Below are 288358 nucleotides of genomic sequence, written 5' to 3' on the forward strand. Positions count from 1 at the left end.
ACAATACACCGTTCTTCATTGTCGTCATTGAGACTGTGTTTTCAGGGTTCCATATATCAATCAATAAAAATGGAACCCTTATAGTATCACTTTGTTGTCTGGCAGACTGTTAAGACCATTGTTACTCAGGAACGGATAGATGTATCAAATTGAAATTTATGTCACATACTATAGGTTACAGATCCTTGTCGGTGAAAAAAATTTAAGCTCTAAGTGAACGCAGTCACATATTTTGACACTCGCGAACTCACTCATCAGAACTTGTAGGGTACTTCCCATTGTCCTAGAATAGTGAAATTTGGCAAGAAGAAAGTGTAAGTAGGCTGTTTATGTTTTCTTATTGGCAACGTTACGTAGCGCTCTGTATTAAAATCACTGGCAGTGCTGTGTGCAGTCTGTGGCTAGTTTGCACTGTTGTCTCCCATTGTAGTGTTGGGCAGCAGCAGCTGGATGTGAACAGTGCGTAGCGTTGCGCAGTTGGAGGTGAGCCGCCAGCAGTGGTGGATGTGGGAAATGAGATGGCGGATTTTTGAGTACAGAATGGATATTATGAACTGCTATGTATATTATGCTTTTTCAACTCTATTAAGGTAAATACATTGTTTGTTCTCTATTAAAATCTTTCATTTGCTAACTATGCCTATCAGTAGTTAGTCACTTCCGTTGTTTGAATCTTTTATTTAGCTGGCAGTAGGAGCGCTCGCTGTATTGCAGTAGTTCGAGTAACGAAGATTTTTGGTGAGGTAAGTAATTTGTGAAAGGTACAGGTTAATGTTAGTTAGGGCCATTCCTTTGTAGGGATTTCTGAAAGTCAGATTGCGTTGCGCTAAAAAATATTGTGTGTCAATTTAAGCTCAGTCCTGTATAATTGTTCATAAGGGGACGTTTCATAAAAGGTTTCACAGTATAAGTAAAGGAAAAAATCAGAAAACTGTTAATTTGTTATTAATCACATAAAAATACTTTTTCTATCACAAAGGTCCATTATATTCATGCTCTGTCAAAAATCTCAGGAACTACTGCAGGGATTTTGATGTGGTTTCAGAATAGGAGGAAGATTTGTGCATATGATTTACAAATATTTCTTGCTAAAAGGTGCCTTTGCTATCTAGTGCTAGTTTGCGTATGCCACCCGACTACGATACGGACAGTGTATGCCTACGACACGTACAGAATCTCTAATGTTTCAAAGCAAATTAGTATTGTTAACTGATGCAGGATTGTACTTCCATTGCTTGGCATGAGATTCTGATATCCTATAAAATAGCCACTGAAATGTTCCGCGGAACAATTCGGCATCTGCGTAACAAAATCGCAACAGGAATGAGAGCAGGTGAAATCAACGCATCTCCAAATTGCTCGTTAATATAGCGTGTTAATATGAGTCCAGAATTGATAAAACAAATGATGAATTACAGAAGCAAATGCGAAATTACACAAAAAATTACACTTAAAATTGAAACATTCACAAAGATCTTAGAATTAGTGGGACTGATGTTTTGCAGTATCGACACTGATAGTAGATAAAAATCTTCGAGATTCTTGATTCCCGGTCGTGCAGTAGCGTTCTCGCTTCCTGCGCCCGGATTCCCGGGTTCGATTCCCGGTGGGGTCAGGGATTTTCTCTGCCTCGTGATGACTGGGTGTTGTGTGATGTCCTTAGGTTAGTTAGGGTTTAAGTAGTTCTAAGTTCTAGGGGACTGATGACCATAGATGTTAAGTCCCATAGTGCTCAGAGCCTTCTGAACCATTCTTGATTCCGAGGACATATGAAATATCTATATACATATTTATATTTGTGCAGAAACGGTGCGCGAGTCCTACTCAGATCTAGACTTTTTAATGTCTTCGCTTCCTCGTTTCAATCATTTGGCAACAGTTTGGTGGCACTCCACATAATCACATGTGCCTGATTATGAAGAACTTACCTGGTATCTGCAGCGCACTGAGACTGCAGTGCTTCCTCTGTAGTAAAGAGGTAGCATCGAGAACACTCGAAATGCGCAGTCCGGCAGGTCACTGTCGACTGAGGTGGCCGCCCCTCAGGATCAAAGGGATGGACTCTCCCAGCGCTCAGGACGAAAATGCGTTTCTGCGCATGCTCCACTTTATTTTGTGCGATGAGTGTTCACATTACTTGCGGTCGTCGAGTTTTCAGCATAGTTTGTGTTGTGCTACAGTGCTTGGATTTCTGTGCCAGTATGGGCTTAGTAATCACAAACTCCTTTTTTAAACATAAGAACATTCACCGGTATACTTGGGAAGGCAGGGGAACCAGATCTGTCATTGACTATATAATAACAGATCAGGAATTCAGGAAGGCTGTGAGGGACACACGTGTATTCAGGGGATTCTTTGATCACACTGATCATTATTTAATCTGCAGTGAAATTGGGATTGTGAGGCCGAAAGTGCAGGAGGTCAGGTCCATATGTAGGAGGATAAGATTGGAGAAACTTCAGGATAAGGAAATCAGGCACAAGTACATAACAGCGATCTCAGAAAGGTACCAGTTAGTTGAATGTGGTCAATTACAGTCACTGGAAAAGGAATTGACAAGGTACAGGGACACAGTACTAGAAGTGGCTAAAGAATGTCTTGGAACAGTAGTGTGTAAAAGTAGGATGAAGCAAACAGCTTGGTGGAATGATACAATCAAGGCAGCCTGTAAAAGGAAAAAGAAGGCGTATCAAAAATGGCTGCATACCAGAACCCAGGTAGACAGAGAAAGTTATGTTGAAGAAAGAAACAAAGCCAAACAGATAATTGCAGCAGCCAAGAAGAAATCGTGGGAAGACTTTGGAAACAGGTTGGAGACTATGGGTCAAGCTGCTGGAAAACCATTCTGGAGTGTAATTAGCAGTCTTCGAAAGGGAGGTAAGAAGAAAATGACAAGTATTTTAGACAGGTCAGGAAAACTTCTGGTGAATCCTGTGGATGCCTTGGGCAGATGGAGGGAATATTTTGAAGAGTTGCTCAATGTAGGTGAAAATGCGATCAGTAATGTTTCAGATTTCGAGGTAGACTGGGATAGGAATGATGATGGAAATAGGATCACATTTGAGGAAGTGGAAAAAACGGTCAATAGATTGCAGTGCAATAAAGCGGCTGGGGTGGATGAAATTAAGTCGGAACTCATCAAATACAGTGGAATGTCAGGTCTTAAATGGCTACACAGGATAATTGAAATGGCCTGGGAGTTGGGACAGGTTCCATCAGATTCGACAAAAGCAGTAATCACACCAATCTTTAAACATGGAAACAGAAAAGATTGTAACAACTACAGAGGTATCTCTTTAATCAGCGTTGTGGGTAAAATCTTCTCAGGTATTGTTGAAAGGAAAGTGCGAGTATTAGTTGAGGACCAATTGGATGAAAATCAGTGTGGGTTTAGGCCTCTTAGAGATTCTCAGGACCGAATCTTTAGCTTAGGGCAAATAATGGAGAAGCGTTATGAGTGGAACAGGGAATTGTATCTATGCTTTATAGATCTACAAAAGGCATTTGACCGGGTTCCTAGGAGGAAGTTATTGTCTGTTCTGCAAGATTATGGAATAGGAGGCAAACTTTTGCAAGCAATTAAAGATCTTTACATGGATAGTCAGGCAGCAGTTAGAGTTGACGGTAAATTGAGTTCATGGTTCAGAGTAGTTTCAGGGGTAAGACAAGGCTGCAACCTGTCTCCACTGTTGTTCATATTATTTATGGATCATATGTTGAAAACAATAGACTGGCTGGGTGAGATTAAGATATGTGAACACAAAATAAGCAGTCTTGCATATGCGGATGATTTAGTTGTGATGGCAGATTCGATTCAAAGTTTGCAAAGTAATATTTCAGAGCCTGATCAGAAATGTAAGGACTACGGTATGAAGATTAGCATTTCCAAAATGAAAGTAATGTCAGTGGGAAAGAAATATAAACGGATTGAGTGCCAAATAGGAGGAACAAAGTTAGAACAGGTGGACGGTTTCAAGTACTTAGGATGCATATTCTCACAGGATGGCAACATAGTGAAAGAACTGGAAGCGAGGTGTAGCAAGGCTAATGCAGTGAGCGCTCAGCTACGATCTACTCTCTTCTGCAAGAAGAAAGTCAGTACCAAGACTAAGTTATCTGTGCACCGTTCAATCTTTCGACCAACTTTGTTGTATGGGAGCGAAAGCTGTGTGGATTCAGGTTACCTTATCAACAAGGTTGAGGTTACGGATATGAAAGTAGCTAGGATGATTGCAGGTACTAGCAGATGGGAACAATGGCAGGAGGGCGTCCACAATGAGGAAATCAAAGAAAAACTGGGAATGAACTCTATAGATGTAGCAGTCAGGGCGAACAGGCTTAGATGGTGGGGTCATGTTACACGCATGGGAGAAGCAAGGTTACCCAAGAGACTCATGGATTCAGCAGTAGAGGGTAAGAGGAGTCGGGACAGACCGAGGAGAAGGTACCTGGATTCGGTTAAGAATGATTTTGAAGTAATAGGTTTAACATCAGAAGAGGCACCAATTTTAGCACTGAATAGGGGATCATGGAGGAACTGTATAACGGAGGCTATGCTCCAGACTGAACGCTGAAAGGCATAATCAGTCTTAAATGATGATGATGATGATACAGTGCTGTACTCTGATTGTCCAATGACAGTGTTCCGGCGTCTAGACAAATGAATTTCTGTTATCTGTGACGTAAGGTCAGCAGAGATGAACGCCTGGGGCGGCGATTCCGGCACCCCACAACGAAGACGTGGTTCTGGAGCGTATGGGTATTCACTGGTTAATAATATCCTGTACCATACTGAAGAGTGGTTTCTTGCGCTGTGGTATGCTTACTCACTGATTCAGTCCGTGACAGCTGGGTTTTTTCCAAATCTACACCGGGTACTCGCTGTTCGTCTTACAAGAGGATCATCAGACCTGTTAAGCAGGGATTTTGATGAGTCTTGGATTTGTTGTAGGGGGATCTGTCCTGAGTACCTCGCTAGTTACTTTCTCCTTTACGTTGGTGTGCTCGTTACCCAAAGATGACCACCCTTCTTTTGTCGTAACTGCAAGCTGTCAACAGTATTCACAGTGGACAAGGGTTATTAAAGTGCATACTAGTTGTTGCAATTTATTGGTAAACTGGTCTGCGCGTTCGTTGCCCCTTATACCGATTTATCTACTGAAGACTGACCGATTTACTGTCCTCCGATTCCGTAAGATGTCTTTATCCCGGGTTGAACCGACTGCAGTTTTTTCCGAAGCTGCTCTTGAAGGGTGAACCCAAGACTCATGGAATCGGCACCCATCAGGACTCCGATAACTTGTAGGTGTGTTGGATATACGAGGGCTATTCGGAAAGTAAGGAACGATCGGTCGCGAAATGGAAATCACGTTGAAAATATTTTTTTTATTTTTTGCAACTGTTAACTACACCTTCCAGCTACGTCTCTACATAGTCGCCGCTCCGAGTTAGATACCTGTTGTAGCGTAGTACCAACTTTCCAATACCCTCGTCATTGAAGGCAGCCTCATGTGCTTTCCGACAATTCTTCACGCTGAGCTGCAGCTCGTGTGGGACTCCCTGGAGTGAAGAAGACATTCATTTCGGAAATCGCTACTGAGAAAGTTCAGAGAACCGGCATTTGAAGCTGACTCCAGAACGATCCGAATGCCGCCAACATACATTCCACGTAGGGACCACGAAGATAATATATGAGAAATAAGGGCTCATATACGAGGGTTAAATAGTGGCATCTATTTACTCACAACAGTTACAAAAGAGTTACAGGTTTGCACCTGTTCCTGTCCTTCAAAGTAGTCACCAGCGTTGTGTAGAACCCGTTGCAAACGATGTGGAAGGCGTAGTACGCCGTTAGCAGAGCCTGTTCTCTTGATGGTGCGAATGGAGCGGTCTACTGCCTGTCGAATCTCTGGAACAGTTCTGAGGCGACCACGAAGTGGTTCCTTCATCTTCGGTATCAAATCAAAGTCACAGGGACTGAAGTCCGGGGAGTATGGTGGATGGTACAGTACTTTCCAGTCACATCGACCGAACAGAGCAGCCACAGCTTGCGCTGTATGCGCCCGCGCACTGTCGTGCAAAATGATGGGTGGTTTGCGGGGAAAGTGTAACCGCTTCTTTCGCAAAGCTGGTCGCAGGTGATGCTCCAAAAACGAACAGTAATACTGTGCACTGACGGTCTGCTCTGGAGAAACGTAATGCGTTAGGATAACACCATCACAGTCGTACACGAGAATCCCCATAACTTCAGGCCGCTCTATTCGCACCATCAACAGAACAGGCTCTGCTAACGGTATACTACGCCTTCCACATCGCTGGCAAAGGGTTCTACACAACGCTGATGACTGCTTTGAAGGACAGTAACAGGTGCAAACATGTAACGCTTTTGTATCAGTTGTGAATAAATACACTCCTGGAAATTGAAATAAGAACACCGTGAATTCATTGTCCCAGGAAGGGGAAACTTTATTGACACATTCCTGGGGTCAGATACATCACATGATCACACTGACAGAACCACAGGCACATAGACACAGGCAACAGAGCATGCACAATGTCGGCGCTAGTACAGTGTATATCCACCTTTCGCAGCAATGCAGGCTGCTATTCTCCCATGGAGACGATCGTAGAGATGCTGGATGTGGTCCTGTGGAACGGCTTGCCATGCCATTTCCACCTGGCGCCTCAGTTGGACCAGCGTTCGTGCTGGACGTGCAGACCGCGTGAGACGACGCTTCATCCAGTCCCAAACATGCTCAATGGGGGACAGATCCGGAGATCTTGCTGGCCAGGGTAGTTGACTTACACCTTCTAGAGCACGTTGGGTGGCACGGGATACATGCGGGCGTGCATTGTCCTGTTGGAACAGCAAGTTCCCTTGCCGGTCTAGGAATGGTAGAACGATGGGTTCGATGACGGTTTGGATGTACCGTGCACTATTCAGTGTCCCCTCGACGATCACCAGTGGTGTACGGCCAGTGTAGGAGATCGCTCCCCACACCATGATGCCGGGTGTTGGCCCTGTGTGCCTCGGTCGTATGCAGTCCTGATTGTGGCGCTCACCTGCACGGCGCCAAACACGCATACGACCATCATTGGCACCGAGGCAGAAGCGACTCTCATCGCTGAAGACGACACGTCTCCATTCGTACCTCCATTCACGCCTGTCGCGACATCACTGGAGGCGGGCTGCACGATGTTGGAGCGTGAGCGGAAGACGGCCTAACGGTCTGCGGGACCGTAGCCCAGCTTCATGGAGACGGTTGCGAATGGTCCTCGCCGATACCCCAGGAGCAACAGTGTCCCTAATTTGCTGGGAAGTGGCGGTGCGGTCCCCTACGGCACTGCGTAGGATCCTACGGTCTTGGCGTGCATCCGTGCGTCGCTGCGGTCCGGTCCCAGGTCGACGGGCACGTGCACCTTCCGCCGACCACTGGCGACAACATCGATGTACTGTGGAGACCTCACGCCCCACGTGTTGAGCAATTCGGCGGTACGTCCACCCGGCCTCCCGCATGCCCACTATACGCCCTCGCTCAAAGTCCGTCACGTCCACGCTGTCGCGGCATGCTACCAGTGTTAAAGACTGCGATGGAGCTCCGTATGCCACGGCAAACTGGCTGACACTGACGGCGGCGGTGCACAAATGCTGCGCAGCTAGCGCCATTCGACGGCCAACACCGCGGTTCCTGGTGTGTCCGCTGTGCCGTGCGTGTGATCATTGCTTGTACAGCCCTCTCGCAGTGTCCGGAGCAAGTATGGTGGGTCTGACACACCGGTGTCAATGTGTTCTTTTTTCCATTTCCAGGAGTGTAGTTGTCACTATTTAAGTTCCAACCCTCGTAGATAGTCGCTTCTCCCTAGCTCTGTCTGCGAGTGGAACAGGAAAGGAAACGACTAGCTGTGGTACAGACTACCCTCGCCACGGATCATACGGTGGCTTGCGGGGTATGTATGTAGATGTAGATGTTGTCGGTACGAAAGCTTTCTTCGTAGTCAGTGATTCATTTGAGCAGAGATTAAAATCAGAGGGACCCAGGTCCAGGCTGTAGAGTAGGTGATCAAAAATTTCCTATCGAAAACACTGCAAAAGTGTCCTCATTGGTTCTACAGTGTGCGGCCGAGAACCGCCATGAAGCATGAAATGCATGACAGTTATGTTATACATGGTTGCATGAAATCAGGCGAAATCTACCGGCAGACACCTATGCTTTGTGGGACACACTATTTTCTAGGCACACTTACACGCTGACTGTGCACTCCGAACTGAGAAGAGCGAGGTGATACTATCTACGAGTATACTAGAGACATTGCCCAAAACATCTGTAAAAAGCTTTATTGTATTTTCAATGTGGTTTCAACTTTTCGACAGATCATTCCTTGTTTTCTGAATAGGCCTCCTATTACGGCCCGTAAGATAGCAAATAATTCAGTGCTACTATGGGTAAAAATATGGATACTCCATACCCGTCTCTCAGCGTAAAGTACGGTACCACATCCACTGTCCTTGCACTAGTGAAAGATATAATACACTCCTGGAAATGAAAAAAAGAACACATTGACACCGGTGTGTCAGACCCACCATACTTGCTCCGGACACTGCGAGAGGGCTGTACAAGCAATGATCACACGCACGGCACAGCGGACACACCAGGAACCGCGGTGTTGGCCGTCGAATGGCGCTAGCTGCGCAGCATTTGTGCACCGCCGCCGTCAGTGTCAGCCAGTTTGCCGTGGCATACGGAGGTCCATCGCAGTCTTTAACACTGGTAGCATGCCGCGACAGCGTGGACGTGAACCGTATGTGCAGTTGACGGACTTTGAGCGAGGGCGTATAGTGGGCATGCGGGAGGCCGGCTGGACGTACCGCCGAATTGCTCAACACGTGGGGCGTGAGGTCTCCACAGTACATCGATGTTGTCGCCAGTGGTCGGCGGAAGGTGCACGTGCCCGTCGACCTGGGACCGGACCGCAGCGACGCACGGATGCACGCCAAGACCGTAGGATCCTACGCAGTGCCGTAGGGGACCGCACCGCCACTTCCCAGCAAATTAGGGACACTGTTGCTCCTGGGGTATCGGCGAGGACCATTCGCAACCGTCTCCATGAAGCTGGGCTACGGTCCCGCACACCGTTAGGCCGTCTTCCGCTCACGCCCCAACATCGTGCAGCCCGCCTCCAGTGGTGTCGCGACAGGCGTGAATGGAGGGACGAATGGAGACGTGTCGTCTTCAGCGATGAGAGTCGCTTCTGCCTTGGTGCCAATGATGGTCGTATGCGTGTTTGGCGCCGTGCAGGTGAGCGCCACAATCAGGACTGCATACGACCAAGGCACACAGGGCCAACACCCGGCATCATGGTGTGGGGAGCGATCTCCTACACTGGCCGTACACCACTGGTGATCGTCGAGGGGACACTGAATAGTGCACGGTACATCCAAACCGTCATCGAACCCATCGTTCTACCATTCCTAGACCGGCAAGGGAACTTGCTGTTCCAACAGGACAATGCACGCCCGCATGTATCCCGTGCCACCCAACGTGCTCTAGAAGGTGTAAGTCAACTACCCTGGCCAGCAAGATCTCCGGATCTGTCCCCCATTGAGCATGTTTGGGACTGGATGAAGCGTCGTCTCACGCGGTCTGCACGTCCAGCACGAACGCTGGTCCAACTGAGGCGCCAGGTGGAAATGGCATGGCAAGCCGTTCCCCAGGACTACATCCAGCATCTCTACGATCGTCTCCATGGGAGAATAGCAGCCTGCATTGCTGCGAAAGGTGGATATACACTGTACTAGTGCCGACATTGTGCATGCTCTGTTGCCTGTGTCTATGTGCCTGTGGTTCTGTCAGTGTGATCATGTGATGTATCTGACCCCAGGAATGTGTCAATAAAGTTTCCCCTTCCTGGGACAATGAATTCACGGTGTTCTTATTTCAATTTCCAGGAGTGTATTTCCCTAATGCAACCACCATCAATCCTCCACCCCCCCCCCCCCCCCCCCCCCCTGTGGGTAAGTTCTTGGCGATTGAAGTTTCATTCAGCGGTGGTGTAGTAGCGAGTGGAGGGGCTATGGGGGTATGGAAGAATGTGAACTGGATACCAATAAGTTACGGTCCGTAGTGTTATAGCAATTTAATCATGCAGACTGGTGCACATTTATAATATGTTTTACAATTTCGTTTTCGACTTAATGTTTTTACAGTGTTGTGAATATCGGCAACTTGTAGGAATGAGTTTCTTAGTCGCACACATACAACCAACCTGTTAGCACGCTACGCTGACTAGTGTTCTGTTGAAAGCTACCTCTTTTCTGATTACAGAGTAATGGACCGTCCATAAAAGCATAAAATTCCCTACGCGAGTAATTGACATAATGTTGCAGAAGTTGTGCAAGTAGTCGCCGTTAATCACGCGGGCAACAACACAAGACTCCCGCTAGTACTAAAGGCCGGAGAGGCAGCTGAAAGAAGCGCCGCTAAACGTCGGTCGCCGAAGCGCTTCCCTGCCGGCAGCAGACAGTATTTTCCGCTTTACTGCGCGCCTTGTTCCCCGGGTGTTTTGCATCGGCCGAGCTTTTTCCCGACCCGAGATGCCCGGCGAGCGCTTCGGAAGGGCAGCTCATCCGCTCATTAAAAGTAGCTGCAGTGTGTCAGGGCGCTCAATTAGCCCGTCCGTAGGTACTGTAAATACTGGCGCGCCGTTAATATTTCATAGCTGCGACTTCGGTTGCAGAAGTAAAAACTCGCCCTAATTTTATTACTGCCCCGCCGCGCAGGTTTCCCGAACGGGTAACAAGCGTCTTTAGAGAAGTCCTGCCCCCCCGCACCCCACTCCCGTGCAGTCGCTAATGAACGGATATGGCCCATAAAGCGGCCGCGCGTATTGCATTTGATTATACACGTCAGTTGCCGTAATGGCGGCGACTTCTCGGTACAACACTGTAAAACAGTCGACACGCGCTGGCCGCACGATGCTAATGAGGCGCCGGCCACCGCTCTAAGTTGATTTCAGAGGCCTCGACTTGGGCTGGCAAACTGCTCGTTTTCGTGGATGTTTTTTTCTTTTTTTCTGGCTAAGGTTTCATAAAGGAATGGCTCTCACAATTTTTTGTCAGTTGATCTCTGAGGTTTTCGCGGAGTGATAGTTAAAGAGAATAGCGGACGGATCCCTGGGTCACAGCTACGCCTGTCTCCTCAAACTATTACCATTCGTAACAAATAAGTTCTGGACCATAGAGGTCGAACACTTTCAGAAAAGAACAGCCCCACCGAAGAATTACAAGAGCTATTAGTAGTGTTCCGAAGGAATGGGTACTCACATCGCCAAACTGAGTGGCCGTTGCACTCAAGATAAAGTACGCCAGAGAAATACAGGGCTATTACAAATGATTGAAGCGATTTCACAGCTCTACAATAATTTTATTATTTGAGATATTTCCACAATGCTTTGCACACACATACAAAAACTCAAAAAGTTTTTTTAGGCATTCACAAATGTTCGATATGTGCCCCCTTAGTGATTCGGCAGACATCAAGCCGATAATCAAGTTCCTCCCACACTCGGCGCAGCATGTCCCCATCAATGAGTTCGAAAGCATCGTTGATGCGAGCTCGCAGTTCTGGCACGTTTCTTGGTAGAGGAGGTTTAAACACCGAATCTTTCACATAACCCCACAGAAAGAAATCGCATGGGGTTAAGTCGGGAGAGCGTGGAGGCCATGACATGAATTGCCGATCATGATCTCCACCACGACCGATCCATCGGTTTTCCAATCTTCTGTTTAAACTTCACGATGGAAGTGCGGTGGAGCACCATCCTGTTGAAAGATGAAGTCGGCGCTGTCGGTCTCCAGTTGTGGCATGAGCCAATTTTCCAGCATGTCCAGATACATGTGTCCTGTAACGCGTGAAACTTGCCCTCACGCGTTCAACCGTTTCTTCGCTCACTGCAGGCCGACCCGTTTATTTCCCCTTACAGAGGCATCCAGAAGCTTTAAACTGCGCATACCATCGCCGAATGGAGTTAGCAGTTGGTGGATCTTTGTTCAACTTCGTCCTGAAGTGTCGTTGCACTGTTATGACTGACTGACGTGAGTGCATTTCAAGCACGACATACGCTTTCTCGACTCCTGTCGCCATTTTGTCTCACTGCGCTCTCGAGCGCTCTGGCGGCAGAAACCTGAAGTGCGGCTTCAGCCGAACAAAACTTTATGAGTTTTTCTACGTATCTGTAGTGTGTCGTGACCATATGTCAATGAATGGAGCTGCAGTGAATTTATGGAATCGCTTCAATCATTTGTAATAGCCCTGTAGATTGAGACTGAAATACGAGGGTAATCTCAAAGGTAAGGTCTCTCATTTTTTTATAACTACAGAACTCTGTTTGTGTGGCAGTCGGCCCCACTGCTATGAAGAGTGCTTCACGGCCTGTGTGTAAACATACGCACGCCGCTCTGAGGCGGTCAGTCTTGGCTTGGCAGCCGTGGAGAATGGAGCTCCCGTTGGATGTTACCGCCAAGTGCGAAATGCGCGCAGTTATTCGGTTTTTGAACGCAAAGGGTATTGCGCCGATTGAAATCCATCGCCAATTGACGGAAGTGTGTAGAGAGACGTACATGGATGTCAAAAATGTTCGTAAGTGATGTAGAGAGTTTGCAGCTGGTCATGACAATCGCTTTTTGGGATCGGAAAGGGGTATTGTTGGTCGACTTTATGCCCACTGGGACCACAATTAACGCTGACAGGTACTGTGAGACTCTGAAAAAACTCAAACGGGTAATTCAGAACCGGAGAAGAGGAACGTTGAGCAAGGGCGTACACATTCTCCATGGCAACGCTCTCCCACACATCTCTCGGCAAACCGTTGCTCTCCTGCAAGAGTTTCAGTGGAACATAATCACCCATCCATCCTATAGTCCTGACTTGGCGCCCACGTTGAGCAAGGGCGTACACATTCTCCATGGCAACGCTCTCCCACACATCGCTCGGCAAACCGTTGCTCTCCTGCAAAAGTTTCAGTGGAACATAATCACCCATCCATCCTATAGTCCTGACTTGGCGCCCAGTGACTATCACCTGTTTCCTGGGTTAAAAGAACGTTTGGCCGGAAAGCGATTCAGCTCCGGCGACGAGGTGAAAGAAGAGGTTCATAGCTTTCGGAACAGCATGGCGGCGAGCTGGTATTACATGGGCATACAAAAACTGCCGCAGCGTCTACAAAAACGCATCGACAGAAATGGTGATTATGTCTAAAAACAGCTAAATGTTGAAGCTGTAAACTGATGTAAACCACTGTAGAAAAAATAGGTCTATATACTTATAAAAAAATAGGAGACCATACTTTTGGGATTACCCTCGTATAAAGAGAAGACAACAATCGCTTATCTACCTTATGCTGACCCAGTATCCGGAAAGATTGATAGACTCCCATGGAAATATGGCACCCAATGACTTTCGCTCCCATCAACAAAAATTAAAAGTTTTATTTTCCGGTATGTACCGCATCGCATTCCATGCGAATGTGGCATGTCCCCTAATGTGTGTGTGTGGGGGGAAGGGGGGGGGGGGAGGAAGGGAGGGCAAGGCACACTATTAGAACAGACGAGGACAGATGCAAGGAGCTTCAGCGACCTGGTGTTGCTGAACACTGCCTCATATCCACCAGAGATACGAAACACTGAGAGAATGTGTTATCACGGAAAATGAGTGTGTGCTCTGAAAAAGCAAGCAGCATTAATATGGGTAGTGGGCGTCAAGAAACATCCACAGCTATAAATAGGAAATATCTAATATCATACATTCTTTCCTGGGCCAATTTCGGTTGAAAAAATACGAAATTTGTTGTGGGACAGCGTGCAATATTTTCGCTTCAGCTCCTGTAGTTTCATGAAGTTCCGATAGGTGACGCCGCTATACGTTGCTTTCAAAGCGGCCTCTGTAACGGAGGTGCATGTCAAGCAAAGTGCTGTCACTGAGTGTCTTTTCTCGGAAAACTGGAGCATCGCAGATATTCATAGGCGCTTGCAGAATGTCAGCGGAGAGCTAGCAGTGAACAAAAGCACGGTGCATCTTTGGGCGAGGTGTCTGTCATCACTGCAACAAGGTGGTGCGAACCTGTCCGATTTCCCGCGTGCCAACCGGCCGCGTACAACAGTGACTGCTGCAATCTTGGAACGTGCGGTCACTCTCGTTCGAGGTGACCGACGGATCACGAAGACCTCGCTGCTCAACTGGACGTCTCTGTTGGTAGTGCTGTTACACTCGCCTACCAACTTTGCGGTACTCAAAGTTTGTGCCCTCTGTGTTCCTCGCCGCCTAATAGAAGACCATAAAGTGCGACAAAAGACCATCTCTGCGCAGTTGTTTGCACATTACGAAGTTGATCGTGACTATTTTTTGTCGTATACCGTCTCCTCCGAAGAAAAAGTTCAAAGCTGCATCCTCAAAGGATAAAGTCAGGGCGACGGATTTCTGGGACCCAGCGGGTGATATTCTGTTTGAATTCCTCCCTCAACGTGCAACGATCAATTCTGAAATGTATTGTGCTACATTCAGGAAACTGAAGAAACGGCTTCAGCGCGTTCGTTTCTACAAAAATGCAAACGAGATTCCGCTTCCACCAGACAACGGAAGACCTCACACAAGTCTGCGCACCCGAGAGGAGGTCACAAAACTTCTTTGGACTACTCTTCCTCGTCCACCCTACAGCCCAGATCGCGCACCTTCCGACTTGCATCTGTTTGGCCCAATTAAGGATGCACTCCGCGGAAAAAAAGTATATGGATGAAGGGTGGGCTATTGATGCAGCAAGGCGTTGTCTCCGACGTCGACCAGTAGAGTGGTGCCGTGCGGGCGTACAGGCCCTGCCACTGGGTTGGCGTAAGGCCTCGTATTGAATGGAGATTATGTTTAAAAACAAGGTTTTCTAGCTAGAAGATGGGGAATAATCCGGTGGATTGGAATCCTAATGATTTCAGCCGTAAATAGGAATATTAAAAAGGGTAGGAAGATTTTTCTGTTTAGAAAAAGTGACAAAAAGCAGATTTCAGAGTACCTGTTGGCTCAACACAAAAGTTTTGTCTCAAGTACTGATAGTGTTGAGGATCAGTGGACAAAGTTCAAAACCATCGTACAATATGCGTTAGATGAGTATGTGCCAAGCAAGATCGTAAGAGATGGAAAAGAGTCACCGTGGTTCAACAACCGAGTTAGAAAACTGCTGCGGAAGCAAAGGGAACTTCACAGCAAACATAAACATAGCCAAAGCCTTGCAGACAAACAAAAATTACGCGAAGCGAAATGTAGTGTGAAGAGAGCTATGCGAGAGGCGTTCAATGAATTCGAAAGTAAAGTTCTATGTACTGACTTGGCAGAAAATCCTAAGAAATTTTGGTCTTATGTCAAAGCGGTAGGTGGATCAAAACAAAATGTCCAGACACTCTGTGACCAAAATGATACTGAAACAGACGATGACAGACTAAAGGCCGAGATACTAAATGTCTTTTTCCAAAGTTGTTTCACAGAGGAAGATTGCACTGTAGTTCCTTCTCTAGATTGTCGCACAGATGACAAAATGGTAGATATCGAAATAGACGACAGAGGGATAGAGAAACAATTAAAATCGCTCAAAAGAGGAAAGGCCTCTGGACCTGATGGGATACCAGTTCAATTTTACACAGAGTACGCGAAGGAACTTGCCCCCCTTCTTGCAGCGGTGTACCGTAGGTCTCTAGAATAGCGTAGCGTTCCAAAGGATTGGAAAAGGGCACAGGTCATCCCCGTTTTCAAGAAGGGACGTCGAACAGATGTGCAGAACTATAGACCTATATCTCTAACGTCGATCAGTTGTAGAATTTTGGAACACGTATTGTGTTCGAGTATAATGACTTTTCTGGAGACTAGAAATCTACTCTGTAGGAATCAGCATGGGTTTCGAAAAAGACGGTCATGTGAAACCCAGCTCGCGCTATTCGTCCACGAGACTCAGAGGGCCATAGACACGGGTTCACAGGTAGATGCCGTGTTTCTTGACTTCCGCAAGGCGTTCGATACAGTTCCCCACAGTCGTTTATTGAACAAAGTAAGAGCATATGGACTATCAGACCAATTGTGTGATTGGATTGAGGAGTTCCTAGATAACAGGACGCAGCATGTTATTCTCAATGGAGAGAAGTCTTCCGAAGTAAGAGTAATTTCAGGTGTGCCGCAGGGGAGTGTCATAGGACCGTTGCTGTTCACAATATACATAAATGACCTGGTGGATGACATCGGAAGTTCACTGAGGCTTTTTGCAGATGATGCTGTGGTGTATCGAGAGGTTGTAACAATGGAAAATTGTACTGAAATGCAGGAGGATCTGCAGCGAATTGACGCATGGTGCAGGGAATGGCAACTGAATCTCAATGTAGACAAGTGTAATGTGCTGCGTATACACAGAAAGATAGATCCTTTATCATTTAGCTACAAAATAGCAGGTCAGCAACTGGAAGCAGTTAATACCATAAATTATCTGGGAGTACGCATTAGGAGTGATTTAAAATGGAATGATCATATAATGTTGATTGTCGGTAAAGCAGATGCCAGACTGAGATTCATTGGAAGAATCCTAAGGAAATGCAATCCGAAAACAAAGGAAGTAGGTTACAGTACGCTTGTTCGCCCACTGCTTGAATACTGCTCAGCAGTGTGGGATCCGTACCAGATAGGGTTGATACAAGACATAGAGAAGATCCAACGGAGAGCAGCGCGCTTCGTTACAGGATCATTTAGTAATCGCGAAAGCGTTACGGAGATGATAGATAAACTCCAGTGGAAGACTCTGCAGGAGAGACGCTCAGTAGCTCGGTACGGGCTTTTGTCAAAGTTTCGAGAACATACCTTCACCGAAGAGTCAAGCAGTATATTGCTCCCTCCTACGTATATCTCGCGAAGAGACCATGAGGATAAAATCAGAGAGATTAGAGCCCACACAGAGGCATACCGACAATCCTTCTTTCCACGAACAATACGAGACTGGAATAGAAGGGAGAACCGATAGAGGTACTGAAGGTACCCTCCGCCACACACCGTTAGGTGGCTTGCGGAGTATGGATGTAGATGTAGATGTAGATGTAACTAAAACCAACCCTACTTTCAGATAAAAACGTGTTGTGTTACCTACTGAAAGCCCCTCGCAGTCGCGCGAGACAACCACTAGCTCTATGCAGCGAGTATACATAACAGCACAATTCGCAGCAGCAGAAGAAGACGACGAATAGGCCAGTCGTCGAAGTATTGTCCATAAGTTGGAAACAACAACTCAGCTGAATACCCAGAAGCAAGCTTTCGACCCGCTCCTTTGTTGAACAAAGTCATCAAAGAAGGGCTGTCCTGAGAGAATTAGTGCCCTTCAAATTGTATGCTTTGACATGATAACCAGATGAAGGTTTCTTCTTTTGCTGGACCTCACTCCGTAGTCGGCGTGATTTTAGCGCTGTCAGCACCAGACTAACATACCTCACAGACAGTCGAAATATCGCGCGATTGAATATGATCAGACTCTTTGATAACAAACGCAGAAAGAGGAATCAGTACGTGGCGATCTTGCCAATACTTCTTTTCTGGTATTTAAGAATAGTAGGTATGGAAACAATAGCAATGGTCTATTAATGTGTGCTTAAAATATAATAATTAGCTACAGAAGTATGATGCAACTGCTATAAGAGGACATTAGGAAAGATCAGTTTGAGTTCGGGAAAAATTATGGAACTCTCGAACTAATACTGACCATATAATTTATTTGAGAGGACATGTTGATGAAACACAAACTCTCATTACGGAATTTGTAGTTTTAGGAAAAGCTTTTGACATTGTTGAACAGCACACACTTTTAAATTCTCAAGTTATCGAGAATGGAAACAGGGCGGGAAAGGCTGTCTACAACTTACAAGTGGACTACTGTTTTAAACAGACTGGATTACCAGAGTACCTATTGTCCCTAGACTCTGTTTCTCCTTGTTACCAATAAATTCGTCGCACTACTTGCAATAAGATATTTTGCATTTTTTATTTAGTCTTCTATTCCACATGGTCTAAAGATTCTGCTACTGAAGAGAAACAACGACCAAATAAGAGTGACCTTAGGGTTTCTCTAAACGCTGAAAATGGTGAAATAATTTTATCCTGTGTGGAAGACTACTGTAAAATTGTGTCAGACTACTCCCGGCGGGGTCAGGGATTTTCTCTGCCTCGTGATGACTGGGTGTTGTGTGATGTCCTTAGGTTAGTTAGATTTAAGTAGTTCTAAGTTCTAGGGGACTGATGACCATAGATGTTAAGTCCCATAGTGCTCAGAGCCATTTGAACCATTCTTTGTCACACTACTTTAAATTGAATTTTTATAAGCTAATGTCCTCACTGATTGCATATGGAACGTTCCTTTTTGACTTACATTTTCACGAATACTGAAGTTACTGTTTGTGTACACTACAGACAGAACAACATGACTAGTATACGGAAGACCTTCCATTTCGTAAATGAACTCGTGTTTAGCGATACAGATACAGGCGACAACTGCGACAGTGTGTACTGCATTGAAGCATGTGTATCGTTTGCGCAAGCCGCATCGTTTCTGGGCGTTGAACAACACGTTGAGCTCGACACGCTCTCAGCTGAAGTCCGAATGCACGGTCCGCCCCTCCATGGTGAACGCGGCCATCCGTACTACATACAGCTCAGGGGCAGCTGCTACCGACTATGCGCTGCCAACCGACAATCTCATGTCCGAGCACCGCTGACCGGCGGACAACTCCTACAGCAGCGACTGCTGGACGCGCGCGACCTGGCTGGCGTCGCACTCAGGGGACTTGGCCTCCACTGCTGTCTACGCTGCTGCGGTGCCTACAAGTTGCTTCTGCCTTCTCGTACCACTGAACACACAATATCAACACTGCGCTCTCAGTGCTCTCCAGCGGCAGTTTTGGCTTTATTTGGCTCGAAAACCACATAGTTTGCTCACGACAATGGACGTGCATACAATTCCTACGTTACCTCTATTAAAACGCGCATTTCCGTTCTTGACTGCATGCTAGTCATGTTATTCTGTCTGTGTTATACATAAATAAAAACTTTCAATACCCATAAACATGATGTTCTGTGGACTCATGTGCTTTTGTTCCTGCTTACAAGTCAGTGTGTCAACTGCTCAATTTACATGCATTGTAGGTACAGTGCCAATATTCATTTTTGTTCGAATTCGTTTTTCGTACTTTCTCACATTTAATTGAGGTCTCCAAATTTTCATTGGAGGGCGAACATTATCCTAGTAAACTGATTTCTGGTAAATTATATCCTTTGTAGTGCCTGATAATATTGTGTGAACACATTTGACTAACTACTTTTGTATTTTTAGCATTTGCACAGAAGAATCTTCTAGTCACTAAGACTGCAAAGCTTAGGGGCAAGAAGCAACACCATTCAAAGGAAAATTACAGATTCATTCCGTGAAATAGTGTAATGAAGCTGTATACCAATGTTGTCAAAAGCTGCTATCATGGACTTCCTTATTAAATGCTAGAAAACATGGAAAACAGGTGCAAACAAAAATAAAATAGGATATGAGCACTTTACTTACAATGTATTTAAATGGAACGGTTCACACATTAATTCGTAAGCAGGAACAAACAGATGTGAATCCGCCGAACGCCATGTGACGATACCAGCTTCTGTTTTGTATTAATCGGAAACAAACATGGAAAATTTACCCCACTCAGAATTAAGGATGCGAGGAAAACAGACGCAATATACGAGCAACATATTTACTACTAATTCAAACAAATGAATACACAACAAAAAGTCGTAACCAGGAAGACAACGTGATGAAACCAGTTTCTGTTTACTACGAAACGACAACAAATGTGCAAGACTTTAAATCACCCAACAAGAAAATTGTATGAAGGATTGATTGAAGCCCTGAGTAAAGAAAGTAGCGACAACATTTTATGTCTGAATTGTCGACAGTTGCCATCAGTCAGTTGAAAGTCACATGGCACAAGGCACCCATTTTGGACCCAAGTAGTACACGAGAGTTAGTGGGAAACTAATATAATTATTAGTTATTATAGTACATAGACATGTGTGAAACACACTGATTATTTTTTATTAAATTAAAGTCCTAATAAAACTTGTCAAATTTTCTATTGGGAAAAATGTCGCAATGTTGTGCCGAGGCATAGGGCGGTAGCAGGTTCTTCTGGAGTGCAGAAAGATACGAACACTTGTTGCATTGAATTGGAGGGAGAAATACATTTCCATGCGATTCTCCTGACTATATAGAATAATAAAAATTTCTCTCATTCTGGATTAATTAACAATGGACTTATATATCATATTATTTAGTTCTGTCAACGGGGAATTATTTGTAGCTTAATCGGTAGAGAGCTGCACTTCAAATGCAATATTTCCAAGATCGGTCCTCCATAAGTCCTTTTTTCCCTTTCTCTTCTCTTTGCTTGATACTAACGCCTTGGTAAGTTTACGTTATTCGTGGTATAGTAATGTAGGAGATTTATAATCCATATCAAAATTGTATTTTGATATTTATTTTCATTTTATTTTTAGCTTCATTTTACACGTTATCAGTTTGTGATGAATCACAAGGACGGTGTTACATCATGTCTGATGTAGCTCCTATTCTGAAGAATCTGGAAACCAATTAACAATTTGCAACCACGTTGTTCTTCTGAACAATTCGTTAAAGCAGTTAAACAACAGACACCTTAGGTTTCTGTTTTGTCAACTGCGTATTTTAGAGACATAACTTTCGGGTAGTTTAAATCAATGACTTGAAAGAGCACAAAAATACAGTGAGTAAAGCTGTTGAAAGCAAACATAATGATGCTCTGCAGATCCTCTGAGTGTTATTACGCTGTTTGAAAGCTGAAAACTGAGAAAAGAGGTATATGGAAAACAGTTCTCTCAACAACAACAGCAACTAACAATCACAATCAATTTTTGAATAAAAAAAGGCAGTATTTTACAATGGGTTGAGATTCACATGGGCGCCATTGAGACCTGTGGTAGTAACCGAAAGCGTATACACAGAATTGACGTCCCATACAAAGGTTTTATTTTACAGTTCATTGTGAACCGGCTTTGGAGTTTAAAAGCCACCCTCACAGAACTTAAAGCGAAACAGACAGGTGAAAAAACATTAGTAAGCGTTTATAGCTGTACAAAGATTGTTTTCCCAAAGATATTTAAACGTTTACGAGTATACAGTATATCTACACGAAAACCACAAGCGTATTCAAATACGCAAAGAAGGTATGAACACATTAACATTAGATTAACATAAATAAAAGATTAAAAGTATAGGAATGTAAAGGACAAAACTGTTCACAAGTGAGTACTGATGCAAGCTACTATGGTATATGGGCACAGTAATTGGTGAATGTGAAGCACAGCTCACAATAGGGGGACGGTGGCGGAGGGAAGGAAAAGTCAGTAGAATGTACTTGAGGAACAGTTGCACTGTTGACAAGTATGTTATGGTGGGAAAAAAACTGGCTACTGCCACTTTAGTGAGGGTAAATAATGGAACTGTACTCAATCACTAAGAATTAAATCACGATTCTTTGGATGGTGTTTATTAATGCCCATAATTTCAAGTAAACCTAGTTTTTTTTATTTGATCCGTGAAAGACATGACATTCATTATCATAAACAACATTCATTCAGAGCATGTTCAACACGGATCGAATCTTTATTTTTGAGCCTCCAACTCCTTTCATGTTCAGTCAATCTAATAGGTAAAGTTTTTAATAGCTCTTGCATTGAAAACGTCCAGGTCTCACTGTCATAAAACAAAACTGCTCATACATACTCGTTATGAAAGTTCAACTTCAGGCACTTAAACAGTTTAGTTCTGAAAATCTTATTTGGTTTACGAAACAGCGCTCCACGCCCATTTTATCGCGCTGATACATTCATTGGCTGTCCTCCGAGTTAATTCTTCCACTAACTTAAATCTTCAACTAGTTCTATGAGGTTATTGTTAATACTTACTGTTTTCTTCTCGATATATTCGTTGGTATATTTTTTGTTCAGGCTCAAGCAAGCATATATTTATGAGTAATTTTTTCCAATAATTTAAGCATCACCTAATATTTCGCTGAAAATTGATTTGATTTATTTGTTACGACATGCAGGAGCTGCTATGTGCTACAAACACGTATTTTTTCCGTTTCTTAAAATATGCTTATTCCTTTTCTTCTTTATTCGCCCACGGGTACACTGTAATTTTCCCCTGTCGTTTTGGATCAGAACCTAGGCGCAGCTGCAACTCCAGATTTCTGTTACGGCTGGGGAGCAGTAGAGATTCTAGTACGTTCGCGAACATCTTGAGAACTGCACAACAAGTGTCTCCCTCGCTAAAATAAAGGAAGCCTTCTTCTGAATAAGTGTTCAAGGCACAGTATGTCGACATAGCGTCTATATTTCGTTGTACCGGTCCGTTACAGTATATTCGTTTACTTCGTCCGAAGCTTCGTTAGGTATCGTTCTAGCCAAAAACGAATACAGCTACCGTTGCATTTTTAAGCAGAGTTCTCAAAGAGTGTGTCCGCGACAGTAGTAGAAAGAGAGGGATCCAGGGAATTTTGGAGTAGGGTACTTATCTGAAAGAGTCGTATTGAAAAAGGAGACTTTTCTCTAGAGCAGCCGTTAATTACTTACTATGTGTTGATTTACACTCATGAGCAAAAACATAATGTTCATCATAAATAATTTACCGGGTTGTAGCCAGGTAACGTGAACAACCGCCGAGTTTTCGACAGGTGCCCATCGGACCATCCTGTCATTTTCAAGGGAAAATTGCAGGAAGTAAGTTGCTGTGCATGTTGATTTAAAACCCAGGTCTGTAGAGCTATTTGGAAAACACACACACTCTGTAAGCATTAGCGGCACCACACAATCAAAGATGACCGACGCCAATTATCGATAGTGAAGATTACAAAACAATGAGTGAAGCAGCATTCACCCTGTACCCATGTGTTTCGACGAGCGTGAGAGCAGGATTCCACATTCCACGCATAACTGAAGCAGATACTTCCATCTCTATTTACTAGTTACTTCCTAATAGAATCTCAACTGCTTGCGTAATGACACATTGCCAATACCTGGAGGTGAATGCCAGAATCATCCATAGGATGACCGGAGCCAAGACAATGTTCTGCAATAGCCAATTTCCTTGGCTGTTGTAAGAGTGTGTGAACGCTCATGCTCAGGACACCGGTTTTCCACCGTGCTGATAGTCCGACCAATATATGACATGCCACAACTGCAAGGGATGCGATAGACACTTGCCTTATGCAAATCAAAATCATCCTTAACGAAACCCAAAGGGGCCATAATCTTAAATGGAGGTCGGTAAAGACATTTGACATCATATCTCCGCAAAATACAACCAATCTTGTTTGAAATAGTCCCTGCATTAGGAAGGGAGGCTGCAAATTCTGAGAGGGACCCTGCTGCCTCCCTCAACAAAAACGGAGGGACAGAGTTAATGTTACCTCAGCCGTTGTTTTGAAATGTTCACTATCGATACCTTCTGGCGCCAGTCAAGTTTGTTTGTTTGGTGGTGTTCGAGTTTACAGTGCGCGCGTGCGCCCGTTTGTGTGTGTGTGTGTGATCTTTTCGAAATTACTCTGCAAACAGAGGTCTTAAACTCATTTGAGCCGCGCTTACTTGCTGGAGTTTTGCCTTGAAAATAACAGGCTGGTCATCTGACGAAATATCTGCGGTTGTGACGAAGTCAGCCGGCCTCGTCGTTCTCGTAAGTTATTTGAGATGATCACCATGTTTCGGCTCATCAGGGTAAATAAAAACATAGCACGTAATTAACGACTGTTCTAGAGAAAAGTTTCATTTTTCAATGAGAATCTTTTAGATAAATATCCGACTCCCTCATCCCCAGGCTCCCCACTTCCAAAAATCGTCGCAATCACACTCTTTGAAAACCTCTCTTTTAGTTAATAGATAAATCCAACGGTAGCTATATCTGCCATTGGCTAGAACGGTAGTTAATGAAGCTTCGGACGCAGTAAACTAACGTACTGTAACGAACGGTTACAACGCAATATAGACACTATATGGGCATACTCCACTTTGCAGTCTTATTCAGAGGAAGTCTTCTTTTATTTTAGTGTGGGAAACGCTTGTAATGCAGTTCTCAAGATGTTCGCGAACGTACTAGAATCTCTACTGCATCCCAGCCGTAACAGAAATCTGGAGTTGCAGCTGTGCCTAGGTTCTGATCCAAGACGACAGGGGAAAATTACAGTGTACCCGTGGGTGAATACAGAAGAAAAGGAATAAGCATATTTTAAGAAACGGAAAAAAATACGTGTTTGTAGCACATAGCAGCTCCTGCATGTCGTAACAAATAAATCAAATCAATTTTCAGCGAAATATTAGGTGATGCTTAAATTATTGGAAAAAATTAGTCATAAATATATGTTTGCTTGAGCCTGAACAAAAAATATACCAACGAATATATCGAGAAGAAAACAGTAAGTATTAACAATAACCTCATAGAACTAGTTGAAGATTTAAGTTAGTGGAAGAATTAACTCGGAGGACAGCCAATGAATGTATCAGCGCGATAAAATGGGCGTGGAGCGCTGTTTCGTAAACCAAATAAGATTTTCAGAACTAAACTGTTTAAGGGGAGCCGGAGGTGGTCAAATCGGAAAAATTACGATTTTTTTTTTTGCAACCATAAATTAATTGGGTCATTCATCTTTAATGTAAACTTTGAATTATTGTTCTACTCGCCCTAGAAGTGGAGTTATTGCCATTTTCCCCCATGCCTGCAGAGGAAATGGGCGGCCGCTGAATGCATCTAACACCCTCTCGTGACTTCCTGGCGAACTGCTTGGGATTTTCTCGGCCCCTTACGCATACAGCTCCTTATGTTACGCATACAGCGAGTGTGCAAGGGTTGGCTACATTGTTTTCTGTGACAAATAAAGCGCTAAGAGCGCGGAACATCGTCTCTTTGCTGTTTACCGTTTCGAATTAGTTCAGTGTTGCGCCTGTTGTTGGTACTATTATACCTCTTGTGTAAAGCGTTGTTCTGGTTACGATGCCACGTTTTAGTGACCGTGTATATAAGAAGAGGAAGAACGTAGGGAAAAGAAAATTAACACTACTACCAAGTTGCGATACTATAATTACTGAAACAGTGCGTTCTTCTGCTACGCAACACATGGCTGGCCATAGCCCTGTGACATCTTCTAGCAAGAAGCTGACTGGTGGAAGTGACAGATTTCGTGAATATGTTACTGACAGTGATGATATTAACGAAGTACTGAATATTGGATTATTATCTTCTCTGCTGAAAGAAAGTGTTCCGTGCAAAATGTGTTCAAGTGTAGGAGTGGGACTAGAGATAACAAAGGACTTTGGTTTAGCTTGTGAGATGAAGATAATCTGTGCAAGTATCAAGTGACTTTCTACAATTCACAATGCCAGTCTCTTTGGTGAAATTGGATGATCTAGAGTGTTTGATGTGAATGTTCGACTTGTGTATGGTCTTCGATCCATTGGAAAAGGGTCTGCTGCTGGTAAACTGTTTTGTGGTATTATGAACTTGCCATCGCCTCCGAGCAAATTTGGGTACTACTGTGAACTGGTAGGATCCTCTGTTGAAGATGTGGCTTTGAAAACCATGAAGGAAGCAGTGGAGGAATCTGTAGAAATGAACGGTGGTTCTAGGGATTTGGTAGTGGCATTAGATGGTTCCTGGCAAAAGAAGGGTCATAAATCCCTGAATGGGGTTGTAACTGCTACTTGTGGTGATAGTGAAAAAGTGATAGATGTTGCAATATTATCAAAACATTGTAGGTGCAAAAATAAAATCAAAGGAGAGCACAGTGGAACCTGTGAGGCAAATTTTAGTGGATCAAGTGGAGCAATGGAAGTGGATGGAGTGAAACAAATTTTTGAACGTTCAGTTCCCAGATACAACATTAGGTACAAATACTACCTTGGGGATGGTGACTCCAAAGGTTTCAAGACTATAGAGGAACTGAAATCATATGGAAATGAATTTGTAGTTGAAAAGTTGGAATGCGTTGGGCATGTGCGAAAGCGTATGGGTGCACAGCTTCGAAGGCTCAACAAACTTCTGGTTCAAGCAAGCTCAGTGATGGAAAGACAATAGGGGGGAGAGGCAGGCTTACTGATGAGGTGATTGAACGTCTACAGAGATACTATGGGTATGCTGTAAGGCAAAATACTAGTAATGTTAGTGACATGCGAAAAGCAGTGTGGGCATTGTTCCTTCATACTGCCTCTTCCAATGAATACCCTCAACACAGCCTGTGCCCAAAAGATTCCTGGTGCAAATATAATGCAAAAAAGGATTATGATCACAAACATGGTTTGCCAGCAGCTGTGATAAATTCAATGAAACCAATTTTTCATGACTTAGCACAGCCAGAATTGTTACACAAATGTCTACACGGAAAGATGCAGAATCCTAATGAGAGCATAAACAATTTGATTTGGAAAGTGATTCCTAAAAGGGTGTTTGTAAGCATAAAAACACTGCACTTTGGCATTTATGATGCAATAGCAACCTACAACCAAGGGAAAAGTGTGAAGTGTGAAGTTCTGAAGGCATTAGGATTTACAGCTGGGGTGAACAGTGCACGAGCACTAAGAAATATTGACAGAGAAAGGATAAGAGGAGCAGAAAGAAGAGAAAGGCATATGAAGTATGATGGAACAACAGGCCAGAAAAGAAGACAGAAGAGGAAGCTTTTGGAGGATGAAGAAGAAGACACTGATAATCCATCCGATATTGCAGGAATGTATTGGGAAACTTTGATAGCCATTTCCCGTAAATTAGAATTTTTCGAATATAAGGAACATTTTCTCAAAATCCACTCAAGCTAGAGAGATGAAATTTTTATACAGCACTCCTAGTGGTCAAACCTACATTGTAACACAGCCATTTGGCAATATGTTCAGTAGTTTCATTTCAGTTTAATTATAAAGCAATTATTTGTAAAAAAATTTGGGTCATTAATAAAAAAAATAATTGGAAGGAAACTAGAAAAGACACTCCAAAATCCCTGTGTCATAACTGCAATACTAAACCACTCTATATGAAAAAAAAATTCAAATTTTTCTATTTGATAGTTTACTCATAAATGTTCCTCAAACTTAGTGATTTTAACATGGGCAGCATAGGCACCTCCGGCTCCCCTTAAGTGTCTGAAGTGGAACTTTCATAACGAGTATGTATGAGCAGTTTTGTTTTATGACAGTGAGACCTGGACGTTTTCAATGCAAGAGCTATTAGAAACGTTACCTATTAGATTGACTGAACACGAAAAGAGTTGGAGGCTCAAAAATAAAGATTCGATCTTTGCTGAACATGCTCTGAATGAATGATGTTTAGGACCATTAATGTCATGTTTTTCATGGATCAAATAAATGCAGAAAACTAAGCTTTCTTGAAATTCTGAGAATTAATAAACACTATCCAAAGGATCATGACTTAATTCTTAGTGACTGAATAGAGTTCCATTATTTACCCTTACTAAAGTGGCAGGAACTAGTTGATTTATTTTTTCACCATAACATACTTCTAGTAAATAGTGCAACTGTTCCACACGTACATTTTACTGACATTTTCTTCCCTCCGCCCCCTCCATAGTGCAACTGTTCCTCACGTACATTCTACTGACTTTTTCTTCCCTCAGCCCCCCTCCCCCTTTTGTGACCTGTTCTTCACATACACCAATTACTGTGCCCATATGCCATAGTAGTTTGTGACAGTACTCACTTGTGAACAGTTTTGTCCTTTACATTCTTATACTTTTAATCTTTTCGTTTAAAATAATATAAGGTTAATTTGTTGATACCTTCTTTGCGTATTTCAATAGACTTGTGTTTTTTGTGTAGATATATATTCGTACACTTTTAAATATCTTTGGGAAAATAATCTTTGTACAGCTATAAACGCTTACTAATGTCGTTTGGACTGTCTGTTTAGTTTTAAGCTGTGGGAAAGTGGCTTATAAACCCCAACGCCGGTTCACAACGAACTGTAAAATAAAACCTTTGTGTGGGACGTCAATTCTGTGAATCTCAGAGCTGCTGTCAGCTGACACCAATCTCTTAGTAGCCATAAAGTTCCTAAAATTGCAGCTCTGAAAGAGTTCGAAAGTGTTTTCTGGAGTAAAAGTATTTCACAGTGTTTGTAGTGCATCGTGAAATATTGTCATTTGCTAGTTTTGTGTGAGTAACGATGACAACATATTACTCTGCATCCTAGCTGCCAGAAACACCTAAAATGTTAACAGCCTGTCAGGTCTCAGCAATACACTGCAACCCGCAAAACAAAAATAAAAAACTCGAATTTCTGAACCTTAATTCGAGAGTCTTTATACTTTATTTCCTCATCTTGTTTTCTTGCAATGAGATACACAATTTACGTGTAATTCGTGAATCACAGCAGAGTGCTAACAAAATTATAATAATTTTTCTTTGTTTACTTTTAGGTGTATGTACAAATAGAGTTTTTCTTGTGCCGTGATTTTTAGTGATGTTTTTCGCTCTTGTGTAATGATGTTCCAATGAGCTTCTGCATTGCTAATGTTCTCTTTCAGAGCCAATTACATTTATGAAATGATTATTACGTAAGACTCACACGTCATTTCCGAATACAACACACTTTCATTCGTCCTATGCTCCACTTGCTCCTCCAGAAACGACTGAAAAGTCCTCAGCGCTACTCTCCCTCGGAAACGTCACGGAAGTTTCTCAACGTTCTGCCCAACCAGCAACGGGTGGCAGAGATCTAAACCGTCTGCTGTGCGTCCATAGATATTCACTGCCTCGGTGCAGTTCTTTGCCGAGGAGTAAGTTACAGTTAACATTTTTTACTGCGGAACACACTATCATTTAGATGAAACTAGCGATGTCCGTCAACACGAGCAAATTTCTATTTTCTTTCGACGTGTCAGTGGCGATAAATTTAAAATTAATGATTTTTTTTCTATAATACTGTATCTACCACAACTGAAGTACTGTTGACAGTTTTAATGTGTGTCTCTAGACAAGTCATGCAGAGCTATTGCTGCTGATGGAGCGGTAAACATGATCGGCGATTTTTCTTGATTGCAAGCAAAAGTCAGCGAAACTGAGCTGTGTGTTCTGTATGTTCACTGTTTGGCCCATTTTGTGAACATTGTGACACAAGACGCAATGCAAAATGAGACCGTGGTGAGAGACTGTTTTTCAGATGTGAACGAAATGACCCAATTTGTAAGCAGGTCCCCCAAGCGGCTATCAATATTTGAGTCTCTGGAAGCTGTCCAAGGCTGTTTTGTAGACCAAGTTCGTTGAGAACTATTTTCCAGGATTAGGTACAATTAATTTTGTTATTTGAGGAATTCCAGCTTAAAACATCCGATGCCAGTGCTACAACAAAGGTTTCTTAAATTTTCTGTGTTCTTTTGAATTTATCTTTGTTACTACACTAATTATTAAAATTTTATAATCTGATATTTTGAATGCTTTACTGCAAAATTCCTCCTTACAGCTCCAAAGAGCCATGGACAATATTAATAATGTCCGAGATGTTGTGAAGTTGTCTCGAACTGATGAAAGTTTCCATGAAGTACGGAACTCTTGCTTGGAACTGACCCGAAAGTTAGAAAGATTTCTCGAAAAACTGATGACAGCGTTCTATCCTATGGTTTTACCAGCCCCCGTGATTATTACTGATATTTTAATTTAAGATTTTAGATACTGTAGTTCAGTGTTCCGAGGACCGAGTTTTTAAAGACTCTGCGACTCTTTTCAAAGAAAGAATTCCTTCGAAAACTAAAAATTACAGTTACGTTATAGAATTTTACGGATGACTGTGACACAGAACTTTGCACACAAGTATGATGTTAGGCGCTTGTAAATTTCAAAATTATTTTCCTCAAAATATGCAAGTCGGTGAGCTGATTCCGGAGGTGATGAAATTGACAAAGATCGCTTTAACAGTACCAGTTTCTACATGTACAGCAGAACGTTCTTTCTCCGCCCTTAGGAGATAGAAACTTTTCTGCGCAAGAGAAAGTGAAAAATAATGAGATCACGGGTGTCCGTATACAAGATGCAAAACACTTGAACGTTGAATTGTGGTGAACATTTTCATCAAACGATCCACTGTTCGTAGGAACATATTCGTTATGAGCGAGAATTAGAAGTTACACAAGGTAAAACAAATCTATGTGGATTGTGGATTATTTTTTGTATTCATTAATTAGTGTGGAAAAAGTTAGTTTGTTTACCGTTCATTCAAAAATATCTGAAACTATAGACTCAGGAGGGAAAGCTTTCAACATCTGTGAATTTTGATTTAGAGCAACCACATTTATTTTGAAAAGCCGGCGCTCCCGACAGCAACCAACGTTCCTAACTCTAGATATGGCTGCAAATAGCAATTTACCTTCACGCAATGTAATAGGGTAACCTGGTTGTACTGTCTCTTCCACCATTTACAAATTTAGAAAATGCAACTAAACCGAACGTTTTTCAGAATTTGGTCTGCTTTCCATTTCCACTGTAAATTTCACAATCAATTTAATTATCGAGCAATTCTTTTGTCATTACTGACTACCTTCCTGCTGGTAATTTAAAAACGTCAAATTTTCTTTCACTTTTAGTTTATGCTTATGAGAGAGTTTTATCTTTATCGTAGCTCTTGCAAATATTGGTAGTATTTTCGTTTTTCTTGTAGTGGGTAACAAAAAAGATCATATTTTTAAAGGAATGTGTGACCCTCGAAAAGTTTGCCCACAGGAAAATGGCCGCAACTGACAAGATCATGATATTGCCGCCGTACACTAATTCTCTTCTCTTTTAGTACTCGGCTACCAACAAGAGAAACGATGAAGTGAAAATTCAGCAAGCGCCCACACATTTCGCGCTGAGCGGAATGTTCTATCAGCAATTTTAAAAGTATCTTTGTCTATAATGTATACAACGACTATTTCAATTCGACCCGTATCAAATAACATTAAATGAGTCATAAATTTTTTTCCGTGCGCACTCCGTAGCAAATTTAACGATTAATATTACAGTATGGAGCGCACCAAATACATTGAAGAAATTTGTCAGATTCGTTGATTTTCTTACACGCGTCTGATTAAACCCTCAATTTCGCTTATCCTTCTACTCTGTGTACAATTATCACAGAAAATGTTCCTAGCATACGCCATGATACATTACATGCCGGAAAACCGATGCAAAAACATGAATGAAACGTTCTTGCGTTCTTGCGATCACATTGAATAACTTTCATTGTTCTAAGTGCCGTGTAACATTTGCTGTTACAGCTAGAAAGAAAATATTCAAACTTTTTGCCAATATGTAAAATGAAGAAAGTTTCATCGAATCCGTCAGTAGCTTGTAAATCAGTTGAATACTCCACTGATTTCCACTGCCAGTAACCCAAGTGAATTATGGTACAAAACGGGAAACATTTTAGATTAACCTTTCAGAATATTAGTCACTCGCATCGCTCTGAACGACCGAAAGAAATCACCATCCATAGCGCAGCGATAGCTGCACTCAATTAGATTTCAGTGTGTTTTCTGATCATTTCAGAGGAATGGCGGCATCATCTCTCGAAGAACACTTTAGTTTCCTGTTCCTATGCTTACTGACGATAAGCATTTGCTCTGCCTCTACGCTCTTTACGTCATTAACGAAGCGGTATTGCCTAAAATTCAAAATGGCTCTGAGCACTATGGGACTTAACATCTAAGGTCATCTGTCCCCTAGACTCAGAACTACTTAAACTTAACTAACCTAAGGACATCTCACACATCTATGCCCGAGGCAGGATTCGAACCTGCGACCGTAGCAGCAGCGCGGTTAGACTGAAGCCCCTAGAACCGCTCGGCCACAACGTCCGGCTATTGCCTAAAAAGTCAAGTGACATATGTCTCATAAAGTCTAACATATGAAAATTTTTTCAAATGCCGCTACCAACTACTAAATTTGTTGACAACTAAATTACTTATTTAGCTATATATTTCGACATGATACATTATCATCAGGCTATACCGGCATTAGAAAAACATTTAACACACGTTCACACATATATTAAAGCTTTTATACATGACTGTCGTGATCGTCCTGTCATTTAAAGAAGCTTTAATATCTGTATAAACATGTATTAAATGTTCTTTGTAATGCCGGTGTATCCTGATGATGAGGTATCACTTCGAAACATATCGCTAAATAATTTACTTATCAACAAATTTTGAAAGCCTTTTCATACTTTCGAAACAGTCACGATCGATTGTTAGAAATCGGCTTCAAGTTATTAAGTTTAATGTAGTTCGCACATCTATAATTTGTGGGTTTGAGGTTACATATGCCTACATTTACAAGCTCTGATGCGAGCAGGGTTTTGCCTGTTTTGAACCAGTGATATCTACATAAACTTAACTATTTGATTAAACGTATCTGTACACCTATTAGTAGACATTGAAAGTGTCATAAAGGCGGCTTGAGCTCTGCTTGGCATACTTTCAGTGAGGTATCTGAATCAAGGGCACCCATAGCAGGGGGTTGGGGGTGAGGGGCGCAAGGAGGCCGCCCCCCCCCCCCCGCCGCCACCCCCCCCCCCCCATGTACAAACTATCGTCTGGGCGCCCTTGGTCTGAACGTCTCTGAGCCAATGTTTGCCCATTGTTCATAAGTAGCCGAAACATGCGTAGATATGTTGGACGCTGGAGTCTGGAGCGCAGTCAGCGTATTACTTCACCCCAAAAGTATTCAGTTGGGTTTAGGTCGGAACTCTGTGCAGGCCAGCCCGTTTTAGCAGTGACATTGTCCACAAATGTTGCTTTATGACAGCGTGCATTGTCATGGTGTTGCAGACGATCATCATCTCCGAACTGTTCCTCTGCTGTACGCAGTACACAGTGCTGTCACCTGTGTCCGTATCCTTCCGCATTTGCCGCAACTGCTGGCACTACACTTCACTGCAGTTCGTCAGATGTTTGCCAAACCCACACTTTTTCATCGGATTGCGACAGGGTACAACGTGACTCGTTATACAAAATCAGTCGTTTCCAGTGGCCTCTGTCTTTACACGATCCCAACCATTGCTTAGCGTTGACTACAGAAACGTCTGGCTTATGATAAACTGCTCGACCACTGTACCACATTCCTTTTAACCCCCTGTGCACTGTCATTGTGCTAGCTGAACTGCTGTAACTCAGGGATGGTTCTTACCACTGATTTCATACGACGTTATTGTACAACCAAACTCCGTTAAGGGGCTCCGGAAAGGCTCAAAATCATGAAAAAGTTCAATTTTTATTTTTTTGCGTTTTCTGAATCTGCAGACTATTACCTTTTAATAGATATATAATTTATTCAATTCCGAAGACTACAACTACTTTTAAATTTTTTTTGAAATGTGTTCTACATGGGCGTGACCCACTGTGGCGCTGTGCGATATGTTAATTACCTAGGTGACGGTGATTTTAAAAGTTTCAAACATGTTCAAGGACTGAAGCCCTATGGTGATGATGTTGTAGTGCAGAAATCTGAGTGTATTGGACACGTACAGAAGCGAATGGGAACAAGACTTCGGCGACTGAAAGCTTCGTACAAAAAACAAAAACTCAGTGTTGGTAAAGGGTTGGATGGGAAGGGAAGGTTAACTGACAGTGTAATTGACAAAATACAGAACTATTATGGAATGGCTACTAGGCAAAATACACAAAGTTTCGACGAAATGAAGAAGGCTGTTTGGGCTCTTTTTTTTCATAATTCTTCAACCGATGAAAATCCCCAACATAGCTTGTGTCCCAAAGAAGAAGACAGTTGGTGTAAATATAACAAAGGATTGCTAACTGGTGAAGTGTACACTCATAAGCATAGTCTGCCTCATGCAATAATGGAGGTGATAAAACCTATTTTCAGAGACTTAGCAGCACCTGAACTGTTGAAAAAGTGTATTCACGGAAAAACTCAAAACGTCAATGAAAGTGTAAATAGTGTTATATGGTCGAGAATCCCCAAGACTGTATTTGTTGGAATAGAAACACTTCACTTTGGTGTGTATGATGCTGTTGCGACTTTCAATGATGGCAACATTGTAAGATGCAAGGTATTTAGAAATATGGGAATGAAGATAGGTTCTAACATGGTACGAGCGATGCTTGCTTTAGACAAGGAACGCCTTCGGGCTGCAGACAGGACTGTAAAGAGTCTAGAAATACAAGCAAGAGTAAACAGGAGGAGGAACAAGAGGAAGCTGGAGGAGGAGTTTGCAGAGGATGAAGATAATCCATCCTATGGACCTGGAATGCACTAAAAAGTTAATCCAATCTTTGTCGCTCGATTCCCAAAACTTTTATTTTCTCATACTAATTACATGTTTTCTAAGGATCTTCCAAACATATTTGTTTCAAACTTTCAGTAAATGTTACACAGTACCTTCTTCATAATTTAACACAGCCTTTTTCCAAAAAACTGTATATTTTTGAATATATAAATAAAAAATTGCAAAAAAATGTTGTGAATTTTCATTACAGTTGAAAAAAAATCATCTTTAATAACTGAACTAAAATTTTGTAAAATCCCTGTGTTAAGTTGTAGCCCATATTCCAATAAATAATCTGTAAAAAGTTCAACTTTGTGAGGAAAGATGTAATTTATAAGCGTTATTTTAACATTGCAAGTATAGGGCGTTCCGGAGCCCCTTAATACACGAATCCTACTTGGTCTTGGTTCAGCGGTGGTTGTTCCTTCGTGTTTCCACTTCATAACCAGAGCGCCAACAGTCTACTTGACCAGCTTTAGAAGAGCTGAAGGGCCTCAGTGGATTTGTTACTCAGATGGCATCCAATGACTTGTCCGCGTTCGAAGTCATTAACCTGTCTTGAACGCTCCATTTTGTTGTTACTGTCCCTCTTGTGACATCACAATACTCCCCGCCTCCATTCAGTTAGTTATTTACACACTCCACAGATAATTTGAACGATTCTTTTGCCAAAATGATGCGGAACAGGTCAGTTTAGATTATACGTATACGTGATTAGTGTTAACATTAATGAACACTTTATTTTTTTGGTCCAACTCATACAACTACACTTTAAAGCTAGTGTTTTTTACTAGCTACCAGTTTTTATACAGAAGTTCGTCCATGGAATAAAAGAAGTTACCCAGGAGGAATGATTTTAAGTTAGATTTAAAACTTGCTTTGCTGCCTGTCAGACATTTCGTGTTACTGGGCAAATGATCAAACTTTTTTGTTGTTGCGTACTGGATACCTCTCTGAGTCACTGGTACCTCTAATAACTGGGAATTTATACTAGAGGGTCAACGCCTCGTGACACTCAATGGTCAACCCCGTATTACATAGGAGCGTACGCACACTTTTAATCAGATAGTGTAGATGTCGAACTGCTGGTGTCTGAAGCGACCAGTACAATATGTTGACTGTTGACTACAGTGAAGGGATACTGCGCAGTCTTAATGTCAGATCTCGAAGGTGCAAACATAGCATGGTCACCAGTTGTTATTTGGCCCTAGGACTGACTTTGTTCTAGCGGAAAGAAAAACAAGTGTACTGGATGAAGGAATGGTATAAGAATACATGAAGACTGATGCACGAAAATTTATTAAGCGACTTCAGAATAAGCCAGATATAATTAAGAGACACTCATTTGCGACACGCTATTCCTGTGAATCATCGTGTGTCAATTATATTACTTGATTTGCCGACTGGAAATTCATTTCAAGACCCAAAATACATAAATGCAGTGCCACCACAGTTGAATCTTAAACGTGACGTAAAAGTTCGCAACAGTCACAGAAATCTTGTAACATTACATATAGGTTAGAAAAGACGTTTATACGTATTTAACGCTGAAATAGTTATTGTAGTTGAATTAGGATGGATTTCTTAGCTGAGTTTAAAGTTCATGGCATTTAGAGCACTGAATTGTTGGGTTCAGTAGCTCGTCAGTTCTAGGCCCGTTTTTCATTCCATTGTCCATAATTCGTCTGCAATGAATTTAACTTCTTCAGTAATCCCTATACTTTGACAATAACCGACCCGATTGCGTAGTTTTCTTCTGACAGTTACTACACTCGTAACATTTTACACACATTAGGCCAGAAAACCTCGATAGACTTTCAATATTTCTAAAACGAATTTGTGGTTCGCAGATTTCGACGCCATTTCCACAATTCGGTTTACAAAACACAACAAATCGCGCAAAACAAATAGTTTTGGTGTTGTATCTGAGCTGACAATGACAGAGACTATAAAGTGCAACTAGTTTACATAATATATAGTACAATATATTGCACAACCTTAGATCCTATCCACGTACGTTCACAAATTTTGGACAGTTCGAAATACTGCACACTATTACTGAAAGTCTACGGGTACCGCCAAAATACCCTCGAAGTTCGTTTCTTGCCAAACCATATAATGGCAGCCAAAAGAGTCACTTGAACCTACAGGAAAATACTTTTCCAATATGCACCCATACGGGCCTATCACATCGCATGTTCCAGATTTATGGAGAATAATAAGATGAACTGGTTCATAACTATACAAAACACCATGTGGTAGTTCCGCTGTTACCATTTCAAGTGTCCAGTGCTATACGGTCATTTAGATGGTGTTATCACTTATCCTATATTTTACTTATGCTTCACGCATTCATTGTAGTGAAAAACAACGGCATGAGATGCAATAGAAGTCGAAAGGAAGTAAAGAGGATAAATGATTAACGTCCCGTCCACAACGAGTTCATTAGAGACGGAGTACAAGCTCACATTGTGTCGTTAAGGTTCCTTTTCAAAGGAAGCATCCAGGTATTTGCCTCAAGCGATTTGGAGGAATCACTAAAAACCTAAATATGGGTGGTCGGACGGGGATTTGAACCAGCGTCTTCCAGAATGCTAATGTAGTGTGCTAGCCAATGCGCCACCTCACTCGGCAATATCAGTTGATAAACTGGGTACTATAAGAACCAGAGATTTAAGCACCAGTAATTTTTAACATCAAGTGCTTGAAACAGTGCATACACATCCGGGAAAATTTCCATGGTCCGCCCAGACATGTCACCACTAATGATAAAAATTTTTCATGAACAACTGCTTGCATCAAGTATGAACTGGTATTAAAATATGGTAGTGAACTACTTCTCAAACTAAAGCCAAATACATTTTTATATACTCAGTATCTGTCATGATGCAAAGTCGACAACAGATTTATCTCAACAGAAAATTAAGTAGCGAGTCTTCAGGAAGATTATCTGCACATCTGGGTACTTCATGTGGTCCTTTTTGACAGCAGATGTGCGTGTATAAGGTGACACTTAACATATTCATGGAATATTAAGGTAACCCATATGTATGTATTTCCATCAGTTTATACACAGTAAACATACAATGCACACGAACTATTTCTGGAAAACTACATTTTCTGTTACTCATCAGGAGCAACAACATAATAAAAATTATAACATTCATTGTTTATGCGACGGTAGCATTTATTCTGGTAGTGTGGGATCTTCTAATGAAGTAAGAGAAGGTCTGGATGTCTCTGTCTGCTTGTTGTATCGGACAAGAGCTGTTTCTAAACTCTAGCACTAGTGGCAGCACCTGTCGCGCCACTGCAGTGTGAACTCTGAAGGAACAACACCGCTCACGCGATTTTGAATCAAAAGAGCAGTGCGTTTTGGAATGGCAACAAATTATCTGTTCCTAGCGAGTTTTTCGATTCACTAACTTAAATTCGCAGTGTTGTGATTGAAAGCGAGTAACGATGAAACTTATTGTATTCTTAGAAACAGCGGTTATTATTCCGTATGTTGTAGGCGGTCACAGCGTTTAGCCTCAGCAATAACGATGTGTTTGTTGAACAACCGCAGCAATACTTTTGGGTTGTATCGGACAAAATACATAGCATAAAACAGTTTTGTACGGCATTTCCTGTAGTAGGCGAAGATGTGAGTGAGAAATATTCAGTTCCACGCAGGCATTAAACGACAGACTTAAATGGTATAACAACGCTGCTGGAGGTTGAGGAATTCTGACTCCACATTTCCTGAACATATACTGAGTGAGGGTCGCACTTAGCAAATGAAGGCCATAAACACAATATGCTGGAAGCCTTGTAAATTAACAAACATCTAGCTCACAGTCCATATCTAATCTTAAATGACCAGACACAGTTCAATACTTCCCCTCATCTAAATTTCACATAAATCTCTCATCTTTTCATTGCATCCCACGTCCGCCCTCGGTATCTGACTGGTCAGCGCGACGGAATGTCAATCCTAAGGGCCTGGGTTCGATTCCCGACTGGGTCGGAGATTTCCTACGCTCAGGGACTGGGTGTTGTGTTGTCCTAATCATCTTCATTTCATACCCATCGTCGCTCAAATCGCCGAAGTGGCGTCAAATCGAAAGACTTGCACCTGGCGAACGGTCTAACCGACGGGAGGCCCTAGTCACACAACATTTATTTATTACTTCCCACACTGTCTGTTCCTTGATATTCCACCATTTTCCTGTATTCATTGACTTCTTTTATTCCACTGAAATAGTTCCATCTAGTCTCCAGTTACAACTGTTAAATCTTTCTTTTAATTGGTACTTGTAATACGAGGGTGATTTGAAAAGTTCTCGGAACGGAATATAAAAAAAGTACTTACATCACTAAAACTTTTTTTTATATTTTTCAATGTAGCCTCCTTGTAGATTAATGCACTTGATCCACTGATGTTCCAGTGCCTTGATCCCATCTCGAAAATAGTTGTCAACTTCAGCCATCAATTCTTTGTTTGAAGTGATTCTTCGTCCGCCAAGAAAAATTTTCAGTTTTGGGAAAGATGGAAGTCTGACTGAGCGATATCGGGTGAATAAGGTAGGTGTAGCAACCTTATTTCGTGTGATTTTGCCTTGGTGACGACACATGTTTTTGATCCAGTGTGAAGGGTAGCGCCACCCATGTTGCAGAATTTTTTTTTTTTCATTTCTAATTCTTCAGTTAAAATTTGATATACGCTTTCAGATGACATCTGGAAAGCTTGAGCAATGTCACGCTCTTTCAAATGGCGATCCTCCATGACGAATTTGTGCACTTTTAAAATGATTTCTGGAGCAGTGACACATCTTGGCCGACCACTGCTCGGATCATCATCTAAGCTCTCCCGACAAAATTTAAATTCATTTGTCCGCTTGGAAATAGTGGAATATGAAGGAGCAGCGTCTCCCAGTGTATTATGGAAATCGGTATGAATGTCCTTCGCTTTCATAACTTTCTTTGCGAAGTACTTAATGACTGCTCGAATCTCGACTTTTTCCATCTTCGCAAATCACTGCGTGGGAACATCAGAGCCACGTCACCGCCACAGCTCTCTTCCAAGAGCACTGACATGGCCTGATTTTACAGGCAACAGTCCAATGAATACCACGTGAACAAGTCGTTGCGCTAGCGCTGGTCTCTCATGGTGATTGCGAGAACTTTCCAAACCACCGTCGTACTTTCCATGTTTAATATCTGCTGAAGTTGTCCCACCAAGTACTGTTTTGATTTTACTTGGTTCATTTATTTAATGCAAATAGTTATATAAGTACAGTTTTTGAGTATAGTGTCAGTGTTTTTCCTGTTTGCGCCATTTATATTTGTATATTGTTCAACTTTTTACTTTTTAAATTGCAGTACCACCACACTTTCAAAGATGCACTCTCACCTTCTTTCATTTTCCTGCACTTACTCATTTCTGTTTACCTTATTGATATCGCTTACGTTCTTCATATATTCTGTAGTTACAATGAATAATACTTTCTTTTAATTGGTTTGTGTATGACCCTTCGTGATTTATACCTCTGGAAGTAGCCTTGTCAAGTACTAATTTTATTTTATTTTATTGGTTTCCCGATATTAATAAAAACTTTTGTGTAGCCATTTTGTGTTAAAGTTTTTTATGTTTACTCCATTTATGTTTATTTATTGCTCAACTTGTTACTTTTTGCATTGCATTACTACCACACTCTCAAAGATGTCATTTACTGTGCGTTTGTATTTCAGTCTAGATGTGTAACTTGTTTCCCAATGTCGTTTACACACATTATTACTTCTTTGGCGACAACATTGAGTAAAAGTCTGATGATGGCCTTGTAAGCCGAGAACCGGTTAACACAATAAATTAATACTGTAGAACAAAAGCAGACTAGCACTTTCCATTTATTTTAATGTTGTTCTACAAATAACCGACGGAAGGTTCAGTTAACACGTAAAACAAAGAGGTGACCATGAAACCTGTTTTGCGCAAGTCTTCTTCCGAGACTATTCTGTGATGAACAAGGAACAGTATTGTACGGACTTGATAAAAAAAATTAAATATCTGCTTATGTCGTCAAGTAAAAATGCGTTCTTAAATCTAGTACACAAATAGGCAGAGCAAACGGGAAATACGTAGATCTTCGAATCAGTAAGATAAAAACGAAAGAGGGTAAAGAGTTTTACCATGATTTCATGAAAAGACATGAAAACTTAAGGCTGCCGACAGCTGAACCCATGAGTCTGAGGGGAACTACGTTTCAACAAATTGACAGATTCTTTGACAAAATAGGTGAGCTGATGGACAAGTTCAAGTTTATAACCATTTACGATCCATTTAAACATTTAAACCCTTTTTGCAACAAAAATGACTTTTATGGACATTAGTTACATATCTAACAAAATTCTCCAAAGCTAAATGAATAAATAAAGGACCAGTCTGCAAGGAGTGGAAAGAATATTGAAAAATCAAGGGCCATATATCCTTATTACATTGAGTTTTATATTATCATGTACGGTATCATAGCATTGTTTAGTATGAAAAGTATTCCAATAAAACCATCAGAAAATATAATAATTTTCAGAAAGGTTATGTTGTCGGCATTACTCGATCTATTGCAGTCTTGTGCTGATTTTTTTCTCCCTTCTTCAGAGAACCACAATCTATTACATTGGGTGTATAATCACAAGCACGTAAATAATCCTTCATCACGTACCGACTGCTTGAAACTTTTTGTCCAGCAACAATAATGAGGCCGATAGGGGCGATGGAAATTCGTGGGTACGTTGAAGTTCCGTGCTTAGAGACCAGGCACCGTAGAGAGGGGTGGTGAGGCGGAGAACGTGTGGCGAGAGGGGGGCGGCTGCACACGCTCCTGCAGTGCTGGTGGAAATGACACGTAGAAGTAACGAACACTCAAATGTTTTGAGAAAGTTCCTTACTTTCATCTTCATTTTCATGTGTGGTACTCATTGCTGGAGGTTCCATATGGGATCTCAAAAGCAGCATTCGGTGCCGTTGTGTGTTTTCCTCGTTTCACTCCAAATTTAAGAAAGACATCTCCCTGGAACCACATGTAGCTCCTGTGATGGGTCCAGCGTTGCTTCATTGCATGTCCTGAAACGAGAAACCACACTGTAGTGGCCATTTACTACGTTAGACAGTTTTCCAGTCGGTAGAAACGGAACCGTTGGAGTATCACTTTGTTGTCCGTCGGTCTGTCTTTCCGATTTTTCAAAATCCTTTTTCTCAAAACCGGGTAGACGTATAAAGTTGAAATTTATATCACATATTAAGATCTACGGTACCTTGGAGATTTAAAAAGGTGAATCTCTTAGCTCCATGCAGTCAAAAGATACGGCGCTTTATGTGACATATTTTGACACTCGCGAACTTACTCATCAAAACCTACAGGGGTACTTCTCGTTGACCTAGAATCACGGAATTTTCCAAGAATCGAGATTTCACACTACAACCAAAGGAAAAAAATCGAAAAATTGTTAATCTGTAATTACATCAAACGAGAAAAAGTAATTTGTAATCTGTTTTGCTGTCCATCTACAGGGCTATTACAAATGGTTGAAGCGATTTCATAAATTCACTGTAGCTCCATTCATTGACATATGGTCACGACACACTACAGATACGTAGAAAAACTCATAAAGCCGCACTTCAGGTTTCTGCCGCCAGAACGCTCGAGAGCGCAGTGAGACAAAATGGCGACAGGAGCCGAGAAAGCGTATGTCGTGCTTGAAATGCACTCACATCAGTCAGTCGTAACAGTGCAACGACACTTCAGGACGAAGTTCAACAAAGATCCACCAACTGCTAACTCCATTCGGCGATGGTATGCGCAGTTTAAAGCTTCTGGATGCCTCTGTAAGGGGAAATCAACGGGTCAGCCTGCAGTGAGCGAAGAAACGGTTGAACGCGTGCGGGCAAGTTTCACGCGTAGCCCGCGGAAAATTGGCTCGTGCCACAACTGGAGACCGACAGCGCCGACTTCATCTTTCAACAGGATGGTGCCCCACCGCACTTCCATCATGATGTTCGGCATTTCTTAAACAGGAGATTGGAAAACCGGTGGATCGGTCGTGGTGGAGATCGTGATCAGCAATTCGTGTCATGGTCTCCACGCTCTCCCGACTTAACCCCATGCGATTTCTTTCTGTGGGGTTATGTGAAAGATTCAGTGTTTAAACCTCCTCTACCAAGAAACGTGCCAGAACTGCGAGCTCGCATCAACGATGCTTTCGAACTCATTGATGGGGACATGCTGCGCCGAGTGTGGGAGGAACTTGATTATCGGCTTGATGCCTGCAGAATCACTAAAGGGGCACATCGAACATTTGTGAATGCCTAAAAAAACTTTTTGAGTTTTTGTATGTGTGTGCAAAGCATTGTGAAAATATCTAATATAATAAAGTTATTGTAGAGCTGTGAAATCGCTTCAATCATTTGTAATAACCCTGTATATGTTAAAACCGTTTTCTCACGAAAGATTAGACGTATCAAGTTGAAAATTGTGTCACATACTAAGGTCTATGCTATCTCGGCGATATAAAATAATTAGCTTCTAGGTCTCTGCAAGAAAACGATACAGCATCTGGTCTACAGGTTCACTGAATGTAGTGGGAGAGCGCCACGAAGGCGATATGCTGACGTGTTCCCACAGCGACGGCAACCGCAGCTCCGCACTTTCACATCCGTTCGTAGGCGCCTACGAAAACTTGGATTCTTCCGTCTTACGTTGATAGCATATTACAGTATTTTCACTGCTGTTACGCCATTTTCACAGAAACAAGGCTAACTGAGGTAACAAACCGAACATATCATAATTACATTTTTACTCTGTAACGAACTACCGTTGATTACTGGTATCTTTTACGCGGATGCTCTGAAAATATCCTTGAACAACCTCCGAGACTTTGTCGTTGGAAATACGAGAACACGCATTCAACTGATGCAGACAATCTGATCAAGCATCCCCACATACCTTAAAAATTGAACAATATATGTTGGTCATGATCATAAACAACAATAATAAAAAGCTCACTGCAGTAATATTTCCACATACAAAAGTTTATTTTCAGTGAATAAGAAAGTAGTACAATCGTACCAATGCGCGCATACACACACACACACACACACACACACATATATATATACACACAGTGAGAGGTACCAGTATTACCAAATTCCACAAGCCGCACACATACAGATTCTGTTTCATTATCTCTCTGCACCACACACAGATGCACCTGCAGCCACACAACAAAAAGATAATACAGCCACAAAACAAAAAACAAAATGACCACAGAAAGGCGCATCATGATAGTTACCAGTTCTGCAGGCATTTCAAATGCATGTACAACTACCCTAGCTAGAAACGAGGCGCTCGTTCTTCTTTTTCGCAAATATCCAACATAGGACATACTGAACTGGTACCAACAAGTGTTAACAATTCGATTACATGCACGCCAAAAGTTGTTTTAAATCTGAAATTATGTAAGAGGGCTATTCGGGAAGTATACTCCGTTCGGGTACGAAATGGAAACCACGGTGAAAATCGGATGAAGCTTTGCACAAATATGTTGGACAGTGTCACTGGTATGCTATTGACCGCGTCACGCCGCTATTTCTACACTCCTGGAAATTGAAATAAGAACACCGTGAATTCATTGTCCCACGAAGGGGAAACTTTATTGAGACATTCCTGGGGTCAGATACATCACATGATCACACCGACAGAACCACAGGCACATAGACACAGGCAACAGAGCATGCACAATGTCGGCACTAGTACAGTGTATATCCACCTTTCGCAGCAATGCAGGCTGCTATTCTCCCATGGAGACGATCGTAGAGACGCTGGATGTAGTCCTGTGGAACGGCTTGCCATGCCATTTCCACCTGGCGCCTCAGTTGGACCAGCGTTCGTGCTGGACGTGCAGACCGCGTGAGACGACGCTTCATCCAGTCCCAAACATGCTCAATGGGGGACAGATCCGGAGATCTTGCTGGCCAGGGTAGTTGACTTACACCTTCTAGAGCACGTTGGGTGGCACGGGATACATGTGGACGTGCATTGTCCTGTTGGAACAGCAAGTTCCCTTGCCGGTCTAGGAATGGTAGAACGATGGGTTCGATGACGGTTTGGATGTACCGTGCACTATTCAGTGTCCCCTCGACGATCACCAGTGGTGTACGGCCAGTGTAGGAGATCGCTCCCCACACCATGATGCCGGGTGTTGGCCCTGTGTGCCTCGGTGGTATGCAGTCCTGATTGTGGCGCTCACCTGCACGGCGCCAAACACGCATACGACCATCATTGGCACCAAGGCAGAAGCGACTCTCATCGCTGAAGACGACACGTCTCCATTCGTCCCTCCATTCACGCCTGTCGCGACACCACTGGAGGCGGGCTGCACGATGTTGGGGCGTGAGCGGAAGACGGCCTAACGGCGTGCGGGACCGTAGTGCAGCTTCATGGAGACGGTTGCGAATGGTCCTCGCCGATACCCCAGGAGCAACAGTGTCCCTAATTTGCTGGGAAGTGGCGGTGCGGTCCCCTACGGCACTGCGTAGGATCCTACGGTCTTGGCGTGCATCCGTGCGTCGCTGCGGTCCGGTCCCAGGTCGACGGGCACGTGCACCTTCCGCCGACCACTGGCGACAACATCGATGTACTGTGGAGACCTCACGCACCACGTGTTGAGCAATTCGGCGGTACGTCCACCCGGCGTCCCGCATGCCCACTATACGCCCTCGCTCAAAGTCCGTCAACTGCACATACGGTTCACGTCCACGCTGTCGCGGCATGCTACCAGTGTTAAAGACTGCGATGGAGCTCCGTATGCCACGGCAAACTGGCTGACACTGACGGCGGCGGTGCACAAATGCTGCGCAGCTAGCGCCATTCGACGGCCAACACCGCGGTTCCTGGTGTGTCCGCTGCGCCGTGCGTGTGATCATTGCTTGTACAGCCCTCTCGCAGTGTCCGGAGCAAGTATGGTGGGTCTGACACACCGGTGTCAATGTGTTCTTTTTTCCATTTCCAGGAGTGTAGTTCTGTGCCCACAGTGAGCACGCAAGTTGCCTTGAAAATAGGTCGCCCGCCAAGTGTTGGTACCTGTGAGAAATTTTGCCTGATTTGAAGCAACCCACTTACCGTACCTGTCATGTATTTCCTTGTTCATGACTTTCCTCGGCAGCACACTGCAAGGGCAACGACGACGCTCCTGCACCGTTTTCGATAGGAAGTCTTTGATCGCCCGCCATACAGCCCTGACCGTGGCTCCACGTGATGTTCACCTGTGCTCACATGAACCGCTGGCTTTGATGACATTTTGGCACAGACAATGAGTTTCAGACCAGCGTAGAGACCTGGCGGAAGGTTATATGACGGGGGCATTGGAAAGTTGGTACAATGCTACGATAAATATCTGTGTCGTAGAAGAGAAGTAGCTAGAAAGTGTAGCTAAAAGCTTCAAGAAAACATTTTTGATTTTCACACTGGTTTCCATTTCGCGGCGGATTGGGCCTTACTTTCCAAATAACCCTAATAGGTACGAATGTAAATTCAAAAACTCCAGTGAAAAAGAAAACTCCTTTGTCTATGTAGACTCGTATGTTGTAGATATATTTAAAAAAAGAGAACATATTCTATTAGCTACTGAAGATGCCTCATAAATAACGGAGACGAAACTTTCGCGACAGAAAAGTAAAAGCCTTTTATTTTAGTAGCAGTGACAGTCCACATATATAGCTATTTTAGTAATAGTTTTTCATGAATACTAGTCCAATATTTATATGCATTTCTGTGGACACCTAATGCCAACAATAGTAGTCGAAACTGGTGATATCAATTATATATTCATTAGGGCGTGGCATAAGGCATATGTTCGTGCCTGACGTTTAACCTTCTAAGGCTAAAGCCATCATCAGAGGATACAAAGATTCAGAACGTAGTTCCCAACTCATTCAAGCTCAGTAAACTAAACTGTTTATTCGCATGCACGAAATCGCTCGTCTCCGGCCTTCGCGTCAGCAGACCGCCTCGTAAGAATTATTGATATATGTTTTCTTTTTTTTTTTCACTCAGTGCTTAGAGTGGGTCTATTGGTATTTTCTGTGTGTTTCACTTGCCATTTGTCAAGTGAATTGTACGAGATCAAAGAAGTAAAAGTTTGCATGCGGGAGTAAATCTTTTCCTTCCTCACATTTTCAGTGCGTTTCTTTTTGTTAATATTTGGATGTCTTTTTCATCTTGAATGATCTGCAATTTCTGCATTTCAAAGGAGCACTTATTGACTGATTTCTGAGTCAACTTGTTTAATATCCGCCCGCTGGATGTAGTAACTGTTATTATTCTCAATTACTGCTCTTTAGTTTCGTCTTAAGACGATAATTTACTGTGAGTGTCTTCAGTTGGAAAATAGCAGATACCGTCCTAAATTTATTCACTAATCTCGATGTAATATTACATATATACCGAAAATCATTTTAAAAATAAACACCCTCTGGTATCTATGAAACTCATGCGCAAATAAGAATTTCATTGTATTTTCATAGCTGTAAGGTTGTATATCTACAGGTCTCTGATACCTGGAATTTTGAGTTTGACGTTTCAATGCCTGAATCGTTAGCAACTGGGTTTTTTGTCTTCAGAACAGCTCTTACTCCCATAGCCCTCGATTATTTGTTGGATATATTCCAATCTCTGTCTTTGTGTTTACAAATTTCCAGCTCGGTTCTACTTGTATTCATTTTTTTCAAACGCTGTCTTTTGATGGATAAATGAAGTATTCAAAACGTCTATCATCAGCTCTGACGTACGCTTCTAAACGCCTCATCGTGGATTGTCTTACTCGCTCCCGTACTCCAGGCGCCTTCTGGATCTGATGGAATTCTTGTGCTTTAAAAGCCCATGAAATAAAAATCCAATAGGAGATCAAGAGACTGAGTAGGTCACGACGTTGCTGCTCCACGACTTAGTCATTTATTTGAGAAACGCTGATTTAAAATTTTCTTCCTTGCAGAGCAAAGTGATATGGTGCTCCATCGTGCATTAACCACATGTTCTGACGTAAGTGTAGTGGAACATCTTCCAAAAAAACATTTAAGTGTTGCATTAAAAGTTCACTATATGAACTAGTCAGTGTTCCATGTACAATGAAAGGTTCAATTAATCGGCCTTCAGTTATGCCAACCCATACATAAATGCTAAACTATTGTTGATGTCTTCCTTCCAAAACTGAAAAAGAATTCTCATTCACCCATTCGTGAGGGTTGTGAAAATTCTGCACTCCATTCCTGGTACTCTGTGCTTCATCATAAATAGTATGGTGGACAGAAAGTGTTGGTCCTGAGCATCAATTCCCTATAACCAAACACAAAAGCCTTTCCTCGACCACAAATCTGTTTCAATAAGATCTTGCACTCTCTGGAGGTGGTGTGGATAAAGGACTCCACACTGTCACGTGACTCACATTTTCAGTTTCCACTATTTCCGTAGCACTGCTGCCATTATTGTCCTCACTGCAGTGACGTACTCGATCTCCTAAATCAGGTGTTCTCACACTGCCTGGTCTTGCACAATGATACGATCTCCACAAGTTGTTCATGTATTCTTTGGAAGAAATAATTGTCGGTAAATGTCTAGAGGGAAAGTTTACAGTATACAAACGTTTGATTTCAGACCCACTGCAATTTGCAAAGTCATAGGTTGGGTGCATGCCGCCATGTCGGAGTAGAATACATTTTATCCAGAAATGTACAGTACGCACTAGTCCAGCAAGGATACGGCCGAGCAGGCGTCACGTCCGTGACTGGAAATCACACACAACGCATTGCTCTCCAGCTGAGGTCGCTAAAGCACGCTTCTTCGATGGTGCTCTTCTCGCAAGTAGTCGATTCGTTTCCTGGTGGGGGAGAATGTTCGGCACACACTAAACACTAGTCCAATAATAACTGTAGAGTAAGCTTCACTAATGACTGTGTCTTTAATAATAAAAGGATCTGACTATTTACTAGTATCATGGCAATTAAGGGAAACAGAACAAGGCTTAGACTCAACACTTCCCAAAACAAACACCATTTGAGAAGAAAAAATACGTGCAATACCAATCTGTAAATTTGGAAATAAAGACAAAAACAAAGCAAACATATAACAACAATAAAGTTTCTGTAGCTAAGAAAATAAAAAAAGACCATCTGTATATGTGAACTTTTGCTACTTCTTACCGTCTTATTCATTTCTCAGATGTTTCCCACATATTTGTTAACACCACTTATACTACAGGTATGCTCCACAAATTGCTATGCAGTGCGTGGCAGAAGGTATTTAATACTAATATTAATGATTTTCTGTCATATTTCATTTTCGTATGGAGCAAGAGGAAATCGTTGTCGATGTGCCTCCCTAAGCACCGTAATACGTATTACATTATTCTCATGACACCCGTGTCAGACACACGCCGTAGACAGCGGAAGTGTCATAGAATTTTCCTTCAGTAAGGATGCTCCAAAAATACCCGTTAGTTTTTCTCGAGCACAACGCAGCATCTCTCGGCCGTGCAAGGCCTATCAGATTCCACGTTACACTTTCAGGTGAACTATAGTGAGTTTGTTTATGCTGATTACTGGGTACTTTCAACAATGCGTACCTCAACTGAACAGTCAGAAGAAATCCTAATGGAGGACCTAGATGCAATGGGAAAGAACTTTCGCAAATGCGACCTCCAGCGACATGCCATCGGAACGGAGATTTCCTGCTCTCATCTAAATAATAAACTTGCGAAAGAAAACTCGCCGTACAGTTTGAAAACACTACACTCTCTCATAATTAAGCATCAAAGTACCTGGGTGTAACCACCGAAGGGAACTCAGTCTTTCAGACAGCATCTAACAACAGCAGCCGAAAAACTAAAAAAAAAAAAAAAAAAACACCATTCAAAAGAAACGTCTTTCAATCTGGGGTGCATCAGCATGTTCTTGTGTCTTGCGCTCTACGTCTTGCCTTCTGAAACTCTCCAGTTTGCCTAAAAATCCCGTATGCACAAAAGGTAAACTCCATCTAACGCAATGAGATTATTGCTGGCGTCATTAAATAAACAACTACGCATGGCTACCAGTGCTGAGTTACATTCCGCCCCCTCAACTACGTCGCATATATACTTTCACAAATGAGTAGAAAAATATTATGGATAATAAAAGTCTACCGATCCATCAAGATTTAAATGATTCAAAACATAACCGACTCCACTCTAGTCGACCGCCAACAGTGAGGGCCGCTGTGGAAGTCGAGTTCAGCATTACTATCGCATGAACTCAAGAGTGGACTGGACAAGAAAATAACAACATGCAATGTATCGCCCGAAAAGCAAAGGTATTCGACTCTCCACGCAAAAAATGTTAAATGCTAAACAGAATTAGGACCCAACACCGCAGATGTGCATATTTCTTACACAAGTGGTTTAAGCAGCCACCCTCGCTTTGTGGTTGCGAGCAACTACAGACCATCGGATACATCACAGAAGAATGCCCCGCAAAATCATACGATTATAGACCAGGAAACATAAGTGATCTACATGTTTGTTTATGAGATTTTATGTTGTAAATATTATTCTTCACACTTCACGTACTTTTCCAAATTGTCCGATAAATAAATGTACTGACCCGTTAACGGTTCTAGCAGCGCAAGTCTCAGTTACTTCGGTTTCTGTTATCTTGTCTAAATATCCTAAACTCCAGAGACATAAGTATTCCTGTAATTTGTAGGACTAGCGTCTTGTAAGTATTGTAAGTTAATTTCTCTACGGATACACTGGACTTCGCCATTACCCACTCAACAAATCTAAGTCTTCCAGTCGCCTTTGTTAGAACTGAATTTACTTATTTGTTCCATGTCACATAACTCATTAGCATTATCCCTAAATGCTTAAAGAGTATGTTGTTGTTGTTGTGGTGGTCTTCAGTCCTGAGACTGGTTTGATGCAGCTCTCCATGCTACTCTATCCTGTGCAAGCTTCTTCATCTCCCAGTACCTACTGCAACCTACATCCTGCTGAATCTGCTTAGTGTATTCATCTCTGGGTCTCCCCCTACGATTTTTACCCTCCACGCTGCCCTCCAATACTAAATTGGTGATCCCTTGCTGCCTCAGAACATGTCCTACCAACCGATCCCTTCTTCTGGTCAAGTTGTGCCACAAACTTCTCTTCTCCCCAATCCTATTCAATACTTCCTCATTAGTTATGTGATCTACCCATCTAATCTTCAGCATTCTTCTGTAGCACCACATTTCGAAAGCTTCTATTCTCTTCTTGTCCAAACTATTTACCGTCCATGTTTCACTTCCATACATGGAAGTTCATACAAATACTTTCAGAAATGACTTCCTGACACTTAAATCTATACTCGATGTTAACAAATTTCTCTTCTTCAGAAACGCTTTCCTTGCCATTGCCAGTCTACATTTTATATCCTCTCTACTTCGACCATCATCAGTTATTTTGCTCCCCAAATAGCAAACCTCCTTTACTACTTTAAGTGTCTCATTTCCTAATCTAATACCCTCAACATCACCCGACTTAATTCGACTACATTCCATTATTCTCGTTTTGTTTTTGTTGATGTTCATCTTATATCCTCCCTTCAAGACACCATCCATTCCGTTCAACTGCTCTTCCAAGTCCTTTGCTGTCTCTGACAGAATTACAATGTCATCGGCGAACCTCAAAGTTTTTACTTCTTCTCCATGAATTTTAATACCTACTCCGAATTTTTCTTTTGTTTCCTTTACTGCTTGCTCAATATACAGATTGAATAACATCGGGGATAGGCTACAACCCTGTCTCACTCCTTTCCCAACCACTGCTTCCCTTTCATACCCCTCGACTCTTATAACTGCCATCTGGTTTCTGTACAAATTGTAAATAGCCTTTCGCTCCCTGTACTTTACCCTTGCCACCTTTAGAATGTGGAAGAGAGTATTCCAGTCAACATTGTCAAAAGCTTTCTCTAACTCTACAAATGCTAGAAACGTAGGTTTGCCTTTTCTTAATCTTTCTTCTAAGATAAGTCGTAAGATTAGTATTGCCTCACGTGTTCCAACATTTCTACGGAATCCAAACTGATCTTCCCCGAGGTCCGCTTCTACTAGTTTTTCCATTCGTCTGTAAAGAATTCGCGTTAGTATTTTGCAGCTGTGACTTATTAAACTGATAGTTCGGTAATTTTCACATCTGTCAACACCTGCTTTCTTTGGGATTGGAATTATTATATTCTTCTTGAAGTCTGAGGGTATTTCACCTGTCTCATACATCTTGCTCACCAGATGGTAGAGTTTTGTCAGGACTGGCTCTCCCAAGGCCGTCAGTAGTTCTAATGGAATGTTGTCTACTCCCGGGGCCTTGTTTCGACTCAGGTCTTTCAGTGCTCTGTCAAACTCTTCACGCAGTATCGTATCTCCCATTTCATCTTCATCTACATCCTCTTCCATTTCCATAATTTTGTCCTCAAGTACATCACCCTTGTATAAACCCTCTATATACTCCTTCCACCTTTCTGCCTTCCCTTCTTTGCTTAGAACTGGGTTGCCATCTGAGCTCTTGATATTCATACAAGTGGTTCTCTTCTCTCCAAAGGTCTCTTTAATTTTCCTGTAGGCAGTATCTATCTTACCCCTAGTGAGACAAGCGTCTACATCCTTACATTTGTCCTCTAGCCATCCCTGCTTAGCCATTTTGCACTTCCTGTCGATCTCATTTTTGAGACGTTTGTATTCCTTTTTGCCTGCTTCATTTACTGCATTTTTATATTTTCTCCTTTCATCAATTAAATTCAATATTTCTTCTGTTACCCAAGGATTTCTATTAGCCCTCGTCTTTTTACCTGATCGTCTGCTGCTTTCACTACTTCATCCCTCAGAGCTACCCATTCTTCTTCTACTGTATTTCTTTCCCCCATTCCTGTCAATTGTTCCCTTATGCTCTCCCTGAAACTCTCTACAACCTCTCGTTCTTTCAGTTTATCCAGGTCCCATCTCCTTAAATTCCCACCTTTTTGCAGTTTCTTCAGTTTCAATCTGCAGTTCATAACCAAGAGATTGTGGTCAGAGTCCACATCTGCCCCTGGAAATGTCTTACAATTTAAAACCTGGTTCCTAAATCTCTGTCTTACCATTATATAATCTATCTGATACCTTTTAGTATCTCCAGGATTCTTCCAGGTATACAACCTTCTTTTATGATTCTTGAACCAAGTGTTAGCTATGATTAAGTTATGCTCTGTGCAAAATTCTACAAGGCGGCTTCCTCTTTCATTTCTTCCCCCCAATCCATATTCACCTACTATGTTTCCTTCTCTCCCTTTTCCTACTGACGAATTCCAGTCACCCATGACTATTAAATTTTCGTCTCCCTTCACTATCTGAATAATTTCTTTTATTTCATCATACATTTCTTCAATTTCTTCGTCATCTGCAGAGCTATTTGGCATATAAACTTGTACTACTGTAGTAGGCATGGGCTTTGTGTCTATCTTGGCCACAATAATGCGTTCACTATGCTGTTTGTAGTAGCTAACCCGCACTCCTATTTTTTTATTCATTATTAAACCAACTCCTGCATTACATCTATTTGATTTTGTATTCATAACCCTGTAATCACCTGACTAAAAGTCTTGTTCCTCCTGCCACCGAACTTCACTAATTCCCACTATATCTAACTTTAACCTATCCATTTCCCTTTTTAAATTTTCTAACCTACTTGCCCGATTAAGGAATCTGACATTCCACGCTCCGATCCGTAGAACGCCAGTTTTCTTTCTCCTGATAACGACGTCCTCTTGAGTAGTCCCCGCCCGGAGATCCGAATGGGGGACTATTTTACCTCCGGAATATTTTACCCAAGAGGACGCCATCATCATTTAATCATACAGTAAAGCTGCATGTCCTCGGGAAAAATTACGGCTGTAGTTTCCCCTTGCTTTCAGCCGTTCGCAGTACCAGCACAGCAAGGCCGTTTCTGTTAATGTTACAAGGCCAGATCAGTCAATCATCCAGACTGTTGCCCCTGCAACTACTGAAAAGGCTGCTGCCCCTCTTCAGGAACCACATGTTTGTCTGGCCTCTCAACAGATACCCCTCCGTTGTGATTGCACCTACGGTACGGCTATCTGTATCGCTGAGGCACGCAAGCCTCCCCGCGAACGGCAAGGTCCATGGTTCATGGGGGGCGTATGACGACACCAATCTGATACCACTGGATTCTTTCTCTGCGTTATGGGGATTATGTTACATTTAACCATGTTTAGAGAGAGCTATATTTCATTACAAGTGGAAACACTGTCTAAGTCGTTAGTCGCTCCTATAGAGGACGGTATTGTGGCAGAGAATGTTACTTGCCGCATTTTTTTTGAATCGTTTATGATCGGTATTATTATGCTTCTTTTGGACACACACGATGCTACTTTCGTACTGGAATATTTAACGTCCACTGTAGCGCAGTAAGTTCTGTTACTTATAACATCTTGTGGCCAATCACGCCCGTGAGGAGGTAGCCGTATGATCGTATCCTGCTTATCAGTCGACGCTGTGATGCACTGTCGAATTCTCTGAGATTCTGGATTAATGAATCTACCTGTACACAATCCTATTAAGTTTATAAGATCGTTATAGTGTGGTCTTCAGTCCGAAGATTGGTTTGTTGCTACTTAAACTACGCAGGCTCTTCATCTCTAAATAATCTTGAATCTGCTCACTGTATTCGTCTCTTGGTCTCCTTCTGCAGTTTTTACCCCCTCCCCTCCCCCCCCCCTCCCTACACATTTGCTTGCAGTATTAAATATCCTATGTGAATAAAGCGGTCTGTGTTTCATGCGACTGTTTTGCCTGAACCTATGATGATCGATCGAAAGAAGCTTATTAGAGCTTCGAATATGCCTAAGGATCATACAATAGACGTACTTTACAAATACTGGTCCATAACTGTGTGTGCATCCATTCCTTTCATCCGTTTGTGAAGAGGGAAGACCTGCGCTACAGTTCCGTACGCGAGATATGTTCCATAGCTATCAGCTAGGAAAAGGGCAAATGTATTTATTGTAAATTCTCACAAGAAGTTCGTCAGGTCTGGCCCTTGATTGAATAGTCTTCACGGTTTTTAAGTACCGTTAGTACTCGATTCGGTCCCTGCGATATGTGATTATATGTAGCAATCAAACGTTGGTGTGTTAGTATCTTTAAAAGCGAACGTATTTTTAGGTGGAATTTAAAAATTTAAGATTTCTCTGTGCTAGCTCCAGTCTTGGCACCAGACTGATTCGCGTGATGCGAAGGAAAGTTTTCAGTCCGTCCATTGTCTTTACAAAGGACTAGATCACCTTGAAATTGACTAACAAATATTATTGTTGGATGATTTGGGCCTAGCCCTTATGGATGCGCGAATTGTCATTAACACCCCCCCCCCCCCCACATTTTGTGGCGAGAGTGTAGCAGTTATTGTTTCAGTAATTTTGTCCTGATGGTTCGATTAAACCAAGCTATCTAGGGTGCAGTCCAACATGTATTTAACCTTTCCCAGAAACTGTTTTCCGTTTGCTGGTTTGCCTAATCATGTTCTCAGACCGCCTTTTAAGACTTCTTGATATATGTGTAAAGACAAGAGGCAGTACACTGCTGCTATTTGTTTCGTAAGATCAAAAAATAAGCTACAGTGTATCATGTAAAAATAACACAAATACTTTATTTAACAACAATTTACTTAGCTATACAAACAGTTTTTTAATTACGCAGAACTTTTTGATAGCTCAGCAACAATACACACGAAACAAGAAATGAAACTAGAATAGTTTACAATAATGTTCCGTTAATGTAACACAGAAACGAAAGTGGTATACATTTCAATTCTCATACAGAAATATTACATTTAATCATAAAAAATTATAAGCATTCATAATGAGTGAAATTGCAAACAAAAACTGCAAATGAACTTATTTTTGGGTTGAACTTGACTTGTGGAGAAACTAAATTATATTACATTCATTGGGTGTCATATAATTAACAAAACATTTCAAGTTATCTTCATGCAGATGAAATGTCTCTTTTACCCCTTCAATAGGTGCGGTCAGATTAATTAAGAAATTCAAATACAGCTCTCTGCAGAACAGTTTCTTGATGAACATAATAAAATTCGTTTTCCTCCAGATTAAAAGAAAATCATACAGGAAAGAATATATATTATATTGTTCATTTTCGACACGTTATGAGCAAAGTGATTTTGGTATCCCATATTTCTCTTTTGACTTAAATGCTGTTAGTATCGCATATTTCACTTGTGACTTAAACGCTCTTGGTATGGTATCTTTAACTTGTACTGAAATTTGGATAGTGCAACTAACGCCCTCTAATGGCAAGAAACAATAAACGCTGAAAGTAACATAGATACCAACATGTAGGGGGAGATTTTTAGCTATATTTACGTGATCTCTGAACGGCAACTGAAAAAAAATTTTAAAAACGTAAGCAGCAAATATAATACAATTTGAATTGTCTGTACTTAATTGAATTGTGCAGCTTGCTCAATATTTCATGAAATATGTGTGGGTATTTGTTTAATTGTAATGTGGGACGAGGGTCGTCGATTGTTATTACAGAGAACTATGTAGCGGGTCGTCTTGGAGTACTGCTGCACATGGAAAGGCGTGTTGTATACTGGGATTACTAAAATAAGTGGTAAGTGGTTTCGAAATTGAACAATCCGGTGACGTACATTTCTTGTAATGAACAGCGACAAATTTCGTTCTTTCGAGTAAATACAGTACGATGAATTACAAGTAAAAAGTACATGTAACGTACCCAGACGTGGTTTCGTGCACGGAATAATATTGCGTTGCCTTGTGTGGACTGGAACGAATTCAGAGTTACTCAGTTGACTCCGCTTTTCTTTGTGTATGCAGGAGACAGTACGCAGAAACAGAAACAAAAGAACAAAACCCGCGCAAAGATATTCAGTAATTAAAAGTGACTGTCAGCTCTAAATAACATGTCTATGTTAAACAACATACTCACTTCATCAATATTTGTATAAAAACTAACAACGTTCTTTTTTTAAAAAATAAAAAAGACAGTTTTCTTGACAAGAAGCAAACTGGTGCTACGAAAGAAGAGTGACGGAGACTTTGACCCAGAGTGGCAGTAGTAAAGCAATAACAGCACCAGTTTTCTGTTTCAAAAGGCAGCTCCCATCAGCACTGACTGTCTTCTTTTTTATGGCATACGAATATGTTTTTAATTCTCCGAGGGTTAGTTGAATCTTTTATGAACAACAATTATTTTCGAATAAAAGGAAATACTGTACTGGTGGAAATTTTAGACAGTTAAAAACAACTGCAGAGTACTTACTAGTATGGACACAATTTTGGATTTAAGCAAATTGCTTTCATTTGAATAAATCTCAGCATATTTTTGATTTGAATTGCAGTGCACATGGAAATGAAGAATGTAACAGTATTTTATTGAGATTTTTATTTTTTTCAGTTTTAGATGTAGGTATTTTTGCAGTGTTTACTCGCTACTTTTAGTGGGAACATATTTTGGTATACGGAATGTCGCGAAATTATCAGTGACACTCGCTGCCTGTAATGGCCGACTCAGTGTATGTACAAGTTATTTCGCAATTTGTTATATATGTTAAACTATGTGTGTGTTGTATGACTACAGAAACAGTACTTTTATCCTTCGACCATCGGGATGATGTGTGACACCTTTGCAGACGGGCTCTGATGTCGAATATCGGGTCACAAGCCGCAACGGCTCGCTCAGAACAACAATGACATATTTTTCTTGTTTTCACTGTGAGACTTTCATGTAGTTTTTTTCTAACTTCACATAATTGCGAATGATTTGGAATTGAGTCCAGTATCTTTTTAGATTATTGTACAAAGCTTATATCATCAATAATTATGTACTGGAGGCTGAAAGTAGGAGAAATATTTGCTCTGCACTTAAATACAATACATTTTATTAGACAGACGGAAATTAATTTTTTCCGAAGAAGGGATTATAATTTTTTTACACGCTGAAACCAGGAGAGATGTTTTTGAATCGTATGAGAAAAGATTAGTGTAGTATCTATGAGTCTGACGACAATTTCAAGAGAGAAGAGTTTGATTTGTTATTTATGAACCACATGTAGAAGTTCTGTGCCACCCACCAGCAAAACTAATGACTGCTTAGATTACAGACAGATTCTAAGTTTATCACAGTTGACGTCCCTGCTCTGGGCATCCTATTATGTTTTCTTCCTTACAATGCAGGAAACTGAATATGCAAGTATAAAAATTGAAATTAATTTTATCAGCCAATGAAGAATTGTGGTACACAGCAGAGAACATAGAACTTGGATAGAGATTGTTTGTTATCGCAACTGAAGGGTTCGATGGAAGACTGTGCCAACCCTCAATGTAGTGAGAATCAATCTGATAACGCTGTCTGACATGGTCAGCTGCACTAGTTCCATTTGAACTCTTAGAAAGCAGTTGTCAGCCGTATACACTGTTTTACCTTACCTTACGCGTATTCTCATTTTTGGTCGAAAATAGTGAAGACTAAATTTTGCAATCTAGTAAAGGGATGAGTGTCTGTCGGGGATATTAATCGCAACAGTGAGACATCTGTTGATGATAGTGTTGCAGACCTCGATTACACACCAGGAAATTCATCAGACATTGAACGTACTATAAATGTGCATAGCATTATATTGTCACCAGTTCAACCTGGAAAGCTTTAGACTTGCCATTTGTTAAAATTTTGGGAAATTCTTTAATGTTAGCTTGTTGTAGTCAGTGGTTTGGTTTACGTTCTAACAACAGAAAAACCTACCATAACTGTGTTTGAGGATTAGCGTTGTTTTGGCCCTGACTTTCAACGTTGTTGGTTAGCACTATTTTTATCCTATTTTATTTCTCTACAAACGTTTGCGTATATTTACTTTTAGGCAGATGCACAATCTACATCCAGTGAAACAGAAGCAGGAAACTGGTGAGAAGGTCAACGAAGATCGAAGATCAAGTGAAAGCAGATTTTTGAATGTTTCATTAGGAAAAAGAAGTAGAAAGGCACTCCTATCATCTTAAAATTAGCAAAAAAAATATGATATTCCACTTCCTATCAATCGAGGAAAAATAGTTACTTGCTACGTAGCTCCCAAAAATCATTACTATTTTAAAGGTTTTCCTTATCTATATTAACTTTTTTGGAGACAATCTGAACAGCCGTCTTCGGTTGTTTGCAGATGACGCTGTCGTTTAACGGCTAATAAAGTCATCAGAAGACCAGAGCAAACTGTAAAACGATTTAGAAAAGATATCTGAATGGTGCGAAAAGTGGCAGTTGACCCTAAAAAACGAAAAGTGTGAGGTCATTCACATGAGTGCTAAAAGGAACTCGTTAAACTTCGGTTACACAATAAATCAGTCTAATCTAAAAGCCGTAAATTCAACTTAATACCTAGGTATTACAATTACGAACAACTTAAATTGGAAGGAACACATAGAAAATGTTGTGGGGAAAGCTAACCAAAGACTGCGTTTTATTGGGAGGACACTTATAAAATGTAACAGGTCTACTAAGGATGTCCGTCCTCTTTTAGAATACTGCTGCACGGTGTGGGATCCTTACCAGGTAGGACTGACGGAGTACATCGAAAAAGTTCAAAGAAAGGCAGCACGTTTTATATTATCGCGAAATATGGGAGAGAGTGTCACAGAAATTGTACGGGATATGGGCTGGAAATCATTAAAAGAAAGGCGTTTTTCGTTGCGACGGAATCTTCTCATGAAATTCCAATCACCAACTTTCTCTTCCGAATGCCAAAATATTTTGTTGACACCGACCTACATAGGGAGGAACGATGACCACGATAAAATAAGGGAAATCAGTGCTCGTACGGAAAGATACAGGTGTTCATTCTTTCCGCGCGCTACACGAGATTGGAATAATAGAGAATTGTGAAGGTAGTTCGATGAACCCTCTACCAGGCACTTAAATGTGATTTGCAGAATATCCATGTAGATGTAGAAAAGCTTTCACGTAAATAACAAAGAAAGCGAAAACTTAACATTGCGTTATTTATGTTGTGACTCACATAGCTTCTTTTTGAGTATTTTACACATATTGAACTGCAGTTTATGTTAGGAGATTTGATTCCAGTAATCTGTTTGCTAATGCAAAACAAAACGAACACGAAAGTTTGGAAACACCTGGTGTAGTGATTCAGTCACTGCAAATAATTTAACATTGTTACTTCCTGAATATTTCTGTAATTGCATTTTTTGTTTTTAACGTCTCTAGTGTACTAGTCTGTGGTGTGAAATAGTAAATGAGACATATTCGATCTCAAACCGTACCTAAGTCTACTCTACAAAGACAGTACTAACCGACAATAGTAGAGACAACGTTATAAGTAAACAATTTTATGGGACAACAAGATATTTATCCGTGTGGCATATCATATAGCTAAAAATCGTTAATATTCGTAGCTGAAGCTACAAATATGTCCATTGCAATTTAAAATTACAGATATAGCCAAATGTGTGACAGGAGACAACTCAAAACTCTGTTCTCGTAGGTTAACCCTCTCTTCCGCCGACCGCTTCAGTTGTGTCTGGTGTTCGACAAACTCAGCGGAGATCAAATATAAGTAAAAACTACGCCCATGACGAAGTAATACTGCAAGAAGTGGGTATGATACAAGATGGGAATTTCGGATGATTCTGTAAGGGTTTGTCCAAGAAAAAATCAAGTTAGCGCAGAGTTGATAAGCAAAATACACTGAGGCAACGAAAGTCACGGGATAACTCCTAATATCGTGTCGGACCTCCATTTTCTCGGCGTAGTGAGCAACTCGACGTGACATGGACTCAACAAGTATTATGCAGAAATATTGAGCCATGCTGCCTCTACAACCGTCTATAACTGCGAAAGTGTTGCCTGTTCAAGATTTCGTGCACGAGCTGACCTGTCGATTATGTCCCATAAATGTTCGATGGGATTCATGTCGGGCGATCTGGGCGGCCATATCGTTCGCTCGAACTGTCCAGAATGGTCTTCAAGCCAGTCGCGAAAAACGTGGTCTGGTGATAATTCAATGGTTGTATGGAAATATGAAGTCCATAAATGGCTGCAAAACGTCTCCAAGTTTCGAATCAATAATCGGATCAGCTGCAGCAGAGGACCCAGTCCATTCCTATTGTGGAGCCCGTCAGGTTGCACACTGCCTTGTTGTCAACCTGGGTCCATGTTTTCGTGGGGTTTCGGCCCCTACCATTAGCTCTTACCAACTGAGATCTGAGCTCATCTGACCAGGTCACGTTTTTCTAGTCGTATAGGGTCCAACCCATATGCTCAACTGCCCAGGAGAAGCGCTGCAGGCGAACTCGTACTGTTAGCAAAGGCACTTGCAGCGGTCGTCTGCTGCCATTGTCCATTAATGCCAAATTTCGCCCATATGTCTACATCTACATCTACATCCGTACTCCGCAAGCCACCTGACGGTGTGTGGCGGAGGGTACCTTCAGTACCTCTATCGGTTCTCCCTTCTATTCCAGTCTCGTATTGTTCGCGGAAAGAAGGATTGTCGGTATGCCTCTGTGTGAGCTCTAATCTCTCTGATTTTATCCTCATGGTCTCTTCGCGAGATATACGTAGGAGGGAGCAATATACTGCTTGACTCTTCGGTGAAGGTATATTCTCGAAACTTTGACAAAAGCCCGTACCGAGCTACTGAGCGTCTCTCCTGCAGAGTCTTCCACTGGAGTTTATCTATCATCTCCGTAACGCTTTCGCGATTACTAAATGATCCTGTAACGAAGCGCGCTGCTCTCCGTTGGATCTTCTCTATGTCTTGTATCAACCCCATCTGGCACGGATCCCACACTGCTGAGCAGTATTCAAGCAGTGGGCGGACAAGCGTACTGTAACCTACTTCCTTTGTTTTCGGATTGCATTTCCTTAGGATCCTAACGGATACGTTTGTCGTTCACCCCACATTGATTTCTACGGTTCTGTTGGTTGTCTGTTAGGACTGACAACTCTACTCAAACGCCGTCGCTCTCGGTCGTTAAGAAAGGACTGTCGGCCACTGCGTTGTCCGTGATGAAACGTAATGCCTGAAATTTGGTATTCTCGACGCACTCTTGACGCTGCAGATCTCTGTTTACTGGACTCCCTAACGATTTCCGAAATGTAATTTCCCATGCGTCTAGCTCCAACTACCATTCCCCGTTCAAAGTTTGTTAATTACCGTCGTGCGGCAACAATTAAATCGGAAACCTTTCCACACGAATCACCTGAGTACAAATGATAGTTCCGCCAATGCACCGCGATCTTGTGTACGCGATACTGATTCAATCCGTATGTGTGCAGATCTCTGTCCAATGTCTTTCGTCAACTCTTCGTGGGACCTCTCCCTTTTTGTCAATTGACGAAGGACAGCGCCACAATGTCTTGATTTGCACGACGGTGGTGGACTGTTTTTGTAACTTTAAAGAGTATATAGAATTACACTAGGGTGACCAAATTATTTTCGGTGAAAACCGGGACACCTTCACCCGGGTGCCAATGGACACCTCATTCCACATGTACCCAGGTTTCTTAATTTTAAATATTAATGTTTTGTTGATACATTTTGTTATCCCGATTATTATAACTACTTAGAGGATACAAAGGATTGATATAATCTAGATTATCTGTATAATTAATGACATTTAATAAACGTATACACTAATAAAGAAATGTACACTCCTGGAAATGGAAAAAAGAACACATTGACACCGGTGTGTCAGACCCACCATACTTGCTCCGGACACTGCGAGAGGGCTGTACAAGCAATGATCACACGCACGGCACAGCGGACACACCAGGAACCGCGGTGTTGGCCGTCGAATGGCGCTAGCTGCGCAGCATTTGTGCACCGCCGCCGTCAGTGTCAGCCAGTTTGCCGTGGCATACGGAGCTCCATCGCAGTCCTTAACACTGTTAGCATGCCGCGACAGCGTGGACGTGAACCGTATGTGCAGTTGACGGACTTTGAGCGAGGGCGTATAGTGGGCATGCGGGAGGCCGGGAGGACGTACTGCCGAATTGCTCAACACGTGGGGCGTGAGGTCTCCACAGTACATCGATGTTGTCGCCAGTGGTCGGCGGAAGGTGCACGTGCCCGTCGACCTGGGACCGGACCGCAGCGACGCACGGATGCACGCCAAGACCGTAGGATCCTACCCAGTGCCGTAGGGGACCGCACCGCCACTTCCCAGCAAATTAGGGACACTGTTGCTCCTGGGGTATCGGCGAGGACCATTCGCAACCGTCTCCATGAAGCTGGGCTACGGTCCCGCACACCGTTAGGCCGTCTTCCGCTCACGCCCCAGCATCGTGCAGCCCGCCTCCAGTGGTGTCGAGACAGGCGTGAATGGAGGGACGAATGGAGACGTGTCGTCTTCAGCGATGAGAGTCGCTTCTGCCTTGGTGCCAATGATGGTCGTATGCGTGTTTGGCGCCGTGCAGGTGAGCGCCACAATCAGGACTGCATACGACCGAGGCACACAGGGCCAATACCCGGCATCATGGTGTGGGGAGCGATCTCCTACACTGGCCGTACACCACTGGTGATCGTCGAGGGGACACTGAATAGTGCACGGTACATCCAAACCGTCATCGAACCCATCGTTCTACCATTCCTAGACCGGCAAGGGAACTTGCTGTTCCAACAGGACAATGCACGTCCGCATGTATCCCATGCCACCCAACGTGCTCTAGAAGGTGTAAGTCAACTACCCTGGCCAGCAAGATCTCCGGATCTGTCCCCCATTGAGCATGTTTGGGACTGGATGAAGCGTCGTCTCACGCGGTCTGCACGTCCAGCACGAACGCTGGTCCAACTGAGGCGCCAGGTGGAAATGGCATGGCAAGCCGTTCCACAGGACTACATCCAGCATCTCTACGATCGTCTCCATGGGAGAATAGCAGCCTGCATTGCTGCGAAAGGTGGATATACACTGTACTAGTGCGGACATTGTGCATGCTCTGTTGCCTGTGTCTATGTGCCTGTGGTTCTGTCAGTGTGATCATGTGATGTATCTGACCCCAGGAATGTGTCAATAAAGTTTCCCCTTCCTGGGACAATGAATTCACGGTGTTCTTATTTCAATTTCCAGGAGTGTATTACGATTTTACAAAATTTTACAGCCATTCAATTAATATTAACATGAGCTGTAATATTACTGAACACTTGTAGATGGAATTGTCTGTCCTTGGAGAAAAGGGATTTTTCACTGCCTGTAGCCTTGTTGACCATGTTTTTGTTCTTTGAGACACAGTGATAAAACTCGGCACAATCCATTTTGTAGTTGTACAGGATCTGCAGGATTGCTTCAAGAGAGTCCACCTCCATTCTATTAAACACCGGCGATGAGGATAAATATGAGGCGCTCCACTTGCTGAGATATTCTACACAAGTGTCATAAAACTTGTTAACTTCTTCTCTAAAACTCCTTTCCGCTGCTTCTGATACTTCTGCTCTTCATATCTTCAGTTCCCACATAATCACAGAACTCCTTAAGCCTCTCTGTTCTAACAGTATTTATGTAAAAGTGTGAGTTTAACTTCATGACGATAGTTTCAACATCACAGCTTAAACTGTCAGCAGATGTCTGCACGCTATTGTGTAAAACATGTGCAGGGCACCCTATGCCTTCAACGTTTTCATTCAACGTTGTCTTTAATTTGGTAAATACGTTGCATTTGCCTTGTCTTTTTAAACCACCAAAGTTTGTGTTGGTGTTGTCTCCACAAAATTCCACACATTTATTTTTCTCAAGATCAAACTTTTCGATAGTATTCATACAAAATCTTGAAATTTCGTCAGATGTTTCATTAGGTAGGGAACTCACCTTCAAAAGTTTGGTTTGAATTCCCTGATTAGTATCGAAAAACTGAACAACAAACGGAAATATTTTAGTGGCGTTATGATTGCTGGCATCAGTGGATATCCCGTAGAAAGAAGACTTTTTGATGTATTCAAGGCTTTCCTTTACACTCTGGGAAGCAATAACTCTTTTCACTAAGGCACTTTAGTTCTTGCTGCACTAAACTTTTTACCGTGGAAGAATCATCAAACATAATGCTGTTAAGCTTATTGGTACAATCACTAGATCTATAAGTTTGGTGATGTTTTACCGTGTGGTAGGCTAGTGTAAGCTCGGCTGTTCGAACTTTTGTCTCTTCACTTGACTGATGTTTCACAAAATAATATTGTAGAGTTTTACTGCAGCTCGGTGCACTGTATCTGTTAATGTGTTTCTTTGACCTGATGTGATCAACTATGTCGGAACGTCCACCATGACTTATACTAATAAAACAGTTACATACCGAACACTCTGCTTCGTAATCAAAACGACCTTTCTTAATGAAATTCCATTCCTTGGAATAACAGTCACTGAACTTGCAGGCACGTTTCGGCATTGCGTTTCACAGTACTGCAGCAATAATACCACTAATATGAGAAAAAACTATTGCAGTTTGTCTGACAAAACATCAACTACTAGACTGTTCTGACAATGAGTGTGTAAGTGGCGCGACAATCGGACGGTTTCATAGCTCTGTTACAATAACACAACTTACTATTTGACGGCCAAAGTACCGCTCAAAGTAAATTTTTGCCTGAGTGTATCAATACTGATACTGTGATTACTAGTACGGGACAGTGAAGGTTTCAGAAAAATAAGCTAAAATATATAAATTTCTTGTGTTGTATTTCCTTTAATACAGCGAAATCCCGAAAATTTGAGAAAGTTTCACGAAATGTATTTAAAAACTGAATTCCGGGACTTTTGAGCGTCCCGAAACAAAATTTCGGGACACCGGAACACAGGGATGAAAACCGGGACAATCCCGGTTTTCCGGGACGTTTGGTCACCCTAAATTACACCATCCAATGCTGATCTAGGCTGTTACAAGTTACACTGGATCCTTACTTACTGAGGGACACAATCTGCGCTCATTGTTGCCTTCATTGTTACCGGCAGTTAACAGCTGAATAATGCGTTCGAGTGTGTTTTAAAAGGCTTAACGGCGGTGGCAGCGCAGGATGCCGGAGGGCCGCTAGTGCTATCCCGAGAGCACTTTAGGCGCGTCCCACAGCCTCGCATTTACTGTGAGGGGGTGTGGGGGGGGGGGGAGTGGGGGTACGTAGTTAACCAGGCGAGGTGAGGCGAGCGCCGCAGCAGGCCGGCCGGGGTGGGCCGATGGCTGCCGAGATACTGCGGCGCGGCTCGGTCCGGGCTGCGGAGCTGGCTGCTTCCAGCTATTTGTCAGGAGGCGCCACTGATCGGTGAGCACCTAATGTGACGTCACGCCCATAAATCACCCCCGGACCATTAAAGCGGCGCCACAAATGAGCTTCCGTGGACTGAACCTCGCGACTCGCAGGTCCCGATAACGGCGCATTTCTCCAGATACCACGGGCGGTATTACTTTCCTCACGTGCTGTGCCGGATAACAAATAAGCACGCGCGACGAAGAAGTAGTCACCTGGTGCAGGTTTCAAGGGCCACGTAACAACGTCTCTAGTCTTGATAAAGGCCTCAGTTCGGCGAGGAAGAGACTCCATATGTTTATTAAGGCATGTTGTGAGAGAATTGCGTTGAAACTCTTACATTAATATTAAATGCGACTTCCGCCTTAGCAGCCTGACTTTGTGTGTTTCTTATTTCTGTATTTTAAGTAGTTTTCTTTGTGAATCACGTCTTCGTCATTGTAGTCTTCGCTCAACCACATGGTCCTTTCTCTGTCCCCCACTGCTTTGGTTCCATAACAAAATGATTGCCTTTATTATACTAAGTACAATGACGTGCAATTTGCGTGTGGAATTTTCGTAGTTTCCTCTCTGAACTGTATCTTTGCCCGAGTACTGTCCAGTCAAGCTTTAGTCTGCCTCTTGCAACGGTAGAACCATAATAAAGTGCTTGCCTACCGCTACGTCACGGTACGTACGGTGACGTACAACTGGGGCATGAAACCTCGTATTTTTAAGTACTTTTTGTTGTGCTCGCAGAAGAGCCAACACTGTGTTACTAGTGGAGATCGAAATGCACGCGTTTTAGCTCACGCAGGCTGGCGTGAGGAGGGAAGGACTGTACTGACGTGAGCTCTGGAACATGACAAGGAATTAGAATTCAGAAAGCGGACGTAATTAGTTTGGTACTTAACTGCAATCCATTAATGATGAACGTCGCTCTTGACGGTACATGATTCACAATATTATCTGTTCAGATTATAGTAACTGAATATGGCGCCTTGCTAGGTCGTAGCAAATGACGTAGCTGAAGGCTATGCTAAACTGTCGTCTCTGCAAATGAGAACGTATGTAGACAGTGAACCATCGCTAGCAAAGTCGGCTGTACAACTGGGGCGAGAGCTAGGGAGTCTCTCTAGACTAGACCTGCCGTGTGGCGGCGTCCGGTCTGCAATCACTTATAGTGGCGACACGCGGGTCCGACGTATACTAACGGACCGATTTAAAGGCTACCACCTAGCAAGTGTGGTGTCTGGCGGTGACACCACACTTTTCTTCGTTGACAATACTTCAGCTTTGCGACATGAACCAACCACGTGGTGGCTACTTTATAGTCAGTTGTTTTTGGAGCTTGAGTAAAGTGTTAGGATTTATTTTACTTCAGCAGTACGTTAACTGAAATTACCCTTCACATGGGTATGACGTACGTGAAGAAACTTGTGGACTCTGTAGGTTAGAATTTTTTTACGCCAGCGTTCTTACACAGAGTTACACGATCATGGATGTTACACTTACCAAAAACTGATTATCGATAATCTTTCGTATTTTAAAAACATCTCGCTAATGATATTGACAGTCAAGGGGACGCGGGATACGAGCTAACATCTGATTTCACTCCGAGAAGTGCTCCCAGAAGGTTTGGGAACCACTTCTCTACCGGACCTAATCATCAATGAGTGTCTTCAGCTGCACGTGGTACACCTGAAGAAATTTGTGGGCTCTCTGTAATTTGGGCTTTTTTTACAGTCACTGTTCTCACACCGAGCTACGTGGCAGCGAACGTACACCATTCCTTGTAGACATGTTGGACAATACGCTTTGATACTCCAAGAAATTGGTCAAACTTCACTTACGGTATGATCATGGGTGCATCTAAACACGGTATATCCTCTCTCCCATTCTGCCACGTCTCTACGTCGATCCATCCCACTGCGTTGATTCCGTACTACCGACTCTCACATACGCACGAATAGACCGCCATTACTGACGTCAGCGATGGGCGGTTGCATTAACACCTGGTGCCAGTTATTTAACATCTACAGCACTACAAAGAGTGTAGTGTGCTTTTACGGTGGCGACTAGTATTTTGTCCGCTGCACTTAGATTCTCAATAGCTAAATGAAATATTTAGCTACTATAACCTAGTCACTCTCCTTGTAGAAGGGACGGTTGATTACTTGGTTGTTCTTGCGAATCATTCTATTATCTGAGAGTAACAGGATCTACCTTCTGGCCACTCTTACGTTAACCGAAATGTCTTTCGCCACAGATTTGGAATCTTCAGAGCGTGTTTATTTATTTCCAATGAAAATACAAATGTTTGAAATTCTTTATGATTGGAAGAAGTAATCACAAGGTAAGTACTACTGCACACATTCTGTCATGTCGAGGTCTTTGTACGCGACACTCACTAGATCGCTGATGACATACGCAGATCCAGTCTGGCGTTACGCAGTTCTGGCACATCTGCCTGTAAGTCATAAAGAACAAGGTATTACAAATAATAAGCAATGCTCCAAGATTCACATGCACGGCGGACTTTCTGCGCGTAATGAACTGAAAACTCTTATCGAAGTGTTCAAAAAACTCGCCACAAGACTGTACAAGAACTCGAGACAATGGAACAATCCGTTGATCCTGAATCTACGGAATTGCGATCGCAACCACAGGTGAGAGCATAACGGCCCAAAAACAATTTTTTCAAAACGAAATTAACCACCTATGTTAGGTTTAAACTAAACACCAACAACGTCATACCGGCGAACCCCTGTAATACAGCAAACCTGACTAACATCGTCAGCTGTACTCATACAGCCTACCAACCGGTCAGATCAGGAAATCCGAACACACGATTCTGTAATCAAAACGACGTCTCATATGACGACTTTGCAATGTTACAGCTACGCTGACGCATCAGCTGGCGCAGCAGATACACTATGTGATCAAAAGTATCAGGACACCTGGCTGAAAATTACTTAAAAGTTTGTGGCGCCCTCCTTCGATTATGCTGGAATTCAGTGTGGTGTTGGCCCACCCTTAGCCTTGATGACAGATTCCACACGTTCAATCAGGAGTTGGAAGGCTTCTTGGGGAATGTCAGACCATTCTTCACGGAGTGCTGCACTGAGGAGAGGTAGCGATTTCGGCCGGTGAGACCTGGCACGAAGTCGGCGTTCCAAAACATCCCAAAGCTGTTCTATAGGATTCAGGTCAGAACTCTCTGCAGGCAGTCCATTACAGGGACGTTATTGTCGTGTAACCACACCGCCACAGACAGTGAATTATGAACTGATGCTCGATCGTGTTGAGAGATGCAATCGCCATCCCCAATTGCTCTTCAATAGTGGGAAGCAAGAAGGTGCTTAAAACATCAATGTAGGCCTGAGCTGTGTTAGTGCCACGCAAAACAACAAGGTGTACAAGCCCCCTCCATGAAAAACACGACCACATCACAACACCATCGCCTCCGAATTTTACTGTTTGCACTACACACGCTGGCAGATGACGTTCACATTGTGTACCGTCATTCCTCACTCAATACAAAGTTTTTCCACTGTTTAATCGTCCAATGTTTACTCTCCTTACTCCAAGCGAGGCGTCGTTTGCTATTTACCGGCGTGATGTGTGGCTTATGAACAGCCGCTCGAACATGAAATCCAAGTTTTCTCACCTCCCGCCTAATTCTCATAGTACTTTCAGTGGATCCTGATGTAGTATGGAATTCCTGTGTGATGGTCTGGATAGATGTCTGCCTATTACACATTACGACCCTCTTCCACTGGCGGCTGTCTCTGTCAGTCAACATCCGAGGTCGGCCTGTACGCTTTTGTGCTGTACGTGTCCCTTCACGTTTCAACTTCACTATCACATCGAAAACAGTGAACCTAGGGATGTTTAGGAGTGTGGAAATCTCGCGTACAGACGTATGACACAAGTGACACCGAATCATCTGACCACGATAGAAGTCCGTGAGTTCCGTGGAGCGCCCCATTCTGTTCTCTCACGATGTCTAATGAGTACTGAGGTCGCTGATACGGAGTACCTGGCAGTAGGGGCAGCACAGTGCACCTAATATGAAAAAGTATGTTTGTGGAGTGTCCGGCTACTTTTGATCACATAGTGTACGTTCGGCGTGTAACTACAACGGTAACACCTATTCACTAACATCTCCTGACACCCAAGCATGAACTGTCGCTACTGGCAGAAAATCCGCCAGCAACTCTACTCCACAATATAGTAGTGGCTTTTTTCTTTCTCTCTTTCTTTCTTTTTTTTCACAGCGCTTTCCGTAGCACTTTCTTCCCTCCACCGTTAAAACCGCTACCCTTCATCCTTCAATTGCTTGGGACCTATTATATCCTTAAAAGAAAAAATAATGTTATGTTATTTATTTAGCGGAAACACTCTCCTAGTAAATTTGTTTGAAAATACAAAAGAGATATAATAAGCAAAATAATGAATTTCGTAGGTTGCCAATTACGTATTATATCTGGTTTTATCGAGCGCCAGGCTCCCTACAAATTACTGTAAATGCAATAGCGTAGTAGTACTCAGCTCTGAAATTATTACTATCACAGAAAATAGACAAGTTTTAATAAAATTATTTCACTGGATTACTTCAATTAATCTCACAGAATATTTTTACGTAATTTCTTCCGCTCCGGCTATCAGATATTGTGCTGTGAAAAAATATTTTTAAATGTACCGCGTAATGGCGGCTAATTGTTAACAGTCAGAGATTACTGTTACTCCCTCCGCAGCAGCTGGAAACATGCTAAATAATTTTCATTAAATATTCTTTTCATAAGATAAATGTGGCGTAGGTTCTTGAAATAACACACGGAGATCACTTTATACTAATATATTCGTACTAGGACACAGTTTACACCATTAAATATTTGCAATTACGTTACGACAGAAACAAATGCTAGCGCAGCACAATAGCTTGCGTACCTTATTCCAGCTAACACCAGAACGAACAGAACAAACAGACTAGACAGAAGAATGAGCATTGCATTGTATTTTATACTCTAACAAAGATAATCACATTATAATCTCATACACTAAAAATAATGTCTTTTCTGCATTTATCGATATATATTGTATATTTTTACAGTTAAATCAATGATAAATCAATGTTTGCAATTGATTTTGATTCACATACAGTCATTTTTATTTATTTTTCACCTCGATAATGGTGAATATTGCAAAAGGGACACTACAGACCCTATTAGTGGGTGGTCTCACCCAGGTGAACGGACATCACAGTCCCGCATCGTGCGGCTCCTAGATTAGGATACTAACACTTTTCGCAGACATGACAGTAGAACTCTTTGTGTCGGTCACCATGCTTGTGCGGTTGTGGGAGGCCTTTACTTATAATTTAAAGTAAAACACTCTGTCCATGTCTATTACGTTTCTTGCCCATCCCCCCCCCCCCCCCCCCCCCCGCCCCAGTAAAAGTGAAAAGTGTTTTCGATATCATAATTTCAGTTGAATGTCAAACAGAATTATTATCTGAGTATATTTGTGTTGGAGATGGCCTGGAGTTATTTAAATCAGTGGCAGAAAGTGATAGATAGTCTCTGAAGAAATATTGCAGCCAACGACTTACATATAGCCTTATTTACCTGTACCAAGACGTGTTTAGGGGTTTTCACTCATTTCCAATTGCTCTTATAATTTTTTGTGGTCCTCAATACTATTGCTTTTCGACTGAATTTTTGAACGGTGCAACTGCCCTGGACAAAATAACAGTTCGTTTAGACACCGCATTTGCCGAGCTGTATATTTACGTTAAATTAATAAGTAGGTGCTGTTTTCCTTTCTGTAGAATGTAGTTCTTTTTTTTAGCATTAATATGCGTAACGTACCCACTTTTAACTTGATCGATACCCTGACTCAGAGCAGTTCTCACCATGTGTCTGACTTATGAGTTTGTTTGTATCGGAAATAATCTTAAAGTCACGTACATTTTACCTGTACTTTCATAAACTACTTTTGAAATCAGTCGTGTTTATAGAAGTCCCAGTACTGTCTTTAAAACTTGATACACTCGCGTCTATGGCTGATGCATATCTTGCTTTAATGAGTAAAATGAGAAGAGTTGTTTGAGAGATAGACTTTTATCCACATGTATGACATAAAAGCTACTACAGGCTTATTAGCATTTAACACAAAATGTTACGTGACTTGTGGAATAGTGACTGTCTACCCGTAGAGAGGCATGTGCCAAGTTTTAAGATCGCCAATAGTAAGTCTGTCAACACAACTGACTTCAGAAGTAATGTATGAATGTATAAGAAAACTGTAATTAGACTCTGAGTGTATTTCCGATATAAACAGGCACACAACTAGGCCACATTGAAAAAGGTACGCTCCCCGGTATATCGATGAAGCTAAAAGTGGCTGTGTTATGAATGTAAATGCTAAATAAAAGAAGTACAGAATAAACTTATGTTCACCTAAATATTAATCTTCTTCTCTCTCAAGCATTAGACTAGTTCGTCCGTGGTTACTTCTTAATACAACTATCTTCTCGTGGGTCTACCAATGTTCTTTCTTCCATTACAGGTATACTGCAGCAGTTTTTTGGGATACTTTCATCAACTATTCTTTTTGCATGTTCTGCCCTTTTTTTCTGCATTCCTTCACCTCTTCATTTAAGTTGTAAATCTCTATGTTCTTCCGGATGATCTCATTTCTTAATCTGTCTCTTCTTGTTACTCTTTGGAATGTTCTCAGAAATCTCGTCTGGTTGGTGTCTAGTATGTGTTCCAGAGCTCATAGTCCAATTTTCACTTCCGTACTGTCCACAGAGCACTGCCAACTTTATTTTAACATTTTGTCCTTTCATACTTTACTTTACATGACGCCACATATCATATTAAGTATTCCAGTCGCTTCTTCTATCTCAGCTTCGCCGAGATATGTCACAGGCCAAGTATCTGAAGGTGTCAGCTTGTTCAATAGTTTTGTGTAATAATATGAATGCATGTCTCAAAAGTTACGAACTTTGAAATCCCATGGACGTGGTTTAATATGTCGAATTGCTTACATTGTGTTGTTTTGCTATTTTATACAGTTCATAAAGCGCTATCTATGAGTTATCTTCGTCATTCGCCACTAGAATCTAATCGTCATCAAACTTAAGACTTCTGATTACATTTTTTACTTTGAAGTTGTTCTGTATATTGAATTTTATAATTCGTTGTTTCCATTCGCTCACAACGTCTTTCATATATAAGTAAAAAGATATCAGTGAAATACAACTTCCTTTTCTGACCCCTTATTAATCTACCTTGGGCGATATTTGCAGATTTTAACTTTAATTTATTTGTGTTCCTGTGCATATATTTTGGATAATCCGATCATATGTAGCGGTATTCCTCTTTTTTCCGTAATATTTCACAGTTTTCCTCTGATGTCATTATCAAAAGCTTTACTGTAGTCTGTAAGACTACCTATGCCTTTAAATTGTATTTTCTTCTCTTTTCCAGTACTTTTTTAGTGACAAAATGTCATCTGAGCCTTGTCAAACACTTGTTTGTTCTTCGAGTAATATACTGTCTGCAATGTTTCTCCTTCTTTTTACTATTATCTCGCACTTATTTTGTACACCATATTTAAGAGACTTATACCTCTATAATTTCCATAGTCCTAACTTTTAATTAAATATACAGACACAACTCGACAAATGTGATATCTAAAGGAATTGTTATCTTGTCCAAAGTAGTTGCAGCTTTTAAAATATAGTCGACGAAAAAGTGATATTGATGAACAATCAAATATTTTACGGCAACGAAGATAGTTGAAAACCCTAAACGAAAATTGGCAGAAAGAAAACTGTATAAAAAGTGGCTGGTTGCTGTGTTTTTCAAGTAATTTAATCTACAGTCACGGAACTGAACCTGCACATCAAGGGTAACTGAATTTCAAAAACTGATATTTTTAGAGAAAACAAATAAACGTCTGTAGATGATGCCACAACACTGGTGAAATATGTTTGAGTAAATACAAATATATACCTGTTTTTCATCGGAAGATGGATCCTGCTAGTGACTGTTTGTGGAAGCACTGACAAAGAGCTTAAAAATACGAGACAATTGTCATCCATGATATGTGCAAGTGATAAACGAGTTGCAGCGAAGACTGCTAAGATTATCGTTAACTACTGTTGAGTTATCAATCATTTAGTATTTTCCCAAAAACATTTAGCAATTTAGATACCTCAGTTTTACTATTTTGTTATTTGCATTAAGCTTCAGCATGTGCGATTTGCAATCAGTGTCAAATGAGCTGCAACAGGATCTTTTTGTTATGCAATAAACTAACAATATTTTAGATTTCTCAGGGATGAATTGTGGGAAGTTGCTCGTACGTCTTTGTGGGAAGCGTTACTTTCCGGCTGCATATGTAAGGAACTGAAAAATCTTAGCACTTTTCGCTCTTGTTGGTTTTCTGAATTTTCTATATGGTGTCTCCTGAGAAATACGACATTTTGGTCAGAGCGTCTCACTTGAGATTGTTCAGTACTTCCGTCAGCAATTTTTCGCCAACACTTCTTTTCTATGCGCTTACTATTTTATGTTAGTCCAGCCCAATACGAAACCCACAAACCTAAGAAATTTTCCAGAAGGACCGCAAAAGTGTTTTTGCAAGCGCTTTCGTAGAATTCCAACAGTAAATTTTCTTTGTCTACAAATGGGCTTACAAGATCGTTACTATACATTCTTAAAGTGTCAGTTACATTTACGTATTTTCTAACCGCCACAGATTAAATTTATTACTTGTCGATTATTTGCGAGCAACGTTTGCTGTTATCTTTAAACCAAATGTTCGTCTTTAGCTGCTGCGCCTGCTACGACAGTTTCCGAATTGAAGTTTTTCAGGCTTATCGGCAAAGTCAGTAGGAGTGATAGCGCGCTGACGGTAAGGCACGCTTTCAAAGATTTGACTAAGAACAAAAACTGGACTACGGAGCGAAGGAAAAAAGTCATTGGGTCGGATGGGTCTAGTTTCACACCGCTTGCGACATCTGGCACAGTTTAAGTCTCAAGTGTGATGATGTGTGTGCGTGTGAGAATTCCTAAGGGACCGAAATGCTGAGGACGCCGGTCCCGTGACACACACACTACTTAAACTAACTTGCGCTAAGAACAACACACGCACCCATGCCCGAGGGAGGACTCGAACCCCCGGCGGGATGGGCGCCTCTTAACAGCGCGGCTCGGTGATTTTTTGGGCAGTCTTATCGCGGCATTCCATGGGCCCTATGGGCAATCTACAAGGTCGCATTTATTGCCGAGGATCATGTGACCATTTCGGCTGATCAATCCCATCCCATGGTACAATTTTTGCTCCCCATTGTTGATGCTATTTTCCAAGAGCACACTGCCACTGTTCACACAGCTAATATTTTCCACGGCTGATTTTGCGAGCACGACGATGAATTGTGGCATCTTTCCCAGCCTCCACAGACGCCAGATCTCAATATTACTGAGCCTTTTTGGTCTACTTTGGAGAGAAGGGTGCATGGTCGCTGTCCACCTCCATCATTGTTATCTGAACATGTCACTGTTTTACAGGAAGGATAAAATTCTCTTGTAAACCATACAGGGGCTGTAATTATCCAATCCGAGTCGACTGTAAGCTGCTTTGAAAGCCTATGGTAATGTATTGTGTCTGCGGTGCTCCCATGGTTTGTCCACCCCCTATATACCACAAATAAACCGTAATGAAATTAATTCTATAGCCGATACGATTTTACTAGCAGTAGCTTCAAGTAATAAACTGTTTCTGGTTTCGTCTGCCCTCCAAGTTCTTGGCCCAAACATCTTCTCTTAAAGTACAGTCTTCCTTCATCAATATTTCCGACTGTAGTTCACCGCCATATTTGGAATTTTGGTCCCCCTTCAATCTTATTTAGAGTTCCTGCCATTTTACTACATTTCTTTGTAATTTCTCTTTTACGCTATTTGTATTATGTTGTTTAAGATTTCCTGATTTCGCTTCCTCTCAAGTAGTAAGTTCGTAGAATATATCAAGTAATTTCTTTGACGTTTTCTATTGTGTGGCAGCTTAGTCCACTGTGACTCGTTTTCTTTGAATATAGTGACGTCATCCTAAACCGGACGCCGAACTGCTGCTATCTGAGCGTGTCGGTCAGGGATCTTCCAACTTCGATTCTTCCCCAGTTACAACATGGGGGCCACTAACTGTTTCTAGAACGCAAAAGAGAATATTTCCGATTCTATACCCACATGAATCTATTACATCGATATTCCAGATTTCTGCAGAAGAACAAAACAAGCTGTGTCAAAACTATTACAAAACGTGGAGACATTTCTGGTGTATCATTTTTAAAACTTAGTATGACCTACATGTTTACAAGTAACTTAGAAAACTTCTTTATTTTACTTATGCTTGATTCATACATTTGTCTGTCGTTGAAAACAACGCCAAGAGATACAGTAAAAGTCGATAAATAGTAGCCAAACCATTAAGTATGCGTAATTCGTAAAATCAAGTGTTGTAAACATTGCTGACGTCTCTTTAACAATGTTGACATTAACAATTACGAGTGAACTAAGCAAGTACCCTTTAAGTACAAACTCATGATGGAGTTATTATCTCTTACATTACTATCCGCTTCTGTGAGTCCTCTACGTAATCTTTAACTGTGCAATACACATTACTCTTCAAGGTCACTTTAGCCCCATTTTTAAACAGTATTCTTTCCAATTTCCTTCGGCATTTGTTATACAGTTTTGTTCCCTAATACAAAATGCTATTTTGAGCTTTTCATTTGTTTTTCCTAAGTAAATGTAATTGAAAATGATCTTGTTCCATGATTATTTGTGGAATTATTAACGCATTATTTAGTAATATTTTTTCTGATGTGCTCCACAGATTAGTAGATGTATTCACCTGGTGCAGTAAGGATGTCCATTACTCCAAAAAGCTCTTTACATTGAGCCAGACAACCATTTCCAGTTATTATTCTTATGGCCTTTATCTGTAGTTTAAAAACCATGTCAATGTTTTGCACCCTCGATCCCCAGAAAATAGCTAAGAATTGAGTATATGTGGCATAAATGTCACCATGAGACATTAGCTGTAACAAACTCATGCATAAGTCCTCAACACATAACATGCTGATGACGTTCTCTTTGCTAGTATCTTTGTATGTTCACTCCTTGTTAGCTGATAATCAATGTCCATCCCTAAAAACTTCGTGTTGCTACAACATCTGTCTGAGTCATACATAATTGCTTCAGTTACAATTTTTCTCTTGCCTATACTCATCAAAATCTTTCAAAACATAATCTCTCTCTATCGATTTCGAAGTATCGCTTTTAATGGTTGAAGTGATAGTAACACATTCGTTCTTAAGAATGTGTTCACCTAAGGTATGTCTTTATTAAAATGAGTTTCGATACTACTGATATAGTCAGGAGGTATCGTAAGCTTACAAAAGTATCGGGAGATATTTCAATAAAATTATTTTTTTAATGCAATGTAATGAGCTTTGTGGAAAACGTCCAGCAGGAAGAATGGACATCTAAGCTTCATCGTTTAGTTCGTTCCCAAACTCCCAAACTCAGTCTCAAGAGCCACGCATACGCCCATTTTAGTTTTCCACAGTCTCACATTTACAAGCCTCTTCATCTTGGAAATCTACATGTATTTGGACCTGCTTACAGCACTAAAGTATTGGTCTGCCTCTAATTTTGCCCGTTGCCCGATCCTCATTTATCAAACTGGACATGCTTTGATGGCTCAGGTTGCGTCCTATCAACCGATGTCTTTTTTATACAGTTTATGCCATAAAGTTCTTTTTTCCTCAATTCGATTGAGTACCTCCTCGTCCGATCTATCCATCTAATCTACAATATCCGCCACTGGTTACAAATTTCAAAATCCTCTGTTACCTTCGTGACTGAGACCGAGCGAGGTGGCGCAGTGGTAGCACACTGGACTCGCATTCGGGAGGACGACGGTTCAATCCCGCGTCCGGCCATCCTGATTTAGGTTTTCCGTGATTTCCCTAAATCACTCCAGGCAAATGCTGGGATGGTTCCTTTGAAAGGGCACGGCCGACTTCCTTCCCCATCCTTTCCTAATCCGATGAGACCGATGACCTCGCTGTTTGGTCTCTTCCCCCAAAAACAACAACAACAACAACTTTGTGACTGAACTATTAACCAACAATGTTTCGTGTGCGTACGAGGCTACACTCCAGGCAGATAACTTCAAAAAAGACTTCCTAACATTTAAATTGCTTTTCTTGGTATTGCCAGTCTGAATTTTATAACCTTTCTACAATACTACGGCCATCATCGCTTTTTTGCTGATCAAATAACAAAACTCAGCTATTACTTTCTTAGTGTCGTTTCCTCATCTAACTCCCTTAGTATTTGTCTGATTTAATTCGACTACACTCCATTACTATTGTTTCAGATTTCTCGATATTCATTCTATAGCCTCGTTTCAGACACTACCAAGTCTGTTCAGCTGATCGTCTAAACATTTTGGCGTTTCTGAAAGTAATCGGTAAACTTCAAAGTTTATAATTCTTCATCCTGAACTTCAGTAGCCTTCCTAAATATTTGTTTGCATTTCCTCTACTGCTCAATGTACAGACTGAATAACATCGGGACTTGGCTGCAAATTTATATCACTCCCTTCTCAACTACTGCTTTCCTTTCATGGCCATCAACATCTACACCTATTGTCCTGTCCACTGTTGTAATATTTATTCATGTACGATTGTTTATCACATTCATTTCGTTCCCTGTGTATACCAAAAATTTATATAACACAATTTCTGTAACATTTTCAAACAAACTCTTTTTTGTTTATTTTATTTGTGATTGGTACTCACTGAACGTAAGTTGCATGCAATGAAACGGTTATACTTCGTAAAATTTCTGCGAACACATCAATGTACATATTGTAACATCTCTGAGAGAGAAACTGTTTGGCATTGTTATAAGTGTGATATCAACATCTCAGTATACAGTCTCCCACCCGGCAAAAACTTCTTACGTTTCTGTGTGTGGTTCTGTACACTATGCACATATACATGAAAAATGCTTTATATACTTTGCACTATTTCGTAAACGTAAGCAGTCAACATTACAAGATAGTTTTGCAAGATTTTTGACGTAAGTAACCTAAAATTGAAACAGTTCAATGTTTACATTGTGTTCATTCGTTATTAGATACAATTACAGTTAAACAGCTCGTTTTCCACGTCGGTTTTTACTGTAGGTCACCAGCAGCTCAAGGACATTTCATCACATCGGAATACGAAGAACCGAAAACTGTTGTGAACTACAACAAACATATATCTAAACGTGAGAAACCTCCTGAAGAGGAACCTGCCGGTCGATTAGGGTAACGGCGCTATTTGTGTAAATAAATAGTATTATCAACTCTGGAAGATTGCTGTTTCCTTCTTTGCGTGATTATTCTGTATTTTGTAGCAGCTACTGTCTCAATATGTTAGTTTTCCACATAATAGCGTCAAACTAAAAGGTTCTTAGTAAATGATGTGTTAGCTCATTTTGCACTAGTTACGTATTTGGGACGTGTGACGTTCAGATGGCCAGCTAGCCATTCTGACGTTTTCCTTCGTTTTTGTAAATCTCCCCAGATAAAAGCTGGTGTGCTGCCTCTGAAAACCTGACGACAAATTTACTTTCGCATCCTTGTTTAACTTAATTTCTATATTCGATTATAAACGTACTAGATTTTGTGGTAAAAAATAATACTATTTCGGCGCTATGCATTACATTGAAAATTTATGATTTTGTAGCCAGAAAATCCTAATTTTGTACGACTCTCATCACAAAATACAGGAATATCGCATTCCATATCGCCGTACACGCTACGTACAGTTGTCCATTCATGAATTTTCACTACGAGGTAACCAAAATGAACAGCGTTAACGTCCCAGAAATTCATATCTCTCATCCTGTAAATTAAAGATAAACCTGCATACAGAGAGATGCTAATTCAAGAGAGCTTCTGGGCCAAAAATATGTCGATTATGTTAATAATGTGTAAGTAGTAATTTGATTTCTTTTTTGTATCTGTTTGAGTATATATCGTCCAAACACACCGAGTTTTAGAAGACTCTGGAGCTCCAAATGAACTTCACCAGCGATGCTGATAAATTGCTCGCTCGCATTTGTGGCGAATGCCACGCGTCAGGAAATCACAGTACCTTAACGACTCTTGCTATCGAAACCTCTATAGCAAACCGAATAAAGTATAGCGAATAGAAATAATGACGCTGTTGCTGTGTGATACGATGCATTAAAATTTGAGTCCTGATCCTGCGCTGCTACAGGAAAGAAGTATGATATACTGAAAGTTGTGCATTTGGGTCTTGGGTTCAATTAACAAACTGGATATTTCCTTAGTTGAGGAATGAAAAGCTAATAAATTGGAGTACAATCATTGATTAATTATTTGCAAACCGTATTATGCCAAGGGATAATATTAAACACTAATCAATTGATAGTTTTCTATGTGTTAAGGAAGAAGTACGAAACAAACGTTTAATACTTCCAGAGGGAAAACAACAAAAACAGTCGATATCCGTTGCTTAATTAAACCAATTTCCCTACAGGAATAATTACAACAGCACGACATTGGTACAACCTAACAAGAAAGAAAAACCTTAAGGTTTGAACACCGCATTGCTTTATTAGGCAAGGTCCCATCGGAAATTGTGTGCTTTGTTTTCCTCAAATCTTCGAACTGTCTTACCCAGCCAGTTTTATGGGGTGTTATAGATTAACGTGGACTCCGGTTGTGCTCAGTATTTTTTACATTAACGAATCATTGCGAATGTGAAAGAAGCGTTAAATGAAAAAAAAAGAGAGAGAGACTGAGACCTCAACGTCGACTAGTGGGATAAAGGCACCGGCGCAATTTTGATATCAAATTGATATGCAAATTAATTGAATTGATCAGTTAATTACTCCCAACCCCAGACGACGCCATCTGTTTTCTTCAGCAGGCACGTGGGTTCCGACTCTCACCCTCCCACTCCCCCACATACCTTAATGGCGGGAATTCCGAAATCTGGTGGGAATTTCGAATTTTTGCGAGAATTTCAGAAATGGCCCCCAAGGCTGTGCTCCATCCCACCCCCGACCATCAGAGAAGAGCAGCGTATTTACAAGACGATCACACTCACCTGCATATTTCGAAATATGTAGTGGCCCAATTACAGTATGCGTGTCCTGCTCATCTGGCATGCTTTTCTGTTTCTTCAGACCATAAACGTGAAACAATATTCTGGGATATTTTGCTTTACATTTTGGTATGTCCTGAATCTTTATCGGGAACTCAATACTGTCAAATTTATAACACCCACGAATGTTAAGGCCTATTCCGTACGTACCTAGATGTGTGTTGCAGATCTTTTGTGTAACTTCTTTTGCAAGCCACTATTGACCATGCAAAACAGGTGTTCTCCTTTTCATTATGGACATTAATACATGCCTCCTTATCAGTTATATCTTAAAGAAGTTTGATATAACTGAACCCTCCATTTATAGGATCATAGACATGAATATGGATGTCGAGGTGTGGTATTTGACTGAGATCTTTAGTTGACCCTCTTACTTCCATATTGGAAAGGCGGCCAGTGTAGCACCCAAACTGGATTCACGATACCACTCTGCATTTGAGGTACTCTTGAGATATGACACCATTATCACCCTAGGTGTAGTGTAAACTTCTCTCCTCACAAGGGACTCTCCCCATTGCACACCCCACTGATTTGGCGTTAAGATGGCCCAGTGGACACCCCGTCAAAAAATGAACACAGATCAAGCATGAAAACAGGAAGAAAGTGTGTTGAATTGTGAAAAAAGAAATAAAACCAGTGAACTGTTCAAGAACAAGAACTGTAACAAAGAGTAGGCGGCGGCGTGGGTAATTGGTCATGGTGCTGGACTACTAAGTGAGTGAGCTGTGGTCGAACTGCCCATCTGATCATTGGAATGTTTGTTCTCTTTCTATGACTATGGCAGTTGTCATACTATACATTGCTTATAGAATATGAGTGGTGTAGTAAGAATACGTTGCTGCCGCAAGTAAATGTGATGAATAGTGACAGCAGGCGAGGTACCACTTAGACGTCTCACATAAACGAAAACAAAAAATAAACGAGTGTAAACTGTGTTACAACAAGGGAATTCAAGAGCCAAGGCTTCCAGAACGGAACGCAACTTCAAAAATGTGAAAAATATATTACTTTTGAATACATTATGGGAGTGACAGTGATCAATGTGTTAGAAATATTTACTATGAAAACAGCCTTGATCACGATTTATTTATTAAGGTGACCGGTTACGACCACTATTGTGGTCATCTTCAGAACTACAAGTCGTATACAAAGCTTTAATTAGAGGGCTACATACATTAAAGAAAGTACATAAAGTTATAAAGCTATAAAACGATGAATTACCGTTGAGTAAGAACCTCTTTCTGCTGGAGAATGAGTACTGGAGAAATCAGTGCACGCCTTACTATACATAATGGAGGCTCCGCCACTTCTGATGGCATGATGTCATTACTAACCAATGAGTTATAAGTCGAATAACAATGTAAAATTTCTTAGTTAAAAGAACATTGTCAAGAAATAAAAATAAACACACACTAAACTTAGCTTATTAAACAGTATTATTAAATATTAAATTAAATATTAAATTAATTATTAAATTAAGAAGCGTTAAAAATATTTAAATATGTACGATAAATGAACTTCGGTTTGGCAGTACATGAGTTGCCCTCTCAAGGCTGTTAGTCAACCATTTGGAACCACTGGTTGCCATGGTGAGGTTGGATGCCATTCCAAAGATGAGGCAGCAGGCTTCTTTCCACTGAAGTTGTTATAAAGTCGATAGGCATATTAGTGGTTGCCATGGTAAGGATAAACGCCAGTGCAAAGATGTGGCAGCAGGCTTCTTTCCAACGCAGTTGTTGCGAAAGTGTAATGGCGAAGACTGTCACGTCAGACGATGTATTATTGAGCAGCAATATGTCTTTATTGAAACGATTTTCAATGAGTAGGATGCAATAATCTTAAGCTGACATGTATACTACATGCTGCACAAATACGATACGAAGTAGTTGTCCATATTTATGAAATATTGACTATGAAGTTCGTATGTAGATTGCATTTTTTAAAAATTATATTTGACAATTTTTAAAAGGCATTGCTATTCCTTAAGTTGTATGCCAGTCTTATAAACAAATAAAAATAATGAAAATCGAAGGAAAATTATAATACTATGAGCTGTAGTGTCCAAAATAAAGGATTACTCTAGATTCTAATTATTTTTCATTTACTAATAAAATATATATTCAGGAAGATGGACTTGCAATGGGGAATTCCCTGGCTAGCACTATAGCAGATATCTTCGTCATTTATGTTGAAATTCAATTTTTCAAAGATAATCCAGAAATAACAAATATAATTATATACTACAAAAGATATGTTGACGACACAATGCTATTATATAACGGTTCTAAAGAAGAAATTGATGCTTTCTCTATTAACATACAAAATGGAATTTTTTTAAACTATGATACATAGGATACTGAAATTACCTCTTCAACCTCATGCAATCCAGAAGGAAATTGCTACATTAAAACAGATGGAAGTTGCTAACAATTATAATTCCCATCAGGTTGATCTGTTATATCAAAAATTACAAGAAACAAATGATGGTGTTATAAATTCCAAGAAGAGATTTGCAAACATGACATACATGGGACCTATTTCAGATAAAATAAATAAATTATTTAAAAATACAAGCATAACTATAGCATTTAAAGCCAACAGCCCACTACAGATAAAACTGAAACACACAATTTGGGAATCAAATATATACCAAAAGTCAGGCATTTACAAAATAATATGTAATGACTGTGAGAAACAGTATATTGGCCAAACTGGCCCTAACTTTCTAATACGTTTTAAAGAAAATACTACTGGTACTGCACGTACCAAATCAATATTTGGTCAACATCTTGATGGATACAATCATTCTGAGGGTTGTATTTCTAAAAGTTTGAAAATATTACCTACTGTGCCAAAAGCACTACTGCTAAACACTTTAGGAGAAATTGAAACCCTTTCATTTCACAAAAGTGATCCTTTGTCTGTTTTAAACGAATATCTTCAATTCAAAGACAACGATTTCTTTGAGCTTCACGATGATCTGCTATAGAATGTTCATTCTTCTGTCCTTCGTTTTTTAAAATTATTAAGATTTTTAGGAAATATTTTATCTTTGCTTTACAATTTTATTTCACCAAACTTTATCTTATGACTGACTATCTGTTTTAGAATGTTTGCTTGTATGCATATTGCAAATTCACATCCTTTATTTTGGACACTACAGCTCATAGTATTATAATTTTCCTTCGATTTTCATTATTTTTATTTGTTTATAAGACTGGCATACAACTTAAGGAATAGCAATGCCTTTTAAAAATTGTCAAATATAATTTTTAAAAAATGCAATCTACATACGAACTTCATAGTCAATATTTCATAAATATGGACAACTACTTCGTATCGTATTTGTGCAGCATGTAGTATACATGTCAGCTAAAGATTATTGCATCCTACTCATTGAAAATCGTTTCAATAAAGACATATTGCTGCTCAATAATACATCGTCTGACGTGACAGTCTTCGCCATTACACTTTCGCAACAACTGCGTTGGAAAGAAGCCTGCTGCCACATCTTTGCACTGGCGTTTATCCTTACCATGGCAACCACTAATATGCCTATCGACTTTATAACAACTTCAGTGGAAAGAAGCCTGCTGCCTCATCTTTGGAATGGCGTCCAACCTCACCAAGGCAACCAGTGGTTCCAAATGGTTGACTAACAGCCTTGAGAGGGCAACTCATGTACTGCCAAACCGAAGTTCATTTATCGTACATATTTAAATATTTTTAACGCTTCTTAATTTAATAATTAATTTAATATTTAATTTAATATTTAATAATACTGTTTAATAAGCTAAGTTTAGTGTGTGTTTATTGTTATTTCTTGACAATGTTCTTTTAACTAAGAAATTTTACATTGTTATTCGACTTATAACTCATTGGTTAGTAATGACATCATGCCATCAGAAGTGGCGGAGCCTCCATTATACACTCCTGGAAATTGAAATAAGAACACCGTGAATTCATTGTCCCAGGAAGGGGAAACTTTATTGACACATTCCTGGGGTCAGATACATCACATGATCACACTGACAGAACCACAGGCACATAGACACAGGCAACAGAGCATGCACAATGTCGGCACTAGTACAGTGTATATCCACCTTTCGCAGCAATGCAGGCTGCTATTCTCCCATGGAGACGATCGTAGAGATGCTGGATGTAGTCCTGTGGAACGGTTTGCCATGCCATTTCCACCTGCCGCCTCAGTTGGACCAGCGTTCGTGCTGGACGTGCAGACCGCGTGAGACGACGCTTCATCCAGTCCCAAACATGCTCAATGGGGGACAGATCCGGAGATCTTGCTGGCCAGGGTAGTTGACTTACACCTTCTAGAGCACGTTGGGTGGCACGGGATACATGCGGACGTGCATTGTCCTGTTGGAACAGCAAGTTCCCTTGCCGGTCTAGGAATGGTAGAACGATGGGTTCGATGACGGTTTGGATGTACCGTGCACTATTCAGTGTCCCCTCGACGATCACCAGTGGTGTACGGCCAGTGTAGGAGATCGCTCCCCACACCATGATGCCGGGTGTTGGCCCTGTGTGCCTCGGTCGTATGCAGTCCTGATTGTGGCGCTCACCTGCACGGCGCCAAACACGCATACGAGCATCATTGGCACCAAGGCAGGTGCGACTCTCATCGCTGAAGACGACACGTCTCCATTCGTCCCTCCATTCACGCCTGTCGCGACACCACTGGAGGCGGGCTGCACGATGTTGGGGCGTGAGCGGAAGACGGCCTAACGGTGTGAGGGGCCGTAGCCCAGCTTTTTTGGAGACGGTTGCGAATGGTCCTCGCCGATACCCCAGGAGCAACAGTGTCCCTAATTTGCTGGGAAGTGGCGGTGCGGTCCCCTACGGCACTGCGTAGGATCCTACGGTCTTGGCGTGCATCCGTGCGTCGCTGCGGTCCGGTCCCAGGTCGACGGGCACGTGCACCTTCCGCCGACCACTGGCGACAACATCGATGTACTGTGGAGACCTCACGCCCCACGTGTTGAGCAATTCGGCGGTACGTCCACCCGGCCTCCCGCATGCCCACTATACGCCCTCGCTCAAAGTCCGTCAACTGCACATACGGTTCACGTCCACGCTGTCGCGGCATGCTACCAGTGTTAAAGACTGCGATGGAGCTCCGTATGCCACGGCAAACTGGCTGACACTGACGGCGGCGGTGCACAAATGCTGCGCAGCTAGCGCCATTCGACGGCCAACACCGCGGTTCCTGGTGTGTCCGCTGTGCCGTGCGTGTGATCATTGCTTGTACAGCCCTCTCGCAGTGTCCGGAGCAAGTATGGTGGGTCTGACACACCGGTGTCAATGTGTTCTTTTTCCATTTCCAGGAGTGTATATAGTAAGGCGTGCACTGATTTCTCCAGTACTGATTCACCAGTAGAAAGAGGTTCCTACTCAATGGTAATTCATCGTTTTATATCTTTATAACTTTATGTACTTTCTTTAATGCATGTAGTCCTCTAATTAAAGCTTTGTATGCGACTTGTAGTTCTGAAGATGACCACAGTAGTGGCCGAAACCGGTCACCTTAATAAATAAATCGTGATCAAGACTGTTTTTATTGTAAATAGTTAAAAATATATGTGCTGACAGACCACAGAGAAACTGTGTGATTGTGAAACTGTTGTGTTCATTTGTTGCAGCTTATGCGACAAACTATTTTTTTTTCATCATTTCCTTGGGAGTGATCACATTCACATTCATATGAACACCTATACAGGGTGTTACAAAAAGGTACGGCCAAAGTTTCCGGAAACATTCCTAACACACAAAGAAAGAAAATATGTCATGTGGACATGCGTCCGAAAACACTTACTTTCCATGTTGGAGCTCATTTTATTACTTCTCTTCAAATCACATTAATCATGGAATGGAAACACACAGCAACAGAACGTACCAGTGTGACTTCAAACATCTTGTTACAGGGAAGGTTCAAAATGTCCTCCGTTAGCACGAAGAGTCTCTACATTTGGTACCGGGGTTGCGCAGACAAGAGCTTTCAAATGCCCCCATAAATGAAAGTCAAGAGGGTTGAGGTCAGGAGAGCGTGGAGGCCATGGAATTGGTCCGCCTCTACCAATGCATCGGTCACCGAATCTGTTGTTGAGAAGCGTACGAACACTTCGACTGAAATGTGCAGGAGCTCCATTGTGTCGTACTTGTAAAGGTACATGTTCTAGCAGCACAGGTAGATTATCCCGTATGAAATCATGCTAACGTGCTCCATTGTGCGTATGTGGAAGAACATGGGGCCCAATCAAGACATCACCAACAATGCCTGCCCAAACCTTCACAGAAAAGCTGTGTTGATGACGTGATTGCACAATTTCGTGCGGATTCTCGTCAGCCCACACATGTTGATTGTGAAAATTTACAATTTGATCTCGTTGGAATGAAGCCTCATTCGTAAAGAGAACATTTGCACCGAAATGAGGATTGACTCATTGTTGGATGAGCCATTCGCAGAAGTGTACCCGTGGAGGCCAATCAGTTGCTGATAGAGACTGCACACGCTGTACATGGTACGGAAACAAATCGTTCTCCCGTAGCACTCTCCATACAGTGACGTGGTCAACGTTACCTTGTACAGCAGCAACTTCTCTGACGCTGACATTAGGGTTATCGTCAACTGCACGAAGAATTGCCTCGTCCATAGCAGGTGTCCTCGTCGTTCTAGGTCCCTCCCTAGTCGCGAGTCATAGGCTGGAATGTTCCGTGCTCCCTAAGACATCGATCAATTGCTTCGAACGTCTTCCTGTCGGGACGCCTTCGTTCTGGAAATCTGTCTCGATACAAACGTACCGCGCCACGGCTATTGCCCCGTGCTAATCCATACATCAAATGGGCATCTGCCAACTCCGCATTTGTAAACATTGCACTGACTGCAAAACTACGTTCGTGATGAACACTAACCAGTTGATGCTACGTACTGATGTTCTCGATGCTAGTACTGTAGAGCAATGAGTCGCATGTCAACACAAGCACCGAAGTCAACATTACCTTCCTTCAACTGGGCCAACTGGCGGTGAATCGAGGAAGTACAGTACATACTGACGAAACTAAAATGAGCTCTGACATGGAAATTAAGCGTTTCCGGACACATGTCCACATAACATCTTTTCTTTATTTGTGTGTGAGGAATGTTTCCTGAAAGTTTGGCCGTAACGTTTTGCAACACCCTGTATTGGGCAAGGAGGCATAACTCACTCACTTAGCAGCCACACAAATTAGGTGCTTCGATAAGAGATTCCTATCATGTGAAACACATATTGGCACTAATGCCGTGTATGACACACCAGACGTGTTTTCCTGAGCAGTATTTAGTTCACTCTTCGCCTTTACATCAAACGTTTGTGGTTCCATTCGAAAGCCACTTCCTTTACGCTCCTAATAGAGCAGTTGTGCAGAATCAACTGTCGTTTTAGGTCCCTACTTCACATCTCTTCCCCCATGAACCATGGACCTTGCCGTTGGTGGGGAGGCTTGCGTGCCTCAACGACACAGATAGCCGTACCGTAGGTGCAACCACAACGGAGGGGTATCTTTTGAGAGGCCAGACAAACGTGTGGTTCCTGAAGAGGGGCAGCAGCCTTTTCAGTAGATGCAGGGGCAACAGTCCGGATGATTGACAGATATGGCCTTGTAACACTAACCAAAACGGCCTTGCTGTGCTTGTACTGAGAACGGCTGAAAGCAAGGGGAAACTACTGCCGTAATTTTTCCCGTGGGCATGCAGCTTTACTGTATGGTTAAATGATGGTGAGGTCCTCTTGGGTAAAATATTCCTGCGGTAAAACAGTCCCCCATTCGGATCTCCGGGCGGGAACTACTCAAGAGGACGGCATTATCAGGAGAAAAAAAACTCGCGTTCTACGGATCGGAGCGTGGAATGTCAGATCCCATAATCGGGCAGGTAGGTTAGAAAACTTAAAAAGGGAAATGGAAAGGTTAAAGTTAGAAATAGTGGGAATTAGTGAAGTTCGGTGGCGGGAGGAACAAGACTTTTGGTCAGATGAATACAGGGTTATAAATACAAAATCAAATAGGGGTAATACAGGAGTACGTTTAATAATGAATAAAAAAATAGGAGTGCGGGTAAGCTACTTCAAATAGCATAGTGAACGCATTATTGTGGCCAAGATAGACACGAAGCGCACACCTACTACAGTAGTACAAGTTTATATGCCAACTAGCTCTGCAGATGATGAAGAAATTGATGAAACGTATGATGAGATAAAAGAAATTATTCAGATAGTGAAGGGAGACGAAAATTTAATAGTGATGGGTGACTGGAATTCGAGAGTAGAAAAAGGGAGAGAAGGAACCATAGTAGGTGAATATGGATTGGGGGAAAGAAATGAAAGAGAAAGCCAACTGGTAGAATTTTGCACAGAGGATAACTTAATCATAGCTAACACTTGGTTCAAGAATCATAAAAGAAGGCTGTACACATGGAAGAATCCTGGAAATACTAGAAGGTATCAGATAGATTATATAATGGTAAGACAGAGATTTAGGAACCAGGTTTTAAATTGTAAGACATTTCCAGGGGCAGATATGGCCTCTGACCACAATCTATTGGTTATGAGCTGCAGATTAAAACTGAAGAAACTGCAAAAAGGTGGGAATTTAAGGAGATGGGACCTGGAAAAACTGATAAAACCAGAGGTTTTACAGAGTTTTCGGGAGAGCATAAGGGAACAATTGACAAAAATTGGGGGAAAAATACCGTAGAAGAAGAATGGATAGCTTTGAGGGATGAAGTAGTGAAGGCAGCAGAGGATCAAGTAGGTAAAAAGACGAGGGCTAATAGAAATCTTTGGGCAACAGAAGAAATATTGAATTTAACTGATGAAAGGAGAAAATATAATAATGCAGTAAATGAAGCAGGCAAAAAGGAATACAAACGTCTCAAAAATGAGATCGACAAGAAGTGCAAAATGGCTAAGCAGGGGTGGCTAGAGGACAAATGTAAGGATGTAGAGGATTATCTCACTAGTGGTAAGATAGATACTGCCTAAAGGAAAATTAAAGAGTTCTTTGGAGAAAAGAGAAACACTTGTATGAATATCAAGAGCTCAGATGGAAACCCAGTTCTAAGCAAAGAAGGGAAAGCAGAAAGGTGGAAGAGTATATAGAGGGTCGATACAAGGGCGACGTACTTGAGAACAATATTCTGGAAATGGAAGAGAATGTAGATGAAGACGAAATGGGTGATACAATACTGCGTGAAGAGTTTGATAGAGCACTGAAAGACCTGAGTCGAAACAAGGCCCCGGGAGTAGACAACATTCCTTTAGAACTACTGACGGCCTTGGGAGAACCAGTCCTTACAAAACTCTACCATCTGGTGAGCAAGATGTATGAGACAGGCGAAATACCCTCAGGCTTCAAGAAGAGTATAATAATTCCAATCCCAAAGAAAGGAGGTGTTGACAGATGTGAAAATTTCTGAACAATGTTTAATAAGCCACAGCTGCAAAATACTAACGCGAATTCTTTACAGTGGAATGGAAAAACTGGTAGAAGCCGACCTCGGTGAAGATAAGTTTGAATTCCTTAGAAATGTTGGAACACGTGAGGCAATACTGACCCTACGACTTATCTTAGAAAATAGATTAAGGAAAGGCAAACCTACGTTTCTAGCATTTGTAGACGTAGAGAAAGATTTTGACAATGTTGACTGGAATACTCTCTTTCAAATTCTGAAGGTGGCAGGGGTAAAACACAGGGAGCGAAAGGCTATTTACAATTTGTACAGAAACCAGATGGCAGTCATACGAGTCGAGGGGTATGAAAGTGAAGCAGTGGTTGGGAAGGGAGTGACACAGGGTTGTAGCCTCTCCGAGATGTTATTCAATCTGTATATTGAGCAAGCAATAAAGGAAACAAAAGAAAAGATCGGAGTAGGTATTAAAATCCATGGAGAAGAAATTAAAACTTTGAGGTTCGCCGATGACATTGTAATTCCGTCAGAGACAGAAAAGGACTTGGAAGAGCAGTTGAACGGAATGGACAGTGTCTTGAAAGGAGCATATAAGATGAACATCAACAAAATCAAAACAAGGATAATGGAATGTAGTCGAATTACGTCGGGTGAAGCAGAGGAAATCAGATTAGGAAATGAGACACTTAAAGTAGTAAAGGAGTTTTGCTATTTGGGGATCAAAATAACTGATGATGGTCGGAGTAGAGAGGATATAAATGTCGACTGGCAATGGCAAGGAAAGCGTTTCTGAAGAAGAGAAATTTGTTAACATCGAGTATAGATTTAAGTGTCAGGAAGTCGTTTCTGAAAGTATTTGTATGGTGTGTAGCCATGTATGGAACTGAAAGATGGACGATAAATAGTTTGGACAAGAAGAGAATAGAAGCTTTCGAAATGTGGTGCTACAGAAGAATGCTGAAGATTAGATGAGTAGATCACATAGCTTATGAGGAGGTACTGAATAGAATTGGGGAGAAGAGGAGTTTGTGGCAGAACTTGACAAGAAGAAGGGACCGGTTGGTAGGACATGTTCTGAGGCATCAAGGGATCACAAACGTAGCGTTGGAGGGCAGCGTGGAGGGTAAAAATGGTAGAGGGAGACCAAGAGATGAATACATTAAACAGATTCAGAAAGATGTAAGTTGCAGTAAGTACTGGGAGATGAAGAAGCTTGCACAGGATAGAGTAGCATGGAGAGCTGCATCAAACCAGTCTCAGGACTGAAGACCACAACAACAACAATACTTCACATCTCGCTGTCGCAAACGGACGTGGCACCATGACGTATACACAAATACGAATAATGTGAACAGCGAAGAAGAAAAAAATTAGTCCGAGGGAGGTTTGTACTCGGTTCTGCCCGTTGGTAGTCCAACTTCGTAACCACTTAACCACGACGCCACATCTCTTAACATCTCCTCTATGTTGGACTTCTTGTTCTTGGACCATTCACTGTCACACCTTCTTCCTGTTTTCATGCTTGATCTGTGTTCCGTTTTTGACAGGCTGTCCACTGGGACCTCTTAACACTAAATCTGAGGGGGGAGGGGGTGCGATGGGGAGTTTTTCTTGTCAGCAACACCTTGCTGTTTGATGGGGTGAATCAACTCGCAGCTGAGGACTGCCTTACATTTAATGGAATTATATCTCGGATCATCTAGGGCTTGGAGGAGCTCTGTCTCCAGCGTCGGGAGGCATGCTTCTAGAAACCTGACTGGGTCGCAACAACGCCATCCGGATTCTCAATTCTAGTCAACGAGATACACCTTCAAAAGCCCTCGCAACCGCCGAGTATTCTAAAGGGGTCTTGAAGCAGCTCGTGTCCTTCACTATCAGGATGGGAGACAGCACTACGCTAGCCAGAGGTTCTTTATCGTTAACACTACAACTAGGAGACAACTGCATCAACCCCACGGATGACAGCAATGGAGAATGACGCCTTCTGGCATGAGTGCTATGCGTCGAGGCACACATACCTTTCACTGCCGGCGAGGGCGAACAGTCAGAGACGGAGCAGGAGGAGGTGGCCGCGGCGGTGAGCTCCTGTGGGGGCAGCCAGGGTGTGAAGTGGGTGTTCGCTCATGCTGCTGCAGGCTGGGGCGGAAGATTGGTGCTCTGACTGATCTACCCACAGCTGCTGGAGGGAGTGCGATGGTGTGGGGCCGGCACTGCAGCCACCACTGCTGCTTCCGTTGCCTCTCTCGTGGCCACAAGTTGTGCTTTGCACGGTGGGGCACGCCGCTCGGATGTGTGTTTGATGCCAGCCACCATTCTAGGTGCCCGTTCTCAGCAAGCTGTTGTGGTGGCTTGTTAGTGGCCCTCTGTAACATACGAATAATTGAAAAAGCTTAAGTACAATGCTCCAGATTTGGTAAATACACTACTGGTCATTAAAATTGCTACACCACGAAGATGACATGCTACAGACGCGAAATTTAATCGACAGGAAGAAGATGCTGTGATATGCAAATGATTAGCTTTTCAGAGCATTCACACAAGGTTGGCGCCGGTGCCGACACCTACAACGTGTTGACATGAGGAGAGTTTCCAACCGATTTCTCATACACAAACAGCAGTTGACGGGCGTTGCATGGTGGAACGTTGTTGTGATGCCGCGTGTAAGGAGAAGAAATGCGTACCATCACGTTTCCGACTTTTGATAGAGGTCGGATTGCAGCCTATCGCGATTCCGGTTGATCGTATCGCGACACTGCTGTTCGCGTTGGTCGAGATCCAATGACTGTTAGCAGAATATGGAATCGGTGGGTTCAGGAGGGTAATACGGAACGCCGTGCTGGATCCCAACGGCCTCGTATCACTGGCAGTCGGGATGACAGGCATCTTATCCGCATTGTTGTAACGGATCGTGCAGCCACGTCTCGATCCCTGAGTCACAGATGGGGACGTTTGCAAGACAACAACCATCTGCACGAACAGTTCGATGACGTCTGCAGCAGCATCGACTATCAGCTCGGAGACCATGGCTGCGGTTACGCTTGACGCTGCATCACAGACAGGAGCGCCTGCGATGGTGTACTCCACGACGAACCTGAGTGCACGAATAGCAAAACGTCATTTTTTCTGATGAATCCAGGTTGTGTTTACAGCATCATGATGGTCGCATCCGTGTTTGGCGACATCGCGGTGAACGCACATTGGAAGCGTGTATTCGTCATCGCCATACTGGCGTATCACCTGGCGTGATGGTATTGGGTGCCATTGGTTACACGTCTCGGTCACCTCTTGTTCGCATTGACGGCACTTTGAGCAGTGGACGTTACATTTCAGATGTGTTAGGACCCGTGGCTCTACCCTTCATTCGATCCCTGCGAATTCTACATTTCAGCAGGATAATGCACGACCGCATGTTGCAGGTCCTATACGGGCCTTTCTGGATACAGAAAATATTCGACTGCTGCCCTGGCCAGCACATTCTCCAGATCTCTCACCAATTGGAAACGACTGGTCAATGGTGGCCGAGCAACTGGCTCGTCACAATACGCCAGTCACTACTCTTGATGAACTGTGGTATCGTGTTGAAGGTGCATGGGCAGCTGTGTCTGAACACGCCATCCAAGCTCTGCCCAGGCGTATCAAAGCCGTTATTACGGCCAGAGGTGGTTGTTCTGGGTACTGATTTCTCAAGATCTATGCACCCAAATTGCGTGAAAATGTAATCACATGTCAGTACTAGTATAATATACTTGTCGAAGGAATACCCGTTTATCATCTGCATTTCTTCTTGGTGTAGCAATTTTACTGTAATAGCAACAATAGATTACATCAAAATTACAGAATAATAATTATATGCTGTAATGACGACAGTTGAATTATAATCTTCTCCTTTTACACTCTGGGTCCCAGGACCGAGTGGTTCAGTCGATCTTTCTGCTAGTTCTCCCACCCAGTCAAATCTTTTGTCCCAATCATCTAAAGGGGCGGAACAATGCCGCTTTTCAGCAACCACCATCTCATGCACCCCACCCAGTATTTCACCTTCGCCCGAAGTGTTGTTGTGGAGCCACTGATGAGCCTCGCAAAAGTCATTTACAAGATACTGATTATAAGAAACAACGACAATAAAAATCGGTACTGAATTTGCATACAGCGAGATATTTATGATACACAACTACAAAAAAATAAAAATAAAAAGTTCATACCAGATGGTAGTCATGACTTGATTCATTTTTTTTGTTTTTTTGTTTTTTGTTTTTGATTTGGTCATCAGTCTACTGACTGGTTTGATGCGGCCCGCCACGAATTCCTTTCCTGTGCTAACCTCTTCATCTCAGAGTAGCACTTGCAACCTACGTCCTCAATTATTTGCTTGACGTATTCCAATCTCTGTCTTCCTCTACAGCTCCCTCTAGTACCATGGAAGTCATTCCCTCATGTCTTAGCAGATGTCCTATCATCCTGTCCCTTCTCCTTATCAGTGTTTTCCACATATTCCTTTCCTCTCCGATTCTGCGTAGAACCTCCTAATTCCTTACCTTATCAGTCCATCTAATTTTCAACATTCGTCTATAGCACCACATCTCAAATGCTTCGATTCTCTTCTGTTCCGGTTTTCCCACAGTCCATGTTTCACTACCATACAATGCTGTGCTCCAGACGTACATCCTCAGAAATTTCTTCCTCAAATTAAGGCCGGTATTTGATATTAGTAGACTTCTCTTGGCCAGAAATGCCTTTTTTGCCACAGCGAGTCTGCTTTTGATGTCCTCCTTGCTCCGTCCGTCATTGGTTATTTTACTGCCGAGGTAGCAGAATTCCTTAACTTCATTGACTTCGTGACCATCAATCCTGATGTTAAGATTCTCGCTGTTCTCATTTCTACTACTTCTCATTACCTTCGTCTTTCTCCGATTTACTCTCAAACCATACTGTGTACTCATTAGACCGTACATTCCGTTCAGCAGATCATTTAATTCTTCTTCACTTTCACTCAGGATAGCAATGTCATCAGCGAATCGTGTCATTGATATCCTTTCACCTTGTATTTTAATTCCACTCCTGAACCTCTCTTTTATTTCCATCATTGCTTCCTCGATGTACAGATTGAAGAATAGGGGCGAAAGGCTACAGCCTTGTCTTACACCGTTCTTAATACGAGCACTTCGTTCTTGATCGTCCACTCTTATTATTCCCTCTTGGTTGTTGTACATATTGTATATGACCCGTCTCTCTATATAGCTTACCCCTACTTTTTTCAGAATCTCGAACAGCTTGCACCATTTTATATTGTCGAACGCTTTTTCCAGGTCGACAAATCCTATGAAAGTGTCTTGATTTTTCTTTAGCCTTGCTTCTTGATTCATACCCCTGCTCAATTCTTGTCCTCCTATTGCTCCAGAGAAACATCTACAACAATGAAGAATATATGCCTCAGACAACTGTATATGATGGAAAAAAAGAAAAATATCTAGTAGCAATATACACTGCAGTGCCAAAGTAACTGGTATAGGCATGTGTGTTGAAATACAGAGATATGTAAACAGGCAGAATACGGCGCTACGGTCGGCAGCGCCAATATAAGACAACATGAGTCTGTCGCGTTTGTTACATCGGTTACTGCCGCTACAATGACAGGTTATCAACATTTAAATGAGTTTGAACGTGGTGTTATAGTCGGCGCACGAGTGCTGGGACACAGAATCTCCGAGGGAGTGATTAAGTGAGGTTTTCCCGTATGACTGTTTCAAAGATGTACCGTGAATATCAGGAATTCGGTAAAACATCAAATCTCAGACATCGCTACGGTCGGAAAAAGATCCTACAAGAACGGGACCAACGACGACTGAATAGAATCTTTCAGCGTGACAGTAGTGCAACCCTTCCGCCAACTGCTGCACATTTCAATGCTGGGCAATCAACAAGTGTCGGCGTGCTAACCGTTCAACGAAACATCATCGATGTCAGCTTTTGGAGCTGAAGAACCACTCGTATACCCTTGATGACTGCACGACATAAAGCTTTAAGCCTCGCCAGGGCCCGTCAACACTGACATTGCGCTATTGATGACTGGAAACACGTTGCCTGATCGGGCGAGTCTAGTTTCAAGTTGTATCGAGCGGATGTACGTGTACGAGAATGGAGACAACCTCAGAAATCCGCGGACCCTGCATGTCAGCAGGGGACAGTTCAAGCTGGTGGAGGCTCTGTAATGGTGTGGGGCGTGTGCAGATGGAGTGATATGGGACCCCTGATACGTCTAGATACGACTCTGACGGGTGACAGTACGTAAGCATCCTGCCATATCACCTGCATCCATTCATGCCCCTTGTGCATTCCGACGGTCTTTGGTAATTCCAGCAGGACAATGCAACACCCCACACATACAGAATTGCTACAGAGTGGCACCAGAAACACTCTTCTGAGCTTAAATACTTCCGCTGACCACCAAACTCCCCAGATATTTCATTATTGAGCATATCTGGGATGCCTTGCAACGTGGTGTTCAGAAGAGGTCGTCACCCCCTCGAACTCTTACGGATTTATGAACAGTCCTGCTGGATTCGTGGTATCGCTTCCCTCGAGCACTATTTCAGACATAAGTAGAGTCCGTGCCACGTCATGTTGCAGCACTTGTGCGTGCTTGGAGGGGCCGTACACGAGGCAGGTATACCAGATTCTTTGGCGCTTCAGTGTATAACAAAATAATAAAAAAATGTACAAAAATGAATAGAGCACAAAACTCCATAGCGAATTACGTACAAAACACAGGGCCCAGACCCAAAACCAATTCAGCACAGATAATTAAAGAAACACACAGTCAACTCAGGTGGCATCTGCCGAACCGCAGGAAAATATTTATGTGTATTCCTTTGCTGGTTACGTCGTGACTGCACTGGAGATGGATGTAATCACAATGTGCTATGCATAAATAGAATTTTCGTGTAACCAACGCCAGTAGTTTCCGACATGTCTTTAGTTTTTCCCTAAAACATTCGTTCTTTCCATTAAGGTTTCGTTTCCATGTTAGAATTCATTTTCTTCTTCTCCCCACAATAATATTAATCATGAAAAACACACAGGAACAGAACCTACTAGCATTACATGGAATGGTCTTCTACATAAAAAGTTAAAGATACTTGTTTTGTTAAGTTTGGTTAGAATGTACAGTAATTTGTAATTCTTAGCTTCAAGGTTTTTTGTTCTCAAGGGATGAATGTAACGTTAATGTGTGACTCACTTCAGTACCTATGTTGACATGTGACTAACCTCATCTCTTTATCACCATCAAGCTCAGTGTTGGTTAGACTGTCAGCGAGAGCAGCACAGCTAGTTCCTGCTACTAATAAGGCGAGTACACCGTTCGCTTGTTACATATTTTTACGAGCTTCAAACAGGAGCAACTGCAGTAATGGATAGGAACTGTGCATGTTGTGTACAGATGCGAGCTGCTCCAGGCTGCTTTGGCTTCCGTCACACAGCTTGAGGCTGCTGCCAAGGGGCGTCACTGTGGGGGATCAAACGAGGGGATGCGAGGGACGTCGAACACGTCCCACGTGTCCTCTGATCAGTCCACTGCTGTGGCCGCCCCAGGTACTGCCTGCACTGAGGTTGACAACTCACCTGTGGTTGAGTGGGAGATCATTCCGAAGTCTGGCAGGCAGCGAAAAACTTTCCGAGCGGCCGATCGTAGGGCCTCCCTGGTTCGTTTGGCGAACAGGTTTCGGGCGTTATCTGTGGTTGACGATGTCTCTGAGCCGGATGCAGTCGTCCACTCTGTTCCAGAGGAAGCTTCTCGGCCCGCAAGGTCTGGGCATTCAGAGAGGGTGGGTTTGCTGGTAGTTGGGAGTTCCAATGTTAGGCGCGTAATGGAGTCCTTTAGGAACATGGCTGCCAAGAAGGGGAAGGAAGCCAGTGTGCACTCTGTGTGCATTCCGGGGGGAGTCATTCCGGATGTGGAAAGGGTGCTTCCGGATGCCATGAAGAGTACAGGGTGCAGCCAACTGCAGGTGGTAGCTCATGTCAATACCAATGATATTTGTCGCTTTGGATCGGAGCAGATTCTGTCTGGTTTCGGGCGGCTAGCGGAAAATGGTAGAGACTGCCAGCCTTGCTTCCGAGATTAAGGCGGAGGTCACCATCTGCAGCATCTTCGATAGAACCGATTGTGGTCCTTTGGTGCAGAGCCGAGTGGAGGGTCTGAATCGGAGGGTAATGTGGTACTGTGACCGTGTAGGCTGCAGGTTCCTTGACTTGCGCCATCGGGTGGTGGGTTTCCGGGTTCTACTTAATACGTCAGGAGTCAACGACACACAGGAGGCGGCTACACCGGTAGCGGAGGCTATGTGGAAGAGACTGGGCTTCTTTTCAGGTTAGAGGGTCTGAGGGAACCACAGAAGGGACGTCCGTCTAAAAGAGGGCAGGTAGTTGTAGAAACGATTGGTACTGTAGTTGTAAATTGTCGTAGCTGTGTTGGGAAAGAACCAGAGCTCCAAGCCCTAATAGAAAGCACTGAAGCTCAAATAGTTGTAGGTATAGAGAGCTGGCTAAAGCCGGAAATAAGTTCAGCTGAAATATTTTCAAACGATCTAACAGTGTTCAGAAAGGATGGATTAAATACAGTTGGTGGTGGAGTATTTATTGCTCTCAGGAGTAGTCTGCCTTGTAGCGAAATTGAACTAGATAGTTTGTGTGAAATAGTAGGGGTAGAGGTTGTACCTGACAATCGGACTAAACTATTAATTGGATCGTTTTACCGACCCCCCCGAACCCGAAGATATAGTTGCTGAACAGTTCCAAGAAAACTTGAGTATTATTTCAAATAAGTACCCCGCTCATACAATTATAGTCAGTGGTGACTTTAATCTACCATCGATATGCTGGAAAAATTATACGTTTAAAGCAGGCGGCAGGCATAAAACGTCATCCGAAACTGTACTGAATGCTTTCTCATAAAATTATTTTAAACAATTAGTTCATGAGCCCACTCGAAGCGTAAATGGTGACGAAAGCATACTTGACCTTTTAGCAACAAATACTCCTGGACAAATAGTGAGTATTGTGACGAATACAGGGATTAGCGACTACAAGGCAGTTGCTGCTAGGCTGAATACCGTAATACTTACAACCATCAAAAAGAAACGCGAAGTAAATCTATTGAAAAAAGCTGATAAAAATGCTCTTAACGCCTTTTTAAGAGACAGTCTTCACTCCTTCCGATATGATCATGTAAGTGTAGAAAAGTTGTGGAATGTTTTCAAAGAGTTAGTATCGACAGCAATTGAGAGATATATACCATTTATATTAATAAGTTATGATAATGAGCCCCCATGGTACATAAAACGGGTCAGATCGTTGTCGCAGAAGCAACGGAAAAAGCACGCCAAATTTAAAAGAACGCAAAATCCCCAAGATTAGTAAAGTTTTGCAGAAATTCGAAATCTGGCGCGTATATCAATGCCAGATGCTTTTAATAATTTCCACAACGAATTTCTGTCTCGAAATCTGGCAGAAAACCCAAAGAGATTCTGGTCATACATTAAGCACACCAATAGCAAGAGGCAATCAACATCTTCACTGCACGATAAGGACGGTGAGTCACTGATGACAGTGCCACTAAAGCAGAGTTATTAAAAACTGTTTTCCGAAACTCCTTCACCAAAGAAGACGAAGTAAATATTCCTGAATTCCAGTCAAGAACAACTGCCAAGGTGAGAAACATAGAAGTAGATATCCTCAGTGTAACAAAGCAGCTTAAATCACTTAAGGCAAGGCCTCCGGCCCAGATTGTATACCAGTCAGGTTCCTCTCTGAGTACGCTGATCAAACAGCTCCATATTTAGCAATTATTCAACCACTCGCTCACAGAAAGATCCGTACCTAAAGACTGGAAAATTGCTCAAGTCATACCAATACCCAAAATGGGAAGTAGGAGTAATCCGCTGAATTACAGGCCTATATCACCAACGTCGATTTGCAGTAAGGTTTTGGAACATATACTGTATTCGAACATTATGAAGTACCTCGAAAAAAACGATTTATTGACACACAGCACGGTTTCAGAAAATATCGTTCTTGTGAAACACAACTAGCTCTTTATACTCATGAAGTAATAAGTGCTATCGCCAGGAGATGTCAAATTGATTCCATATTTTTAGATTTCCAGAAGGCTTTCGACACGGTTCCTCACAAGCGTCTTCTACCCAAACTGCATGCCTACGGAGTATCGCCTCAGTTGTGCAACTGGATTCGTGATTTCCTGTCAGAAAGGTTACAGTTCGTAGTAATAGACGAAAAGTCATCAAGTAAAACAAAAGTAATATCCGGCGTTCCCCAAGGAAGTGTAATAGGCCATCTATTGTTCCTGATCTATATTAACGACATACGAGACAATCTGAGTAGCCGTCTTAGATTGTTTGCAGATGATTCTGTCATTTACCGTCTTATAAAGTCATAAGATGATCGAAACGACTTGCAAAATGATTTAGATAAGATATCTATATGGTGCGAAAAGTGACAACTGTCCCTGAATAAAGAAAAGTGTGAAGTTATTCACATGAGTGGTAAAAGAAATCAGCTAAATTTCGATTACGCGTTAAGTCACACAAATCTGAGGGCTGTAAATTCAACTAAATACTTAGGGATTAAAATTACAAATAACCTAAATTGGAACGATCACATAGATAATATTGTGGATAGAGCAAACCAAAGACTGCGATTTATTGGCAGAATACTTAGAAGGTGCAACAGGTCTACTAAAGAGACTGCTTACACCACGCTTGTCCGCCCTGTTCTGTAGTATTGCTGTGCGGTGTGGGATCCGCATCAGGTGGGACTGACGGATGACATCAAAAAAGTACTAAGAAGGGCAGCTCGTTTTGTATTATCTCGAAATAGGGGAGATAGTGTCACAGACATGATACATGAATTGGAGTGGCAATCATTAAAACAAAGGCGTTTTTCGTTGCGACGGGATCTTCTCATGAAATTTCAATCAGCAGTTTTCTCCTTCGATTGCGGAAACATTCAGTTGGCACCCACCTACATAGGGAGAAACGATCGTCACGATAAAATAAGAGAAATCAGGGATCGCTCAGAAAAATTTAAGTACTCGTTTTTCCCGCGTGCCTTCGAGAGTGGAACGGTAGAGAGACAGTTTGAAGATGGTTCAATGAACCCTCTGCCATGCACTTTATTTTGAATAGCAGAGTAATGACGTAGATGTAGATGTAGAAGCACGTAGCTTCAACTGTTTGGTGTTCATCACTGACTTGGTTTCCGATAAAGTGCCGTGGAAGTGTATTCAGACGCGGAGTTGGCAGATACCCATTTACTATACGTATTAGCTAGTGGTGAAGGCCGTGGCGCTCAACTTTTGTTTCGGGAGAGATTTCCGGAGCGACAGCGTCCCGACAGGAAACGTCTGAAGCAACTGATCGTCCTCTTAGGGAGCATGGGAAGTTTCAGCTTACTACACGCGACTGTGCGAGGCGTAGCAGGAGGAAGAAACCTCAGCTGGAGAAGGACCTTTTTCGCGCAGTTGACAATAACCTCATTGTCAGCGTAAGACTGTGTGTGTTTCGTGATTAATTTATTAGAGTGTAATTTAAATTAAGCTCTAACACGGAATTAAAGCGTTTCTGGAGCCATGTCCATATAATATCGTTCTTCCTCTACGTGTAAGAAATGTATCCTGAAAGTTTGCGGATATCTTCTTGTTACACGCTGTATACAACATAATGGTCTCTGTTGTACTTTAAGCGGAACCACATATTAATTTACCACTCGCCCTCATATAAGCTTATTCTTACCACAAAAACTTTTATTCCCTCAATGAATCTTTTTCTTAATTTTGCCTTCTTTCTTTCTCTTGGCACGGATTCTCTTCGAAGTCATTATGGCTGGCACTCTCCCAGCAACCTACTCATGTGTTCTTGTCATGAAAATTGCTTCTCTCCTAAAATATCGATAAAGGTCTTTATTTCTTTTTAAGTTTCATGTCTCTCTTACTTTCTGTAATTCTACTTTTCTCATAAACTCACCTCATATTATGTCGGGTCTAGTGGTCAAGCGATAAAGCCGGTAGAAAGCGGGATCGAACCCTAGTTGGACCATAAAAATTTTCAGTCTGCCTGTAACCTAACCTGCTACCCTCAACGACGTGGCGAGCCGCCAGAAACGAAACCGACCTCGGATTCCACTTTAAACTGCAAGCCCGCTTTCCTCAGTTGAATGACTGGGGTAGATTAGGGACAAACAAGCTGTCCAAGTCTCGTCCAATTGAAGGAGTTGAACCAAGACACTAGGCCACATGAAATTACATCTCCTTAGCATGACGTCTAAAATCATTTTCTAAGTTGCTTATTCTTGATTTTAAATTTGTGTTGAGCACCTGTTCTTGAGATCCGCAGTCTTCTTCACATATAACTGAAACCGAGATATTTTTCGTTTCTCTGATGTTATCATTCAGCAAGGCATAGGTCAGTCTTGTTATGACTTTTCCTGGTCCAGCTTTACGGTTCAAGTCTTTTTCATCGGTGTTCCCTGGAGTGACTCTTCCTTACATATCTGATTTCTTTTTATTTTTAGTACCTGTGAGTATCAAACGCATTCCCAGGTATCCAGCTACCAAATATTTTGATTTTATTATTATTTATTTCCAAATACAATCTACTATTCTTCTGTTACATATAGAGGGTGTTAAATAGGTCGAATATTTGGTGGATGGAAGGTGGATGGAAGGAATCATCAAAACAAGAAAAAAAGTCCAGTAGACACGGACTGTCGACGATTTTGAGAGATAATTGGAACCATCAAAACAAGAAACAAGTCCAATAAACATGGACGCTAAAAAGATCAATGTGTAGTTTTTTTGAGAATAAGGATTCTTTATTTATGATAATATACAGTCAAATCACCAACAAGGTTTACATTTTCACATGTACCAAATCTTTTACACTACACATAAATAGCTTCGTCTTCATCCTCCTTACAACATCCCCCTGTCCTCAATAAAGAAGGCATTGCAGAGTAATAATACGACGTACCAATAACCTTACTAAATACTTCACCAACACTGCAAGAACGACAAACAGTGACATCACGATTATTAAAACTTTCAAGGCCACCAACGCTCTCAATATCTCCAGAGCCAGCGACAACGAGCAATGGCCAAGGTTAGCCATACATCGCCGTGACTAAATTTATTTGTTAAAAAGTGCAAATACAAAGGATCGTCAAGCACAGCATGGGAACCAATGACTTTTGACATTCAGTTCATTCTTCTCTTTGGTCCCTGTAGCCATTTTAATGTTTTCAATTTCCCTACAAATGGTAGCGAGAGAGCCACAGCTTCTCCTAAAACGATGCGCTAAAGGTACGACGGAGGCCTTTGATGATGTGTACAGGGTGTAACAAAAGCCGGCCGCGGTGGTCTAGCGGTTCTAGGCGCTCAGTCTGGAACCGCGCGACTGCTACGGTCGCAGGTTCGAATCCTGCCTCGGGCATGGATGTGTGTGATGTCCTTAGGTTAGATAGGTTTAAGTAGTTCTAAGTTCTAGGGGACTGATGACCACAGATGTTAAGTCCCATGGTGCTCAGAGCCATTTGAACCATTTTTTTTTTTTTTTGTAACAAAAAGGTATCGGCAAATTTTCAAGAAAATTTCCTCACACGTAGAGGAAGAAATTACGTTACATGATTATGGGTCCACAAATGCTTTATTTCCCTGTTAGAGCTCAATTCTCATAACACGTCATAATCAGTCGCGAAAAACCACAGGAGAATAGGTATGAGCACTTGTTCATCTTCGATAATATGAATCATATCTCTTTTACAGGAAGCTACTTGCTTCCATATTTTGGGAAGAGGTAGTACGGACCAAAAACTAGAAAGTCCAGTAAACATGAGCTCTAAAATGCATACCTTAAGAGGTATGAGCAGTTTTTCAATATAAGAGATGTGTTTCTCATTAACGAAGACGAACAAGCGCTCGTAAGTCTTAAAGTATGCATTTTAGACAGCTCGTTTATTGGACATTTTCCGTGTTTTGATAGTTCCTGCCACCACTCAAAATATTCGACACGGTTTTTTAACACTCATATACATAAGACTGATTCTGTTAGTCACAGCTCGTTTTCATTGTCCTTAGAGTGTGTGTGTGGGGGGGGGGGGGGGTCGATGTTATGAGAAGAAAATGTGAACAATGCTCTAAACTCAAAATTTTGAGTTAAACTGCTTTCTGCTACACAAAATGTTGAGTCACTAGCGAAGGAGTATCGGTGATCTTTCACGCTGCTTTGAGCGTGACGTTTACTCCAGCTAAGTGTGGTTGTTAGTATAAAAAGCTCTGATCTCCCGAGCTAATGGAAGAAAAATCACTTCCACGTATCGGGAAGTTCTTTCCCGCTGAGGTCAGCTGTTCGGCTTCGCGGCCGTCTTTGAGGTCGCCGTGGAGAGCAGAGGGACCGAAATCATTTTGGCGCCTTTGTGGAGAGCCTGCCCGGCGCTTCTTGCGGGTCCCCCGGGTGGGGGCGTTTTCTCGGGCCAGCGCAGCGGGGACATTGCGGACGTGGCCCGCCGCCGCCGCTGCCGCTGCCGCCTTTTTGCTCTGCCGCAGTCGCCGCGCGACAAACGAGCCACCTCGTTAGCGTCCCGCGTGCAAAGTGGAGCGTGTCGTGTCGCGGACAGCATTAGCCGCACAAAGCAGCGGCCCTTATTATCCCCCAATAAGCTATTAGGCCGGGCGTGCCGGCATCTTAATAGTGCGCGCTACACACTACGACGGCCGACGACGCAGCTCGCCAGCCGCGAGGCCTCACTGGTTAGCAGACAGCTGTTGTGGTGTAATGGGACGTGAACTACCTACATGACGTCTACATCTATACTCGCCCGATTGTGTGTAGCAGAGGGTGCTAACACTGGACAAACAAACAAACTGCAAAAAGTTGGGAATTTAAGGAGATGGGACCTGAATAAATTGAAAGAACCAGAGGTTGTACAGAGTTTCAGGGAGCACATAAGGGAACAATTGACAGGAATGGGGGAAAGAAATACAGTTGAAGAAGAATCGGTAGCTTTGAGGAATGAAATAGTGAAGGCAGCAGAGGATCTAGTAGGTAAAAAGACAAGGGCTAGTACAAATCCTTGGGTAACAGAAGAGATACTGAATTTAATTGATGATAGGAGAAAATACAAAAATTCAGTAAGTGAAAACGTCTCAAACGTCTCAAAAATGAGATCGACAGGAAGTGCAAAATGGCTAAGCAGGGATGGCTACAGGACAAATGTAAGGATGTAGAGACTTATCTCACGAGGGGTAAGATAGATACTGCCTACAGGAAAATTAAAAAGACCTTTGGAGCAAGGAGAACCTCTTGCATGAATATCGAGACCTCAGATGCAAACCCAGTTCTAAGCAAAGAAGGGAAAGTAGAAAGGTGGAAGGAGTATATAGAGGGTTTATACAGGGGCGATGTCCTTGAGGACAATATTATGGAAGTGGAAGAGCAGGCAGATGAAGATGAAATGGGAGATACGATACTGCGTGAGGAGTTTGACAGAGCACTGAAAGACCTAAGTCGAAACAAGGCCCTGGGAGTAGACAACATTCCTTGGCCTTGAGAGAGCCAGTCCTGACAAAACTCTACCATCTGGTGAGCAAGATGTAAGAGACAGGCGAAATTACCTCAGACTTGAACATAATTCCAACCCCAAAGAAAGCAGGTGTTGACAGATGTGAAAATTACCAAACTATCAGTTTAATAAGTCACAGCTGCAAAATACTGACACGAATTCCTTACAGACGAATGGAAAAACTGGTAGAAGCCGACCTCGGGGAAGATCAGTTTGGATTCCGTAGAGATGTTGGAACACGTGAGGCAATACTGACCCTACGACTTATCTTAGAAGAAAGATTAAGGGAAGACAAACCTAAGTTTCTAGCATTTCTAAGCTTAGAGAAAGCTTTTGACACTGTTTACTGCAATACTCTCTTTCAAATTCTGAAGGTGGCAGGGGTAAAATACAGGGAGCGAAAGGCTATTTACAATTTGTACAGGAACCAGATGGCAGTCATACGAGTCGAGGGGTATGAAAGGGAAGCAGTGGTTGGGAAGGGAGTGACACAGGGTTGTAGCCTCTCCCCGATGTTACTCAATCTGTATATTGAGCAAGCAATAAAGGAAACAAAAGAAAAGTTCGGAGTAGGTATTAAAATCCATGGAGAAGAAATAAAAACTTTGAGGTTCGCCGATGATATTGTAATTCTGTCAGAGACAGCAAAGGACTTGGAAGAGCAGTTGAACGGAATGGACAGTGTCTTGAAAGGAGGATATAAGATGAACATCAACAAAAGCAAAACGAGGATAATGGAATGTAGTCGAATTACGTCAGGTGAAGCAGAGGGAATCAGATTAGGAAATGAGACACTTAAAGTAGTAAAGGAGTTTTGCTATTTGGGGATCAAAATAACTGATGATGGTCGAAGTAGAGAGGATATAAATGTCGACTGGCAATGGCAAGGAAAGCGTTTCTGAAGAAGAGAAATTTGTTAACATCGAGTATTGATTTAAGTGTCAGGAAGTCGTTTCTGAAAGTATTTGTATGGAGTGTAGCCATGTATGGAAGTGAAACATGGACGATAAATAGTTTAGACAAGAAGAGAATAGAAGCTTTCGAAATGTGGCGCTACAGAAGAATGCTGAAGATTAGATGGGTAGAGCACATAACTAATGAGGAGGTATTGAATAGAATCGGGGAGAAGAGAAATTTGTGACACAGCTTGACTAGAAGAATGGAAAGGTTGGTAGGACATGTTCTGAGGCATCAAGGGATTTGGTACTGGAGGGCAGCGTGGAGGGTAAAAATCGTAGAGGGAGACCAAGAGATGAATACACTAAGCAGATTCAGAAGGATGTAGGCTGCAGTAGGTACTGGGAGATGAAGAAGCTTGCACAGGATAGAGCAGCATGGAGAGCTGCATCAAACCAGTCTCAGGACTGAAGACCACAACAACAACAACAACACGTCTCCGATGTTCGTCTGTTGTAGAATTATGGAACATGTTCTGTGATCACTCATTCTGACGTTTCCAGAGAACGAAAATCTATGTTTATCAAAACGAATTGTGTAGAGATATTGTAAAACACATTTGCTCTAGTCACCCATGAAATCCAGGGTGTCATAGACAAGGACTAAAACCATGTTACCAGACTTTCGCAAGACATGCGATACCGTTCAGCCATATCGTTTAATGAACAATATTTTTATGAAATATAAATGATGAAATCGACAGATGTAGTGATTAAGTCTGGACTACAATGGACTGTTATAGCGCCATATACAAACATCAAAAAAAGTTTTGCATCATCTCGGTTCCCAGAGTTTCGGAAGCTACACAGAAAATTGGAATATAGATCAACATAAACATCATTTCCGCCCTTTTTATTGCTCATGAAAGCCACACATTGCATGTTGTACCACCATACAGCGAGACCTTCACAGCTGGTGGTCCAGATTTCTGTACACACCGGTACCTCTAATAGCCAATAGCACGTCCTCTTGCATTGATGCATGCCTGTACTCGCCGTGGCATACTAGCCACATGTTCACCAAGGCACTGTTCGTCCAGATTGTCCCACTAGTCAACGGCGATTCGGCGTAGATCCATCAGAGTGGTTGGTGGGTCACGTCGTCCATAAACAGCCCTTTCCAATCTATCCCAGGCTTGCTCGATAGGTTTCATGTCTGGAGAACATGCTGGCCACTCTAGTCGAGCGATGTCGTTATCCTGAGGGAAATCATTCACAAGACGTGCACGATGGGGGCACGACTTCCATGAGAGATTCCGTGAGGGATTAGTCCATGACGAATCCTTCACCAATATGCTGCCGATATGGTTGCACATTCGGTCGGAGGATTGCATTCACGTATCGTACAGCCGTTACGGCGCCTTCTATGACCACCAGCGGCGTTCGTCGGCCCCACATAATGCCACGCTTCAACAGCAGGGAACGTCCACCTTGTTGCACTCACTGAACAGTGTGTCTAAAGCGTTCAGCCTGACGGGGTTGCCTCCAAACACTTCTCCGACAATTGTGTGGTTGAAGGCAAATGCGACACTCATTGGTGAATGTAACGTGATGCCATTCCTGAGCGGTCCATTCGGCATGTTGTTGGGCCCATCTGTACCGCACTGCATGGTGTCGTGGCTGCAAAGATGGACCTCGCCATGGACGTCAGGAGTGACGTTGCGCATCATGCAGCCTATTGTGTACAGTTTGAATCGTAACACGACGTCCTGTGGCTGGACGAAAAGCATTATTCAACGTGGTGGCGTTGCTGTCAGGGTTCCCCCGAGCTATAATCCGTAGGAAGCGGTCTTCCACTGCAGCAGTAGTCTTTGGGCGGCCTGAGCGACGCATGTCATCGACAGTTCCTGTCTCTGTACCTCCTCCATGTCCGAACAAAATCGCTTTGGCTCACTCTCAGACGCCTGGACACTTCCCTTGTTGAGAGCCTTTCCCGGCACAAAGTGCGGGCGCGATCGAGCCCCGGAATTGTCCGTCTGGGCGTGGTTGAACTACAGAAAAACACGGGCCGTGTGCGTCCTTCCTGGTGGAGTGACTGGAACTGATCGGCTTTCGGACCCACTCCGTCTAATTGCCGCTGCTCGTGAATGGTTGTTTACAGCTTTGGGAGGGTTTAGTGACATCTCTGAACAGTCAACGTCTATCACCAGGAGTTCTGGGAACTGGGTTGATGCAAAACTTTTTCTTCAGTTATATTACATCATAGTCAGCCAGAGATTCCGAAATCAGATAATGGATTGTAAGACATGCCCAGGAGCAGATGTAGACTCAGATCACAATTTAGTAGAGATGAAGGAGGCTGAAGTTTAAGAAATTAGTCAGAAAAAATCTAACACAAAAGCAAGTGGAACACGGGCCAGAAGTTGGAAAGAAAATTATAGGCACACAGTAGGTAACTGCGAAGAAACCATGAGTAACAGGAGAAATTCTTCAGCTAATCGACGAAAGAAGGAAGTACAAAAATATGAAGATGGTATCTGTTGTGGATTGACAAGACAGCCAACCCACTATGACAGGAAGCCGAAAGGCACGCGTTAAGCTCACGCAGGCTGGCGTGAGGTCTGGAACAGGTCTAGGAAGTTAGACTTTAGCAAAAAAGGTCGTAGCTGTTGAAATACTTAACTTTAATCCATAATTGGTGAACATAGCTCTTGACGGTACATGTTTTACAGCATCAATAGTAACTGGTAATGGTGCCTTGCTAGGTCGTAGCAAATGACGTAGCTGAAGGCTAGGCTAACTATCGTCTCGGCAAATGAGAGCGTATTTTGTCAGTGAACCATCGCTAGCAAAGTCGGCTGTACAACTGGGGCGAGTGCTAGGAAGACTCTCTAGACCTGCCGTGTGGCGGCGCTCGGTCTGCAATCACTGATAGTGGCGACACGCTGGTCCGACGTATACTAACGGACCGCGGCCGATTTAAAGGCTACCAAAAAATGGCTCTGAGAGCTATGGGACTCAACATCTTAGGTCATAAGTCCCCTAGAACTTAGAACTACTTAAACCTAACCAACCTAAGGACATCACACACACCCATACCCGAGGCAGGATTCGAACCTGCGACCGTAGCAGTCCCGCGGTTCCGGACTGCAGCGCCAGAACCGCTAGACCACCGCGGCCGGCTTAAAGGTTACCACCTAGCAAGTGTGGTGTCTGGCGGTGACACCACAGTATCTGTTCTTTCGGACATATCCGAAAGAACAGATACCATCTTCATATAGTTAAGGCTAACCGTCCATTGGCCTTCTTCTTCTGTGCGGATGCACACGGATTACCCGAACTCTTAAGGGACTCGATAAGATTGTCTGCCGCGAGTAATGAGTGTAATGGGCAGGGGCACTACGAATGTAGTGTGTGGGCATTGAGTTGGGAATGTGGGTCTCACGGGGAGCGTGCAAGGGATAAGTCTCTGCAGTCGCTCTATCCTCTGTGCCCTCGGTGGCTCAGATGGAGAGAGCGTCTGCCCTGTAAGCACGAGATCACGTGTTCGAGTCCCGGTCGGGGCACACATTTTCAACTGTCCCCGTCAACTCCTGTCGACAGCTTAAGGACTTGATTTAATTATCAAGTACAAAAATGTTCAGTGAATGAAGCAAATAACAAATGCAGTGAATCTAAGGCGAAATGGTTGCAGGAAGAATATGAAGAAATCGAAAAAGAAATGATTGTCGGAAGAACTGACTCAGAACGTAGAAAAGTCAAAATAACCTTTGCTGAAATTAAAAGCAAGAGTGGTAACATTAAGAGTGCAATAAGAATTTCAATGGGAACAGGTGGACCGGATGCTTCTGCGAGGGGAAGACTTATCTGAAGATGTAATGAAAGAAGAGACAAGGCTTGATATAGAAGAGAGAGGGTATCCACTGTTAGAATCAGAATTAGAAAGAACTTTGGAAGAATCACGATCGAATAAGGTAGAAGGAATAGATAACATTCCAACAGAAATGCTAAAATCAGTGGAGCAAATGGCAAAAAAGTTACTATCCCCGTTGGTGTGCAGAATGTATGAGCCTGGCGCTATACCGTCCGACTTTCGGAAAAACATCACCCACACAGTTCCGAAGATTACAAAAGGCACAAGTGAGACAGTTATATATATATATATATATATATATATATATATATATATATATATATATATATATCAATAAATCCAACATGAGTAGCAAATTGCGCTGTCTGCATTACAAACGGGCTTCGAACTGCGTACCGTACCCCCGACGTCAATGCAGAGCCTATATCGGCGATACTGAGCGACACACATACGCATATGGGCCGATATGTGTAGCTATCTTTGAAGGATTTCGTTCGCCCCGTAGACTCGAGCAGTAGGGTCCTTCACTAACGTTACAGATGTGCCATACGCAATTCTCTTCATACCGCCCCACAGAAATTAATGGAGAGTTGTCGGACCTGGCGACCGTGCTGATCGTGAAAACTGGACCACTTAGGGATCCATCGACTGGGACATACGACGTTGAGGTGATTCCGCACATCGACATGAAAGTGTGCTGGAGCTCCGTCTTCCTGCAACCACATATTCAACCGAACATTTACTGGCACTACATCTAATACGGTAGGCAAAAAATCTCTAATAAATGTGAGGTACATCCCTCAGGTTAGTCTGTTTGAAAGTAGATATGGTCCACTGATATTATCACCAACTATCCCGGCCCAGATGTTAATGCTGCCCCAGTGTTGGTGATTTCGAAACACCCGCGCATGTGGATTTCGTCCGCCTAAACACGAATGCTGTGCATGTTTAATTCACCGTCTTTCATAAATGAGCATTTATCCGCGAGTAGCACAATACTGAGGAATTTTCGCTGCAGTATTCATTATTGTAAATCCTATTGCGCAAGCTGTACCCGTCGTGGGTAGTCCTCCTCCCGTAACGCCTGGACGTTTTGCAGATGGTGTGGATGGAGCCAGTGATCATGGACAACATGCCACACGGCACCATTACCCGTGTGTAGCGTGCGTGTCACCTGCCGAGTGCTGGTGGCTGGGTCCTCTTCAAACATTGTTAACGCGTCCTCCTCCAACTGCATTATTGGAGCTGAGCGTGGACGACCCTCATCAAATTTCGACAGCTACCAGACGATAAACAGTACACTGGGAATAGTCTTCGCAAGTACCAGAAACAAAATGCTACTACTTCGCTGTACAATGCGCATATTTCAGGCAGAAAATACACTACTGGCCATTAATTTTTCCTACACCACGAAGACGACGTACTACAGACGCGTAATTTAACCGACCGGAAGAAGATGGTGTGATATGCAAGTGATTAGCTTTTCACACAACGTTGGCGCCGATGGCAACACCTACAACGTGCTGACATGAGGAAAGTTTCCAACTGATTTCTCATACACAAACAGCAGTTGACCGGCGTTGCCTAGTGAAACGTTGTTGTGATGCCTCGTGTAAGGACGAGAAATGCGTACCATCACGTTTCCGACTTTGATAAATGTCGCATTGTAGCCTATCGCAATTGCGGTTTATTCTATCGCGACATATCTGCTCGCGTTGGTCGAGATCCAATGACTGTTAGCAGAATGTGGAATCGGTGGGTTCAGGAGGGTAATACGGAACGCCGTGCTGGATCCCAACGGCCTCGTATCACTGGCAGTCGAGATGACAGGCATCTTATACGCATTGTTGTAACAGATCGTGCAGCCACGTCTCGATCCCTGAGTCAACAGATGGGGACGTTTGCAAGACAACAACCATCTGCACGAACAGTTCGATGACGTTTGCAGCAGCATCGACTATCAAATCGGAGACCATGGCTGCGGTTACCCTTGACGCTGCAACACAGACAGGAGCGCCTGCGATGGTGTACTGAACGACGAACCTGGGTGCACGAGAGGCAAAACGTCATTTTTTCGGATGAATCCAGGTTCTGTTTACAGCATCATGAAACGTCTATTCGTCATCGCCATAGTGGCGTATCATCAGGCGTGATAGTATGAGGTGCCATTGGTTACACGTCTCGGTCACCTCTTGTTCGCATTGACGGCACTTTGAACAGCGGACGTTGCATTTCATATGTGTTACGACCTGTGGCTCTACCCTTCATTCGATCCCTGCGAAACCCTACATTTCAGCAGGATAATGCACGACCATATGTAGCAGGTTCTGTACGGGCCTTTCTGGATACAGAAAATGTTCGACTGCTGCCCTGGCCAGCACTTTCTCCAGACTTCTCATCAATTGAAAACGTCTGGTCAATGGTGGCTGAGCAACTGGCTCGTCACAATACGCCAGTCACTAATCTTGATGAACTGTGGTATCGTGTTGAAGCTGCATGGGCAGCTGTACCTGTACACGCCATCCAAGCTCTGTTTGACTCAATGCCCAGGCGTATGAAGGTCGTTACTATGACCAGAGGTAACCACCTCTGGGTACTTATTTCTCAGGATCTATGCACCCAAATGGCTTTGATATGTAATCACATGTCAGTTTTAGTATACTATATTTGTCCAATGAATACCCATTTATCATCTGCATTTCTTCCTGGTGTAGAAATTTTAATGACCAGTAGTGTACTTACGCGCAACTTACCAGCTTCTCTGAGGCTTCTCTCGATGTTATCGAAAGTGGAACGATATGGGGGAAAACGTTGCGCATAGTATTTTGCAGCAGCTCTCCCACTGCAATCCACTTTTCTGTACGCAAGCACAATGTCGGTCATTTCCGTCATTTCCGCAGCTGCACGCTGGTAAATGTCGCACAGCTGTCAGATAAGGCACTATACTTGCAGACAACTCAAGTCCGCAGTAGGATGCGCACAAGGGCTGTGTGGAATAACGTAGCGCATACGCAGAAGGTTTATTAGGCTCAGGTCGTCCATCCACAGTACACAGATGGCTAAAGGCTAGGATATCTTCCGCATTAAGGTACTAAAGGAACAAACCGTCACAACCATTCGTTCCAAACTTCGACTCTCCCAAGCGTCCAAGCCGTACATTTCCGGATATGGTTTCCTTCTTGAAAACCGATCAGTTTGCCATTCAGTGTAACATACAAAGCGTTGTGTTTTTTGCGACATCGTTTTTATATAAATGATTTAGGGGATAACGTCGGGAACTCTATGAGGCTCTTGATTTTGTTGTCTACATACCGATCTAGGTGGCGTAATGGTTAGCGCAGAGGACCAGTCTTCTTGAGGACGACGGTTCAAATCCCTATCCGGCCATCCAGATTTAGGTTTTTCGTGATTCCCCTAAGTCGCTCCAGGCAAACGCAGAGATCGTTCGTTTGAAATGGCACAGTCGATTTCCTTCCCCATTCTCCCGTAACTCGGGCTTCTGTTCCGTCTCTAATGACCTCTCTGTCGAGTGGACGTTACGCTCTGATCTTCCTTCTTTCTTTCCGTTTTCTGTAGGAACACTGGAACGCCATAAGACTTTGGCGAAATAAAGAAAGATCTCTAGCAGATCGATTATTGCTGCAGGGAGTGATAGTTGATCTTGGACGCAAATAATTGTAACATATTACGTGTAAATATGCGATGACATTCATTACTGTTCGATCACGGTGCTTCTGAAAAATCGCTGGAAAGAGCGACAACAATTACACACCTGTAATGACCATCCGGAGCAATCTAATCAGGAATGACAGCACAAATCAGATCGTACGATAAACAGATGCCAGGTTGAGATTCACTGGAAAAATTCCCAGGAAGTTAAATTCATCCACAAAAGAATTGGCTTACAAAACACTTCTTCAACCAATTCTTGAGTTCTGTTCATAAACGTGGGATTTATACTTAACAGAAGAGAGACAGCAGGACGATGTTTAGGACGTTTCGTCGCGGGATAGTTTACTCGAGAGCTATAAAAAGATGCTCAACAGATTCCAGTGGCAATCATTATATGAAAGACGTTGTGTATCACGCAGAAAGTTACTGTTGAAATTCCTAGAGTGTACATTTAAAGGCGAACTTATCAACATGTTACATTTCCATGTCTCAAGAAATGATCATGATGAAAGAAAACACCAGAGAAATTAAAAGCTGTTATTCATCCCACGCACCATTCATAAACGAAGCAGAGAATATGACAGCGCTGCCTGAGGTACTCTCCACCACACACTGTAAGGTGGCTTGCGTATTCTAGATGTAGGTGTAGATCACTACGAGACACTATTGTGGCGAACAATATATCCCTAACTCCATACGATCAAACATACGGACATAACACGCATTATCTTCAGGGGAATCCAGTGAAGACACTTCAAGTGAGAATACTGCTGAAAACGATTATTTTCCTAAGTAACGATAAACAATAAGCAAACCCTACGCCACAACCGTACTAATAGTGACATATCCGCCGAAGGCGTCACAGGGAAAATACTCAAGTATAAAATGAATATGAAGTTCATTGTAACAAACATAAACATCTTCTCTGATGGGAGTTAGTTTGGAACGCAATAATTGAAAACAAGTCACTTCTTGCATACTGAAACAACAACAATGATTTTTTTAGGCTGCGAGCTTGAAAATGTCATAATAAGTTGAATGTTCCAAATCCGACGTCCATAGACCAACTGTGCCACAATCAGAGTCCGGCAGGGACATGCAAAAGTTAAAATTCCCAAAGGATGAGCAAAAGTAAAAGTCCCAAAGGGACACAAAAAAGTTTCAGTCTTGCTTATTGCCGATGATAAACGAAGACAAATATTACGAAACCCATTTGCTGGTCATACCGTCAGAGATCACGTTTCCTCAGTGTAGAGGCAACAAATGGTGTGGACCTCCAGCTGGCAACTCCTGAAGCCGAAGGTCAATGTGGATGGCGTCGTTCTTATAGCGGCGGCTCCAAGGTGAGATGCTGATAGTGGGAATTCTTTCACAATTGGTTCCTGGTCCAGGAAACACTCTTAGGGTTAACTGTTCGAGCGAAGCCTATATAATGCTCAGGCACCAGGACACTTCAGGTGCTACTTTTCGTCACGTGGCCCTGGAGGAGAAGAGGTTTGCGGGGCCAGTGACCTTGGGTTGCCACCAGATGGCCGAGAAAAGTATGGCAATCCCTTGTCTGTCATCTGAAGAGCTGTACCATGTGACTGTATAACACATCTGCATTGTTGGTTGCTGGCTTGTTAGTCACAAGTCCTCCATACAACACATAACAGACGTTTTCATGGATATACGAATATTCATAGACCAGACATACAACCAAAACGCGCAGGAAACCTGAGACACATCGTACACTTTGAGTATACAAAGAAAATAATAAGAAGTAAAAACTGACCCCGGGGTTTTGTACTTGCAAGAGACTTGCTAGAATAATTAGGACAAATCGTGCCCAGTTGCTGTACACCGACAGTTCTCGTAAGAAGTGTGCCTCAGCTGCGCGGAACTTGGACTGTAGTAGTTCTGAAACTCTGTGCTTGTGCAGCATGCAGTCTAGTGAGTCCTCATTCAACACAAGCCGGGCAGGGACACAGGACTCAGCATTTTTACGAGTCCTCTGTACCTCGGCTGCGATGGTGGCTTCTTTCTTCCCTGTCTTGTTTATTCTCTCTTCTTAAAATCGATCACCGTTGTTATTTCAGTACCTTCCTAGTACTTATCTCTAATAAGTTTCAGAATTTTCATTAAAAGCAGCTAACAAGGTAACAACATAATAACATGATAATTGTAAAGTAAATTATGAATTAGCATGTGCTTCACAGCGTGACATTTATAAACCGCACGTATTCTATAGTCCATGTAAAAGGTAAACACAAAATTCATGGCAGTAAATAAATAAACTTCGCCCTTCTCTGTTCCACTAACGAATGTTGCGCGGTAAGACCGATTGTTAGCGGAGCTCCAATACCTCAAATGTTACTTTCCCGATCTTTTCGTGAGGTATACGCTAGAGGAAGAAATGCAAGGTCAGCATAAAGCTTTTCCTTGATTACATAATTTTGTTTTTAAGGAACTATGCTAGATACAGCTGTGGAGTTTGTTGCAAATGGTACCCTAACTCACAAAGTTCTATGGATACACTTCGAAATATTCTTCGTTTTCTGCCTGTAAAACGTCTAGGTGAGACTAAATTTCTCTCCACGTCTTTGCCAATATCTCTTACATCACCACCTCTACAGCGTCTGGTATTCGTGCCGTAAGAGTCTGCACATCAGGAACTGGTGAACTCAACAATTTATCCTTAATGATACTCCAGAAACAACTCAAGAGGGGTTATTTATGGTGAGTGTGGTGATATGTCTGTACTGATCCATCTGTCCGGAAATGATTCGTGTAAGAATTGGCCGATAAATAATCCCCATTATGGTGTTGCATCATCCTGTTGAAACACTACCCGTGATTGAAATTTCCGTAGCTGAGGTGAAACGTTAAGTGTCAACGTGTTCAGATAACTGTTGACCTAATGGTAGCTTCAGTAGGAAAGAAAGGTCCAACAAATGGATTGTGCAATAATTAGACCACACCACACATTCACTTTTGAACTGTCTCTTATCTGTTATATCACGATATGTGGATTCTCCAAGCCCCAGATCTGACCGAGCGGGGTGGCGCAGTGGTTAGCACACTGGACTCGCATTCGGGAGGACGACGGTTCAATCCCGTCTCCGGCCATCCTGATTTAGGTTTTCCGTGATTTCCCTAAATCCTTTCAGGCAAATGCCGGGATGGTTCCTTTGAAAGGGCACGGCCGATTTCCTTCCCCGTCCTTCCCTAACCCGAGCTTCAGCTCCGTCTCTAATGACCTCGTTGTCGACGGGACGTTAAACACTAAGCTCCTCCTCCTCCTCCAGATCTGAACATTAAACCTGTTTACTTTCCCAGAAGTGTGAAAAGTCGCTTCATCGGAAAAAGGTAGCCATTGTTTGTATCGGTTCGTTTCGGTATGTTTCTAGCAAATTCAGCTCGTCTGGGTTTATAGTCTACCTGCAGGGCTTGAGGGAATTGCACTTTTTATGCATGGGAATGCAAATGTTCGCGTAAAATCTTCACCATAGTACTCTGAGGTATTCCTGTTTCATTGGAGACGGGACAAATATATTTCCGCGGACTAGGTTGAACTGCTGTACGCACCATATCACAGTGTCGTCACACTCGCTCTGGGTCTATCGCTTCTTCGCTTTTCACCAACATTGCCAGTCTCTGTAAATTTTTTATACCAACCTTTGATGGTCTTCATATCTGGCGGACCTCAATGAGAGCCAAATGGAAACTGTTGCTGAATTGTGGTAGGCTACAGTGTTTCATGAAGCCGAAAAACATATTGCACTTTCTCCTACATAGATGCCAATGTGTCAGCTACAACACCAAATTAGCCTACCTACAACAAGAGAAAGAAAAAATAAATCAGATTCTGTCAGACCATATGCGGAAGTCTCATCATCATCATCATCATCATTTAAGACTGATTATGCCTTTCAGCGTTCAGTCTGGAGCATAGCCCCCCTTATACAGTTCCTCCATGATCCCCTATTCAGTGCTAACATTGGTGCCTCTTCTGATGTTAAACCTATTACTTCAAAATCATTCTTAACCGAATCCAGGTACCTTCTCCTCGGTCTGCCCCGACTCCTCCTACCCTCTACTGCTGAATCCATGAGTCTCTTGGGTAACCTTGCTTCTCCCATGCGTGTAACATGACTGACCCCACCATCTAAGCCTGTTCGCCCTGACTGCTACATCTATAGAGTTCATTTCCAGTTTTTCTTTGATTTCCTCATTGTGGACACCCTCCTGCCATTGTTCATCTCCGTGACGCTTTCGAACTTACTAAGCGAACAGATGAAGTTGTTCAATTGCTCTATGAAAGAAGGGAGAACAAAAATGTCTAGGTAATGACAGGACTACAGCAATATAAATCCCTTAGGAATGAAATAAATGGAAAGAGCAGGCAAGGTAAAGCGATATGGCTGCATGAAAAGTGTGAAGAAACCGAAAAAGAAAGTATTGTCGGACGGACTGACTGAATACAGAAAAGTCAAAACAACCTTCGGTGAAATTGAAAGCAAGGGCGGTAACATTAAGAGTGAAACGGGAATTCCATTGTTAAACGCAGAAGAGAGAGAGAGACAGGTGGGAAGACTAAACTGAAGGCCTCCATGAAGGGGAAAACTTGCATGACGATGTGTTAGAAGAAGAAATTAGATTCGATGGAGATGACACAGGGGATACAGTATTATATGAATGTGTGGTCATAATTTAAAAGAGCTCTGGAAGACTTGTGACCAAATAATTCAGAAGAGATGGATAATATTCCATCGGAATATCTATGATCTGTGATATGATACGATATAAAATTTGGTCATAATTCAGTCAAATGTACTGCAGAAGATCTGATGATGGTAACACAGTTTCTTAAACCGGTCATCACAATAAATGTTGTAGAACAGCGATCTTGCGTGTTTGAAGTTTTACTTCTCTTTCTGCATTAATCTAGATCGCTCCGTATCTTAATATCAAGCATATGTGATTAATGAATGGACTATGGTTGTCCAACAATCGTGTGATCAAAGTATAAGGTGAATATCCACCTATGTATGCACAATACGTTATTTTCCTATATGTCATGGGTCAACTTATGAAATCGCATGTGTGTAAGGGAATGTAACTGAATCAGAACTAACAGTGATACAGAGACACCCTTGAGAGCCAGCATGGAATAAATGAACGCAACATATTAACTATCGTTATCAAAAATTCTGGCATTAGTAGAGAGTCTTCAGGTGGGAATTTGCATTCTATCAGTGAAAAACTTTCAGTTGTGATTAGGGAGGTAACCTCTACTCGAATCAAAGGCATGCCTCAAGTGAACTTTTTAGTTTATTAAAAAAAAGCATTAGAATGGACAAGCATCTAAATAAATCATGGAATCATGAGAGTTACAAAAGTGAACTATCACTTGGTAAAGTTTATCAGTAGGAGTCATAACTAGTTTATAATCATGTATCCGTCTTCGTGAAATTTATGCCGACCTGCCTACACGTCAGTTACAACGACTGTTTGTCTGCACTGAAAGCCCGGAAATCCATGCAAATATGAATGCTCTGGCGAATGTGGGAAAGGTAAACCGATAATGAATCCGATCTTTTAGCTTGTGACGGTCCTAACAAGTCGGAACTGCTAATAATGCTCACCATTATCGTCGGTGCGATAAATGCAGGGCAGTGACACCGTGGCTAGCTGCCGTCAACTATGATGCTAGAATCTCTCCGCCAAGGACTCTAACATTTCTGTCAACTCTGCTGATGGAGTCTGCTGTTTCAGTTGAGAGCACACCCTGCAGAGAGACAAGGCCTTTGTTTCTAGACAGTAAAGGACTAATTGCACTTTTATTCCCACCACGAATCTGGGCAACCAATACTCCTCAAAGTTATATTGGCATCCAACTGTGGGCTGTTGCCTTAGAAAATTATGCCACTGAGAAGAAGCGAAACGTTTTAAAAAATAGTAATCTCTACTTCCTTCCTACTTTTTTAAAGAAAGTTTACACTGTGTGTACGTCCTCCTGATGTCACATCAGTTTCACCAATTGGTGTCCTCTCAAGTAGCAGCTAGTCTCGCATCACAGGTCCTGGGATAAGCTAAAAAACTTTGTTACAGGCTAGCCTCCAAGTCTGCATTCTCTTCTGAATCTATAAATTGTCAAAACTCTTTTGTCATGTTTTTTTGGAAAACTATGAGATGTTCATCAGCTGAATGCACTTTCCTTAACATAGTCCGAATGCCTACCTCCTGCTGCCAGAGTTTCGTTGTCCAGAATAGATGCTTTCAGCCCGCTTGTCCAAATTTGGCAGTTGCAATAAGCTGCACAATAGGCCATGCACCAAGATGACTTTCCCAAGACAACGAGAAGGGGGCTGTACCTGTCACTCTCCCACTCACAGTTCTGTGAAGACCACATTCCCTCAGTCAACAGAGAACAGCTTTCGCCACATGCCTTTTGACTCTTGTCCAGTATCAGCAGCGCTCTTCAACTCTAAAAGTCACCCACAAAGGTTATGTATACAACCGGCATCAAGTTGAATTAAAGAATATTAAAAAAAGAGGAAATGAAGTAAGTGTATGCCATCACTCAAATCTCATTAATCCACTTAAACCTTTATATTGACAGAGCCTCGCTAACTCAACACCTGTCCAATCGAATTATTTATCGTAAACAAATGAAAAGAGACAAGCTGAACGGCTTGGAGCTTTTCAGATTACAAATCTGTACACCAAGTATCGAACATCTGAAAATTTTCCTGCACTTTGCTACAATTTTCTAGAGTAGATGTATTGGCACTTCCGACGTTATTAACTACACTCCTGGAAATGGAAAAAAGAACACATTGACACCGGTGTGTCAGACCCACCATACTTGCTCCGGACACTGCGAGAGGGCTGTACAAGCAATGATCACACGCACGGCACAGCGGACACACCAGGAACCGCGGTGTTGGCCGTCGAATGGCGCTAGCTGCGCAGCATTTGTGCACCGCCGCCGTCAGTGTCAGCCAGTTTGCCGTGGCATACGGAGCTCCATCGCAGTCTTTAACACTGGTAGCATGCCGCGACAGCGTGGACGTGAACCGTATGTGCAGTTGACGGACTTTGAGCGAGGGCGTATAGTGGGCATGCGGGAGGCCGGGTGGACGTACCGCCGAATTGCTCAACACGTGGGGCGTGAGGTCTCCACAGTACATCGCTGTTGTCGCCAGTGGTCGGCGGAAGGTGCACGTGCCTGTCGACCTGGGACCGGACCGCAGCGACGCACGGATGCACGCCAAGACCGTAGGATCCTACGCAGTGCCGTAGGGGACCGCACCGCCACTTCCCAGCAAATTAGGGACACTGTTGCTCCTGGGGTATCGGCGAGGACCATTCGCAACCGTCTCCATGAAGCTGGGCTACGGTCCCGCACACCGTTAGGCCGTCTTCCGCTCACGACCCAACATCGTGCAGCCCGCCTCCAGTGGTGTCGCGACAGGCGTGAATGGAGGGACGAATGGAGACGTGTCGTCTTCAGCGATGAGAGTCGCTTCTGCCTTGGTGCCAATGATGGTCGTATGCGTGTTTGGCGCCGTGCAGGTGAGCGCCACAATCAGGACTGCATACGACCGAGGCACACAGGGCCAACATCCGGCATCATGGTGTGGGGAGCGATCTCCTACACTGGCCGTACACCACTGGTGATCGTCGAGGGGACACTGAATAGTGCACGGTACATCCAAACCGTCATCGAACCCATCGTTCTACCATTCCTAGACCGGCAAGGGAACTTGCTGTTCCAACAGGACAATGCACGTCCGCATGTATCCCGTGCAACCCAACGTGCTCTAGAAGGTGTAAATCAACTACCCTGGCCAGCAAGATCTCCGGATCTGTCCCCCATTGAGCATGTTTGGGACTGGATGACGCGTCGTCTCACGCGGTCTGCACGTCCAGCACGAACGCTGGTCCAACTGAGGCGCCAGGTGGAAATGGCATGGCAAGCCGTTCCACAGGACTACATCCAGCATCTCTACGATCGTCTCCATGGGAGAATAGCAGCCTGCATTGCTGCGAAAGGTGGATATACACTGTACTAGTGCCGACATTGTGCATGCTCTGTTGCCTGTGTCTATGTGCCTGTGGTTCTGTCAGTGTGATCATGTGATGTATCTGACCCCAGGAATGTGTCAATAAAGTTTCCCCTTCCTGGGACAATGAATTCACGGTGTTCTTATTTCAATTTCCAGGAGTGTAGATCAGTTATACACTATATACAATAAAAAGTAATGGACCTACAACATTCCCTTGGGGTAGACCGAAGTTACTTTTACATATGAAGATATCAATCGGTTGAGAATGACATGTTGTGCTCCATTTGATACGAACTCCAGTCACGCAGTTCGTCTGATATTCTGTATGCTCTTATTTTGTTCATTAGATGACACTGTATCGAACACCTTCCGGAGTCAAAGAACACAGTCTCAACCTAGGTGCCTCTGTCTACTGCTTTCTGCGTTTCGTGGATGAACAGAAACGGCTGGTTCTTACACGATAATTGTTTATGGAATCCATGTCGATTCCTATTGAGGATGTTTTTGGCCTCCTGAAGTGGGAGGGTTAGGAAAGTGTGACAGCGCGGTACATGCACACACTGCGTGACCCTAAGTCTCCTTACATCCTACTGAAAACCCTGCGTATGACATGAGGATATAACTTCCTTACTACCGACGGAAACAGTTTTACTGAAGGTGTTACGAAAGAAAGAAGCACTAGTGATCGTGATACCACAATAGCGATGATGCTCATCAACAGAATTTACTTATTCGAGTGAGCTAGGTAATTGTGTTTGGAAGAAACGATAGACAGTGGTATCATGCTAGAAAATCAATGGGAACAACTCATACGAAAGCGACACACATGGAGCTGCTGCCTTTCAAACTCGAACACTCCTTAAATCAAGCTCTCGATAAATATGTACCCATACAAGTAATAAAAAACAGTCTTGGCTTAGCGGCTCCATTCAAAGAACGACTGAAAACAGATTCTTACTCTTCCAAGGTGGGGAGTAAAAAAAAATCACATTCTCTCAGGACAAAACAGTATCAAGGCTCTCCAGAATTCTCATCGGCGTTATTGTTATTGGGCCTTCGTCACTGTTTAAAAACTTATAACAGATACTGAAAGGGAGAGGGAATCCAAAATATTATTGTTACATAAATCTACTTTATCTGGCTTGCAATGTTAGGTCTTTATAATCCATGACATTCTTCTTGGTATTTTGCCACTGTTGATCTTACATTTTTTCTTAGACATGGTTTGTCTTTGTGCCCACCAATAGCAGACTACCTAGTATCTTCACTTCTCCGGAAAAGCATGAGAAAACAGCGTTTCTTAAGTGACCCCGGCACTGTATTTCGACAGTGTTCAGCCATAGAGTAACAAAAAGGTATTCAGGTATACAGAAGTAGGTACCAACAGAGGGATCGAAACGTCGAGCACTGATGAATATCAATATGACGCAGCAGAGGATTTTAGTGGCTTGGTGCATAAGTTTGCAACCTTTTCCTGTAAGTTTAATAAACACAACATATACACATAACAAAAACTTTAGTCATCAGAAATATATTCTCCTTCACTATTTACAACAGTCTGTCAACGTTGGGGTAACTTTTCGATTCTGCGACTGTAGAAATCACGTGACTTGGAAGCAAAGAACTCGTTCAGCCATGTGAGAGCGCATTTTCATCCGGAAACGAAGCTTCTTGAAGGCTGCTGATGAAAATATGGAGCCGCAAGATAAGGTGAATAAGGTGGGTGCGGAATGACTTCCCAACCCAGTCTCTGCACAGGATTTTTTGTCAGTCTGGCCGAATGCGGGCGGGCATTTCGTGGAGTAACATCAGTTCACGCAGTCGTCCTGGTCATTGTTCTTGGACTGCGTCTGCGAGAAGTGTCAGTTGTTGACAAGGAATGTCAGCAGTGATGGGCACACCTCGGGAAGCAGTTCGTAGTACAGCACACCGTCGCTGTTCCACCAGATGCATAACGTTATCTTTTGTGGATGCGGACAGGTCTTTGTACGCTGAATTGATGCTGTACGTAGCCAGTTTGTATGTTGGCAGCGCTATAGGCTGTGTTAATATCGATGACAGCGCTCTGCGCCCTGGGCAAGAGATTCTGTGGTTGGACGGACTAGCAGTTAGCGAGTGGATGGAGAAGTGTATGGACATGTTTTTTCCTAGTGGAGACTCTGTGTTGGTAGAACATGCATTGTAAAGTGAGACGCAAGGAAATGTAAAATGAGTATGGATGTTGTTGGCAATGTTTAGGTTGTGGAATTATTAAAACTATATTATTTTTGGAACTGGACGTCACCTGAATGAGGTAAAATTTCCTAAATACATTGTTTGCTCTTCAACAAAATCTTTCTTTTCCTAACCATATGCCTCCTAGTAGTTGGTCTATAATAGTTAGAATCTTTTTATTTAGGTGGCTGTAGTTGCTGCTTGCTGTAGAGCTGTATTTCGTGTTACGAAGATTTTCTGTGGGGTAAGTGACTTATAAAAAAATGGGGTTTGTGACTGAAATGAGTTTAGGCAGTTAACAGAGTTGGAGATAGTTTCACATTTCTTTAATTTCATATTATTTAGATTTTTATTACTGTTAGGATTTCTTGCAATTCAGGGCCATTATTTTGTGTTAATTATTGGAAGTCATGGTGTCACTGTATAGCACTGAGATTGCTTTAGGCTTGTATATTGTGGGTAATAAATGAATAGGTCAAAATCGAGTTGTCTTTGTCAGGAAGGGTCGTGTAGGTCAGTGTTTAAACGATAAAAATAGTTAAAGGCAGTCGTTTCAATGCTTTGTTTGGGCTCAACGATTCCTTTGTTTTCCTTGTGTTAGCATAAAGACGTTTCTCGTCTCCAGTAATGATACAGGAAAGGAGTGGTCGGTGTTTTTCACGAGTCAATTGATGACGAGCAAGCAGATATGCATACTGTAGCATAAACTCGATTTTTGAACCTTCCCCAAAGCATGAAAATGTTGCACGACGTTTGAACGATCGCAGTTCATCACATTTTCCCGTTTTCAAGTACAATAACGTGGATCACTGTGGGTTTATGCGTTTAACGATCTTCATCAAACTCCGAAGGTTTTCCTGAACGTGAAGAGTCTCTAATGTCAAAACGATTCTCATTAAAAAAAAAAATTTCTTGCGATGCTCTATGCAATGGCATTATCCCCATACAGGAAGCAAATGTCTCTGGCTGCTCCCCATACTGAACTAAGACAGAAGAATATGCCGGAAATGTTGCAATTTCTCCACTTGGCACTCCATTTTCAAGCGTCCACAGTTCCACTCACTATCTCCAGATGACAACACGACAATACGTAAATTCAAAAAGCAACAGTGGAGTACAAACCAAAAATGTCAGTCGATTAATAGACCCGTAGCAGCCGGAATACCAAAACGCAAAACAAAAGCGCTGCGAACTTATGCGCAAACCTAACACCAGCCAGCGCAACAAGCATAGTTTCACTTTTGACCGCGTGTGGATACCGTCTCGCTTTCACTGCTCGACAGTAATCTGGGACACACAGTGTAATTCGTAGATCGGTGTTGGTGTTGAGCTGTTCACCTGCTAAGCGACCTGGGGCAGCAGCTGTACACTTGGGCAGAGCTGTCAGCGTGGGAGCAGAGGGCGGGCCCACGCCGCCAGGCGCGTGTAATGAGCGGCCAGCCTCCAGCCTCCAGCCTCCAGCCCCCAGAGGCCGGCTGGCGCCTGCCTAACCGCCGGCCGGCGGCCCACGGCACATCAGAGCAGCTCACCCGCTGCGCTGCAGATTGCTGCCCCCAGGGGTCCTCGCCCGGGCGCCTGCTCTGCCACGGGGCAAAGGAGTCGCTACGGCCACTTCTGTTAACCGCAGCCAAGTCCGTGCGCTTTCATACGGCTCCCACGTCGTATCTTTATTCTATGCTTACCCAACAGCCAACCTGTTAACGCAGCTGGACAGTGACAGATAAGAGGTCAACGTACACACGAGGATGACATGCTTCATGCCAACCAATACAGAATCCGAAAACTCCGATCACATGAGACCTACACTACTGGCCATTAAAACTGCTACACCAAGAAGAAATTCAGATGATAAACGGGTATTCATAGGACAAATATGTTATACTACAACTGACATGTGATTACATTGTCAAGCAAATTGGGTGCATAGATCCTGAGAAATTAGTACTCACAACAACCACCTCTGGCCGTAATAACGGCCTTGATACGCCTGGGCATTGAGTCAAACACAGCTTTTCTGGCACGTGCAGAAACAGCTGCCCATGCAGCTTCAACACGATACCACAGTTGATCAAGATTAGTGACTGGCGTATTGTGACGAGCCAGTTGCTCAGCCACCTTTGACCAAACGGTTTCAATTGGTGAGGGATCTGGAGAATGTGCTGGCCAGGGCAGCAGTCGAATATTTTCTGTATCCAGAAAGGCCCGTACTGGACCTGCAACATGCGGTCGTGCATTATCCTGCTGAAATGTAGGGTTTCGCAGGGATCGAATGAAGGGTAGAACCACGGGTCGTAACACATCTGAAATGTAACGTCCACTGTTCAAAGTGCCGTCAATGCGAACAAGAGGTGACCGAGACGTGTAACCACGGCACCTCATACCATCACGCCAGATGATACGCCACTATGGCGATGACGAATAGACGTTTCATGATGCTGTAAACAGAACCTGGATTCATCCGAAAAAATGACGTTTTGCCACTCGTGCACCAAGGTTCGTCGTTGAGTACACCATCGCAGGCGCTCCTGTCTGTGTTGCAGCATCAAGGGTAACCGCAGCCATGGTCTCCGAGCTGATAGTCGATGCTGCTGCAAACGTCAACGAACCGTTCGTGCAGATGGTTGTTGTCTTGCAAACGTCCCCATCTGTTGACACAGGGATCGAGACGTGGTTGCACGATCCGTTACAGCCACGCGGATAAGTTGCCTGTCATCTCGACTGCTAGTGATACGAGGCCGTTGGGATTCAACACGGCGTTCCGTATTACCCTCCTGAACCCACCGATTGCACATTCTGTCAACAGTCATTGGATCTCGACCAACGCGAGCAACAATGTCGCGATACGAGAAATCGCAATCGCGATAGGCTACAATCCGACCTTTATCGAAGTCGGAAACGTGATGGTACGCATTTCTCCTCCTTACACGGGGCATCACAACAACGTGTCACCAGGCAACGCCGGTCAACTGCTGTTTGTGTATGAGAAATCGGTTGGAAACTTTCCTCATGTCAGCACGTTGTAGGTGACGCCACCGGCGCCAGCCTTGTGTGAATGCTGTGAAAATTTGCATGTCACAGCATCTTGTATCGGTGTAGCAATTTTAATGGCCAGTAGTGTATATCGCACTTTTGTCACATGACATCTTGAAAAGCCATGGATCTAAGCAGATAGATGCAGTAATTCTTTGACTTCCAAAATGCATTGGACTCACAAGGGGAAGCCAAGACGCTGGGATCACAGATATACTTCACACTTTGTACACTTTTAGTAAATCATTGAAACAACTTAATGTGGAAGGAGTAAGGGGCACTACTTTGAAAATATCCGGAAAATCGCAAGAGAAGTTTTGGGGTCTATTATATGCCGTATGTATCTGTGCGTAGTAGAAGACCGTTGAGCTTATGGTGGTCAAGTGGCTAGCGTTCGAGCTTCCCAAGACGAACGTGTGTAATGCGTCGGTTCGACTCAGGCTAAAACATCATTTTAACCCGCAGTTTTCTCTTCTATATGGCTTGCATCGAAACAATCGAATGAAAGAGAAATTTTTCGAAATTTCGGCGTCGTGTGTTTTCCCTTACAAACCCTCAACATTCCTTGTAAATGCGGGAAAACTGCAACGTGTGATGTCAAAAATAGTTCAAATGGCTCTACACACTATGGGACTTAACATCTGAGGTCATCAGTCCCCTGGACTTAGAACTACTTAAACCTAACTAACGTAAGGACGTCACACACATCCATGCCCGAGACAGGATTCGAAACTGCGACAATAGCAGCAGCGCGGTTCCAGAACCTAGAACCTAGAACCGCTCGGCCCTGTGATGTCGAGTGCACATCCGATGAGTAATTGTACATTACTCTCGTGGTCTGGCACATTGTGACTTACTATATTATACCTACTAAATAACGTCATTCGCATAATTATTTATTGAGGTTTGACTTGGGCTCTTCCGGCCTGTCCCTCGTTATTTAAATTTTAATTAAAAGTGGTAAATAGACAACAAATAAAATTCACTACAACTTCATGAAAATACACGTGGTTTTTTTTCGTTATATTGCCTCTCAAATGCCATATAAATTAAATGTGACTCCTGATGAAAGAAACAGAGATTGAAAAGTGGGTATTCGAGGTATTCGAAACGTCTCCTCGTCCTCCACCCTGCTGCTGGGCGCGCACGCTAGCCACGTGACACACTGACTTCTTGCCGGTATTACCTACGCATAGGTACATCAGATACGTAATAGACGCGTAACGCTTCTCTTGCGATTTTCTCGGAATTGCTAGAGTAGTGCACCTCACTACTTGCACATTATGTTGTTGTAATGGCTTACTACAAGTGTACAAAGTCTGAAGTAAACCCGTGATACCAAATTCGTGTGCCCGCATCTCGTGGTCGTGCGGTAGCATTCTCGCTTCCCACGCCCGGGTTCCCGGGTTCGATTCCCGGCGGGGTCAGGGATTTTCTCTGCCTCGTGATGGCTGGGTGTTGTGTGCTGTCCTTAGGTTAGTTAGGTTTAAGTAGTTCTAAGTTCTAGGGGACTTATGACCACAGCAGTTGGGTCCCATAGTGCTCAGAGCCATTTGAACCATTTTTGAACCAAATTCGTGGCCTCCCCTTTTTAGTACCGCGCCTACCCTTATTATTGAAAGTAAAATTTTAAGGGATATCAAGAGCAATATGTATCTGTATTGAGCATTTTTTGGTAGGAAGGACACTGCTTGCTACCTTAGATGGACAGGCATCGACATACATAGAAGTTGTAAGTAGGCTGTTTATGTTTTCTTTATGTAAGTAGGCTGTTTAGGTTCTTATATTGGTAACGCCGCCGCCACTTAGCGCTCTCTGTATGAAAATTACTGGCTGTGCTGTGTGCAGTCTGTTGCTAGTTTGCATTGTTGTCTGCCATTGTAGAGGGGCAGCTGGATGTTAACAGCGCGTAGCATTACGCAGTTGGAGGTGAGCCGCCAGCAGTGGTGGATGTGGGGAGAGAGATGGCGGAGTTTTGATAATTTGTAATACTGGATGTCAATTATGAATATTAAGGTAAATACATTGTTTGTTCTCTATTAATATCTTTCATTTGCTAACTATCCCTATCAGTAGTTAGTGCCTTCAGTAGTTTGAATCTTTTATTTAGCTGGCAGTAGTGGTGCTCGCTGGGCTCTGCTGTGGGTTTGCTTTGTTGTGGCCCATTACCTGTCAGCATGTCAAGAGTCAGCACTGTCTTTGCATTGGAAGGACAACACTACTTCTTCAAGACTGCATGGAAATCCACTACTTCCGTGTGCATTGTCTTTTACTGCTCAGACTTTGAGAAAAGAAATGGCAGTTTTACTCTGATGAATGATCAGGACTGTCTTTATTGACTGTGAGAAAATTTTAGCTGTTGACCAACATTGTATTAATAAGTGTGTGCATTTGATATCTTTGTGATTGTAATTATGAAAATTTTTTTCAAATCTGTATTGGCCAGTGCCCAACACCATTTGTAAAAAAATTTTTTGTGGGGAGCATGGGGGCTATGTAAGTAGGCTGTTTATGTTTTCTTTATGTAAGTAGGCTGTTTAGGTTCTTATATTGGTAACGCCGCCGCCACGTAGTGCTCTCTGTATGAAAATCACTGGCTGTAACTTAGGGTGTGTCGCAGGGAAGTGGGTTGGGACCCTTGTTGATCATGTTGTATATTACTCACCTTGTAAGCGTATTGTCATATCGCTGGCTTAGTTGTGGAGTATCTTTGCGGGCAGCTACGTCTGTAGTGAGTCGAGCACGGGACACGAAACTGTTATGTTGTGTTATGGGTAGTTCTGCATGTGAGAGGCATCGTTAGTATGGAAGTTGAAGTGTTGCTACAAGTGCTATTACAGTAAAGTAATGAAATATGGAAATGATTCAGAGGAAAGTGCGTCAAGAAGTAATTAAAAGATGAGCAGTGCCACTGATAACGTATTTGTGTATCCTCTCGTTGCGTGTCGTACCGTACAGTATCAATCATCCGCACCGTGTTCGGCCTCCAAGAATGAACTAATGTGAATCAGTAATTCTATTTACCACAAAAGAGAGCATTTAAGAGCCAGTGTCTTGTAGCGAGCGTGAGGACGTGCGTTCGATCATCGCGTTTCCGTATTATCAATAATAAACCGCGCGGCGACGGTTACGCGCACGCTCGTACAACTGAGAACTGTGAACTGTAAATTGAACTTTGTGAAAAGTGTTAAAATATCATTACTAGTGGCAAGGAGGACTGGTACCGAAAATCTGTGTATGCGTGGCGAGCGTAAGAACTTTCGTTCGATTATTCGGCTTTCGTATCATCAACAATCATCCGCGCCGTGTTCGGTACGCGTACGCTCGTCCAAGTGATATTGTGGACACATAATCATCAAGACTGTCAATTGGGATAAACATTTACGACTTAGAGTGTAAACAGTGCAACCTGTGATTTCCATATCGTCTCAGAATATACACTCCTGGAAATGGAAAAAAGAACACATTGACACCGGTGTCTCAGACCCACCATACTTGCTCCGGACACTGCGAGAGGGCTGTACAAGCAATGATCACACGCACGGCACAGCGGACACACCAGGAACCGCGGTGTTGGCCGTCGAATGGCGCTAGCTGCGCAGCATTTGTGCACCGCCGCCGTCAGTGTCAGCCAGTTTGCCGTGGCATACGGAGCTCCATCGCAGTCTTTAACACTGGTAGCATGCCGCGACAGCGTGGACGTGAACCGTATGTGCAGTTGACGGACTTTGAGCGAGGGCGTATAGTGGGCATGCGGGAGGCCGGGTGGACGTACCGCCGAATTGCTCAACACGTGGGGCGTGAGGTCTCCACAGTACATCGATGTTGTCGCCAGTGGTCGGCGGAAGGTGCACGTGCCCGTCGACCTGGGACCGGACCGCAGCGACGCACGGATGCACGCCAAGACCGTAGGATCCTACGCAGTGCTGTAGGGGACCGCACCGCCACTTCCCAGCAAATTAGGGACACTGTTGCTCCTGGGGTATCGGCGAGGACCATTCGCAACCGTCTCCATGAAGCTGGGCTACGGTCCCGCACACCGTTAGGCCGTCTTCCGCTCACGCCCCAACATCGTGCAGCCCGCCTCCAGTGGTGTCACGACAGGCGTGAATGGAGGGACGAATGGAGACGTGTCGTCTTCAGCGATGAGAGTCGCTTCTGCCTTGGTGCCAATGATGGTCGTATGCGTGTTTGGCGCCGTGCAGGTGAGCGCCACAATCAGGACTGCATACGACCGAGGCACACAGGGCCAACACTCGGCATCATGGTGTGGGGAGCGATCTCCTACACTGGCCGTACACCACTGGTGATCGTCGAGGGGACACTGAATAGTGCACGGTACATCCAAACCGTCATCGAACCCATCGTTCTACCATTCCTAGACCGGCATGGGAACTTGCTGTTCCAACAGGACAATGCACGTCCGCATGTATCCCGTGCCACCCAACGTGCTCTAGAAGGTGTAAGTCAACTACCCTGGCCAGCAAGATCTCCGGATCTGTCCCCCATTGAGCATGTTTGGGACTGGATGAAGCGTCGTCTCACGCGGTCTGCACGTCCAGCACGAACGCTGGTCCAACTGAGGCGCCAGGTGGAAATGGCATGGCAAGCCGTTCCACAGGACTACATCCAGCATCTCTCCGATCGTCTCCATGGGAGAATAGCAGGCTGCATTGCTGCGAAAGGTGGATATACACTGTGCTAGTGCCGACATTGTGCATGCTCTGTTGCCTGTGTCTATGTGCCTGTGGTTCTGTCAGTGTGATCATGCGATGTATCTGACCCCAGGAATGTGTCAATAAAGTTTCCCCTTCCTGGGACAATGAATTCACGGTGTTCTTATTTCAATTTCCAGGAGTGTAGATGTTCATACCAGACGTAGAACAGTGTTGTGCTTAACGTTGAGTGGCTCCCCTAAATCCGCTGGCATATTTCGATAGATAATTTCAGGGAAGTCAGCAGCAATGTTGAGCAGAACAGTACGACCGCCGCGGGATTATCAGGTACGTGGTGTGGACAGGGCGCACGGTCGGAACGACAACCAGTTTAAGGGTCCCCCACCCCCATTTGTACTCCCGGGAGTGTTACAACCTTGAAGACAATATAAATAGTAACCTCAGACTTTTCGTACATTACGCAGGTATCTGTAATGAAGTACTGTCTGAAAACAGAGCTGTACAAATATTCAACTGGATCTTCATCAAATTTCAAAGTGATGCAAAGACTGACAATATGTTTTGAAAGTTCAGAAATCGCAAAACGAAAACAATATAGTGTCCTATAACCACAACATGAGTGAGTCACAGTTCGAATTGCTCAACTCCTACAAATACCTGGATCTAACAACATGGAGGGATATGAAATGGAATGATCACATTGGGTCAGTCGTAGGTAAAGTTAATGGCATGCTTCAGTTCATTGGTAGAATACTAGCAAAATTTAATCAGTCTGCAAAGGAGATTGCTAACAAAATACTGGTGCTACCCGTTTTAGAATATTGCTCAAGAGTGTGGGGCCTATATCAAACAGGACTGACAGAGGATATTGAACGTATACAAAGTAGCGCAGCAGGAGTGGGTGCACATAGGTTTCACATAGGTTTCGCCCATGGCACAGTGTCATGTTCATGCTGAAGAAACCGAACTGGCAGTCACCTAAAGACAGGCGCTTCGTTCTGTTGTCTATCTGTAAAATTGCCAGCCCAGGCTAATGGAGTTGTCAAAAAATATAACTGCTACCGGTACTTGATATATTAGCAATCACTGTCGGTAAAACAACTAAATGAAGCGGATACGTGGCTAATCTTTAACAAGAATAAAGGAATATGTTGTTTGCAAATTATTTTAATTCGATTTACATACCTCAGTGTATAATTTGCACAACAAATGTAAATAACGTGAGAGTCGACGACACCGCCAGTTTCGACGTTTTTCAACCGCACCAAGTCGCGAACTGCTATCTTACGAGGCAGAAGTTTGGCTGCTGCCACAGAACCTGTAGATGGCTCACCCGTTTTACTGCTACAAGTCCACTGGTGCAGACTTAACTCCGTGAGCTGGCCGGTGTCAGTTGCATGCGTGGTCCTGGTGTCGCGGAGAGTGTTGCCAACTCAGTCGTGCAACGCTTCTAGAATCCTAACTATGGCATGCTAAGCAAATTGGTTCCACTTAAATGTGAGGCCATACTTCAGTACATTATTTTTTGTACATTCTGGAATAAGATGCCATTAAAGAAACTAGACGATAATTATTTACCTTTTGTGTCACATTTCTTATGAAGAGGTTTAACATCTGCACATTTTAATCTGTCTGGAAACATTCCTTGTGCCAGTGATGTGTCACATAACTGTGCTAGAATCAAATGGTATTTCTAGTGGTTGATGGCACGTTTATTGTGCTGAAATGTGCTGACACTTTACTTCTAGGTACGTAGAGATCAACACCTGTGTGGCCCAGTAGTGTGGAAACTCCCCTCAGACCTCTTCGTAGTTGCACTGCTTTTCTGCGACGTCACCAAGTTTACACTGCTCGACTTGCTCGTCTTCTGGTAGGTAAAATGGCTCGCTTACAAAAGTGCAACCAGCGACTCCGTGCCTGCCTGCTCGCCTCTCATACCGCTGTTATGGAGCTGCTTTTCTCACAATAACCCGAAATAAGAGACGGAGCAACAACACAAAATAGTTTTATTAGTCCTAGTTAAATGTAACTACGTCTCAATGACATAAAAACGTTAAACTGTCTATACAAGCCAATATTTTTGTGTCTTTTGTTTCTTCTGTAAAAGTAACGTTTGTGTATGTTGTAGCATCCCACCCGTCACCTATCTGGTTTTGGCGTGTGTTCACCCCGGCTAATTGACTAACAGATCAACAGAGAGTGCAAAAACTGCCGCAATATCGGATAACGCAAAGAAAGTAATAAGGCCCTGTGACTCCTGATTGAACTGCGGTGGCAGTGTTGACATTAATTGATTCAGAATTGATCACTTTTAATTAAAAAGGGGTGCACATTGATGTTATATGCAGCTATTGAACAGCAGATGCAAATGTTGAACATAAAATTAATTAAGAAAGTGACTTGGGATTTCAACTACTTGATTGAAAACAGATGCAGTCGATTATCACACATTTATTTTAACTCACGACCTTCAATCATCACATTACATGACTCTCCTACCAGGCAGTGGTAATAAATTGCGTTTGCATGGAGTAAAGCTCGATAACTCAAAAGTAATTCCTATCGACTAACCCAGGCGTAATGCGAAGTGCGAGAAGAATTCTACAGCACACGGCCCATGAAACCCTCGTGGAAACTTTGCCGACGTGATCCAACAAATTAATCAGTGGCCGGAGCAGGCGCAATATCACCGAATACAGCGTGGTGGAGCGGCGTCGTTGTGTGGACGTCGGCCGACCTCGTGGTGCTGCAAGGGTGCGCTCGTCTATTCACTCCTAGCTATCTTGCTCAGTACGTAGCGAACCAAAACTTTCTATCTCCAAGCTCAATCGTTCCATTTGCTAAGTCCTAAACTGCAGAGATGCTCACTCTTTCTCAGACAAGCTGAGTAAAGAACGCCACGTCCGCACTCTAGGCAAGCCGGGAACGGCAGACCTCTACTGAGACTTCTGCCATTCTGCGCTTCACCTCTGTTTCCCTTCCAGCAAAATCACTTACGCCAATTGCAGTGCAAGTCGCATTAATTATGCGTCGCTTCCCAGCGCCTACCAGTGCCTGCTCTGGGAAGTGAACAAATTCCCACAAAATTTCCCTTCCTCTCATCTTCTTCTATTTAGCTCCCCCCAGGCCACCCATCAAGGTTAGCGCCTGCACAAACACCAAGTTTTCCATAATTCTGACTCCCAGGAGAGTACTTCAAATTCCTTGGTCCTATGTTCCCATCGGAGGCCGGCGTATTTCATGCTGTCGCTCTTCACCTGATTTACTTCAGGCTCTGCGGACCGTGAATTCAGCATGAAGTTGCTATAGTCACGAACACGCATTTTTTGACCTCTGTTGACCGCTCCACTGTAGCTTGCACGGCTTTGTCGCATGTTTCCCAGAAAACGGGATGACAGACATTTATTAACAGGTGTACTAGTTCTCCGTCTGTTTCCCAGTACACCAGTATGGAGTCGGGATCAACAACCCATTCACTGTCACTCATCTTAAGGTGGCTGGAGGCCGCGTCGCGTTACCGCTTTCTCAGAGCTTGAGCTACCCTACGCTGCCTATTGTCGCTTCCCTTCGCCATTCCCCATCTGGCCATGGTCAATTCTAAGTACTTCCCTGGGGTAAACTAGCGTCCAGTAAATCGATTCGTTTCCACAAAGTTTTCATGTCGTGGAATTACTTTAAAACCATCACCCGACATTAATTATTCCACTATGTTCATACTATACCCCCTACAAGATGCATTGTGTCTTGTCAGTCATTTTGTTCAGCCCTACTGTTCGCTCAACGTGAGTTAGGTGATCATTAATGACTTCATGTAAGGGGCATAGTTCTCGCCATCTTACATAGCCCCTCTCTTCAAATCAATTTTGTAGTACAGTTGATGACTCCTATGGTGTTACCACCTGTGGTACAAAATTAATATCTCCATAACTGGTATTTTTAATCCGTTCGCGTGAGTAGTTACGGGCGATTGATTACCACTGCCTCCTTTCTGATGCAAACTCCCCCTCTTTCCTAGGGTACCTGTCTTCAGTGACTGGATTTACTGTTAAAGACGTGGTCATTATTTAGTCTACTTTTAATCTCTGCCGATTCCTGAGACATCTATTGGTCAGAGTACTCAAAAGAGAACTACAATTATATTACAAGGACACACGTCGCAAAGGGCAAATACACATGTTTAAGCACCTCTGTGCTCATCATTTGAATGGCAAGACACGCAATTATAACTTAAGGTCCATTCACTCTCAGTTATCCATCCCTACTCGACTTAAATTACTAAAAACATACATGAACAATATTCGTGTAACATTTTGTGAAGTTGATAGTAGTTGCTCTCATTAAATTATATGTGAATCCCCCTTTGACATTTTATAAATACAGGTTTTTTTGTGTCTGTCTCTGGACGTTTATATTGTGCATGGTGTAAGTGTCATCTTTACACAATTCAACAAGGTCTGGCCCAGTCCAGTGTCTGGATTGTGTACACACATGTACCTTTTTTATATACATATATCTATGAACACAAGCAAAATGACAATGGCGAGCAACAAATATAGAAACCTTCTTGGACCTCTTCATTGCTGCCCTCGATCCGTACCGTGTACAGAGACCAGGACCGACCTCTTTGTCGTACACAGAGGTGCTGGATGTCACCTCTCCTTGGCTTCTGAGTTGACCACCGTCCCCGTCGATTCAGGGCGTGGTCTGCATGCCATCACCATCGTCAGCTGTGTGCTCCGCTCATTGCTGTCGTCCTCGTTCCTTGTCAGCTCGTGTGTGGTGTGCCAGGTGTCGTAGCTTCAACTCCCTCTTGCTCAGTTACGCCACCTTAACACACTAAGACAACTAATTTTAGTACATGGAAAGTGCTCATGTTTAACCATCAGTACCATACATTTTTTATACATCAACATAAAAAATGTGCAAGATAACTTGCTTCACAGCCGTTCACACACACACACACACTCAAGGGATAGGGAATCAATATTATCTGGACAGGATCCCATCACCATTTCTAACTACTAATTCCTACGACTAACACAGTGTTGGCCAGCCCGACTACATATCTACTATTTACTACTTTTCATCTCTAATCTTGTTTTTTCTTCTGAATTCCCTATGTGGCTGACGTCCCTCTTATTGTGCCTGCGAACATGTATAAAACACAACAAACTTAGACATGTGTCACTCTTACCAAGATTTTTTTGTTGGAAGTTTGGATAGCGTCCTTTATCGTGTTCTATTGCGACACTTCTTCTCTCCTCTATTTTCTTCACGTTGTCTCCTTTTGTCACGAATGGGTTTATAATGCCTGTGAACATGTTTCGGATAAGCAATGTCATAATGACACAACACAAATATAACTCACTGCTCACACTCGCAGTTGTTACACTATCTTGGTATCAACAAGTGTTTCTGGTGTATCAATGCTGCTGTTCGCTCTGTAGATGATTACATCCGGTTCATTTTAACATACGCTTGGTGCGCTAATTCACGCAACTGCGCATAGCTGTCCACCTCTTACGTATTCAGGGGTCCTCGTAACGACCTACGGGACCGGCCACCTTAAATACACTCCTGGAAATTGAAATAAGAACACCGTGAATTCATTGTCCCAGGAAGGGGAAACTTTATTGACACATTCCTGGGGTCAGATACATCACATGATCACACTGACAGAACCACAGGCACATAGACACAGGCAACAGAGCATGCACAATGTCGGCACTAGTACAGTGTATATCCACCTTTCGCAGCAATGCAGGCTGCTATTCTCCCATGGAGACGATCGTAGAGATGCTGGATGTAGTCCTGTGGAACGGCTTGCCATGCCATTTCCACCTGGCGCCTCAGTTGGACCAGCGTTCGTGCTGGACGTGCAGACCGCGTGAGACGACGCTTCATCCAGTCCCAAACATGCTCAATGGGGGACAGATCCGGAGATCTTGCTGGCCAGGGTAGTTGACTTACACCTTCTAGAGAACGTTGGGTGGCACGGGATACATGCGGACGTGCATTGTCCTGTTGGAACAGCAAGTTCCCTTGCCGGTCTAGGAATGGTAGAACGATGGGTTCGATGACGGTTTGGATGTACCGTGCACTATTCAGTGTCCCCTCGACGATCACCAGTGGTGTACGGCCAGTGTAGGAGATCGCTCCCCACACCATGATGCCGGGTGTTGGCCCTGTGTGCCTCGGTCGTATGCAGTCCTGATTGTGGCGCTCACCTGCACGGCGCCAAACACGCATACGACCATCATTGGCACCAAGGCAGAAGCGACTCTCATCGCTGAAGACGACAAGTCTCCATTCGTCCCTCCATTCACGCCTGTCGCGACACCACTGGAGGCGGGCTGCACGATGTTGGGGCGTGAGCGGAAGACGGCCTAACGGTGTGCGGGACCGTAGCCCAGCTTCATGGAGACGGTTGCGAATGGTCCTCGCCGATACCCCAGGAGCAACAGTGTCCCTAATTTGCTGGGAAGTGGCGGTGCGGTCCCCTACGGCACTGCGTAGGATCCTACGGTCTTGGCGTGCATCCGTGCGTCGCTGCGGTCCGGTCCCAGGTCGACGGGCACGTGCACCTTCCGCCGACCGCTGGCGACATCGATGTACTGTGGAGACCTCACGCCCCACGTGTTGAGCAATTCGGCGGTACGTCCACCCGGCCTCCCGCATGCCCACTATACGCCCTCGCTCAAAGTCCGTCAACTGCACATACGGTTCACGTCCACGCTGTCGCGGCATGCTATCAGTGTTAAAGACTGCGATGGAGCTCCGTATGCCACGGCAAACTGGCTGACACTGACGGCGGCGGTGCACAAATGCTGCGCAGCTAGCGCCATTCGACGGCCAACACCGCGGTTCCTGGTGTGTCCGCTGTGCCGTGCGTGTGATCATTGCTTGTACAGCCCTCTCGCAGTGTCCGGAGCAAGTATGGTGGGTCTGACACACCGGTGTCAATGTGTTCTTTTTTCCATTTCCAGGAGTGTATGTTCTCCAATGACGGAGATACAATTACGGGAAACTTTTCTGTAATTTACAGAGTTCCTTATCAATCTTTTTCTAGGGGTACGCCCAGAAATACTTGAACTCCATTCTTTAATCATGTGTTTTTACAAAATAATCTAGTGCTTCACTTTCACAGCATCGAGAGGCGAGATATCATTATTAATAATAAAACACAAAATATAGGGACATATAAACGACACACTCTACCACTAAGATCAGTATATACACAAACAAACAAGACACTTTAGCAAAAATCCTTATTCTAAGCTTATATTTACTACAATTCCATGTACAAAATCTGCAGTTCATCATTCCACAAATGCCTTTACATTTGCTATCGGATGCACACCCAGTGATTTTCCTGTTTTTATGGATTCTACTTCCAATGCGTTGGCATGCGCTATTCTCCGCACGCGCACAGGCCCACTATACGCGGCGAAGAATTTGTGGCACAACTTCCTTTGCTTGTTCGACAGTCGCTGTGTCTTAATGAGTACTTTTTCCCCAACCACAAATTGTCGTACTCGCGCCCCTTTATCCGCTCATGCTTTGCGCTTCTCGCCTGCACGTCGGATATTTTGTAGGGCTTTCTCCACGACGGTCCCATGTCGCTGCCGTGTTCTTGGAGGAAACTCCACTAACTGACGGAGCCTGTCCGGCGGGTCCCGGTTCTTTCGTACCGTGATTGGAGCTAACAGGGTGGTGCTGTGGGGTATCTCATTAATTACTTCCTGGAAATCTTTGATGAAGATGTCCCGCGTGGCGTGCTTCTTACTGCAGTACAATCTGCAAAGGTTTCTTAAATCCTTCATTGTTCTATCAGAGGGATTAGAACTGGGGTGGAAGCGCGATATGAAAACTGGTTTAATTCCATGACTTTCAAGTGTTCTCTTTCATACCTCCGACCTGTACTGTGGCCCATTGTCTGACAAAATATACTCTACTGGCCCTACCTGTGCCAGGAAATCTTTACGTAGCGCCCTGCTCACCATTGTCCCGGTTGCTCTTTTCAATGGTGTCATGGTGACGTACTTAGACGTTAATTCTAAGACCACCATGATGTATCTATAACCCCTTTGTGTGGTTGGTAACGGACCCATCAAGTCCGTCGCCGCTGTTTGTCTTAATTTCTCCGGAATAATGGGGTACAGAGGCGGCTGCATGGCTACAGTAATTGTTTTCGCCTTCTGACACTTCTTACATACCGCGAGAACCTTTCGTATTCGTCTCTTCATGTTTTTCAAGTGACAGACGCTTTTTAGTTTCAAGAAGCACTTCCTGGGTCCGAAGTGAGCGTAACTGAGATGTGTATACCAGATGAGTTTGTTTATTACTTCCTCTGGCACACACACGACCCACAACGTCTCACCCGGATTTATTCTGTAAAACAGGACCCCCTTTCTTAACAGATAATGCTGCCTAAGCCTTTCTTGCGTTCTATCTTTCCACTTTTCTTTTATTCCTCTCAGCACAGGATCTTTGTCTTGTTCTCGCCCAATATCACGCAATGTCACTGTGATATAATTTGCAAATGCCACTTTTCGTAGATAGAACAAGGAGAAATGTCCTTGTTCCAGTTCTTCAGCCTGATAATCGCTTATCCCCAGAGAGGAACGGGATAGCGCATCCGCTATTACATTTGTGGGTCCCGGTACGTAGACTATTGTGAAATTGAATTCCTGGAGGACAGCAACCCATCTCGCAAACCTCCCATGCGTTAATTTGGCCGTAAGTAAGAACTCCAGAGCTCTATGATCGGTATAGACATGTGTCTTACGTCCGAATAAAAAGTACTTGAACTTCTGGAACCCCCACACTATCGCGAGGGCCTCTAGTTCGGTTACTGAGTAGTTCCTTTCGCTTTAGCAGCCGACTCCCGAACGCGATCGTTTTGTGTATCTTTACTCCATCTTCTTCATATTCTTGGAAGACCATTACGCCTAGCCCGGTTTTCGCGCTATCCGTGGCCATACAGAAGTCATGCGCCAGATCAGGATGTGACAGAATCGGAGCCTTTACCAGAGCTGATTTTAGCATACTGAATTCGCTTTCTGCATCATTGTCCCATACCCACGCCGCGTTCTTTCCCGTTAATTGACACAGTCGTGGTGTCGCCAATGCCTCTATATACATGAATTTTTTCTAAAAATTCACGACACCGAGAAAGCCTCTCAGCTGTTTCCTTGTGGTAGGTGTTGCAAGTTCTGCGATTGACCTCATCTGCTCTGGGTCTGGCATAATTCCTTCCCCTGAGATGACATGACCCAAAAAATGTACTTGTCTTCCTCCAAAACAGGATTTTTTTATATTTACCGTCACCCCATGCTTTCTTAATTTGGAGATCACTTCCCTGGGGTAAACTAGCGTCCAGTAAATCGACTCGTTTCCACAAAGTTTTCATGTCGTGTGAATTACTTTAAACCATCACCCGACATTAATTATTCCACTACGTCCATACTATACCCTCTACAAGATGCATTGTGCCTTGTCAGTCATTTTGTTCAGCCCTACTGTTCGCTCAACGTGAGTTAGGTGATCTTTAATGACTTCATGTAAGGGGCATAGCTCTCGCCATCTTACAATGTCACACGTTATTTAACGTGTGTTTGCAACATTCAGCTGTCACCTGATGATGGCCTGCGGCAGGGCTGCAAACACACGAGGGCTTTCAGTGACACGACGTTGATTCACTGCCAGGCCGCTAGGAACGCTACATGTTTATCAGTACATCATCTTGGTTTCTTATTCGGTGACAGAATGTCTTCCACATTTGTTTTCGTTTCGTTGTAAACAGAAGCTGTTTTCATTACATTGTGTTCCTAGTTACGACTTCTTGTAGGTACTGCGCACTTTGACTTACATTGTGAATAAGTTGCTCGTTTCTGTTTGATTTTTGCCCACATCTGTCTGTAATATGGGGTGGAGCAAATTTTCCGTATTTGTGTTTGTTTCATATAAAACAGAAGTTGATTTCGTGGCATTGTGTTCTGTCTCTATTTGTTTCTACCCACTAATCCGTGTGCAGCCTACTCGATTTCAGTCTGTTGCAAGTATATTGTTCGTACTCTACTTTATTTTAGTTCTCATACGATTTTCGTATCTTCTCGCATTTAACAGACAGAAATGGTATTGAACTTTATTACGTCTTGTCAGTGAATGAGCATGTATTTTTACATTGAACTATGCTGCTGTTTATCACTGAGTATGCTTTTTACAGTTAGAGAGGATGTAGTAATTGTGCTAGGTGCTGCTGTGCAGAAAAAGTATTCTACATCGAAATGCATATTTGTACATGACATTGTGGGTGAATACAGATCCACCACGATGACTGCTGTTGTATGTAACGAGCTCTAGTCATACGTAATTCACTAATAGGTATAATGTTGAAAACATCGGAGTATATACCTTTTTCCCTTTGAAATGAGAGGATGATTAAGTACATTGATGTCTGCTAAAATGTATTGTTTGTAGCACCTGTTAATAATGTGTGAACACATTTTTGTAACTGCTGTTGTATTTTTAGCATTTGCAAGGAAGAGTATCTAATCCATCAGAACAAAACTACATGCTCATCTCTTGACAAGATGTAATAAAGGTGAACACCAATTCTGCCAGAAGCTGCCGACATGAAATTATCCATCAAATGCGAGAAATACGGAAAACGGTTGTGAACGTAGAATACAAACAATATAATTACAACAGCTTTAAATCGAGCAGCTCACACGCAGATTTGCAAGCAGGAAAAAATGTATGAGTCCAGAGAACACTATGTGACGAAAACATGTACATGAGCCCAGACAACATAATGCGACAAAATCACATTCCGTTTTATATTAAACAAAAACAAATATGAAATCGCTAGCTTAGCCCCTGCTATTTTGCTCGTGAAGATTGCATGGTCTGCAGAGTTTCTTTTATGAATTTTTATGTTACTCAAAAAAGTGCAACACCTTCTAAGCTTTCCACGCCAGTTAAGACCATATAAGCGTGGTGTTTTAGCAATGTACTTCTGACAAAAAAAGCGATTCTGGCATCTGGAGTTAAAAGTTTTTGCTAATCATGCCTTTTGCGTTCTTGTGTAGATATTTCCACAGCAACTTTCATCCTCTAACAAATATTTCTTTACATCTAACGGAGAAGTGAAATACTAATTTTCACAAATTTAACTTTAAATTTTTTTTTTTTTTTTATATAACGAAATGTTTTGGTCCCCTATTCCACTCCCTTAGGGGTTAAGTTTCCAGAGACACTGAGACATCCTAATCGAGAAGTCAAATACCAGTTGTCGTAGAGGTAGCCTCAAAAATCCTTTAGCAGTTCTTTAGTAAATATTTATTTTCCAAAATAAGGTTCACCCATTATTTTACCCCCTTAGTGGTTGAATTTCCAAAAAGGCTGAAATACTACTTTTTTATTCTGACTGAGAAACTAGTTTTCGTAGTTCTAACTTCAAAATTCCCTTAATAGTGACATAGTTTCAAAAAGCCTTTCATTCCCTATTTCACTCCCTTAGGAGTGGAATTTCGAACAATTCCGTCTTAAACGATGCCTACAGTGTAAGATCCGCACCCTCTCCAAACTTCAAGTTCCTTTTTAGTGGTTTGCTCTGGGCAATGATGAATCAGTGATTCGTTCTGGCCCTATTTCACCCCTTTGGTGGTTAAATTCCCAAAAACAGTGAAATACATAAATTTTCATCTCTAACCGAGAAGCCAAACACCAATTTTCAAAGATATAGCTTTAAAAACGCTTTCGAAATGAAATATTTCATAAAACATTTCACCCGTATTTCACACCATTAGGGGTCGGATTTCAAAAACCAGTGACATTCGTATGTTTTATTACTAAGTGAGAAGCCAAATACAAATTTTCATAGACTCAGCTTCAAAAATGCTTGCACAATTAAATACTTCCATAAAAACTTTCATCTCCTGTTTCACCCCCATAAGTGTTGAATTTACAAAATACTGAAACACGTATTTTTTTAATCTCTAACTGAGAAGCTAAATTTAAATTTTGATTGATTTAACTTTAAAAATGCTTTCATAACCAAATATTTTCTTAAAAATTTTTCACCCCAATTTCACCCCCTTCGGGGTTCAGTTTCCAAAAACGCTGAAACACGTGGTTTTTTTTTAATTTGTAACCGAGAAGTCAAATAGTCAAATACCAGTGTTCACAGATGTAGCTTTAAAAATACTTCAGTAGTTCTTCAATAGTGATACATTGTCAAAAACAGCTTTCACCCGCTGTTTCACCGCCATGAGGATAAATTTTTAAAAACGCTGAAACACGTATTTCTTTATTTCTGGTCAAAACACCAGATACCAATTTTCACAGGTCTAACTTCAAAATTTCGTCAATAGTGTCATTTTTCAAAAAAGGCCTTTATCTTTCATTTTACCCCCTTAGAGTTGGAATTTCGAAAAATCGCTTCTTGAACGACGGCTACTATATATTATCCATACCTTCTCCAAATTTCAAGTTTCTAACCTTAGCGGTTTGAGCTGGGCTATGACCAGTTGGGCAATCAGTCAGATATTTACTCCACGCAGTACTACGGATGTCTGCAAAAATAAATCAGAATATGAGCAACAAATTTACAATGACATTCAAAGACTGCAATACACGAAGTAGTAGTCACGAATACAATGTGATGAAAACAGCTTCTGTGCTATGCCATGTCAAATTATTCTAAGGTTTTGACGTGTGGTAAGGTGCTCTTATTTTCACTTGATAATGCCCACAAGGCCGAAATTGCAGTACTGTGTTTTACAAATAAATAATTGTACAGTCAAAAGGCGACCACGACGTCATTTGCAAAATTTAATTCACTGTGAATCCCAGCTGCGGAAACTTAATCTTAGTTTTTGACTAAGACTTTTCAAATACGAGGTGCATTCAAGTTCTAAGGCCTCCGATTTTTTTTCTCCGGACTGGAGAGAGATAGAAACGTGCGCATTGTTTTAAAATGAGGCCGCGTTCATTGTCAATACGTACCAGAGATGGCAGCACCGTACGGCAGATGGAATTTTACCACCAGCGGCGAGAATGAGAACTGTTTTAAATACTTAAAATGGCAACGTTTTCCTTACTTGAACAGTGTGCATTCATTCGTTTTCTGAATTTGCGTGGTGTGAAACCAATTGAAATTCATCGACAGTTGAAGGAGACAGGTGGTGATGGAGTTATGGATGTGTCAAAACTGCGTTCGTGGGTGCGACAGTTTAATGAAGGCAGAACATCGTGTGACAACAAACCGAAACAAACTCGGGCTCGCACAAGCCGGTCTGACGACATGATCGAGAAAGTGGAGAGAATTGTTTTGGGGGATCGCCGAATGACTGTTGAACAGATCGCCTCCAGAGTTGGCATTTCTGTGGGTTCTGTGCACACAATCCTGCATGACGACCTGAAAATGCGAAAAGTGTCATCCATGTGGGCGCCACGAATGCTGACGGACGACCACACGGCTGCCCGTGTGGCATGTTGCCAAGCAATGTTGACGCGCAACGACAGCACGAATGGGACTTTCTTTTCGTCGGTTGTGACAATGGATGAGACGTGGATGCCATTTTTCAATCCAGAAACAAAGCGCCAGTCAGCTCAATGGAAGCACACAGATTCACCGCCACCAGAAAAATTTCGGGTAACCGCCAGTTCTGAAAAAATGATAGTGTCCATGTTCTGGGACAGCGAGGGCGTAATCCTTACCCATTGCGTTCCAAAGGGCACTACCGTAACAGGTGCATCCTACGAAAATGTTTTGAAGAACAAATTCCTCCCTGCACTGCAACAAAAACGTCCGGGAAGGGCTGCGCGTGTGCTGTTTCACCAAGACAACGCACCCGCACATCGAGCTAACGTTACGCAACAGTTTCTTCGTGATCACAACTTTGAAGTGATTCCTCATGCTCCCTACTCACCTGCCTCCTAGTGACTTTTGGCTTTTTCCAACAATGAAAGACACTCTCCGTGGCCGCACATTCACCAGCCGTGCTGCTATTGCCTCAGCGATTTTGCAGTGGTCAAAACAGACTCCTAAAGAAGCCTTCGCCGCTGCCATGGAATCATGGCGTCAGCGTTTTGAAAAATGTGTACGTCTGCAGGGCGATTACGTCGAGAAGTAACGTCAGTTTCATCGATTTCGGGTGAGTAGTTAATTAGAAAAAAAATCGGAGGCCTTAGAACTTGAATGCACCTCGTACATTACTTTGATCGGTTTCAGCTTCCAGGCACGTGCTTTACTACTAGATTACTAGGCCACCCATAATGTATAAATGAAAAATATTCCCACTTAAATCGCGTATTATAACACGACGATCCTAGTAGGCGCCTGTGCTGCGTGGACGTCCAGAACCTCGTCTACTGGTGTTCACGTGACCATTGATACCAGCATCGTTACACAGTTGATGCTGCACGTGTGACAGTTCTCCGGAAGGACCATCCCGCCACTAGGAAGGCCACAGTTTGGCCTCTTCCAAACTCGCTAACATCGCTGTAGTAAGCACGAGTGCGTCACCGTGGCATCGTTACTTGCTTGCTTCACATGTTTGCACCACACTCAGCCTTCTGCGTGTGAGCATTCCCTATTGAAGGGCAGACATAGATGGCGCTCCGACAGCTATGCCATTACGCTATCTGTTGGCTGATGACGTGAAACCATTACCAGTACAGCTACTATCCCCGAGGTAGTACATTCCCGTCATCGGGTCAAAATCGACGTGTTTCCAGGTGTACTAATTAGTTTGTCGGTAGTGTATAATTCTGTTTATTAATATAGCGTATCAGTCTGAAGGTGCTTTCCATGCCCTTTTCAGAATCCACATATTTAACAACATTTTTTACTTACATTCAGTTTTATTAACTGCTTTTTCAAATTAATGCTGTAATTTTAATGTGAACCCAACTATACCAACAATCCTTCTGCATAAGAAGAAAGGTAAGATGTATGTTTACGTTGTGCTGTCGTCAAACGACGCGTATATGCCAAAATCTCGGCGTTTCGTCTGAATTTGCATGTTGCTTTCTTTTGATTTTTGTTGTAGAGTCTGAACCACTTAAGTAATCGCCAAGACATTTAGGTCGGAAGTAACTGTTGACAGTATTTATAATTTGATGTCCCTGTAGATATATGGACGTAAGAGTAACCCTTCGACTGTTATTTTTTTTCGGGGTGAAAGACAATGCATGGTTATTTTAATTACTGTCATATTCGGAAGTAGCGGTATGAAGAACTATTTTCACGGTGTCATTTTTCAGTACAGTAAGGCTTGGGACATGCATTGTTATTTATAGGTTCTCTCAAAACTGCGCAAAAACTACAGGACATAAAGAAAACAGACACAAATCAGTGTACAGGTCATCTCTCCAAGTTTTTATCTCACACTATAGGTGCTCGAAAATGGGCACAGCAAACGTCAATACGTGCGTGCAATTTGTTAACGCGAACTGTCTGGAAGGACGTGACAGCAACCAGCTATGTAAGTCTGTTCAATGGGTTGCCTATCTGCAGGGTATCAATTAATTCGATACAACAATACCGAACAGAGGGATAAAAATTTCATCTACAGACAGGGGAATCTACAGGTACAATCGGCAATGATGAAAATTCTATAAAGCATTGACAGGCTTCCCTTTATCAGTGGTGTAAGTAGGCTGTTTAGGTTTCTATATTGGTAACGCCACGTAGCGCTCTGTATGAAAATCACTGGTTGTGCTGTGTGCAGTCTGTGGCTGGTCTGCATTGTTGTAGTATTCCTATTGTAGTGTTGGGCAGTTAGATGTTAACAGCGCGTAGTGTTGCGCAGTTGGAGGTGAGCCGCCAGCAGTGGTGGATGTGGGGAGAGAGATGGCGGATTATTAGAGCGGATGATCTGGACGTGTGTCCATCAGAGACAGTAAATTTGTAATACTGGATGTCATGAACTGATATATATATTATGACTTTTGAACACTATTAAGGTAAATACATTGTTTGTTCTCAATCAAAATCTTTCGTTTGCTAACTATGCCTATCAGTAGTTAGTGCCTTCAGTAGTGAGAACGTTTTATGTAGCTGGCAATAGTGGCGCTCGCTGTATTGCAGTAGTTCGAGTAACGACGATTTTTGTGAGGTAAGAATTCATGAAAGGTATAGGTTATTGTTAGTCAGGGCCATTCTTTTGTAGGGATTATTAAAAGTCAGATTGCGTTGCACTAAAAATATTATGTGTCAGTTTAGTGTTGATCAGAATAAGTAAAGAGAGTAATGTCTGAGTACGTTCAGTTATTATTTCTTTCATCGCGGAATTGTAACGGATGTGACTTGTAATTGTTGTGCTCCTGTTTTCGCGTTCCACGATTGTCAGTGTCAATTTCCAGTTCTTGTAAGAGTCCCTGAAAAGCTTCAATATCGTCTTCGCAACGTCTTGCCAAAATAATATGTCGTAAATGTTTAGGCAATTTGATTAAGCAAATGCGGATGAGTTCTGAGGGGCTGTATGGGTTTGAAAGATACTGATTTTTATGTAACATGTCTTTGAAATATTTGACAAGACTAGACAAGACCGATTGTTCGAAATGTTTCATCATTATGATGCTATGTTTTACGCAGTATTGTGTGGCTTGAGACTAATATGCTGAGAGGAAGGCATGATAAAATTCTCCTTCACTGTGACAATCGTAAATGACCAATCTCATTCTTACAGCTGGTTCATTCTCTAAGTAGCCACACATAAATTCTAACCTGTGCTCCAATGACCATTTGGAAGGAAAACAATGAGAGAATTGATGAAGCCATGCTTGTGGATGAATATCGTTGCCAGAATTCTTGAGTGTTTTGAATTTACGTGTAGTAATGAACAACGTATAGTCAAAATCATCATGTTGGCGACTCGCATATATGTCATTGTTATTTCGTTTCGGCGGTTCAGTCTCAAAATTCAGTGCGCCTTGCCAATTTTTTCATAATTTCCGAAATGTCCTATGTTATTATTTTCTGACTTTTCCGTATTTCTAAGTCCCTCTTCCCTTGTTGGAGCGCGAGTCTCCTCTGAAATATGTAATTCTTGCATTATCTGTGTCAACTGATCTTGTACTTACCGGATTTCTCTTTTGTACTGTGTATTGATTTGATTTTGATTGTGTTTGAATTTTCTAATTTGTTCATGCTCTTCTGTGTCAGTGAAGGCTACGGGTCTTGTGTCATTCATATCATCATCTACCTTTGTGGATAAGTTGGTGAACTGATCCGAAAGTTCGGCTACTTTCTCCGATAGAGAATTTATTTCCTCAGTGTGTTTTTCTGAACCAAGTTTCAGAGTGTCCATTTGTGTTGAAATCGTATCTACTGTGTCCTTTAAGTTTTCCTGAGTTTTTGCAAGTTGCGTAACCGAATCGGTAGATGCAACTGAGTCAATTTTAGCTTGCGAGGTGTCGTGATTTTCATGAACCATAGTTTGCAGTTCCTTTATGGCTGCTTTGTGATTCTGTAATGCATTTTCATGACGCGAAAAGATAGGTTGGAAATGCTCACAAACTTGTGTTTTTACGTCATTACAGACTTTTTAACATTTCGATTCGATTTTAAGTAACTCAGCAGTTAAACCTTCACGTGTTTGTTCAAGCGTGGTGTCTAACTTCTAAAGCTGTTGCTGTGACTGTTTTTGATTTTGTTCCATTGCGTCTAAGTGTTGCTGTGTTTGTCTCTGGTGTTGTTCCATTGTGTCTAACTGTTGCTGTGTTTGTCTCTGATTTTGTATCATTTGTTGCATTAATTGCAATAATAATGTATTAGTGTGTGGAATCTGTTCCTCTATGCTTTTCGGCTGTGCATTTGCACCGGCAACATTCACATTTTGACGAGCAGAAAATGTGTCTTGACTTATTTGAGGAAACGGTGAGGATGCAAAACCTGAATCTACAGTGTTTGCAAGATTGTGTCCTGTCATTTCGGATTCCTGAGGCGAACTGTTGCCGACCGATCGATCGATAATGCTTCCCTGTTCACTAATTGTTTCACTGCCTACACCATTATTTGCTGCCCACTGCATTTCCCTATGCACAGTTACCAAATTACTATGTTGAACATTAGTTAATTCTTTACACGGTGGTGCTGATACACTGCTATCGTCTTCACTGTCATTTCACAGTTTACTTTGGAGCCCAGTATTACGTTTTTCACACGCCATAATTGTCACAATGTTTCACATGATAACACAGAAAAGCACAATTGGAAGAGTAAAATAAGAAAACACGTTAACATAGCACTGAAAATAATATCTAGTTAATCGCAAGCGCAGCTGCAAAATACTTGGTGCAAATCTACATGCATGCACAACTTTTTTACTGTACAACAATGAAAAACTACAACTGCGAAGGAGATTCTCTCTATAATTACGCACTAGCAATAAACAATTGCTACATTAATTACACAAACTACAAGAAAAAATCAGAAGATTCCAGTAAGGTATCCTCGGCTAAGGGTCGACATATGTAACATCCCCTTAGAAAAATTAATGAATTACTGTGCTGATAAACATCTTATGTTATTTGATTTTCAAACAGCTGAGCACGACTGAACGTACTCAGACATTACTCTCTTTACTTATTCTGATCAACATGAAACTGACACACAATATTTTTAGCGCAACGCAATCTGACTTTTAATAATCCCTACAAAAGAATGGCCCTGACTAACAATAACCTATACCTTTCATTAATTCTTACCTCACAAAAATTTTCGTTACTCGAACTACTGCAGTACAGCGAGCGCCAATACTGCCAGCTAAATAAAAGGCTCTCACTACTGAAGGCACTAACTACTAATAGGCATAGTTAGCAAATGAAAGATTTTGATAGAGAACAAACAATGTATTTACCTTAATAGTGTTCAAAAGTCATAATATATATATCAGTTCATGACATCCAGTCTTACAAATTTACTGTCTCTGATGGACACACGCTCTCAAAAATCCGCCATCTCTCTCCCCACATCCACCACTGCTGGCGGCTCACCTCCAACTGCACAACGCTACGCGCTGTTAACAGCCAACTGCCCTACGCTACAATGGCGAGTATTACAACAACGCCACCCAGCCACAGACTGCACACAGCACAGCCAGTGATTTTCATACAGAGCGCTACGTGGCGTTACCAATAAAAAAACGTAAACAGCCTACTTACAGTGGGAACATTGATACATAGAAGTAACAGACAGCAAACTCACTCTGGTTTCCTCATAACTTAGCATGGGAGACATACGTTCCAATGGTAGACATAGGATTAAAGTTTTATTGATTAGTGTAAATTGATAGTTATTTTATATGCCATAATGTTGCCAGTTTTCTTCGTAGAGACTTCTGTGAGACATATAAAACGGGTGCTCAGAATTTTTGTAGTATTGGTGGGTCCTAGACAACATACACACTCATGCAGCTACACTTAGAAATAAGTCCACCTTTCTTTAGGCTGATTTTAAATGCAATTTCGTCTATGGAATAGATGAGGTTGTCCAAAAGAAATGAATTGAAGTTAAATTTGTAACTTGCTTTACTACCTGTCAGGCAATTTATGTTACTGAGCAAATGACCAAAAAGTTTTACTACTGCATATTTAACTACTTCCTGAGCCACTGACAGCTTTAATAATGGGTAGTAAGGGTCACTTTTACCTCTACTGTCGTAGTTTTGGACATCACTGTCCTCCTCAAATTGTGATTATTTATGACGAATTTCATTAGCCAATATATTTATTACCACGGCCCAGATAAAATGCCTAACTTTTTGAAGAGATAGCTACATGATGTCCATGGATGAACACTAGTTATTATTCTTACTGCTCGCTTTTGTGGAATCATTGCTTCTCAATTTCGCCAGAAAACTGTTCCCATAACATTATTGAGTGCAAATATGCTAAATATATCATGAGATTAATTCGTTTTTCAAGATCAGCAATTATACGACAGGAAAAAGTAGCCGAAATGTACTGTTTTAGAAATTCAGTGATATACATCTTCCAGTTCAAGTTTTCATCAATATGTACACCCAAGAATTTGATGCATTCTGCGCTGTTAATTGACTCCTACACATATGCTACATTAATTGTTGGTATGGTTCTATTCGTTATACAGAACACGATATAGTGTGTTTCACAAAATGTAGGGAGAGTTCAGTTTCAGAGAAACACTTAATAATTCTTTGAAAAACATCAATAACAGACCTCTCTGGTGCTTTCTCTCTAATGAGATTTATTACAACACTAGTGTCATCTGCAAAAACTATCAAATCTGCTTCTTGAAAGTTAAGTGGAAGGTCTTCACATACTCAGTGGATAGTAGTGGATCCATAACTGAAACCTGTGGGGCTCCGTTTGTGATTTCTTCCCAGTCAGTAAAATTTTCTACCTTCCAAACCTGTTTGAATTATTCAGCACAACGTTTTGCATTCTGTTTGTTAAATGTGATTCAAATCAGTTGTGTGTAAAGCCATCAGTTCTAAAAAAAATTAAGTTTTTCTGAGAGTGTAATATGTCCTACACAATCAAATGTCTTGGAAAATTTACAAAAATACCATCTGGCGATATTTTATTATTTGAGGCTTATAACATTTGATGTAAGGGTGTGTAAGTGGTGTAATAAGTCGTGCAGTCCTTCTGGAATCCAAACTGTGATATCCTAAGTAATATTTTTCTGCTTAAATGTCAGGTTATTTTTGAATACATTACTTTTTCGAATAATTTGGAAAAAAGATGTCAGTAAGGAATCTTTTGTGGATGATGATTATTTAAGTTTCTTGTCATCTTTTCATGAAGTGGTTTAACAGTTCCACATTTTCGTCTGTCTGGAAACACCCCCTGTGCCAGTGATGTATTACGTATGTGACTAAGGACATGAAGTTAGAGCAATTTTTCAGAATTCATTTGAAATTCTGTCGACTCCGTGTGATCTTATGTTTTAGAATTTTTATAATTATATTAAGTTCAGTGAAGGATGCTGGTGCTACTTCTAATTGCTTAAAATTTTGTGGAATGACATTTTTAATATATTCTCTTGCTTCTTCAACTAAACCATTTAACCTGCTACATTTAGAAACTGATTGTTAAATGCAGCCACAGCTTCTAAATTACCAGTCACAACGTCGTCATTTAATTCAGTTGGCATGGTATCTTGCACAGTGACTAGCTGTCCTGCCTCCCATCTGACTAGCTCTCATATAGTTTTAATCTTATTAACAGCATTATAAATTTCTGTCAGGTCATACATACTTCTTGATGTTTTAATGACTTTCCTTAAAGATGTTTCAGTATATTTTCTAGTATGTGGAGTAATGTCAATCTTGGCTTATTCTGGCTTCATGTAAATTTCCCTTTACATGTTACATGATATTTTAATTACCTTAAATTACCTTAAATATGGCTTATCTGTTTTTTAATGGATCTTCTTTTCCTTCTCTTACTTTTTTAAGCAAGCAGCTTTCCAATGCTGACACCAATTTTCTACGTAAAAAAATGAGTCTGACATTAGCATTGAGCAGTCCTTACAGTAGCACTGGGCAAAAAACTTAAGTATGTTCAGTTCTGTCGTGGAACGATGGTGGACAGAAATCAAGTGTAACACCCATAAATTATATTCATTTATTCAACAGGAAATTACAAACAAATAAAGTAAAAAAAATTTTCAAATGAGATTGATATTTTCACAGAAAGAATGGCACAGCCTTCAAACAAGTAGTCCCTTTGGCTTTGATGACCACCAGCTTCACAGAATACGTTAACACATGTTGGGTACAGGCAAATCTAAAACACACATACATTAAAAAATTACAAAATGTCCACTGGGAAATAATCATTCAACATAATTAAACAACACCTGCTTCAAAGTTAAATAGCCAATCTTGGTATAAAATCAATTAAACTAAATGAGTTTAAGAACCAGTAATATATTCACTAAAAGGGATACGCCCAGGGATACCAAAGAAAATTTTTAACACAAAATACGCTTTGTTTTAAAGTAGAATTTTACCCCTTGGAACTTACGTAAATTCAATTTCGACTCAGTAAAACCAGCTAACAGAGACCTACAAGGTTTTGCAAACTAGCCGTAACCTTTCGTAACTATCTTCAAGCGTCGTAACCATTTAAATTCAAAGGAAGTACCAAGTTTATGGTACTGAAATAAGCGGACTCACACGTTACGAACGTTTAAAACGTATTGAGTCAACAAACATATAATAAAATTAAAACAGTTTAACTCCTATTCATAAAACAACCTATTCTTAAAACAATAAAAACCTTAGGCCCAGTTAAATTTAGCAACAGCCCAAACACAAACCTGAACGTTCAGAGCACAAATGTGACCTGTCAGGAGAACTCAAATTGGTTCATAGCAATTATTTCGGTAGCAAGGGAGAGTTCCCGCACGTGTTTACATGGACACCTTCGTATTGACTGTAATTAGAAATCTGTTACACAGTGGATGAGTTTTTCTGCCTTCTACCCCACTCCGGGGAGGAAGTATACTTCATCCGTTAACCATGGATAAATTCGTAAGAGCATGGCAATTTTTTAAAGTGTTTATTAGTTCCATTCGTTGCAACTCAAAAAGTCTGTTGTAGTTGGTTGGCGAGGTTCCGATACTAGCAGAACCAGCTAACAAGTTTTGTAGAGGATAACAGAAAAACGCTTGCTGCGGGACACCAGAGAGAGCATTTCTTCTTGGGACTACGTAGAGTTGCAGAGCGAGATGTCTCCAATTTATAGCAGAACTCAGATGGCGGGGCTGAATATAAATTCTCAGCCATTACTACAGTTGTCTTCAATTCTATAACCTCATTGAAGTGTAGGCCACATCTGCATTTACCGAGACGAAGTGAGTGCGAAGCCATTTGTCCTGCATCAGGAATTCCTTTTGTGACGTAATTTCCACGGCCAGCTAGCTTCACCCACTATGCGCTTAGGAGAAATTACTATTGTTTTCTCATTCTTTTCTGGGACTTTTCTTTAACTCATGAATTTGTTCCGCTATCATTGGCATATCTGGGAACACAGTGTTATCTCGTCTCTGTCATGTTTCCAACCACCTAACGAAGTCCGTCATATGTATTCTCAATCTCCTGTTCAGTAGATAAAACATTTTTTATGGCTCTTAGCAATAAATGAGGCTGTTATAGTGACCCTTAGTTTCTTTTCGTAGTTTGATGGGTCCTATTATCAATATATCCGTGTGAGTTTTGTTACCAATATTGTCATACTTAATTGGGTCGCCCATGATAATTTAAGCGATAAGCCGTTGTGTTCTTTTAATCTGTATGATCTTATGGGGAATTATCTATCACTGTAGGTCACTGGAGATAGATTCTGTAGCATTTCGGGGTTATACTAAATTGGAAATCCCTGCGGCATAGTACCGTAGCACACTGCTGGGGAAACTAAAATGAAATAGATCAGCCCATTGATGGAGTATCATGTCGTAATTCGCTTTCTGAATTTCAAGGCAACGTCTGTACACATCCTTGTTGAGTTGGTGGAGTGCACAGCAATAATGTACCATCGTAAGATACATTGTCTAGGTGTCGCAGACGAATCCAGTGTGGTCAGAGTAGTCTGAATGACAAAGGACGATGTGGCAGACCATCTCTGTGAAGAAGTGGGCGTCGCAAGGCAAGTGGAAGCTCTGGTGATCCAATCCTGACATATTTCAAGCGAACCTACAGTAGGAAAAGCGAAAATCAGTCATGAATCAGTGTAAAACATCTTGCACGATGTTTTGAACACGATAAAGGTCGCTGCCCGCTTGGATACCGCGACTGCTCGCAACCATTCAAAAAACCTCGCCGAATCGAGAAAGGAGTGGAAGTAATGCAGCTGTGTCAACCAAATCCAGATGATTTCTTAGCAACCTAGTCACCATGGATAAGTGCTGGCTGGGTCACTATGACCACGAGACAAAGGGGGAAAGCAAGCTGTGGAAACTCCACCGTAGTAAAAGGCGAAGATGCCGCCATCGTCGGCCAAGGTGATGCTGCATGTTTTCTGTGACTTCATAGTGTGGTGCTTACAGCTTATGCTCGTAAGTTACAAACCGTCATTGGAGCATGCTACCAAAATCTGCAGTCGAGTTTGCAGTAGACTATCAGGCCGAAGGGTTGGGGAAGCTGTCTAAAGGGTGTTTTCCCTTCATGACAGTCCCCACTTGTTCTGTATAGGACAATGTCACATTTTCAGCTTGTAAGAATGTAACTTTTGTCTCGTACCACCTGTTCCTCCCCCCCTCCCTATCCACCCCCCCACCCCCCGTATTCTCCTGAGATGGCATTTAATAACTTCCTCCTCTTTCCTCGGATAAAGTAACCATTGCGGGGCAGGAGTCTGCAAAATGAGGCCGAGGCAAGTCTCGAGGTGAAAGTAAAAATTCAGGCTTCTTCAGCTATATTGAAACATGATTTCTTTCGAGATGATAATTAAAATTTAATGACTATTCCTCGTTTGTATCACAGATGCCCAAGACGTGTGACGGCTCATGGCGCTAGTGGGAAGTCCCTCTTCCGCTGTTCATCTCAAGAACCTCATACACATCGCAGTGTGCTTAGTTAGAATTAAATGGCGCCAAGTCTGGTGAATAAGTTGAAAACTTCGCCAATTAGTAGTCTGAATTCTCAAATATTATGTAGCCATAATAAACCATGTGTTAGTGCATTTTCTGGTAAAAGATGACTTTCTCCTTTTGCCATTCAGACATCTTATCAGGTAGAGCAGACTGAAGTAAGTTAAAGAGCGGGACGAGATGACCAACCACTTGGTTTAAGTTCACACAACCTACGACCCAAAATAAAAGATTTGTGTAAAGAAAAGGGACTATTCACATTACATTTACTTTTCTACAGGGCGCATGACAAAAACAACAAATTATTGATAATTGAGCCACTCGTGACAGCCGGAGAGTTTTTCAACTTTCCCTAATATAGCTTTCACCAACTGACGCCCCTGTTTCAGCAGAATATTACAAAAATTTATTGCAATAATATTTTTGACACTAGAGTAAACCGTCTTTCATTTAATTATTGTAAGTGTAGCAGGCTTCGTCATCTCTTTTCCAGAACTAGCAATAAATCCAATAACACAGCTACGTGCTATCATAGCAGTTACGTACCGACAGGGACATTGTGCGATGTTTCAGGGCTACTGCTTGTGGCAATCATATAGGACTACAGAGCTACTAATGCTAGTTTGCATTCATAAAATAAATGTAGTGACCGACGTAATCTTTCTGTAATATCAGTGAAATTCTTATGCTGCACCTATGTTCTGACTATATATCAACTCAAAAAATTGGCTTAACAGATAATCAAACGAATACATAGTCTTTTAGATAAAAATCTACGTATCTGAAAGTAAAAACTAGTCCAGAGCTAATAAAGTGTAAATCAGTAACTCATTGCGTTTCACGATGTGAACTTTTTCAAGCAGATGTCGTATAAACATTGTAGTAATGCAAATAACATTAATTAATTAAAGAAATTTACATTACTACTTTTTTATTGCATCATTCCAGACAGATTCTCTAGTTGCAAGGTATAAAAATCAGCGTTTTGCGTAACAGGATGATTACATTACCAGACTTTTGATTACATTCATATTAATGACATTATTGTTATAAAATTTTACATTTCAAATGAGGCTTACAAACCACTTTGAATGAAGCATCTTCCTATTGAGTGAAGCTGGCAAATCTATTAAGTTGATGCTTAAGTTCGTAGCGTTCTTCTTTATTTGTACTTCACTGTAGCTATTTGAATTTACGCATTGTCATTTTGTCGTTTTGAGACAGTGAGTGGAGCTGTGGACGTCATAAAATGGAGTGCCAAGTGGAGAAATCGGAACGTTTCCGACGTATTCTTCTCTTTGAGTTCAGTAGGGGGGAGGCAGCAGCGGAGGCAAACAGAAACATTTTCACTGTGTTTGGGGCTAATGCCATTTGACAGAACACGATTAAAGAGGATCGTTTTGACATAAATAAATCTCCACATTCAGGAAGAACTTCGGGGCTTGATAAAGATCGTTTAAACACCGTTCGCGCACAATGATCCACGTCAGTCTGTCCGAGAACTGATAGTTGTGATGAAGCGTTATCATTCCACCATCGTGCGACATTTGCATGCTCCAAGCCGAAATAAAAGGACCAGACACAGGATTCGGGATCCACGCACATCAAGGAAGAAGGCCGGGTGAAGTGTCAGCAGACGTGCCAACACTGTTTTGTTGGAGGAAACCGAAATGCACGCTATAAGCTCACGCAGGCTGGCGTGAGGTCTGAAACAGGATACGTAATGAATGCTATAAAGAAAAGTACGTAGCTTCTGGAATACTTAACTTTAATCCACTTTTGTAGAACATCTCTCGTTACTGTACAGGCTTTATAATCACAATATCAATTGGTAATGGCGCCTTGCTAGGTCGTAGCAAAAGTAGCTGAAGGCTATGCTAACTATCGTCTCGGTAAATGAGAGCGCTATGTGTCAGTGAACCATTGCTCGCTAAGTCGGCTATACAACTGGGGCGAGTGCTAGTACGTCTCTCTAGACCTGCCGTGTGGCGGCGCTCGGTCTGCCATCACTGACAGTGGCGACAGGCGGGTCCGTCGTATACTAGCGGACCGCGGCCGATTTAAAAGCTACCACCTAGCAAGTGTGGTGTCTGGCGGTGACACCACACCGGGCAAGAAACTGGAGGTGAATTAACTGTTGTGGCAGTTTGGCGACGGCGAACGTTTCGGTCTTGACCTGGAGCGCTCTCACTGTAGGATGAACAGCTGAACCGCGGGACTGCTACGGTCGCAGGTTCGAATCCTGTCTCGGGCATGGGTGTGTGTGATGTCCTTAGGTTAGTTAGGTTTAAGTAGTTCTAAGTTCTAGGGGAGTTATGACCTAAGCTGTTGAGTCCCATAGTGCTCAGAGCCATTTGATGAACAGCTACAGCGCGTGACGTGTCAACTATCAAGTAATTCTGGTGGGGCTGCAATTGCAGAAGTGCCTCGAGGAGCAGAGTTGTCCCCGTAGGCGACGCCGGAAGTGACGTGTGCGAGGGCGGGCGCTCTGCTGCTGCTGTCCCGCAGTGAGCTATTGATTCCCCATCGGCCGCGAGCGTCTGACGCGCTCAGAGCAGACGAACGTGGGTCGGCCAGGCCTGGCCGCAGCGCCAGGTAGCCGGCCGGCTGTTTACCCAGTCATTACCCGGCCTGCCTGCCACCCGATGCCTATCTGCCGCGGTCGCCGCCGAGATTGATGGCGCAGGCTGCTCGAGACCGGACCCCCTGGCTGACCCGTCCTCTCGCCGCCCCATTAACCCGCCCCGCGAGTAGCCAGCGGAAGATGTGCACGTAAAGCCGTCGGCACACGGACCGTGCATCCGAACGTTGAGTATTGAACGTGCAGAGTTTCTGACGTCATAGCGTGGAACAGCACGTTCAGGAGTCTTCCCGAACGTGCGGAGCAATATCTGGCATGTCAGATATTCCGAGATTGCATTCACAAATGTTCGATATGTGCCCCTTTAGTGATTCGGCAGACATCAAGCCGATAATCAAGTTCCTCACACACTCGGCGCAGCATGTCCCCATCAATGAGTTCGAAAGCATCGTTGATGCGAGCTCGCAGTTCTGGCACTTTTCTTGGTAGAGGAGGTTTAATCATTGAATCTTTCACATAACCCCACAGAAAGAAATCGCATGGGGTTAAGTCGGGAGAGCGTGGAGACCATGACACGAATTGCTGATCACGATCTCCACCACGACCGATCATCGGTTTTCCAATCTCCTGTTTAAGAAATGCCGAACATCATGATGGAAGTGCGGTGGAGCACCATCCTGTTGAAAGATGAAGTCGGCGCTGTCGGTCTCCAGTTGCGGCACGAGCCAATTTTCCGCAGGCTACGCGTGAAACTTGCCCGCACGCGTTCAACTGTTTCTTCGCTCACTGCAGGCCGACCCGTTGATTTCCCCTTACAGAGGCATCCAGAAGCTTTAAACTGCGCATACCACCGCCGAATGGAGTTAGCAGTTGGTGGATCTTTGTCGAACTTCGTCCTGAAGTGTCGTTGCACTGTTATGACTGACTGATGTGAGTGCATTTCAAGCACGACATACGCTTTCTCGGTTCCTGTCGCCATTTTGTCTCACTGCGCTCTCGAGCGCTCTGACGGCAGAAACCTGAAGTGCGGCTTGAGCCGAACAAAACTTTATGAGTTTTTCTACGTATCTGTAGTGTGTCGTGACCATATGTCAATGAATGGAGCTACAGTGAATTTATGAAATCGCTTCAATCATTTGTAATAGCCCTGTAGTTGTGAGGCGCCATATTGGCATTTATTTCAAGCCTATATGTATATATGCCGTTTCTGAGCACCAGCAAATTGAGAATCACTGGAAAACCCGTTGTTAACTGTGTGATTAGTTCCAATAAAATAATGAGAAACATCATATTCGTGGCAAAAGAATTATTGTAACTTGCGTATTATGAGAGTAGGCTATTTGAAGTCAGCGTCACGCTGAAGATCCACCAAAAGCGCATTGTTCTTGGTACAATTTGTTATAATTAAATTTCAATTAGTAACATATCTACGATTAAGGTTTTCAGAAAGCCACAACATAATATGATTAGATACATCGGATGAGGTGTTGGTTTAGCATAACGAGTCGTGTTTCTGTCATGTATGGAGTTGTTTGTTGGGGTGTGGCTCGCGTCTTGACACTTCCAAATTTTTTTTTACCTAACATTTGCGTTTTTGTTAGGTTCTGATACTTTATTATTAGTTTAATATAAGTATATACTATAATAGTTGGTGTTATGTAAATACAAGTTCACCTTTTTTTGAGGGATGACTTTCTTCCATTTCCTTAATCTACAGGACACCTTGCGCTACTTGTACAAAGATATTTTGCTCCTTTCTCTTTTACGCTTCGTAATTCACATGTTGCAAAGATTCTGCTACTGGGCAGGAACAGTGTGCAAAGAAGACTGACCTTGGGGTTTTACTAAAATGTGGAAATGATGATATAATGTTTATCTTATGCGGAGAAGTATTCCAAATTTGTACCGCACTGTTTGTAATGGAACTTTTATAAGTCTGTGTCCTTATTGATTGGACATGGAGGAAATGTGCGTTTTAATAGAGGTAACGTGGGAATTTTACGCGTGCCCGTTGAGTAAATAGTGTGATTTACGAACTAGAAACATCCCTCAACTGCCGCTGGAGTGCGTTGCGATCGCGTATACCACGTTGGTCCCACGTACCGTATGCACAAGTCGCTTCGTTCCTGAGCGTTCAGCAGCACGTTGAACTTCGCACGCTCAACGTTAACGTTCGACAGCACGGTTCGTGTGCCGACGGCTTAACAGTGAAGCGTTCATCAGTTCCAAGTGAACCAGACAAATGTGTAGTGCGAGGATTGCACGGATGAGGTGCAGAATGACACTTTGATACATTTATTAAAACCAAGATATTTGAAATGCGCATTACATTACTGACCACAAGTAACATACTCTCTTTCTTGATCAGAGCTTGTTAATTTGTTAAGGCAACTCTTTAAAAGTCCGCAGCTCGTGGTCGTGCGGTAGCCTTCTCGCTTCCCGCGCCCGGGTTCCCGGGTTCGATTCCCGGCGGGGTCAGGGATTTTCTCTGCCTCGTGATGACTGGGTGTTGTGTGATGTCCTTAGGTTAGTTAGGTTTAAGTAGTTCTAAGTTCTAGGGGACTAATGACCATAGATGTTAAGTCCCATAGTGCTCAGAGCCATTTGAACCAACAACAACAACAACTCTTTAAAAAATTATTAAAACCTTTTATCATTAAGTCTTACAGGTCCTGCAGGAGAATTGATTTTTAAAAAGAGGGGCAGTGCAGCTGAAGGCTTTACTGAATTTCACCGAGCGAGGTGGCGCAGTGGTTAGCAGTCTGGCTCGCATTCGGGAGGACGACGGTTGAAACCCGCGTTAGGCCATCCAGATTTAGGTTTTCCGTGATTTCCCTAAATTGCTTCAGACAAATACTGGGATGGTTCCTTTGAAAGGACATGGCCGATTTCCTTCCTCATTCTTCTATAATCCGAGCTTCTGCTCCGTCTCTAGTGATCTCGTTGTCGACGGGACGTTAAACACTAGTGTCCTCCTACTCCTCTACTGAATTTCAGTAAAAAGTAAAAACACGCAAGTATTTACAACAGATTAATAATAATAAACCTTAATGATGAAAGTTAATTGAAGATTTAGTCACTTAACAGCCACTTTATGTAACAGAGCCGTGATTTGCTTGTACTTAACCGAAGAGCCAAAACAGATACTGTATTTAAAACAAAATTACAGAATTGAATTAATTAAAACATCAAAAGGAGACCAGCGGCAGCGAGCACACTCACCGATTAAATTTACCTGTTCCCGTACGGAAATTAATCCCGTAGCATAATCCAAATTCAGAAATGTTTAAGGTAACTGAAACTCTAGTCAATGATTTATTTTAATAAAACAAAAACTCCAGTATCATTACGTGGAAGACCATACACTAATAACTAATAATCGCGTTGTAATTCAGCAACAAGTTACGTAACTAGCAAAAGCATAAGTCAACAATTAGCATTACTACAATAACAACAAACAATTCATCACCTGTTCCAGCTACGAGACCATTAATCTGGTGTTTCAATGTATATGTAGTAACCGTTGCAGAACGGCGCAATATTCAACTGGACAGCGTCATTGTGTCACCGTTTAAAATTCAGAAGAGCACGGTTACCTTACGTGGTAGACAAAAAGCGCTTAGAAAATCTATAAAGAAACTATTTCAGCTCTAGAAATAGTTGCACATCAAGGAGACACGTTGTGATGTCAAGTTTCACAGTTACCAGAGTGTGAGGTTACAAGGGATACTGTAATAGTATAACTAATTTGCTGCATGTGGTAATGTTTACTGTGGAAGAACAGTTGCAGTGTAGCAAGCACAAGTCAATATATTTATGGAGTCACCTTTTTGATAAAGAGAGGAGGCAGCATATAGCAGTTTCACATTGAATTACTTAGTTACATAATTGCCTATGTCTCAGTGCATAACTTGGTACATATGTTAATAATGTAAGGTGTGCTTGTCTCACAAATGATTGGATTTGCTGGGTGTCTGATCATTGAAATAGGAGTACTTCATAAACATAAGAGCTCTTCAGAATAGTTCAGAACTCAAATTTAAAGCATAATACCAGGGATAATATTTTGGACATTAAAGAACATGTTTTACATAAAAATTAAGTTGTAAGGATGTTTGAGAACCTCTGCATAATAAGTGATTGTCTTTTATTGTGAAGGTATTGTTCAGTTTTCAATCTATGTAGAGCAAAATGAGTATTTCGTATGCCACACCTTTCAGGCAAAGACATGATTAAACAAAAGAAGAGGGGTGAAACTGCCAAAAAATGGAGTGCCCCTAAATATGTAAATAATCTGATGATTGTCTACAAAATAATACAAGGTATTTAGTTTTACGTATTTTAATATTTTAATATTGTAAATGCATGATGGCCATGTTTAGAAATAATATATTTGACTAATATAATGTCACGTGACCGGACTCAGGACAGAGGATAGGGGACAAAGGTCGTGGTATTTTGATCGTGGTATTTTGATCGTGGTCCGTCGGTGCGGTAAGGGTGGTGCGGCTAAGAGCCGCTGACATAGTATCACGTGGCCATCAGTTTGTTTTGTGGATGTGATTAGTAAAATAAAAAACCTTTTCATTCTAAACTGTTGCCGGTATAAAACATTTGTGGACGATCGTAATTTAGACAAATACTCGAATTCATTCACTGCTGTACTTAGGCTGGCTATTTACTCAAGATAGGGCGCGAATGCAAATGTGCACAACCGAACCCTTTTTGCAGACGAGTCATGATAAAACGTTGTGTACAAGCCCGAGTGAAGTTGCAAGAGTCCCAGACAACGTAAGATTGTTTAGTCTTAGGCCCTTACACAAAGTGCCCACAGAATACAATTGCAACAGCTAGTACTGAATGCCTGTTTACACACCCAGCAGAGGCACCGCCCCGTCACTGAGTTATTTGAAATGAAACGATCGTACAGCACTGATGTCCGGGTCTCCAGGTCTGGGGAAGTTCAGCCGCCGAGATGCAAGTCTTTTCAGTTGACGCCACACTGGGCGACTTGCGTGTCGATGAAATGATGATGAGGACAACACAACACTACCGAGCGGAGAAAATCTCCGACCTCGTCGGGAATCGAACCCAGGCGCGCTACATGGCACTCAAACCCGCTGACCACTTAGCCAAGGGGACGGACAATTATTTGAGATAACGGTCGGGTATCCACAGTTGACATGGACGGTTAGGAGGGGAAAACAACAAGCGAACAAGAGTTGGTAGAGTTCAACACACTCAATACTTAAGCATTGAACAACGTACCGTTGAACTCAGTTGCAGATCCAGCTCTAACCAGCTAGAAATACCGCTCCTCTTTCAGGAGTTTCAGCTGCAGAATTCATGCACTACCGCCTGGTAGTTGTTTCTTATTCCGTCCATATTAGCAGGGCCAAGCCAACGCCATCCAACAGGGTTCTGCCTCCGAACATCAGTACTGCAGCTCGCACCGCACCGCACACGCCGCTTTCCGTTACCAGCAGGCGCCACACGAACCTTGCTACCTCTCCTTCTTGCTCAACCTAGACCGTCACTCACGGCTCCTGCGTACGGCCTTTCGGTGCCGCCATCTCACACGCAAAGAGTCTAGGAACCAGAGATGTGCCGGATCAAAGATGAACTGGCATCCGGCACACAGCCAACATCACACTGCTTTACTTGATACAGTCCCGATGTAACCGGTACAACTGGAGAATCAGCTCACTCAGCCTGTTACGTGAAGCCTCACAGTTCCGCAGTACTCCGCAAGTCCGCAATAAGGCACGTGGCGGAGGATACACAGCACACCTCTTCACCCTCCAACCCGCTCTCCTTCATAGCCCACAGGACGTGTAAACGAGAGTTCTGACACAGATCTGTTGATACTGGGACAGGGTTGTAAGAGAGTCTATAGACATAAAGGTGGCAGACAATCTCATGAACCGTGACACTCGGTACCAACCCAACAAAGCCTGATATCCTGCACTGGAGTTGCTAGAAACGCAACGGTTGTAGCAGCAGAGCTTAAGAAAAAGAATAATAGAGAATGTGGACATGGGGAACGAACACCAGACAGAGCGAGAGGTGCACTGGACCGAGAAAAAAAGGCAGATCGCTGTCAGGCGGACAGGGTGTAAACGGTATGTTGCAAGACGATTCTTGTGCAAACAGACCGCAGACACCCGAAAGCAAAGGAAGTAGGTTACAGTACACTTGTTCGACCAGTGCTTGAATATTGCGCACCAGTGTGGGATCCGTACCAGATAGGGTTAATAGAAGAGATAAAATAAATCCAACGGAGAGCAGCGCGCTTCGTTACAGGATCGTTTAGTAATCGCGAAAGCGTTACGGAGATGCTAGATAGACTCCAGTGGAAGACTCTGCAGGAGAGACGCTCAGTAGCTCGGTACAGGCTTTTGTTGAAGTTTCGAGAACATACCTTCAACGAGGAGTCAAGCAGTATATTGCTCCCTCCTACGTATATCTCGCGAAGAGACTACGAGGATAAAATCAGAGAGATTAGATCCCACACAGAGGCATACCGACTATCTTTCTTTCCACGAACAATACGAGACTGGAATTGAAGGGAGAACCGATAGAGGTACTCAAAGTACCCTCCGCCACACACCGTCAGGTGGCTTTCGGAGAATGGATGAAGATGTAGACGAAGCAGTTGGAGCCGGCCATGGAGGGGGGGGGGGGGGGGGGGGATGGCGGTGGACATAAACACTGGGCCCACTCCACTGGACTAGAGGTCTCAGGTGCCACTTGATGAAGAGGTCGCGTCACATCTTCCAAATATTGTGCTTGGACAAGAATGATATCCGTCAGAACACGCGACACCCCAACATGTTAAACCGGCGGGAAAGCCAGAAAAATTACGGTAACAAAAATGAGGCGAGCTACTTTTAATATCCAGTATTTCGTGTTCCAGCATTAATGTTTACATTATTCGATACGATCCTATGGGAATATCTCATTGGTTCAAATGGCTCTGAGCACTATGGGACTCAACATCTTAGGTCATAAGTCCCCTAGAACTTAGAACTACTTAAACCTAACTAACCTAAGGACATCACACACACCCATGCCCGAGGCAGGATTCGAACCTGCGACCGTAGCAGTCCCGCGGTTCCGGACTGCAGCGCCAGAACCGCTAGACCACCGCGGCCGGCGAATATCTCATTGTTAGGAAGGTACAAACACAGAACCTCTGATCTTAAAGGTTCCCCCCCCCCTTTTTTTTTTTTTTTTTTTTTTTTACAGTCATACGTTGGTGGTTCAGGCCGCACAACTTCGTTCCATTACGCCGCCCCTGGTAATAAGAAAATAGTTGCGCAGCACATTATCACGCATCGCGAAGCATTAATGAGAATGAGAAAAGCAGTAAGAAAAGCCGGCGCGCACACTCATTACAAGTGCACCTGACGCGCCGCCGGCGCGAGATAAGCGACGCAGCTCGGAGACGTCGGCGCAGGCGAGAAATCATTTTTCTTCATCGCTGCCAGAGCCGGGGCGGTGGCGGCGGCGGCGGCGGCGGGCAAGAAACGCTGACTGACAAAGTGGGCAGCGCATTGTGGCGGGATGGAGATACCAGGGAATTAATTAGACTACCCGGCGACACCTGCCGCCGCAAAGAAACCACCCGACGGCGGCGACGGACGCCGCCGAGAAAGGCCGAGCGCCGGAAAAAATACACGGCCAATTGTGTCGCCGGTGCGTCGGTCGCCGGCCGAGCAGGGAGGAAGCGGAGGCATTCACGCGGTGGCCGGCCGTGTCCGGGCGCACACAGCGGCGGCGCGCCGTAATTACGTTTACACTCGATTAGGCGGCGTCAGTTTTTGACGCGGACGCCTCGCCGCCGCTTCCGGCCACAGGGCCCTCCGCGGCCGTCGCCTTCGATCGCCGGCGGCGGCTTCTTCTTGCCGACAGAGGCCGCGCGCGGCCGGCCGCCCGCGTGGACAATGCATTCGCCGCGCACCTCCCGCAGGTGCAGCGCGCCGAGACCACCGAGGCGCTCAGCGCCGGCACCCGCTGCGGCCGAGGTGCCCGAGCACCCTCACTAAACAGCGCTCCGAAGTCTAGTGTGGTACGTACAGTGAGGTGCCCAAAGTCACGGGGTAGATTGGCACAGTATCACGTATACGAGGTATAAAAGGGCAGTGCATTGGTGGATCTGTCATTTGCACCCTGGTGATTCATACGAGACGGTGTCCGACGTGATTATGGACGTACGACGGGAATTAACAGACTCTCAAGGCGGAATGCTACACTACTGGCCATTAAAATTGCTACACCAAGAAGAAATGCAGATGATAAAGGGGTATTCACTGGACAAATATATTATACTAGAACTGACATGTGATAACATTTTCACGCAATTTGGGTGCATAGATACTTAGAAATCAGTACCCAGGACAACCACCTCTGACCGTAATGACGGCCTTGATACACCTGGGCATTGAGTCAAACAGAGCTTGGATGGCGTGTACAGGTACAGCTTCCCATTCAGCTTCAACACGATACCACAGTCCATCAAGAGTAGTGGCTGGCGTACTGTGACGAGCCAGTTGCTCAGTCATCATTGACCAGACGTTTTCAATTGGAGATTGGCAAGGGCAGCAGTCGAACATTTTCTGTATCCAGAAAGGCCCGTACAGGACCTGCAACATGCGGTCGTGCATTATCCTGCTGAATGTAGAGTTTCGCAGGGATCGAATGAAGGGTAGAGCCACGGATCGTAACACATCTGAAATGTAACGGCCACTGTTCAAAGTGCCGTCAATGTAAACAAGAGGTGACCGAGACGTGTAACCAATGGCACCCCATACCATCACGCCGGGCGATACGCCAATATGGCGATGACGAATACACGCTTCCAATGTGCGTTCACCGCGATATCGCCATACACGGATGCGACCATCATGATGCTGTAAATGTGGTGTCACCGCCAGACACCACACTTGCTAGGTGGTAGCCTTTAAATTGGCCGCGGTCCGCTAGTATACGTCGGACCCGCGTGTCGCCACTGTCAGTGATTGCAGACCGAGCGCCGCCACACGGCAGGTCTAGAGAGACTTCCTAGCACTCGCCCCAGTTGTACAGCCGACTTTCCTAGAAATGGTTCACTGACAAATTACGCTCTCATTTGCCGAGACGATAGTTAGCATAGCCTTCAGCTACGTCATTTGCTACGACCTAGCAAGGCGCCATTATCATTTGCTATTTATCTTGTGATGCATGTACCGTCAGACCGATGTTCACCAATTATGGATTAAAGTTAAGTATTACAACAGCTACGACTTTTTTTGCTAAAGTCTAACTTCCTTAAATGTTCCAGACCTCACGCCAGCCTGCGTGAGCTTAACGCGTACCTTTCGGCTACCAATCATAGTGGCTTCGCTGTCTTGCCAAGTCACAACAGTAAACAGAACCTGGATTCATCCGAAAAAAAATGTTTTGTCATTCGTCCACCCAGGTTCGTCGTTGACTACACCATCGCAGGCGCTCCTGTCTGTGATGCAGCTTCAAGGGTAACCGCAGCCATGGTCTCCGGGCTGATAATGTATGCTGCTGCAAACGTCGTCGAACTGTTCGTGCAGATGGTAGTTCTCTTGCAAACGTCCCCATCTCTTGACTCAGGCATCTAGACGTAGCTGCACGATCCGTTACAGCTATGCGGATAAGATGCCTGTCATCTCGACTGCTAGTGATACGAGGCCGTTGCAGCACATGTCAATCACATCGTGATTACGGGCAGCATGGGGTTCAGGCCTGAGCCTCAGGACATGCGCTAGCAGCGCATGTCGGGTGTTTCAAGCGTCAACTTCGCGTCTCAATATCTCGGGATGTAAAGGGAATATTGCGATGCAATCAACGCCATTGTGTATGTGCTTTGTCATGCTATGGATTGCTGAAGAAAAAATATAGGAGGTCCATTTAAAAAAACATAAGTTTGTGTTAAAAAACACATATGCTTTCGTTTTAGAATGTTTCCAAATATGTAAATTCATGGGCCCCAGCCCTACATTGATACCGGTGAAAGTCGTTTTCCAATAGTTGTTATTGTTCCAGAGATATTTTGGGTGGACAAGATATATAAATGACCTTGTGGATAACATCGGAAGTTCACTGAGGCTTTTTGAGGATGATGCTGTGGTATATCGAGAGGTTGTAACAATGGAAAATTGTACTGAAATGCAGGAGGATCTGCAACGAATTGACGCATGGTGCAGGGAATGGCAATTTAATCTCAATGTAGACAAGTGTAATGTGTTGCGAATACATAGAAAGAAAGATCCATTATCATTTAGCTACAATATAGCAGGTCAGCAACTGGAAGTAGTTAATTCCATAAATTATCTGGGAGTAGGCATTAGGAGTGATTTAAAATGGAATGATCATATAAAGTTTATGGTCGGTAAATCAGATACCAGACTGAGATTCATTGGAAGAATCCTAAGGCAATGCAGTCCGAAAACAAAGCAAGTAGGTTACAGTACACTTGTTCACCCACTGCTTGAATAGTGCTCTCCAGTGTGGGATCCGTACCAGATAGGGCTGATAGAGGAGATAGAGAAGATCCAACGGAGATCAGCGCGCTTCGTTACAGGATCATTTAGTAATCGCAAAAACATTACGGAGATGATAGATAAACTCCAGTGGAGGACTCTGCAGGTGAGACGCTCAGTAGCTCGGTACGGGCTTTTGTTAAAGTTTCGAGAACATACATTCACCGAGGAGTCAAGCAGTATGTTGCTCCCTCCTACGTACATCTCGCGAAGAGACCATGAGGATAAAATCAGATAGATTAAGAGCCCACACAGAGGCATACCAACAATCTTTCTTTCCACGAACAATACGAGACTGGAATAGAAGAGAGAACCGATAGAGGTACTCAAGGTACCCTCCGCCACACACCACCAGGTGGCTTGCGGAGTATGGATGTAGATGTAGATTTCAGGTTCCGCGACGTGAAGGCTGGTTCGGACGGCTGTGGCGGAGTTGTGGTGGCTACAGAGTGAGCTCCTGACTGAAGAAATGCGTAAACATTTGGCACCTAGCCCAGGAGGCCCACTCAGAGTGAATTGGGTTCTCGGGGACCATGCGCTGGCCTAAGTACAGTTCTTGGCGCCAGGATACAGCCGGTCTTGTTTCCTGTCGCGTGAGTGGCATAAGAAAGAGGTCCGCGGAGCCAACAGCCTCTGCTGGCACTTCGGCCGCTGTCAGGTGTCTGTGTGTAGCGTGACAGCCCTCGAGTTTCGCCTGGTAAGAAGCAGGCTGCCTGCATAACTTGGATATAACGTGGCTTGCTGCCGGAGCAGGCGCAAGTCCATCATACTGCAGTATATGCATCCAAAACACCCTGCATCATACTGTGGATCATCCCCACCGTGTTCACCACCACTACCTTCACCATGTTTAACACCACCATGATCACCACCAAGGTTATACCAAGTGCACAGCGATACTGGCCCCAGCCAACAGTAAAAACAGAGCGAGGCAGCATGCACAGAGAGGGAGCAAAAAACTGACTACAAACAAATAATCAAGCAAAAAAGACGGTTAATGGTCCAACATAGAGGAGTACATGATGTTGGAACTTCCGGATCGTATGGCCGTGATCCGTGAAACTTCATTTTTCCTGCTGTTTCGTCTAGATGTGCGTTTGACGCCTTCAGTGGTGATCCAGATATTGCTGAAGATTACCAGTTGATGCGTCGGAAGTCGGAAGAGCAGCAAAAATACCGTGCAAAGGGATACAAGTTTATACGTGATTGGCAGAGATAATCCTTGTCAAAAATAGAATATAAGTTCAAGCACTCAGATCTGCAAAGGGTAAAAGCCCACCTCTGTCGGCATACAGTGTATGTAAGATTTCATGTACTTGTGGTAAGGTCTACACAGGAATTACAAAGAAAAATGTTAATACATGCCTCAAAGAACACAAAAGTCTTTGCCTACTAAGTTAAGTGGAAAAATCAGTTGTAACCAGAGCAGGCTCTTAAGTGAAAAAACAGTGAAGTGAAGTTTTACAAAACCAAAATTCTCTCTACAATGGCGAACAATTCTCCTCTGCCATATAATAAAAACTTCATATGGACCTATGCCTTATTCTGAATTGCTTCTGAGATAGAATACATTTAATGCACTTTTTTTGTCTTCTATATTATTCAATGCACTGTCAGGTTTACGCACGTACAATTCTATAACATTTAGTAAACATTAGAATACGCGTTTAGCAAAATATCAACAGAAAAATTCGCGTTTGTATCACTTTCGCCTCTAAGCATTATTCAACATGTAGGAAAGCGCCGACAATAATAGGAGAGCTGCCATCGCAGAAGCATAAACGTACACCACATCTGGATATTCTTCATTAGTGTAGGTGTGCGGAATTTTATCCAGTACGAATAAAAAACACATATAAACCGATGTTTCTCTCTGATACACTCTCAGTCGCTCGGACTAGTTCACTCACAACGCAGCATCGGCAACTACGTGTTCAACAGTCTAATTTAATGACAAAAAGACATTCCGAGCAAAGAGGTTGAAACCAGTAAGTGAGATAGGGCTAGAGTAAAATGTCAATGAAGTGGGTAAGACACATTCGTGGACGTCCCAAGTTCAAAAACAATTGTATATTAAATGTGATTCCCTGTCGGTAATCATTAGGAATTGGGTATATGTCCTTCAAATGAGTGTACTGTCATATCCCTGAATACTTACAATTCTTCCTCTAACGTCCTGTATAAACGCAGAGACAATTTTAAAAGAAAATAAGCCATGAACCTTTTATGGAGAGTGACTCTACAGAATCGATAGATAACTTATATCTTTGACAAGAATTACCCCTAATGATGAAGTGTAAACTTCTACCAAGCCACCATTTCACGGAATTTATGTAGGCACCATGAGAAACTCTGAAAATGTGGAATACTACTCAGGGAAAAATGTCAGGAACAATAAAGTTTCATCGAAAACCCGGAAGCACCACCAACAACTAAGGCACAGTATGATCAGAAGTAAGTGAATTCTCCTACCCCTGGTGTTCCTATCTTTTGCCTACGAGAAGATTCCTTTTCCTCGGTCCACAACTGTAAGCGCACGCTGTTGTCACAGTGTCACTGCCACAGCTTCATTTCATCAGAGCAGCTTTATCAAGAAACGTCTAGTACCGATCAGACGTCTGTCGATAATTTGCTTTACGGCTGTGACAAAGTGCGCTTGGTTCACGCAACTGTAGTCCATGCAGTTCGCTCATTTTGAACAACTGAGTTCTTTCTGCTACTTCGCTGCGGTATTGCAGGATCTCAAAAGCAGACTAGCGGGTACTGACCCAAAAATTTCTATTGGAACGAAAGCTTCCGGTTTGTGCCGATTTCTACCGGCTGAGGAATGAGAGTGATCGGTGGATCAAACAAGCAAAAAAGGTAGAGGATATATGGAATTAGTTAGCCCCAAAGCCAATAGTTTTTCTGCTCGCATGCTTCTGTTGGTACGATCTGCTATGTAAATAAAGGGGGATCCATGAATAAGCAATCTCTGGTTGTTTAATGTACGACTGTTACAGGGACTGTTAGCCGTTGTACCTATAAACAGCGATACTTTGTTCATTTAACAATAAATTGAACCCTCCTGTAGACAAACATATTCTCTATCACTGCTGATCGGCGACTTCATGAAGCGCCTCGTATCGTAAGTCAGTTCGAATAAGATATTTTTTAATATAGCGCGAATGAAACTATGACATACGTCAAAGCATCGAAAGTCTTAAATTTCTTCGTTACTCATTATTTTAAACATTTAAACATGTTGTTCTTGTATCAGATCTCACTTGAGGGTCCATTTCACCATGGCTGAGGGTCGTGCCCATGTGGAAATGTTCGCATACGCATATCCGAGTGTATATAATGACCGGAGATATGTAGTTTTAAGATTTGGGAGGAGCTGGTGAAGTTTTGCCAGGGGCGTAGCATCACCATAGTATGGCTGTGATCACCACCACCATGATCAACATCGACATCATCAGCAGCAGCTATTTTACGTCCACTGCAGGACAAAGGCCTTTTCTAAACTTGTCACCGCATTACGGTAGTCAAGTATACGCACCTAAGCAGCCTGGACAAAAACTGAGTCCCGCCCCGCCCCTCCCCTTCCTCAGATAACACCACACTAGTACCAGATAAAACCACCTCATGCCTTCATAATGAACTCGATTCACCGAGGAAGAGAATTCACAAATTTCATCAAGTATGCCACATCCATCCGGATTTACCCACTGATAATTAAATCATTTAGAGCTACCAAATTGTAGCGATGTCGTTTCATGCATTTCCACTACTGTTCCAAATACCTCCAGACATGCCCTACAAGAATAAAATCGACTGATTTAGCGGGCCAGTCAAGGTGCGATAAGGAACCTGCGTATTCGTCAGACGAGGAACGTATGTGTGCGGCTCTGTAAACACAGATGTCATCTTGGAAGATGGAGTGTCCACAGCATACTCATCATGAAAATGTAGAAGAAAGAGTAACACTTGGTGTCGGAGAATACTGAAATATTCGAATTCATTTTCACGGTAACCTTCATGATTCGATCCAAATCATGATACGGTATGAAAAACGTGTCCTAAACATCATAGTACCACCTCTGGCTTGAACTACGCCCTTCACATACTGCGCGTTAAAGGCGTCACTGGGGCACCAGTACATCCGAGGCACAACTGCAACACAACCGGAAATCATTGTACCACCTGTACACCTTCAGCTACTGGCCAATTTTTGTGATGTCTGGGTCACTGAATCCTGGCAATTTTATGTGCTACTGCGAGTAGTGGCCTTATGTGATGTAGCCGAATCCCATTCCCTTCGCTCGGAAACTAGTTGTGACTGATCTGCAACGTTGTAGCAACGAAAGGAGATTTTTATTTACAAAAAGAAGATTGCTGTTGGGTTTGAAAGCTACTGTCACTGTCAGAACGTGACACTCATATTAAGTCCATGTCGGTTAGGATGTTTTTACGACGACTGTTCTTACGCTGTGTTACATGGCTGTGAGTGGTACACCATTCCTTTTAGACTCGCTGGAGGGTTCACGTTGATACACCAAAAAAATCGGTTAACTTCATTCGTTTTATAGTCATCTTTATGTCCAAACGCGATAGCTCCTTTTTGTCACTGTGTCACGCCTCCACATCGACCCATCTTATTGCACTGATTCCATACAACCGAATGGCACATACATACCAATTACTTACGTCAGAGGTGAAGGGGCACATGATCACCCGGTACCATTTTACACCAACGTTTCAAAGCGATGTCTGATCTTTAAATGGAGTGACTAATATTACACTATTTGGTGAACTTGCAATGATAAGCTAAATCATTATGACAATTGTCCACCGTGACGTTGGATACTGCCTTGTGGCGTTGCGGGCACATGACGAGGTAACAAAAGTACGTAAGCGGACGGGGGATCACCCTAGCGAAGATATGGGCTGCAAACGGGGAAATGCATTGAGAAAGCGACTTTGACAAAGGTCAGATTATTTTTACACAGAGCCTGTGAACGAGTATCTCGAAAACTGTGAAGCTGGTCGAATGTTCACGTGCTACTGTCGTGAGCATCGACGGAAAGAGGTAGGACAGTGGAACTGCCAGTAGGCGCTAGATGATTGGTCGTCCACGACTTTTCACAGAACGTGGGGTTCGAGGACTTGACTGCTCTGTAAAGTAGGACAGACGGTGATGTGTGGAAACTCTGCAGAAAGAGCACAATGCTGGTGCAATCACAAGTATTTAGAAGCGCACTGTCCATCGTACACTGTTGAACATGCGAGCCTCGCAGCAGGCCACCCCTACGTGTTCACGTGTTGAGCCAACGACATCGACAGTTACGACTCCAGTGGGCACAGGACCACCGGCAGATGACTGTCGATTAATGGAAACGTGTCGGCTCTTCGGGTGGCTCACATTTTTGCTACACTGCCTTGAAGGTCGTCTCCACGAACGCAGTCAAATAGGTTGAATGGGACCTGTGGTGGTAACCGAAGACACACTGACAGCTGCGGACAACCTGCATGCATTCATGCTTGATGCCTTCCCCGACAGCGATGTCATCTTTCAGCAGCTCCGTGTCTCAGAGCTAGAACCGTGCTTCAGTGCTACGAGGAGCATTGCAGTGAACTCAGGTTGTGTCTCGGCGACCATATTCGCTTGATGTAAATCCTGTAGCACCCCTCTACGTCTGTATCTGGCACCATCACCAAGTACGCAAATCAGCGACCTGTTATTTACGCGGATTACATGACCTGTGAATAGACATATAATGTGTGCTGTCACCGCCAGACACCATACTTGCTAGGTGGTAGCTTTAAATCGGCCGCGGTCCATTAGTACATGTCGGACCCGCGTGTCGCCACTGTCAGTAATTGCAGACCGAGCGCCACCACACGGCAGGTCTAGAGAGACGTACTAGGACTCGCCCCAGTTGTACGACGACTTTGCTACCGACTACACTCACGAAGCCTTTCTCTCATTTGCCGAGAGATAGTTAGAATAGCCTTCAGCTAAGTCCATGGCTACGACCTAGCAAGGCGCCATTAACCATTTCTAGAGAGAGCCTCTCTTGTATCATCAAGAATGCTGTATACAAATGATGGATTAAAGTTAAGTATTCCAGCAGCTACGTACTTTTCTTTGTAGCATTCATTACGTATCCTGTTTCAGACCTAGCGCCACCTGCGTGATTTGACGCGTGCATTTCGGCCTCCTCTTGGAACACAGTGTTGGCTCTTCTGCCAACACTACATAACGTCACATACACAATGTGATTTAAAGTATCCGGATACCTCGCTGAAAATGACTTACAAGTTCGTGGCACCCTCCATCGGTAATGCTGGAATTTAATATGGTGTTGGCCCACCCTTAACCTTGATGGTTGCTTCTACTCTAACAGGCATACCTTCAGTCAGGTGCTGGTAGATTTCTTGGGGAATGGCAGCCCATTGCTCACCAAGTGCTGCACTGAGGAGAGGTATCGATGTCGGTCGGTGAGACCTGGCACGGCGTTCCAAAACATCCCAAAGGTGTTCTATAGGATTCAGGTCAGGACCCTGTGCAGGCCAGTCAATTACAGGGATGTTATAGTCGTGTAACCACTCCGCCACAGGCTGTGCATTATGAACAGGTGCCCGATCGTATTGAAAGATGCAAGCGCCATCCTCGAATTGCTCTTCAAGAGTGGGAAGCAAGAAGGTGCTTAAAACATCAGTGTAGGCCTGCGCTGTGATACTGCCACGCAAAACAGCAAGGGGTGCAAGCCCCCTCCGTGAAAAACACGACCACACCATGAAATCACCGCCTCCGAATTTTACTGTTGGCACTACAGATTCTGGCAGATGACGATCACCGGACATTCACCATACCCACACGCTGCCATCGGATCGCCTCATTGTTCACCGTTATTCGGCACTCCAAACAACGTTTTTTCACTGTTCAATCGTCCAATGTTTACGCTCCTTAACTCCAAGCGAGGCGTCGTTGCCGGCCGGGGTGGCCGAGGGGCTCTAGGCTCTACAGTCTGGAACCGCGCAACCGCTACGGTCGCAGGTTCAACTCCTGCCTCGGGCATGGATGTGTGTGATGTCCTTAGGTTAGGTAGGTTTAAGTAGTTCTAAGTTCTAGGGGACTGATGACCTTAGAAGTTAAGTCCCATAGTGCTCAGAGCCATTTGAACTTTTTTTTTTTTTTTTTTTTTTTTTAATCCGTCGCTTGGCATTTGCAGGCGTGATGTGTGGCTTATGAGCAGCCGCTCGACCATAATATCCAAGTTTTATCACCTCCCGCCTGTCATAGTAGTTGCAGTAGATCCTGATGCAGTTTGGAAATCCTGTGTGATGGTCTGGATAGAAGTCTGTTTATTACACATTAAGACTCTCTTCAACTGTCGGCGGTCTCTGTCAGTCAACAGACGATGTCGGCCTGTACGTTTTTGTGGTGTACGTTTCCCTCCACGTTTCCACTTCACTATCACATCGGAAACAGTGGACCTAGGGATGTTTAGGAGCGTGTCATACAGTCGTATGACACAAGTGACATCCAGTCAACTGACGTCATTCGGAGTCTGTGAGTTCCGCGGAGCGCCCCATTCTGCTCTCTCACGATCTCTAATGACTACTGAGGTCGCTGATATGGAGTACCTGGCTGTAAGTGGCAGTAGAGTGCACCTAATATGAAAAACGTATGTTTTTGTGGGTGTCCGGATACTTTTGATTACATAGTGTACCTCCACAAAGCTGCCAACAAACTGCCAGATCTTTGATACGCAGAATGAGTGATATACTTCATTCAAAAGACGGAGAAACAATTTATTAAGTAGATGGTCATAATGTCTTGGCTCATCAGTGTATGTTGCTTCTGCTTGTCATTTAGCTATATTTCTTTAGATTATATGCCAATCTGTTTTTTTTTTTCTTAAAATGCAACATATACACTCCTGGAAATGGAAAAAAGAACACATTGACACCGGTGTGTCAGACCCACCAGACTTGCTCCGGACACTGCGAGAGGGCTGTACAAGCAATGATCACACGCACGGCACAGCGGACACACCAGGAACCGCGGTGTTGGCCGTCGAATGGCGCTAGCTGCGCAGCATTTGTGCACCGCCGCCGTCAGTGTCAGCCAGTTTGCCGTGGCATACGGAGCTCCATCGCAGTCTTTAACACTGGTAGCATGCCGCGACAGCGTGGACGTGAACCGTATGTGCAGTTGACGGACTTTGAGCGAGGGCGTATAGTGGGCATGCGGGAGGCCGGGTGGACGTACCGCCGAATTGCTCAACACGTGGGGCGTGAGGTCTCCACAGTACATCGATGTTGTCGCCAGTGGTCGGCGGAAGGTGCACGTGCCCGTCGACCTGGGACCGGACCGCAGCGACGCACGGATGCACGCCAAGACCGTAGGATCCTACGCAGTGCCGTAGGGGACCGCACCGCCACTTCCCAGCAAATTAGGGACACTGTTGCTCCTGGGGTATCGGCGAGGACCATTCGCAACCGTCTCCACGAAGCTGGGCTACGGTCCCGCACACCGTTAGGCCGTCTTCCGCTCACGCCCCAACATCGTGCAGCCCGCCTCCAGTGGTGTCGCGACAGGCGTGAATGGAGGGACGAATGGAGACGTGTCGTCTTCAGCGATGAGAGTCGCTTCTGCCTTGGTGCCAATGATGGTCGTATGCGTGTTTAGCGCCGTGCAGGTGTGCGCCACAATCAGGATTGCATACGACCGAGGCACACAGGGCCAACACCCGGCATCATGGTGTGGGGAGCGATCTCCTACACTGGCCGTACAACACTGGTGATCGTCGAGGGGACACTGAATAGTGCACGGTACATCCAAACCGTCATCGAACCCATCGTTCTACCATTCCTAGACCGGCAAGGGAACTTGCTGTTCCAACAGGACAATGCACGTCCGCATGTATCCCGTGCCACCCAACGTGCTCTAGAAGGTGTAAGTCAACTACCCTGGCCAGCAAGATCTCCGGATCTGTCCCCCATTGAGCATGTGTGGGACTGGATGAAGCGTCGTCTCACGCGGTCTGCACGTCCAGCACGAACGCTGGTCCAACTGAGGCGCCAGGTGGAAATGGCATGGCAAGCCGTTCCACAGGACTACATCCAGCATCTCTACGATCGTCTCCATGGGAGAATAGCAGCCTGCATTGCTGCGAAAGGTGGATATACACTGTACTAGTGCCGACATTGTGCATGCTCTGTTGCCTGTGTCTATGTGCCTGTGGTTCTGTCAGTGTGATCATGTGATGTATCTGACCCCAGGAATGTGTCAATAAAGTTTCCCCTTCCTGGGACAATGAATTCACGGTGTTCTTATTTCAATTTCCAGGAGTGTATCTTCCTAGCTACATTTACTATCTGTTCTGCGGGCCACTGTCCTTTAGATATACACCTCGATTTCATTATGACTGTAATTACGTTGATCGGTCCAATCAGGTCCTTGATATTTGTTTCCCTATATTCTCTAACATCACTGTCACTTATCACAATGCTATACTGTCCCATTCTCTGCAACTGTTCATGGTTATTATTTTCTGAGTAATGGACCTGTGCGCTTGGGAGAAAGGGTTTGAATTTCCCGTCACTGTGAACGATGCACCACCAGTGTTACCTCAGGCTTCTGTTGTCGGGAGGAGTCAGGCAGTTTCATTAAGAGAGGCACGCCAACCCACGGACACAGGCAGTTTTCGTGCAAGTGAGACTGCTGTCTGCCTCGTGCTATTGTGGACAGAGCCAGAACTCTGGCCTAACTGTGGGGAGGGGGCACCGTGCCGCCACAGACATTCCTGGGGTTAATAAATGAAGATCAGACTATGACACCGAAGCACGCCACGGACGGCGTGAGAAACACAGCTACTTTCGCTCCAAAATTTTGGTTATCCAATGGAATTGAGCCACTGTGGCGCGAAGAGCCCCACCAACCGACGAAACAGTGCTCCTGGCGGGTGCCAACCTCGTGTTTCTTAATGTGCGCCAAGGGTGAGAAGTTTCTGCTGCGTACCCCCTATTATATCTCTTAAAAGAAAAAATAATGTTATGTTGTTTATTTAGTTAGCGGAAACACTCTCCTAGTAATTTTGTTTGTCCTTTGATTTATCGTGATCCGTCACTGATCCTTAGTGGAGTTAGTTTTTACTTTTAGCTTTCAAAAGAAAATACAAAAGAGATATAATAAGCAAAATAATGAATTTTGTAGGTTGCCAATTACGTATTATATCTGGTTTTATCGAGCGCCAGGCTCCCTACAAATTACTGTAAATGCGATAGCGTAGTACTACTGAGCTCTGAAATTATTACTATCACAGAAAATAGACAAGTTTTAATAAAATTATTTCACTGGATTCCTTCAATTAATCTCACTGAATATTTTTACATAATTTCTTCCGCTCCGGCTATCAGACATTGTGCTGTGAAAAAATATTTTTAAATGTACCGCGTAATGGCGGCTAATTGTTAACAGTCAGAGATTACTGTTACTCGCTCCGCAGCAGCTGGAAACATGCTAAATAATTTTCATTAAATATTCTTTTCATAAGATAAATGTGGCGTAGGTTCTTGAAATAACACACGGAGATCACTTTATACTAATATATTCTCACTAGGATACAGTTTACACCATTAAATATTTGCAATTACGTTACGACAGAAACAAACGCTAGCGCAGCACAATAGCTTGCGTACCTTATTCCAGCTAACACCAGAACGAACAGAACAAAACAGACTAGACAGAAGAATGAGCATTGCATTGTATTTTATACTCTAACAAAGATAATCACATTATAATGTCATAGAATAGAAATAATGTCTTTTCTGCATTTATCGATATATATATTGTATATTTTTAGAGTTAAATCAATGTTTGCAATTAATTTTGCGTCACATACTGTCTGTTTTATTTATGTTTCACCTTGATAAGGGTGAATATCGCAAAAGGGACACTACACCCCGTTTCTGTCGTCCATTATGTTTGCATCAGCATTGAGTCATTTCCAGAGTTTAGCGTTTCTCAAGGTAGAGAGAGGAGTTCCGTGAACTTACATTCAGGGAATTCGCCTACAGGCCACATCGTTGAAACGGATGCTGACTGGTACACGCTAGCTTACTTGGAGAAATGTAAGTGTTGCAAATTGCAGTAGCGCGATCTACATTCTGAGCAGGTAGCTACTTGCTTATTTGGTAACGCAATTTATGTTGCTGAATTCTGTTATAATTGGTGACATCTTGCTGCATCGTTAACTTTGATTTAGCGTGCTTCCCAGATGAGCAAATCTTATTGTGCTTTCTCCATACCCCAACTTCCGCACTTTCTAATACTACATCGTCTCTCGTCAGTGCAAGGAAGGGTTTTCATTAGTTTTCCATCCAAGCAAAATTCGATAAACACGTGGAAAAAATATGCGCAAATTGATTTCAAGTACAATACAATACAACAAATCAATGTATTTTATTTTCTATTTTTTCTATTCCCGTGGAAGTATAACCACGCGTGGGGCACCAATTACATCGTCTACCTCTCTCTCTCTCCTTTTTTATATAAGTATCGGTTTGTTACGTTTGGAATCGTAGATAAAAATATTTATAAGTCATGACGTCGGGCATATTTCGCACATTCGTAGTAGCGGCTAAAATATACGCTGTCATCAATGTCGCTACGTAGGCAAATAATTCTGAGTAAGGGTAGTAGGGTGGGTTGTAACAGTTTACTTATGTTGTCAACACACACGGCTAGTCCAAAAATACGCCTGGTTTGTTTAAAACTGTAGCAGTTAATGCCCGATAAATAAACGTTGTTGCTGCGCTATTATTCCCAATGTTGCATAAATACTTAGTTGAACACTGACCGTTTATACTGCGAATTATGATCTGGAAAATATTCATGGAAGTAAAAGCAAGATTTCTACCAGTCAGGCCGGCCGGGGTGGCCGAGCGGTTCTAGGCGCTACAGTCTGGAACCGCGCGACCGCTACGGTCAATGTAAGTCAATGTTAAGTCCCATAGTGCTCAGAGCCGTTTGAACCATTTTTTTCTACCAGTCAGCGATTTACTCGTAAACAAGCCTGAGCCTCCTGTTATTATTTATTGCCTTTGGGTTTGTCGTGTATATTAATTTTTTAATGAAAATTTCTCTGCAAAACATATTTTCCTTTCCTTGTAGCAAAAAGTATTTTTCTTGTTATCTTTTGAGTGAAGCCCGAAGATCATTTAATTACTTACAGTTCACGTAATGGCTGCCAATGCGCCATTACGACAAAACCATGTCAAACGGCGAATGATAAATCTTGAATTCTAGCGATAATTAATTATTTCCGCTTACCTATATTCACATTGAGGGATCGGTATGAAATGAGATTAAAAGGACAAATACTTTTCACACTTATATTTTGAAGAAACTTGCGTACAGTTAACAAATGCGTGTGTCCAGAAGCAGCCTTCTACAAGAGAGCGTAACAGCTGACACCAGAGTGGCCATTTTACTCATCCAGGTCTATCCCGCAATTATATACAAATTCCTTGACATGATATACTCAGAATCATTATTATACTTAGTATATGACACACAGAAATTATTTATTATTCATTTTTTTTTTGTTCAAAACACGTAAAGATGTAGAGTTCTCTAGTTCAAAAATAATATTTCATCTTGATAGCATTTTTTCATACATAAAAACTCATATTTTGATTCGTTATTGACACAGTTCACATGTTGTTATCCTAACACTTTACTATGGTTTTTAGAAGGCCTTCCAGGAGACAGTACAGTATCTGCCCACAGTGTTAGGGCCATTTTGTAATTTGATTTGAGTTTTAGAGAAATCTGCTCTTTGTCAATTTTACTGTGGTTCACGTCATTCATTAGAACAATTACATAACTGTTGATCTGATTCTTGATTTAGGTTTCAAATCCCTCGCTGTTCCATGGTTACGCAACCCACAAAGGACAAAATAGCATGTTCTGCACCCCCTGTTGTTCTCGCAGTGGTAGTGTTTTCGCCGTGTACAGTAGCCAAACTCAACTATCAGTTACATTAAGAATTCAGAGAAAGGAACGAGCACAGCTCTCGCTCATTTTCTATGATAAAAGATATGTTTTATAGCGAGCATTGGACTTGCGCTTCTTGAGCCAAATCTGTGACATACCAGACATGTCGGTACTTATCCAGGATCTTATCTCCGGTTTCTTTTGATATCCTACAGTAGGAAGGCACAGTGAAACACCTTGGGGGTGTAAAATGTGGGTTCCATTTTTGTCCCATTTTTCAGCTTGCGCATTAATCCCCAGCTGCGGCACAAGCTAGCGTGGTACATGCAAACTATGTGTCATTTATAATTTTCTTTCTTGTGTGTGTTTATCTGTATCTTGGCGTATTTCTACTGGACAAATTTATATTGCGTGTTGAAATTTCTTGCACTGCGCGTAAATGTGTTCTTTGTGTTAACGTGTAAAGATATTTTTGTGTTTAGGTTTATTCGCTCATGTCAAATTTGTGATAGCGGTAGCACATTTTGATTTCATCTCTTTTGCACATGTTTAGGGCTAGTCGAGAACGACCTAGAGAGGTAACCGAATTCGTAGCCAGGAGGAAGTCGCGTCAAAATTTTCTGTGGAGTGGACGTCAGCAGCACTTGCATTGCGCGAAACCCAAGAAACTACACCGACAGCCGAGCGGTGTTAAAGTAGCAACGCTTGCGAAACAGAGTCGGCTTTGTACACAACAGCTCGAGTGTCGGAAACATGGGAGGTATTCCATTCTAGGTAAAAAAAAGATGGTAGAGAATGCTGAAACAGACAGGATGCAATCCGAAACAGACAGAATAAAATAGAAGCAGACTGTAAAGAAGCACAGGAGAAAGGTAGGGTAGCAGAAGAGAAGGATACGAAAGTCGATGCAGATAGGAAACTAGGAAACGGGGAAAAATGGCAGAGCTACACAGGAAACTCGATTCCTGATTGAGATCAGCGGACGAACAGCTAGGCGAGATTATATAAATGGTGGAAAGTAATGTGACCAGGCTACCCCAGGCTGGGTCATATTTGAAGACAGAGGAGGAAACAATCATCTCACTTTCTCAGACGATTCATACTGAAGAGGAAACTAAATCCTCGGCATCTCAAAGAATGAAGGTTCTTAAGGAGCGACCCCAATCTTAAATAATGGGAAAAATTTGATTCGCAGAAGCTGAGGATTTTACTTCGTGCAAACATGATGTTGAGTTGTTAAGGATGGAGGCTGAGTGACGATGAATAGGGGTGCCCTATCAAACACCTAGGCTGAAGGCTAATAATGAGAGGGACAATCGTGAAAATTTGGGTTCTAGTGGGACTAAAGCATCAGTGCAAGACAGGTCCATTGCGAGAACATCGTATGCAGCATCGGGGTCTGTGTCCTTTAAAAGGCAGAACTTAGATGACAAGCATTTCTTCTACTTAGGAAATTCCTCACTTCTAGCACAGGGGGAGACCCACATATCAAAAGTGGTATGTAAGGTTTAAAGAAAGTCTGCTGAACTTCTGGCTAATTTGGAGCAAGCTGGAATTCATCAGTAGCCAAATGAGTGAAGATGTAATTGCGAACGTGCTGTACAACCTTCACAGAATCTGAATCAGACGTCATCTATAGATCAGCAATTTACGTGTTTATTTTTTTATGTGTTTTCCTCTTAGTTTATTTATTAAATTTCGGGCTTGTTTTTCTGCTTAAGATGTTTATTCTCACGTTTTCGTGAGTGTAAATTCATTTAGTCTGTAGTGCAGTAGCTGTTCACTGAACAGCCAGCTACATAGTTCATTAACGCCTCAGTGTCCATTGGTGACACATCAGGAGGGTAGCAAGTTGCATATCCAATATTCTGTCTGCTTCTGTAGTTTACTTCCTCAGTTAGTCTTACTAGGATGGTTAACATCTGTGCATAGTATGTGCGGAAGTAGGGAGAGCTGGTCGCAGTTCGTGGACAGCTGAATGCATTTCTAGCTACGGTCAGACCCTTCAGGTTCCCGTCTCAGGGTGTATGGTGGCGGAGAATCTGGTGCATGGTATGGTACACCTCACGTGTCGGTTGTTTGACAATGGGCCTTGCTTTCGAGGCACCTTCTTGTGCACCTGACGTGGTGGATCCGCGTTCACACCAGGTTGAGTGGCGGGTGGTTGCGCGTTCGCTTTGCTCGAGGCGAAGGGCCAGTGTGGAGACTGGACGCCTGGCCTCGCCTTTTCTCCCTGTGTGTGGACTGGTGGCCACTCCTTCAGCAGGTTCTGAGCAGGAACACGGGAGGAGGGGTTTACTGGTTACTGGCAGCTGCAAAGTTAGGCGCGTTATGGAGCCCCTTGGACACATGGGGTTCAGGACTGGAAAGAAAGCCAATGTGTACTCGGCATGCACGTCAGGAGGCGAGATGCGGAGGCAATCTTTTGCCAATGTGCACTTGGCATGCCCGTCAGGAGGTGAGATGTGGAGGCAATCTTTTGCCAATGTGCACTCGGCATGCCCGTCAGGAGGCGAGATGCGGAGGCAATCTTTTGCCAATGTGCACTCGGCATGCCCGTCAGGATGCGAGATGCGGAGGCAATCTTTTGCCAATATGCACTCGGCATGTCCGTCAGGAGGCGAGATGCGGAGGCAATCTTTTGCCAATGTGCACTCAGCATGCCCGTCAGGAGGTGAGATGCGGAGGCAATCTTGATTGCGGCTGTCGAGCGTGCAGGGTGCAGCCGTCTGCAAGTTCTGGCTGACGTCTGCACCAACGACGCCTGTCGCACGGGTTCTGAGGCCATCCTCAGTTCGTGCAGGCGGTTGGTGGAGGTGGTGAAGACTGCTGACGTCACGTGTGGGGTGCAAGCAGAACTCGCAATTTGCAGCATTGTTTCCAGAGTTGATCTGGTTTCTTTGGTTTGGAGCCGAGAGGAGGGACTCAACCATAGACGACACTGTGACGGTCTTGGCTGCAGATTTCTAGACCTGCGATATCGCTTGGGGATTTGTAGGACTCCCTTTGATAAGTCAGAGGTGCAGTACACGAAGGAAGCAGCTACGCCTGTAGCAGAATACTTATGGAGTGCACATGAGGGTTTTTTTTTTAGGCTAAGCGGTAGTTTGAGGTGTTCTGATGAACACTAGCCAGTTGTTACATGGCAAGGGAAATCAGACAGTGTTCAGAATATATTAAACTTTCTTGAGATGAGAAGCTTATGTTTTAGAATGAGCATGGTTTTAGAAAACATCGCTGATGCGAAACTCAGTTTGCCCTTTTCTCACTTGATATACTGCAAATTATGGATGTAGAGCAATAGATTTCTAGATTTTCGGAAAGCATTTGTCAGACTACGGGCTGTTAACGAAGGCACGAGCATACGGAATAAGTTCGCAGATGTCTGAGTGGCTCGAAGATTTATTAAGTAATAGGTCCCGGCATGTTGTCTTCGACAGCGAGAGTTCATCAGAGACAAGGATGTTGTCAGGAGTGCCCAGGGAAGTGTGATAGAACCGCTGTTGTTCTCTAGACGCATAATCGATTTGGCGGAGAGGATCGGCAGCAATTTGTGGTTGTTTGCTGGTGAGGCAGTGTTTTACGGTGAGGTGTCAAAATTAAGTGACTGAAGGAAAATACAAGACGATTTACACAAAATTTCCGGTTAGTGTGATGAATGGCAGCTAGCTATAAATGTAGAAAGATATAAGTTAATGAGGATGAGTAGGAAGAACAGATCTGTAATGTCCGGATACAATATTACTAGTGCTCTGCTTGACCCATTCAAGTCGTTTAAATATCTGGGCGTAACGTTGGAAAGCGAAATAAAATGAAACGATCCATGGTGGGAAGGCGAATGGTAGACTTCGGTTTATCGGAAGAATGTTAGGAAAGAGTGGTTCACCTGTAAAGGAGACGGCATACAGGACGGTGGTGCGACCTATTGTTGAGTAATGCTCGAGTGTTTGGGATCCGTACCAAGTCAGACTGAAGGAACACATCGAAGCAGCTCAGAGGCGGATTGCTAGATTTCTTATCAGTAGGCTCGAACAACAAGTAAGTGTTACAGAGACGCTTCGGGAACTCTAATGGGAATCCCTGGAGAGAAGGCGACGTTCTTTTCGAGAAACACTATCGAAAAAATTTAGAGAACCGGCATTTGAAGTTGACTGCCAAACGACTCTACTACCGCCAACGTATACTACGCGTAAGGACCACGAAGATAAGATACGAGAAATTAGGACCCACGCGGAGGCATATAGGCATTCGTTTTTCCCTCACTCCATTTGCCAGGGGAACAGGAAAGAAAATGACCAGTAGTGGTACAGAGTACCCTCAGCCACGCACCGTTTGTTGGTTTGGGGTTTATCTATGTAAATGTAGAGGTAGATACTGGTCCAATGCTGACCAAAATAGGATGTGTCTGAACGTTATAGAAGTTCTGCAGAAGTTGGCCAGGCACAGACTGGTTTTAGTGTCCCATTTGAGCATACGGATTATTCCGTAAACTGTTTACGGGATGCGCAGTTTGTGCAATTGTTATGCCAGTTAGCCGTCTAAAAAAGCTGTACTACATTGCCATTGTGTGGTTCCTTGCCACTCCTTACCTTCAGTAGTTGATTTGTTGCCTTGACTAAGTTTGAATGTAATATAGTTCAAATTCTCATTTGCTTATTGCTAATTCTGATCTCTTCATTTTCACTCGCGCAGGTACGATATCTATTGACTAGATTACAATAAAAAAGTTACTACATGTATTCACTCCCTTTTAATACACATAAATAAACCGCAACCTATAATAACAGGATTATGAAAATCATAGCATGTCACGTAATGTGCAAATTCATTTAAAAAACCACCAGTTCTAGTGAGCGAATAATATTATCGTATGTCGCGCACCATACCCATATCTGAAGCGTATATTTTTGAGTTAGATTACTTTCATTATTACAAGAATTCAGAGTTTACAAATACAATGAACATCAAATGGGATGGACTGTGTAAGGGCGTACTATAATTTGGTGCCCATTCAAGGACGCTTTAAAAACGTGGGGCGGCCGGAGTGGCCAAGCGGTTAAAGGCGCTACAGTCTGGAACCGCGCGACTGCTGCGGTCGCAGGTTCGAATCCTGCCTCGGGCATGGATGTGTGTGATGTCCTTAGGTTAGTTAGGTTTAAGTAGTTCTAGGTTCTACGGGACTGATGACCTTAGAAGTTAAGTCCCATAGTGCTCAGAGCCATTTGAACCTCTTTTTTTTTTTTTTTTAACGTGAATGAATCGCTATTTCATGTGTACTAACACTTATTTGCTTTCAGTTTCATGGTACTGACTTGCTCCACAGTAGAGAGTAAATATCACGAGATGTCAAAGTCCACAGAGAGCTACAGGAGTGTGGCGTCGCTGGAGCAGATTCTGCGCAAGTATATTTATACTTTTTCCGATGAACTTCTTGTATCATGCAACAGGGTGTCTCACAGTTCTACTTTGTAGCTTTATTATTTAATAACACTGTCAATAGGCACTTCGAGTAAATTGAATTCCTCTCATGGTGCAACACAATCATTAATTAGGCGCTAAAAGATTGATTTAAAGCAACCATTAGTGTTGTCATTACTATTGCTCGATAATCATCATTTTCATTATTATTATTATTATTATTAGTTTTTTGGAGGGATACAGGATTTGAAGATTTTAATGTGATTCAATGACGGTAAGAAAACAGTTTCAGGTGGCTAATTTAGAGACTGGCATGGACTCACTGGTCGGGGTAGCCAGCGAAACAGAACTTAACGTTGTGCCAGCTAGTTCGCTGCAAGATTTTTTGAATATTTTGTTACAAAAAACTGCTGTTATTATGAATAAATGGGATAAAATGATTCAGAAACATGATTACATTGCATCCAAAATTACTGAGTTCGTGAATAAGCGGGATACGATTGCGAAGGAACTGACAGACAAGATCACGCCATTGAAGCAGGTATATACTGCCGTGCCAGAATCCATGCAGAAACTTGTCATGCAGATCGTCAGGCACAGTTCAGCAGCTGATACTGCAAGATGAACAACACACTGTAATGAGAGATGCAAGAAGTCATGGGTCAGACCGTTGCCGAAGTTGTTGGAATGAAACTAGAGCAATAACTCTGATGGAAAGTGAACTGCTTATGGATAACGAAACGCTAGATCGTGACTTTTTGGCGATGAAAGGTGAATTGAAAAAAGGAACTGGCTCAAGTAAGAAATATTGTCTGAGACGATGTTTCGTGGACTGGTTGGGAGGAAATTTCCATGCAGAACCTGTGCGGAGTATTACCACGAGTACAGCTCGACCCAACAATATCACCAAGTTTAATGTGTCATGTGGAGAATTACCGCAGGTACAGCCCAACCCATCAGCAACCCCATCATCAAATTTATCGTGAGTAGTAGGGCAAAGACAGCATCACCTTACTCTGCATTGTTGCTGAATTTACTCAAGATGGCGGATCCAAGATGGAGCCATAGACATAGGAACATCACACTGACATCATGGCAGGAAGTTCAAATTTTGGAGGGAAAATGGGTCAATTTGACTGCCTTCACTAACCTAACTCCACCCCCTCCACCCCTCCTCACCCCTCCCCATCCCTCCCCCATGTGGAAATCGGTGGGAAGAGGACTCAAGCTGTGCTGGGCTGCCAGATGGGTTGGACGTAAGTCTACTTAGTTGGCAGTGTAGTGTATTGTTTGTTTAAACATTTTGAGTTTCCATCGATTGAACACTAAACAGTAGCTCCAACCAGTGTGTCCCTCTTCAGGTGCAGAGTTCTGTTGATAGAGAAAGGAACCACGCAATTACACTGCCCTAGATTGTACTAAACATATCTGAAAAACTTTCTTGAGCCCGCTCCATGCACCAGAGTCACACCCTCTGAAAAAAGTCACGTGCCAGGCGCCTTAACCCCAGCCACCAGCCACAGGCAACTGCAGGCCACACCCTAGGCACTTCCTGTCCTGCAGGAAATACCGGCAGCCTTCTTTCTCCTCACACCCGTGCAGTCTCATTCTTTGTGACACACAGAGACCACTTGTCATTGAACACAATCTGCTTCAGCAGTCATGAAATCCAATAGAATATGACTAACCACACTTTCAAAAATACACTCCTGGAAATGGAAAATAGAACACATTGACACCGGTGTGTCAGACCCACCATACTTGCTCCGGACACTGCGAGAGGGCTGTACAAGCAATGATCACACGCACGGCACAGCGGACACACCAGGAACCGCGGTGTTGGCCGTCGAATGGCGCTAGCTACGCAGCATTTGTGCACCGCCGCCGTCAGTGTCAGCCAGTTTGCCGTGGCATACGGAGCTCCATCGCAGTCTTTAACACTGGTAGCATGCCGCGACAGCGTGGACGTGAACCGTATGTGCAGTTGACGGACTTTGAGCGAGGGCGTATAGTGGGCATGCGGGAGGCCGGGTGGACGTACCGCCGAATTGCTCAACACGTGGGGCGTGAGGTCTCCACAGTACATCGATGTTGTCGCCAGTGGTCGGCGGAAGGTGCACGTGCCCGTCGACCTGGGACCGGACCGCAGCGACGCACGGATGCACGCCAAGACCGTAGGATCCTACGCAGTGCCGTAGGGGACCGCACCGCCACTTCCCAGCAAATTAGGGACACTGTTGCTCCTGGGGTATCGGCGAGGACCATTCGCAACCGTCTCCATGAAGCTGGGCTACGGTCCCGCACACCGTTAGGCCGTCTTCCGCTCACGCCCCAACATCGTGCAGCCCGCCTCCAGTGGTGTCGCGACAGGCGCGAATGGAGGGACGAATGGAGACGTGTCGTCTTCAGCGATGAGAGTCGCTTCTGCCTTGGTGCCAATGATGGTCGTATGCGTGTTTGGCGCCGTGCAGGTGAGCGCCACAATCAGGACTGCATACGACCGAGGCACACAGGGCCAACACCCGGCATCATGGTGTGGGGAGCGATCTCCTACACTGGCCGTACACCACTGGTGATCGTCGAGGGGACACTGAATAGTGCACGGTACATCCAAACCGTCATCGAACCCATCGTTCTACCATTCCTAGACCGGCAAGGGAACTTGCTGTTCCAACAGGACAATGCACGTCCGCATGTATCCCGTGCCACCCAACGTGCTCTAGAAGGTGTAAGTCAACTACCCTGGCCAGCAAGATCTCCGGATCTGTCCCCCATTGAGCATGTTTGGGACTGGATGAAGCGTCGTCTCACGCGGTCTGCACGTCCAGCACGAACGCTGGTCCAACTGAGGCGCCAGGTGGAAATGGCATGGCAAGCCGTTCCACAGGAGTACATCCAGCATCTCTACGATCGTCTCCATGGGAGAATAGCAGCCTGCATTGCTGCGAAAGGTGGATATACACTGTACTAGTGCCGACATTGTGCATGCTCTGTTGCCTGTGTCTATGTGCCTGTGGTTCTGTCAGTGTGATCATGTGATGTATCTGACCCCAGGAATGTGTCAATAAAGTTTCCCCTTCCTGGGACAATGAATTCACGGTGTTCTTATTTCAGTTTCCAGGAGTGTATCACTGGACAGTAATTAGCTTCCATTATGCGGTGTACACCGTTACGCTTCAACATACACTCTAAAAAGATCACAGCACACTTGTGTTAGCTCCAGTCTTCTTCGCTGAGACACTACATGCAATTTTGTGGGAAACATATCCCGAAACCGATATCAGCTACAATATCCGATCTTACACGCCAGAAGAACGACATTTGGAAGTGGAAATAAATACCTCTGTAACTCTAAACAGGATGCTCACCACTTTTAGAGTTTTAGCTGCTTGTTTGATTGCAATACCAGAGAGAGACAAAATTTCTCAATCCTACAGCTAATTTTCCGAAATGCTGACTAGGCTTAGTTCATATTTGCTACTGGAGTCAGGGATGTTAAGATTCTTATTTTTTATTTTCCTCACTTCTCAGAGCACACTGGTGTCGAAGTACAGACGGGAAAATCGGAACAATTACATCAGAAGAATTACATCAAGTTTTTGACATATTCACAATCCTGCAACAGATTGTGAAAAATAATACAAACAGAATTCTAAGCACTGTCCTAAAGACGAGAAAGACGACTGCCGTTTTCGGTGAATTTTCGATGTCTTAAAACTGCTGGTCTGGAGATGCTCTAAAGCCACAATGGCGGGAGCGGACAACATCCTAGCTGTCTGAACCATAGGAGACTGGTCTGCTTGGACTTGTCTCTGAATACTCTAACAGACAAGATATTACGTGACTCTCAGACATGACGCAACTTTCTGTGGATACCTTCCACCTGTCTTGTCCGAACCAGTATGTAGAGGCTCCTATGCGCCACACAAAGGATGTCTTGTGACTCTATGACATTATGGAACTTCCTCTGAGTGGCGAATTCTGATGAGTTCTCACCGAATTTACCAACCAAACTGTTGCTGTCGGTGTGTGAGCACTGTCCTCCACTTTATGCAGACGGGCAAATTACTAGATTTCCAGCGGCAAACAGTTCTGTACATATCGAAAAACATACAGCAGTAATATTTCTTTGACATTTAACCCTACAAAAGTGGTCAAATAGATCACGAAATACGGAATCTACCGCCATAGGCACTTCAATTACACTACCCTGCCACTGTCCAGGAAAGCTTGAATTTTTCAACGTGAAACGGATCTCAAATCACAATATGCAATTACAGTTATTGTACCACCATATCATATCTACGTCGTAAAATACAATTCGTATCCTGCACCATACAAAATCATCACTTCTGAATCCTGCGTATAGCTACACAGACACTTGTAGATATACAGCGAAGACACACAGATACCACACAAACTTAGCACATGAACAGTATATATTCGCAAGTCTAGATACTTCCCGCGAGGTCCGTCAGACACCTACCGCACCCAGCGGTCACGAGGCAACTGCCTCTCGCACACGCTGGTCTCGTGAGGTATCAGAGCATCGTCTACAGACAGTGGTCACTCTCTGAACAGGTGTACAAAGTCTGGGTTGGTTGCCCGAGCATAAAGACGTCCGGTAACCGTAGTGCTTGCTACGTATCTTGGTTTCTGCAATGAGATGCGATCATTTTCAGACTCTGGGATTGCAGGATCATATTTATTTTGACGTGGTTTTCCAGAATATCATTCCCTGTACGCGATAGTTCTCGATATCAGCCGCATGGCAGTATACTGCCGAACGCTTGCACAGTATAATTCCGAAGATAAGTGGTTCAAATGGCTCTGAGCACTATGCGACTTAACTTCTGAGGTCATCAGTCGCCTAGAACTTAGAACTACTTAAACGTAACTAACCTAAGGACGTCACACACATCCATGCCCGAGGCAGGATTCGAACCTGCGACCGTAGCGGTCGCTCGGTTCCAGACTGTAGCGCCTAGAACCGCACGGCCACTCCGGCCGGCAATTCCGAAGATAAAGAGTGGAAATTATATCTCCAGAAACTTGAAACTTTAGTGAGATCATTATGTGGGACGTGCTGCAAACCACTGAGTAACTAGAAACTTATCTTATCTGTGAAGATCTTTATGTGAAAACGCGAAAATAGGGGGAACTGGTTGTTCCACTTGCATTTTTTAACGACTACCGGCGCATATGATATAATAGATTCAAGATCATCTTTACACTGTACAAAGTCAACCAGGGTTTTAATTCTTGTAATCACATGTGTTTTTCATGTATACTGAACCAGAAAATGTCACTTATACCTGTTGTTCTCCATCTATATGCCGGCAACACACATCACAATCGATCATTTCTCTCTTACTAATACCTTCTTGGTAGTGACCCCTGACTCTAAAACAATTCTTTAGAACTGATAGTGCAGTTGATTTATGTAAAATGCTTTAGACTCCATCATCTTCTGGAGCGCTAGCATGCATAAAACCACACGTTTTCTTCTTAACCGTCTGTTGTATCCTCACAACACACTGCCACACCTATTATACACCGATAAGGGGTGCTGACCATCTCGACATGCGCGCATCTGAAGAGATCTTGTGCACTTTTATGGGTGTTGTGAATAACACTGGTGCAAAATAGTCTTCACTGAAGAGTTGTTATGGACTTGTCTCACTCTGTTCTTTCACGAGACTGAGCTGTAAATTAAATCGGTGACAGTGTTGCAGGAAGGTTTGGTCAAAGACAATGCGGCGAGCTCTTTCAATCTCTAACTTTATACTAAGAATGCGAGAATTCTCTGTGACTTCCATCCACATAGGGAAAGATGTGCAATCGTAATCGTAAATTACGCACTATGATCGGAGTGGTAGAAATATGTAGAGCGGTATGGGACACTGTCAGGAATATTTTGATATATATATGTTTGAAAATTAACAATGAATGGACATACTGCACAATAATCTATCTGCATTCGCAAATCTGGTACTAGCAAAGTAGTGGACGGGCGGTTTACCGATGATACAGGAATTGTGAAACATGTTGCCATGTCCTTGGTCGACATTGAAATAACGAAAAAAAAAACTGGTAAAATTGCTAAAATCGATTGCACTGACACCTTTGATGCTTATTACAGTACATTGCCCCATATCCATCCTATCTGTCCACTGGTACGCTGTTGATTGCCATATAATGATAGACTGACATCACTTGTTTGAGACGGAGAGAGTCTTGGGGAGGGCAACTGTTGTGGGTTGGCAAGAGAGCCAACCCGGTACTACTAGAGGAAGCCGAAAGGCACGCGTTTTAGCTCACGCAGGCTGGCTTGAGGTCTGGAACAGGACAAGGAAATTAGACTTAGAAAAAACTGACGTAGCTGGTGGAATACTTAACTTTAATCCATAAATGGTGAACGTCGCTCTTGACGGTACATGTTTTACAGTATCAATAGTAACTGGTAATGGCGCCTTGCTAGGTCGTAGCAAATGACGTAGCTGAATGCTATGCTAACTATCGTCTCGGCAAATGAGAGCGTATTTTGTCAGTGAACCATCGCTAGCAAAGTCGGTTGTACCACTGGGGCGAGTGCTAGGAAGTCTCTCTAGACCTGCCGTGTGGCGGCGCTCGGTCTGCAATCACTGATAGTGGCGACATGCGGGTCCGACGTATACTACGGACCGCAGCCGATTTAAAGGCTACCACCTAGCAAGTGTGGTGTCTGGCGGTGACACCACAGCAACACCTTCCAGCGTACGGCCAGTACCGAAGCAGTGATCGCGTACGTAACTGCAGTATGAGAAAGTAATCGAAATGGGACACCGAGACATCAGCTACCGCATTGGACAGCTGTTTGGAAATGTTCCACAATGCTGGAAAACTCTTCCAGTTTCCACATCCTGTGATGTCTTCTGCATTATTGTCGATAAGAAACACCACCTCTGTCTTTTATTTCAATCATTCTGTGTGTTGTGGCAGCAGCATCATAATATACACAATGCAGTGTGTAGTTTTATGTGAGAACCAATGGACCGAAACATGTTAATGTCATTTTAGAACCTGACACAGACCTCGAAGTCATGGTGCAGAAACAAAATCTATGGTGGTGTATAAGGCTGTAATCATACACCGCTTGTATGTGTTACAGCAGAAAAAATATTAAACAACAAAACAAGGACCCTCTCTTACGAGCGATAGTCGTCTGTGGGATATGGTCCAACAGTACAGGCGATGAAACTATACACTGCTCTGTGCAAGCGACTTCGATCATCTGTATATATAATAGGATCGTCACATGTGCTAGATGTCAGCACACAGACGGTATTTGTTTTCGATATACGACGGTCGTTCAGTAATTAAAGCCCCACAACGTCCTTGTTGTTTCTTCACTTTTGATGTTTGTTCTGTGCGCCGCTGAAGTTTCGAACTGTTCTCGTTCAAATGGCTCTGAGCACTTTGGGACCTAACATCTGAGGTCATCAGTCCCATACAACGTACAGCTATTTAAACCTACTAACCTTACGACATCACACACATCCATGCCCGAGACAAGATTCGAACCTGCGACCGTTGCGGTCGCGTGGATCCAGACTGAAGCGCCTAGAACCGCTCAGCCACAAAGGCCGGCAACTGTTCTGGCAGATGGCTGAGTCATAGTACAGCGTCAAAATGGCGTCTACATGCGACGCACGTCACGACCAGCGTGCTGCTATTGAATTCCCGTGTGCAGGAAAGGAAACCGGGGTGAACGTTTGTGTGCAGTGTATGGCGATGCTGCAGTTTATAGGAGTACAACTGGCCGATGGGTAAAGAAAGGTAAAGCGTCAGGAAACGCAGAAACAGAGCTCCATGATCAGCCATGCTCGAGACGTCCTGTCACAACCATTGCTCCGGATATGCACAATTGTGCGGATGCCATTATTCGTAATGACCAGCGCATCACAACTCGACAGTTGGCTCTACTGCTGTAGGTCAGCATTGGAAGCAATAGATGAGACAAGAATCCAGCAGAAATCTTGCTCCAACACGATAATGCACGTCCACACACAAGCCTGAGAATCCGGGAACACATCGCCAAATTGTGTTGGACATCATTGCCTCATCCACCCTACAGTCCAGACCTGGCACCCTCGGACTTCCATCTCTTTGGGCTGCATAAAGATTCTCTATGTAGAAAACACTTTGACGATGACGAGAGTGTCAGTCATGCAGTGAAAACATGGCAACGCCTACAGGACAAGAGCTTTTACCAGCAGAGAATACGAGGGCAGTTCAATAAGTAATGCAACATATTTTTTTTCTGAAACAGGGGTTGTTTTATTCAGCATTGAAATACACCAGGTTATTCCCCAATCTTTTAGCTACACAACACTATTTTTCAACGCAAACTCCATTCAATGCTACGGCCTTACGCCACCTTGAAATGAGGGCCTGTATGCCTGCACGGTACCATTCCACTGGTCGATGTCGGAGCCAACGTCGTACTGCATCAATAACTTCATCATCCGCGTAGTGCCTCCCACGGATTGCGTCCTTCATTGGGTCAAACATATGGAAATCCGACGGTGCGAGATCGGGGCTGTAGGGTGCATGAGGAAGAACAGTCCACTGAAGTTTTGTGAGCTCCTCTCGGGTGCGAAGATTTGTGTGAAGTCTTGCGTTGTCATGAAGAAGGAGAACTTCGTTCAGATTTTTGTGCCTACCAACACGCTGAAGTCGTTTCTTCAATTTCTGAAGAGTAGCACAATACACTTCAGAGTTGATCGTTTGACCATGGGGAAGGACATCGAACAGAATAACCCCTTCAGCGTCCCAGAAGACTGTAACCATGACTTTACCGGCTGAGGGTATGGCTTTAAACTTTTTCTTGGTAGGGGAGTGGGTGTGGCGCCACTCCATTGATTGCCGTTTTGTTTCAGGTTCGAAGTGATGAACCCATGTTTCATCGCCTGTAACAATCTTTGACAAGAAATTGTCACCCTCAGCCACATGACGAGCAAGCAATTCCGCACAGATGGTTCTCCTTTGCTCTTTATGGTGTTCGGTTAGACAACGAGGGACCCAGCGGGAACAAACCTTTGAATATCCCAACTGGTGAACAATTGTGACAGCACTACCAACAGAGATGTCAAGTTGAGCACTGAGTTGTTTGATGGTGATCCGCCGATCATCTCGAACGAGTGTGTTCGCACGCTCCGCCATTGCAGGAGTCACAGCTGTGCACGGCAGGCCCGCACGCGGGAGATCAGACAGTCTTGCTTGACCTTGCGGCGATGATGACACACGCTTTGCCCAACGACTCACCGTGCTTTTGTCCACTGCCAGATCACCGTAGACATTCTGCAAGCGCCTATGAATATCTGAGATGCCCTGGTTTTCCGCCAAAAGAAACTCGATCACTGCCCGTTGTTTGCAACGCACATCCGTTACAGACGCTATTTTAACAGCTCCGTACAGCGCTGCCACCTGTCGGAAGTCAATGAAACTATACGAGACGAAGCGGGAATGTTTGAAAATATTCCACAAGAAATTTCCGGTTTTTTCAACCAAAATTGGCCGACAAAAAAAATGTGTTGCATTACTTATTGAACTGCCCTCGTACATGTTCTTCCACAAGGTTGATGAACAGCCATAGAACGTAATTGAGACTAGGTAGAAAAATAGGACATGGACAAGATATGTTAATGTATTTGTCACCAAATTCTAACTATAAACAATAAATATGTTCTGAGAAAAACAGTGTGGGACATTACTTATTGAACGACCGTCGTATATATCGGAATAGAGAGATGCGGTAAAATCTTTTGAGTTCTCTATCATGTGACGATGTTAGTGCAGTTTTTATATGTTGTAATTTTTCTCTGTTGGATGGTACAAAATAATGACGATAGAGAGAATGTTTTGGTGACAGACGTGAATGCACCCTGAGGGACACAGATCTCCTTCGGACTGCACTACGTGCATGTAGTTTGGGAGCACAATGCACTACAGTAGAAAATCTTTGTCCTTCTCCCAGTTCCCGTATGAACTGAAATTTTCCCAATAAGAAACACCACCGTAACTGCTTGTACTATCTTCTCAACTAACTCATGTTGCAGGAGAAAATTTCGCTTGGCGCTGGCCTTATCCAATGCGCAGGGAGAGTTCAGAGGACAGAGTTTCGTCTATGGCATTAGCGTATGAGAGCTTCTACATCTAGAAGAGGGGAGACTTCGGATCAAAGAAGATACATTTATAGAATCAGTGCGTTAGAGCTTCTGCCTCTAGGGCAAGGGATGCTTCGGCTATTAGAGACCGTCGTCCGCCCCGGTAGCTGAGTGGTCAGCGTGACAGACTGTCAATCCTAAGGGCCCGGGTTCGATTCCCGGCTGGGTCGGAAATTTTCTCCGCTCAGGGACTGGGTGTTGTGTTGTCCTAATCATCATCATTTCATCCCCATCGACGCGCAGGTCGCCGAAGTGGCGTCAAATTGAAAGACTGCACCAGGCGAACGGTCTACCCGACGGGAGGCCCTAGCCACACGACATTTCCATTTAGAGACCGTCTACAGAAGCAATGTGTGTGATAGCTTATACGTCTAGGGTAAGGGAAACTTCAGAGGAAAGAGAGCTGCATGTTCAACAAGTTCTACGGACAAAGCAAGAATCGATAACGGTGAAGCGAAATTCAAATCTAAAATTACAAGCATTTAATCATCACTCAGATTACGATTACTCTAATCACCTTAAATGCGTAACAGCACGAGTGGATGTCATATGTAACTATTGGCAGGAAAATAAATACAAATACGCACCACCAGGTATGTGCTGCTCCAATGGAAATATGAAGCTGTTGCCACTTCACAAGCCTCCAGAGCCACTGCTATCTTACTTATCTGGAAGCACAACAGATTCTAAGTACTTTCTGTACAGTTAAAGTTTTCAAATGACATCTTTTGGAGCGTCGTGTGTAATGCAAGAACGTGGTTTTATACCAACTTATAAAATACAGTGCCAAATTTACCATAAAGTTGGATCTCTTCTTTTCCTTGCAGATGAAAATACAGAACTTCTACAAGTTAACTTCATAGGCAATGAAAAATTAGAGGCTGATCGACGATGTACTAATATATCTGACGTCCGACAAGACATCGTTCTAAATCTGCAAAGACTTCTTCATTCGCACAGCCACTTTGTACGAATGGTTAAAACAGCATTAGACAGAACGCCTATATACGATTGTAAAGCAGTCATACGAGCGGACAAGAAGTCATTCGGTGAATATGAAAGATGTTTTAAGGACCCAACCGTTAATGATGTAGCCATTGTTGGTCTGGAACAATACATTTCTCGTGACATAATATTCAGAGACGAAACGAAAATTTGTTGATGGTTCCAGAAACGCGCGTTTCATACGACGCTCTGCAGAATCCTCTGATTTTCTTTGGTGGTGAGGACGGTTACCACTCTAATATTAAGAAAACACATCCTTGCAAAAGAAGCAGCATGCAAAAAAAATTCTTCTCGGGAGTTTTGTGTGCACCACATCATGGTCAGGGAGGGATCGTCAAACCACTTCCTATGATTTCGACAGCTCTTTCCTCAGTCCGTCGTGGATATGTACGTGAGGATCAACAAGGAGTGACTTTTTTATGTACGACCAGATCAGCGAAAATTGCGCATTGATGACTGCCTTCACTGGCAGTCCGAGGCACCTGTACGAATACGTCCAAGACACAAAGTCCTATGTCTGTAACCATGGCCGTCCGAATCTTTTTGCAACCTTTAGGTTTAAGTCTAAATGGCTAGAGATTATACTTGAACTTGTGGAAGGCCAGTCATATATCGATCGCCACGATTTAACAGCAAGAGTGTTTAAGCAAGAACTTATCTAATTTATTGACGTTACGGAATGTCACATATAATTACAAATTATGTAGGAAAGTTAATCCAACAGCAATAGAGAGTTTTTTAAACCTTGTCAAGGAAGAAGAGTGGCAGAACGTTTATAATACCGATAACATAGATGATAAATGCGTATAATGCTTTCCTTAACACTTTTTTCGTGTTCTTTGAGAGTTGCTTTCCATTAGAACGTTCTAAATGGGGTACCAGCAGTAGTAGAGAGCCTGGGTGGCTAAGTAGTGGAATAAGAATATCATGTAGAACAAAGCGATAATTATATCAAAATGTTACAATTAGTCACAATCAAGCTACAGTACCTCATTACAAACAGTACTGTAAGATGCTTAAAAATGTTATTAGGAAGGCAAAGAATAAGTGGTATGCAAATATAATAGCTAATTCACAGGATGAAATTAAAACCATATTGTCAGTTGTGAAGGAAGTGTCTGGTCAGCAGCACAAAGTCGATGATACAGAGTCAGTTCGTACTAAAAATATTTATGTTATTGATAAATCAGATATATGTACAGTATTTAACAATCATTTTCTGAGCATTGCTGGTGAGTTAAATAAAAATTTAGTTTCTACAGGAAATCATATAACTTTCTTGGCAAATGCCTTTCTGAGATTGGTGTATGAAATACAGTGATACAGACAAGGGGGAGACTGAGTCAATACTTAAATCACTGAAGACTAAGGACTCTCATGGATATGATGGAGTGCCTAGCAGAATATTAAAGTACTGTGCTGCACCTGTTAGCCCTGTATTTGGCCATATTCGTAACTTTCCCTGTAAGAATGGTCAGTTTCCTGAACGATTAAAATACTCAGTTGTAAAGCCGCTTTATAAAACGGGAGAAAGGGATAATGTTGATAATTTTGGACCTATTTCTATTCCATCAGTGTTTGCTAAAGTTATTGAAAAGGCTGTGTATGTAAGGATAATTGATCATTTTATATCACACGATTACCAATCATATGCACAGTTCGGATTTAGAAGTCGTTTAACAACTGAAAATGGTATATTCTCTTTTCTCTGTGAGGTACTGGATGAGTTAAACAAAAGGTTTCGAACGATCGGCGTATTTTTTGATTTAACTAAGCCGTTTTATTGTGCTGACCACAAAATATTGCTCCAGAAGTTGGACCATTAGAGAATACGGTGAGTAGCTCACAATTGGTTCACCTCTTACTTTACCAGCAGACATCAAAAGGTCATTATTCATTATGCTGAGAATGGCTATTATGTGGGGTCTGAGTAGGGTACGATCAAGTGAGGAGTGCCCCAGGGATCAGTGTTGGGGCCACTCCTGTTCCTTATTTGTATAAATGATATAGCCTCTCAAATATTTCTGTTTGTTGATGACACTAGCTTGGTAGTAAAGGATGTTGTGTGCAACACTGGCTCGGTTTCAAATAGCGCAGTTCATGACATAACTTCATGGCCGGTAGAAAATAAACTAACGATAATCACAATAAAGTTCAGTTTTTACAGTTTCGAACACACAATTCAACAAAACCTGACGTTTTAATTTCACAGAATGGGCATATGATTAGTGAAACTGAACAGTTCAAATTGCTGGTTGTTGAAGTAGATAGTAAATGTCGTGGGAAGCTCACGTTCAAGATCTTGTTCAAAAACTTAATGCTGCCATTTTTATTATTCGAACGATATCTGAAGTGAGTGATCGTTCGACACGAAAATTAGTCTACTTTGCTTATTTTCATTCGATTATGTCGTATGGTGTTACATTCTGGGGTAACTCTCCCATTCTAAAAGGATATTTTTGGCTCAGAAACGGGTGGTCCGGGCAATAAGTGGTATACGTTCACGAACCTCTCGTCGACCCTTGTTCACGAGTCTTTGTATTTTGACATTGGCCTCTCAATATATATACTCCTCACTGTCATTTATTGTTAACAATATCAGCTTATTCCCAAGAATAAGCAGCTTTCACACAATTAAACCTCGGCAAAAATCAAACCTGGATTTAAATCGGACTTTCTCAACTCCTGTGTAGAAAGGTGTGCAGTATACTGCTGCACCTATTTCCAATAAGCTACGACTAGAATTCAAAAATCTTAGCAGTAATCCACGCGCTTCCAATCGAAGCTGATGAGTTTCCTCATGGGTCATTCCTTCTATTCTGTCGAGGAGTGCCTTGAAAAATTACGCTGATTCTTTTTGTATTGTTGCTTGCGTTTACTTAAACTTATAGCTTGACTTTTCTCGGATTCATAAACAATTTTTATCTATTATTACTTTTATGTTGTAATTGTTGTAATTTCATGTACTGGCATTGACGTGTAAATAATTTTTTAAAAAGCCGCATATTTGGAGAGATGTGTTGTTGGATGTATTCGGTTGAGGGGCAAAAGTGAGGTCTTCCAGATGCGCAGATATTGGTATGGCTAAAAGAAAAAAAATCCAGCCGACCGAAACAGACAATATAATTTCGGCAGAGCTATTAGAACCTCAAAACGATCCACTGCTATTCGATGTAGTGTCAAAGAAAATGATTCATCGACCGTGCAGAACTTTAAAACTGGGGGAACCTTGCATGAAAGCTGGCAAATGTACTAAGAACTATCCACGTCAGTTCACTGATTTTACCCAATCAGGTAATGATAGTTATCCATTATACTCAAGACAGAAACCTGAAAACGGGGACTTCATAGCGACGATTAAAGTTAAAATCAAAACAGAGATATCAAACTTGATAACAGATGGGTTGTGCCTTGTTGCTCTCTCCTTTCAAGAATGTTTCACGCGCACATTAATGTCGAGTACTGTCACTCTGTTAAATTTATTAATTAGATTTACAAATATGTTACCAAGGGCAGAGACATGGCGGTTTTTCGGTCAGCTGCTGAAAATGCGGTGGATGAGATGTCTCAGTATCAATGAAAAACTCTGTTTATCTGATGCCACTCAAAGGCATTTAGTTTTTCTGTTATTTTCCAGCCAGTTGTCTTCAAATGCCTGGATACAAAAATGCGTCAACTGTTTCTATTACGTCATTGTTAATAGGGCATCCGCATTTTCAAGTGTTGACTGTGCAATATTTTAATTTTGTTTACTTAACTGTGAAGTCTACGTTCAAACTTCCTCCGTTAAGTTCTTCCTCGGTAGCTGTAAGAGCTGCAGTCATCTGAATTGGAGGCAAGCTGCGCAATATCATCAGAAAAATGCAAGTGTTTCACATATGTTCCATTGACCCTGATCCAGCTTTTTATTCACAGGCTTAAAATTGAAAGAAAACAGCCCTCGGTCACTGTTTTCAACGATTTAACCGTGTTTCGACACTGCTAAAAGTGTCTTCCTAAGAATTTAAATCAAAGAAAGGTCTATAACATATTCACGGAATTATGCCTAAAAACATATGATACAGGGTATAAGTACAGAATCATCGTGAAAGATTGGCAGTACTTATATGTCATTTACAGAATAATCAATATGCCAAAAGGGCATTTGTCAGAAAGAAATTTAAGATAAAAATTGTGATGGCGAGCCACTAAGGGCTGCTCGTTACTTGCGTGGTTACAGGTTGCAAACGGACTGATGTGCCCGCGTTATAATTATTTTGTCAACGCGGGCATACCGTTTCCAACCTCTAACCACGCAAGTAACGAGCAGCCCTTAGTGACTCGCTATCACAATTTTTTACCTTAAATTTCTTTCTGGCTAATGCCCTTTTGGCGTATTTATTATTTTATAAATGACATAAAAGTACTGCCAATCTTTCACGACGATTCTGTACTTATACCCTGTCGCAACAATCTATTGGTTATGAACTGTAGATTAAAACTGAAGAAACTGCAAAAAGGTGGGAATTTAAGGAGATGGGACCTGGTTGAACTGGCTAAACCAGAGGTTGTACAGAGTTTCAGGGAGAGCATAAGGGAACAATTGACAAGAATGGGGGAAAGAAATACAGTAGAAGAAGAATGGGTAGCTTTGAGGGATGAAGTGGTGAACGCAGCAGAGGATCAAGTAGGTAAAAAGACGAGGGCTAGTTGAAATCCTTGGGTAACAGAAAAAATATTGAATTTAATTGATGAAAGGAGAAAACATAAAAATGCAGTAAATGGAGCAGGCAAAAAGGAATACAAACGTCTCAAAAACGAGATAGTCAGAAAGTGCAAAATGGCTAAGCAGGGATGGCTACAGGACAAATGTAAGGATGTAGAGGCTTATCTCACTAGGGGTAAGATAGATACTGCCTACAGGAAAATTAAAGAGACCTTTGGAGAAAAGAGAACCACTTGTATGAATATCAAGAGCTCAGATGGAAACCCAGTTCCAAGCAAAGAAGGGAAAGCAGAAAGGTGGAAGGAGTATATAGAGGGTCTATACAAGGGCGATCTTCTTGAGGACAATATTATGGAAATGGAAAAGGATGTAGATGAAGATGAAATGGGAGATATGATACTGCGTGAAGAATTTGACAGAGCACTGAAAGACCTGAGTCGAAACAAGGCCCCCGGAGTAGACAACATTCCATTAGAACTACTGACAGCCTTGGGAGAGCCAGTCCTGAAAAAACTCTACCATCTGAGACAGTATCTGAGATGTATGAGACAGGCGAAATATCCTCAGACTTCAAGAAGAACATAATTCCAACCCCAAAGAAAGCAGGTGTTGACAGATGTGAAAATTACCGAACTATCAGTTTAGTAAGTCACGGCTGCAAAATACTAACACGAATTCTGTACAGACGAATGGAAAAACTAGTAGAAGCCGACCTCGGGGAAGATCAGTTTGGATTCCGTAGAAATATTGGAACACGTGAGGCAATACTGACCCTACGACTTATCTTAGAAGCTAGATTAAGGAAAGGCAAACTTACGTTCCTAGCATTTGTAGAGTTAGAGAAAGCTTTTGACAATATTGACTGGAATTCTCTCTTTCAAATTCTGAAGGTGGCAGGGGTAAAATACAGGGAGCGAAGAGCTATTTACAATTTGTACAGAAACCAGATGGCAGTTATAAGAGTCGAGGGACATCAAAGGGAAGCAGTGGTTGGGAAGGGAGTGAGACATTGTTGTTCAATCTGTATACTGAGCAAGCAGTAAAGGAAACAAAAGAAAAATTTGGAGTAGGTTTTAAAATCCATGGAGAAGAAATAAACGCCGGCCGGAGTGGCCGAGCGCTTCTAGGCGCTACAGTCTGGAACCGCGCGACCACTACGGTCGCAGGTTCGAATCCTGCCTCGGGCATGGATGTCTGTGATGTCCTTAGGTTTGTTAGGTTTAAGTAGTTCTAAGTTCTAGGGGACTGATGACCTCAGCAGTTAAGTCCCATAGTGCTCAGAGCCATTTGAACCAAAAAATAAAAACCTTTAGGTTCGCCGACGACATTGTAATTCTGTCAGAGACAGCAAAGGACTTGGAAGAGCACTTGAACGGAATGGATAGTGTCTTGAAAGGAGGATATAAGATGAACATCAAGAAAAGCAAAACGAGGATAATGGAATGTAGTCGAATTAAGTCGAGTGATTAGGAAATGAGACACTTAAAGTAGTAAAGGAGTTTTTCTATTTGGGGAGCAAAATAACTGATGATGGTCGAAGTAGAGAGGATATAAAATGTAGACTGGCAATGGCAAGGAAAGCGTTTCTGAAGAAGATACATTTGTTAACATCGAGTATTGATTTAAGTGTCAGGAAGTCGTTTCGGAAAGTATTTGTATGGAGCGTAGCCATGTATGGAAGTGAAACATGGACGATAAATAGTTTAGACAAGAAGAGAATAGAAGCTTTCGAAATGTGGTGCAACAGAAGAATGCTGAAGATTATATGGGTAGATCACATAACTAATGAGGAAGTATTGAATAGGGTTGGGGAGAAGAGACGTTTGTTGCACAACTTGACTAGAAGAAGGGATCGGTTGGTAGGACATGTTCTGAGGCATCAAGGGATCACCAGTTTAGTATTGGAGGGCAGTGCGGAGGGTAAAAATCATAGAGGGAGACCAAGAGATGAATATACTAAGCAGATTCAGAAGGATGTAGGTTGCAGTAAGTACTGGGAGATAAAGAAGGTTGCACAAGATAGAGTAGCATGGAGAGCTGCATCAAACCAGTCTCAGGACTGAAGATCACAACAACAACAACCACCATGTGTCATTCTTTTTAGCCATAATTCTATGACCTTATTATAGACCTTTCTTTGATTTAAATTCTGAGGAAGACACGCCTAGAAGTGTCGACACCAGGTTAATTCGTTAAAAATAGTGACCGAGGGCTGTTTTCTTTCAATTATAACTATTCACCGTCTCTGAACGTGCAGCCATGTACAAAAAAAAAATCACAGGCTTAACATAACAAAGAAATTTTCTCAGACTATATGAATCCTAGACTGACACTTCGATATCATTGATCTGTTATATGATTTCTTCACGATTTGCCAGTTGTACATCATGTTACATCCACTTCTAAAGCCACTCTGCAACTGTTGCGCTCGCAGTCGCAAATGTGTAATTTAGATAACAAAGTCAGACAAATCTGCTGAATTTACTGATAATAAATACAGCATAAGTATTACCATATCGCTTCAATTTCCATTAAGAGGTTGACAATGCAAAAGAAGTACACGCGTTAGTGAAGCATCTGGGTTACACGCGACGTAACTTGAACTAAAATGCTCTTGCATCATACCATTGAACGCACGCCTAATAGACATAATCGGGTATTTCGGATGCAGTGTGTCAATGCACCAACCAACAACACGCTGCCGTCTCCACGTTATGCCTCTTCTCCAACGTGTTCCGCACACTGTAGCTTAAAATATGTTACTCTATACCGTAGCGGAACTATTAAACTTCCCTATCTGGACGTTCCGCTGTTTACTAAAAAGCAGTAAATCGAAAACAGATACTTGATTTTCGAAACTAATGCCTATCATTAACTGATACGATGTAACTCCCACTACATTGTCTTGGAAGCTAGTGCATTTAACTAATACAGTAATGTGCATGATTACTTTAAAATAACTGTTGACCACGCGCTGGAAAGATCTGTACAATTTTTAATAGAACAGTTCATGACTAGAGGAACCTTCGATAGTATAGAGTGCAGTCACCGTAAAGAGACTTCTGAAGAAATGACTACTTCGCATACGCTTTTCGCCACAATTACGCAACGGCTTCGAGAAAGGGTGCCTTCACCAAATGGTTCAAATGGCTCTGAGCAGTATGGGACTTAACATCTGAGGTCATTAGTCCCCTAGAACTTAGAACTACTTAAACCTAACTAACCTAAGGACATCACACACATCCATGCCCGAGGCAGAATTGGTGCCTTCACCAAATGGCTCTGAGCAGTATGGGACTTAACATCTGAGGTCATCAGTCCCCTAGAACTTAGAACTACTTAAACCTAACTAACCTAAGGACATCACACACATCCATTCCCGAGACAGAATTCGAACCTGCGACCCCAGCAGCCTCTTGGTTCCGGACTGAAGCGCCCAAATCCGCTCGGTCACAGCGGCCGGCGTGCCGTCATCATCAGTAGGGCTGACTGTGCTCAAGGAGACGCCGCACATCCGAATTGGAAGAAGCCGTACTGCATCACGTTGCAGTGAACCCGTCAACCAGTACACGAGCAATTTCTTTGGCTGTTAACGAGTGGAATTGTAAAACAAGTGCTGTATTGGGTAATGCGGAATGAACTACTTGTAGAAGTGGTCGCGTTACTAATATGTTTTCAAATGGTTGTAGCGCGGATGCCGTACGCATCCGGACACGGATTCCAATAGAAAATACAGGATGTATCAAAAAGAATCATCCGACTTGGCGCGTCTATATTCCTGAAACTAATAAACATATACTACGAATTTTGTTTTCTGATGAACGGGAAACTCTAAAAGTCTTTTTTTTTTTCATACATTTTCATAGGTGTTCAATATGTCCCCCTTGAGATTCACTGCATATGTCAATGCGGTATTCAAATTGTTCCCACACTGCAGCTAGCATGACTTGAGTTACACAGCTTCCACAGCTGGTGTTACACGATGTCTCAGTTCATTGTTATTGGTAACGGTGGCAGATAAAACCGTCTTTTGTAAACCCCCACAAGAAATAACCACATACCGTCAGGTGCGGTGATCTTGGAGGAGAGTAATGTAAGACTGAATTATTTGCTCCAGTGAGACCGATCCATCGCTCAGAAATCCTTTGTTTTAAAAGTTCCCGCACTTCCACATGGCAGTGTGGCGGTGCCCCGTCCTGTTGGTAAATGAGGACGGACATCGGAGATATGTTCAGCTGTCGAGCTGCACGTCGAACGGATTTCTGCGGACTCCTTGTGAAACTATGGTGGATGTGTTCGACGTTTGCGTCAGACTCAGGGACGACCCGTTGATTTGCCTTTACACAAACAACCTGTTCCTCGGAATTGTTCATGCCATTGTCTAATGCTCTGTGCTGTAGGAGGATCCAAAACGCTTTCTGTTGTCCCGAAGCCATTTTTACTGTAACTGAAATGGGCGCACCTCGCTGCTACCTGGTGGAAGCCATGTAAATCTCGAGAGTTTGCTCTTTCCAACAGTACGCTGTTCACGCACATCTGAAACAACATAATAGTTACGATTTTTTTTAAATCGGACGATTCCTTTTTCATACACCCCGTAGTATCTACGTACACCCTCTACAAGTCCTCGAAGTTTGTAACGTGGATTTCCGAACTCCCTGTATAAAGACAATACGTTGTTAGCAGAAATCTCGAAAAACGCATGACCGATTTACTTCCAATTTTTGCACGACACTGTGACGTAACTGTTTAGTCACATGTCAAAAGCAACAGCGTATAAATTGTGTGACGTAACACTACGCCGGCCGCTGTGGCCGAGAGGCTCTACGCGCTTCAGTCCGGAACCGCTCTGCTGCTACGGTCGCAGATTCGAATCCTGCCTTGGGCATGGATGTGTGCGATGTCCTTAGGTTAGTTAGGTTTAAGTAGTTCTAAGTTCTAAGGAACTGATGACCTCAGAAGTCCCATAGTGCTCAGACCCATTTGAACCTCGGATCGGATTCCCCAAAATACTTTCTAGAAGATATAATATTATGTGTAACTTTCCTGGACAAAGGAAAAATATTTATTACATTTGGAACTCGAGAACAGAATTTCTCCGCTGTCGGTGCGATGCAAAAGTGGCTGGCGGCAGGTCTGCCCGCAGTGCACGCACAAAGCAAGGATGGCGGGTAACGACACCCGTTTTTCCGTGTCCGAAGGACTTGAACGGTCTCACTTCATTTGGCGGCGTTCCCGGAAGCGTATCCAAAGGGCATGAGGAGCCTGGAGGGGCTCTGAGCAAAGCTACAACAGGCCACGAAATCTCCCACTTCAACATGCATAGTAGAGCCTCTGCCGGTTTTCCGTACACAACAAGGGAAAACAGCTGCTTCCTTGGTCAGAAAAATTCTCAGCCAATGACGCTGAGCATACCAATTCCCAGTGAGTTTACAGGTATACTACAGCCGACTACCGAAAAATTATGCGTTAATTTCCGGATACTGCGAAGGGAAACAGAAATCATCGAATGTCAGTGTGGCAAAACTTGCAAGTCCTCTCCTCCATGGTCTAGCGTTCGAACAGACACGCGTCTTTGACATTCCACGCGCAGAGTGTACGGACGTGCGTATTAGCTAGCGTCTCCTCTTTGGCATTGAAGTTGGTGTTCGACACACTCGATGTCTAACGCTTAGCTTTCAAGAATCAGTCTCCCCAGTATAAAGGCATTTGTGAACTACCCAGGCCAGTTGTTTAATTTATCCTGCAGCAGTCTACCATATAAAAATCAGATGCCTTGGCACATACTGTATATACATAATCACTAGTCCTGAATAAACTCGTGCCGACAACTGGTGTCAGCAATTTTTGCGTAATTGTACGCTCGTATTTGCAATCGCAATGAGTAATTAAATATTTTTACTGAATATGAGTAGATTTAGTCTCATCTTTTCTTCCTTAAAACTAACTGATGAGGCGATCTGTTAATTTGTACGTTTCTATTAGCTCTGGCCTTGCTGCGGCGACGTTTTTCCTTGTAAAACAGAATGCTGTTATGCGGAACATTACCAAACAGAAGGAGATTGATATAATTATAATACTTTCAGCAATTATCGTTACCAGCAAGTGCACAGAACAGCACAAACGATCTTTCATTGGTAGCGTGTTTCATGGCGCTATTTTACCTACAAGGCGTAATATTAAATGTTGAGCTGGCAGTGTAGCGCGAGAAAGTCTGCACTTACTTCTAGAGTTGGGCAACACGATTCTTTTTCCCGATTCGATTCCTACGAATCAATCACACATTGCGAATCGATTCCTACGATTCGTTCACGATTCTTTCACGATTCATTCTAGTCTGCAATGGCACGATTCTTACGGAATGCAAAAAGTTCTTCATCTTACTTACAGATGGCAGGACATGTCTGAAATTGTCAATGGGGTTAGAATCGAACTGTGTCATGATTAGATATGCCAGAAATAGTTTATTTATGAGTAAACATGCATATGACGTTACAAGTGTGATTCTCGATTTATACGTGTAATGCCTTAATTGATGAAAGGTCACGTTTGATTTGATTGCATCTATTGTTTTATTTCAGTATGCCAGGAAAAAGGAGTCGATTTGTGCGAAAGGTGGTGCAAAATTACGTGATATGCCAGTTTGGTTGTGTGGCTTGAACGTATCTAACTACAGGCGTCTGTTTTATAGTAACAAAATCTAGCAGTTAGACAGACGTAGTTTGGCTCATATCATCCTATGTTTTTCTGTGTTAAGATGTCTTTCCAAGTCCACATCATCCTTGTGATTCATAAAGCAGCTGACAGCCCTCCCACATAGCAAATTTAGCTTAACTTTCATTTCTTCTAAATACAAAAAAAATGGTTCAAATGGCTCTGAGCACTATGGGACTCAACTGCTGTGGTCATAAGTCCCCTAGAACTTAGAACTACTTAAACCTAACTAACCTAAGGACACCACACAACACCCAGCCATCACTAGGCAGAGAAAATCCCTGACCCCGCCGGGAATCGAACCCGGGAACCCGGGCGTGGGAAGCGAGAACGCTACCGCACGACCACGAGATGCGGGCTTCTAAATACAAATAATAGGTATTTTGCTTTTAATTTCCGTATCTAAATATGAAATTTTATCCAAACTATTAAAGCCATTCCCAAGAACCACGAAATTCCCGTTTTTATTTAAGAAATTCTGTTGTGTAAAATCGCTTGCTGTAAGGAAAGATACCTATATACACATAAACATAAAAACCAAAACCTTAACTACATTCAATATCTACTAACAAAGTTTTACGAGATGGCGTTATAAAAACATGTGAAATAGCGTTTTTATAATATAAAATTGCGTTTTTACGAATGGAACTATGTAGAATATATATATTGTAAAATTGACTTTTTACGAAAGAATGGAACTATGTAGGTGATCTCAAAAAGCAAAAACCAGTCAAAATACAAAATTTCATCCAAATCGTTAGGGCCGTTTTAGAGATACCTCAAATATAATACATTACACAAGTGCTATTGCTCCTATGTAAAGGTGTGTGTGTTTTGCATTGCATCTGCAATAAATAAGAAGTACGTATTTATTCATCATAATTGGGTTTCTTGATTTTAATCGTGTGTATTGGGAGCTGTGTACTCGCTGTATATCGTTTCTGTCATCACTAGTTCGTGTATTACTCGCGTAAACTAAGCTGACGTCGGCGCGGTGGCTGATGGTAGCGATAGTAAATGGGAAATGCCTTTACGCTCGTTCCCGTCAGCCACCGCCAAGTGTCAGCTTGGTATTCACGAGTAATATTACGGCCTACGAACTTCGTTTGTTCGTTCCAAGCTTCCTTTGTTCACACGCATCCTCCACTTGACGGCCATCTGGCGGTCGTAATCATTCGGCACGACTCGGCATGATTCGGAAGCAGCCTTCGAAGCATAGCGTACTGAGAATCGACGAATCGTTGGAACTTGGAATCTTCACGACTCGGAAAAACGCAATCGTTCTTACGATTCTTTTGAACGACGATTCGTCCGTATCACGATTCGATTCTTACGATTCTTTATTTAGAGTCGTGCAAATGAGCGACTCATTCACGAATCGCCGCAACTCTACTTACTACTGCCGATCCCTAGACCAGCCATCCACAAGACACGCCTAAAAGCATCGAACGGGCAACTTGCGATGTCCTAATACATATTTGGACGGATACAGGCTATAATTTTTTTTAAGCATCAATGTACACGTTTCTTCTATAAATCGACGGTGAGAAATAAAATGCTTTGCTACAGCTTGAAAATGTGTGGTTTAGTTTTGTTTCCCACAGTGAGTTTTAACTACGATATCAGGCCATTTAAATCATTATACAAATTGTTTCTCCCATACATATTCTTTCTCGTTACATACAAACTTAAACAAAAATTGTATTTCGTTTTCTTCCTCTCAGTCGATTTTGACAGAAAACAAGTTGTATTTGTGGCTTATGATGCTATTGTGCTGAGGAATACTACTACGGAATCTGAATCATCGAAAGTGTGTTATACTACCCGTTCGCAGATTACAACTATGAGAAAGGCTGTCACTGAACCTTCTACTCTCACCTATCCAGTTTGCTGGAAAGGTTTCTTATCCCCTGTATACCAATGATTCCAACTGATTTACAAATTTATTTTAAGTGACTGCATTTGCCAATCAAGGTTTCGTTTGCAGTACCAATAAACAAGGCTCAAAATGAGAATGAGGAGGCGACGTGGACAGAGAGAAAATGGATAGAGAGAATGAAGAAGGAGATGGGCAGAGAGAGGGGGAAGAATTGATGGAGAGAAAGAGGGGAGTGGAGGGAGATATGGAGAAAGATTGGGGGGGAGGGGAGAAATTGACAGAGGGGGGGAGGGGGGAAGACAATAAATAGGACGTATATCCCACTGCCTTACATACTTAGGTATTGCGAACATTGAAGGTTTGCTAGTGTACAACAAGAACAACAATGTTCACAACACACTTCCTTGGAGCACCCCCGAAGTTCCTTCTACTTCTGTCGATGGCTCTCCATCCAGGATGAACATGCTGCATCCTACTTACCAAGAAATCCTTAACCTAGTCACAAATTTCGTTTTGTACGCTGAATAACCGTACTTTTATTAACAAAACGTAGGTATGGTACCGATCAAATGCTTTACGTAAGATAAATACTGCATCCACCTGATTTCCTTGATCCGTGGATTTCAGGATGTCATGTGACGAAAGTGCATGCTGGGCTTCGCACGATCGATGTTTTCGAAATTCGAGCTGATTGGCAGGAGGGAGGTATTCTCTTCGGAATACTTCATTACGTCTGAGCTCAGAAAATGTTAGTAAGATTCTGCAACAGATGGACGTCGGAGAGACTGGATGGTGTAGTTCTGTGGGTCGCTTCTTTTGCCTTTTTTGTAGACGAGAGTGACGTATGCTTTCTTCCAATAATTGGGTACGGATTCTTTTGTTCAGGGATTTACCGTATAACATCATTAAAACAGCAACTAACTCAACTGCAGATTCTCTATAGAATACGGCAGGGGTGTCGTCTGGCCGTGGTGGCTTCTCTGATTTTAGCGGTTTTAGCTGTTTTTTAGTCACCAGTGACACCAACGTCAGTATCATTCATTTTTGTAGTGCTGTGAGAGGTAAACTGGGTCACTACACCTGTATATTCATTAGTAAAGGAACATTCGAGAATATAGTTCAGTATTTCTGCTTTCACGTATCTACTCTCAGTTTCTGTTTCCATCTCAACTGTATCTGGACACTAACTTTGGTGACACTGGAAGCCTTTTCATACAACCAGAGTTTCTTTCAATTTTGTGTGAAATCTTTCCATGAGGATGTGCTAAGGTAGTAACTGAAGACTTCGTGTATTGTCCTCTTGACAATCAAACACGTATCATTTAGCATTTCTGTATCTACAAACTTTGTACGGCAACGGTACGTTTTCGGTCATGGATTCCTGTTCAAAATACACTCCTGGAAATGGAAAAAAGAACACATTGACACCGGTGTGTCAGACCCACCATACTTGCTCCGGACACTGCGAGAGGGCTGTACAAGCAATGATCACACGCACGGCACAGCGGACACACCAGGAACCGCGGTGTTGGCCTTCGAATGGCGCTAGCTGCGCAGCATTTGTGCACCGCCGCCGTCAGTGTCAGACAGTTTGCCGTGGCATACGGAGCTCCATCGCAGTCTTTAACACTGGTAGCATGCCGCGACAGCGTGGACGTGAACCGTATGTGCAGTTGACGGACTTTGAGCGAGGGCGTATAGTGGCCATGCGGGAGGCCGGGTGGACGTACCGCCGAATTGCTCAACACGTGGGGCGTGAGGTCTCCACAGTACATCGATGTTGTCGCCAGTGGTCGGCGGAAGGTGCACGTGCCCGTCGACCTGGGACCGGACCGCAGCGACGCACGGATGCACGCCAAGACCGTAGGATCCTACGCAGTGCCGTAGGGGACCGCACCGCCACTTCCCAGCAAATTAGGGACACTGTTGCTCCTGGGGTATCGGCGAGGACCAATCGCAACCGTCTCCATGAAGCTGGGCTACGGTCCCGCACACCGTTAGACCGTCTTCCGCTCACGCCCCAACATCGTGCAGCCCGCCTCCAGTGGTGTCGCGACAGGCGTGAATGGAGGGACGAATGGAGACGTGTCGTCTTCAGCGATGAGAGTCGCTTCTGCCTTGGTGCCAATGATGGTCGTATGCGTGTTTGGCGCCGTGCAGGTGAGCGCCACAATCAGGACTGCATACGACCGAGGCACACAGGGCCAACACCCGGCATCATAGTGTGGGGAGCGATCTCCTACACTGGCCGTACACCACTGGTGATCGTCGAGGGGACACTGAATAGTGCACGGTACATCCAAACCGTCATCGAACCCATCGTTCTACCATGCCTAGACCGGCAAGGGAACTTGCTGTTCCAACAGGACAATGCACGTCCGCATGTATCCCGTGCCACCCAACGTGCTCTAGAAGGTGTAAGTCAACTACCCTGGCCAGCAAGATCTCCGGATCTGTCCCCCATTGAGCATGTTTGGGACTGGATGAAGCGTCGTCTCACGCGGTCTGCACGTCCAGCACGAACGCTGGTCCAACTGAGGCGCCAGGTGGAAATGGCATGGCAAGCCGTTCCACAGGACTACATCCAGCATCTCTACGATCGTCTCCATGGGAGAATAGCAGCCTGCATTGATGCGAAAGGTGGATATACACTGTACTAGTGCCGACATTGTGCATGCTCTGTTGCCTGTGTCTATGTGCCTGTGGTTCTGTCAGTGTGATCATGTGATGTATCTGACCCCAGGAATGTGTCAATAAAGTTTCCCCTTCCTGGGGCAATGAATTCACGGTGTTCTTATTTCAATTTCTAGGAGTGTATTATGTACTCACTCCCCTCGACAAGTCCTGGAAGTCTGAAACGGGAATTTCCGAACACCCTGTATAATAGTATTGATCAATAATGCGTCAGACAATGTTGAATGCGATCTGAGTCTTTTCTCAGAATATGCAGTTATCTACAGAGTATTTCAAAAATACTTTTGCAGACTTTGGTGACAACTTTCTTACACCAAATAAAAATGTTCATATAAAGAAAGTCCCAAAACCCTTAGTTTTCAAGTTATTAATGAAAACTGACATTCAACGGCTTCCCAGGTACAACTCAACAACTTCAGTTATGGAAGCACCTGTTTGACTCGTTGTATTCTGGATGGTGTTGTGTTGCCAGGGAGACTTTCACGTTCGTGATTCGTCTGTCTTCAATGTGCCTATTGTCTACATGTGCTACAGGCACTGCAAGTTCTCCGTTCCATTAAAATATGGCACGATATTCATTTCTTGATCAGCTAAACATGATTTTCTCTTGAGGCCACACGGATGGTAATGGACACCAGGCTACACGGCTGTATCGGATGGTCTTTCCAGATCGAACACAGCCGAGTCATCCAAACTTCGGTGCTGTGTATTGTCACGTTCCCGAGACAGTATCCGTAGCACCAAAAATTATTGATCGAGAAAGATCACGTGTTTCTTGTACGCCTGATCAGGAAAAGCACGTGCTATATGGTGTTGAAAAAGAGCCAGGAATCAGCGCAAGACAGGTGGCCTTGTCATACGGTAAATCTCCAAGTTCAGCTTGGAGGATAGCGAGTCACATATTCGCATCATCTTCAACGAATGCAGGGCCTTACGCCTGCTAGTCTCCCGCTATGGGAGAATTTTGGCCGATTGTTTGTTGTAGAAACTGCCAATCCGTTGTTTGTCTTTTCAATCTTGTTTAAAGACGAAGCAACATTTGGAAGATACGGAATGACAAATTCTACAACCAACACATACGGGCCGATTGTATGCTCCATGCTGCTATACAGGATAGGTATCAGAATCTGTTGAGATTAATGCGTCGGTTGGAACTGTAGGTGACTGTCAAGTAGGGTCATACATTTTCTCAGCACATCTTACAGGTACCGTGTACAGGGACTTTATTCAGAACACCCTCCTAGAACTACTAGAAGAATTACCCCTGTCAATAAGAAGAAACTTGTGACTTATGCATGATGGAGATCCAGCACATTTCCATCACAATGTTCACGATGCTGCGGCTGGTATCTACCACGACAGATGAATAGAAGAGGACCAGTTCCAAAGCCTGCACGTTCTCCAGACCTCACTCCTTTGGATTGTTGTCTCTGGAGCCCGGTAAATTTGACCATTTGACAGACTCCCATATGGACACGTAGCCTGGCATAGAGAAACAACGCAAGATTTGAAAGCAAATAAAACACCAGGCCAGGCTGGACTCCCAATTCAGTTTTACAAAGATTACTCTATGGCATTAACCAGTTATATAGCCTGCATTTGTCTTGAATCTCTCGCCTAGGCGACTGGAAAAAGGCGCAAGTGACTCCAGTATATAAGAAGGGTAAAAGATCGGCTCCACAAAGTTACAGGCCTGCTGCAGAATCGTTGAACATGTTCTAAGTTAGAATATTATAAACCTTCTTGACACTGAGAAGCTTATGTCCAAGAATCAACATGGTTTTAGAAAGTATCGTTCGTGTGAAGCTCAGCTTGTCCTTTTCTCATATAGATATACTGCGAACTATGGATGAAGGACAGCAGGTAGATGCCATATTTCTTGATTTCCAAAAGCCGTTTGACACTTCACCCGATTGCAGTCTGTTAACGAAGGCATGAGCAATAGAACTAGTTCCCAGATACGTGAGTAGCTCGAAGACTTCTTAAGTAATATAACCCTGTATGTTGTCCTCGACGACTAGGGTATCGCCAGGACAGTCCCAGGCAGTTGTTTTCTATTTTCATAAATGATTTGGCGGACAGGTGGGTGAGCAACCTGCCGTTGTTTGCTAATGAAGCTGTTGTGCACGGTAAAGTGTGGAAGTTGAGTGACTATTGGAAGATACAAGACGACTTAGACCAAATTTTCCCGTTGGTGTGATGAATGGCAGCTAGCTCTAAATGTGTAAAAATGTAAGTTAATTCGAATGTAATGTTCTAATACAGTATTACTAGTGTCTTGTTCCTCGTTTAAATATCTGGCCGTAACGTTGAAAACCGAAATTGAATGGAACGAGTCTGTGAGAACTGAGGTATGGAAGGTGAACGGTCAACTTCGGTTTATTGGGAGGATTTTAGGAAAGAGGAGACCGCATGTGGCTTGTTTCTAAAAGGGCCAATGTCAAGAGTCTTATTTTAAGTTATAAGCTTCTGAATATTTTCTGTCATTTTCTGACGACTATTAACGGTATATTTGGGGCTATTTGTTACTATCATTATAGCAAATCATCTTAACTGAAGGTTATTTTTAAATAATAAATTTCTAGAATTTCCTACCTCAAAATTAAAGGACATTGGCCCTTTTTAAAGTCATTAACTCTCTTAAATTATTTGACATTGGCCCTTTGGACATCAGGGTCAGGTACACTGAATAACCAGAAACAGGTAATTTTAAGATAAATATGTCCTTGTACTTACTAAGTAAATCACTTTATTCATTTATCAAGAATTTAATAACTGAGAGCAACTGTTACATGTCCCAAAAATCACATTTTATCACCGTAAATCATGAAAACACTGTTTGGTCTCGTAATCAGGGGGGAAAACTTTATTCACAATTGTTAATATCATACAAATAATTTGCATATACTATGGCTGATACTGTAGAAGGAGAATGAAAAAGTATATCACTCGTTTCCGTCATTATAACCATACGCATCCTCCCCTTCGTAAGATATCTGTTTATCTCTTTCATCTGACTGCGTATTGACTCTCGAGTGATTGATGAACTGCATGTAGGATGGACGACTTCGTACACTGATGTACGGAAGGAGATCCCGTAAGTCCTTTAATTTCTTTTCTGAAATGGGTATGATGGCATCAGAAATAGGTACAAGTTTTGGCATAGACAAGCATCGAGTTTCCTTTCTGTTCAGATCTATAATCTTGAATGGTCCTTCAGAGGAGTAACTGTGTTTGTAGGAGACAATTCCTGGCATACCTGAGTAATACTTCATACATTTTATCTTGTTCCAAACAATAGGATTCTCTTCTGTGTTAATTTTCTTGTGCAGATAATGACTTCACATCAGGTCTTTAAAGTTGTAAAAGTTCTTCTGTTGCAGCTCTATTGCAGTTATGGGTGGCTTTCGGACAACCATGCGTTATAATTTGGCCCAATCTCTTGACAGTTCTACGTCAACAGTTGTTGTTTTCTTTGTCTTCTCAGTGGATGCGTGAAATGAGTCAGTGTCCAAGTCAGTATGTCCAGCTTCAAGAAACTTATGGCTGATTTCCAAACGTCTTCCCTGAATCATGAATTCTTCCACTACTCTCAGAAACATAATGGCAATAAAAATATTTCTATTTTGTCCGGTACACGAATCGCTGTACAGGTGTACCTCAACAATTTCTTTGGTCAGTTTCATCAAATAATTATATAGGCAAGAAGCTATTTCTTGGCCACCTCCTCCTGCCACTGTTTCATTCCAAATGTAACATATTGGAGAACATTCTTTATGTCTCTTTACATAGATGGCCAAGTTGAAGATCCAAAGTTGCCTTTTGTAAAATGCCACACCACAGCGTAGAAAAGGAGTGGGTAGACATTTCTGCAAATCAAAGGCCAGTGTTACTACACTGAAATTCTGCTCAGCTTTCTTTTTATCACTGTCTTTCTGATCGTAAGCAGCCTGGGCTAAAATCCAAATGTTGCTGTCGGTCCACTTCAACCTTACGACGTTCAGCATCATCAGTACAATTCTTGAGCATCAAGACGCATTTGTCACATTTTCCCCTAGAACTTAGAACTACTTAAACCTAATAAATCCAAGGACATCACACACATCCATGCCCGAGGCAGGATTCGAACCTGCGACCATAGCATCAGCGCGGTTCCGGACTGAAGCGTTTAGAACCGCTCGGCCAAAACGGCCGGCTCTATCACTACAATTTCATTTATTCACAATATTTAGGACCAGTCAACTCATTTAAATACCTAGGCGTAACAACTCGTACGGATATGTAATAGAAATATCATAGAGGCTCAGGCGCAGGTAATGCAGGTGACAAACTTCGGTTCATTGACAGGATACTAAGAAAATGCCTACAACACAGCATGACTAACTAAGTCACTCACTTCAAATATTTCCACAAACGTTTAAGTTTTCGTAATTCTGTTTGAGAAAGTGCTCACTAAACGACATATAGTCTCATATTAAGTACACGTTTATCATTATCAATTCCGTTTTCTTAACTGGAACTATAGTCATTTCTGTTGGTGCCAGCTCTAAAATAAGGCTAATTGAATGGCGTTTCAGTCTTCAGAATACAGTTACTCGTTACAGAGTGAACAGCATTTAGAACTTAGGATTTACCTGTTTTGAACATGATACTGATCATTATGTACTGGGGGAGTCCGTGATTTCACACCTAAATAAGAAAATACGTCACATCAGATGAAGACGGAATGAAAGTATTACATCGCAGCCATGTTGTTGTTGTGGTCTTCAGTCCTGAGACTGGTTTGATGCAGCTCTCCATGCTACTCTATCCTGTGCAAGCTTCTACATCTCCCAGTACCTACTGCAACCTACATCCTTCAGAATCTGCTTAGTGTATTCATATCTTGGTCTCCCCCTACGATTTTTACCCTCCACGCTGCCCTCCAATACTAAATTGGTGATCCCTTGATGCCTCAGAACATGTCCTACCAACCGATCCCTTCTTCTGGTCAAGTTGTGCCACAAACTTCTCTTCTCCCCAATCCTATTCAATACTTCCTCATTAGTTATGTGATCTACCCATCTAATCTTCAGCATTCTTCTGTAGCACCACATTTCGAAAGCTTCTATTCTCTTCTTGTCCAAACTATTTACCGTCCATGTTTCACTTCCATACATGGCTACACTCCATACAAATACTTTCAGAAATGACTTCCTGACACTTAAATCTATACTCGATGTTAACAAATTTCTCTTCTTCACAAACGCTTCCCTTGCCATTGCCAGTCTACATTTTATATCCTCTCTACTTCGACCATCATCCGTTATTTTACTCCCCAAATAGCAAAACTCATCTATAACTTTAAGTGTCTCTAATCTAATTCCCTCAGCATCACCTGACTTAATTCGACCACATTCCATTATCCTCGTTTTGCTTTTGTTGATGTTCATCTTATATTCTCCCTTCAAGACACCATCCATTCTGTTCAACTGCTCTTCCAAGTCCTTTGCTGTCTCTGACAGAATTACAATGTCATCGGCGAACCTCAAAGTTTTTATTTCTTCTCCATGGATTTTAACACCTACTCCGAATTTTTCTTTTGTCTCCTTCACTGCTTGCTCAATATACAGATTGAATAACATCGGGGAGAGGCTACAACCCTGTCTTACTCCCTTACCAACCACTGCTTCCCTTTCATGTCCCTCGACTCTTATAACTGCCATCTGGTTTCTATACAAATTGTAAATAGCCTTTCGCTCCCTGTATTTTACCCCTGCCACCTTTAGAATTTGAAAGAGAGTATTCCAGTCAACATTGTCAAAAGCTTTCTCTAAGTCTACAAATGCCAAAACGTAGGTTTGCCTTTCCTTAATCTTTCTTCTAAGATAAGTCGTAAGGTCAGTATTGCCTCACGTGTTCCAGTATTTCTACGGAATCCAAACTGATCTTCCCCGAGGTCGGCTTCTACTAGTTTTTCCATTCGTCTGTAAAGAATTCGTGTTAGTATTTTGCAGCTGTGGCTTATTAAACTGATTGTTCGGTAATTTTCACATCTGTCCACACCTGCTTTCTTTGGGATTGGAATTATTATATTCTTCTTGAAGTCTGAGGGTATTTCGCCTGTTTCATACATCTTGCTCACCAGATGGTAGAGTTTTGACAGGACTGGCTCTCCCAAAGCAGCCAGTAGTTCCAATGGAATGTTGTCTACTCCGGGGGCCTTGTTTCGACTCAGGTCTTTCAGTGCTCTGTCAAACTCTTCACGCAGTATCGTATCTCCCATTTCATCTTCATCTACATCCTCTTCCATTTCCATAATATTGTCCTCAAGTGCATCGCCCTTGTATAGACCCTCTATATACTCCTTCCACCTTTCTGCTTTCCCTTCTTTGCTTAGAACTGGGTTTAACTATCCAGTCCATCCCTAAAATCATTTGCTCATTGAGGTCTGGAATAACTAAACAACCATGTTCAAAATTAATGTTGCCAACAGAAAATGTAATTAAAGCTTGTTTATTTATTAACTTACTAAACTTGCCAGTGGCACCTTTAATCCATACCGGCGTAGAAGGTCCATAATGGAAAATAAGCTTTCATTCTGTCAGTTTTGTTTATCGAGTGATAATTGGTCTGAAAAAATTAGTCTTACACAAACCAGGAGAAAATATACCTGTAACTTCTTTACGGAGAATGTAGAAAGAAAGCGAAGAAAACAGTTGAGTTGTACGCACAAAGCTATCCCGACTGGCGGCGTCCAACAAGAATGACAATTGAGCGAATGTGGAAAAAATTGTTATTGTTATTGGAGGGGAATACTACGCAGAAGTTAAGGAGGAAGTCTGCAACGAGCGGAGCGAATGAAATAAATATTCTTGCAGATATTGCTCAGAAACCACATGTTAGCTCCAGAAGAAATGTGAATGCCTCTGGAAGAAGCCAGCCCAGCGCTGTTCGCATTTTACGAGCAAAGAACTTTCACCCGTATATAGTTCAATAATTACGTTGTGGTGATTGAATCAGACATGTTCTTCACCTGATGATATCTCAGAAACGCAGTCATCATCAAGATCCCCGAAGACCTCATCTACAACAGTACAAGTAATGAATCCAAAACATCATCACAACACTTAACAACAACAAATGGCTCAGTACAGACATTACAGCAATTAGGCGAACTGCATATTCCGCAGTTCTTCAGAAAGTCATAGTTGGCACTGCGTAGCAGCAGCAGCGGCAGCTTAGACACAAGAATTTGTACGATGCTTCATTGTGAAGCGATGCAAGAAGTTTTAAATCCACACTAGTAGCTAAAACCTTAAACAATGCCATCGCAAAGTGTGGAATTTGATCTTCAACAGCAACAAACACGACGCGTCATTCAGTACCGCAGGTGCCATTACCGCTCAGGTCAAACCAGCACACCTGCTATGCTATAGAACAATGTGAAGTTTTTAGGCGACGATAACATCAGAAAACTATAGACAGTAGCAATCCCAACAAGCAGACACTGAACGAGCCGTCAGATACATCCACCAAGTTCACACACGAAGCAACACAAACATTCCAGAGCGGACATAACTGCATTCCACTAGAATCGGTTCAACACTGTGACTGATGGACAGAAACTACTCCAGTCTTCCTACGACACTTGTAGGGCGTATACCATATTGCAATTGCGAGAGCTGATCAGTTTCTTTCGAAGAAAGTAATTAAAACTTTAAGATCACAGTACAAACATAGCCTTTTATTTAGTCATCCACTGTGGTTCTATTAGTTTCTGAATGTAAATGCGATTGCCACAAATCAGCAGTAATTCAAGTTTTGCCACGTGCGTGTGAAAATTGTCATTTTCTCCCCCATAGCTTCACTGGATCATATAGATAGGATACTGGGCATGCAGCGCCTTGAACTATCAGATTTCAACTACTTTTCCAATGTAGTCCAGCTACCTTTGAAGTTCACCATCCTAAGAGATACGTCGAATATCGTAAAAAGGAGACTTTTTTAGGATTTTTGTAAGGTTAGTGCATAAATAAAACAAGAAATTTCATTCTTACTGCAAGAATTGTGTTGCTCCAAAAGAAGAAAAAGGCAAGAGTCTCCCTGTTTGCTCGAGTATCATGTCGTTTTTGGAAACTCAGAATCTACTATATAGCAATCAACATGGATTCCGGAAACAGCGATCGTGTGAAACCCAACTCGCTTTATTTGTTCATGAGACCCAGAAAATATTAGATACAGGCTCCCAGGTAGATGCTATTTTTCTTGACTTCCGGAAGGCGTTCGATACAGTTCCGCACTGTCGCCTGATAAACAAAGTAAGAGCCTACGGAATATCAGACCAGCTGTGTGGCTGGATTGAAGAGTTTTTAGCAAACAGAACACAGCATGTTGTTATCAACGGAGAGACGTCTACAGACATTAAAGTAACATCTGGCGTGCCACAGGGGAGTGTTATGGGACCATTGCTTTTCACAATATATATAAATGACCTAGTAGATAGTGTCGGAAGTTCCATGCGGCTTTTCGCGGATGATGCTGTAGTATACAGAGAAGTTGCAGCATTAGAAAATTGTAGCGAAATGCAGGAAGATCTGCAGCGGATAGTCACTTGGTGCAGGGAGTGGCAACTGACCCTTAACATAGACAATTGTAATGTATTGCGAATACGTAGAAAGAAGGAACCTTTATTGTATGATAATATGATAGCGGAACAAACACTGGTAGCAATTACTTCTGTAAAATATCTGGGAGTATGTGTGCGGAACGATTTGAAGTGGAATGATCATATAAAATTAATTGTTGGTAAGGCGGGTACCAGGTTGAGATTCATTGGGAGAGTCCTTAGAAAATGTAGTCCATCGACAAAGGAGGTGGCTTACAAAACACTCGTTCGACCTATACTTGAGTATTGCTCATCAGTGTGGGATCCGTACCAGATCGGGTTGACAGAGGAGATAGAGAAGATCCAAAGAAGAGCGGCGCGTTTCGTCACAGGGTTATTTGGTAACCGTGATAGCGTTACGGAGATGTTTAACAAACTCAAGTGGCAGACTCTGCAAGAGAGGCGCTCTGCATCGCGGTGTAGCTTGCTCGCCAGGTTTCGAGAGGGTGCGTTTCTGGATGAGGTATCGAATATATTGCTTCCCCCTACTTATATCTCCCTAGGAGATCACGAATGTAAAATTAGAGAGATTAGAGCACGCACAGAGGCTTTCAGACAGTCGTTCTTCCCGCGAACCATACGGGACTGGAACAGGAAAGGGAGGTAATGACAGAGGCACGTAAAGTGCCCTCTGCCACACACCGTTGGGTGGCTTGCGGAGTATAAATGTAGATGTAGTTGTAGATGTTCCGCAGCGCATAATTCGGGTACCTCACTGTTCGCCGCAACGAAGGAGGAGAAGGAGATTACTGTTTAACGTCCTGCCCCCAACGAGGGCATTAGAGACGAAGCACAAGCTTGGATGCTTGGATTAGAGAAGGAAAGCGGCCTTGACTTTTCGAAGGAACCTTTGCGCCATGTTCCTTAATCGGTTTAGAGAAATCACGGAAAACCTGGATCAGGATGGCCGGAAGCGGCTTCAACCGACGTTCTCCCAAATGTGAGTCCAATGTGTCAGCCACTGCAATACCCAGCTCAGTCCGCGGACCGCCTACCGAGCCAAATGTAGCACACTCTGGTACCACGCCGCATACCGCCAATGCCGTGCGCCACACGAGCTACTGTGCCACACCTATTAACCAACAATCTGGGTATTGCACCACATGTACTGAGCCGCATAATCCGGATACTGTGCGGGGTACCACACCACACAACACTGCTGGTCATTAAAATTGCTACACCACGAAGATGACGTGCTACAGACGAGAAATTTAACCAACAGGAAGAAGATGCTGTGATATGCAAATGATTAGCTTTTCAGAGCATTCACACAAGGTTGGCGCCGGTGGCGACACCTTCAACGTGCTGACATGTGGAAAGTTTCCAACCGATTTCTCATACACAAAGAGCAGTTGACCGGCGTTGCCTGGTGGAACGTTGTTGTGATGCCTCGTGTAAGGAGGAGAAATACACTCCTGGAAATGGAAAAAAGAACACATTGACACCGGTGTGTCAGACCCACCATACTTGCTCCGGACACTGCGAGAGGGCTGTACAAGCAATAATCACACGCACGGCACAGCGGACACACCAGGAACCGCGGTGTTGGCCGTCGACTGGCGCTAGCTGCGCAGCATTTGTGCACCGCCGCCGTCAGTGTCAGCCAGTTTGCCGTGGCATACGGAGCTCCATCGCAGTCTTTAACACTGGTAGCATGCCGCGACAGCGTGGACGTGAACCGTATGTGCAGTTGACGGACTTTGAGCGAGGGCGTATAGTGGGCATGCGGAAGGCCGGGTGGACGTACCGCCGAATTGCTCAACACGTGGGGCGTGAGGTCTCCACAGTACATCGATGTTGTCGCCAGTGGTCGGCGGAAGGTGCACATGCCCGTCGACCTGGGACCGGGCCGCAGCGACGCACGGATGCACGCCAAGACCGTAGGATCCTATGCAGTGCCGTAGGGGACCGCACCGCCACTTCCCAGCAAATTAGGGACACTGTTGCTCCTGGGGTATCGGCGAGGACCATACGCAACCGTCTCCATGAAGCTGGGCTACGGTCCCGCACACCGTTAGGCCGTCTTCCGCTCACGCCCCAATATCGTGCAGCCCGCCTCCAGTGGTGTCGCGACAGGCGTGAATGGAGGGACGAATGGAGACGTGTCGTCTTCAGCGATGAGAGTCGCTTCTGCCTTGGTGCCAATGATGGTCGTGTGCGTGTTTGGCGCCGTGCAGGTGAGCGCCACAATCAGGACTGCATACGACCGAGGCACACAGGGCCAACACCCGGCATCATGGTGTGGGGAGCGATCTCCTACACTGGCCGTACACCACTGGTGATCGTCGAGGGGACACTGAATAGCGCACGGTACATCCAAACCGTCATCGAACCCATCGTTCTACCATTCCTAGACCGGCAAGGGAACTTGCTGTTCCAACAGGACAATGCACGTCCGCATGTATCCCGTGCCACCCAAGGTGTAAGTCAACTACCCTGGCCAGCAAGATCTCTGGATCTGTCCCCCATTGAGCATGTTTGGGACTGTATGAAGCGTCGTCTCACGCGGTCTGCACGTCCAGCACGAACGCTGGTCCAACTGAGGCGCCAGGTGGAAATGGCATGGCAAGCTGTTCCACAGGACTACATCCAGCATCTCTACGATCGTCTCCATGGGAGAATAGCAGCCTGCATTGCTGCGAAAGGTGGATATACACTGTACTAGTGCCGACATTGTGCATGCTCTGTTGCCTGTGTCTATGTGCCTGTGGTTCTGTCAGTGTGATCATGTGATGTATCTGACCCCAGGAATGTGTCAACAAAGTTTCCCCTTCCTGGGACAATGAATTCACGGTGTTCTTATTTCAATTTCCAGGAGTGTACGTACCATCACGTTCCCGACTTTGATAAAGGTCGGATTGTAGCCCATCGCGATTGCAGTTTATCGTATCGCGACATTGCTGCTCGCGTTGGTGGACATCCAATGACTGTTAGCACAACATGGAATCGGTGGGTCCAGGAGGGTAATACGGAACGCCGTGCTGGATCCCAACGGCCTCGTATCACTAGCAGTCGAGATGACAGGCATCCTATCTGCGTGGCTGTAGCGGATCGTGCAGCCACGTCTCGACCCCTGAGTCAACAGATGGGGACGTATGCAAGACTACAACCATGTGCACGAACAGTTCGATGACGTTTGCAACAGCATGGACTATAGCTCGGAGACCGTGGCTCTGGTTACCCTTGACGCTGCATCACAGACAGGAGCGCCTGCGCTGGTGTACTCAACGACGAACCTGGGTTGCACCAATGGCAAAACGTCATTTTTTCGGATGAATCCATGTTCTGTTTACAGCATCATGATGGTCGCATCCGTGTATGGCGACATCGTGGTGAACGCATAATGGAAGCGTGTATTCCTCATCGCCATCACCCGGCGTGATAGTATGGGGTGCCATTGGTTACACGTCTCGGTCACCTCTTGTCCGCATTGACGGCAGTTTGAACAGTGGACGTTACATTTCAGATGTGTTACGACCCGTAGCTCTACCCTTCATTCGATCCCTGCGAAACCCTACATTTCAGCAGGATAATGCACGACCGCATGTTGCAGGTCCTGAACGGGCCTTTCTGGATACAGAAAATGTTCGACTGCTGCCATGGTTAGCACATTCTCCACATCTCTCGCTAATTGAAAACGTCCGGTTAATGGTTGCCGAGCAAGTGGCTCGTCATAATACTCCAGTCACTACTCTTGATGAACTGTGGTATCGTGTTGAAGCTGCATGGGCAGCTGTACTTGTACACGCCATCCAAGCTCTGTTTGACTCAATGCCCAGGCGTATCAAGGCCGTCATTACGGTCAGACGTGGTTGTTCTGGGTACTGATATCTCAGGATCAATGTACCCAAATTGCGTGAAAATGTAATCACATGTCAGTTCTAGTATAATACATTTGTCCAATGAATACCCGTTTATCATCTGCATTTCTTCTTGGTGCAGCAATTTTAATGGCCAGTAGTGTATCTGGTACGTTGGGGTGGCTCTTAGTGGGTGGTAACTTCCTTCCACAGACATCTTCAATGTTTCAACAATACATACTTTTTTTTTTCTTTTGGCATTACCAACCTTGTAGCGAGCTTATTTACTCATAGTTTCTGGTACACATCTTCAAAAATTCTTGATTATTTTGTACATGATTCTTATTCTTTACCCTGACAGAAATCCTAAAAAAGTCTCCTTTTATGGTATTCTACATATGCCTTTGCATGGTGATTTTGAAAATTAGTTGCAGCGTGGTAGTTGGATGATACTGGGAAAATATTTGATACTGGGAAGTTACAAGCACTGCGTGTCACGTTTCCCCGTGAAGCTACTTCGAAAAGATAAGCGCTGTTCAAATATACATGACACAACTCAAATATAGTTCTGATATGCGGCAGTTGCATTTATATTGGAAAAATAGATAGAGCATGATATGACAGTTACAATTTTTTGATAGAACGCAGTATTGTACCACTGTGGCTGACTAAGTGTAGGTTATCTTTATATTGTGCTCTTAAAGTTACAAACACTTCCTTGGAAAAACTAGCTGATCTGCAATTGGAGGAGAAAGTGAAAATATTGCACTAATTGTGATAGTAGTTTCACTGTAATTAAGGGGAAACGATTCTCCGAAACAGATTTTGTTGCTGAAATTTGTAGAATGCACTAAATACATATTCTCAAAAATATACTTGTATTCATTAGATACAGACTATAATTAAGGTGCAACCAGAAATACTCGTTATCTCACGACAAAATACGTTAAGAAAATATCTAAAATTAAGTTAATATGTTAAGAAATGCGCTAACTGCATGAAATTTCACCACTGATAGATTCGTGACGTCTTGTAAAACAGAGTATGATAGCTTTAATTAACACAATTTTTCATCTAATGACTTTTTACTCATTTACATCAAATGAAGAAGCCATGGATCATAAGTTAATTATCATCATCTTAGGTATCTGTTCAATCCTCGATACAGTGTTTTTGAGGTAGTGTATCATAAACATCATACAAATAATTCTATGATGGTGAACTCTCGCGTTTTTTGCCATCTTCACCAGAAAATGTTTATGGGCATCTCGTTTTATCAGTATGTTGTTATATCAACGTTAGAACGCTTTTATTGATTGTTGACTCTTATGAGACTAAGGGACCCTGATGAAACAACTGAAATGCGCTGTCTGAGTATATGCCGCTATTTCCGCCTAAGCTCTCACAACTGTTGTAATATCGGACAGGCAAAATTCCAACTTCAGGAAGAGTTAGGAAATACAAAACACGATGTGACTGAAGACATGGTGCGGAATGTTTGCTCTTCTTTCGATGTCATTTGTCTTTTACTCTTTGAATTGCATTACAACTACATTCATGCTGATAACTACAGATAAGATTCACCGTTGAATACGAAAGCCCTTAAACTACTTGTTCATGGAACGTTAATTTGTGTGCCATTTGTACCATAGCAGCTGATCGGGGCGTGGCGCATTAGTTGGTAGCTGTTGTGTCGGCTACTGTGGGGGTAGGCATCGACACATACAAGGAAGGAGAGATGTATCGATGGCCGGTGGCAGAAATTTAAAATGGTCTGTACATATACTTTCAAATTAAGAGTACACTTTATTTCTAGAAAGGAAATAAGCATAACTTAACTTCTCATTATGAGGTCTACTAGCACAACGTAGGGTAAGTATCGTCTTCCTATTACTCAACATTGATGCTCTAGAAGTCTGCGTACGAACTGGGCGAAACAGCGATAGGTGGCTCGTTAAGTCAGCGTTGACAGGGGGCGCTGAGCTCTGTCTTCATGGAGGTATTGGGCTGCCGGTTCTTTCAACTGGAGCGCGTGACAGCGCCTTCTTGATGCCGTTGCGTGGTGCTCAGCTGGTCGGTGTGCAACAGATTCTTTAGGACTGCACATTCCTCCCCCCTCTCCCTCCAAATATCGCACCGTTGTCGTCTACGGAGCCATCTTATGGGGCTCCGGAAAGGCTCAAAATCATGAAAAGTTCAATTTTTACTTTTTTGCGTTTTCTGAATCTGCAGACTATTACCTTTTAATAGATATATAATTTATTCAATTCCGAAGACTACAAATATTTTAAAATTTTTTTTGAAATGTGTTCTACATGGGCGTGACCCACTGTGGCGCTGTTAAACTACTGTCAAATGGTGTTATTATTAACGTCCGTGTTCATCAGGTACATTTTAGTGATGTGAGATAAAGTATGTGTTGTGGCTAAACCTATTTTCAGAGACTTAGCAGCACCTGAACTGTTGAAAAAGTGTATTCACGGAAAAACTCAAAACCGCAATGAAAGTGTAAATAGTGTTATATGGTCGAGAATCCCCAAGACTGTATACGTTGGAATAGAAACACTTCACTTTGGTTTGTATGATGCTGTTGCGACTTTCAATGATGGCAACATTGTAAGGTGCAAGGTATTTAGAAATATGGGAATGAAGATAGGTTCTAACATGGTACGAGCGATGATTGCTTCAGACAAGGAACGCCTTCGGGCTGCAGACAGGGCTGTAAAGAGTCTAGAAATACAAGCAAGAGTAAACAGAAGGAGGAACAAGAGGAAGCTGGAGGAGGAGTTTGCAGAGGATGAAGATAATCCATCCTATGGACCTGGAATGCACTAAAAAGTTAATCCAATCTTTGTCGCTCGATTCCCAAAACTTTTATTTTCTCATACTAATTACATGTTTTTAAGGATCTTCCAAACATATTTGCCTCAAACTTTCAGTAAATGTTACACAGTACCTTCTGCATAATTTAACACAGCCTTTTTCCAAAAAACTGTATATTTTTGAATATATAAATAAAAAATTGCAAAAAAATGTTGTGAATTTTCATTACAATAGAAAAAAAATCATCTTTAATAACTGAACTAAAATTTTGTAAAATCCCTGTGTTAAGTTGTAGCCCATATTACAATAAATAATCTGTAAAAAGTTCAACTTCCTACCTCAAATACTTTGTGAGGAAAGATGTAACTTATAAGCGTTATTTTAACATTGCAAGTATAGGGAGTTCCGGAGCCCCTTAAGACAACGGGGAAAGGAGGAGGAGCCTGGAGCAGCAGCTAAGCCGGTCCGACGAAAAACGGAGAGGGCGGCGGCGGTGACGACGAACGACGACGACGACGGCGGCGGCGGCGGCGGCGGCGACGGGTCTACGGCGTGCACCGGGAAGTTGAGCTGCTGCGGCGGCGAAGGCGATGGGTTCGTTTCCATTAGTTCTGCAGGTGGTGACGAAGAGAACCTCGGGGGCTGCCACACCGACCGCGGGATCCCGCTAGGATGCTTATCTGGGAACAGAAAATCTGCGGAAGAATCTCATAGTCGCCAGGCGTAAATCTGGTTCTGATGGTGGCGCAACAACCCAAAAGGACCTTGAATTAAAGACATGCAAGCGCCCAAATTTAGAAGAATCATTGTTCTCTCCTAGCCCCTGGTGTGACCAAAGGCTCTGAAAAGAATAGAATCATTACGAGCAAAGTGATACTTGCGGCGCGTGGAAGGAGCCGTGCGCTGCGGTAGGTGCAGCAACTGGAGCAATGTGCTGTGGTGTCGGCCACGTAGAAGCTCCGCAGGTGACTGATCATCGTGGGGCTAGGAGCGGTGCGTTTTGAGGAAGAGCAGTACCGCTTGCTCCCGTATGTGGGAGGCACGTAGTTTGTACATCTGTTGCTCGAACGAACGCACAAATCGTTCAGCTTCTCCGTTCGACTGAGGACGAAATGGAGCACTGGTAAGATGAGTGATATCAAAGGCTGTCAAAACTGTTCAAAGTCTTGAACCGTAAACTGTGGTCTGTTGTCGGTAACCAACACTTCCGGCAAAGTGAGAGATGACAAGTTACTCTCTCACCTATTTTCCGCATGCAGAGAATTATTAAAGATTTTATTACAACCTGATGCACCTTGAGGGAGACTCTAGAAGGTTGATGGCCTGAGCACACGTTGATTGAGCCTGGTAGGGCGCTAAAACCATGAGGTATTTTTATGATTCTTAGCTTGTAGAAACGGTATGTTGGGAGTTGAAAGAAATTGGCGGCGAGCCCATCGCTTAGTAAATCTTTCCGGACAGGCCGACTGCCATACACTGCGACAGGGCAGCCCCACGTTGAGACAGGACTCCAGTAGAACAATGCCACAATACCTGCAACATCGCAAGCAGAAGCCTGGGCTGGGCGATGGTCAGAACGAACATGTCTAGACATTGGAGTCGTAAACTGGGCATTGTGTGAAAAGCTACACGTAACAAAAATTCACCTGTTTTACATTCACTGATAGTGTAAATAGGCCAGTGAACCACTTGCCACAGCCGCCTCGGTTGTATAAGAAAAATGCAGCGACTGAGAAACGTTTGGAGATTGTAGTACACCTCATAGCTACGACTAACAAACTCCAAGGCACAGGCGACTTAGATAAAGATCTTTGAGATTGTATCTGTTCTCTTGTTGCTACAGGAAGAGGCACGACTTCAGAAAATATCATCTTCTCCCTCTGCGAAAACTTAAAAAAGCCAATAACTGGCAGTTTCTTTTTTTTTCCAGAGACACAGGTTTCTTAACTCTTGCTCTGGTTCGACATGAGTTTGTGCTGTCGGGTGGAAGGGGAGATTTAGCACCTCTAAAGCCCTGTGATTGGCTCAAGATGGGGTGAAGGCGGTGTCGTTCGTGCACTTTGCGGGAAAACGGATTTTTTTTCTGGACAGGTGCGAGGCACTCGGGTGCGAGACTTTGGTCTGGTAAGCACTTTCTGGTCGAAGCTCTGGCATCTGTGGTTGGTATTTGGGACCTGTCCTGAGACTGACTTCACTTGCGTGTAGTTTGGACTGGGGAGCCTGTGGTGAAGTTCTTACTGTACCGACAGTGTGACCTCAAATGTCTCAGAATACTCGTTTGCCGACGGCACACTTATTCGTTTTTGGTTTACCAGTCTTGACGTTTGGTATCCTCGTGCGCTCTGTTGTGTAAGCGAGCCAAACTGGTCCTTGGTTCGACAGCGAACCTGCAGGAGTATCCAGGGCAAGGTTCCTGAATTAGTATCTCCTATTGAACGAAATAGTGCGCATATAGTATTAGGAACGGAAAGTTGGTTAAAACCGGAAGTGAACAGTAACGAAATCCTAGACACAGAATGGAATATATACCGCAAGGATAGGATAAACGCCAATGGTGGAGGAGTATTTATAGCAGTAAAGAATTCAATAATATCCAGTGAAGTTATTAGCAGAAGCGAATGTGAAATAATCTGGGTTAAGCTAAGTATCAAAGGTGGGTCAGATATGATAGTCGGATGCTTCTATAGACCACCTGCATCAGCAACCGTAGTAGTTGAGCGCCTCAGAGAGAACCTGCAGAACGTCGTGAAGAAGTTTCGTGATCATACTATTGTAATAGGGGGAGACTTCAATCTACCAGGTATAGAATGGGATAGTCACACAATCAGAACTGGAGCCAGGGACAGAGACTCTTGTGACATTATCCTGACTGCCTTGTCCGAGAATTACTTCGAGCAGATAGTTAGAGAACCAACTCGTGAAGCTAACGTTTTAGACCTCATAGCAACAAATAGACCGGAACTTTTCGACTCCGTGAATGTAGAAGAGGGTATCAGTGATCATAAGTCAGTGGTTGCATCAATGACTACAAGTGTAATAAGAAATGCCAAGAAAGGAAGGAAAATATATTTGCTTAACAAGAGTGATAGGGCACAAATCGCAGAATATCTGAGTGACCACCATCAAACGTTCATTTCTGAGGAAGAGGATGTGGAACAAAAATGGAAAAAATTCAGAAACATCGTCCAGTACGCCTTAGATAAGTTCGTACCGACTAAGGTCCAAAGCGAGGAGAAAGATCCACCGTGGTATAACAATCATGTACGAAAGGTACTACGGAAACAAAGAAAGCTTCATCATAGGTTTAAGAGTAGTCGAATCATAGCTGATAAGGAAAAGCTGAACGAAGCGAAAAAGAGCGTAAAGAGAGCAATGAGAGAAGCATTCAACGAATTCGAACATAAAACATTGGCAAACAATCTAAACAAGAACCCTAAAAAGTTTTGGTCATATGTAAAATCGGTAAGCGGATCTAAATCCCCTATTCAGTCACTCGTTGACCACGATGGCACCGAAACAGAGGACGACCGAAGAAAGGCAGAAATACTGAATTCAGTGTTCCGAAACTGTTTCACTGCGGAAAATCGTAACACGGTCCCTGACTTCAGCCGTCGCACGGACGCCAAAATGGAAAATATTGAAATAAACGATATCGGAATTGAAAAACAACTGCTATCACTTAGTAGCGGAAAAGCATCCGGACCAGACGAGATACCCTTAAGATTCTACAGTGATTATGCTAAAGAACTTGCCCCCTTTCTATCAGCAATTTATCGTAGATCGCTGGAAGAACGTAAAGTACCTAGCGACTGGAAGAAAGCGCAGGTCGTTCCCATTTTCAAGAAGGGTCATAAATCAGATGCGAATAATTATAGGCCTATTTCGCTTACGTCAATCTGTTGTAGAATAATGGAACATGTTTTGTGTTCTCGTATTATGACGTTCTTAGATAATACAAATCTCCTTCATCATAACCAACATGGATTCCGCAAACAGAGATCATGTGAAACTCAGCTCGCCCTATTTGCCCAAGAAATTCACAGTGCCGTAGACACTGGCGAGCAGATTGATGCCGTATTCCTGGACTTCAGGAAGGCATTTGATACGGTTCCGCACTTACGATTAGTGAAAAAAATACGAGCTTACGGAATATCGGACCAGGTTTGTGATTGGATTCAGGATTTCCTAGAAGAAAGAACACAACATGTCATTCTTAACGGTTCAAAATCTGCAGATGTGGAGGTAGTTTCGGGAGTACCGCAGGGAAGCGTGATAGGACCTTTATTGTTTACAATATACATAAATGACTTAGTTGACAACATCGGTAGCTCCGTGAGGCTATTTGCAGATGACACGGTTGTCTACAAGAAAGTAGCAACATCAGAAGACTCGTACGTACTCCAGGAAGACCTGCAGAGGATTAATGCATGGTGCGACAGCTGGCAGCTTTCCCTAACCGTAGATAAATGTAATATAATGCGCATACATAGGGGCAGAAATCCATTCCAGTACGATTATGCCATAGGTGGTAAATCATTGGAAGCGGTAACGACCGTAAAATACTTAGGAGTTACTATCCGGAGCGATCTGAAGTGGAATGATCACATAAAACAAATAGTGGGAAAAGCAGGCGCCAGGTTGAGATTCATAGGAAGAATTCTAAGAAAATGTGACTCATCGACGAAAGAAGTAGCTTACAAAACGCTTGTTCGTCCGATTCTTGAATATTGCTCATCAGTATGGGACCCTTACCAGGTTGGATTAATAGAAGAGATAGACATGATCCAGCGAAAAGCAGCGCGATTCGTCATGGGGACATTTAGTCAGCGCGAGAGCGTTACGGAGATGCTGAACAAGCTCCAGTGGCGGACACTTCAAGAAAGGCGTTACGCAATACGGAGAGGTTTATTATCGAAATTACGAGAGAGCACATTCCGGGAAGAGATGGGCAACATATTACTACCGCCCACATATATCTCGCGTAATGATCACAACGAAAAGATCCGAGAAATTAGAGCAAATACGGAGACTTACAAGCAGTCGTTCTTCCCACGCACAATTCGTGAATGGAACAGGGAAGGGGGGATCAGATAGTGGTACAATAAGTACCCTCCGCCACACACCGTAAGGTGGCTCGCGGAGTATAGATGTAGATGTAGATGTAGAATGGGTGTGTCACACACTGATTTCAGGGCTCTGACAGAGAGTAAACTGCAATCCGTCTGCCTGATCGCTAGACCGTGAGATTTTTGAATTTCTTTTGTGTCCGCGATCGATTCACAGGTGCCGCCTCCACGTCTCACCTCCATCGCACACTACTCGCCAGCTGCAAGTTACATCGCCGCACGAAGCAAACAGGATAACGTACTGCCGCTGCGGCATTGTCAGGGCGTACAGATCTCAATCGCCACTTGCTCTCAGCTGCACCTACGTAGAGAAATTTCAGTACATTTGATCAATCAAAGTCTGCTCGGCGTCAGATCAAATCAGATTGAGTTATCCAAATCTTCAGGGCCAGAGTACTTGACTCACTGCACTAGTTAAACTGTCTCTGCCACCCAGGATCCTTGTCCAGAGTAGTTTTAAGTCCCCTGTTAGTTGTTTACGGTATTCAACCAGTAACTTGTTTAGCATAATTCTTGTCTGAATTTTAGAAAAAAATAAATGTTGTTAGAACACTGAAATTATGCCAACATTCTCAATCATTTAAACAGTCCCCACTAGGGTTACGTTCCAAAACCTTCCAAGCAGAAAACAGATGACAAAGTCTGAATGGTACTATGCGATGTAGAGTTCATGGGCACTGCAAACGGATATTTGCTAAGAGAGCCCACATCAATAAGACAACGAGTGTTTCAAAAGGGAGTATCTAAGTCAGTATGCACTAATTGCCACTGCGATTGAAACTTTCGCCAAGATCTCAACGTTTACGGAGGGACCGATTGATTTTCAGCACAAGTGCGACACTCTGATCTCATCAGCTCGATGTGGACGCCCATGCCTGGCCAAGTACAGTGCCGAGGCGTTAACTGTTTTGTGCATACAATTCCGCAATGTCCTTGGTGAAGCAATCGCAACACATCTTTTTGCAACACTTTAGGAATAAGCATACGCTATTGTCCAGAGTCAATTTGCAATAAAATCACACCGTGCTGGACGGAGAGGCTACACCGGCGAGCAAAATATAGGCGCAAAAAAGAATTCTCAATGTTTGTCACTGAACTAGGGCAAGCAGTACGGATGTAGTACAACAGAAGGTTCAAGTTAGGGTGGGTGCCCAGTAAATGTGAGTGAAAGGGATGGACATCTTGGCTATGAAGAACATGGCCAAAGTACTGAATTTCAGTCTGAAAAAAGGCACATTTGTCCCGGCGACACAGCTGACCTGAAAGTACTTGAAAAAGCATACGAAGGTTATTGATATGTTTATCCGGTGTACGTTTTGACTTTCTACTAAGCCGTCCTAAGTAGCTTGGGAATAAGGCAGGCGCAGAAGCGATGCCAAAGGATAAGCGAAACAATCTGAACAACGCTAAATGTTTGTTGACCAGAAACACTTTTTGAGACTCCTGATCTAGCAGAATTTGCAGATATGCATCACGTAAGTTAATTTTTGAAAAATAGTGGCCTGCACCAGTTCCTCAGGGTGGTGCAACGGATAAGTATCAATTATTGTTTGTGGATTCACAATGGATTTAAAGTCAATACAAAGACGAAATCTTCCAGGTGGCTTTGGCAAGATTAGTAAGGGAGAATCCCATTGACTAGCCTGGATAGGATCAAAGATACCATTGCCTCGTTATTATTTAAGTTCACCTGCAACTTTGTCTCTAAGCACATTGGGGATGGGACGCGCCCGAAAAAATTTGGTTGCGCATCGTCCTTCCTTGTAACGTGCGCCACAAAATTATTTGCTCTGCCTAGTCCCTGCCGGCCGGAGTGGCCGAGCGGTTAAAGGCGCTACAGTCTGGAACCACACGACCGCTACGGCCGCAGGTTCGAATCCTGCCTCGGACATGGATGTGTGTGATGTCCTTAGGTTAGTTAGGTTCAAGTAGTTCTAAGTTCTAGGGGACTTATGACCACAGCAGTTGAGTCCCATAGTGCTCAGAGCCATTTGAACCATTTGAATTGCCAAGTCCTTAAGAAAATAAATCAGGAAAATCCGCAACCAAATTAGTAACGCTGTCTTTTGGGTTGAAAGCGAAACAGAAAGTATATTGTCTTGAATACGAAGTCAAACAAATCGAATGGATCTGACCCAAAAATATTTTCACAATCCTGCGAACGCAAAATTGTAAAATGCACTGTTCTGGTGTGAGACTGGTGTGACAGGCAAACTATGCCTATCAAGCACTAGAATGTCCTGGCCGTTATAGGCGTGCAAGATTTTGTCAACTGTAGCAAGCCCAACTGTTCATAAATGGCACGATTAAGCAATGTAACGGAAGCGCCTGTGTAACAGAAGTCACACAGATCGTGCAGCAATGAGTTCACAAACAGTTTGTTTGACTGTCGTTGCACAGCACTTGGGCGAAGTGAGGGCATTACTGGTACCAGTAGCCAGTTTAGAAAAATCTACAGTCACTGCATGAGAAAATGCTCCGTTCTTATGAGAGTGAACATGGATGGAGTCCTTTTTCTGATGCAAGTACACAGACTATACATGACCTGGCTTCCCCACTGTAATGGTACTTTGACTTCCGCAAAGTTATAATTTACGATCGCGCACGCAGAAGAGCGCTGCGCCAGCGACCGATTTTATAAATAATTTTGTTCTTCTTTTTTTTTACTTTTGCGTAGTTTTTTGTTTTTAAGAACTAAAGGAGGACTCTCGCTCTCTTGTCTTGATACGAAAGACTTGTATTTTCCCGCTGTGTTGAATGTGCTTTTGGTGAAAATTAAAATTACATGTCAAAGTGATGTTGTTTCAATAGTTAATGAGAAGAAGAGATAATAAAATAAAAAGGTAACACTACAATTGGCGTCCTGGTGACAGGACTTGCAATCTTCGGATTTGATACAAGTGCAGTTTGGATTTGATACAAGTGCAGTTTGGATTTGATACAAGTGCAGTTATTATTAATTTTGGACATTTTATCTAATTTTAACCACTTAATAGCATCAGAAAATGAATTTGGACTAAGTCTCATTCATTTCAATTGTAATGTTACGTGCATGAAATTTACAGCAATATTGTTTTCCCTGTTATTAATTTGTGTTAATTTTCATTTTCATGCTGAGGAAATTAATTTGGTAAAAAAAAGGGAAAAGGAAACGTTCCATAAAATAATTTGCACGGACGCGAAAGAAAAATTTTGGATTGAAAACTGTATATTTGACGCTACATTTGCAACATAAGACTGACAAAGAAAAAATGGTGAGTACAGCAATTTACATTTTTTCCAGTTTCAAGCAGCCATCTGTACTTGCTTTATTCCGATCCATTTATTTCGAAATTATTTTTTTCAATTTGTAGTTAAAACTGATTTACTACTATTATTGCAAATGATAAGTGAAGCGCATATTCACAGTCATTTATTTGTGAGAGGGAAATTTCAGTGCCAATTTTATAATTCTATTTCTAATTAGAAATCATATAGCAATATCCATTTCCATAAGAGAAATTTCAGATTTCAACATATCATATTTAAAAAAAAAATTTTTTACCATTGGAAAATTTTATTTGCAATTAATAATGAAAATCGAAAGATGGACGCTAGACGCGTAGAAATTGTTTCCGCGGACGAGCTTAGTGAAAGTGACACATTGCAAAACATGTCCGACAGTCAAATGAATATTGAACTTAATAGGGAGGATGTTCAAGATATAATTTTACCGGATCGATTAAGACAACAACCCCTATATTTAAACAGATATACAGGCGAGTAGAGAGTGAGTACTACGCGACAAAACGTGACATTGACAACGTCAACTTCAGAACCAGACATCAATCAGACACGGAAAAATGACGAAACTAAGACACAGGACTCTGACATGCTCAACCAGATTCTGAAGTTAATTGGTGACCAAAACAGAAAATTTGACACTTTAGACAAAAGATTTGGCACTAAATTCGATGAACTGACACGGGACATAAAACAAAATTTTGAAAAACAATCGAGACAAATTGCCGACTTGACAGAAACGACCAGTAGTCTTGGAAGGAAATTTACTGACTTATCAGAGAAGGTTACGAGACAAGAAAAGGTATTTGTGGAATTCAGTGACGAGACAAAAACTGACTTACAACGATGTAATGAGAAATTGTTAACAGTAGCTTTTGAACAACAGAAAACCAGTACCCAAGTTGACGTATTACGACAGTCACACAATTCCGTAAAAACAAACCAAGAATACTTAGACCTGACGATTACAGACCTTTCAGACAGATTAAATGATGTAACATTGGAGCAGAAATCCTTACAGGAAAAGTTAGAAAAGCTTGAAGACAGAGCAGATGTAGCATCTTTAAAGAATGACACAACTCTAGCAGAAAAACTTGTACATGAATGCAAATTATGTGATGATTATTTAGATGAGAAGTTTGAGACAATGACACAGATCATTTTAGATAAGACTAAGAAACAAGTAAAGGGAGAAACAGGTAATATTCAGAAAGAGGTACGTAAACTTAAAGAGAATGTAATACCAAGTTCGTCAGTGATACCAAAACCCATAACAGACAACCAAAACATAAATGAGAATCATAATAATGCTAGACCCAGCACACAGCCGAAAATAGAATTACCAATGAGTGATACAAATCCCAATGAGCCATTTTCAATGCTACCACAAGATCAGAATTACTATCAGACATCACCACATACTATGCACAGTTTGACACAAAATACAGGACCCATAATACCATCGGGAGTAGCTGATGAAAAATTAGTACGACATGGATACTTTCAGACATTTTCAGGTGATGAGAAAGACAAAGTGCATCCGATTGTTTTCATCCGCTCTTTTGATGGTATTTTCCCGAGACATTGGTTAGAAGCCGACAAAATTCGATATGTTACAAATTTGTTACGTGGAAGAGCAGCTAAGTGGGGAGCAGCAATTAAAAGACGATGTTTAACATTTGAACAGTTTGAACAAGCATTTCTTGAGGAATTCTGGTCGATCACAGAACAGCAAAGTTTAAAACGAGAAGTATACAATCCAGAAATTTACAACCCGAAGAAAGAGACTTTACGACAATACTTTGAACGCTACCTAGACAAAACATTATATTGGACAAAACCAGCAGATTTACCAGATGTAATTAGAACACTTAAAAGCCACTTACCATTTCCTTACCGTGATAAATTAATAGGAGTGTCCGAGGACAACATAAAGAATTTTTTCAGTTATGTTGATGAGATAGATGTTGTTTACAGAGATGAGATCAGGAATTTCAATCAATTGTATCCGATCCATCCAAGCAATTCGCGTACGCACAACAGAAATGACAGAGGCTATTGGAATCCGCCTCCGACACCACAACAAAACACTCAAAGAAACAATTCACACTACACTGGGACAAATCCATTCAATATTAGGAGAAACAACTCGCAGCATTGGCAAGGAAACAGTAATTATTACTATAATGGTTATCCGAACAATAATTACAATCAGAACAATAACAGTTATATTCAAAATAACAACAACAGAAGAAGGAACCGAAATTATAGAGATCAAAGAGAGGATAACAGGTACCATCCAGGATATTTTCAGAGAAACAACATCCAACAACATCCAAACATGTATGGCAGGAATAACAGTAATGACAACACCAGTTACAGTCATGGGCGAAATAATGTATGGAGAAATCACAATGGACAACCGCCACGACACATGCAATACAGCAACCCTCAATTTGTACCTAACGGAACTCCCAATGCGACGCGGGGTAATGTCAACAACCAAACAGCTGATACTTGGGTGACGCGCGACAGAAATGTAAATATTATTGAGTTGGGCAATGAACCCAACCCGCAGCAATAACCGAATTTGCCGGAAAACGAACGACGACCGAGCTAAGCGCTCGAGTTACGGTCAGTAGGGAGCAGAGCGCAACGGAACCGACGATTTGTTTTCTCCGATATGATGACAGTAAGAAAATAGAAAAGGAATTATATCAGGATGTAGATTTTAATAGTACCAGTAAAACAAAGAAGATTATTCAGGCTATAACACGAGTTATGATTGGTAGTTATGAAGTGGAAGTAATGTTAGATACAGGAGCAGCAGCAAGTGTCATTTCAATGTCCTTATATAATGAACTCAAACAAATAATGAACATACAAACATTGCCAGTACAGAATTGTCACATTATAAGTGCCACCAGTAACAAATCAAAGAATGTGAAATTTCAAGTGCTAATTAACTTCACATTTTCAAATATACCACTCAATTACAGTTTTCTGGTAGTAGACAAATTAGTTATGCACTGCATATTAGGAATTGACTTTTTGAATGAATATCAAGCAATCATAGATTTAGGAAAAGGGAAATGTCATTTAACCGTAAACCAACAACAACTGACAATAGAGTTAACACAGGGTAAAAACTTAAACAGTAAACAAGGTAAATTTGAACAGTTACATTTTGTGTATCCACCAGCAATAAACATATGTGATTTAACTTTTAATGAAGCTGTATCTCAGGGAATTAAACCTAATGATTTATATGAGAAATGCACAGAATCTGAATATCTGACGAAGGAACAACAACTTGAATTACTTGAAGTTTTGCAGCAATTTGCTGAGGTATTTGTGGAGAAACCTGGAATTATTAGAGGCTATACTTATGAGATGGATGTTAAACCACACAAAACATACTGTAGAACATATTATAATATTCCTTGGTCAAAGAAACCCGCAGATTTGAAAGAGATTGAAAAAATGCAAGTTTGGGGTATCATTGAAAGGTCACATTCACCATATTGCAGTCCGATCCTAGCAGTTAATAAAGAGGATGGTAGTGTAAGGTTAGTGCTGGATGCACGAGAAATTAACAAAGTTATAATCCCAATCAACACACGACCTATTAATTTGGAAGAACAACTTTTAAAATTTCATAATGTACAGTATTTAACCAATATCGACCTCCGCTCATCATTTTGGCAGGTGAACCTCCATAAAAAACAGTCGTAAATACACTGCATTTCTATGTGAGGGACGTAGTTATCAATTTTGTGTTCTACCCTTTGGTCTACGAGTGAGTGCTGGAGTATTTATCGAAGCCTTAGATGCTGTTCTTGGACCACAATTGTTATCGCAAATCACAGTTTTTGTTGACGACATTGTCATTGCCACCACTACTTGGAATGAACATGTAAATCTTTTGAAGCAACTTCTGACTAAATTTTCTGATGCAGGTGTCACTATCAATTTATCAAAGACGAAATTAGGGAGGAGAGAAATCAAATTCCTTGGTCACATCATATCAACTGAAGGCATTTATCCAGACTCAAGAAAAATTGATGCAATAAAGAATTTTCCATCTCCACAGAATCGTAAACAACTCAAAGCCTTTCTTGGTCTATCTTCATTCTTCAGGAAATTTGTACCCTACCACCTTCTTAACAGTCCACATCTTCTATCTTTACTCAAAAGAAATAATATTTGGAAATGGACAGAGTTCTGTCAGACAGATTTTGAAGCGATTAAGAATGCTTTAGTTAATGCACCGTTGTTATGTCATCCTGACATGACGTCAGACTTTTGCCTAGTAACAGATGCAAGTTCCTATGGGCTCGGAGCATTTTTATTCCAAATTCATGTAGAAGATGAACAAACAGTCATCAAACCTATAAGTTTTGCTAGCCGCACTCTCACTGAATGCGAAAAGTCATATTCAGTGACCGAGCGCGAAACACTTGCCATAGTATGGGCGTTTCGCAAGTTTCGCTACTTTCTATGGGGAAAACGTACTAAGCTTTATACTGATCATCAAGCTCTTTCTTTCCTGCTATCATGCAAGTTATTACATCCACGTCTTGCACGCTGGTGTGCATCACTACAAGAATATGATTTTGATATTATATATATAGAAGTCAGAATCCAACATTATAGCCGATGCTCTATCTCGTTTGCCACAAGGCCTACAAGAATTTTCAGATGTGACAGAACAAACATCAGATTTCAAAATTTTACTCATGTATGATGGTACATTTGCACCTTACTACAAAAACATGTGCAGGAAGTTAGCCATATTGCAGGACAATGATCCCAGGTGGATCCAGATAAAGAATAAATTACGTGCAGGAGCAGACCCACATCTTGAAAAATATTACACGTTACACAAAGAAGTATTATTTCACCGACGAAATCCTGAATCACAGCATTGGTGTGTTTGCTTACCTGAAGCTCATGTTGATGATTTTATTTTCTTTACACACAGAACTTGGGGACACTATGGTGTAACCAAATGTACAGATAAGATTATACAATATTGCTATTTTCCAAATTTAAGGCGAAGAGTATTGAGTAATATTAGAAAATGCATCATATGTCAGAAAGCCAAATATTCTAATCGCACAAGCATGAATGAATTGCACCCAATCATACCTAAGAGGCCATTACAGCTAATTTCTTTAGATATTTCAGGACCCTATCCACAAGCACGTGGAGGAATGAAATACATCCTTGCTGTGTTAGATGTTTTCACAAAGTATTTAAAATTATATGCTTTACGTTCAGTTTCTACCACTGCTATTACCAGACGTCTATTAACAGATTATTTTGTCAGAATAGGAAAACCTGAAGTTATGATCACGGATAATGCAGCATATTTTACCAGTTTAAAATGGAAGACATTTATTGAAGAACAGAATGTTAAACATATTTTAATTTCAAGATTTCACACAGCAGGTAACCCAGTAGAAAGAACATTTCGAGAATTTGGACAGTTTATGAGAACACACACACCAGAGAAGCACACAAAATGGGTAGAATACCTAGCACCATTTGAACAAATAGTGAACAATTTAACTCACATTTCTACTGGATACACACCAACTGAATTAATTATGGATAAAACAGAAAGAAATGAATGGACAGACCCTCTACCTAAATTTACAGCAACAACAAATCATGTTAGTTTAGAAGAAAAGGTAAGACAAGCTTACACAACATTATGTGACAAAGCTAAGGAAAGAAAGCAGAAATATGACAGAGGTGTCAGGAAAGCACAAACATTTCAAGTTGATGAGTTAGTTTTACTAAGAACACATCCTAAACCCACAAAACTGAAACATTTAAACAGGAAATGGCAGATCTTATACTCTGGACCATACCGAATTGCAAATATTCCACACCCTGGCTGTTATTCATTAGAATATCCATTAACACATAAACCCAGAGGTCTACATCCACACAGACATTTGAAAAAATACATACAGTAAAATGTTAGCTACTGAGGAGAAGATAATTAATATGATATACAGTTATGATGAGCCTACATTTAAGTTATACAGATACTTACAATCTAATGAATGCAGGTAAGTCTAGAAAGCAATGTGAACCATCCAATAGCTAATAAGATATTTGGTTACAAGAGGAGTTGCTATTGAGGCATATACACATTAGAGGAGGCATATACACATTAGAGGAGGCAGAGAACTGAACAGAATTATTTTCTTTAGGAGGCATGTGATAATAGTGATGTTGATATGAGTGATGTGAGTGACTGAATGAGATGAGTGAATGTAATTTTAGTTTAATAAGAGGATAAATAGTAATATGGAGAGAGGTAAATGGAATATAAGATGAGAAAAGGGTATTATTATTGTTGTTGTTGTTGAAGTAAAAAGTAAGTGGTGATGAATAAGAGGAAAATATATATATATAATGCTGAGGAATAAGTATATGTTATTTTGTGAAGAATGAATAATGGATAGGTGAGAATGTTATGAGTAATTGAGAATATGTTGAGAGGAGAGAAACTAGATTTGAACGCTATATCACATGTACTCATGGAATACAGAATGAAAGTAATGGAAAGAATATTATTTATTGAAAGATTGGTATGCCTGAGATAATAACTTATGTGGTGTCTTATATATTCTTATAACTAAAGGTGAAAGTATAGATTTATGTGGAAAGAATTATTTACAGCAGCCACTGTTGGAAATATACCAGAAGATTTAAATCTATAACACTTTAACACTAATCTAATGGGAACTTGTAATGAAATTTTTGGAGTTATGTAGGCTTGACACTTCAGATTGGAAGAATTATTTAAGAGAACATATTTAGCAGTCATCTAATGACATAATTAAAGCTCATCTACTGAACTGAACTGATGCACCATTAAATAGAAAGGAGAATAAGGAGAAAACAAAACGTCAGTCCTCTGTTGCGGCTCATACTCTCATCCCCTCCTTAGAAAAATTTATACATGTTGATGAAATATTGGACATTATATAATTCGTGATTATCTGACAGTATGGAGAGACATACACAAATATTTATTTATGAATAGAATTTTACAGGTACCACAAGGTAAATACCGAATGGATATACAGCATGGAACACAGCAGCAATTATCTAAGAAGATTTATTTATTTATTAAGTAAAACATTTATTTATATTGCTTGACACTCATGAAAGGAAGGAGATGAACTACACAAACTTTATAGGAACATGATTGACTTGAACTAGATATATATATATATATATATATATATATATATATATATATATATATATATATATATATATATATATATTCACTTACCACACTGATGTACATACTTGTAGGATCCTAAGATATTTAGAGGGGCACCACTCTTAGAAACGGTAATAGAGGGGTACCACTCTTAGAAACAGCAATAGTGGGGACACCACACTTAGAAACGGTATTAGGTATAGGAACTGTTACGTTATATTAAGTTAACATGTATTTTATTAATCATATTTTATTTTGTGTAGTCCATTGTAGGGGATCACTTTACTAGTATTTATGAAGTAGTCAGCAACCATCCCATGAACCTATCCTCCTACAGAGGGCTGTCTTGAAGCTTGAAATATGTGTAAATTTTATTCCAGGAGGCAAGATGAATTTTAAGTTGAATATTCTAGCGAGTTGCCACAATTATCTTCAAATGTTGCAAGTGTAACGAAAAAAAAAAGAGAGAGAGAATGAGCTAACAAATAAAATGTATATTTCAATCTGAATGTAATGTAATTCACATGTCAGCACAATGATATTGAATGTAACGTAAAAAAATTGACTATATTTTTCATTTAATTCTGTATATGTACTATATGACAACAATGTATCTCATGTAATGATTAATTGTAAATATTTGTATATTCATGTACTTATTTTATCGAGAAATGTATTTTAAGGAGATGTTAATGAGATGCAAAGGACTTGTGCATGTAGCACATGATTCATATAAATGGAACTGAAAATGCAAAGAAGAAACCAACGTGATGGAACACTGGTCAAGCAATATTTACGTAGTGTCAACATGCTTTGAAGTGTATGGTGTTGTGGAAGCCGGCAGGTCTTCAGGTTGGTGTAAAAGACAAGCTCATCACCTGTCGTAGGCAGTGAGGTGTTTCCTGTGCCCTCATTGACCATTTATACCCCGGTAGACGCCACCAAAATTCGACTGCTGGAGATCACAATTTCGTGTTGACACATTGAACAAACTTTGGATTTTCTTCAAGTCACACGCAAGAGATCCAGGCAGTACACACACACTCAGAATCCGATACTACGTTTAAAGACATTGGAGCAATATAAAAGAAACATTTATTGTTCGAATTAATTCCATTGTAAACACGAATCATGTGAACTGAATTCAAACGCTGCGCTAAGCAACGATAATACGCTGCAATTCAAAGACATTAATGTTACGACTCCTAAAGAAGATACACACCAAAAAGACTGTATACAAAGACTGATACGCAAAGAGCATTATGCTCAGAAATATTTTTTGTAATATGTAAATTTCTTATTTTCTCATATATGTATGTATGTATGTAAATTTTCTATACTGCCACGCTCGCTTGCGGAGCGTGTCAGTAGAGGAGGCATTGTAATGGTACTTTGACTTCCGCAAAGTTATAATTTACGATCGCGCACGCAGAAGAGCGCTGCGCCAGCGACCGATTTTATAAATAATTTTGTTCTTCTTTTTTTTACTTTTGCGTAGTTTTTTGTTTTTAAGAACTAAAGAAGGACTCTCTCTCTCTCTTGTCTTGATACGAAAGACTTGTATTTTCCCGCTGTGTTGAATGTGCTTTTGGTGAAAATTAAAATTACATGTCAAAGTGATGTTCTTTCAATAGTTAATGAGAAGAAGAGATAATAAAATAAAAAGGTAACACTACACCACAATCACAGCAAATAGTGTTCCGCGAAGAGCAATTTAGTCTTTTATGCATGGAAAAGCAGTGGGCACATGATTTCACAGCAGACGCATGATAGGTGTCATGTATGATTTTGGTATCTGAATCGACTGTGGGCGAGCAGCGATGTTGTAAAGCAGTATCGCAGAAGTTAGTTTATTATCTTTGGTGTGCGCGGAGGTGCAGAGATGAGCAGATAATGTTAAGCTGTGTTAGAGTAAGGAAGAAAAGGTAATGTTATTTCAAATGTAAATTCTCAGTTTATCAGTGTGTTTAATGAACATGATTATATCAAGATTGTAACCGATCTGTGAAGGAGGAAGTTTAATGCGACTAAGTGTATACCAGAAATTGAATATCAGAGGTAAATATTATATATATTATATTGATGTTACTTTTTTTTTCATTATTGCTGCGCTATTGGACGAACTTTGTTATTGTACTGAGAGTTGCTAGATTTGAAGGATAGGAAAGTGTACTTTTGGATGTTAAGACGTTCATTAAATTTAAAATCAGCCTTGAGCAGTTTTTCACAGTATGCAAAAAACTTAAGTGTTGTCATTTATGTCCATATTTCATTTCTCTCTTACCTTTCCCTTACAGTTTTTAATTGATCATGGTTTTTCCTCGATTTGCAGAGAACTCATTGCACGTCACAAGTGTGTGTGTGTGTGTGTGTGTGTGTGTGTGTGTAGGTATAGTAATTTGCAGCTTCGGCATAGCGGCGCGCAAGCCAGAGCAGTACTGCAACGCGTTATCCAGGTTTGAGCAGAATAGAGGTAACTAGTAAATATTTTGATGCTTTTTTATTCAATCAGGGCCAACTTATGTTCAGAGACGGTTAGATTTTCTGTGTTGCGAATCACTTTTAGTTATGGGATCTGGGATCAGTTTTGCAAAACTAATTATCGCAGGTTTTATGTCAAAATTCATTATTCAGGCAGTTTATCCTGTTCAAAATTCTTGCAGTCAGATTGTTAACTTCTACAGTATGAAACATTTCCATTACGTTACGACAATTGATTGTTATTAAATACGACAGTACAAGTTTCATTACGGTAGTTCATTTATCACTACAGCTCAGATCCTACTATCATAAACAGAACTTCCGCACATTATTTTTATTTATTTAGATAAATTTCAAGCGCTTTGACACATTTGCCCTTGTAATGTCTCTTGCAGCGGTCTCTCCGCGATATTTTCAGAAATTTTCATAAATTATATAACTCAGTACATATCTCGAAATATCTCTTCTTATCTTACCGATTATCAATGCAAAGTAGTTTCAAGCCCAATTATTCCTTGGAGCGTCCATTTACTACATGGAATAGCTTCTCTGCTATCTTTGTTTTCTCTTATAAAAAGAATGAGGACTTCTTGCCGATTAGTCGTGAAAGGAGGATGTATATGTATGTATTGTTGGACTAGTCGCCATCTTGATGAGATTCTGTATGAGAAGGAATTTAATACATGAACTAAACTAAAGTAAGTGTGTTCGCGTATTATTTAACTGTTTATTATTGACAGTGTCTGCTTACTACGCTGTGTTGCACGGGATCACTGGGGAACGTCTGATTTATACTGGACGAACCTGCCGTTTTGTATGCTCAAGATATCCAGTTACTTCAAATAAATAGGCTAACACGGTCTTCCCAGCAGATCTCCGGCCTTGCCCATGTGATCACCGAAAGTTAATAATTCTTACAAATGTTTCCAGGAGATCGACTGACAATTTTCGTCGCACCGAGACTTCGAAATTGCTTCACTGCCTTATGGAATTTAAGTTAAGCTCAATTTAATCAGGAAGAATAGTATTGAACTGTGTGAATGTGATAAGCCTGCTTTGTCAATGAAAATTCCCTTAATATACGCATGTTTTTTACTATCCTGATCAGTGAAGCTAAACCAGGCCGGTGTGAGAGAGGCTTTTAAATTTTAGATCACACACAAAAAAAATATTAAACCCTGTTTGCACGCAGTGGTCGGTCGCAAGGTCATACCTATTTGTCATTCTGTGTTACACAGCAAGTGGGAGCTTCCTCAAAGTTTTCCATGGCACTATCACACGAGTTCCAATGTTGCAAAGTAGGATCAGAACAGTTGTGAATTTGTACACGAATCTACTGTCTGACACACTGTACGTAATTTTATCACAAATCATTGTATCGCTATAGTACTATCCACAGCTACATTCAAAATGACACTGGTGGTATGTGTGTTCTGGCTTCTTCCATAATCGAAAGAACTTGTAACGTGCTGCGGCAACCTGTACCTGATCCTCGTAAATCTTAGTGAGGGCAGAAACTAAATCTTCTAAAACTAGCAACTCCGTAGGAATAACGTATGACTGAGGCGGTAAACTCCTGTGCCGGCTGTTGAGAAGAAATAACGAAGTTTCACAGTATCTTGCACGTGATGTATAGAACAATGAGCGCCAAACTGAGTGTACCACTCATTCCGTTCTTCTTCTTGTTCATTGAAAGCTCGGAATGGTAAAATGCACTCAGATTGTGCCATGGATGTGGGCGGCTGTTGCGGCGGAGTTGATGCAGCGGCAGAGTGTGGATTAATGAGCTGCTGGACTGCCCTAATCGACTGCGACATTTGGTGAATAAGCTGCATTAGATCAAAGCCAGCAGCAACCGAGGACGTAGGCCCAGGTGCTGTGGGAGGCGGGTTACAGGCCATTTTAATGAGAGGAGTGCCGCAATCAATAATTGAAGCAATGCAGATACACAAATAGTGGAAGCGTTGCAGCTAGTCTGCAAGAAAGAACACAATTAGTAGCATTGCTCTCCTGAAAGAAAAGAGAAGAAATATTAGTGAATGCTGTGACGGAGCGGCGAAGAATGAAGGCAGCATTGGTTCTGTAATCCGCGTCGGCAGATGTTGTGTCGGCTACTGTGGGAGTCAGCGCAAACACAAGGAGGAAGAGAAGAAGCGATGGCCGATGGCAGGAATCCAAAATGATCTGTACATATACTTTCAAATTAATAGAACACTTTATTTCTAGAGAGGAAAGAAACGTAACTCAACTTCTTGTTACGAGGTGGTTTGATGTACTACAGGAAATATGATCTTCTCCCATCGCGTAAACTTAAAAAAGCCAATAACTGTCTTTTTCTTTTTTTTTCCAGAGATGCAGGTTTCTTAACTCTTGCCCTGTTTGTGCTGTCGCTTGGGGGGGGGGGGGGAGATTTAGTACCTCTAGAGCCCTGTGATTGGGTCAAGATTGTGTGAAGGCGGTATCGTTCGTGCACTTTGTGGGAAAACGGATTTTTTTTTCTGGACAAGTGCGAGGCACTCGGGTGCGAGACTTTGGTCTGGTAAGCACTTTCTGGTCGAAGCTCTGGCATGTGTGGTTGGTATTTGGGACCTGTCCTGAGACTGACTTCAATTGCGTGTAGTTTGGACTGGGGAGCCTGTGGTGAAGTTCTTACTGTACCGACAGTGTGACCTCAAATGTCTCAGACTACTTGTTTGCCGACGGCACACTTATTCGTTTTTGGTTTACCAGTCTTGACGCTTGGTATCCTCGTGCGCTCTGTTGTGTAAGCGAGCCAAACTGGTCCTTGGTTCGACAGCGAATGGGTGTGTCACACACTGATTTCAGGGCTCTGACAGAGAGTAAATTGCAATCCGTCTGCCTGATCGCTAGACCATGAGATTTTTGAGACTTGGTATCATGTTCCTATTGCTCAGCTTTGATGCTCTCGAAGTCTGTGACCGAACTGGGCCCGTCCAGTGATGGGCGGCTGGTTAAGTCACCGTTGACAGGGGGCGCTGAACTCTGTTGTCCTAGAGGTGAGGCGTTGTCCATTCTTTCTATTCGTGCGTGGTCAGCGCTTTTTTGATGCCGTCTCGCAGCGGTGCACTGGCCTACGTGCAGTCGATGCTTTAGGATTGCACAGTAGCAATACAAGATAACGAGTAAAACATTTCCTCTTTTCTCCCGCCCTCATCCGACAGCTGCTATGATCTTCCTCCTCGCCACTCCACCTCATGCGACACTACTTGGGACAGACTGTACGTAATATTCTTGATAGATTTTGTCGTTTGTAAGTTTCATAATGGTGAGTGAAAAAGAGATCAAGTTTTTGTATACACGTAATAAAAAAATAATCTTTCTAATTGTAAAATGTAACCAAACGAATAAAAAATATGTGACTTTTTACAGTTTAACCACTACAAATCTAAATTTTCTTTCTACGAGCAGCAAAATTATTCATTTAAGTAGATATATTTTGGTAACAACTACACAAGAGGTAAAATGAATAGGTTCTCATTGTAATTCTTCATGCTTTCCCGGCGATCTGTTGATATCTTGGATATTCGGGAATCCAGCCGGATGTTCGCGTCGTTCTCGCACGATATTTCAACAGCGTGCCTCGCTGTCTTCTTCAGGTGCTACCTGATACTGGTCCTTGGGTCTTTTTTTTTTTTTTTTTTTTTTTGCACTTTTCATTCCCACCCCTGACGGGGATGGGCGGGCTGTTTGAGGGCTTGCATTGCCCATTTCAGCCATTTGCTGTACATAACTCGTACATTCATTTATTTATTAGTTCAATATTTCTTGCAAAGTGCATTTGATCATATTGAGTATACAAAGATATAGCATATATAAAAATGCAGAAATATAAAATAATACAATAATACAAAATAAAACAAAATATAAAGTAGGTACAAGGATATTAGATAGATACAAAAATATTACGTAAAATGAGGTTAGAGGTTGAGGTTTAAGTATTAAAGATTTTAAGTCATGTTGTCATATAGTGTTTCTTTATAAATTATACCATATTTTCCGTTATGATTATTTTCTTTGTTATCTTGGAGTACTTTAGTGTGTATGGAGGTTGTAGCATACGATAGTAGTACCGTAGTTTGGTGTGTATGCTATTTTTAATGTTTAATTTGTTATTTCTATGCTACTTTTTTGATGTAGCTTAGGTCTACAGTTCTTGTGTATGTTTTGTGTGTGTGCGTGTACGCGCAGGCGCATATGTGTGTATATTCTGGGGTCAGTTTCTGTGTCTTTGGGTGAGGTGTGGGGGAAGTAGGATGCCTTGTGTTAGCGGTTCCATGGTGGGGGCGAGGTCTGGGTATTCTTGGCTGGTGTTTTGTGCTACTGTACGCGCTGGTTGGATATACTTAAATTTTGGTCGTCTGTTCACTCGCGGTCTTGTTGTCAAAATGTCTTCCATGTCTGGGCGTTTCGTTAATATGTGTCTACCGTAGTTCGCTCTGAGTTTGGTCAGTCTGTTTTGTAGCGGCTCCACGCCTGTGATGTCATATACGTCGTCACTGGGCGTGAGCCTTGGCAGTCTACAGATGCTGCGTAAAAGTCGTCTTTCGGTCGAGTAGAGTTGTTCTGCTACCGGTTTGTGCAAGCCTCCTAGGGGAGCTGCTGCATATTCTATCACTGGTCTGATGTACGTCTTGTAGGTGTGTATCGCCGTGTGGTCGTCACATCCATGGAAACGTCCTTGTACTTGTCTGATTAGGAGTTGTCTTTTCCTCGTCTTGTTTAGCAGGTATGTGAGGTGTGTCTTCCAGTTTAAGTACTTGTCTAGGTACACTCCTAGATACCTGGCAGTTTCGTTAAGTCTTAGTGGTGTGTCCCACAGCGTCAGTTGTATGTCATTTGTGTTTTGTTGTCGTTTTTTCGTCAGGTGTCTGTGTCTAAATAAAACCATTTGGGTTTTGGTTGGGTTTGGTCGGATTCTCCATGTCGTCATCCAGTTTTCTAATCTTTGTAGGTAGGTCTGTGTTTTTTGTTGTATGGTTGTCGTCCTCAAGTCTGTGCACCAGTAGGCGGTGTCGTCAGCATACAGTCCTACCGTTTCTTTGGGGGTTGTTGTCGTTGGTACGTCAGCCGTGTAAAGCGCGTACAGCAGCGGGGATAGGATACCTCCTTGTGGCACTCCTGCTTGGGGTGTGAATTCTTGGGAGTAGGCTCCGCCGACATGTACCTTGCACTTCCTGTTTGTGATGTACGTCCGTATTAGTCGTATAACCTTGGTCGGAAGGCCCAATTTGCTCAGTTTGTAGAGCAGTCCTGTATGCCAGAGCTTGTCGAAGGCACGCTCTATGTCTAAGAAAACTGCAAGCGTGCAGTGTCCTTTGTTGAAGCCTTGTGTTATTCCGTTGGTCAGTCTGATTAACGGGTTGTTAGTGGAGTGATTTTGTCGGAAGCCTGATTGGGTCGATCGAGTCCAGTATTTATGCCTGGGAGGAGCTGGGCGTTCCCTAATCGGTCCGCGCCGGGTCGAGTGTTCCATCTGTGGTCCGCGCCCGCCAGACTCGGCTTCAACGGACCCCTCCAGTCGCAGATGTTCCGACTGCCGTCGGCGCCCGTTCTGGCCGTCCTCAACGGATGTGGTTATCATCTGAGGTGTGTCAGACCCGGTCTGAGATGTTGGGTACTCTATGTTTCTATGATTTCCACTTCTGTTTCGTGCTGGGCGCTCCCTAATCGGTCCGCGCCGCGTCGTGTGTTCCGTCTGAGGTCCGCGCCCGCCAGACGCGGCTACATTGTCCCTCTCTGGTCGCTGGTGTTCCCTCCGCCGTCCGAGCCCGGCCTGGCCGTCTTCTGAAGTCGAGTTCATGATCTGGGGTGTGTCAGATCTGGTCTCCAATGTCAGACACCTTGTCTCACGGCTGTTCTCTCGGTCTCCACTTCTATTTCTTGTAGAATCCCGGAGTGTCCTGCGTTGAGTTTTCACAAGCTCAAGCGCTGGATTCCAGGCAGTGCTGATTTGGTATCCCGAGTCACGGTTGATTAGATTGTCTGTGACCTTAATCTCAATGGCTTCTTTAATGACACTGTCCCAAAATCTTGAGGTTCTCATTAATTTGAAGGTGGAAGACTATGCTCAGCAACAATGGTAAAGGCAAAACTCGGAAAAACGAATGTCTTTAACACATTTATGGTATACCAATCTTTGTGTTCCGATAACTTTTCTCTGTAAAATATGTGGCACTAGTATGTCTGCTACTTGTTGTTCTGACATCGAAACGATATGGATGTAAATTGCATTAGATGCATCTTCGTCTCAGTAATAACTGGGATATTGCATTTCAAACTTGTTTTTATTCTGTAAAACAACAAACCTCTCAGTTCTCCTGTATCAGTTAAATCATGCACTTTGTTTATGGCAATTTAAATTAAGTCGAAAATTGCTTGTTAGGTGACGCAACGATCGAGTGCCTTAAGCGCTCCAGCATTAGTTGTTTTATTATTTAAAGAACTTACGCAAAATAGCTTCCTTTGTATGAACCTTAACTATTTATGCTGTCATTCATCACCAAGCATGCCACTAACCAACAATGACTTTTGGGCCTGAAATTAATTTTCATTCAGTCAATTAAAGCCAATCAGTCTATTTTCATCTGATGTAAAAATAATCAGTATTTACAATAATTTCAGTTACCAATGAGGATAGTTGCATTCCCCTTTTTTGCTGAGTTTGGACTGGATCCTATCGTTTCAGATTTTATAATTTATAATTTGGAAGATTAATCAATTTATACGAAAGGAGCCACTCGAAGCTGCGACTGTGCCAAAACCTAAATGTAATTTTGTTGAATTTCCTGTATATATCAATTTTGTCATCACGTAAATACAATTTGAATTTTTTGTTTTTATGTTTTACGTATATGGTCAGTGATACAACCTGATGTGAAGTAAGGAAGTTAATAAGTAATAAATATGGACAGGAAAGTTACAAATTCATGAAATAATATAAATAAAAGTTTTGTAATACGGTTGCAGTGCCTACAATCTGAAATACGGTATCGCACATAAAGTAAGGATACCACTGTTTATCCCTAAGCTTACACTTGTTATAAAATTGGGTGGATAGTTCGCAGCCCATAACTACCCTCAAAATGGAGTTAGCATCAACAAGATGGCTGACTTTGTGCAATATCGGACAGCATTGCTGTCTTGTTTTTGTAGATTAATAATTTCTTGCTGAAACTTTATGCTTTGAGTCAATATTACTTGTATAATGTTGTTTAAAATGGCAACACGAAATTTATTAAAACAATCTGAGCCATCTGTGGCACGGTAAAAAATAAGTAAAATTATGAATATGGGATTTATAGAAAACTGCTAATTACTCTCATACCGACGGCAGCGAAGTTGCTGATTCGGCAGTTGACAAGGTAGAACCTTCAAACTGGCGAGATAGAATCGCAAGCTGAAGCTGAAAAGTGCGTTCCGCAAACTGGCCACATTTGTACACCTGTTCATGGATCTGTACGAAAAATTAAGAACAATGGTGAATGCGAATTTCGATAGCATATCAACAAAAGTGGTGGCCTTTCAGTCCAAAGAGGACGCCCTTCAGCCCACTCAGGACGTCTTTCATTCCACTCACGATGCCCTAAGATCCGAAATTTCGGAATTAAAAGATACTTACAAGGGCATTCCTAACGCTATAAAAAATTTAAGACCAAGTGAGTTCATTGCGATCAGAACATTCCACCCTAAATTAAACTGTTCAGCAGCTAACCAAGAGGGTAGATACCTTAGCTGCTGAACAAGAGGCAGGACTGAAAAAAAAATTTGATTTACGGAGCCAGAATTATTTCCCCCCATCGTGCACATCTTGTGAATGACTTCCTTCAGGATAACAACTCGACTAGAGTGGCCAGCATGTTCTACAGACATGAACCCAATCGAACATGCCTTGGATAGATTGAAAAGGACTGTTTATGGGCGACGTGACCCACCAACCACTCTGAGGGGTCTACGCTGAATCGCCGTTGAGGAGTGGGACAAAAAAAAAAAATGGTTCAAATGGCTCTGAGCACTATGGGACTTAACATCTATGGTCATCAGTCCCCTAGAACTTAGAACTACTTAAACCTAACTAACCTAAGGACAGCACACAACACCCAGCCATCACGAGGCAGAGAAAATCCCTGACCCCGCCGGGAATCGAACCCGGGAACCCGAGCGTGGGAAGCGAGAACGCTACCGCACGACCACGAGATGCGGGCCCACAAGATGCGGGCAGGAGTGGGACAATCTGGGCCAACAGTGGCTTGATGAACTTGTGGCTAGTATGCCACGACGAATACAGGCATGCATCAATGCAAGAGGACGTGCTACTGGGTATTAGAGGTACCGGTGTGTACAGAAATCTGGGCCACCATCTCTGAAGGCCTCGCAGTATGGTTGTACAACATGCAATGTGTGGTTTTTATGAGCAATAAAAAGGGCGGAAATGATGATTTTTATTCCAATTTTCTGTACAGATTCCACAGCTCTCGGAATCGAGGTGATGCAAAACTCTTTTTGGTATGTGCGTATGGGATATTGTGTAATGGCAAACGGACAGTCAGTGCGTGTTCAGGATACCCTGATAGTTAAACTAAAGGACAGCGTTGTGACTCGTAGTTCACAAGTTGCAAGTACTGTAAACATAACTTCCTAAATGAAGTAGCAAAAACAGAATTGAATGGTTCACTTGAAGAAGCAAGAGAATATATTAAAATTGTAATCCCTCAAAACCTTAAGCACTAGTAATAGCACCAACATCTTTCACTGAAAATAAGTGAATTCTAAAAATTAGGTGTTGATGGAATTTCAAAAAGAATTCTGAAAAGATGTTCCAACTTAATAAGTAATGTCCCTTTGATATAGGCAATGTGTCATTGCCACAAGGAATTTTTCTGGACAGTTTAAAAATGCAATTGTCAAACCTATTCACAAGAAAGGTGGCAAGACATACTTAAAATTATTGTCCAGTTTCCTTACTGACTTCTTTTTCCAAAATATTCGAAAAAGTAATTTACTCAAGAGTAGTTACACAGTTATGGGGAAACAATCTACTTTGAACATCACAGATTGGATTCCAGAAGGATTGCTCGATTGAAAATGCTGTTTATACATCCATTCTTTAGGTGTTCGTTAATGTTAACACTGATCCTGTATACACATACTGTAAACTGACTCGCTCCACGCCATTTTCACAAAAGAATCATTCAAATGATCTATGGAGCACTCACTGACTATCCAAATATTGGTCTAATTGTGCCCTCGAACGGCTTAGGATAGAAGTTTTTTATCCAGAGCCCTTCCATAGCTGACGGGGTAGTTTGCATAAATATTTTGAATGGTAGTTAAACAGATCAAGATTCTGGAATGAACCGACCTCACACCCACATGTGCTGCGTATTCTCGAAGCTAAATTACCTTTAGGTGTCAGAGAAAAATTAGTACTTGTCCCCGAAGTAAACTTAGAGCATTTTATGTCCGTATTGGACTCGACTGACTTGATAGATGAGGATTCTAAAATAAATTGTGCCAACAGTGCGTGCCAGTCCACTCTGCTAGTTAACCGTTTCAAGAGGAAGGTAGAACAAATGATTGCTATGTCAGCTTTCTGGTATTAGTAGTCTAATGAACAACTGTGCACAAGAAAATCAAAGTCTTTTGAACTTAAATAAAAGAAAAAGATATAACAGTAGCCTACAAACATGGATACTTTGTTAATGAGGCAAATCAATGGCATAATAAACATCACAATCCGTAGAATGCTAACTTATGAAATCATGATCACTTAAATGTAAATAATACTTTGCAGGGCAATAATCAAATGCAAAACCACACTGCCGAAATGAATTCCCACACCCAGAACCCAACATTTAGTGTGGTTGAGGTGGCTGAAGATGGCAGCTCAGTTCCGACAAATTCAGCAACTTCAAAGCGACCTCATTACGTCCTCAAATGTCAGCCACGGGATGGGGTGAGGGCAATGACGCCAAGTTCCATTAACCTGTCCATAGATTAGAGATGTTCTGTGTTCTGATCGTAACATGAGTAACGAGCAACATGAAAACCTAAATCAGGGTGCTGTTAACAGTGTTGTGAGATACGTACCAACAATGATTGTGCTCAGTACTGGAGCTTTTGTGGATATGATATCTACCAATTTATTCAACAGACTTTTGAGATTCATAAAGTGACTCCCTTGTCAGTTCAGAATTGTACAATTCTTGGTGCAGTCGATATCAGGTCGCTCAGTTTAAGGGTGGCAAGCGCAACATCCTACAGACCTAGGAAATGGAGCCAGTAGATACACATTCCTAATTGTAGTAGGTCTGATCATAAACTGCATTCTTGGCACTGAATTTTTATGAGAGAGGGACGCCACATTAGAGGTTTCTGATGGTAAATGCTATCTGTTTAGTGAAGAACAGAAAATTAGTGTAAATTTATTGAAAACCAAAATCACACATTGCAAATACTGTCGTGGTTGTGTAAGTAGGCTGTTTATGTTTTCTTATTGGCAACGTTACTTAGCGCTCTATATGAAAATCACTGGCTGTGCTGTTGCAGTCTGTGGCTAGTTTGCATTGTTGTCTGCCATTGTAGTGTTGGGCAGCGGCAGCTGGATGTGAACAGCGCGTAGCATTGTGCAGTTGGGGGCTATGTAAGTAGGCTGTTTATGTTTCCTTATTGGCAACGTTACGTAGCGCTCTATATGAAAATCACTGGCTGTGCTGTTGCAGTCTGTGGCTAGTTTGCATTGTTGTCTGCCATTGTAGTGTTGGGCAGCGGCAGCTGGACGTGAACAGCGCGTAGCATTGGGCAGTTAGGGGTGAGCCGCCAGCAGTGGTGGATGTGTGGAAGGAAATGGCGGAGTTTTGAAATTACATATATTATGACTTTTGATGATATTAAGGTAAATACAGTGTTTGTTCTCTATTAAAATCTTTCATTTGCTAACTATCCCTATCAGTAGTTAGTGCCTTCAGTAGTTTGAATCTTTTATTTAGCTCGCAGTAGTGGCGCTCGCTGCATTGCAGTAGTTCCAGTAACGAAGATTTTTGTGAGGTAAGTGATTTGTGAAAGGTATAGGCTAATGTTAGTCAGGGCCATTCTTTTGTAGGGATTTTTGAAAGTCAGATTGCGTTGCGCTAAATAATATTGTGTGTCAGGTTAAGCACAGTCGTGTATAAATTGTTCTAAGGGGACGTTACAGTTGTTGTTGTTGTTGTTGTGGTGGTGGTGGTGGTGGTCTTCCATCCGAAACAAGTTTGATGCCTCTTCATCTCCGAGTAACTACTGCAACCCACATCCTTCTGAATCTGCTTACTACATTTATTTCTTGGCCTCCGTCTACGATTTTTGACCCTCCCCCCCCCCCCCACATGTCGCTCTAGTACTAAATTGGTGATCCCTTGGTGTTTTAAAATGTGCCCTATCAATCGATCTCTTCTAGTCAGGCTGTGCCATGAATTTCTTTTCTGCCCATTTCTGTTTAGTACCTCCTCATTAGTTACTCGATCTACCCATCTCATCTTCAGCATTCTTCTGTAGCATCGCATTTCAAATGCTTCTATTCTCTTTCTGTCTGTACTATTAATTTCGATGTTTCATTTCCGTACATGGCTACATTCGACGCGAATACTTTCAGAAAAGACTTTCTGACACTAAATCTGTATTCGATGTTAACAAGTTTCTCTCCTTCGGAAACGCTTTTCTTGCCATTGCTAGTCTACATTTTATATCCTCTCTACTTGGACCATCATCAATATTTTGCTGCCCAAATAGCGAAACTAATTTATTACTTCAAGAGTCTTGTTTTCTAATCGAATTCCCTTAGCATCACCTGATTTAATTCGACTCATTCCATTTTCCTTGTTTTGCTTTTCTTGGTGTTCGTCTTATATCCTCTTTTCAAGACATTGACTATTCCGTTCAGTGGCTCTTTGAAGTTCTTTGCTGTCTCTGACAGAATTATAGCAGCACCAACAAACCTCGAGGTTCTTATTTCTTCTTCAATGTTTTTCTTTGGTTTCTTTTACCGTTTGCTCAGTGCACAGGTTGAATTACACTGGGGTAGGCTACACCCTGTCTCACTCCCTTCTCAACCACTACTTGCCTTTCGTGCCTCTCAACTCTTATTGACTGCCGTTTCTCGTGTTGCCAGTAAAGAATTAGGTAATAAATGGTCAAAAAAATACGAAAGTTCCTGCCAGAAAGCAACATTAGTCAGACAATTACCAGTAAACTCCCGATTCTTTAAAGAATCGAACTCCCATGTGTAAAGCACCTTCAAACGTCTGATCAAAAATGAGTTAATGTACAGCAGTTGGACAAAAGCAATCTTATGGAGAGAGATCAGGAATATAGGGTGGGTAATCAAGTAACTCCCACTTGAGTAGGCTTAACTTCTGCTTCACGACATTTGCGATATGGGCGTCTTTTATCTTATCGCAACTAGGACGGATATTGGCACATCACTCCACAACGGTGGTTTTCGACAGACGTGGTGCCGTGTACATATTCGTCTATCGGTGTTTGTCATTCGGCAACCAGGACAAGAATAACAGCACGTTGATCCTGTTTGGGCGCATCTGGTAATAACGTCGCCGTAGTTCACTTTCCCTCATTTACTGCACACACACCAGAAAGACACGAATTCCACTCCGATCGGTTGCCTCCATCTCGGTGCTTGTGTACCCGCATCGGAGTCGCGCTACGTTGCATATGCGCTGAAGCAGTGCTCTCAAACGGATACGCTCTGATCGCCGCTTGTAACAGCCTTACAGTAGACGGGGCACAACAATTACGAATCCACTTGATTCAGACAAAAGCAACTCAAATCTGTAAAGGCAGGTTTGAAAGATCAAGATGTTCAACAGTTTTTGGGTAGATAGTTTGCCTATGAAAAAGCAATTCTTATTCATTTAAAGGCGCACTGATATTTTTTTGAATAATTAACTAGTAATTCGATTTTGGCTAGTTTATGCTCGTAGTGCTCTATTTATTCTTTTAGCTAGGCGATGAGATAATGATTACAGTTAAAACACGTCACAGTGTGGGTACAATCCTAAACGAAGGATGATAGGATAGTTAACAGCAGTGTGGTGTATGAAATAAACATATATATTGATGAAACGTATGTGTATGGAAACTTTTCAAAGAAGCAGTAGCAGAGTGACAAAATGTTTACAGTTGAATGACTCGCAGGAAAACAAATATTGTCTTTTTACTCATAGAGTAGGAGTGTTACGGATGCTTCGCTACGGTTACGTTAGAGACTCGTGTTACCCAGGATTACAAATACTGAGTGGTTAGAATTAAAATGCAGCTCCTCATACTGGTCCAGAGCGGGCCGTAGTTATTGTATAGCAGTGAAACGTGGTAGACATGCCACTACGTTAATGCGGAACCGATTGGTGCTGGAAAAAATTAGTTCCAATTTCGGCCACCAGGTGCAAACCTAGCACTGTACAATATCTCGTCGATGTCTCCGGTGCTGAAATTGAACAAATTGTTTAAGCGACGGTTAATAATAAAATCAACATTTTGCCTTTCTCACGTGTTTTACTTTTACTGCTCACGTCCCGTTCCTAATCCATTACATATGTAAACAATTCTATGCTTATTTCTTGCAATCACACCGCCGGATTTGCACTTGGTGGCCAAAATTGGAACTAACTTTTTTCCAGCGTTAATCGGTTCCACGTTAATGCAGTAGAATATTTACCAAGCTTCTCTGCCATACGATAATTACAGCCCACAATGGAACTCTGAGTAGCTGTACTTCAATTATAACCACGCAGAAGTGGTACGATGATCAAGAGAAGCAAAGGATTACCCCCGGAACAGGGAAGCGGTAGGCTAAGTAGACACTGGGAGTAGCAGCTGGCGCAGTCCTTCAGGTTCTTTGTAATTTCTTTAAAGCATGTGTAACAAGAGTAAAAATAATATAACGAAGAGAAACCACATGTAACGACGGCATCTGATGACGTCAAGTACGTCGCTATGAAACGCGTAGGCAAAACATCAGGAAAAACTGAGCACATATTCCACAGAAGCGAGGTTAAAATTGCGTTCAGGACATCAGACAATATGAAAACACGAGGGTGTTATAACATGCCACACAAGACTAACAAACATGGGAAATCTGGGGTTTATAAAATATCATGCCGTGGCTGCGAAGAAAGCTATATCGGCTAGAGAGACGGGTCCTTCGGCTTGCGATTTAAACTGCTCTCCTATGTCAGCAGTGAAACAGCGTTACGCTTGCATAGGCAAAAGGAGGGGCATAATATTCGTAATACTAACAACTAAAAATTTACATAAAGCTGAAAAAAGTAAATGGGTAGATTTTTAGAACAACTGGAGATTTATTTTACGAAACCGATAGAACCAGACAAACTATTCAATGAACAGAATCGGTTTGTAAGAATTGGATATTTTAATATCCAAAAAATTTTTTTGTAGTTGAGGTAGTTACTGTGTCGTACGTGTATGCTCCAGCTGATGATGCGGTCTCCCTGCGAGCGAGTGAAGCACTGTGTCACCCGGGTCGCATCTGCACACGCGAGCGTTTGCCCAGCTAACGCAAACACTCGCAGCCGGAAGAGGAGTGCCGGCGAGTTGAACCGGAAAGCTCGCCTTGTCCGGCCCGTGCGGTGTCGTCTGACCTTATATGGGCAGTAATGTAACCTCCAGCAGCCCTAAGTGCAGCGGAAGCATGTATCATGACGACCGCTCTTTTGTTTCTTTTATTGCGAAGACCTTACCGGGTTTACTTCTTTAACGACTTGCACTCTATTTTTTTGATTTTACGAACATAGTTCTAACCTTGTTATGTTTTATGCTTTTCACATGTGACGAATAACTCACAGAAGACCGGCGCATTAAGTAGGGAAAGAAAAATGGATCTGTTTTTTGGTATTACGTTTAGTTTAACAGAGAATGAACATTTGTTCACCGAATTACACCCTTAGACATGATCCATATGTGCTTTAATAGCATTTTACATAACTCACAGAGATGTAGTGAAAAAAAAATACCTTTTTTTAAGGTCTTAATATAAGCGTTTCATTTTTCCTGTTGTATCGTTTGATGACGGCCATTGTGGGCCGAAACTAGCTATGATTGTGTCATAAAAAGCGATTATGTAAAAAACAAAATTTTATGAGGTCAGAAACCGTTGAAATTCAGCCACAATTGATGTACTTTGTTAATACATTCCTCGCCCACTCCCCTCCCCCTCCCCCCCCCAAAAAAAAAAATTGGATTCGCTTCCTGAATAAATTATGTGGACTGTGTATTCTTACAATAAATCTCCTGCAAGCAGCAGTCCTTAGTCCAACACTATTTCCACACTGGAGTGAATTATTCCCCTCGCTGTGAAAATGCTGATTACGTTAGTATTTACGTGTCAACAAACAGTTTCCATCGGTCAATACTGTTGTTAAACAGTTGCGGGTTAAAGGTTTCTGCAAAAATGTTCGTTATTGTCTTTTTAATTAAACACACTGTACCACTATCGCTGAATATAGTAAGGCTTTTCGCTCATAAAGTAACAGTAAAATCATTGACTAGGTTTATTATTGTTATATTTAACAATAAATTGGGGTCCTCACACGAAGAACGTCAGTGTATACGAGAAAGCACAAAACCTTTTGAGATCAGAGACAAAATTATGGTAGGGAGATCACCTGTACCCTCTATTTACATTTCACCGCGCAGATACGTTAAAGCAGTGGTATTCAGTCTGGTGACTACCGCCCATTAGTGAGTGTTGGAGCTCTCATAGTGGGCAGTGAACGGTTAAAGATATTTTGATCAGGTTTTCATAAAATATTACAAAGTATTTGCTAAATATTTATTACTATATGCTTTATAACGGAAAGTTGCTTGCCCACTTTATAAATCAACGTTACTGTGGGACTGGTCAGCACTTAGAAAATTTTGCTGGCAAAGGAGATACAAAAATGGGCGGTAAATCAACGTTACTGTGGGACTGGTCAGCATTTAAAAAATTTTGCTCGCAAAGGAGATACAGAAATGGGCGGTATCTAAAAAGGTTGATTATCCCTTCGTTAACGTACCGTACAGATCACGGGCGCCCTAGCCAACTATCTCTGATATATGTTTTCTTCTCCCAGTATCGTCGTTTTCTAAAAGCAATAGAAATTCCACTACATATTCCCATATCGTTTTGTTCTACATAAAAATGCGGGAACTAACTATGTACTGACAAAAAATGAGAAATGCTCTCACAACTCGGGAATTTTAGAAATACGGACAATAAGTAATGTCATGTCAACAAAAGCTACGAACACTCAGAATATCTGCAAAATAACATACACCGAAGTGGAGTCCCTGCAGTAAAACGGCTACTGTATGACGCAGCTGTCGCTAGCGCTGCTCCAGCAAAGGAAAAGGATTTGGGCAGTTCTTAGGAGGAGATCAGTGTTTAACGTCCCGTCGACAATGAGGCCATTAGAGACAGAGCACAAGCTCCGTTTATGGACGGATGGGGAAGGGAACCGCCGTGCCCTTTCAAAGGAACCATCCCGGCACTTGCCTGAAACGATTTAGGGAAATCAGGGAAAACCTAAATCAGGATGGCCAGACGAGTCCAGTGTGCTAGCCACTGCGCCACCTCGCTCGGTGGCACTTCTCACTGACATCGTACCTGTAAGGAGAGCACGTAGCAAATATATACAGACAATTAAAAAAATGAACTCAGAAAATCAAACTGCAAAAAATTGGGGCTAAACGCATGTTGAAAACAATAGCATAAAGGTATGACCCGTCTACTTACGGCAATAAAATTTGCCAGTTATTTCGGAAAACGTTCTTACCTACCAAGTGATATTTCCATGATTCTAGTTGAAACATTCATTCCTATGTAAGCAGTAAACCAATACTACGAACATAATATATTATCTCCTGAACATCCCCAGAGAACGATTCACATTGTGGTTAGCAAGCAATCAGTCACGGAAGTTGAGGCAAAGCAACAACTAAGTGCATTCTGGACTTAGTAGACCAAACAAAAGACAATGGTCGAATTATCGAACTCGTGTGGATCAAGTCGCATACTGGTATTAAATACAATGAAAGTGATCAACTAGCGAAATATTCAGTAAGGAGTGAAAGTCACATGGACATCAAATTCGCATACAAAGATTACATTCTGAAAATCAAGCAAGTGATTTTCTCGTTTCAGGAAGAATGGAATCAAAGTCAAAAACAAGAGGTAAAAGGCATGACTGTATTCAGTAATGGGTTAAAACTGACAGTTACGTAGTGCTATCGCTGGCTTAGGGTATCTCATCAAATGTTTGATGTTATGATTAAACTCACGCATTAATAGTCATCTCCGCGTAACCAGGAACACAATGGTTTGTTATTGCTATTGCGTGGTGGATAGGTATTTGTTACGTTATTCTGTTATGTGGGACTTGGATGGTGTCAAGTGGAACACAGTTGGGTAACGACGTGAATGGTCTACTTTACGGACAAAGATCATGAACGTAGTACTGTGATATCCAAACATGGAAAAGCATCAAGTATTACAGCTTGTCAAGACGATCTTTTTCGTACGATTTATTTCACCACAGTTGCCGACTGAGAAGTTACGGAAGCATGACGCTGTTTTTAAGAAAACCAAACATTTCTGCAACAGCGCCCACCAATGATCGTACCGATGTACAAAAATTGAACCTTAGGTAGCAGCCTTGTTTTCTTGGTATTCGAGCAGCAACTCATATACCCATCAACATACATATTTTTGAAAGGAATATATATAATGTAATTGCACAAATTTACTGCTACACACACACACACACACACACACACACACACACACATTGTACGTGTTTTACATTATATTTGTCAACGTCCATGTAAATTTACACTGTCGAAACTATAAAGTAATACAAACAAAATAAGTAACATTTTAATCCATCATGTGGCAGCCATTGTGGTAAGAGGTTATCTGTCAGACAGTTTGTAGTGGCTATCAACTCTGTAGTAACGATAATGAAGTTCTGAAAACAATACTACGGGAAGTGGGGTAACAGTGCACTATAAGCAAAAGTTATTATTTGGGCACCTTCAAAACAAGTAACCTAAAACCAACTGTGTGTAAGATTGCTGTAATTTCTCTACTTTTCTACAGTAAAATAATGTAATGTAATAGAAACAGTACAGTAAAGTTTAACAGCAAATGTCAGAAAGATGCGATTGCGCACGATTCCTTGTCCTATGCGGTTATTATCCGAAGTGGTTGGGGAATTGTGCGTTTGAGAATCTTATATCAAACATTCATGAGTGGAAATAATCGTCACTTAAATTTTCTACCAATTTCTGTTAGCAAATTACAATATTGAATTATATTTAGATAGTAACACGGAATGCGTGATCACTTATACTTTCACATTCAACAAATTATCGAATGCTCCTTTGTTGGACAAGCAACCATCACAAATATAGTCTTGGGGTGTCTTTTCCAGTATACGCAGCATAATTCCAAGCAGGACACCCAACACTATTCTACTGCAAGGTTCCCATTTCATGTTCTTCGACACTAGTTTTTTTTTCTTGCCATTTCTGATTTTCTTCTTCATTTTGTCTTATTTGTCGCCTATCATTTGCAACTGCGTTCAGAAACCCTTCAGATTCCTTTTCTACGTAAGAGATTTTGTTAGTGGTTCGTGTATCATTTCTTGTCATTGAAAATCGGGAATTAAAAAACGATCTCTTGAAAAATCTCATATGTTGGATTATTAGCTATTATACAACTTGTATCAAATAAATAAAGTTCTGGTTCGTTGCTTCAAGCAAATTGTTGAATGAGTTGACGTTGTTGACTAGTTTGATATGGCTCTCTAAGCTAACCATCTTCTTGTAATGAAGTATTTTTCGCGATAATACCAATTTATTTAGCCTGCCACAAAATTTGAAAACAGTGTTATTCATGATGATGATGATGATGTTTGGTTTGTGGGGCGCTCAACAGCGTGGTTATCAGCGCCCATACAATTACCCAATCTTTGCTCAGTCCAATTGCGCCACTTTCCTGGATGATGATGAAATGATGAGGACAACACAAACACCCAGTCATCTCGAGGCAGGTGAAAATCCCTGACCCCGCCGGGAATCGAACCCGGGACCCCGTGCTCGGGAAGCGAGAACGCTACCGCGAGACAGTGTTATTCAAAGACGGGCAATTGTGCGCACCTGTTCTCTTTCAGCACACCATTTCTTCAGTCTTCGATTATATACAAACACAGTCAGATTCTGTCCCTTTAAACTATTACATTTACAAAGAAAATCCATGCTTCAAAAGCATATTCCCATAAAAATAAATCAGTAACAGCTGTAAGCTTGCCTTCTTACTTACTATCCGCAGAATAACATGAAACTTGCCCGTTTTATTTGTCTCATTCTCATGCATTCCACAGTTCGAACGCTACTGTTTGTAATTTACAGGAACCAGAAGTAGCAGGAAGTTATGTCTAGGCCACTGGCTTATACATCCGGCTCACAGCCCGCAGTAACTTTCAAGTCCGTTATTACATTTCCGCCTCTGAGACGGGCCCAGCAGCAATAGAGTCTTCTTTGTGTTTCTGCTTCTCTGTTAATACTCGTAGATGGAATGACAAGTTGCATACCAATGGAAAACTGAGAAATCGATGTATTTAGTGGTCTATTACACATTCAATTTTTTTGAGATATTGTGTGAGTCATAAGCAATACCTTTCAGGTTTTGTTAGGTTTATCCCCCCAATTCTATCAAGAAAACACTCCCCAGAAATTGTGGAGTGTGGATATCAAGGTAAACGAAAAGAGGTACACGGTATGAGTGTCATCAGTCTCTAGTGGCGTTGCTCACGCCTGTATTTTTTCGGGAATACCACACCAACAAAAAATTTCTAAATAAGTATTATCTTCACTCCTTATCAGTTCAGTAAACGATAAGGACAGATTTGTAAAGAATACCTATCAAAAAAATTATATAATTTTGAGAAAAGTGTCTAAGACAAAATATGTTGATTTCTCTAAATTTGAATAGTCAATATAGGGTCGACTATGGGGAAAAGTATTGGTAACTCAGTGGGTTAATGCGAGCTTTAAATGTTGAATGCGTATGATTACCCGTAGCATACGATCGCCGAACTCTCCCTATATGAGACTATCCGACTAGTGTTAGCAGCAAGGTGTCTAAATAACAGAGCGGTGTAGAAGACAAGCAGGGCTGTTCGGGGGTTCCCCTGGGAGCCAGTATGTCGCCCTGCCCGCTCCCGGCCGCTACTAAATTAGGCGCCACCTATTTCCGGTGGGCGTTATTTAACGCCCCGATACTTCCTGCGCGTCACACCTACCACCACCGCATTTCGGGCACGAATTGTACAGATACCCATCTTTACTGCTGCTGCTTATGGCGAGGAAAACTAATGACTGTAAAATGGGACACGGCGACGCATCAAATGAAATTATATCATTATTATTAGGAGGGCGGGAGGCGCGTTAATGGAAAACGTGCTGTCCCCGCGCCGCGGGCGTGTCCGAGCTGCCAGTAACGGCCAGGGAGGCGGCGTGGCGAGTGAGGGCCACTCGGCTTCCCTGTCCAGCCCAGCTCCGCGGCACCCTGCTCGCGAATTTGGTGTCGGCTCGCTGATGGGACGTCACTCTATATTGGCGCAAGTGTTTCGGCGGAGGCATGGAACAGATTGGCTCGGAGTTAGACTGGCTCAAGGTATTTGCAGCTTAGAAAACAGCACAACAGGCTATACAGCATATTATATTCTCGAATTTCTAGCCTGTTCTCGTTTAAACTTTTTAGAAATTATTCTGGTATCACCAGGTGCTGCGAGAACATTAGTATAGTATGAAATGGGTAACGTGTATCGACTTCTGATCTCACTTCAAGCACGAAAGTTTCATTTCTGTTTTCATAGTATTACACAGGCAGGTTCCACAAGAACAACAACTAACAGATACCAACAAATCAGTCCGTGACTTTTTAAAAAAATACTATTTCTTCTCTTTGCTGGTTCTGAATATTTTGCATTGTTTCGCAGAACGTACAGTTGATCATTTACTGAATTTTAAAGTTCCGTGGTGTTTTATAGTGAGAAACAATTTGTTTCCGTAGATATAAGTACGGCATCGATTCATAGGGCAGAAAAGCGAGCGCTGCCGGGATACGTGCATCAACACCGTATTTCACGCTTCATAGAAAACGCAACTTTTTAGGAATAACATTTTTACTCTAAGTACCCATACCATATATTCATCTTTTTTTTTTTTTTTACTTGAGTTTATCTTCGATTTTCGTTTCCATTTCGGACAAACCTGAGTTCAAAACTACTGTTTTTCACTACAGGACATCACGGCACTGTAGGTGCTATAGTCTGGAACCACGCGACCGCTACGGTCGCAGGTTCGAATCCTGCCTCGGGCATGGATGTGTGTGCTATCCTTAGGTTAGTTAGGTTTAAGTAGTTCTGAGTTCTAGGGGACTGATGACCTCAGAAGTTAAGTCCCATAGTGCTCAGAGCCATTTGATTTGAACGGCACTCTAAACATTCAAGAGCAGCTATGTATTTCGTATCAGTTCAATGCAGCCATCTGATGAACAAAATGTTTGACACCGGTAATAGACAGTAATAAAATGTTTTAAAGATATATGCAAGATTAAGTGGTTGGTAACTGTTACAAAGTGTTTTACCGTACAACCACGTAACCTTCACGATGTCATCTACTGAAAAAACAGCTTTACAAGTACATAGGCTTTCACAACCGGCATAAATGTTGACATTCTTTTGGATGTATCGCCACTACGTCATACAAAACACTTAAAATACGTAATACTAGAATATCTGACGTTTCGAGCGTGTTGGAGCGGAGTTCCTCAGAAAACGGCAAAATTTAGCTGGGGGAGGGTGCTACATTATATTTATACAATTTTAGCAAAATCAGTCTAAGGCCTGAATAAGGTCGTTGCACATTGCTGAATCTTCACTCGTTTCGCTACTGCAGTATTTAAAGTAATTTGTGCTATGACACAGCAGTACACCTACAAGCATTTTAATGGTCCGCAATAGTTAGTTTTTAGGGTGTTACATCCACAGTCACAGCTGTACGAGACATCTTCATTATGACTCCATTTGCAACTTTCTTAGGTCCATGCTTCATGCAAAAGCGTGTCGTTTCATGTCAAAGTATTATCAGTGGTCCCTGTAACACATATGGTTTCACTCACAATTTGTTCTGGCGAGGCAGTTTTAATGCTCAATTTTGGCCGAAGAGTTGTCACGTATGTCTTCACCTTACTCGAATCTGGTGTGCTCTCCCGGACAGTGCTGTCAGTTTTTTCGCAGTGTAGTGGTGTGCTGCGTGTGACGGAACCTCAGCGCCAGTGTCTGGTATGTCACACACGTACGGTGTGACCGAGCGGTTCTAGGCGCTACAGTCTGGAACCCCGCGACCGTTACGGTCGCAGGTTCGAATCCTGCCTCTGGCATGGATGTCTGTGATGTCCTTAGGTTAGTTAGGTTTAAGGGGCTCCGGAAAGGCTCAAAATCATGAAAAGTTCAATTTTTACTTTTTTGCGCTTTCTGAATCTGCAGACTATTACCTTTTAATAGATATATAATTTATTCAATTCCGAAGACTACAACTATTTTTAAATTTTTTTGGAAATGTGTTCTACATGGGCGTGACCCACTGTGGCGCTGTTAAACTGATATCAAATGGTGTTATTATTAACGTCCGTGTTCATCGGGTACATTTTAGTGATGTGAGATAAAGTATGTGTTGTGGCTAACCTGTGATGGTTCAATATATATCGCTGGTGTGATTGTCGATTGTTTCATGTTTATTTACTCTGTCGTTATCTCGAAAATATTCGTAATTAATTCTGTTTCTTGAGAATCCCCAAGACTGTATTTGTTGGAATAGAAACACTTCACTTTGGTGTGTATGATGCTGTTGCGAATTCCAATGATGGCAACATTGTAAGGTGCAAGGTATTTAGAAATATGGGAATGAAGATAGGTTCTAACATGGTACGAGCGATGCTTGATTTAGACAAGGAACGCCTTCGGGCTGCAGACAGGGCTGTAAAGAGTCTAGAAATACAAGCAAGAGTAAACAGGAGGAGGAACAAGAGGAAGCTGGAGGAGGAGTTTGCAGAGGATGAAGATAATCCATCCTATGGACCTGGAATGCACTAAAAAGTTAATCCAATCTTTGTCGCTCGATTCCCAAAACTTTTATTTTCTCATACTAATTACATGTTTTCTAAGGATCTTCCAAACATATTTGTTTCAAACTTTCAGTAAATGTTACACAGTACCTTCTGCATAATTTAACACAGCCTTTTTCCAAAAAACTGTATATTTTTGAATATATAAATAAAAAATTGCAAAAAAATGTTGTGAATTTTCATTACAATTGAAAAAAAAAAATCATCTTTAATAACTGAACTAAAATTTTGTAAAATCCCTGTGTTACGTTGTAGCCCATATTCCAATAAATAATCTGTAAAAAGTTCAACTTCCTACCTCAAATACTTTGTGAGGAAAGATGTAATTTATAAGCGTTATTTTAACATTGCAAGTATATGGCGTTCCGGAGCCCCTTAAGTAGTTCTAAGTTCTAGGGGACTGATGACCTCAGAAGTTAAGTCCCATAGTGCTCAGAGCCATTTTTGAACCAAAATAAAGCGTAATATTGTTTTCGGCCTCTTCGACCAAACTGTAAGTGAAATTATTGTTTTTCAGTAGTCACTCATGAAACACTGCAATAAAGAGAAATGTGTTAATTCGAAATAAACCGCTCATAAACGATTTCAACATTGCGAAATACTGTACAATCTAAACATTCCAGAATATTACAAATCATAGTGCGCTTTTTAAACGGGATATCAACTACAATCACCTAAAGAAAATTTGTTTTTAACAGATGTGCCTCCTGAGAAACATAAAATATTTCTTACGTGCACTCAAACAGAAATGTTATGACAGATTTATGTTGTCAGCAGCGGATCTACGACCATTTACTCCCCCTATAAACATCGTCCATTCAGCTCCGGAAAGTTTTTAGGCCTACACTGTTACATGCAGAATTATTTCAGCTCTTTCTTACCTCAGAACAACTGTTTTTAACTTCTTAGGCTACTGTGTAGCTATTCGCTCTCTAAAGTCAACGACAGCTTCTTATCCGTAAAGCTGCTTGAAAACACTAGATTCTCTAACTCCTAAACTTTTTATACTATCTCTTTCTACTATTTGATACTATTTGTTTCGATGGGAACAGTGTTGATGCCTTTATTTTTAGCTCTATAACTTTCCTTCCGGTGTGTTGCTGGAATTTGATATTTGTTTCTCTGGACTTAACATGAATGTCACTAACAGTTAAAGTCTTTAAAACCCCGCTTGAGAGGGGCTAATTTAGTGGAGGTGCTTCTCATTTGGCCTCAGAAGGCTGAGTCCACCCCGTTAAAACTCTTTCCACCCCAAGAAACACTCGTGATAATCACCGGGTAACGAATTTTTTTTTTAAACAGTAGTAAATGTTATTTACAACTGAAAGGTAGCAAACAGAGTTACAAAAACAAGTGCAGCAGATATGTCTATTTTTTCTGTTAAAGTGTTATGTAGATAATTACAGTTTTGTTGTGTCTCTCGTAATCCGCGGACTTCGTTCGTACTTCGCGTTTTTGAAAATAATCGTTTGAATAGCTACTTCCATCTTTTGCGGGGTATCAACTTCTGATAGGCGAAATTTTTTATACATTATATCACACTGTCACATAAATGATACATGGTTTAAAAATGAAATATTCCATCCAACGGAACAGATATACATCGTGTAAATTTTAAGTTGACGAACCAGAATAACTCGAAAAATAAGCTTCACATGAAAAACTGTAGAATCCAAAGTTGATTATTTTCGAGGGGGCATCTGCTGGTGCTAAAATTAGCCCGCCACCCCAGCCCCCTGGAGGTGGGGTGGGAGGCAGCTTTAAAATTTCAAATGGGAACCCCCATTTTTATTCCAGAATCAGATTCTACATAAAAACCTACGTACACTTTATCTTAAACATGTGTATTTATTATTGGTAGCTGGCGCTGTAATTCAAGAATGTCCATGTTCTCATTTTTGCGTGGAAAATCGTTGCAGATAAATAGAAAATACTTATTTACTTCGTAAATTTTGATTAACTGAAGCTAAAACTCTCCCTCTCTCCCCCTAGGGTGGGGTTTGAGACAGAGGAATTAGAGTTTTACAAATGTTGACCCAAATATTAATTTTTTCCACAGATTCGGGTACGTTTTGTTTATTTCGTGGTCATGAGGCCACACAACTTTTAATTACCAAACAAATCATCTGAATAGCTAACTAACTAACCAAAAATCGTACTTGCTAACGAGTGAACTCATTAACTAAAGAACTAACTGAGTCACGAACCTAATATTTTATTAGATTCGGAGTAATCACTCTTGTTTGTCGAGAAGTCACACAACTGCTGCAAAGAATAAGAGATGCTTGCGCTGCAATTACACCAGACACGTTATCAAGAAGTGTGCACGGAGTTACAGCACGAGTCAATAAATGCATCGAGGTTGGAGGTCATCACTTTGCAATTGAAAGGAAAACAACCCTCGGTCACTATTTTTAACGAATTAACCGGGTTTCAACACTGCTAGGAGTGTCTTCTTCAGAATTTAAATCAAAGAATGGTCTGTATTCTAAAACATGGTCACAGAATTACGAGTTGCATTCAAGTTCTAAGGCCTCTGATTTTTTTTCTCCGGACTGGAAAGAGATAGAAACATGCGCATTGTTTCAAAATGAGGCCGTGTTCATTGTCAATACGTCCCAGAGATGGCAGCACCGTACGGCATCTGGAATTTTACCGCCAGCGGCGAGAATGAGAACTGTTTTAAATACTTAAAATGGCGACGTTTTCCTTACTTGAACAGCGTTCAATCATTCGTTTTCTGAATTTGCGAGGTGTGACACCAATTGAAATTCATCGACAGTTGAAGGAGACATGTGGTGATGGAGTTATGGATGTGTCGAAAGTGCGTTCGTGGGTGCGACAGTTTAATGAAGGCAGACCATCGTGTGACAACAAACCGAAACAACCTCGGGCTCGCACAAGCCGTTCTGACGACATGATCGAGAAAGTGGAGAGAATTGTTTTGGGGGATCGCCGAATGACTGTTGAACAGATCGCCTCCAGAGTTGGCATTTCTGTGGGTTCTGTGCACACAATCCTGCATGACGACCTGAAAATGCGAGAAGTGTCATCCAGGTGGGTGCCACGAATGCTGACAGACGACCATAGGACTGCCCGTGTGGCATGTTGCCAAGCAATGTTGACGCGCAACGACAGCACGAATGGGACTTTCTTTTCGTCGGTTGTGACAATGGATGAGGCGTGGATGCCATTTTTCAATCCAGAAACAAAGCGCCAGTCAGCTCAATGGAAGCACACAGATTCACCGGCACCAAAAAAATTTCGGGTAACCGCCAGTGCTGAAAAAATGATGGTGTCCATGTTCTGGGACAGCGAGGGCGTAATCCTTACCCATTGCGTTCCAAAGGGCACTACGGTAACAGGTGCACCCTACGAAAATATTTTGAAGAACAAATTCCTTCCTGCACAGTAACAAAAACGTCCGGGAAGGACTGCGCGTCTGCTGTTTCACCAAGACAACGCATCCGCACATCGAGCTAACGTTACGCAACAGTTTCTTCGTGATAACAACTTTGAAGTGATTCCTCATGCTCCCTACTCACCTGACCTGGCTCCTAGTGAGTTTTGGCTTTTTTCAACAATGAAAGACACTCTCCGTGGCCGCACATTCACCAGCCGTGCTGCTATTGCCTCAGCGATTTTCCAGTGGTCAAAACAGACTCCTAAAGAAGCCTTCACCGCTGCCATGGAATCATGGCGTCAGCGTTGTGAAAAATGTGTACGTCTGCAGGGCGATTACGTCGAGAAGTAACGCCAGTTTCATCGATTTCGGGTGAGTAGTTAATTAGAAAAAAAATCGGAGGCCTTAGAACTTGAATGCACCTCGTATGACTATAAACGTATGATAGAGTATAAGTACGGAATCATCGTGAAAGATTGGCAGTATTTATATGTTATTTATAAAATTCGTTAAAAATAGTGACCGAGGGCTGTTTTTCTTTCAATTGTAACTATTCACGGTCTCCGAACGTACAGCCATGTACAAAATTTAGAGATACAAGGATTTTACGGACAACAAGCAGGCCGAAAGTGGGAGGCGAGGGGACTCACTGAAAAAAAAAAAAACACCGAAATTCATTTACTTGCAAGTATTTGCAAATAATCAACAATAAAACAAAACTAATCGTTCCTCTTCAGGACGAGCAAATCTTAAACGGGAATACGTTCATCTTTAGTTAGCGAGGGGGTTAGTCTTTTCCTCAGTTAGTCTTTTACTTTCTTCACTCTTTGAGTTAATGAGTTCACTCGTTAGTAAGTAGGATGTTTGGTTAGTTGGTTAGCTAGTCAGATGATTTGTTTGATAATTAAAAGTTGCGTGGCCTTATGACCACGAAACAAACACAACTTATCCGAGTCTGCGGAAAAAGTAATATTTGGGCCAACATTTGTAAAACTCTAATTCATCTCTCTCAAACCCCACCCTATGGGGAGAGGGAGAGTTTTAGTTTTAGCGAATCAAAATTTATGAAGTAAATAAGTATTTTTTATGTATCCGTAACCATTTTCCATGCAAAAATGAGAACACGGATTTTCTTGAATTACAGTGCCAGCTACCAAGAATCAAAACAAATGTTTAAGACAAAATGTACGTAGGTTTTTATGTAGAATCTGATTCTGCAATAAAAATTGGGGTTCCCATTTGAAATTTTAAAGTTGCTTCTCACCCCACCCCCAGGGGGCTGGGGTGGCGGGCTAATTTTAGCACCAGCAGATGTCCCCTCGAAAATAATCAGCTTTGGATTCTGCACATTTATTCGTGTGAAGCTTATTTTTCGAGTTATTCTGGTTTGTCAACTTAAAATTTACACCCTTTATATGAATGCTTCTGATGTATACAACAGGAATGGTTTTGTACTCTAGCCACGTGGGACAAATTCATCTATTGTATTACGAAACGCGTTTACAAAGTAAACAGTAATAGACTTTTATTGGAGGTAGTTGATTAGAATTTAAAGGGCTGGCTACTAGGAAGAGACAAAGAACTTATTTATGGACGCTAAACGTATAGAAACAACATGGACACAAAGCTTGACACCTGTGGACCACGGGTAAGAGGCTGCATGTATTTTCAGATTTACTCCCCATACTAGTCGTTTGCTTTTGTATATGTTTCTTAAAGAGTTATATTAAGTATGTTGGCTACTCTGATGTTGGTGCTTGGACCGAAACCTATAGCCAGTAGTGAAAATAAAAGTGTAACTATAGACAAAAATAAATAACTTTTTTGTAATCATAGAAAATGTTATACGTGCAGAGATCTTAAAAAATTTCCATTCGTTGATCAGTCTCTCTCTCTCTCTCTCTCTCTCTCTCTCTCTCTCTCTCTCTCTGTCTGTCTTTCTCTTTCTTCTTGTCACAAAACAGCGTTTCGCAGGCACATGGAGTATCAGAGGCTACTTGAAAAGCAGAGGTATAGATTTCAGGATTTAACTTTTTCTTACGTCGAACACTTTTTGCACTGAAACTCAGTTTCAGAAAATGGAACCGCCGCGTCGACAGTTAAGAATGCTAACTACTTTACTACCGAAGGAGTATATTATTACCATTCTAAGGTAGCTTTACTAACAGACTCCACGATATGATGGAAACATTGACATCACTAATAAATACGTTGCATTTTCTAGACCGAAACTACTAAAATGTGGCGGAAGAGCAATGGGAGAAGATATTTTGAATTACATAGAAAGAGTACAAATTTATCCCGAAAATGCGGTTTACAATATGATCTCCCGCACTTATAAAATTACTAATTAGGAAATTATTTTTCAATTTACGTTAATCTATTGCTCCTACGTGATTTTTATTTACACCGACGGGTTCGCATTCAAAAGGGTAACTTTATAAACGGAAGTATCCGATACACAGGGTTCTGGCAGTGCTAATGGTTGCGAGCAGTCGTTTTTCTTTAACTTCATAATAAGGCTCGAAAGGAAGTGATCGGCTTATTCAGGTATCTTCTGTATTTAACGCTGCACTGACGATGAGATGAACACTATAAAATACATATGAAATTTTATGTTAATGAAAAATGCCAGAAATTGCTTGTAAGCGACGTCCTCCCCAGAAACAAAATTGATAAAATAGTACATAATTCATGCAGAGGCTTCTTTTGTTGACTGAAAAATAATTTCTCTTTTAAGTAGTTCAAGTGAATGACATAAAACAGTGTCCTCTTCTTCTTCCTCATCTCCAACGCTAAACAATTTATTGTCTTTTTGTGAACCGTATGTTCCTTCGTACATTGTGATCTACTTTTCCCCTTTCGGATTAATTCTATTACGTTCACTGCCAGTCTTTCTAATACATTCGCTTATATTCTCCATTTTCTAATTACCTATAACTGTCCTCTGCCTGCTTTCTTATATAAAATTATTTGTAGTATTAGTCAGTCTTTAACATTCAATGCCTGCTCTTAAGAAGTTAATCCCTCTGTTATTATTTATTCCATCTTGTTTTCGACATAAAATCCGCGTGCAACGTTGGTCATGTGTATGATGTATAACGTATTACACTTATGTCTGTTCGCGCTATACTTCTGCTGTGTTGAGTCTCTTCCCTTTATTCGAAATCGTAATCCACAATGAAAGTAAGAAAATTATTTTGCTTGTTTCAGTATTTCATTGTTTACAATTTTCCATTCTGACACTGTCTCTATAAAAACATTCCAACACTGTTTTTGACCTTATTTTTACAATTCATTTAGCACCCTTAATGACATATGAAAGTAAGGTTACTTGAACGTTACTGAAATACTATTATTCAAAAATCGTTGTGCAGTCATCAGCATAAAAAACGTGACTTCGGCTTTGATAAGTCGTTCAGTCGTTGTTGCCCCAAACCCCAACCAACACTCAATAAAAATTCCATCCACCTATAGTGTCGCCGAAGAATATATTAAGCTATCTAAAGGAAAAAGGTTGCAGGTTTGCCTCACACCATTATTTAATAATAATCCGTACAGACTACATGTCTGCCCCTTGCATGTTGTAACATTTCATTTCCTGGTCGCATTGCGCTCGCTATGTCTCTTTTGTGTATACCACAGAACCATTCTGCTATAGCATGGAAAAGGGCCTTTGCTCAGCGTGGAGTGGTGGTGTTATTCTTTCACCAACCTTATTATCTGGGTGTACTCACCGTCGTGTGATGTCTCCTCTGTTGTTAATCCCTCCTAACCTTTTCTGATGAAATTAAACACAGCTTAAAAAGTGCCAAACTAATTAACATTGTTGTTTATGTTTACTATTATTATTATTATTATTATTGTTATTGACTATCATTATTTGTACTGGTAATTATAATTGTTCTCATGGTAATATAATAGATGTACATAATTGAAACACTAGTGAAAATATAAATGGAAATATTTTGTATTAGTTTCTGGTACGTGTAGTTGACGGCCACATGTAAGTGAGGGCCTGAAAATGCTAATGTGGATAGGCTAAATCAGAATCGTATTTTAAACGATGTTGTGGACTCCTCTTTTATTTCATTTTGGTTTGTCTTTTTCAGTACGTATAAATCCAAATGCTTTTCCCAATTTAACTCCCTTATGTCTATAACCTGCCATAAATTAAACACCACTGTAACTTTATCTTGTCCAATGTTCTTTCCACAAGACATCCGCGACTACCGTTATCAGTTTTACCTCAACCAGCAGCTCCAGTTACTCGAAAATGTATACGTTTAAATGACGGGTTTCTGTCCATGGCCTAGGGAGTGAAACCGGTCGCTTAAAAATGGTTCAAATGGCTCTGAGCACTATGGGACTTAACATCTGTGGTCATCAGTCCCCTAGAACTTAGAACTACTGAAACCTAACTAACCTAAGGACATCACACACATCCATGCCCGAGGCAGGATTCGAACCTGCGACCGTAGCAGTCGCGCGGTTCCGGACTGCGCGCCTAGAACCGCTAGACCACCGCGGCCGGCCCGGTCGCTTAAATGTACATATTTTTGAGCTATTGGAGCTGCCATTTGATAAAACCCGCTGCAGTCGTTGGACGTCCATTTCTAATATCTATTTGTTCTTCAGCGAGCAATTATTCTGCTACTTTTTGATATATATTGCGCTCTAGCCTAACAATAAGAATCCATCGTTTTGATTAGCGTAGCAATAATTCCATCTAACCCGATGGCCTTCACGTTTGTTACTGGTTTCAATTACATCAATTTTGCATTGGAACATAATGTTATGAAACGTATGGTCCGAATGTTTTCTTCATTGTTCTGTATATCATCTTAGATTCATTAGTTCCCATTCAGCAAATTTTTTTTGCGTTATCCTCTACCATTTTCATTTTATTTGTATCTTAATTATGGTTCTTGAAATTTCGCGAGAAGGTTTTCATGTGAGTCTGCCAATTCGACTTTTTTTCCATGAGGCTCTTGGATGAGTCAAACAAAACAAACTTGTGACCACTTGTGTCATCCTTCCTTGCCTACATTCAATATCCCCCATTATTCCTATCCGGTACTGGTACCGAATGTTTGAGTGATATTCTGAAATGGACGCAGATGTGATCTGTGAGCAGTCTCCTTTGTAGACTGGCTGCTATTTCTCAGTAGCTTGGTAATGGACCAAAGTTTGTCACCTGCCGAACATGAAACTGAAACAATATGAAAAGATTACGTAGTGAATAGTGGAAGCCATTCTTGTTCCTAATGTTACATGTCTAAATCCTGGCTGATTTATTAATAATAAGCGAGCATACGTATATTCACTGTTACTGCTGAGAATTGGAAAGAAGAGGAAGGAGGAGAGGGGTAGAGAACGAGAGTGAGAGAAAGGGATGAGGAGGGAAGTAATAAGGAAGTAAAAGGAAATGGGGGAGGCGCACGGGGAGGGAGAAATAGAAAGGAAGGAAGAGAAGGGAGGATGTTGCTAATATAGCGTTCCTTAACTTGTTTGAGAACACCCAAATCAGTTTCTGTACATAATTTCTTTCCTTTCGCGTAATAAATTTTCAAGTTTCTTTGTTGTGCCTTTCGTGAGGTACTACTTTTTGCCTTTCGTTTCTGTACTATTCCAGCTTTCAGTTTTAAGTCACATTTCTTAACAGTATTGATCACGTTCCTGTTGCTCGGTTGGTGCTTTCTTTACGGTTTTTTTAGTATTTGACTCTCTATTTAGTATTGTTGCTGTTTTTCTCCAACTCTTCTCCATTTCCTCTAAAACAGTTTTGCTGTAAAAAAAATGTTTTTTAGTGATCGGTAAACTCTTGTTTACATTATTGAGCCTTCCCTTTTTTTCTGTTGATATCTGCTTGGGACAACGTTAGATAATAACCGAATCCTGTTCCACAGCGTCTCTTTACTTGGTCCTTCAAATCTTGTCCATTGTAACCTAGTCACTGTTTCTTAGATATAGCCATGTTTTCCACGAGTAATTATGCGTGAAAAAATTATTTTCCGACACTTGGGGGGTACCCACTGTACTGCTTGCATTGACAGTGTTCCATAGACAAACAAAATTTGTGTAATAGACTTCCATCAGCAAATATTTTATAACTTTTAAGATTCATTTGCGAACAATGTGGGTTATATGATCGGATATATGAACAATGAACACAGGAGAAATTAAATCAACATGCTAATTCCAACTGTGAAATACACTTGAAGTTTTAAACGCTTTTCTGTGATTCAAAGTTCGTAGTACAGTACTACGTCTTCAGAGGTAATTATCCTACTCACAAGCTCAGTTTAATAATCACGATAATGAAATGCCCCTCACTGTTGGATTATCATACTACAAATGGATATGTGGCACTACACACTGTTCCGTGCGCGTTCTATTTCGTGTAACCGCTGTGTATTCAGGAATAGTAGTTTCATACTACACCACATATCTGGGAGTCCGCCATCGGTCCGCGCATTTTCTGTTTTGAGATAGTTCATTTCAGTCATCTAATAGAATACATGACTGAAACAAACTCAGCTCTTTAATAGTTCTGTTCGACACAAGTTTAACACACGTGAATTTCTAGAGAGCTACCACGATGCTCAATATTAGACTTGACGTCCACTTTCCCCTCTCGAGTTTTCATTTCACACATCTAATTATTTTATTTGACTCTCTCGAAATATGTTAATTTTTCCCTAGCACTGTCATTTTTTTCTTCCTGTCCGAACTTAATAGTAATATCTGAGCGCATGTGAAATTCTACAGCAGAGTGACAACACGTCTGTTTTAACGGCTCTGTCTTGCACTGTAAATAAAATGCAGGTGTAGAAACATTTCTTGTGTTGTCATTTTATAGGCCTAAAGCCTATGGTGCTATCTTTCACAATCCCATTCTTTATTCTTAGACCGAAAATAAATTGTAGGCCAGAGAAAAGAAAAGTAAAAACTGTTAAGGTTTATGGTTGGCGTAGTAAATCTCCCAAAGATACACTTTAAAGATCACTTGAACGGTATGGATCCTGTCTGGAAAATGTAAGTAGAGCTCGGATTTATATGTACTATAAAGTATGAATACATTCACGCATCTGCGCACTACAAATCTGGCTAATATCCAATAAAAATCTTAAAACACGCACAAAAAATGAAATACATTTTTAAACTTTCTCGTATTTGTTAAGCTTGATGAAATACTCAACCCGTAAATTTATTCTTGAAATCAGTCACTAACAAATTTAATATTTTATTACTGTCTCTCCCTCTCTATATATATATTAAGAAAATTTAGAGGACTAGCATTTGAATCCGACTGCGGAACGATTCTATTGCCGCCAACGTGCATACGACGTACGGGCCACGAAGAAATTAGAGGAGAAATTAGGGCTCACACGGAGACACATATACAGTATTGAAACTTCCTGGCAGATTAAAACTGTGTGACTCACGCCCGGTACTCACAGCTTTACTTCTGCCAGTATCTCGTACTCTATATACAGTCTTCTTTCCCTTGCTCTGTTTGCGAGTGGAACAGGATACGAAAGACTAAATGGTGGTCGAAGGTACCCTCCGCGACGCACAGTGCGGTCGCTCGTGGAGCATGTATCTAGATATAGATATTTTTCCAGGTATGTTCGAAATTTGGCATTATTTAATTTATTCAAATGGATGTTGGCTGAAACTTATGCTATGAGAGACCTTTAGAAAAATTACCGTTGACATCATTTTCACTTCCGCTTGGTGAAAATGCTGCTAGTAAGGTTGCTTGGATCTTCAAGAGTAATCTGGTGTAATCTGGGTTTTTTTGTTGCAGGGCAGCTATAACAGTAATTCTGAGTTTATTTTAGCTAGCCGCGCGGTCTAGGGCGTCTTGTCACCGCGCAGCTTTCCCTCCCCCCCCCCCCCCACTCACCCTTTCGGAAGTTCGAGTCCTTCCTTGGGCATGGGTGTGTCTGTTGTCCATAGGGAAAGTTAGATCAGGTAGTGTGTAAGCTTAGGGACCGGTGACCTACGGAGTTTGGTCCAATAAGGTCTTACACAAATTTACAAATTTTTATTTTAGTTAAATAAAAACAACAGTCACTGACTGGAAAGTCCCATTGATATTTAAAATACTCTAAAAATACAAAAATAAAACTTACATGTTTTCCATTCACTTAGCATATTACCGTATTTCCATCTGTTGTTAAGAGTGGGATTTCCATCAACCCACGGTCGAAGCAAGTAAGTTTTAATGCAGTTTTTGTTTTTCGTATATATAGTAGTGAAATGGTCACATATCTTCGGAAGTAAGAGTTTTAGTCACTGATAGAAGCTATCGCTGATGTGTGGACTATCCATTCAGTGTTAAGTTGTCTGACGACGGCCTAGAAAGCCGCAGTCAGGTTCACAACTAAATATATAATAAATATACTGGAACATTAATAAGGTGTATTTCATTTTTTAATAATTGATATGTTTTAAATGGTCAGTTCGGTAGTAAATGCTGCTAAACAGATATAGTTACTGTCTTTTCTTTGCTCTAGACATCTGCTTAGAAATAGCTTAATATTCAAGCAATTATATATGAGCAATTATACTCTCCCGTCGAAAATTCAGTTTTGAATTATTTGTTTATCTTATCAGAGCTACATTTTGTGTGGCTCAGCTTAAATTGATTCTTATAGTGAACAAAGATAATATTTTTAATTGTTATTATTACCGATCTCTTCTGCCGTTTGAAAACTATTCAAAAATGATTCTGTCATTAAGAATTGGGCTAATGTAAGAATATTGTATTAATACAAGGCATTGGCTTTTCCAATCTGACGCTAAACCTCAAAAGAACACCGTATGCGATGACATTGTGTTTACTATCATATTTGCATGCTCATCCCGTTTGATGTTTTATAATCTTTCCGCTTGTGTTTGTTAGGCAATTAATAAAATGATCCCTGTTTAGTTAGAAAGGATGGTTTCCCTCTATAGAGTAATAACAGTATCTAATTAAATTTCACTGTGTGTGGTCTCTGTGAGCCGGCCGGAGTGGCCGAGCGGTTAAAGGCGCTACAGTCTGGAACCGCGCGACCGCTACGGTCGCAGGTTCGAATCCTGCCGCGGGCATGGATGTGTGTGATGTCCTTAGGTTAGTTAGGTTTAAGTAGATCTAAGTTCTAGGGGACTTATGACCACAGCAGTTGAGTCCCATAGTGCTCAGAGCCATTTGGTCCCTGTGATAAATAAGCATGAAGGATTCATTTGCTTTATATGACTGCATTCGTGTTACTTTATCATTTATGGCAGTGTTACTGCCATCAGCTATCAGAACTTTTTCTCAAGATTTAGACCTGTCCACTAATTTATTAACAGACAGTGAAAACAGTATTGGTGTATAGGTAAGAAAACAAATGTAAAAATCCAATAGACGTGATAACGTTTGAAAATAGAAATTCATCTCAAATAATTAGTGCAATAAAGAGTAGCCCTGTTTCCGTTTTCCCACGGTCATACAATGCTGTGCTCCAAACGTTCGTTCTCAGAAATTTTTTCTTCACATCAACACTTATGTTTGATACTAGTAGACTTCTCTTGGCCAGGAATCCTCTTTTTGCCAGTGCTACTCTGCTTTTTAGGTCCTCGTTGCTTCGTCCGTCGTGGGTTATTTTGCTGCCTAGGTAGCAAAATTTCTTGACTTCATGTACTTTCATGATCGCCAATTATATAAGTTACTCGCTGTTCTTATTTCTGATACTTCTCATTACTTTCGTCTTTCGATTTAATCTCAATCCATATCTTGTACTAATTAGACTCCTGTAATTCTTCTTCACTTTCACTGTAGATAGCAATGTCATCAGTGAATCTTAACAATGCAGTCATTCGATTTCCGTTTCTCTTAGCTTTTCAGTCATCAGCAAGCGAAAGCCGGAAGGCGTTCGTCAAATAGTATACCTGTTTTAACGACCACTAACAGTTGCTTTAAAAGTTGTACTTCACTATATTTTAAACTGTAGAATGGATAATGATAGATTTAAATACGTCAGAGTTTTCATATAAGTACCACAACATGAAAGAGAGTAGCTCTAGAAATAATCCCTCCTCTTCTCTACCTCGTGTTCTTTTTGTTTATTTCCTTCTTAAATCATTAGTCTTGTGGTTCATCTGTTGGTGTTACCCGTCTGTTTACATACTGTATAGGTTTTCATGCTTAGATGCTTATTATACCCAACTTTACTATCATTTTTTGTACGTACTCCATTTCTCATCTATTACCGTTTTCCCTGCTTTCTGTTGTCAAGTTCATTGTTCCTAAATATGTCAATATATCGAATATGAGACGAACCTTCCACTCACTTTAATTTACCATAGATGTCGTTTCTCATCTAACCTTTCTGTCACTCATTTTGTTTTTACTTGTTCTCTTTATTCTGAATGAACTTCTGTAACAGTACTTTACCAATTCTTTTAGCAACTTCTTCAATTTTCTCATTATCTACCTTTTATTTACATACAGTGCTGTATTTTTTATGTATTTATTTGTCTGTTTTCTCGGATGTGTTGGTACAAATGTAATCTACAGCTGCTTGGACATGTGAAGAGTTTGTAATATCTCTTTATATTCGATGAATTCTACCCTTGAATGACGTTTACAAATTTTCTATCTTCATACTCGCAGAATCCATGCGCAAAATAGTTTCATACAATAGCTATGCCATGAGCGCATAAGTATTCTTTATAGTACTCTCTCTGGTGGTTATTTGAAAAAAAAAAAAGGGAGATTCCGAGATTGTCTTCGTGCCGATTAGCATGAGCTTGGTTTGGAAGAACTGTAATTTGATTATTGAGATTTATCACAGAAGATAACTGATACGAACTGTACGATTAAAAAGGAAATATATATATATATATATATATATATATATATATATATATATATATATATATTGCTCCTTCAAAAAAGAGTGTGTATGTGACATTTGGGAAATAATGATATTTATCGATATATTGCGTAGTTGTTAATCAGAAGGGACTTCCGAAAGACTGGATACGAACCTGCATTTAATAATCCAAGAGCTCCATTGCTTCTTCGGAAGGTTAAACTTCATCAAAGCCAAATATCCGCTTGATCTGAGGTTTCCCGACTGATTATACAACGCTCCCAAAATTACGAGGCATTTTATTTGTACAGATTAGCAGACTGCCGCAAAGCACGAGCCTGCAGAGAAGAAGAATCATCGCCTGATTTCATTCTAACAAGTAAAATTTCAGAATCATTTTGGAGTGACTGAGCTATGACTGTGTTTCCTGTCATGAATGATTGATTGCTCGAACGAATTGAGAGCTACAGAATCACGTAGATAGGAGGAAAAAATTACAAGTTATTACATGTATATTTCATAGGAAGCTTGTGAAACAGTAAGACCGACCAGAGATTTGCGGTGACGTATACACGTGTGGAACGCAGTTTAGCGAATAGCTGTATATTACGCTCAGGAGCTCTTGTACCGAATAAAACGGTTTTCCATGAGGTGCATTTCATAACAGACTTGAATATCTGTGGTTCATCCCTCAGACGGAAATGAAACCTACTTAATGCAGTACATTTTTATGCTTTAACAGTTAAGGTTTATCCAAGCACAAATAGTCGTAAATTCTAGCATGTTCTGAGTGAAAGGTGCAGTCTCTTTGAATGTTATTAACTACAAAACTTGTGAGAGAATGTATGTACAGCAGAGTTTTAATTTTGAAACGCTTCAACGATGGATTAACTACAAAACTTGTGAGGGACTCTATGGACAGCAGAGTTCTAATTTTGAAACGTTTCAACGATGGATGTTAGCTTTCGTATTCATTGGACCGATCGTAGATATTATAAGGGGCATTCAAATGAAACCCGGTCACTAGCGTAAACTAACGGTAACGATTTTATAAACTCAAAAATGTAGTTATACACAGTACACATACTCAAAAATAGTTGCGAAAACTGTTGGCACATTTATCCAACTGTGACACTAGCCGGTTGATTCCATCCTGCTGTCGGATCCAGGCCTGGACCGAGTCACACACTTCGTCTTCCCTTGCGAATCGATGTCCGCGAATAGCTTGTTTTAGAGGCCGAAACACGTGGAAGTCACACGTTGAAAGATCGGGACTGTACGGTGGATGTTCCAGGGTTTCCCACCGAAAATGGTGCAGTGTCGTCTTCACTGCAATGGCCGTGTGAGGGCGGGCATTATCATGCAGCAGGATAAAGCCACTGGACAACATGCCTCGGCGTTTCGACTTGGTGGCTCGTCTAAGGTTCTGTAAAGTGACTTGATAACGCTGGGCATTGATAGTGGTTCCCCGTTCCAGGAGCTCGACAAGCAGTGAGCCCTTGTGGTCAAAAAAGAAGCAGAACTTTTGTGCAATGCCTTTGATTTCTTTGGAGGTGGTGAAGTCGCATGTTTGCA

Source organism: Schistocerca cancellata, chromosome 2 (genome assembly GCF_023864275.1).
Source record: "Schistocerca cancellata isolate TAMUIC-IGC-003103 chromosome 2, iqSchCanc2.1, whole genome shotgun sequence".
Lineage (NCBI taxonomy): Eukaryota > Metazoa > Arthropoda > Insecta > Orthoptera > Acrididae > Schistocerca > Schistocerca cancellata.